The sequence below is a fragment of the Pteropus medius genome, unplaced genomic scaffold, assembly GCF_902729225.1.
Source record: "Pteropus medius unplaced genomic scaffold, Ma_sr-lr_union100, whole genome shotgun sequence".
NCBI classification, from domain to species: domain Eukaryota; kingdom Metazoa; phylum Chordata; class Mammalia; order Chiroptera; family Pteropodidae; genus Pteropus; species Pteropus medius.
Genome location: NW_024340849.1, coordinates 47,374,454 through 47,662,811, shown reverse-complemented (window position 1 = coordinate 47,662,811; position 288,358 = coordinate 47,374,454). Strand labels below are relative to the sequence as shown.

Sequence of the window (288,358 nt, the reverse complement as noted above, 5' to 3'; positions counted from 1 at the left end):
GCATCATTAACATCTCCCAAGCAATTAGCATGGATTTTTTTTAATAACCCAGAATCACATTGAAGTGAAACAAATATAGGAGTAATTTTGTGTCATGTAATAGGAACCAACTTGGGAGCTAGCTTGGGCCAGAAAACTTGGTAACTAAGGGGAGATAATGATAGACAGGATATCTCAAAAGGTCAAGGTGAGGAGTACAACTGGGACTAAGAAAGGACTAGACTTGGAAGAGCAAAGTCATCTGGTCCCTTCTTTTGGTTTCTGTGGGCACATTGGCTTCATTCTTCTGTCTACAGGCTGGATTTCTTTGCCTGTCTTGTCCACACAGCAGGACCTGACCAGTATACCATCCCTAAATCTTACTAATAACAGTGATAGCCACATACAAACTGAGAGACAGGACCTCAAATTTCTCTGTACTGCAAGTTGGTTTTGCTGGGAGAAGGCATGTTCTAGAGTGGGATACTTATAGCAGAGGTCACCAAAAACTGGGAACAATGAAAGAGAATCCCAAAATACAACATGAAAGGAACAGTTTGCCTACTTAACTTCTATCTCCTCTTGAATAAGGTCATGATGGAAAGAACCTAAAGAGACCCAATTTTTCTAGACAAAGTTGAGAAGGGATAAGTTTGTTATGGCATTTTAGATTCCCACTGTTGAAATCAGTCATGTTAGTTAAAGCCCCAGAACTGTGCTATCCAGTAGCCAGAGAATGGCCTCCAGGAAATCCAGGGCAGACTACTAAGAACCCAGGTACACAATCAGAACAGAGGCGGGAAGTGAACTGATATGTCTGATATTTGGCCTTCACTACTTCTGAAAGAGAAACAAACCAAGAACAAATGAACAAAGAAGGTGAAATGGTTAAATGTGGCTCCTAAGCCTTTCTTTTCCAGGAACTGACATAAACTCTGTTTGTCTGCCTAAATGGAGTTGTGGTTAGGAACATATTTCTGAGGGATTGGTTTGGTTTCAATATTTTCCAGCATCTGGTAAAAACAGAACTATGAAAGTTGAGTAGTCAAAGACTTCTGTTTAGGTTTTGAAACAAGAACATTATGAAATACTGAATATGTTATTCTTCTATATCATTATTTTACTTAAAGAGATCCTCTTTAAGTAAAACTCAATTTTTTGTCACTAATATAAATACTTTAACTAGTCTTCCTTTTTGCTCAAAACCAGTTCCAAATATTGTAATTTTAGAAGGAGAGAGGAAGGGAAGAATGGAGGGAGAGAGAAAAAGAGAGAGAAAACGCATTACAAATGAAGAGGAAATGCCTGTTCTTCCTGAATATCCTAGGTGATCACTAGATCTCTTCCTTTGGCTGTGGAGATCTTTCCAGAGTGCAACAGACTAGGAGAGATTAGAATTTATCTGGAGCAGCTATTTGCATTTGATTTTTAAATAATGTGTGTGTCTAGACACTTTTCTAATTTATACATAAAAGAACTTTGTATGCTTTTAAATTTTCTTATTAGCATGTATATCTAATATCATTTCACTTACTGGATTCAGAGAAGTATAGAAATTGAAAAGGGGATTCCAGACTTCTGCTTTTGGCCAAGAGAGAAAAGGAACCAGATTTAAATCCCTGACTGAAACACCCACCCTGGCTCCCCCCCAAAAAAATTGGATTAAATTAAGTTTTCAAGACACTAGATTTAGGGAACAAAGGACAGTGATCCCTCTGAGATGAGGATAAAACAAGATGAGTGAGCCCTATGATTGCCCCATCTGGTCGCCTTGAGACAGTTTCCAGACTGTGGTGCAGAGCAGGGAACATGGGCAAAGCCTGGTGGATTCTCTAAGTTGTGGAGACAGTGATTGGGCCTGGATTTAATGTGATCAGACAGTGGAGCAATTAATCTTTTTTTTTCCAATGGAGTACTGTGGAAACCAGTAGAGCAATCAACTGGCAATCAGTAGAGCCAAGCACTTGTTGTGATTCCAACAGAGGTTAACAAAATGACCAACGAATGAGGCAATCAAATGATCTCTGCTAAAACTAGTTTCATCTCAGGTTTGCCATGCACAGGCCCAAAGCTGCTCTGAAGAAGGACAACAGAAGCTTCAAAATGTGGAAGAAATAGACTTCACTAAAATAGTACCTCCAAGCCACTAGGCAAATAACTAAACAAACAGCAATAAGCCTAGGTATGGAGGCAAAGTGAGGACTCAGTGTCCAGAGTTGTTACAATGTCTAAAAATTCCACATTTTCAATAAACGATAACAATATGTGCAAAGAAACAGTGAAGTATGAATCACACACGGGGTGAGGGGGGAAGCATTCAATAGAATCTATGAGGTCCACATATCAGACTTAACAGACAAAAAACTTCATAGCAGCCATTCTAAGTATATTTAAAGAACTAAAGGAAACCACAAAGAAGTAAGGTATGATGACTGTGTCTCATCAAATAGGGAAAATAAATAAAAATATTTTTTTTTAAATTTGATCTGTAGACTCAATGCAATCTCTATCAAAATCCCACCTAGCTTCTTTGCAGAAGTTAACATGGTGATTCTAAAATTAATATGGAAAATCAAAGGACACCAATCTTAAAAAAAATTTGGGAGTGATCTTACTTCCCAATTTTAAAACTTACTACAATGTTACAGAAATTAAGATAGTATGTACTAGCATAAGGATAAACATATACATCATTGGACTAGAATTCAGAGCCAAGAAATAAACTCTCATATTTATAATCAATTGATTTTCAACAAGAGTGCTAAGATAAGTCAATAGGGAAAGAATAGTCTTTTCTACAAATGGCCCTGAGACAACTGGATATCCATATACAGAAAAAAATTAGATCGGATATTTTCTTCATGCCATACACACACAAAAATTTACTTAAAATGTATCATACATTTAAATGTAACAGCTAAAATTATAAAACTCTTAGAAGAAAATATAGGAGTAAATCTTTGAGACTTTGGGTTTAGGCAATGGTTTCTACACCAATGCACATCAGAATTGAATTGGTCAAACCAGAAATAAAGAGCAAAACGTAAAAACAGCTAGAAGACTGAACGTGCCCGATGTCATCTGATCTCGGAAGCTAAGCAGGGTCGGGCCTGGTTAGTACTTGGAAGGAAGACCACGTAAGAATACCAGCTGCTGTAGGCATTTAAAAAAAAAAAAAAAAAAAGGCCAGAAGACAAAAAATACATATTCCATACAGAGCAAGAAAGATAAGAATAACAGCAGATTACTTGTGGTAAATAAATGTAACCAAGAAGAAGGTTGAATAATGTCTAATATATTGAAAGAAAAAGTTATCAGCTTAGGATTCTATACTCAGTGATAACATCTTCTAAAAATGCAGGTGAAATAAAGACATCTTCAGATATATGAAAGCTGAAAACCTCATCTAGCCATTTGCAACACAAGAAATGTTAAAGGAAGTTCTCCATGCTGAAAGAAAATGATACCAGCTCCCCAAGAAGGTTCCAGTGCCAGGAAGAGGAGTCCCCACAAACTCTGGCCACAAATATCCAACAATCCGGATGAGATAGAAAGAATCTGAAAACCCAGATGTCCCTTTAAAGAGGCCACCATGGCTCCCTGCAGCCCCACACAGCCCAACTTGCAAATTGCTCATGTCAAGCTCTGTTGCCTGGCAGTGGGCCCCACCCTGCACTCAGCAGGAGGCATATTTGACAGCAATGACAGTCCTCTCCTGGAGCACCTCAGAGAAAACTTTCGGCATCAAGCAGCCAGCGCTGGTCCATGCTGTAGTATCTCTTGGGTAGGTCTCAGGGGCCTGCGGCCTAAAGTGGGCTACAGCTGGCCTCCCAGTAATCTGACACTTTTGCAACGGGCCACAGGTTCAGCAATGGCACCAAATCTAAATCTGCATTGGCCTGGAGACATCAGCTTGCTTCACCCCATAATTCCCTGAGACCCCGTCCCACCCAACTCGCTAATTACCAGAGGCATAGCTGTGACTGGGTAACCAGCCCCACACCGCCCTCTCTTCTGGAGGCTCTTGTAGCAACAATCAACAGGAAGACAATCCCAGTGGCAGGCAACCAGCCCCAACTGGAGCTGCAATATTTCTTAAACAAATCTCAGGAGTCTGCGGACCCAAGGCAGGCAGTGGCTAGCCTCATTGTGACCTGAGCCCTTTGCAAGAGGCCACAGAATCAGCACTGGCACCAAACCTGAATCTGTATTGGCTGGGTGAAATCTGCTTGCTTTACCCCTGTGACTCCCTGGGTTCTTGCCCCACCTGACTCTTGTACACTCAAAGTCTCTTTCAGCTGCTGTGCCTTATGGGCAGCCAGCAGGCAGCCTCAAGATTTGGAGTGCCCTGCGCCTTTTACTAAGCTACCTCAGGACCACTACTGGTGGCAGCCCGCCTTGGGGTTTGCAGAGTGGTCTCTCACACTTGCCTCCAGATCTAGCATAGGCAGTGACCACACGCAGATCGCTTTGTAGCTCCAGCAGTAGCCCCAGACAGTCACGGGCAGTGGCTGACCTGGGCCTGCACAGGAGCCACTCCCAAGGGGCCCCAGAACCAATACACCCAGAGGCTGGTGTCAGACCACAACAGAGCACCACCTGATTAGCCCCACAAGTAGTGCACTCAAAGGATAATCCCAACAGGGTCCCAAGCCCACTGGGAAGAATCCCACTCTGTGGGGTCCACATGCCCAAGCAGCTCATATCCCGTGGGCATGTCCAATCCTCATAGCTAGTCAGCCTGAGAGCCAATTTCATCCACCAATGTGCTAACAGCAATTGAGGCTTAACTACAACAGGAGAGCACACACAAACCACACAAAGGAAACTTCAGGAGCACCCAGCACAAGTGTTCAGGGAGACTGCACCACTGGGCCACTTAGGGCACTACTATGTAAGGCCTCCCAGCCAAGACTGAGAGATGTAGAAAATCTACCTAATATATAGAAACGAACACAGAGAGGCAATCAAAATGAGAAAACAAAGAAACATGTCCCAAATGAAGCAACAAGAGAAAACTCCAGAGAAAGAACTAAATGAAATGGAGGCAAACAGTCCGTTAAATAGAGTTCAAAACACAGCTTATACAGAGGCTCAATGAACATAGGAGAATAGAGGATCTCAGTGAGAACTTCAACATAGTGATAGTAAGCATGAAAAAGGACAGAGAAACCAGGAAAAAGAACCAGTCAGAAATGAAGAATACAGTAACTGAAATAAAGAATACACTGGAAGAAATCAGTAGTTGATTAGATCTCTTGGTATCAGAGATCTGAAACAGAGGATTGAATTAGTGATATGGAAGACAAGGTAGCAGAAAACACCCAATAGGAACAGCAAAAATAAAAAAGAAACAAAAAAGAAAGGGAAATTTAAGGGACCTCTGAGATAATATCAAGCATAACAACATTTGCATCATCGGAGTACCAGAAGGAGAAGAGAGAGACCAAGTGACTGAGAACCTATTTGAAGACATAATGATGGAAAACTTCCATAACCTGGTGAAGAAAATATACCTACAAGGCCAGGAAGCACAGAGAGTCCCAAACAAGATGAACCCAAAGAGGCCTACACCAAGACATATTAAAATGCCAAAGGTTAAGGACAAAGAGAGAAACCTAAAAACAGAAAGAGAAAGGCAGCCAGTTACTTACAAGGGAGCTTCCATAAAACTGTATGCTGATTCCTTAACAGAAACTTTGCAGACCAGAAGGAATTGGCAGGAAATATTAAAAGTGAAGAAAAGCAAAAACCTACAACCAAGACTACTCTACCCACCAAGGGTATCAGTTAAATTTAAAGGTGAGAGAAAAAGCTTCCCAGACAGGAAAAAGCTAAAGGAATTTACCACCACCAAGCCACTATTACAAAAAAAAATGTTAAAGGGACTTCTTTAAGAAGAAGAAAAAAAACATAAATGTGAATAATAAAATGGCAATAACTATGTACCTATCAATAATCACTTTAAACATAAATAGATTAAATGATCCAATCAAAAGACATAGGGTAGCTTAACAGATAAGAAAACAAGAACTATACATATGCTGTTTACAAAAGACCCACTTCAGATCGAAAGACACACAAACTAAGAGTAAAAAGATGGAAAAAGATATTTTATGCAAATGAAAAATATTTTAAAAGCTGGGGTAGCGATACTTATAACAAACAAAATAGACTTTAAAACAAAGGCTATAATAAGAGACAAAAAAGGACATTACCTAACAATAGATCAATCCAACAAGAAGGCATAACTCTAGTAAACACATATGCACCCAACATAGGAGCACCTACATACATAAAGCAAATATTGACAGAGAGAAATGGACAGTAATACAGTCACAGTAGGGGACCTAAACACCCCATTGACACCAATGGACAGTTCTTCCAGATAGAAGATTAACAAGGAAACAGTGGCTTTAAATGACACTAGACCAGATGGATTTAATTGATATTTTTAGAGCATTCCACCCCCAAAGCAGCAGAGTATACATTCTTCTCAAGTGCACATGAAACATTTTCCCAAATAGACCACCACTTGTTGGGCCACAAAACAAGTCTCAGTAAATTTAAGAAGACTGAAATCATATCAAGCATCTTTTCTGACCACAGTGGTATGAAACTAGAAATCACCTATAGGAAAAAAACTGAAAAATACATAAATACATGGATGCTAAATAATATAGTACTACACAACAAATAGGTTAACAATGAATTCAAGGAAGAAATCAGAAGATACCCAGAGACAAATGAACATGAAAACGCAATGACTCAAAATCTGTGAAATACAGCAAAAGCAGTCCTAAGAGGGACATTCATAGCAATACACGCCTATCTCAAGAAACAAGAAATTTCTCAAATAAAAAAATCTAACCTTACACCTAAAAGAACTAGAAAAAGAACAGCAAACAAAACCTAAAGTGAGTAGAAAGAAGAAAATAATAAATATCAGAGTGAAAATAAACAAAATAGAGTTTTTAAAAAAAATAATATAAAAGATTAAGGAAACCAAGGCTGGTTCTTTGAAAAGATAAACAAAATTGGTAAACCTAACCTCATCAAGACTCATCAAGAGAAAAAGAGAGAGGATCCAAATAAATAAAATCAGAAATGAAAGAGGAGAAGTAACAACTGACTCCACAGAAATGCAAAGAATTGTAAAAAAAATACTACAAGCAATTATATGCCAACAAAATTGGACGATCTGGAAGAAATGGATACATTTCTAGAAATATACAATCTCCTAAGACTGAGTCATGAAGAAACAAAACTTGAACCAACCAAATACTACTAATGAAATTGAATGAGTCATCAAAAAACTTCCAAAACACAAAGTCTTGCATTGGACAGCTTCACAGTGAATTTTACCAAACATTCAAAGAAGAATAAACACCTATTCTTCTCAAATTATTCCAAAATATTCAAGAAGAGAAAAATCTCCCAAACTCATTTTATGAGGCTACCATTACCGTAATTCCAAAAACAAAGACATTATTAAAAAAAAAAGAAAGAAAATTATAGGTTGATATTCGTGATGAACATAGATGCAAAAATCCTCAACAAAATGTTAGCAAACTGAATTCAGCAATACATTAAAAGTATCATACACCATGATCAAGTTGGATTTATTCCTAGGATGCAAGTTTGGTTCAATATCCACAAATCAATTAACATGATATACCACACTAACAAATTGAAAGATAAAAATTATATGATCATGTCAATAGATTCAGAAAAAGCATTCAACAAATTCCAATGTTTGTTTATGATAAAAACTCTCCGCAAAATAAGAATAGAGGGAACATACCTTAACATAACAAAGGCCTTATATGACAAACCTGCAGCTAACATTATACTTAACACGGAAAAGCTAAAAGCATTTTCCTTAAGGTCAGGGGCAAGACAAAAATGTCCACTTTCACCACTTTTATTCAACACAGTATTGAAAGTCCTAGCTACAGCAATCAGACAAGAAAAAGAAATAAAAGGCATCCAAATTGGAAAGAAAGAAGTAAAACTGTCATTTGCAGATGACATGATACTATATATACAGAACCTTAAAGATTACACACACACACACACACACACAAACTGTTAGAATTGATCAATGAATTCATTAAAGTAGCAAGATACAAAAATAATATTCAGAAGTCAGTTGCATTTTTATACACCAATAATGAACTTTCAGAAAGACAAATTAAGAAAACAATCTTGTTTACAGTTGCATCAAAAACAATAAAACACCTAGGAATCAAATTAACCAAGGAGGTGAAAGACCTGCACTTGGAAAATTATAAGTCACTGAAGAAATAAATTGAAGAAGATACAAATAAATGGAGACCTGCACTTGGAAAATTATGTCACTGAAGAAATAAATTGAAGATACAAATAAATGGAAGCATATATTTTGCTCATGGATAGGAAGAATTAACATCACTAAAATGTCTATACTGCCCAAAGTAATCTATAGAATCAATGCAATCTCTACCAAAACACCAATGGCATTTTTCAGAGAGCTAAAACAAATAATCCAAAATGTATATGGCATCTGAAGTGGAGGCAGTCTTGTCAGACTGAGCCCTTCACCTGTGGAATCTAATGCTACCTCCAGGTGCATAATGTCAGAATTGAGTTAAATTGTAGGACACCCAGCTGATGTCAGAGAATTACTAGATATGGAATGTGTGCACACATTTGGTGACCAGAAGTGTCAGATATGAAGTAGTATTGAGAGTTTAGAAGTAATCTGCAAGTAGAATTGTGAGGAGACAAAGGAGAGATTCAGTAGTGCATCTGCCAAATCTATTGCCACTCCTCCTCCTCCCCTCCCCAAATACAAGCAAGCAACTATGTGACATAAACACAGAGGCACAGGCACTAACCAGTCATGTCATAAATCACTGGCAAACTCTTGTGAAGTTTCATTTATGCAGAAAAGGGGAATCGTCAAACATCATCAAGGTGAGCCATGCCGAGTAACCAGTTTAAGGAAAAGTCAAAAGCTATTTCAAGTCTTTCACTTTGTACCATTTCAGGGCAGGACCTGTATTTCTTTCTAGCATCTAACATCCCCTTTGTCAGCTGGGATTCATTTTTCCAACATTATTTTTTATAAGCCTTTTCCTTATCTATTACTTTTAAAATGAGAAAAGTCCCTGGGTCCAAAACATCCCCCTTATCCTTGGTCCAATCAGGGGATTTCAAATGCTCTCTGTCAAATAACTATTTAAAGATCACTAGTAATACCCCAAAGTATAAATCCTTATCACTGTGATATTGAAATTCTCTCACTGACATGATGTCGAAGGGTGAGGGAAGTAAAGGAAATAAAAATAATAGACCAAGGTTTAATTTATTCAAAACTCCAGTAAAAAATAAGTTTGGTGCTTTGAATTGTTTTAAGAGAAATCATAAAGATGATGTTCAGTAGTGGAAGTGAAGAAGGACCTGATACAAGAACTTCCTGTCCAGAACAATTGACATGAAGATGTGACATAAAGGAGCTATGATGGGGTAGAATATAAGGTTAATTCAAGCACAGCTCCTCCATCTATGCAGAAGACAAAAAGGGCCGCTTGGTCAGCAGTCTCAAATATGACAATGAACAAAGGACTCTCTCGGCAATACTTGCAGCCAAGGACATTTTCTGCTGTTCCCATGGACACTGTATGCTCCTTCGGCCGTTCCCATGGACATTATTATCTGCCTGCTCCACTGGAGAAGGCGGCTGGTCTGCCATTCTCAAAAAACTCTATCTGGTCCTATAACTAAGCAGCGCATTTGCTCTCACTTGCTTGAGAAGGCAGTTACTCCTTTGATGAGCTCGTTTTGCTAAGGAGCAAGGTCACGGGATGACGCAGCAGCTGATTCCAGGACCAGATGCCCAGTTCCTCTTGCCTCTCGTCCAGGTAGCCTGGAAAACAAGCTCCAGCTGAAAAGACAAGATAGATGGCCTTGGCCACCCCCAACTCTCTTAGTTTCCATGACTACTGATTTTCCTATATAATAGGTGCTCACGAGACTCTCAGGGAGCCAGGCTTTTGGAGCAATAGTCGGCCTGTGTCTCCAGGAGTTGCAACAATCTAATAAATGCTTATTCTATTTAGGTCAACTCCTGTGTTGGTCTTCTGGCTGTGAGTGGGGCAGGTAGCTCATGCCTCAGACTCAGTTTCCCTCTGGTTTCAGAAGCAAAGAGGAACACAGGGAAGGTTTATGTGTCCTATAATCTTCATAGCATCTCCCTAGCAGTTAATCCACAAAATGATATTTTGTGTATGGAAAACGAACCTTTTCTTCAATGTTATATAAATTGAATAAAATCTATGCCATCTTAAATAAGTGCAAGAAGATATGATATCTAAATAAAAACTTGTGTTTACTATGAAATACTACTGTGATTTCAGCCAGATTGCTACTTCTAAACCTTTCTTAGACAAAAATACTACAGTCAGCCCATTGATTCCATGAGATAAATTAAAAGTACCTAAATTTTTACAATCCGAGACTGCTCTGTTTTCTTTACCATCTAATTCTATGAACCCAGGGACACCATAACCATAGAAGTGAAGATTTCACATATCCAGGTATCTGTTAAAAGTTTAAAATTTGTAAGCCTATGCTTACTAAATGTGATATGCCTGTTATTGCACTAAGCACTGTATGTTATTCCCTTTAATACTCATAATAATAGTATCTACCATTACTACGATTGCCTGGCTTTATAGATGAGGAAATAAGACATTGTGGGGAAAGCAGAGGCTGGGAGATCAGGGGCTGGAACCACTCCTTTCCCTGAACTCCCCATGTCACAAAGGGATTGGACTAGACTCTCTGGGTGGTTTCTAACATCTAACATTAGATGGCAGTGACTCTAAGCTAACACACCCTTGTAGGTCCACTATGTTCATGTTAAGCAGTGGAAAGGAAGCCTCTGTGTTATAGAAACTTAGAGATAAAGGAACATCTGTTATTGCCTTATGAACTGCTTCAGTAGGAAAGTTTATTTTTGGATGACATCCACTTACTACACAGAAGAGAAATGGTTAAATTGCTCTAGGAAGTACACACTAAAATAGCATAAAATTTATGTAGAGGTGAGAGAGTGCCATTGGGTGAGATGGTTCTATTCTTAGTATCTAATTACCTTTCCTAGAGAATCATTTGACTCATTGACTCTATGGCCTCTTAGCTCACAGAGGGTGATTTTAGAGATGGTGCAGGTCTGAAGACACCAGTGTGAGAGCTCTAGCTATGAGTAAGACATGTAGGGACAACATATGTAAATTATTAACTCTGATTCTAAGAACGCTGTTGTTATTAAAGATAGAGAGGCTATAACTAGGGAAACTAACCAGATGATGATGAATGAAGTCAGAAAAAAAGGCAGGGCCTGCCAACCAGCTTTTAAGTTTCTATAAAAACATTCCTGGAATTTGATAGTATTTATATGCTAGAATATTTCTATTTCCCTAGAAAAGGGATATTTTTATTTTCCTCTGGTCTAGTATATAATTCAGAACGTAGCAAACATTAACAATTATTCAGTGAATAAATTTTTAAAAAGCTTTTCCTTTAAAATGAAAACAGGTATTTCCCACATGCAATCACCTTTTTATTTCTTTTTTTTTTCCTAAGGAGAACAAAGGAAAGAAATTATGAAGTCCGAAGCAAAAATTAGAACACATAAAACAAATTAGAAAACAAAACAATATATTTGATAGACAAATCTAAGAGCTCTGAAAGAAACAGACAATTAGTGGACAAATGTAAGCAAGAAGAGGTGATTCAGCACCATTTCATTAGGAGAGAGGAAGGGTATGTACACAGTTAATATGTGAGAAAAATTTTAATGTGTATGGAATAATTTTCTAAGGAAACATAAATGATCAAAACTGATATAACAAATAAAAATGTTAACAGAATTATTTTAAAGTAAATTACCTGTTTCTAAATTTCATAGGAAGGATAAACAATAATAGCTGAAAATTTTTTGAAAATTAAAAAATAAGGTAAGAGGGGGTGATCCTATCAGATATTAAAATTGTGTGGTACTGACACTCAAACAGAAAGATCAATGGACTGGAACATCTAAACTAGATTCAAAGAAGTATGAAAATCTAGTATAAGAGACAAATGGTATTTCAAATCATGGAGGAAAGATTTTTTTATCCAACACATAATGTTGGAGACAAAAATAATTCCAAAGAAGTCTTAAAATAAATTAATATTGATAACAATAATGTTAGCATTATTATTTTGAAGTTATTTCACATAGTAGGATATACATGTGTATATGCATATATGTATACATACTATGTATACATACATATGTATGATGTATATACATGTGTACCAGTCAGAAAATGATCAGAGAAGCAGAACCACTAGACATAATATAGCATAAAGAATTCATGTGTAGGGATTTGACCTTACACAACTGTGTCTACTTAAGGTTAGATATAAGAGAAATTTGTGAGAGATTTTGAAGTAGCCATTCTTACTCTCTCTCTGAAAGTTACATGGGCTAGGCCCTGGTGGAGGTCCAGCATAGAAAAATAAACTATCATCAAAAAATATCACTTATGATAGGAGCAAAGCATTAATAAAGTGTTAACAAATAAAATACAGTTACAATGGAATACCAATGTCAATCATTCTTAGAAAACCCTGCTACATTTGACATTACGAAAACAATTTTCCCATCGTTTCTTCCAGTGTTTTTTGGGGCTCAGCTTTTACAATTAAGTCTTATTTATCCCAGTATAGGAGTCAAGGTATGCTACCCAGTTTTCTTAATGTCATTTTTATTGTGAAAATAAATAAATATTCAGGCATATACAAAAATAGATTTTACATGCAGAATAGAAGAACTTCCTGACACCCAGATTTAACAATTATAAATATTTGACCAATTATATTTTATTTATACTCCTCCCATTCTTCTCAAATATATTATAGCCATTACAAAAACAACATTTCATTAGAAATTCTTTCATATATATCTCTGAGATGAAAATTTTTAAATTTTTAAAAATTAAAAAAACAACCACAATATACTATACTCTCTTTTAAAAGTTACTTTTATATTACCAAATATAAAATCATCATTTACATTTCCCCAATTGTCTTACAAATATCTTTTTACAACTAGTTTATTCAAATCAGGATTCAAACTAGGTCCAGACAATATATTTGATTGATAAGTCTCAAGGCTCTTTTAGTCTTTAACAATTTACTTCCCCTCTCCTTTTTATTTCTGCCATTTATTTGTTAAAGATATTGGGACAATTTTCCTGTAGAATTTCTCACAATCTGATTTTGATTGGTTGAACCCTTATTGGTCATTTAATATGTGCTAAATTTCCTGTAAACTGATGGTTAGATCCAGTAGTTTATTGACAATCAGGTTCAACCATATTGAACCTGATTGTCAATAAACTACTTCAAAAGTACTTCAAAGGTGGGGCTGTACATTTCCTATTGCATCTAATGAGGAAGTGCCCTCGGCTCTGGTTGTCTGACTCTTAGTCACATCAAGATTAATGAATCAGTGGTTCAGGTGTGGTCAGCATGACCATCCAGTAGAATACTCCCCATTAACTGTTCACCTACTGGCTTTAAGAGAATTCTTCATTGCCTGCCCCTATTACTTCATTAGAGAAGGCATATGGTGACTTTCTAATTCTATCTCCAACCCCAAACCACAATCATTACCTTCCATCTTTCTATTAAACACACACACACACAATACCACACACACACAATACTACACATACTCCAACTCCCATCAACTATTTGTTTACTCTGAAACACAACTCATGAATTATGTTAAATGTGTTTAATGAGTTGTGATAAATGCTTGACTCTTTCTCATATGTCTCAATTTTAGAAATAATGAATTGATGCCTGTATCAAACTTAGGGCTATTTCACTTTTTGTTCTGTTTCCTGTTCCCTCTTCACCTAAGTTGACCTTTATTTATCCTTCAGAGGAATTACTTGGAGAAGTCTGTTGGTCAAATCCCCTCACCATTTGGTTTCATAGCACCCACTACTTCTTCTACAGTAGTTAAGAATTCTTTTGGTTGCAAATAAAAGAACTCAATTTGGGGAAGCTAAAGAAAACAAACATAGTTTTTTTGGAGCTACAGATGATTGCAAAGGAAGAGGTAACACAAAACGGGAAGGAGTCAGGAAAACTCTGAGTACCTCAGCAGCTGACATTCATGGACTTTCTCCTTAGAGAGTCACCACTTAACGTGACTCAGCAACACTGATTCCCAGAAGCTTGAGTGCAGGAGTTTAGCAGAGTTCATTAGGGTCTGAACACGGAGCTACTGTCTGGTCTTCACATTTTTCACAGATGGTGTTAACTCCTTCCAGCCATGATGTGACAATATGCTTCGAGTAGTGCTGTCCAGGGAAGCTGACCAGAGCCTTTGGTGTCCAGCATGTTTATTGGACCTTGATCAGATACTGCTCATGTGGCTAACCTTTAGTCTCTAGCCCCTCCTGGAGGTCAGGCTGATATCTTTCATTTCCGGTCCCTTCCAAAGGCAGAACTGATACCATAGAGCCCAAAGCTTTAAGGTATCATAAATCATATCATTAGATTGTCCCATGGCCAAAGCTCCCAAGCAAACAAAGACATTCGCATCAGGCAGGACATTCTGGGGGCCTAGAGATCACCTCCCAATAGTGGAGGACAAAGGCCAGATCTCTTTTTGGGTTAATTTTTTGCTGCACCTTAGGCCTCTCCATTTCAAATTTTAAATTACACAAGAAACAGAAACTGGCCCAGTTTATACAAAATCACTTAATTCAAACTTGTCCACTGGAAAAAGACCTTGAGAAGGAGCTTCCTATATTTTGTATACATTCCCCATCCTCATCCATTTAGAGATGTTCCTTTCTAATACAACTGAACTAACCTCTATTCTTCTTTGCCCAAGAAGACATAATCCCAAGGTAAACTCAGCAGCTGCCTGCAAAAGTCATTTCATGGAGTCACATTCTCCAGGACCAGGGTCACAGACCAAGCCCACGCTACTCTAGTTCTCCTGAGATCCTATTTCAGTGTTCTGCACCTTGAAAACATTGGTACATTCAGGCAACAATATCACATCTAATATTGAGTAGAAGAAAAAATTAAATTTAAAAGGACAAATTATCACTTTTAAAAAGAGAAAAGAGTGGTTCACTCTGGCAGTAAGCAATAAAATACAGTTGGAAGCATTCCACTTATTTTTATGCAACTGGTTATGAGGTTGGGCTGGTGTCATGGGTTGAATTATGTCCTGTCAAAAAGATATATTGTAGTTCTAATCTTTAATACTTCAGAATGTGACCTAATTTAGAAATAGGGTCATGACAGAGGTAATCAAATTAAAATGAGGACATTAGGGTGGACTCTAATCCCATATGACTAATGTCATTATAAAAGGGGACACAGAGACATATGCACAAAGGGAAGACTGTGTGAAGAGACACAGGGAGAAGACAGTCACCTATAAGCCAAGAAGAGAGACCTGGAACAGGCCTTCCCCTAGCGCTTTTAGAGTGAGCACAGCCTTGCTAAAACCTTGATCTCAGACTTCTGGCCTCCAGAATTGGGAAACAATTCCTGCTCTTATAAGCCACCCAGCTTGTGGTACTTTGCTACAGAAGCCCTCGCAAACTAATACAGCTGGTATTCAAGACCTTCCTCTTCCATAGGATAGCCTGTCTTCCCCTAGTTGTTTCCCATCCTTACCTTGTTAGGTTACTTTTGTGGGTGAGGAAGCCCAAACCTTGTGTAAGATACAGCTCTTCAGCCAAAATTATGATGCCCTTGAGCAAAAAAGGAAAAGAAAAAGAAAAAAACCCTGTAGTGATTTCATCTTCTAATTCAATGTACCCATCTTCATGTCTCTGCTGCGAACTTCACTTTGACTATTTAGACAAGTGATCATTAAGGGCCTTCTGCCTAATTCCAGAGAGGCAGATTCATTTTCTTTGAGAGGTGGAGCCTCGCTTCCAGCATAGACTTCAGAGCATAAGTTTGGCACAACCAGTCTTTGATGTTTCTGTTCTCCTGTAACCTAAAGCGGGGAAAAAGAAAAAGAAAGCTCAAGAATGGAGTTTAGAGTGACAGTACCTCACCCTTCAGGCAGGTTCAGGGTAAATTGACAGCGAAGCGGGGAGTCTGAGTCCCCAATCCTTGCTCCTTGTCTTTTAATAGCTCCCAGCAGATACAATAGGAGTAGCACAGGTGAGTCACCTTCCTAATGTCTCAGGCTCTCCAAAGAGTTGGCCCTCCTGCGGCCCTCCCATTTATGGGTATGCTGAATCTAGTTCTGACTTTTATCAAGTGTGGGCAGAGGGTGAGAGAAATGGGTGGAGGTGGTCTAAAGGTACAAACTTCCAGTTATAAAATACCTAAGTCCTGGGGATGCAATATACAGCATGGTGACTATAGTTAATAATTCTATATTGTATGTTCAAACGTTGCTAAGAGAATGTTCTCATCACAAGAAAAGAAATTCATAACTATGTGTAGTGATGGATGTTAACTAGATTTATTTGAGTGACCATTTGTAATGTATACATATATCTAATTATAATATCGTACACCTGAATCTAATATAATGTTATGTGTCAATTATATATCAATTTTTAAAAATAGAAGCATAGTGTAAAAAAATGTAAGTCCACTCCCAAAGGTATACCTGGATCTACAGTCCAGAAGGTGTCTGGTTTAAACAAAAAAGAAGTGTACGCTCAAGGATATGACCATCACCCTGCACATAAATAAAGACTAGTATCCTAAAAAAGAGAAAAAAGAAACCAAAATCTTAATGTGAATTAACCAAATTTGTATACCCTAGGTATTTACCAAATTGAGGTTAGAACTCAGATCTCCAGACACTGAGTCTGTATTCTATTCCTTTTGTCAACTCTTACTCTATAGGCATACATTTTATATGACTGTAAGTTGTATGAGTTGCGCCCATATCCTTTTATTTTCTTGATGAGAACAAAGGTGAAATTAATGAGAACTTTATGTAAGATGTTTCATCTAGAGAATCAAAACTATTAACATATTGTGGAAGTAGCATATAAAATAATGTTTAAATTTTGATCATTTATATATTTTTTCAAATAAAGCTTCCATATTTATAACAATAATAAAAATTTACATATATATAGTGATTTGCATCTAAAAAGAATATTCAAGATCATTTTGTGAATTTTATGTTCTGAATTTAAAAAAAAAAGAGAGAGGGCAGGCATTTAGAAATCTGTATTGATCAGGACAAGTACCCCACAAATATTTTTAAAAATGTATTGCAAACAGTGTCAAAGCCTAACATTGTACTATAACCAAGTTGTATCAGCCAGTTTTATATTGAAGGTCTTCAGGATTCAATACCTTAGACAGTCTTGTGACCAAAGAAGGAAAAACGAGGTAAACATATGTGTGTGCTTCTACAAATACAAGCTCTTTCTGAAAGGATGCACAATCAAGTGCTAACAGGAGTTACTATGGTGACTATGAAGGATAAAGAGGAGTGGAAGATTTTCACTTTTTCTTTTATGCTTTTCTCAACTGTTTGAACTCCTAAAAATAAATATGTGCTAGTTTCATCATTTTACAAAAGGGTTTCTCCATTGATGAATAATGGATAAACAAAATTATATATATATATACATATATATATATATATATGATGAAATATTGAGCCTCAAAAAAAGGAAGGACATTCTAACAATATGGGTGAACCTTAAAGACATTATGCTAAGTGAAATAGGCCACTCACAAAAAAGAAAACTGAATGATATGAGGTACCTAGAGCAGTCAAATTCATAGGCAGAAAGTAGAATGGTGGCCGTCAGGGCTGGGAATGGGGAGCTATTATTTAATGAATATAGAGTTTCAGTTTGAGAAGACAAAAAATTTCTGGAGATGATGGTGGTGATGGTTACACAACAGCGTGAATGTACTAATGCCATTGATGAACTATACACTTAAAAATGGTTAAAATGGTAAATTTTATGTTATGCAGTTTACGTGTTATATATTTTATCACACTTTTTTTAAGTGACTTTTTGTATATTCCCTCCATTGCGAATTATCTTCTTGTCCTTTCCCATTAGTCCATTCATGTGAATGAACTCATATGAGAGAGGACATCAAGCTTTTCTCTTTTGTGTTTATTTAGAGTATATCTCTAAATTTATAATTTATTTCCTTTTTTATTTGGAAAATGGGATTTTTTAAAAAACTTAAAAGTTTAACATAATTATGTAGTCATTTAAAAATCTTTTCCTTTGAGATTTCTCCCACAACTTTAAGCTTCGGAAGTACCCTACCCCCTTGGCGTTTTGGTATTCTTTCAGCTTTTTCTGTTCATCTTTTTTTACATTTAATTGTTTAATTCATCGGTCATCACACCAATAAGTAATTTTTCTTTCCTCTTGACTTGATTTTTTAATCATCTATTAAAAATTATAATTTATAATAATGAAAATAAAATTTATAATAAATTCAATGGTTTGGCTACCTGTTTTGTGCCATTGATCAGGATGTTTTGTTTTAACATCACTATAATTGTACTTCCATGTGGCAGATTGTATTTTGCAAATAATGGTTACATTAATATTTCCCATCCCACATGGTCTTCTAGAACATTAGCATTCTTTCATTAAGATATAGAAGGTATGTTCCCTTCCCTTGAAACTAGAAACTAGGCAGACCCTCATGACTGCCTCGAGGAATATTATGCAATGGAAGTGACCCTGAATGACTTCTGAGAATAGGTTAGAGAAGGCCATGAAGCTTCTTCCAGGCTCTCTAGAGACACTGGCCTTTATAGTCCTGTGCCATATTTAAGAAGGGGAGCTACCCTGACACCACCATGTTGGAGAGACCACATGGAGATAGTTTCAGCCTCAGCAATTAGAGTCTTCACAGCCCAAGTACTTACCAGACTTGGCAGATGAGCAATTCTTCAGACATTGCAGCCCCAGCCATCATCTGACTGCAGCATCATGTAGAACCCCAAGTAAGAACCACCAGATTGAGTCCAGTCAACTTCCAGATTCATGAGAAACGACAATAAAATAATTTATTGTTATTTAAGCTATTGAATTTGGAGTGATCTATTATATCGCAATAGATTGCCAGAACACTTTATGTTTTAATGTAGTCCTGCAAGATTTTTTGTCAAAATTGTCATTATTATTTTCATGTATTTATTCTTCTCATGAATTTTAGAATTATTTCATCACATTCCTACTTCTTTCTAGTTTCTTTTCTTAGAATCTATTTTTATGGTTGCAACCAAGTCTATATAGAATTTTATTGTCTTTTTTGATAATAACTTTTTATTTTTCAGTTATAGTTGGTATACAATACTATATTAGTTTCAGGAGTACAGCATAGCAATTAGACATCTATATAACTCACAAAGTGATCACTTCAATAAATCTAGTGCCCCTCTAACACCGCACATAGTTATTACAATTCTATTGGCTATATTTCTTATGCTATACTTTCTATCTCCGTGACTATTTTGTAACTACCAATTTGCACTTCTTAATCCCTTCCCCCCTTTTCACTGACCACCCCCTGAAACTCTCTCCCATCTGGTAACCCTCAAAATGTTCTCTATATCTATGAGTTTCTTTCTGTTGTTTCTTTGTTTGTTTTATTTGTTAGATTCCACATATATATGCAATCATATGGCATTTGTTTTCCTCTATTTGACTTACTCTACTGAGCACAATACCCTCTAGGTCCATCAAGAAAAATATTTTTCCATCACATTACTTTTAGTCCGTGCATGTATTTTAATCTGAAGTGAATCTCTTGTAGGCAGCATGTGTGAGGGTCTTCTTTCCTTATCCATTCAACTACCCTATCTTTTGATTGGAGTATTCAATTCTTTTTCATTTGAAGTACTTGTTGATAGATATGTAGTTATTGCTATTCTTTATTTAGACTTTGATACATATTTTTTTCTTCTTCTTAAAGAAGTCCCTCCAGCATTTTCTGTAATATTGGCTTGGCAGTGATGAACTCATTTAGCTTTTTCTAGTCTGGGAAGCTCTTTATCTGTCCTTCCATTCTAAATGATAACTTTGCTGGGTAAAGTAATCTTGGTTGTAGATTCTGGATTTTCATCACTTTGAACATTTTGTGCTAAGCCCTTCTGGCCTATAAAGTTTCCGTTGAGAAATTGGCTGAAAGTCTTACGGGCACTCCTTTGTATATAACTAATTGCTTTTCTCTTGCTACTTTTAAGATTTTCTCTTTGAATTTAACCTTTGACATTTTAATTATGATGTGTCCTGGTGTGAGCCTCTTTGGGTTCAACTTATTTGGGACTCTCTGAACTTCCTAGGCTAGTATTTCTATTTCCTTCACCAGGTTAGGGAAATTTTTCATTATTTCTTCAAATAGGTTTTCAATTCCTTGCTCTCTTTCTTCTCTTTTTGGTACCCCTGTGATGAGAATGTTGGTATGCTTGATCTGTCCCAGAGGCTCTTTAAATGATCTTCATTTGGTTTTGGATTTTTTTTTTCTTGTTGCTGTTCTGATTGGTGTCCTCTGCTACCCCATCTTCTATGTTGCCAATTCGATCCTTCGTTTCATCCACTTTGAATTTTATTATCTTTTAAAATAGTACATTTTAACTTTTTTCTATAGCTATATAAGTCCATAATTATATTTACTTAAATTTTATCTCTATTATTGAACATTTAGGTTACATCATCTTTTTCACAATTTAAATAATTCTATAACAAATATCTTCACACATATAATCTTTTCAAATAGTGGATTATCTATCTAGGGTAATTTTTTTGAAGTGGAAATTACAGGGTCAAAGAAGTAGGAACATTTTTAGGGGTTTGGTATAGAATGCCAAGCTGCTTTCCAAAAAGGTTATAACAATTTACACTCTCCACTAGTAATGTATACAGATAGCACCACAATTCCTTTAAAATTTTGTATATTTCAATTGGCAAATGATTTTATTTTATATTTTTGTTCAACTTTTACTTTCTTGATTACTAGTAGTATTTTCCCATCATGAATTATGGATTATCTACTCACATCCTTTATTAATTAATGTATTGATGTCTTTTTTCTACTATGTGAGTCCTTGAAGATGGGAGCTCTCATTCCCCCACTGCCGGACAGTCTAGTTGCTGACATTTTGCAACTGCTTCCCTTTCTAGTTTTCAGAGATGGGAGCTCCTTGCCTGAGGTTAGGCTCCCTCTCTGAAGATTTCCATAGATGAATCCATTGGAGACCAGCCTCCTTGCTCTAATATGAAACAATCCTGAAGGGCCACTTGAGGCCTCAGCTGCTGCTCCATCGCTGCTCAGCTTCTCCCTCTGCCCTGTTCTACTACCCTCACTCCCTCACGGGTGCTGTTTCTAGAACCTTCCCTAATAAACTTCTTTTAAACAGTTTTATGGAGGTATAATTGGCAAATAAAATTATAAGATACGTGATGATTTGATATATGTATACATTGTGAAAGGATTCCTCCACTGAGTTAATTAACACAGCCATCACCTTACATGTTTACCTTTTCTTTCTTCTTTCTTTCTTTTTGATGAAAACATTAAGTTCCACTCTCATAGCAAATTTCAGTTACATGGTGTTATCAACTATAGTCACCATGATATACATTAGATCTCCAGACAATATTTATTTTATATCTGAAAGTTTGTATCTTTTTTCCAACCTCTCCTACTTCCCCCACCCCCAGCCTATGGCAACCACTTTTCTATCCTCTGTTTCTATGAGTTTGACTTCTGTGTGTGTGTGTGTGTGTGTGTGTGTGTGTGTGTGTGTGTATTCCACATACAAGTGATATCAGCGTAGTATTTGTCTTCTTTGTCTGGCTTATTTCACTTGGTACAATGCTCTCCAATTTCATCTATGTTGTTGCAATGATAGATTTTTTTTTAATGCTGAAAAATATTCTAGTGTGTGTGTGTGTGTGTATGTGTGTGTGTGTATATATATATATATATTATATATATATAATATATATATATATATAAAATATATAATATTTCCTTAAGGAAATATATAATATTTCCTTAATCCAGTCATCCATTGACAGGCCCTTAGAGCCAAAAAACTCTTGTGCTCAAAGCTTCATCTGAGCCTGTTGCCAAGAAAACTGATTTGTTTCTCATTGACCAGTGATATTATTTCTCAGTCTTTTTTTTCTCTCATTGCTATCTTTGTTATTTGCAGATATTGAATTTCAAGATATACAATCACACCTAGCTTTTTTCTATATAATGTCTTCTAAAAGTAAAAGACTCTCTTACATGCTCACATCAGAAATTTGATTAACATTCAGTTCCTTTTTCTTCTAGTCTTCCTATGATTCCCATTTTATTAACTTCTAATTCTAATGAACTTAATTCTAGAGGAGGATTGGAAGCCAATGAGTAAATGTCATTTGTTGGCTGGACCTCTCTCCTTCATTTGCAATGCTTCTGTTATAGTTGAAGTGGAGGCCGTGTTCTTACCATGTCTGCAGCCAAAAGGAGGCTGCTGATGAACCTCTGCTGGCGATGATTTCTGACACTATCGACGATTTTTTCCCTGTGTGTGGGCCTCTCAAGTGTTCTCGCCCAGTCAGTGAAGAGATGTGGTGGAATACCCACTCTTCTCCCCTTCACCACAGCCCAGTTCATTACCATGTTTAAGGAAAAGGCCGAATCCCAATACTGACTCTCCTTTATCTTCCAAGAAACTTACCCATACATTAATGAACTGATAACTTTGCCCCCAAATGCCAAATGGAACTTTAAATTTAATACAGATGTCTATGTTTATTGCCAAATTGTCAAGAGAACATTCACAATTACATTCTAAATTAAGCCAAATATTATAAATGAGGAGAAAAATAGCACTAAGGTCAGAATTTTATTGTCCAGTAAACGTACTTTTTGTGTGTATTGGATAATACACCCTTTTAATACACAGTCAGCATTCATGTTTTGTCAAGGAGGCATGAGGCTTATTTCAAAAGATCACAGTGTGTTTCATGCCAACCAAGTTTTATTTTATCTATCTGCAGATCCTTAGCTGATGGATATGTTTTCACTTGTATGTTTTTTTCCTCATAAGTGTTCATGAGAAATCTATTTATAACTTTTCCCAAACTAGGATTTCTAAACAAATCTGAATGGAATTCACACATTCAAAGCTTAGGTGTGGCCTAAACAACCCCTGTAACTAAGTAAGGAGCCATAACATTCAGAGAACTTGGTTTTCCACAAAGCCCCCTTTATGAACTGTGCACACCTGTGTTACCCACAGAGAATGTCCTGAGTGCTCCTGTTTTGGAGGATGTGAGAGGGGATGTTGGGGGACGTCTAGTGCAATCATACACATCACGCAGGACTCAAGTAACTCAAGTTCTCCAGCATTAAAACACACACAGTAGAGTGTGGAGGCATTAGGGAGAGGGTAAGAAAGCTACTCTCACTAATGCATCCCTTTGTTCACTCTAGAGAGCCACACCTCACTGCCTAGAATTCCCTTATTGAAATTCTCCAGGTAAATACTTTCTTCTCATGAGCTCGACTTTTTCCTCCCTCAATGCTATTTGTCCTTTTAATTCCCTTTCTTCTCCCAAAATTCTACTACCGTATTTCTTGGTAGCACTTTATTCCCCCTCCCCCACTGATATGAACAGATCTCAAAACTTCTCTAGTATCTTAGAAATTTTTCCAGCTCCCTCTCTGAGTTGTAAATCAAAGCTGTTCTCTTCTCTGCCTATACCTGCTGCTGAGTAGAGGGGAAGTACAAACATAGGAGCTGGAGATTAAGTGGCATGGGGAAGAAGAGGTTTGGGGTGATTCTCCACTTCACAGATGTAGTTTGGCTTTTTGCTTTTCTTTGGTTGTTTCCAGGTATATATATTTTAAAATTACACATAACACACACGCAAGATTTAATCTCTTTATCATTAATTTCTTTCTCTTTTCATATGTGCTCAAATTTCCATCCCAACCCCTGCTGGCATTTGAAAAAAAAAAGAGTACTGAAAAAATAATATGAAAAAAAGTATTGGAAAAATACTATGAAAAAGAGTATTAGTTCCTCTCTGACCTTGAATTATATAACAATACCTCTTCTACCAATTTGGCATTCATAGGAACCAGGCCAAATTACCCTTCCCTAATTCCTGAGTTATCTAACCATATAATTTTGATGTCATCTATGTATTTCCACTGAAAGATATGTTCTCACTCCTTCCCACCTCATCATTTGCTCCCTTACATAATTGTTGTTTAAGTGCATAGAGTGAATAAATTGGGGCAGCTGACTCTGGTCCACAGATGTCTTTGGGTAGTCACTATACCCAGTCTGAGAAGTGGGTAAAAGCCACACTCATTGATGACCCAAGAGGCCTGGGTCGAGATACTATGACAACTTCCTGGAGAACTTTCAACATTTTTTGGCAATCCTGTTGAAGAGTGAAGTGTCATGCAAGATATTTGACAAAGGCATTACTCAGGCCACCATTACACCAATACCTTCAGCATTCTTCTCTAAGACTCAGTTAAACTACCCTGCTCACCCTTGCACCATGCAGTTACTTATTGACACATCTAAAATATGAAATCTTATATATCCATTGTTAGAGAACCTCATTGACCCCATCTCCTTTTGTGTTTGTCTGTGGGGCAAGCTCACGATGCGGGCCTGAAACCAGTGCCTGATTTCCCCAGGAGATTGCCTCAGACACCAGCAATATACTGCTGAAAGGCAGGGCAGAATAGCTAGGTGATTCAGCAGTTCATCATCCTGGGTGGAAGTCCAGTTATACAGCTCTGCAAGTTTACCTCACCAAAAAAATCGCTGGGACTGTCATTAACATCTTGTGGTGGAGACTACTAGTAGTTGATCACCCCTACTTCCATATTCATAGAATTTAGACTGTGCTCTGCCTATACTTGCCCAGCTACACACTACATCACTGCCCAGCTACAAACTATAGTTCCCAGGTACCCATGAGACTAGGTGTAGCCAAGTGACTAAGTTACTAAATGGCTAAGCAATGAGCAACTTCCTCTTCATTGCTTGAAAGGAAATTGCTAGTCCTAAACTGCTTTTTGTCTTAACCTCAAGTTAGAAAACCAAAGTGTCCAGTTTTTGACCAGGCTTTTGACCAGGTCACAGTTTGACCAGTACTGGATCTGTAGAACCTCTTGTGCCATGAACTTCTTTGAGAATCCGGTGACATATATGAATCCCTTCTCAGAAAAGTATTTTCAAGAACATAAAATAAAATATAACACAAGGTACTCACTAGAGTAGCTAAAGTTTAAAAGACTAATAATCCGTAATATTTGTCAGAATATGGAACAACTGGAACTCATACACATTGCTTGCTAGTAAGAATATAATCTCATTCAACCACTTTGAAATATTGTTTGGCAATACCTACTAAAGCTAAGCATATGTTTACCTTGTGACCCAGCAATCCCACCCATAGGCTTATATCCAAGAGAAACAAGTGCTTATGTATACCAAAGCTATATCTACAAATGTTCATAGTTACTTTATTTATAATAGGCAAGACCAGGAAATAACTGATAAGTCCATTGACAGGAGAATAGATAAATCAATTATTTTTATTCATAAAATGGCATACTACACAACAATAAAGGAAAAGGATTACCAATACACATAAAAATTTGAATGAATTTCACAGATATTATGTTGAGTGAAAGAAGCCAACACAAAAGTGTACACATGTTAACTAAATTTATTGTGGTGATCATTTTCACAATAAATACAAATATTGAATCATCATGTTGTACACCTGAAACTAATGTAATGTTATATGTCAATTATATCTCAATAAAAAATATTCTGAAGTCCAGAGAAGGATGAATAGGCAGAACACAAGGGATTTTTAGGGCAGTGAAAATTCTCTGTATAATATTATAAAGATTGATATATGTCATTATAGATTTGTCCAAATTCATAGAATGTACAACACCAAGAGACAACCCTAAGGTAAACTATGGACCTTGGGTGATTATGATGTGTCAATGTAGGTTCCATTCTGGAGAGAGATATGGATAATAGGGGAGGCTATGAATGTGTGAGCAGAGGGGATATATGGAAAGTCTCTGTTCCTCCTTCTTAATTTTGTTGTAAATCTAAAACTGCTCTAAAAACATAAAGTCTTTTTAAAAAGTGTACACACTATATAATTTCATTTCTATAAATGTCATGAATAGTTAACACTAATTAACGGCAAAGAAGTCCAAATAATAGTTACCTTTGCAAGAGGGGCACCATGAAAGAACTGGGAAGAAACATAAGAAAACTTGCTGGAGTAATGAAAAAGTTCTATATTTTGATATCGTGAAAATGTATAATGTAACCTAGCCACATCCTTTAAGATTTGTGTGTATTTTATTCACCTTGCTGTGTATATAACTCAGTGAAAAAGTAGAATATACAAATAAATAAATAGAAAATAAAATTCTCAAAATTATAAAGAAATTATATTAAATACACTGTTAAAATATAAATGTTTGAAAAATGAATTTATGATATAGTAATATATATTGTTCTTTAGGGATGCATCAAATAAGAAGTAACAGCAGTTCTAATAATTACTATAATTTCAAAATAATGATGAATATAAATGCTATTTCAAGACAATTGAAATTCATATAAAATATCTATTGTATTGGTAATAAATTCATAAGTACTGCTAATGGTTTGTTGCCTACATTCATAATTGAAGGAAATGCTAAATATAAAATAGAGATGTAATTTTTTTTTCCCATCCAAATTTATGGAGCCCCGGATCTCTAATCATGAGAATTTTCAGAGCTCCAAGAACAGATTAAGAAGCCCTGAGGGATGGTGGAGCAACATTATAAAGGTACCTGGATCATAAAATGACCACATAGAGCAGAGCCTCCAGATCGATCTAGATTATTTCCCACAGGGCTGTTAAGTGAGAGTGAAATAAACCTCTCTTTTCAATGAGCCATCTCTTTTAGGGCTCTTTGTTATAGCAGCTTAGCTTTTACCCTAACTAATGCAGACTACTATTAGGTGAATTCATAAACTTATGATCCTCTTTCACAAAATTTATGTGGGGAATTACTTCTCAGACACTGGTTATTTGGAAATCAGCAGCCTACTCTCCCTATAGGGAAATCCTATTTCAGTGATCCTTTCCAGGAAGATACACGTACCAGGTGAGACCTCTAATGTGTTTGTCCCCTTCTTCACTTTTTCATGCTTTCCCCCAATCTCGATCCATAGGCATGCATTCAGATGTAAGACCATGTTAAAGAGCTCTGGCTTAAAATTGCAATACCACCTCTAAATGTCTAAAATTATTTCAAAATAAAAAGATAAAATACATGTAATTTGAAAAATTATAACCCCACTTATTACCCACTGGTGCTGAGATCAAGTGGCTCGGCCATACAGCTCCACTATTAGATGGTGGATCTAAACCCTGGGTTCTAAGTTTCCATATCACCATCTTCAGCAATGATGATTATCATTGGCCAAATGAGGACTGCAACCTAGGAGTTCTAGTTAAAAACTCTGAATACACACACACACACACACACACACACACACACAGATTAAAACTCGTGCTCAGAATATCCTATCCATCAGTGTCCCTTCCCAAATCTCTGATTGATAAGAAGGAAATTTTCTCCCTGAGAAGATTTAGAATTAAGTTTAAAATGTTTAAGAAAATCAAATCTGCAGAGTTTAGTAAATGTATTTTTATGTTACAGAATTTGCGAATTTGAATTTTATATAACTTCCAACATTTTTAATAATTGGGTTATTTGAGTCAGAGAAGTTAGCATAGAGATTCAAATTTAAAATGTGTACCTATTTGATTTGTGATTATTTAGTTGAACTCTCACTGTGCTTTTATACTATTAGAAAACTGAAGAGAAAATAAGTTTAATTTTTAAAGTTTTATTAACTATTTAAGAACTTGAGAATGTTTTGTTTAATTAAAGTTTGAGGTTTTTTTTTTTAAATCAAGTATATTATCATTATACAAACATTTTGAAATATCTAAGGGAATTTAACTTTTAAAAGCCCCTCTGAAAGTAATGGCTAAAATGTGACAAATTAATAAATAGAATAAGATATGTAAGTTGAATGTAAATGCTTAAGAGAGAACTAGGTATTAACAAAGTTTAATTAATTGCAATTAATTTTTAGCATCAGAGTAAACCTCTGAAGATCAGCAGAAACTCTTATTTAACCAAGACAAAACCTAGATACCATTTGTGATGACTAACTGCCCAGAAACTCCCGTTTGTGAGATTCTCACTCTGGGCTTGTTCTCGAAGTCTCCTAAGAAACTTATTTAAAATATAGATTACTCAGCCTCCACTCCAAACTGAATCAGGATTTGGGGTGAAGCCTGGGAGCAATAGACTTCCTCTTCACGTCCCAGAGATGAGCAAATCTCTAGCGCACTGACGTCTGTTTGATATTCATTTCACTCATCACCCTGCTTCCAGTAAATGCTTTGCTTACAATATCCAACTCCTGCTAATATGTGAACGTGTGGTAATCATAACTGCAGGCTTGGTGGACTTACAAATGTCTCCATGGCAATAATTCACTCCCTGGGCTCCACATAGTGAGGTTTATAAGGACTCTCAACTTTATTTAAAATTCTAAATTATTTTGCTGTCATCAGATGTACAAAGAGCTATGTTTTTCAAAATAACTCTCTACACCTTTTCTAAGAGTATTATAAAAAAGACAAAGGCAAAAAAGGAAATAGAAAAAAAAGTTATGGTAATAAATCAGTCTCTCTCATGAAAGCTCATTTTATGTGAATATCAAGGTCAAATGATATAAAATTGAATTACTTAGTCTACATATTTTTTTAATCTGACATCTATTTGTCACAATTCATTTTGTATTATTTAATTTATAAAATGATTCATCGTTCAACTAGACATTATTTTATGCATTAAAAACATATAAATCACATCAATATCTTTTATGCAGGGAACATATTTCTTTTTGTATAACACGCAGCTTACTCAAATGTCTGATCATGGGAGAACCAACTGACAAAATGCTGTTGAATTAAACTGCCAGTCCTGATAGGGAGAACGCCTCACCATTAAGTGCATGATTTAAAAAGAAAAGTCGTACCATTAATTATTCCTTCAAAAATGTCACCAAGTGTACCATTTTTTCCCCTTTTGTTAATTTGGGTTAATTTACAAATGAAATTGTTAAATAAGGAAGCACTTTGCACATTCCGACCTCAGGGCCCAATGTAGCAATAAACGTACATGTATTAATTGCTTGCCTAAGGATTGATGGAATCTACTCACTCAAAAGACCAAAATGTACAGGTTATAAATGGTCCATTGAGTTGTAACAATAGTTTCCAGGGGATGATGAAATAGCCCTGAGCAGCATGACAAATTCATACTTTACTCTAAAAACCTGAGCAACATTCTGCCTTTGCCCTGATGGACTAGATCCGCCCTCTCAGGGTGCTTGTCCCAGAGTATGCCTTCTTTCAGGATTGCCCTGGGGAGGACCTTCCACCTTCTGCGCACTCAAACATCTCTAACTGCAGTACTTCCAAGGCTGCGTTTACCTCTGTGGATTGTTTGAAACTCAGTTTGAAACTCAGAACTCTGTTGTATGAAAGTTTAACACTGTGAACAGCTCAACTAGACAGGAGGCTCCGTAAAGTCAGTGCCCACTGGATTACTCATCCTGTCATTCTCCTCGTTCCCTACTGCATGGACTCCCAGAGCAGGTATTTATTACGTGTTTGTTGACTGAGAATGAATGAATGAATGAATGAATGAATGAATGAATGAAAATGGACAGCATGAGCAAGGGCATGGAGAAAAGTGCTTGGATAGTCTGTGTGTCTCTGTTTCCTTGGACCAGTGCTTGAGACCACCAGTGCTAAGGTGCAGCTAGCCTCATGAGTCCCTACAGCATATCAGGACAGACCCCTTTTTGTCCCCACTGACACATCTGGGAGAACTCTTAGAAGGATGTATCACCTCCCTAAGCTTGGCCTGAGCATGTGAAAATAGCTTTTTCTGATAACAGGCTTAGTCATTATCTTCACTGTTACTTTTCTTCCTTACATCTTATCTTGCTTATGCTTTTGGAACAAAGGACTTTTATCCTTCTATTATCATGAGGCTCTAGTCTTGTAACACTTAAGTGACATTGACCTTATTAAAAACAAATAACCTTCTAAAAGAATTCTAGATGTTACCAGTGGTGATTTGGAGGGAAAAAAAACAGGGTAAGTTCTGTCCGGCCTTTCAGAGATCTGCTTCTGCTGCTGGTCTCTGATACTGTGTCATTTTGAAGTCACCTAGCATCATGAGGCCTCTTTTTCTTCATCTGTCAGATAAGCTGAAAAAGAAAATAGATGATCTCTAAGTTCCCTTCCACCTTCAGAATTCTCTTCTCTGCTTTTGGGTTTCCTGTTCCCATCACAATGTCAGACCCTGAAGTCACTGAGGTTGGACTGCATTGGACACTGAAGTCATATGCCTGGGACAAATGCCTTTATGCAGCACAGCTGGTACCCTGGGGCTGAGCAGAGAACAAGTCCAGGGTTGTGCTGGGCCAACAGAAATAAATGATAAGTGTATGTTATTTATTTTGTTATCTAAAAAGTGGCGTCATATGATCAGGAAGGAGTTCACCCCAAATCACAAGGTGCGCTTCCTAGAAATCTGGAGCCTATGGAAAAGCCGAGTTGGAAATCAATGGTGTTGGAAGCATGAGTGGTTCAAGCACTAATTTGTTTAGACAAATTTTATCTGGACAGTATCTTGGTCATCTGTATGGTTTTTATTAAACCAAGCACCTCATTCTTGGGATAACTTTTGCCCTGGATCTCCTTAAAGTGACATTTAATCTCTAATATGGTATATAGTAGGCAATAATGTCCCCACCCCAAGGATATACACATCCTAATTTCTAGAAACTATATATTTTAGGTTACATGGCAAGGGGGGAATTAAAGTTCCAGATGAGATTAAGATAGCTAATCAGTTGGTCTTAAAGAGATGATTCTGAATTACCCAGGTGGCCCCAATGTTATTGCAAGATTCTTTTTAAAGTGGAATAGGGAGGCCGAAGAACTCAGAGTCAGAGAGATACTTGAAGATGCTATGCTGCTGACTTTGAAGATAGAGGAAGGGGACATGAGTTAACAAATGCAGGTGGCCTCTAAAAGCTGGAAGAGGCAAGGAAACAGATTCTCCCCTGAAGTTTTCAGATGAACACAGCCACGCTAACTCTTCAGTTTTAACTCAGACCCATTTCAGACTTCTGACCTTCAGAACTGTAAGGGAATAAATGTATTTTGTCTTAAGCCACTTATTTTGTGGTAATGTGTACCAGCAGCATAACAAACTAGTAGATGATATTATCCTAATGCTCCAGAGATTTACTATGGTGATTTCATTAACATGGCTGAAAATTGATAAATTTAATGCAAAAGAAATACTAAGTTAAAAATTCCAGAATAAAACTACAAGGAAATAAAGTGTACATTATTCTTCTGAGTTGAAAAATGCAATTGTTTCATCTTTCATTGTCACTGTGAGCACTAATTGATCACAGAGAGAGGGTGAGATGTCCAAACTGTGAGAAAGAGGAGAAAAATAAGCACCAGGTATGATTGAACCTGGTAGTTACTCAAAGACCAGCTTCCCATTCAAAAGGGAAGACAGAAGTTTGGAAACACATGGATATGGGAGATCTCAGCAAGGCAGCTGGCCAAGCAGGCGAGTCCAGGAACCAGATCATACAGGAGTCCTGAAGCTCAAGGCAGGGCCGGAAGCTAGGAAAAAGACAGCAAACACAGGGCACCCCACAGGGAAGCCTTTAAAGTAAAGGACTGTCTTCGTTAGCCCAGATGCCTCTTACACACTCCCTTGGTGGAACAAGAGCCACTGTAGGGGCACGGAGGTAGGACTGGGTGAGATGTGTTAGGGAGACACTAGTTAGGTTAGCCTTGCTGGCGAGCAGTGTGAAACCACAGCAGAGGATACATTTTGACATTTGCCCAATTATAGAATAAGTGATTTTATTTATCTGGTCATTTTTAAACTTTTTACTATGAAAAATTTCAGACATACAACAAAAAGGAGAGAGACCAATTTTATTTGCACCCTCAATTACTTGCCCTTGGGAAAGCAAGTCTCAAACATCATATTACTTCGTCTGTAAATATGTACTTGTCTCTAAAAGATAAGGACTCTACCTGACCAGTTTTCAATAAAAATACCCATGCTAAATTGTTTCAGTTCTCTTGCCCAATCTGATTCTCATCTCCCTGCTCTCCCAGCAGTCTGTCTGACTTAACTTCATCCTTTGAAAACATTGTAATTGGCTAGCAGCTGGGAAATCTGTGAACCACCTCTGACAGCCAAACTCATATGAACATTAATGCCCCTGTGCATAGAATTTTACGATTTACAAAGAATTTAGGCATATGTACGTCCACCTTCTCCAGAATGCTTTACATTCCAACCAACGCTGGCAACATTTCTTGCAGTCCCTTCTTCACTTCAGGTATAAAAACAAGTGAACTAGACTTATAGGCAGAAAAGTGGGGTTGGCAAAGCTATTTGAAATAGATACATCGCAATTTCCAGATGACTCATTCCTCCACATTGTTTAACGCTTGTGGTTAGCCCAGGATTGGGCTAGGTATTTTAGACATGCTGTTTTATCGAAACCATCCTCTGAAGTTGGCACTGTTACAAATGATAACAATAATTTCCTTCTTTTTACAAATAAGAAACCTCAGTATCAAAAAGATAGAGTTGCTTGTCCAGGATCAACTCTAGAATATTCTGGAATACCAGCCCAGGTCTGTCTGGCTCATATGCCTGTGCTATAATCAATTACCCCAGATCTCCTCCCAACCCCAGGCTCCCTTCCCTCACCCTTCACCATCATCCTCTCCCTCTACCCAAGGGTCAGCAAAGCAATTGGCTAATGGAACTCTAGGCCCTTTCCCCTCTAATATAAAAATATTCATCATATTTTAGAGAAGAATAGAGAATAAACAGATTCCAAGCATTTAAAATCTCAGAGTTTGATTTTTCAGAAAGTTAATGAAGCTCAAACTACAGACTATCTCACTTGCAGACTCTTGCAAGGCCTTGGGAGGGGCCCTACCAGCATACTCACAGAGACTTACATTTGTGTAAAATTGGCAAAAGCAAGTGATTTTTAAATTCTTTTCCTTAAATAGAGCCTCCAAATTCTGTAAGCTCGCCATAAGCTGGATTCTCCCTTGCAAGTTTCCCTTATTACAGAAGCCTTCACTGTCCTTGTGTGTTAGCTTGAGACCCAAGGGAGCTCCGGCCAGGAGGGAAGCTAAGGGGAAAGCCCTGACCCCACTGTGGAGCAACAGGAAGTGGTGTGTGTAGCTTGATGTTTGAACAGCCTGAATATTCCCATGGGAACCTTGACATATATCTATTTGTCATTGGAAGAATATATAATACTCTTCAGGTAACATTGTGGGTTAACTCAGCTTTTGTGGACAGACCAGGGAGACCAAAGAACATATAGAATATTGTTTCTATGCAAAATGTGTTCCAAATACCAATGGTCAACTTGAAAAAAATTGTCTATGCACCACTGATGGAAGTGATTTTAATTAACTCCACGTGTACAGATCTTGTCCAGTCTTCAAGACTCAGTCTAAATACCTGATTTATGAGCCTTCCTGAGTTGACTACAGTCTGAGTTATCCCTTTGTGTTCTGAAATTTTAACACATTTATTTCTACCTCTCTTGTGGCACATATTACTTTCTTCCTTAAATTATAATTATTTGTGTGCATGATTTAGCTTGTCTACTATAAGTCCAAGTCCCTTTCTTACTCATCTTGAAATCCACCTAAACACAACAGTCCAAAAATACTCATTGTTTGAGTGAGTGAATGAATTGGTGATAGAGTGAATTAAATTTGTTAGGGGTCCATCTCTCTTCTGAACTTCTAAATCACACTTACGTTTTTCCTCTAGCAGTTAATTATATTACATATTCCTTATGACAGCTCTTGGTTTATTCACTGTTTTCCCCCAAGAAGAAGTTAAACTTCATTAAGAAGGTATCATGACCATCGTTTTTTGTTGTTGTTGTTTTTTTTTTTTACCTTTACTGGATCTTTATTACATCAGCTGTAAAAGGAGAAGGTTTCAGTGAACCATTTTGTTTTAACAGTAAGGCTGTTATATATTTACATATGCTCACTTCCCATAGTTAGATTTCTTTTCTGTCACCACATTTTGACCCCCTTTACCCTGTTTACCTCCCCCCTCCCGACTCCCCGCTTCCCTATGGTAACCATAGTCTATGACCATCATTTTTCGTACACTCCACAGTAATGAGCACTGGGGCTTGCGCAGAGCAGGAGCTTAGTAAATACTGGTTGGTAACTTAGAGTGTGTGGGATCACACAATTATTAAACATAAGTCATTCATTCACTCAGAAAAAATGAGCTACCAGAAATTTAACATTGCTCAATGTAACTGAAGAGTGTCTCCATTCTATTTAAATATCTTTACTACTAGGTCTGGAACAAGGTTGCCTTGGAAACCCTTGAACTGCTAAGAATAAAAGAGTAATTCCTTTAATTTTCAAAATGAAAGTTAAAAGTGAAAAAAAATAAAATAAAATCCAATATCAAAAAAAACTAAAAAACAAAGAGCACTTACATCAATATATGTCATTATCTTAGACTGAGAATTTTTCTTACAGGAAATCGGTACATTTCTTGTAGGGAAAGGACACCTGAGTTTTCATCCCCACGGGCATGGTAGGGAGTTGGCAGAATCAATTTCCTTTTCATGCCTTGTTAATCTTAAACAACACAGGCCGTCTTGGTCTTTGCCTGAGGCCCGTCCCACTACTGTTGAACTAGAACAGGTGTGGTTCAGGGATAGTTATAACGCCAAGATAAGGGCTCATGACCACAGGCCTGAATCACTGCCTAAGAGCCATTACCAGAACATTCTTTTGTTTTAAAGTGGTCTGAAATAAAACGGCACTTGTTAAAGAGAGAAATTTTATACATTTTTAGGAACAAGATAAGAGCTGGATAAACAACTACCCAGTTTATGTTGTATTATACAATGTTCCAGGGGTTAAAATGGAATGGGTTTTTTCTTTAAATTTTCTTTTTTTTGGTCTATATTGAAATATAATAGACACTTAGTTGCTTGTATTTACATTGTACAATTCAATGAGTGTTTTTTCAATTATAGTTGGCGTACAATAATATACTAGTTTCAGTTGCACAGCATAGTGATCAGAGATCCACATAACGTACAAAACAATCACCCCACTAAATCTAGTACCCCTCTTCTCCCTTACATGTTTATTACAACATTATTTACCATCTTCCCCATGCTACACTCTACATCTCCATGTCTATTCTGCAACTATCCATTTATACCTCTTAATCCCTTTGCCTTTTTTGTCCCCCCAAACCCCCTCCCATCTAGTATCCCTCTAAATATTCTCTGCATCTATGAGTTTATTTCTGCTTTTGTTCTTTAGATTCCACATGTGCATGAAATCATGCGGTATTTGTCTTTCTCTATCCGACCCATTTCATTCAGCCCAATACCCTCTAGGTCCATCAAGGCAATATCTTTTTCCATCCCCTTCTTTTCAGTCTGTGTTTGTCTTTTAATCTGAGGTGACTCTCTTCTAGGCAGCATAGGTAGGGGTCTTGTTTTCTTATCCATTCAGCCACTCTATCTTTTGGTTGGAGCACTTAATTCTTTTCCATTTGAGGTACTTGTTGATAGGAATGTAGTTATTACACTCACTCCTGTTTTTGATACGTTTTTTATTCTTAAAGAAGTCCCTCCAACATTTCCTGTAATACTGGCTTGTTGATAATAAATTCCTTTAGCTTATTTTTGTCTGGGAAGCACTTTATCTGTCCTTTAACTCAATAATAGCTTTGCTGGATAAAGTATTCTTGGTTGTAGATCCTGGGTTTTCATCACATCATATACATTGTGCCAAGCCCTTCTGTCTCACATAGTTTCTTTTGAGAAATCAGCTACCAGTCTTATGGGTGCTCCCTTGAAGGTAACTAACTGCTTTGAAGATTCTCTCTCTGTATATAATCCTTGGCATTTTAATTATGATGTGTCTTGGTTTGTGCCTATTTGTGTTCCTGGTTTTTAGGACTCTCTGAGCTTCCTCGGGTTTTATGTCTATTTCTCCACCAGGTTAGGGACATTTTCCATCATTATTTCTTCAAATAGCTCTTCAACATCTTGTTTTCCTTCAAGAACCCCTATGACGTGGATATTTTTACCTTTAATAGTGTCCCATAAGCTTCTTAAATCATTATTATAGTCTTGGCCTCTTTTTTTCTTGCCATTCTGAATTGAGTGTCCTTTGCTTTCCTAACCTCTATATAGGTCATTTGATCCTCTTCTTTATTCATTTTGTTTATTCCATTTAATATACTTCTCATCTCAGATAATGTATTCTTCTTTTCTGACTGGTTCCCTTTTATAATTTCTATTTCCATTTTTATGGTTTTTTTAATCTCTTGTTGAAGTTCTCACTAAAATCCTCTACACTTCCCATAAGTTCATTGAGCATCTTTATAACCAGTGTTTTGAACTCTGTATTTGTTAGATTACTTGACTCCATTATTTCTGGATTTCTGTCCAGTTCTCTCATATGGTTTCTGCTTCTCATATGGTTTGGCTGCCTTTTCATGTCTGTTTCTATGTACTAACTAAAGCTCCAAGTCTCCCGGTCTTATTAGTGTGGATTTGTGTAGTCGGTGTCCAGTGGCACAGTCCTGAGAGGGGTTCAGCTGCAGGCCAGGTTTAGCCCCAGCCTGTGCCCCTCCAAGATGACCTGTTAAGATTCAGCAAGCAATCCACAGATGCTGTGCTTATAGTTGCCTCAAAAGGCCACACCGGAAACTGAGGCCAGCTGCCTCCAGTGTGAGTCCTGATGCTGCTCAGCAAAGAACACCAGACTCATGGAGAACAGAATACAATGTGGCTTGCGTGGGCCATGAGTTTGGGGGAGGTGGAGCTTCAGGGAATCTTCTGGGCGGACTGACCTCTCTTATCCATTTTGATGACGTCACAGCTATGGTGGCGCTGAGACGCGCACTGGGAGTGAAAAGGGCTCAACAGAGGAACAATGGATACCTCTGGCACTTCGGAATTACAGAGTGAGTCTTGCCTCAGCCCTCACTCCAACAACTCAGTGTCCCCCTGGAAGTCCCTGGTGGCCTCTGCGTAGCTGAGCTGGCACTGGTGCTCAGAGCAAGCAGGCCCATCACTGAGAAAGTCCACTCACGAACACGGCCCCTTTAAGAGGCTTCGGTCGCTGCCGCTGCTTCTGTCCCACTCAGCCGGTCGGAACCAGGCAGCCTCGCATCCTCGCCCCGTCGTACCTTCCGCCATTGCAGGTTGATTAATTATTTTTCTCCCTGGTTGTATGGCTTGTTCATCTAAATCACAAGTGATTTTTCCTTACTCTTTGCTCCTTGTTTCTGTCACAACTTTGATTTGGTCACCAGAGGGATGATCAGAGCCTCTATCATCTATGCCATTTTTTTTCTCAGTAGGAAGGGTTTTTAAAGAAGTCTAATCAGAACAAAAAACCCTGACTCAGTGGCACAGAATGTTAACAGGTAACATGTCCACAGCAAAGCAAAGCTGTGTGTGGGCCCCACCACGACTGACTACACTTGAGTCAGTGCCACCATCTGTTCACCTCAGTTTATAAATGAGGGAAGTCAGGCCCAGAAAACTTGAGTGGTTAGCTAAAGGTCCTGATTGAACACTGGAAATGCTAGAGAGGGGGAAAAGGAAATGGGGATAAAGGAAAGATGATGGGTGAGGAACTAGAGCTACACCTAAACTCTGTCCAGTTGACGACTGCCTTTTCTATTATATCACCCTCGTCACGCTCCTAGCGATTAAAGCTTCATAATCAGACAGATTTGAGTAAGATTCTGACTCTTGCTAACTCTACAAACTTAAGCAAACTACTTCCTCTCTCTATGGTTCAATTTTCTCATCAATTTTCTATAATTGAGAACAGCGCTTCTCCATAGTATTATTGTGAGCACTAAATATAATGTGCATAAAGTCTGAATTACAATACACACTCAGTAAATGATATTTCTATCCCTTCACATTCAAAATGATATTCCAAATTAGGATTGTACATCCTCCATCATCCAGCTTTGTATATTTTTTATTGAGTCTTTGGCCTGGAAGGAGTTTTGGTTCCAGGGTATCAAGAAGTGGTGAACATCCCCAGAGTTACTTTCTTTGCATTAACACAAGTTGCCATTTGTAGGAGGAGACTGAAAACAGCTGTAGTGGCTTCCCCTTAATTTCCAGCAGCCCCTTTCAGCTTCTCCAGCCCACTTATTTACTACTCATCGCCAATTCTGAGTCACTTCAAGTTTGACTTTCTGTTAAGCAACAATGTTGCTCTCTCTATTATTTGCCCTAGACTTTGAGATTTCACAGGACAGCAACACATGGCACAGCCCCATGGCCTTCAGTACTGCTCCTAACAGCCTGGAATTTCCTGGAACACACTTCGTGCCAAGCATTTATATTCTTCTGGCCAGAAGGGAGTAAATAAGGCACAAGAGATATCCAGCAATTTAATTGTCCTTGGTGCTCAAGCTCAGTGGACCTTTGTAGTCTTCAGTTATTGACGCAATTGGAGCAGCAAAAAAACTGATACAATTGTGTGAAGAACCATTATCATCCAAGGTTTAAAAGAGACAAAGATGCATAAGTAAATGCAATAGGGCGAAGGAAAAATTTAATACAGAGGACAAGTCAGACAAGATAACTGTAAACGTCAAATAGTAACACACATTTTAAAGGGACAAAAGTCAATATTCTTCTATGGATGATATAAATGCTTTGTTTTTGGTGTCCCAAGTTACGGCATGTTGGTGCCAGTCTATTATCTGTGATAGTGCCTAGGTTTTATTTTACAGAAATTGAGATGGCAGTATCTTGCCTAATTTTTTTTTCTGTTATTTGAGAGAATCTCATATTAGGAACTTCCATTTTTCAACATTCTAAAAGATGACCATCTTGAAATTACCTAGGTAACTACCAGCAGTACAGTTCTGACATTGTTGAGCCTGAATTCTGGAAGCAGAGTTTGGGGGCTGGTCAGTGAGAAACAATGGTCATTTGTGAAAGAGAGGGTACTGATAGCTCAGTATCTTTGTAACGGGAGGCAAAACCATGTTGACCAATAAGATTTCAAACCTTCATCTAGTGAAATGAATTGTTTGGAAACACAGAGAAGGTTTTTAAGAGATTACACATCCATCGGAACAGTCACACGAAAATTTTAGCATAAAAGAAAGTGTGAGAAGAGAACTGCAAAGGCCAAGAGATTTCCACAAACGCCTGTGGTTTTGTGTAAGTATGACTATATGATAAGGAAGTCTGATATTCTACTCTAAAGCTGTTTTAAATTTTTAAAGAAAATCTTGTTGACTTGTTGACTTAGAATGGATACCTAATTCTGTGAGTGATTTATTAACCTTCTAAATGCATCATTTCTTAAAACAACTATCAATTTGAAGAAGGAAACAGTTATATTTCTGCCTAGCAAATAATGTTTATCATACTAATTATAGGCATATTTGCTTTACAGATGCATCCTTCAACATGTAGTATATAATATGATCTTTATCTTGACAGCATCTTAACACTACAACACAACAGGTTTGCCTTTTTAGGAGAGGGAAGGGAAAGGGTTTCAATCTCTTCATAGAAAATGTTTTAATAGATTTGATTTAATTTAAAATATAAATACAAGAAAGCTAATGGACCTGTAATAGAATTTTGCTTGATTTATAAAAATTCTCATCTATATAATCATTTTACTTTTCAAATCCTCCATATATGAATTTAAAATCACTTAGGATAAACAACAGAAATTAATATTTGGAGAGTGTCGAAAATATGCCAGGCATTTTGCTGGAACTTCAATACATTTTTCCATTTAATTTTCACAACTAGGAGATATGTGGTTAGGAGCCACCCTAGAAGATGTGTTATTTGTACTACTTCTGGGCGTATCAAAGATATGGCACTTTTTTCTATCGATTTCCAATGTCTCTGTTACCAAAAGAATAGAATTAGGGCATGGAAATCCTTTCGTCACAGAATATGACTTTATTACTGTTAAACTATTTGTACCTTGAGTGATTTTAAAACTAATATAAGATCATAAAATTTTATCTGAGAAAGGAAACCAAACAGGAGTTTTTCTGGTCAAAATGTTTCTAGGTATCATCTTTGTGTAAATCTTGATATATTTTGTGTATCATCTGGTGTATAATTTGCATGACAGGTATTATGCATTATATTCATAATAGACCTTAACATACAATTGGGGAGCATTAAACTATTCCTATACGATTTTGGCTTATTTATTTTTAAAATTACATTTCCCAGCATAATATTTGCTCAAATGATAGTATTCTATCAGAATCCAACAGTACAATTGTGAATTTATATAAATATTTCCTGGTCATGTTTTCTGTTAAATATATGGTTTTGACTTTGGAAGGATTGATGAAAGAAAAATCTAACAGATCTGTAAAAATGATCACCAAATCTCTGAAGTACTTGTGCTCATTCATCATCCCTTAGGTTATTTTTATATAAGTGTGTAAACATATAGGAGAGTGCCCTAGCAACCACAGAGAGTGTGTTCCCGGAAAGTCATCCAGCAGCATTCCTCAGCCATGATTCGCCCTGAGCATCAGGAGCTTGGAACATTGCTCTTCCCTTTTACAAATATGGAAACAATTAGATGATTTCTAATGTAAAGCTAACTATATATATAAGAGGGAAAAAGGAATGAACTAAATACAAACACTATGACTTTGATGGGGTTTGATTCCTGTGATAAGGGCAGAATTTGTTATGAAAAATTTTTTTAAATAATCACTATGGAAAAGATACATGGGACATCTGCTAATTGATGATTTGATAGATTGAGTTGATTCTTGCCAAAGTAAAGTACTAAAATGACAGTTTTAACATATTATCCTTTGTAAGATATTTACATTTTGATTGAGAATACTGGAAGAGTCTAAGGAAATACACCCCAAATGGTGGCACTTCGTGTATTTTTTGCCTTGAGATGATAGTCAGGGAGATATTTTGGGAAAGGCAGTCCCACACACTGTATAGTTGCCCACTACTAAGTTCCAGGGTGGGCTCCACTGAGAATTCTCATGAAAAACAGTTAAATTATGATGATTTCAATGGCTAGCATGTCATTCCATCTATATGAAAGAGTCTATGCAGAATGTATTTGAGTGTGATCTTCGTATTTTATATAACACTCACTACTTTAATAAACCTGATCTCCAAATGTCCAGGCAAGAAGTAGAATGTTTCAGATTAAATTGAAATAGAATTTCTTCTGTGCACATGGATTGATGCTAAATTTTATCATAGAATGGATACACGTGATATCCTGATCACACTTTACTAATTGCACATTTGATATCTGCTCAGTTTCATCATCATGGATTAATTCATTAATACTTCCTGAATCCCGAAACTCTGCTAGGCACTGCCCTAGTTAACAAGTCTACAGCAGTAAAGAGACGGAAAGAGCCTTATTCTCATGGGTCTTACATTATTATTATCATGGAAAATAAAAAATTTACTAATTTTAGGGTAAATTTTAGATAGGAAGCTATAGGAAAGACACCCATTCAATTTAGATGTATTTTTTAAAAACCCTAAATATTTCTTGCTGGTCGGAAAGCTATGACATCAAATGACTCAGAATGGCACCAACAGCCAGTCGATTTATTGCAACTGCACAAAATTCTTTAGAACAAAATACTAGATACCTCATTAATCAATTATTTATTAAACACTGTGATGGTTAATTTTATGTATTAACTTGGCTAGGCCACAGTACCCAGATATTTGGCCTAACAATCTTCTTGATGTTGCTGTGAAGGTATTTTTAAGATGAGATTAGCATTTAAATCAATAGATGGCCAAAGCAGATTACCTGCTAAAATGTGGGTGGGCTTCATCTAAACAGTAGAAGGTCTTAATAGAACAAAGACTGAGTTCTCTGGGAGAGGAGAGAATTCTGCCAGCAAACTGCCTTTGATCTCAAACTGCCACATCATCTCTTCCGGAGGTCTTCAGCCTGCCAGTCCTGCAGATTTGGGGTTTGCCAGGCTCCACAATCACCAATTCCTTAAAATAAATCTGTCTCTCTGTGTCTCTCTGTCTCTCTGCCTCTCTCTGTCTCTCTGTCTCTCTGTCTCTCTCTCTATATAATCATATATCCTGATATATGAGAAAAATGGAACTGAGAGGATATCATGTATATGATTAATACAAGCACCTACATCATTGAGTGATAATGAACCTCCTTGCAATCCAGAGTTTATTTCAAGACTTTAAAAAGCTGCGTTTCTGAAAAAGAAGGAGTAAAACTTGTGAGCTTTGCTCGTTTATAATGCATTTTCACATACATATTATTGAATCTTTATGTAACTTTGAATTTATTGTTATTATCACCAATTTACTAATGAGCAATCAGAGGCTCAGAGATTTTAAATAACTCTCATCTAGCTCAAGGATCCCCAACCCCTAGGCCCCAGACCGGTACTGGTCCATGCCCTGCTAGGAATTGGGCCGCACAGTAAGAGGTGAGTGGCTGGCAAATGAGCGAAGCTTCATCTGTATTCGTAGCCACTCCCCAGTGCTAGCATCACTGCCCCAGCTCCAACTCAGATCATCAGGCATTAGATTCTCATAGGAGCACTGATCCCTGGTGCCAAAAAGGTTGGGGACTGATCTAGCTAATAAAGGAAAAAGCCAGGAAAGTCTTTAAACATAAATTTGAAATCTAATATATTTTAACCTTTTATTTTGAAAAATTTCAAACATCAGATAAGTACAAAGAAGAGTATAATGCAAGCTACCTATTACCGGATTTAACAATTAATATTCGACATGTTTGCTTCTTTTTATTTTCCTTTTTTTTGGAAATTTTCTATTATAGATATGTCATCTCATCTTTAAGTACTTAGATTGTAACTCCGAAAAATAAGGACATTTTCTTACATAACTATAGTAGCATTATCACACCAAACCTAATTAGCAGTAATTTCCCTCTCATCAGTGAATACTCAGGCTATGTTCCTCAAATTTCCTCAATTGCATGAATATTTTCTTTGCTAGCTGGTTTATTCAAACCGAACTCTAGGTGAGGTTATGCCTAACATTTGGTCGTTTTAATTTTTTTTCTTTTAATTTAAAACAGTAGCCGCAGATGTTTCTTTACCCCAAGCAGCTATCGGCCACTGAAGGGACCAGGCCAAAACTCAAGACTGCAGCTGCGCAGACCACCATGTATGTTTGGAAAAACGACCAAAGTTCCTTTTGCTGGCAGATTAGTAGCACTTTCTTTTTCATTCTCATTAGATTCTCATAGGAGCACTGGTCCTCTCCTCTGCTTTTGATCTTGACGATGACTTGTCAAAGTGACCTGCTGTTTCGTTTAATCTCACACATTCTCAGATACTGTTTTCTGGAGATGCTGTTTAACTTGCTCCTGACTCTCCTGTATTTCTAGTAATCTGGAAGTTAAATGTTAGAACTTGATTATATTCAGGTTAAACATGTTCTCGCTCTACTGTATCACCCTGATTTCTCTGGGCAGAAGTCTTACCCATAATAGTTATCTATTTAGCTTTGTCAGCGATTTTTTGTTTTAGGAAGTTGAGAAACCAGGAAATACATTGTTAAAGGAGATGGGGCACGCTATGACAGGTTTTAGTGCTTATATAGACACATCAATAGGGCTCTCCCCTCTTGCTGTATTATCCACAAGACTGGATAACCTAGTGATTATTTGAAGACTATTCATGTTCTGATCACTTTGCGTAATAAAGGAATAAGCCTCCTCTTATAAGAATGAAAAAGAAAATGCTACTAATCTGCCAGCAAAAGGAACTTTGGTCATTTTTACAAACATTCATGGTGGTCTGTGCAGCTGCTGGCTCGAGTTTTAGCCTGGCCCCTTCAGTGACCGATAGCTGTTTGGGGTAAAGAAACATCTGCGGCTGCTGCATAGCTTGGGCACTATGTAGCAGGTCCTCAAATAACATCATTTTGTTCAACATCATTTTGTTATAATGATGAGAAAGAAATTTGACTTCTAGCTAGGGCCATTGTCTGTGTGGCATGTGCACATCCTCCCATGTCTATGGGTTCTCCAGATACTCTGGTTTCCTCCCGCACTCAAAGATATGCAGTTTGTCCCAGACTCAGTGACTGTGAGTGTGAGTGTGGGTGTGGGTGTGGGTGTGGGTGTGAGTGTGCCTTGTGATGGAAAGGTGTCCTGTCCAGGGTGGACCCCCTTGCACCCTGAACTGCCAGTTGTTCTCTGGCCACCCATGACCCTATAGTGGAATAAGTGGATTAGAAAATCATTATCTTACTTGTTTGTACTAATCTTTTTTAAATGTATGTATAGTTCACATTTATTTCAATGTTTAATGTTAGAAGCGTTTTGAGTTTTTATTTAGAAGTTTGGTTATCTTCTATAACCAGAAATATGCCGTAAGAACTCAACTCTTGTTTGTATCAATTAGTTTATAATAAAATTGGTTTCATTATGTGTCTTTTTGTTTAAAGTTTTAGTTTTCAAGAACCTATCAATGATGTTAAGTGAAGACTTAACTGTATAAAAATTAAACCTATGGTCTGGCTTTATTAAAACTATTCTCAATCAGCTGAGTTGACCACTATTTACAAGAGAATTTACTAAAAATGTTTCTGGGATTTAAAGATTTAGCCTTTCACATCTTTCTTCTTAATTGTACCTCTACAAATATTTTCCTTTCTATGGAAATAAATTATAATTTTACTTTTAAAGATGGAGTCAACATGAGATAAAATATATTCTATTCCATGCTTAATTCAAGAGAAATTCTTTTGTTTGTTTCAAATATGAAAGAGGAATATGCCACAGGAGAGAAAATTATTAGGTATTTCTTAACAAGTTCCTTTTGACAATAACTGCTTAAAAGCATTAAACTTGAGGATGCTTATTTCAATCCAATAAATAGTTGATCTCCCACTCAGTGAAGGGGACATTGTTAGAGTCTTTGTGGGGGCTAAAGAGAGGGCTTTAATTTTGTAATAATGCTGGAAGGAACTAAAAATTTTACACACTGAAGCTGCTTCTTGGGATATTGATGTTAAGCTATTTGTTAAGAAACAAAAGACTCAGAAAGAAACTTTGACCCTCCCCAACTTTCCTGCCCAAGATATTCAGACAGAGAAACCCGCTCTTCAGGAAGAGAGCCTTGGCCCAATCATCTTAAGAATCTCCATCCTAGTCTATGGCCATGCCACCCTGAACATTCCCAATCTTGCCTGATCTCAGAAGCTAAGCAGGGTCGGGCCTGGTTAGTACTTGGATAGTAGACCACCTAGGAATACCAAGTGCTGTAGGAGTTAAAAAAAAAAAAATTAAAATTAAAAAATTAAAAATAAAAAGTTTTACCAAAAAAAAGAATCTTCATCCTAGCATTAGCCAGGAAGACGCGAAGCCTGTTAGCTAGATACCCGCTGTGTCCCATTGTTTGAGTTGCCCAGTAAGAATTTTCCTTCCACGCACATTCCCCTCTTTCTCAACTACCTGTAAATCACCCATTCTCACTTCTGAAACCTAATACCCGCTCCTGCCCCTTTCTCCTTTGTCCAAAAATATGTCATACATATTCAATGTTGTCTCACAGTCTGGAATTTTCATGCCTATGTGAATTCCCCATGCCCATTAAACATTTGATTTTTCTCCTGCTAATCTGTCTCTGTTAATTAGATTATTAGCCCAGCTAGAAGACCTTAGAAAAAGTAGAAATTATTTTCTTTAGCCCCCACAATGTCAAGCTGATTCTGCAAAAAAAGCAAGGGTGAAGACGAAATAAGTTAATGTGCCTAGTATTCCATGTAGCACATTCTAGGTGCATGAAGTTTCTAAAAATGGCTTCATGTATTTAGTATCTTATAGCTGAGGAAGTAGTTTCCAGACACTCTCACTACTTTGTTTTTCATCTGGCTCTCAAAACACCTAAAGTTTGGGAGGTCCCACTGAGCGAGGGAGGCCGCAATCACTACACAAAACATAGAATAAGCTAAGCGCCCCAGGAGTGGTTCTCTTGGGGTGGCTCATCGTCAGGAGACAGAAGAGGACCCATAGATCCACAGAGTCCCTGGAGGTTCTGGGGCACGTGGTCCCCAGCAACTGGGTGGTGGGTTAGTATGATACCTATTTAACCAAGAAAAAAAGTGTAAGTCCTTTTTGTAAGCTATGCACCTGGCAGATAATAAGCAGCCCTTAATAATTGTTTTCTAAATGAATAAGCTAGTTAAGTTAAAGTCCTACAGCTAATAGGTTGCAGTTAAGATGACGTTTCAGCTTTTCTTTCACCCCCACATTCATGTGTTCTATATTTATTATAAATGGGCAAATCAGTAGATTGCTTGTTTTATTAAACAGCAAAAAACTCAGCCTCATTCCTTGATTTGCAGGACTTCAAGAAAAGGTTTTCAATAAAAGACAAGCAACCTGGGGAGCTTGTAAAGGAAGGGAATTTTCTCCTTCCTTGACTTAAGAACAAGCCCCCCAAATGACTGACTTGTTTCAGACACTGTGTGTCTTTCACTTGAAACTTACCAAAATGATCGATATTGTTGTTCTTTAATTTTGTAAAATATGGAGATTTCTTTATTTCTCCCCTGCAAGGAAGGAGAAAGGATGAGAAAAACCACATCCTAGATGTTACCAGGGCATTCCTAAAGATAGAGATGCATTTTAGAACTGTAGTTGCTGTCTCTTTCATCTGCTTTGCAATCTCGATGTCATGCTGTGAACACTGCTGCTGGGCGGGGAAGGAGAAAGGACTGGTCGTGGTGCCTTGGTCAGATCCTGCAACCTCTCTCAAGCCTTCTCCAAACCACGAGCTGCTTAGCAGGGTCTTCAGAGGTTCAAGAACACGGGCCTCTAAGTTAATTGCTCCCTTTTCTTTCAACACAAAGGTGTCTTCTATGGACACAATTACATGTTCTCATTATATGAAATTTTGCGAATCTCTCAAGACGACACTCCTATTTTTTAAACTTTTTCACTGAAGTGTAATATTTGTTCTATTTAAGAAGAGGCAATTTGAAAATTTGAAAAGAAGCAATTGTTATTTAATGCAAATATGTGAGATCTGTACATGCTTTCACCATGAACTTTGTCTATGTCACTGGTCCCCAAAGTGTGGCCTCTAGAACAGCCTTATCAGCATATGTCAGTAATGCAAATTCTCAGGCCTCTTAATCAGAAACTCTGGGGTGGGCACAGCAATCTGTGCTTTGAAAAGCCCTCTAGGGGGTTCAGAAGCAAGCTGCAATTTGAGAAGTACTCTTAGAAGAATCATGCAACACGCTCAGCAGGCAACTAAGCTCCCTAACCCTAGGGGGCAATTGAATTCATGGTAAACTAAAGGATGTCAATTATATAATTTTCTCAATATGAAACTTGTTGAAAAACATTATGTCCTTAAATAAACATCATCTCTTTAGTCAACAAATACAACCTAAATAAATATGCTACAGAAATAGTTCACACATTCTCGTGCTAGTACTCTGGACCGAGACCGACATGATAGAAACGTCAGTGGCAGAACGGCCAGCAGACCCAGGGCCAGATACAGAAACAAGCCCACAGACAGCGATCTGTGGCTGTTCATTGCATGGTCAGACTGACAGACAAATGCCACGTGTGCTGTTTCAGTAGAGTTTTCACAGTAGGCTGTGACTGTGGGTCAGTGGTCTTGGATTAACACAAATGTGTTTATAGGGAATTCGTTCACCCTGCTAAACTGTTTCCCTAGAGGCAAACATACAGACAGGCAAAGAACTCAGGCCCTCAGTGAATCTCAATAAGTCTCTTTAAATTAGCTTACCTGGAAATATTTATATGAGATAAACATAGGGGGAAATCACGTTAAAAAAATCTATGTACAAATGGGTCCATGTAGATTAAACACATATTGAAAGTAAATTAGAAAGGACAATTTTTTTAAATTCAAAATTATGAGGTTTCTTTTTTCTTCAATGTTGCCTATGTACCTACTTTAAAATGTTTGTACCTACTTTAAAAGTTCTGACTGAGTAAGAAGGGTTTGGTGTTTGAAACCCAGAAGGACTACCCACCAGGCTTGACCTAAGTTTCTACCCAACCATCATTAAATTGGAGTTAACACCTGCCTTTTGATCTCACAAGATTGTTTTGATTAATAATGGAGATAGAAAGGGGTTTTATAAACTATAAAATGAAAAAAAAAAGATTATTCTAATGGGTACTTGGCAGTTCTGGACTCAGGCAGTCATATTTATTAAATGTCCTTTGTAGGCAGTGCCTAGTAATAGATAATGAGGAAGTGGAACATTGATTAAACAGCAGTCTCACTGACCAGGTGTGATCCCCTGTGTCCTTGGTAGCACTGTGACACTGCTACCAGTTCTACACTGATAGCAATTCTATTCCCATTTTACATCTGAGTAAAGTCAAGCTGATGAGCGACACTTACAATAAGTAGGGAGCTGTGATTGGAAATCGGATCTATATAATTTCTGGCAGCTCAATTTTCCCCCTTTAAGTCAGCCCCGTGTGCCCATACATCACACTGTCCATCTGATAAAATCAAGATGTGTCGCTTGGCATCTTTCACAGTGGCCTTGAGAGCCTTTCTTGTTCTCATCCTACTTGCTCATCTAAATCTGGATTGGAGTCCTCAGTTACCTCCTTCTCCCCTGTTTAGAAACGTCAGATGACTGCATATTTTTTGATGCAGCTACAACTCTCCGTTGACGTTCGAGCTTATAATTTGGGGGGAAACTAAAAGATTGGCATTGTAAGTGCCTTGTTTGTTGGGAGAGGCAGAAAGATGTGACACTCCCCTTATGCAACCAGGAAATGCTTTTCTGGAAGACTTACTGATTCTAGTGGCTCGTTGGGACATAAATAGCATGGCCAACAAGACCCTAGTTACATGTGGTCTCTTAGCTTCAGTTTCCTCATCTGTCAAATGTGAACAGCCATAGTCCTTGCCTCATTGACTGCTCTTTCATGATAGTTGTTTGAGTTTCAGCAGAATCTCATGATTAAGCTACAGCCTGAGGTGACCAACACTGATAGGCTCACTGCCCTCCAGAAACTACCTTTGAGCTGAACTAGGTAGAGCTTACTCACAGAGGATGGGGAGCTGGAGACAAGATTCTGGGTGCCTGCAAATGGGTAGTTGTGAGTTAGGTCACATCATCTTTGATACCTTATGTTCATAAATTCCACCACCTGCAGATAGCTGAGGCAAACACTAAACCCTCTCTTCCTAATTCCATACCCCTTACATAGGGTGAACACAGCAAACTGAGACCTGCTACTAGGTGACCAGATTTCACAAAGAAAGAAGGTCTCCCCCTGGAACATTGCTGCAGGCACTGCCCAGGGAGCGTGCTTTACTTAGGACCTCTGACCAAGTATTTTGTTTGCCTGTCTTTTCAGATTCCCTCTGCCACCTTCCATCAGAGCACTTAAAGCATTTTATTACAATTGTTTTACTATTTATCGTCTCTAGACTATGGCCTCCTTGAACACTTTTTCCTACAGAACTTTAATACATATGTAAGGCACTCAGTAAATATTTTTCTGAATGAATGATATTCATGTAGTAGGCCTGGTTCTTGAATATTTGCCTCCATCTGAGGCCAGGACTTCCTGAGAATAAATTGAGATCAAGGTGAAAGTTTATTTGTCCATCAGCATCTCCAGTGAGCATTGGTGCTATTGGACAAGAAGAATAATGTTAAACCTTGTCTGAGAAAGATGAGTGGGATCCTGGGCATGCTGGGGTGGGGCTGTAAAAAATTAATACTTTTCCTCCAACTTTTTAAGGTCTTCTAGCTGGGCTAATAAATAAATTAATTAACAGAGACAGATTAACAGGAGAAATCAAATGTTTCCTACATGGGCATGGGGAATTCACATAGGCATGAAAATTCCAAAGACTGTGAGGAAACATTGAATATGTATGACATTTTTGGGCAAAGGAGAAAAGGGAGAATTGGGTATTAGATTTCAGAAGTGAGAATGAGTGATTTACAGGTAGTTAAGGAAGAGGGAAACATACATGGCAGGAAAATTCTTGCTAGGCAACTCAGAAACAATGGAAAGGATCACAGGGTATCTAGCTAACAGGACTGGAGTCTTTCTGACTCATGTTAGGATGAAGATTCTTAAGATGATTCAGCCAAGGCTCACTTCGTGAAGAGCGAGTTTCTCTGTCTGAATCTCTTGGGCAGGAAAGCAGAGTAGGATCGAAGGTTCTTTCTGAGTCTTGTTTCTTAATAAATAGCTTTAGACCAATATCCTAAAAAGCAGCTTCAAGATAGAAAAATGTTAATTCTCTTCACTGGTCTGGATTGGTGTACGGCATTTCAGAGCCTGACTCCAGAGGCCTGTAATAGACCCAAGATATAGCATCCTTGAGAGGTGGAGATCCGCCAAAGAGTCATCCACCCAGAGGAAAATCAGAGAGAAAGGCTCCAGGTACAAGCTGAAGGGATGAAAACCATGGAAGCCAGCGGGCAGAAAAGCTTCAAGCATGGGAGACTGGGCCTTTCTCTGGCTCTGCTTTCAAGTGGTAGGATCCATAAAGCCTCCAGCCCAGTACTGCCCCCTAAATGTGCTAACTGCATATAACAAGTTATACTCTAGAAGTTGTTAGGTGCTCTACGGCTTTTTAGTTCAATCAACTATCTGCAGCTCTGTCCATCACTAAGATGGACTGCACTTGAATACTGGACTGCAGCTAATAAGGAACAGCTTTTCTAACATGCCTAACCATTTGAATGTTCGATGAGGACTTTCACTCACTGCACCTGGCTGTGTTCCAAGGACTTAGTATGAAAAATATTATACGGTGAAGTAATACACAGATATATGCCACAGACATGGTTGGGTTTGTTACCATTTCCCATCCAGTCTCAAATTTAACGCCCTCAAACCCTGATCCAAACAAGGCCCATTTGGCCTTGGTCTTTGCATGAGGCTGTTTCTCACCTTGTGACAACCCCCTACCCCTTGAAGGCTCTGGTGTGGAGCCCCCAAGACCTCCCCGTCTTGGGTCACCTTAAATAGTGTATTTGTCCCAGCTTGAATCCCAACCCTGGGCCCTGGCCCACTGGCTAATGCTGAACCACTGGGGTCATAAGAGTTTTCAAAGAAATTCTTTCTACCACATTGTACTGCGCACTAGGAAAATGCTTTATCTCCAAAGCCAAAGCCCTCCGATCTGTGTTCTTTTTCCCTTTTACTTCTTCAGGAGTAGTGCGTCCTCACCCTGTTCATTGTACATTGTAGTTAAATAAACATATATACTACCTATAAATATTTTAAATATAAAATAATTTTTATTATCATGTCATAAACATGATATGAAATTTAGCATTTTTAAGTATATAGTTCAGTGGCATAAAGTACATTCACATTATTGTGCAATCATCACCACTGTCTCCAGAACTTTTTCACCTTCCCAAAAAAAGGTCTCTACCCATTAAACACTAACTACCCATTTTTCCCTCCTCCCAGCCTCTGACAACCACTATTCTATTTTCTGTCTTTCTGAAATCGACTCTATTCTAGGTAACTCATATAAATGGAATCACATAGTAGTTGTCCTTTCGTAACTGGTTTATTTCACTTAGCATAACATGTTCAAGGTTCATTATTGTTGTAGCATGCATCCAAATATCTTTCCTTTTCAAAGCTAAATAATATTCCATTATATGTATATACCTCATTCTGCTTAACCATTCATCAGTGGACATTTGGGTTGCTTCTACTTTTTGATTATTGTGAATAATGTGATATGAATATGAGTGTGCAAATGTCTGTGTGAGTCTCTACTTTTGATTTTGGGGGAGAATATACCCAGAAATGGAATTGCTGGATTATAATGGCAATTCTACTTTTAATTTTTTGAAGAACCACCATACTTTTTTCCATAGTGGTTGCACCATTTTACATCTCACTGACAATGCATGAGAGTACCAATTTTTCCACAACCTTGCCAATGCTTGTTATTTTCTTTCTTCCTTTCTTCCTTCTTTCCTTCCTTCCTTCCTTCCTTCCTTCCTTCCTTCCTTCCTTCCTTCCTTTTAAATTATAGCCATCCTAATGAGTAGGAAGTAATATCTCATTAAGGTTTTGATTTGCATTTCCCTGATAATTAGTTACATTAAGCATCTTTTTAAATACTTGTGGGCTATATCTTCTTTAGAGAAATATCTATTTAAGTCCTATGTCCATTATGTACATATAAGAATTTTTACTGTCATTCAAGTGAGACCATTTCTTATAGTTTTTAAATATATATCGAAATATTTTCATCTTATCACAGGATAGTGTCCCTTATCAGCTCACATTGATTTGGGAAATGTTGAGAAAAATATAAAGAAACAATAGATAACTCATGCGACATGCATGTAAATATGCATGCACGTGCCGTATTTATTCATGATGTACATTTGAGCAGTGTACTGAATATATATCATGGCTAAATGTCAAGTTAACAAATCTTAAAAACGATATTTAGCCAAAGCTGGGAGAGCTTCAAATTCACTCAAAGCTGAAGTAGAAGCTGAATATCACAGATTAACCTTCTGGAGTACAGAAATAAATGGTGTGTTGTCAAAATTTTAATTAAGGTTATAATTTTACCATTAAATATTTTAGTTACCAATATTTTGAAGTTTGACATTATAGTGTAGGAAAAAAAATTGTCAATGTTGTCATCTGTGAAATCACTTTTGTAGTCACTCTACTGCACATTCATGAGATGAAATTGTCACCAGCACATTGAACAATGGCACTAATCTTTTGTGCATAGCAGAATATAATTTGAGAAAATGATTTTCAGTACTGTATTTCCTCAAAGGAACTGTGCACCTAGAAAAATCTCAAAAATGCCTACACCTTTAATTACCAAAAATGATTGGCAGACCATAGCAAACATTTTGACAACCTTTTAATTTTATGGGGGCTAAAAAAATTACTTTTCCTCCCACTTTCTACATTCTTCTAGCTGGGCTATTAATCAAATAAACAGAGACAGGTTAACAGGAGAAAATGCCTAAAGTTTACAATGGATATACATGCCGAGGGAAAGGGAGTCATAAGATATGATACCCCAAAGTGCATTGGGCAGTTGAGGTTTATATGTCATTGTGGACAAGGGAGAAGGGGGTACGAGGTCTGAGATTTCAAAGGAAATAGGCAATTTACAGGTATATGAAGATGAACTAAACACACAAGGCAAATTCTTGCTAAGCAACTCAGAAACAATGAGACGCAGGGGTTATCTAGTTAGCTGGACCCTGCTTAGAGCCTTCTTAGCTACCATACCTAATTCAAATTAGGCTAAGGTGACTATGCTAAGATTTTCTTCTTGGAGTAGGTCTTTCCATTTGAAACTGTTGGGCAGGAAAGGAGATGAGTCAAACGTTCTTCCTGATTCTTTTGTTTCTTAACAATCAGCTTTAAAAAAAATCAATATCCCAAAAAGCAGTTTTAGGGCGGCAGAACTTTGGTCCCCTTCAACTTTAATGATGAGTTTCTATGGGATGAAATCTATAAGAAATTTTTTCTTATAAGTATTCTCGTGGCATCTATTTTTAAGTTGATTAGAATAAACAAAATATATCTGAGATATTTACTTTTTCTCTAATAGTTTTCTTCCTACTGTTTAATGTATCTATTTGGATTAAAGATAGTTCATTATGAATTTATTGTGTTGTTTAGGACTTATTTTCTCCCTGTGAACTTGAGATGACAAAGTTGACGTTATGATTTTAATGTCTACCTCATGAGATGTAAAGAGGTTTCGAAAAGGACTTTTCTTTTACGAAAAATTCTTAGCTTAAAGAGAATCTTTTAGAACTTAAAATCAAATGGCAGTTCTTACAGATCTTTTTTTTGAGTCATAAAGTTAATACAAATATGCAAAAAATAATGTATAACAAACTCCTTTTTAACCCTGTTATATGTAGTTCAGATATAACTATATGTAAAACATTAAATTGAAGCTTTATTTATAACCCATCCCGTCTTGTTTCCTTCCTAATTTCAATAATTAACCAGAATTGTATCTTTCCTAGCTGCTTTTAGCATTTTTACTTACACATGCTTCAATAAGAGGTAAATTATTTCAAGTATAATTCTAATATCTACCTTTTTTTCCATTCAGCTTTCTATTCTTGTGATCATTGTATATACACATAATTCTAGTTCATTTTTTTAAACAGCTAAATAACATTCTGTCACATAAATATAGCATATTTTATTTATTTCTTTTGATGAGTGCTTAAGTTCCTTTAAATTTGCTGTTTTAAATAATGGGGTTTTTTTTCGGCTTTATGGCTTTATGAAACATAATAGATAATTAGTTGCTCATATTTACGTTGTACAATTCAATGGGTTTTTTTTTTTCAATTATAGTTGGCATACAAAAATTTAACAGTTTCATTTGTATAGCATAGTGATCAGAGATCCACATAACTTTCAAAGCGATCACCTCACTAAATCTAGTACACCTCTTCCCCCTTACATATTTATTACGTACGACATTATTAACCATCTTCCCCATGCTACACTCTACATCTTCATGTCTATTCTGCAACTATCTATTTGTACCTCTTAATCCCTTTGCCTTTTTTTTTTTGCTATCCTTTCAACCCTCTCCCATCTAGTATCCCTCTAAATATTCTTTGTATCTATGAGTTTATTTCCGCTTTTGTTGTTGTTTTTTATTTCGTTCTTTAGATTTCACATGTACGTGAAATCATGCAATACTTGTCTTTCTCTATCCAACTCATTTCATTCAGCACAATACTTTCTAGGTCCATCAAGGCAATATCTTTTTCCATCCCTTTCCTCTTAGTCTGTGTGTCTTTTAATCTGAAGTGAGTCTCTTGTAGGCAGCATAGGTAGGGGTCTTGTTTTCTTATCCATTCAGTCACTCTATCTTTTGGTTGGAGCACTTAATTCTTTTCCATTTGAGGTACTTATTGATAGGAATGTAGTTATTACCATTCTTTATTCCTGTTTTTGATACATATTTTTTCTTCTTAAAGAAGTCCCTCCAACATTTCCTATAATACTAGCTTGGTAGTGATAAATTCCTTTAGCCTATTTTTGTCTGGGATGCTCTTTATTTGTCCTTCGACTCTAAATGAGAGCTTTGCTGGATAAAGTATTCTTGGTTGTAGATCCTAGGTTTTCATCATGTCAAATATTTTGTGCCCAACACTTCTGTCCCACATAGTTTCTTTTGAGAAATCAGCTACCAGTCTTATGGGTGCTCCCTTGTAGGTAACTAAGTGCTTTTCTCTTGCTGCTTTTAATATTCTTTATTTGTATTTAACCTTTGGCATTTTAATTATGATGTGTCTTGGTGAGGGCCTCTTTGGGTTCATCTTTTGGGGAACTCTCTGAGCTTCCTCGGGTTGTATGTCTATTTCCTTCACCAGGTAAGGAAAGTTTTCCAACCTTATTTCTTCAAATACCTCTTCAACGTCTCATTTTCCTTCAGGTACTCCTATGATATGGATATTTTTACATTTAATAGTGTCCCATAAGCTCCTTAAATTATTATTATAGTCTTGACTTTTTTTTTTTTTTTTTTTTTTGCCATTCTAATTGAGTGTCCTTGGCTTTCCCATCTTCTACATAGGTTATTCAATCCTCTTTTTTATCCACTCTCATACAGAAAGTTGTTTTTTTGTTTTGTTGATGGTGTCTTTTGCTGTGCAAAACCTTTTTAGTTTAATGTAGTCCCATTTATTTTTTCTTTTGTTTCCCTTGTCTGAGGAGACATATCCAAAAAAATATTAGTAAGAGCCAAGTCAGAGAGTTTACTGCCTATGTTTTCTTCTTGGAGTTTTATGTTTTCAAGTCTTACATTTAAGTCTTTAATCTATTTCAATTTCATTCTTGTATATGGTGTAAGAAAGTGGTCTAGTTTCATTTTTTTTGCATGTATGTTTTCCCAGCACCATTTATTGAAGAGACTATCTTTACCCTCATTGTACAGTCTTGCCTCCTTTGTCATAGATTAAATGACCATATAGGTGTGGGGTTATTTCTGGGCTTTCTATTCTATTCCATTGATCTATGTATGTGTTTTTATGTCAGCACCATGCTGTTTTGAATACAGTTGCCTTATAGTATAGTTTGATATCAGGTAGCATGATATCTCCAACTTTGTTCACTCTCAAATTTGCTATAACTATTTGGGGTCTTTTTTTTTTCCATATATATTTTTGGATTATTTTATTTAGTTCTGTGAAAAATGCCATTGCTATTTTGATAACGATTGCATTGACTCTATCTATAGATTACTCTGGGCAATATGGACATGTTAATGATGTGAGCATGACAAATGCTTATATTAATTTGTCTCTTCTTCAATTTTTTTCCTCAAGTATTATAATTTTCTGAGTACAGATTTTTTTACTTCTTTAGTTAACTTCATTCCTAGGTTTTCTTTTTTTGATACAATTGAAAATGGAATTGCTCTCTTAACTCTTCTTTCTAATAGTTTATTATTGGTGTATAAAAATGCAACCAATTTTTTGAATGTTAATTTGTATTCTGCTACTTTACTGTATCCATTTATCAGTTCTAAATGTTTTTGGGTGGACTATTTAGGATTCTATGTATATAATATCATATCATCTGCAAATAATGATAGTTTTATTTCTTTCTTTCCAATTTGGATGCCTTTTATTTATTTTTCTTGTCTGATTGCTGTGCCTACGACCAGATTATTATCTTTAATGGCAGAATTGCAAATACTGTACAATAAACAATTCCGAAAAGATTAGAATCATGATGTAATCACTATTCTATTACTTTATGGTAGTAATTAAATTTTTGTAAAAATTTTTTGGCTCCAAATATATAATGTTTTTTTCTAAAATTAATTATCTTAAACACTCTTTTAAGTAACAGATTTCATAATATTCATTAATATTACAGCATTTACTCTGGCAATTACGAATTTATGTAGAATTTTAATTGATAGAATTTCAACATAGGAAGCACATAAGGAGATTTTCCTCTGTTACATTTAGAATGCTTAATTGTATTTAAAAGGGTATCTTCAGATAATAACAACAAATCTATGTCATAGTTATTTCTATTATTGAGATTGTCACACAGATTAGACGTGATGGGGACCTATATACACATATGATCACTGAGCAGCATAATCTCAGGAATGTTAGAAATGACACCGAAGCAAGCACTGGGCTGTTTAGCCTTCCAAAGGCTGAATAGCAGATTTGAGCTGAGAACCAAGACTGAAGTCAAGTGCCATTATATCTCTAATATGTGCATTATTTATTTCTAAAACAGCAGAAAGATAGAAATAAGAGCTCTGTGAACATAGGGATCCTCGTCTTTCTAAAGTGACATTAAATTTTGCAGACTGTCATTTCCATTTTCTGAAGAGCAGTGACAGCACTAAAAATAAAAAGCAACAAAAGGCAAAGTTAATTGGAAGTCAGCTATATATACTAACATTACTATTTACATCAATAGTTTTGAGTGCTCAAAATGGACGATTATTTAATACTTTTTTTTCAGTTTACTCATTGAGTTTTTGCATGTGCCAGCTACTGTCTCAGCACTTTACAGGTATTACCTCACAACAACACATGAGAAAGGCACTTTTATCTTATGATTTCCATTTCATAAATATGGAAACCAAATCAGAAAGAGGTGAGGCAATTGCTCAAAATCCAGAGACATGGAGTGGCAAAGCCAGGATGCAAGTCCAGGCCCCACTGATGCCACCACATGGCCTGGATGTGAATCAAGGAAAATAGAAGGGTTGTCTTATGATTGGCATTGGGATTCTGTCTCAAGTTTCAGGCTTGGGGAACTTCACCAGTGGTTTCTACCCAAGGATTCTTGGGGAACTTGGAGGTGCAGGGAGAGACCGAGATTCTTAAACTTGCAGCTGAGGGAAAGAGAGATAAAGACTTAACGGGGAGGGAAGAAATAAAGTGTAAGATAGAAAAGATAGGAATAAAAGAAAGGGTGTGCACTGGCTTCTCTGATTTGCCTTGGGAAAGGCAAAGTTTACCTCATTCATGGAACTCTTTGTTTCAAAAAGCAAAATAATTATTAAATAATCAAATTAAGTCAAGTAAACATTTTCTTTTCTTTGTTCCCCTCCGTTTTATCTACTCTTCCCCAACCTCCTCCCCTCCCTTTTCTTCTTCTTCCTCTTCTTCCCACTTCCCCTTCCTCTCCACTCTTTCTTTTGTCAAAATATTTAACATCTTTGGGCTTCAGTTTCCTTTATTTTTAAAATGGAAATATCTATACCTACTTTACAGAGTCGTTTTAAGGATTAAATCAGAAAGTACACAAAAGCACATAGCATAATGCCTAGTACATAGGTCTCAAAATGTTTCAAAATGTACCATATTACCATTGGGAGGAACTGGATGAAAGGTGACCCAGTGATCTCTCTGTACTTTTTTTGCAACTTCCTGTGAATTTGTGATTATTTCAAAATCAAAAAAGTTAAAAAATGTTTTAGCTATCTTGTGTATGAATTGTGTTGTATCATTGCGCTAATATTTTTCTTACCAAAGGAGAGATAAAGGACCCGGAACAGAACAGTTTTGTTACAAAGATACAAAGAAAGATGAAATTAGAATGGAAGCAATTTCTGTTAAGTGGTAAAACCATATATAGAGCAGCATAAGTGTGAAAGGATCTCAGAATCAAAGCATAGTGTAATCACCTAGCTTATCGGGGTTTGAATATGTGGTTTGCTTGTGGCTTTTTTCCTGGTTCAGCTTGACTCATCCATTCAAAGTTAGAATAATAAGCATTTCTTCAGCACATACTCTGCTGGGCAAGGTTGGGGTAGGCTCTTCCACATTGCTTTGAATGCGATTGCAACTCATGCTTTCTGCGTTTTAAGAGAAAGGTATAAAGAAAATCAACACTGCCATTTTAATCCATTTAATGCTGTTTCACATCTGAGTTTTTCTAATGAAATTGAAACGAATGAAACATTGTATATGATGTTTTACCTCTGCTGGAATAACTACAAAATTGTTTACTGGAGAATCCTTTTGGCTCTGCTAATCTTGGGGCACAGTGAAAAGCACTGGCGTAGTTAACGTTGCGGATAAGAAACAGAGAGTTTATTTTTCTTTATACTCAGTTTATAGTGTGATTCTAATAGGATGCACTATTCTGGTCAGAACAAGCCTTTGCTAAGAAACTTGCAGCCGCGGCTGACCATGAGACAGAGCTTATGTTCTGCTGCGTTCTATGGGCCGCCTTCAACTTTTGTAAATGGCAAAAGAACAGTCAGAATAAGGATATCTCTGGATAGGGCTCAGATTTGTAGCTATTTTTCCCTTCCTTCCTTTCCTTCCTTCCTTCCTTCCTTTTTTCTTCCTTCCTTCATTTTCTTCTATTCCATTCCTTCCTTCCTTCTTCCTTCCTTCCTTCCTTCCTTCCTTCCTTCCCTTCCTCCTTCCTCCCTCCTTCCTTCCTTCCTTCCTTCCTTCCTTCCTTCCTTCCCTTCCTTCCTTCCTTCCTTCCTTCCTTAGGTAGAATAAAGATCAGTATCATGAAAACAACATGAAAACTCTCCAGGAAAGGCTAATTTCTATTTAGAATATACATTATCTTTTTATTATGGTGCTTTAAAAGGAGCTAGAGTTATAGAAAATAAAGGTGAGAAAAATGTTACACAAATATTTACCTGTACACAGTTCACCAAAATATGTGTAAGAGGCTTTAGGTAAGAGATTGGATATTAATAAAAAGTATATTTGTTCTTTTTACTTTGGAATGGCAGTCTGTGAGGGACATCTCATCAACCTGGCTCAAAAAAAAAAAAAGAAAGAAAAGAAAAGAAACCACTGAGGTGAATGAAAATAAATGTTAAAAATTTGTTTTAAAAGCATTTTTATCATTTAAGTATTTCTCCATTTTCATATTAATTCATTTATTATTCAAAACAATAACTGATAATCTGCTTTTTGTGTACTTTCAGCTTCAGAAATGATCATTTTGAAGAAAAAATTAAACAGTTCATTATCAATATAAAAATTAATAAATGGGATAGCATCAAGCAATGTCAGGTAGGTTTTTTTCTTTTTCTATTCACAAGTATGTATTATGCAGCTGCTGTGCACTCAGGTGGGGGTGCAGCAGTGAACAAGGGGGACAGGAATTCCTGCCAATGGGGAGAAAAACAATAAACATAAAAAGGTTCAAAATAACATCAGGTAAAATATTTGTAATACAGAAAAATGGATCAGGATCAGAAAAATATGTGGGACAAGGAGACTTGTCTTAACTGGGAAGGTCAGGGAAGTCCTCATTTGAGCTGAGACACACAAGAGGCGGGGAACAGCACTCCTGGTAGAAGAACAGCCAATGCAAAGGACCTGATGCGGTCATTTTTTTTTGTAATATTTTCCCTGTATTTATTATGTTTGCATTTGAAGAGCCAAATTCAACAATTTCCAAGGTTCCTTGGCTGCTAATGAAAGTTTTCACTACTATTTGGAAGACAACTTATTCTGAAACATTCAGGTCTTAGTAGTCACATAATACTTTTTAAAAAGTTGACTTGTGACACTTCCTCTATTTTACAGATTTGAGTGGCAAAGCAGTTTAAGAATTCAAACTTCATCTTGCATACTGACCACTAGACAACACACAGCTTCTGGAATCCACAAGCCACATTGTAAGTGAAACTGGGGTAAGGGTACATAGAATAATGATTGCCATTTGTTTAGATAACATTTTTTATAAGGAAGGAACAGAGTGCATTTTATAGAGTAAATATTGTTTTAAAAATCATTGCTCTTATCTTTGAGAAAGGTGAGAGAAAAATCAAATGTAAAAAACATGTACTGTGCTGAACTGTGAATGAAGATACCCTCATTGAAATGTCTAAAAACCATACCTCAAGGCACCTGCTGTAAATGTGCAATGCAGGTATGATAACCAAATGCATAGCTCTTGAAATACTGACAGAGTTACAGAGACTCTCCTCCTTTGCTGCCTTCCCTGAGAATAGTGAGATAAAATTTACTGAGGCCTAGTGACCAAAGGCAGAGTTAGTGATTCCATATCCCAGGCTAGCATTTGATACATACCCTCTTTTTATCATGATCGCTGAGAATTATACTAGGTAGATTGTCCAGATAGTTTTGTCTTTGTATGTCTAGTGGCTGAAAAATAGTTGGCACTCTGTAATTTTGTGTTGCTGCGAGATCACCAATTAGTGGAGAGTCAAATGTTCTTCCCTCCTTCTATCTAGGATTGTGAAATTGGTAGCTGTCAACAAGTATCATAGCAGGGCAAAACTCAGATTGAATCAATTGGGACTGGTTTCTGTTCCTTGTTCGTGAATTTCTAACTTCTCGTCATTTTGAGAGTGTCAGTTGGAGTCACATAAGGGGCATTTTGCAAGGGAAGGAGAGAAATATATGACATTTTAGCCTTTAGTTTTAATTATTCTATATTTGAAAATTAGACACACATCTGGAGTTGGAGATTGTATTCCAATTTTTATTACTCTCAGGAATTCAATACATACTATACAAAACGTGTTTCAACTTGTAACATCCACAAGGGAAGTTTTGGGAATAGCTGTGTGGAATCTATTTTATTACACAGAATTACGAATTTCAGAGAATGATTCACAATGCAGAAAGGAACAACCTGATTAACTATTTAGAATTCTCTCTCCTCCCCAAGAGACCAGACCCTCAAGGTGGCATCAATGAAACAAGTCCTTGTTTTGTTCTCCAGTTGAAGAGATTATCATTTTGGAGGCCTTGGGTAAAACTGGAGGTAGGTTAGTCAAGGAGATAGTACAGTAAAGTAGAATCAGAAAACCGAGGTTTAGCCCTACTGTACACTTGGGAGCTTGAGCTAATCACTTAACACACATAAAAAGGGGGGCGATAATAAAATCTGTGATATATATTTCAGTTGAGCACCTCACGAGCGGCCAAAATTATTTATTTAAAGATGGGTGGGGGAGGGAAACGAACCATAGGCACTTCTTAGATATCAAATACTGTGCTAGGTTCCTTACATTCTTCATTAATCATAACAATCCAAAGAGTCAGTTATAATCCTTCATTTCCCAAATGGGTCACTCGCCTACCACGTGAACGGCAGAATCAAAATTCGAACCCAGGCCTGCCAATGCTCTCGCTGGAAGACTTCCGCTTGGTCGGCTCAGGATTAGCGGACGCGAGAGTGATAAACTGTGTCTAAGTCAAACGTGCCGGGTGCGAAAGCCGGCAGGACAGGATGACTTTGTCGCTCCACAACCAGGCAGCCTGGCCCTGGGCTTTGTTACCAGTCACTTTGCAAAGGCCCCCGGCGCGCGGGGAGGCGGCGCTTCCTCCACCGGGAGGGTGGGACCCTCGGCCTCCGACGGGCCTCGGATCGCCGCGGACGTACGTGCAGCCCTGGGAAGGGGACGCGGGGCGGCGAACGGCGCGCCAGCGAGGAAGGGCTACGGCCGATGAGGCGGTGGGCAAGGCCGGTGACCCAACAAAGCGGGCCGGGCCGCGGGAGGCCCCGCCCGGCCCCGGTTCCGGGCACACGCCGCAGGGGCCCGGGCCGGCGGCACCTTGCGCGCCTTCGTCCGCTGCGCTCGGCGTGAGGCGCCTCCGGCCGAGGGTGTGAGCGCGCGCCGCTGGGCCCGGAGCGAGGGAGGCGGGCGGAGGGAGCGCCGGCGGTCCCGGGGCCGCACGGAGCGGCCAGGCAAGGCGGGGCGAGGCCGGGAACCCGCGGCGTCCGCCTGCGCCCGGCGTCCGCGAGCCGCCCCGCCCGCGGCCCAGTCCCGGGCCCTCGGCCCGCCCGCGCGCGCGCGCGCGCCCCCGCCGGCCCGTCCCTCCTCCTCGCCGCCCCTCCCGCGCGCGTCCACCGGCTCCCCGGCTCGCGCCGCTCCATGTAGCCCCGGATCCCCGGGAGACCGAGGAGGAGGGGGCGACCACAAGATGGCGGGTACGTGGCCCCCTGTTCTCTGGACGGCGCGGCGGCGCCGGCCCCTCCCCGAGCCCGCCCGTCCGCCGCCGCTGCCCCGGGTGGCGGCCGGGCCGAAGCTGGCGCGGGGTCCGGGCGCGGGGAGGCGCCGCAGGGCCGGGAGGGCGGGCGGCGGGGTAGGCGCGCCGGATCCCGGGGGCGCTGACCGGGCCTTTCTTCTCTCCTCTTGGCGCAGACCTCTCGCTGCTCCAGGAGGACCTGCAGGAGGACGCTGACGGACGTGAGTGCGCCCGCCCTGCTGTCGCCGTCGCCGGCGGCCCGCGGGGAGCGGCGGGGGAGGAAAGGCGGGTGGCGGCGCCTGGGCCCGGCCGGACGGGGAGACGGGCTCGGCGAGGCGTGGCCCTGGGCCGGCCGATGTCGCGAATTTGAGAGAAAATTGCTCTTCCTGAAGGAAACGGTGTGACCCCCGTTCCGTTGGTGGAGAGAGATGCCCTGTGTTATGCTGCAGCTCGGGTTCGGCCCTATCGCCCATTCCTCTTATCACACTCAAATCTCTTGTGGGCTCGGGAACTGCCCCGGCGTCTGTTTTGGAAGAAGAAACTAGTAGGCAGAAATTTGAAATGGGAATTTGGGGTGTGTTTTTCCTCTTTGAGTGCCTTCCGGGGGCCGCCCCCCTTCCCTCAACTCTCCTGAGGAAGGAAGAGACTATAAGGAAGGAAGGTGTATTTTCTGAGTTGCTCGCAAGTTTTGCACAGCGGCCAGCTGTAGGGCAGCCTGGTCCCTGTTATCCTCCTCGGTTCAGTTGCCCCGTTTCTAATTGTTTGGAGATTACTTGTAATTTCATTCACTTTAAGCTCTTAGCGGTTTTTACATTGCTCTATATCCATTTGATTTGTGTATTACGGGTTACTCATATCTCTTTAAATATTAAAATTTCAGCTTTACTTTGAGATACTGAAGTTTAAAAGAGTTGATTCTTTTGGTTTTTTTTTTCTTTAAACAATAAACGTTGACATTACATTGCTTCCAGAATAGTGTCAGAAAAGAATTGTTGATTTCATATGTGCTTTTCTCTACCACCAGGAGGTAATTTGTAAATTGTTCTGAGTAGAAATGATAACCACGATAGAATTTGTGGTGTATTTAGAGGAAAGCCTGCCTGATGCCGAGATTTACTGTGGCCGCTATCAGTATAAGCGATTTAGAGATGGCTGCAGATTGACATTGCTCTTTTAAAATACTGTGTAATTAATCCTTAGCGATGTCTAATATGGTTTCCCTTGCACAAATTACACTTAATTTTTAAATTCCTCGTGTTTAGAGTAAAGGAGAATTTATTATTTAGAAGGAGTCTATGAAATGATTATCTTAAAAGTAAACGAACCATTTGCACGCTTAACTTTTGCTAAGTCTTGGTTTGTTTTTGTTTTTTAGAGCAAAAGGGAACAGTCACATACCGTGAAGGACAGCTTTTACATTTAATTAAATGTTTTACCTTAGGCCATTTATCAACCTACTAGTAAGTTAAGATGATTTTTTAAGGCAGCTACTGATATCTTGCAAAGTTAGGATTAGAGAGGTGGCTCTGGTTGTTATCGCAAATCAGGGGCTTCTCATTCTTGCATTTTGGTTCAAGACTTTGTAAATAGAAGATGCATGTATTTATTCAGCAGATGTTTAGGAATGTCTGGAGCAAGAACTTATGCATATTCATTTATTTTCACTTAGGTGCCATGCACTCTTAAAGGATGAGCTGCCCTGTCACATGGTTTAAGGAGCATAGTCTAGAGGGGAAGGTGGCATACCTGTGAAGAACTTAGCAATGATTCAGTTCATCAGCCTTTAAGACTGATGATTTGCTGTGCAAAGGATGGTCACAATTTATGCCCTCTAGTGGTTAATAATAAGCAGTTTTAATGTGTGATAATGAAGGCATCAGAGGCAATACAGCACATTAGTTAATAGACGAGACTCTAGAGCCAGACTGCTTTGTTCTAATCTTTGCATCGTCACTTTGAACAGGCTCTTGTAACTCACTCAGCCTGTTTATGCCTGTTTTATTTGTAAATAGGCATAATAATATTACATTCCTTATAGAGTTATTCAGAGCCTTTCATAAATTAATGCATAAAAAGCACAACAGTACCTGATAAATAGTGACTATTAAATGTTTTTATGAGTAAAGTATACAGGAAGCTTAAAAGGAAGAGCAGAGCAGGAGAAACTGATGTTGAATATTGCACTACAGAATTAATATAGTTAACAGATGCTGCTAATGCTTGCAGTTAACTTTTTAAAGGTTCTCTTCTTATTGTGTTTTAGGATAAAACAGACTTTCAAAGGCACAAGTAGTTTTTTGCATATTTATAATTTTGTTGAAGACTTTGTTAGAATAATTGCTTATTTTTTTCAGTTGTTAGTTTTTATATGTGATACTGTCATGGCCAGGGAAACTTTCTCCTTACCCTTTTAGTTATTCTGGCTGGTCAAATAAGTCAAAGGACATACATCAGGTTAATAATAGAAAATAAAATTTTATTATGTACGCACGAGTAATTCACATACGCATGAAAATTCCGAAGACAGTTTGGCAAAATGAGGTATCCGTAGATGACATTTTGGACAAAGGAGAAAGATGGATCTGAGATTTTCTAAAGCAGTTCACAAGTAGCAGAGAAAGTGGCATACAAATTCTAAGTGGGCCCGGGAGATGGGAAGAAATTACTTTCTAGCCAGGCTCTAGAATCTTGGTTGCCTTTCCTAAAAGCAGAATCTAGACTAAGGCAGAAGAGGGGAGGACCTTTGGTAGAGTCTAGATCTTGAAAGGGGGCGCATTGCCATACCTCGATAAGAGTCTCTGTCAGGTCTTTTGCTTTTATTTGTTTTCAGCTCCTAAGTCCATGTATAGAGTCAGTAGAAAAGTAGGTAGAATAGGGGAAAGTGTTGGTGAAGGACTGACTTCACAGATACCCTGGGAGAAAAAGAAACAAAATCCTGGTATGTAAAAAACGGTGCATTGTATGTACATGTCAGAATCCAGAGTGCTAACCATTACACGATGGAACCGCCACACATTGTATGTACATATCAAAAAGTCATAAAGGTAAGTAAAATAAAATGACTATTAGGTACTGTTAAAATTAAGCTTAAGAAAATAATGCAGTGGGAAAGTGTAAGTTTGTTTTAGTTTAAAAGTGATACTTTCAATCCTGTGTCATGAAACACTTTGAATTTCAAAGTGAAAGCAAGCCAGTGACTGTTTGAATAGGTATCTCAGCAGAGTGACTTTAGGCTTGGGTAAAATCTTTCTGTTCCTTAAATAATAGGAGGCAATGCAAAATGCTGCATATGGTTTAATTTAACTTAGAGATAATTAGAATGGAGCTTGGGTAATACAGCTTATAAATATGTTAACTTTTATGTTAAGCTTTTGGAGCTATAGTATGGAATATGCCACACCACAGCATTTTTTATATTTAAGTTTTGAGATCCTTTTACACTAAATTGTTTTTGGGGGTTGAGGGCAGTGGTGAAATAGAGTGAAGTAATGATCCAGAGCTACTTAGGTGTAACTGCCTAGACAACAGAAAAGTCTCTGAGCTCTCATACCTATGGAATTTTGACTAAGGAGGTTTAGAGTCTCTGAGCCCTCCAGCTGCTTTTAAAAACTAGTTTTGATAAGCTTCCTTAAGTCCTTGCCACCTGGGGAAGTGAGAATTAAAAAATTGGGGCTGTGTCCAGTACCAGCCAGGGAATCAATCAAAAACCCTAGGAAGGTGCCCTTGAAAGTCATGATATTTAGAAGTGATGTGACGTAGGGATTTGGAAGAGTGAGTCATGAGACTTGGTAGCATGTTTTAGTTGCTACCAACAAGGCTGGACAGGAGAAATCTTTATTTAGAGAGAATATAATTGATATCCTAGAACAGAGTACTTAAAAATGGTTTTAGCAGTACTCACACGTATATAGAATCAGTTAATGATACCTTGGGTGACAATTCCCCATATCGAATTTTTTTAACCCATTTCCTGTTTAGAAAAAAAGTTCAGCTCGCTGTCAGTGTTAATTTTATGTAAACATGGTCTTTGAAGCAAATCTGACTAGTTTTCATTGTGAAAATATATAAAAACTATTCTTGTATTTTTTCTAAACAGAACTCATCTCTAATCCTAATGTTCCAGAAATGTATATATAAATAAGATTCATCAAATGAATCTTCGGCTAACAACTGTTCAAAAATGGTGTTAATGTCATGTATAGGAACGCTATTTGACATTTTCAGCGATCAAGAATTACTATATTTTGTAAATGGAAATACCACTACTAAAAGCAGAATCCTATAAATAGAATGATGTCATTTGTTTCCAAAAACTATTGATATAGTAGAGTGATGCGAAAATAATAATAAAAGTGAGATATTTTATGGCAAACTTTGAGGATAAGGTTAGGACTTTAATCCACAAGTTATGTTGGGGTAAAGGCTGCAGCTGCAAGCACTGCCAGCAAGTATTCTCAGGGTAAATGGTAAATGGGTTAAAAAAGAAAGATGGGGTTGTGTAAAGAACCCAATGTAATTATACATGTTGGCTACCTGGGTATGTAGGTGCACGAACAACAAAATTCAAAACCCACCTAAAGTGCATAGGGTTTTTTTATTCTTTCTGCCTGTGAAAGATCAATACCCTCGCCACATTTAGTTCATTAGTCTGCCACATTTATTTGATCACTGGTTTATTTTATTGTTTCTGGTCCTTTTATCTCAGTTCCTCTTTTCATCAAAACATATTAATTTATTAAATTATTTTTACTACTCCTACATTTGTTTTATATTTTGGAATTTTGGATTTTTTTCTCTTGATGGCAAACGATTTTTGCCGTCATTACATGATGAAGTGGACAGTCCCTAAACTTAAACTAGGGTGTTGTTTTGCTTTTAGCTTGGATCTGAAAATAAAACTAATTTAATGTTTTGGGAAGAAGAGTGAGGTGGCATACCTATGGAATTTTGACTAAGGAGGTTTAGAGGCCTGCATTCCCTATAACTTCTTAGAAGGTACTTTTGTACAGAACTTTCAGCTGGCAGATCACCTAAGTTTCTCCTTCACCAAATCCATCCTTTCACTCTCCTAAGTCTTCTTTGCTCCTTATCTCCCTAGACTTAGAACAGACTTGTTTTTTGGTCTAATTGATATCAATTTGGTTGGTATTTGAGCATTTATACTATAATTCTGAAATATATCCCTATATAGGTTTGAGTTAGGGGAAGGAGCATTGGGCTTTGTAAATCTTTAGACCTGGGTTCAAATTCTGATCATTGACATTTATTCACTGTATATTATTGAGCAGGTTTCTTTTCTCAGCTATTGTCTTTAAATTGTTTCATGGCCTTTTGTATCATTTCCAATTTCTGACTATTACAAATCTGCTATGAGCATTCATGTATAGGTTTTGATGCAGATGTATACTTTGTTTTTCTCGGGTATTTACCTCGGAATGAAATGGCTGTTTATCCTTTTAAGAAACTGCCAAAGTGTTTTCCAAAATAGTTGTACCATTTTACACACCACCAGCAGTGTGTAAGAGTTCGGGTGCTCCATACCCTTGCCAATATTTGGTATGGGCAGTCTTCATTTCAGCCATTCTATTAAGTGTGTAGTGGTTTTTTCTCTGTAGTTTGAATTTGCATTTCCTTAATGACTAATACTCATCTTTTCATGTGTTCATTTACCATCTATATATCTTCTTTGGTTAAGTGTCCAGATCTTTTGCCCATTTTTTTATTGAGTTATTTGTTTTCCTCTTATTTTGAGAGTTCTTCGTAGATTCCAGATACAAATCTTTTCTCAGATATGTGATTTGCAAATATTATTTTGTCTGTGACTTGTCTTTTCATTGTCTTAATGTATTTTGAAGAGCAGAAGTTTTGAATTTTGATGTTCAACTTATTTTTCATGGATGCCCTTTATCAGATTGAGAAAGTTCTCTGAATTTACTGAGAGCTTTTTTGAAATTAGGAACAGATGTCGTATTTTGTTAAACACTTTTTCTGTATCTATTATTTTTTTCAGTCTTTTATTATGATGAATTACATTTTTTTAAGTAAATATTGTTTGTTTTTTTAGTGAGAATTTCAGATATACCTAAAAGCTAATGAGCCACTATATACCCACCACTTAGCTTCACCTTCTTTTATCTCCTTCTAACACCTGAACTTGTTGGGGAGCCAGGGGGCTTAGCCAGAGGCCAGAGTACTTTAAAGACATACCAGGTGTCATTTTATTTTAACTATAAATATTTCACAAGGGGTATATTTGAAATATGATGTTCCAGTCTATGAACAGGACATCTAAGGTTATGGTTAGGTATGGTAATTATGAAAGTTTAAATGATTAAATTCTTAAACATTTGCTTTGTTGGTTCTACTATGATAAGCAGATTTGTATAATTACTAAAACCACTTTCATGTTAATCATATCGATCACCAGATTAAGAGAAGCAACATCTTTATTATTTTTATCTTGCTAAAGCACATTTCACCCTTTTAGGTCAGCCTTAATGATAACAAAAGAATATTGGTTAACAAAAGTTGAATTTTATATTTTAAATTGGTTTGCTGTATCATCTAGAGGATCACATAAACTTAAAATTTGAGTTGTGCTATGCCTCTGGTGGGTGAATCAGTGATCCCACAGTTACTAAAATCAAGAGCTAGGAGTAAAAGTGGATAAGAACTGTTCTGGTCAAGATGGCGTAGAGGGTAGAGGCTTTGTACCAAAATTGTGATGAAACCACAGAGCAAACAGCAAACAGAGTCACCTGGGGTCTGGATGGGATCAGAAGCCCTACCACTAGGAAGAAAATTAAGAAATCACTTTGGAACGGTAGGAGGCGGGTAGAGACACGAGGCTCCCTGGTCCCATGTGGGCTGAGTGAGACAGAGGCTATTGCAGGTTCAGATGTTCCTCTTAAAGAGGCTGCGACCATGACCGTACTTTCACAGTGATGGACTCGCTTGTCCTGAGCTCCAGCACTGGGATGGCTGCTGGGGGAATGGAGCACCAGGGACATGACGAGGGGACACTGAGTTGTAGGGCTTTGGGGCAAGGACTAGAGGGGCTCTTTCTCCAAGGCAGAAGTGCTGGCGGTATGCACTGGTCCTTGGTTAAGCTCTCCCCACTCCCAGCGTGCAGCACAGGCGCTGCCATAGATGAGAGGTCATCAAACTGGATAATAGAAGTTGCTCCTCCCAGAAGATTCCCTGAATCTCCGTCCCTCTGAACTTATGGCCCTACCCAAGCAAAATCCAGTGGTGCCCTTGGTATGTCCTGTGCCCCGTGCCCCTCGCTGAGCAGCTTCAAGCCTCACACTAGCCCAGCTTGCCTTGGTTTCTGGTGTGGCCTCTTGAGGGAACTGTAAGCACAACACTGGTGGCAGCCATCTGTGGATTGCTTGCTGACTTTTACCAAGTGGCCCTGTAAGGGCACAGGCTGGAGCTAAACTTGACCTGCAGCTGAACCCCTCTCACAACTGTGCCACCAGGCCCCACAAAGCCACGCTACTAAGACCGAGAGACTTAGGAGCTTTACATGGTACGTAGAAACAAACACAAGGAGACAGCCACAATGGGGAGACGAGGAAGCATGTCCCACATGAAAGAACAGAACAGAGCTCCCGAAAAAGATCTAAACAAAGTGGAGTTAAGCAATATACCAGATGCAGAGTTCAAAACGCTGGTTATAAGGATGCTCAGTGAACTTAGGGGAAGAGTAGATGAACTCAGTGAGAACTTTAACAAAGAGATAAAAAACATAAAAACTGAGATGGAAATTATAATAGGGAACCAGTCAGAAATAAAGAATATAATATCTGAGATGAAGAGCACATTAGAGCAGGGGTCCCTAACCTCTGGGACACAGACTGGTACTGGTTCGTGGCCTGTTGGGAACTGGGCCACACAGCAGGAGGTAAGCAGTGGGTAAGCAAATGAAGCTTCATCTGTATTTGCATCCGCTTCCCAGCACTAGCATCACCACCTCAGCTCCACCTCTGATCATCAGGCATTAGATTCTCATAGGAGCACTGGTCCCTGGTGCCAGAAAGGTTGGGGATGGCTGCATTAGAAGGAATCAACAGAGTGGATGAAGAGGAGAATCAAATCACCGATATAGAGGATGAGGTAGCAGAGGACACCCAATCAAAACAGTATCAAGAAATTCCAAAAAAAATGAAGATAATTTAAGGAGACTATTGGACATCAAGTGTAACATCACTCTCATCATAGGGATACCAGGAGGAGAAGAGAGAGAGCAAGGAATTGAAAACCTATTTGGAGAAATAGGTTTTCAGAAAACTTCTTTAACCTGGTAAAGGAAATAGTCATACGACCTCAAATGCTTAGAGAGTCTCAAACAAGATGAACCCACAGAGGCACACACCAGGACACATAATAACTGAAATGCCAAAGGTTAAATACAAAGAATCTTAAAAGCAGCAAGAGAAAAGTATTTAGTTACCTACAAGGAAGCTCCCATAAGACCGGCATCTGATTTCTCAAAAGAAATTTTGCAAGACAGAAGGGCTTGGCACAAAATATTCAAAATGATGAAAACCCCAGCAAAGCTATCATTCAGAGTCAAAGGACAGATAAAGAGCTTCCCAGACAAAAAGCTAAACAAGTTCATCACCACCAAGCCAGCATTATAGGAAATGTTGGAGAGACTTCTTCAAGATGAAGAAAAAAAGTATCAAAAGTTTAAATAAAGAATGGCAATAACTACATATCTATCAACAAGTTCTTCAAATGCAAAAGAATTAAGTGCTCCAATCAAAAGATAGGGTAGCCGAATGGTGGATAAGAAAACAAGACTCTTACATATGCTTCCTAAAAGATAATCACTTCAGATTAAAAGGCACGCACAGACTAAAAGTAAGGGGATGGAAAAAGAGACTGCATGATGGACCGAGAAGGTATCGTGCTGAGTGGAGTAGGTCAAGTGAAGAACAATTGCCATATGATTTCACTTACATATGGAATCTAAAGAACAAACTCATAGATGCAGAGAACATTTTGAGGGTCACCAAATAGGGGGATTGAGAGGTCGGTGAAAAAGGGGGAAGGGATTAAGAAATACAAATGAGTAGTTACAAAATAGTCACGGAAATAGAAAGTATAGCATAAGGAATATAGCCGACAATATTGTAATAAATATGTGTGAGAGCAGAGGGATACTAGATTTATTGGGGTAAGCACTTTGTTTTATAGATCTCTTACCACCTGAAATTAATATTATATTGTATCCCAACTATAATTGAAAAATAAAAAATTTTATTAAAAAAAAATAGTGTAATCTGATGTGTCTTGATCCTGTCACTAGGAATGACCTGAAGTGGTCATTCCAAAATCTTGCTGCTGCATTTATATTTAAACATATACTGCTTTGGATTTATTATCAAAGGCAGATTTGATATAAATTATTTGTACATTTAGATCTGTCAACTTAGTTTTTTTGTAGAAATAACTTCAAGACTTCAAATAAATTCAAGACTTCATTTATTAGTGGTGGTTAGTAATTTGGACTTGGATTAGCTCAAATTTTATATTTGGAATACTTATAGAAAAAAGGATTACTAGACTAAGGAGAATGTTTACTTGCTGAAAGGAACAAAAAAACACATCTATGATGTATAGAAGATCCACACCTGCAAGTGCTTTGATATGCTACATATTTCTCTGGCTGTCAAATACTGTTTAGAAAGCATGATCTTGGTAACTAATTTGAAAGCAAATAAACACCACTGTCTTATTTATTTACCTGTGTTCTTTAGGGAAATGTTTTCTGAAATATTCGTAGAATGAATTTTAGCAAATTATTCTTGCTTAAACTCAGTTATGAGACTAAACATGCTATAAAACAATTTTATACTTACTAAAGATTGTTTCTAAAGATTTAGTAAACTTTTAGTATTTATATTTGAAGGAAAGATTTCTGATAAAATTCTGTTATCACAGAGTACAAATTGAAATTTGATATACACATTGCTTGACACCATAAAGTTCTTGAAATTTGTTATTTATCTTTTTCTATCTTTTTTTTTTTTTTGCTGTATCACTAGACCAGGGGTTGGAAAATCTCTGTAAAGGGCCAGATAGTAAATATTTTAGATTTTGTGGGTTGTAACCAAACCTAAAATATCTCTGTTGTAACTACTCAGATTTGCCATTGTAGGGTGAAAGCAGCCATAGACATAAATGAACGTAGATGTTTTCCAATAAAATTTTATTTACAAAAACAGACATGGGCCAGTTTGACCTGCTGGCCATAATTTGCTGACCCAGCACTGTAAGTCCAAGATGTATAACATCTTTGTTCTTTATCCATAGTGGCGTGCCTAGCACATAGTAGACTTTCACTACATACTTGCTGAGATGAATCTTGATTTTTCTGGCCAAGCTAAATAAGGCCATAAACTTAACTTGCAGTGAAATAATAAAATAATTTATTTTAAAATTAAACTTGTTACTTGAAAAACTTTCAGACCTACACAGAGTTGCACAGGTATTATAGTTAATTCCCAAAACTCACCTACATTCAGCCATTGTTAGCATTTTGCCAGTTTGCTCTATTTTTCTCTATATAATTTTTAATATATACATATACAATGTATACATTATTTTTTAATAACTATTTTTCAGTTATAGTTGGCATATAATACTATATTAGTTTCAGGTGTACAACAGAGTTGTTAGACATCTATATAACTCACAAAGTGGTCACCCCAATAAATTTATTGCCCCTCTGACACTGTACATAGTTATTACAATATTATTGGCTATTTTCCTTATCCTATACTTTCTGTCTCCATGACTATTTTGTAACTACCCATTTATACTTCTTAATCTCTTCCCCTTTTTCACCACCCTCCCCAACCCGCTTCCCATCTGGTAATCCTCAAAATGTTCTCTCTATCTATGAGTTTGTTTGTTTTGTTTATTTTGTTCTTTAGTTTCCACGTATGAAACTTGATTTTGTGGCATTTGTCATCCTCTGACTTACTCCACTCAACACACTACCTTCTAGGTCCATCATGCCATATCTTTTTCCATCCACTTTTTTTAGTCTGTGTGTGTCTTTTAATCTGAAGTGAGTCTCTTACAGGCAGCATATGTAAGGGTCTTGTTTTCTTATCCATTCAGCCACCCTGTCTTTTGATTGGAGCACTTAATTCTTTTTTATTTGAAGAACTTGTTGATAGATATGTAGTTATTGCTATTCTTTATTTAGACTTTTGATACATGTTTTTTTCTTCATCTTGAAGAAGTCTCCAACATTTCCTATAATGCTGGCTTGGTGGTAATGAACTTGTTTAGCTTTTTCTTGTCTGGGAAGCTCTTTATCTGTCCTTTGACTCTGAATGGTAGCTACGCTGAGTAGTGCAATCTTGATCGTAGGTCCTGGGTTTTAATCACTTTGAATATTTTGTGCCAAGCCCTTCTGTCTCACATAGTTTCTTTTGAGAAATCAACTGCTGGTCTTACGAGAACTCCATTGTAGGTAATGAAATGCTTTCCTCTTGGTGCTTTTAAGATTCTCTCTTTGTATTTAACCTTTGTCATTTTTGTATTTTTAATTATGATGTGTCCTGGTGTGTGCCTCTTTGGGTTCATCTTGTTTGGGACTCTGAACTTCCAGGGGTTGTATGTCTATTTCCCCTGAGGTTGTGTGACTATTTTCCTTACCAGGTTAGGGAACTTTTCTGTCATAATTTCTTCAAATAGGTTTTCAATTCCTTGCTCTCACTCTTCTCCTTTTCATATCCCTATGATGTGAATGTCATTATGCTTGACGTCCCAGAGACTTCTTAAACTATCTTCATTTTGGGGGCGATTTTTTTTCTTGTTACTGTTCTGATTGGGTGTCCTCTGCAGCCCCATTCTCCATGTCACTGATTTGATCCTCCATTTCATCCACTCTGTTTGTTCCCTCTGATGTACTTTTCATCTCAGATATTGTATTTTCTTTTCTGACTGGCTATTATGTTGTCCATCTCCATTTTTGTATTTTTTATCTGGTAAAGTTCTCACTGAGTTCATTTACTCTTCCCCTAAGTTCCTTGAGCATCCTTATAATCCATGCTTTGAACTCTGCATCTGATATATTGCTTGTCTCCATTTTGGTGAATTCTTTTCTGGAGCTTTGTTTTGTCCTTTGATGTGGGACATGCTTCTTTGTCACCCCATTTTGGCTGCCTCCCTGTGTCTGTTTCTGTGTACTAGGCAGGGCTCCTAAGTCTCCTGGTCTTATTACCAGAGTGACTTTAAGTAGTAGGTGTGCTGTGGTGCCCCTTGGCACAGACCTAGGAGAGGTCCAGCTGCAGGCCAAGTTCAGCTGCAGTCTGTGCACCTCCAGGGCCACCTGGTAAGAGTCACCAAGCCATCTACATATGGCTGCCACCCATTCTGGGCTTATAGTCACCTCGAGGGGCCAAGTCAGAAACGGAGGCTGGCTGCCACTGGTGCGGGGCTTGGGGCTGCTCAGCAAGAGGTGCAGGGCACGCCGAGGCCAGATGCTGCTGCTCTGGGTTTTGTGAGCCATTGAGAGATTTTATGAAAGTTCGCAGCAGGAGTCAAGACAGCCAATTGTAAGGGGTAAATCACTGGAGGTGGCTTGGATGGGCCCACAAGTTGAGAAAGGCTGAGTCTGGGAATCCCCTGGACAGAATGACCAGTGTTACCCAGGTTGATGGCATCTGCGTCTGCAGGCTAGGAGTGGGGAGGGCTCTACAAAGGAACCTATGTCTGGGAGCAGCCCTTACCCTGAAGCACAACGACTGAGCACCTCCCCGTATGTCCCTGGCGCCCCTGGAACAGCTGCCCCAGCGCTGGAGCTCAGAGCGAGTTCGTCCGAGTAAGGCCGGGCGTGGGCCCTTTGAGAGGAAGGTCTCCACTTCCCTCAGCCCTCTGTCTCACTCAGCTACAATGTCCATTGGTTTTCACAGCCAGAGATTGTAGGGACTTCTCTTCCCAGCACTGGAACCCTGGGCTAGGGAGCCCAGTATGTGACCGGGACCCGTCACTCCTCAGGTGGAGGAGGTGGCTCCGCAGCCAAGATAGCCCTCCCCATTCTTGATTGCCACACGCAGTTGTGGGACGAGTCATTTCGCATCTCTGCCCCTCCTACCATTTTGAGGTGACCTGTTATTTGAGGTGACCTGGTTGTAGGGCTTCTGTTCAGCCAAACCTCAGGTGAATCTGTGTACTGGTTGCTCTGAAGTTTTGTTATAATTTTGTGTGGTTGCTAGAGGGGGCGTGCACTGCCTCTACCTTCTACGCCTGTGGTCCCCAATTTTTTTGGCACCAGGGACCAGCTTCATGGAAGACAGTTTTTCCACAGATGGGGTGGGGGGGATGATTTTGGGATGATTCAAGTGCATTAAATTTACTATACTTTTTATTTCTATTATTACATTGTACTATATAATGAAATAATTATACAACTCATCACAGTGCAGAATCAGTGAGAGCCCTGAGCTTGTTTTCACTGCAACTAGATGGTCCCATCTGGGGGTGATGGAAGACAGTGACACCCGAAGTATGTTGGTTGTGTCCTGTCTACTCTGTAATCTCATTTTGGTGGCTGTCACTGCATAAAACCCTGCTTCACAGAGATAGGATGTTGGGAATGGGAGCAGGCTTTTAAGTGCTTTTGTGGCAATCTCAGGATATTCTGCTTTGATTCTAATCCAGAACGTATAGAGATTCGAAGTTGTCTCAAACACGCTTTTAAGTCCACTGTCATTTGCCATCTCAAGCATTTGATCCCCGTCTAGCACGGACAAAGTCGATTCACCTGAGTTATTCACAAATGGGTCACGGATCCATTTCTCTCCAGTTCAGGGGTCTTTTGTGGATGGGAAAAAATGCTCAAACTCTTCTGAAAGCTGAAATAGGTGATCATGCACCAGCTGAGAGAAAGAAGGCCCTGGCTCAGTCTCTTTCAAAATTTCTGCTAAGCATGTTTGAAACATCAAAAATCCCAGTGTTTACTCATTGCCCCCATTATTCCAGTCTGGCTTTGAATGAGGCCACTTCATCTACCACCTTGAACACAGTTGTCATCCTCCCCTAAAGTGGCAGATTGAGTTGATTAAGTAGGTTGAATATGACACACAAGTAAGCGAGTTTTGCGAGCCATTCTGTATCACCGAAATGTACTGCCAACGGTGACTGTTTTTCTAAAAGAAATCTCAGGAGCAGCTCTCATAACTCAAAAACTCTGGCCAGTGATCTACCTTTAGAAAGCCATCTACTTCTGTGTGTAAGAGATGTGTGTGCTCTGCGTCCATCTCCTCACAGAGCTGCACGAACAGACGTGAGTTAAGGGCATGTACTTTACTGTGGTTGATAATTTTAATCACATCCTGCAAAACGTTGTTAAGTTCAGGTGACATTTTTCGGCTAGTCAGCACTTCTCTATGGATGACACAATACGTAGATTCACATTCCAAAGCGACCTCTTCCACCCAGTTAGTGAAACCAGAAAGCCATCCAGTCACGGCAGCCACTCTGTCCATGCATATACTGACTCAAAATGACCAATTCAGTTTTCCTGATTTGTAATCATTCAAAGACTTGAATAGTTCTGCAGCTGTGGTGTTGGTTGGCAACAAAGTGCACATGACATATCCTCATGCACATCCTTCTGAAAAATAGATCACACAGAAACAAGCATAGTTGCCTTGTTGTCAACATCGGTAGACTCATCAACCTGGATTGTGTACCATGGTGACTCATTAATCCTCTAACAATTGTGCCTCAGTATTCTCTGCTATTTCATCAATTTGTCTACTTTTGTTGCTGGCCAAAAGAGGAACATGTGCCACCTTACGAACTGCAGTCACTCTTTAAAGTTCATGACAAATGTCCTTAGCAGTGGGCATGATCAACTCTTCACCAATAGTGAAGGGCTTCTTAGCTTTAGCAATGCAGTTAGCCACTAAGGATGATGTTCTCAGTGCAGACACATTTGATGAAGTGGTGACGTTCAATAATTTCTTCTGTTCTTCATGTTCACAATTTTTTCTTTTGAAAAACTCCAAAGACTTGTCTTTTAATGCAGGATGCTTCTCCATATGGGGAAGCAGTTTTGAAGGTTTCATGGCTTCATTGGATAGCCAGTTGCCACATTTTATACAAAGCAAGCTTGGAGAACGTGAATCACTTGTTAAAATGAACCCATAATTTAAGTAGGACTCTTGGTATTTTCTTTTAAATGCTGCTTTCTTTTTGTCTTAAGAGTCTTCTGCTGTCTCATCATTGGGTCTTTGCCCCTTTCCAAAGAAGCTCTCCAGTGACGTTTGTTTTCTACTTATTTTGGCTAGGGTTAGCTTGTGGGCTTACCAAAACTTTGAGACAAGTGCACAGTGCAGGAAAGAGGAGCGGACAGAAGTGGTTAATAAAGTAATGAACAGGCCACGTGTGAACTAAAGTAAGTGTCGGATTCTGACTTAAAGCTTGCCACCAGATGCAGCTGTACAATTGAAGTACATCAACTCACTTGTGCGGCTTACTTTTCACTTGCCACTCACTGAAAGAGTTTTGATATGAGTCTGCAAGCAATTGATTTATTATGGTCTCTGTGCAGTCAAACCTCTCTGCTAACGTTAATCTGTATTTGCAGCCACTCCCCAGTGCTGGCATCACCGCCTCAGCTCCATCTCAGATCACTAGGCATTAGATTCTCATAAGTAGCGTGCAGCCTAGGTCCCTCACACACACAGTTCACAGTAGCGTTTACGCTCCTATGAGAATCTAATGCCTGATGATCTGAGGTGGAGCTGAGGTGGTGATGCTAATGCTGGGGTGCAGCTGCAAATACAGATGCTTCACTCGCTCGCCTGCTGTGCACCTCCTGCTGTGCAGCCCAGTTCCTAACAGGCCCCGGACCAGTATTGGTTCCTGGCTCAGAAGTGGGGATCCCTGATCTATGCCATCTTGAATCCCCAGTGATTATAGAGGCCAAGAGTTCCATGATCTGTCGTCTTCCAGGAAAGTCGGTTGTGTAAGTAAATCCAAGTCCAAAGGCCTGAGAATGGGGGCTGATGTTGGAAGTTCAGACATGAGTCCAAAAGCCTGAGAAGCAGGAACGCTGATGTCCTAGGGCAGAATAAGATGGATGTCTCAACTCAGAGAGTGAATTCACCCTTCTTGCTTTTCTGTTCTGTTCCATTTTTGATCTTGACTTCTTTGATGAACCTTTTGCAAATAAGTTGTAGAGATCATGAACTTTAGCCTGTATTTCCTAAGAGCAAGGTCATTCTCACAACCAGCAATCAAATGCAGAAAAGGTAACATTGATACAATTGAATTATGTAACATGTAGTGTTTTCAAATTTCACTAATTTTCCGATGACGTTCTTTATAGTAACTATCTTGACAATCCATGCTCCTGCATTGAATTTAGTTGTCATGTCTCTTTAATTTGGAACAATTTCTCAGCCTTTACCTTTCATGATATTGATACTTTTGAAGAGTCAGTATGGTTTTATCTTTTTGCTCATGATTTGATTCAGGTTATGCTTTGGTGGGGAGGGATAGGAATATTATATAAGGCTGATTTTCTCAGTGCCTCGTCTCAAGAGGCACCTGATGTTACCACGTTATTAGTGGTGGTAATTTTAACCGCTTGGTTAAGTGATGTCTAGATTTCTCCACTTAAAAATTCAATTTTTTCTTTTGTAATTAGTAAGGGAAATAATTTGACACTGGGGAATCAGCCCATTCCCAAAAAAACTTTTACCTAGTAATGTTAGAATGTGTTGATGGTTCTTACTTGAATCAATTACATTTACTGGCTGACATTCTGTTTTATAGAAGAGCTTGCCTTCCCTCCCTATTTATTGGTTTATTTATTTGTTAAAAATTATTTAAAAACCCCAAATCTTAGGGTAGCTCTTGTAAGAATGATTAAATCTCTATAGTGTATCTTATTACCTTTCATTTTCTAAGGTGTAAAGATTTGGGAAACAAAATATGGCAAGTTTATTGTAGCCTAAGCAGTATCAAGGGAAAAATTGTAGGGCAAGACATACTATCAGCTTTTTTCTTTTTTAGAAGATATCATTAGAGGCTGTGTGTGGAATAGAAGGTATTTTGATCAAGCTTAATGAAAAGTTAGGTCGTACAAATTAATCTGTTCTGTTTGGTGTGATAATGGTTGTGACTGTCTTAGGGGAGGATAAAACATGGTTACTAGACTCTTGTCTCCTCAAGTATCTCTAAGGACTACTTTTTTATTAACATCAGTATGCATTCTTCAGGAGAAGCATTAGACTCTTTTTTTTAGGTAATAAAAAGATTGGGAAGATAGTCTTTGTCTTTGGGGAATTTATCTGTTTTGGGGGTGAGGACAGGTAGAAGAAAATGAAAAAAGGAAAAAATAACTCAAACACTGCAGTTGCTGGCAGAGTAAAAGCAAGGGCCCCCAAGATTGCAGGTAATTCAAAGAAGTGTAGAGCTAAAAATTTTAATACTTTTCTTCCCACCTTCCAAGTTCTCCTAGGTGAGCTAATAATCAAATTAACAGAGACAGATTAACAGGAGAAAATCAAAATTTTAATACATGTGCATAGGGAATTCACATATGCATGAAAATTCCAAAGACAGCAAGGCAACATTGGGTATATATCAGGGGTCCCCAGCCCCCAGGCCAAACACCAGTACCTGTCCTGGCCTGTTAGGAACAGGGCCTCACAGCAGGAGGTGAGTGATGGGCCAGGGAGCAAAGCTTCATCTGTATTTGCAGCCACTTCCCAGTGCTAGCTAGCATCACCACCTCAGCTCCACCTCAGATCATCAAGGCATTAGATTTTCATAGGAGCACCGGTCCCTGGTGCCAAAATTTTGGAAACCGCTGCTTTAAAGTATATGTATGGTCATGGAGTAGAATGATGGTCAGGTGTACCATTCAAAACTCTTCTCTCTCTTGCTTTTGTTCTCCTGGTTGCTGGCACTTTTTTCCCCCCTTACCTTGGCACTGTAGAGCATATCAAATGCATATATGATAATAAGGTAGGAATGGATGTTGATGTTTAGAGGGTAATTCTTGGGACTTAGGAATTTGGAACATCTGAGAGAATTGTAAAATTTAAGAGTAGTAGATTTAAAATTCTTATTGAGTGAGCATGAAATTAGCATGAATTTGTAGTATATCTGAGCATTTTTAATGAGGAATAGAAAAGAGGCTTACTATATAGTATTGATGCAAGTAGAACTTGAACTATCTCCGTTGAATTCAAATGCACTACTATTGATGAGACTAGGGCTTCTATATACTCCTTCCCTCCTCTGCTCTTTGACAACTAAGAGTGTAGCATAATTGAAAGATGTGAAACGAGGCCTGGGGTTCTCTAAGAATGTTGTGTAAAAACAGCTTGTTTGGCTTAGAAAAGCCATCACCTTTGCTTCTTAATTTTTAAAATAAATGATGGTTTTAATTAATATTTCATAATTTAAATCAAATTTATTATAGCATAGTTGAATAAGAATATACACTGCCAGGAATTCTCTGTTGCTTAAAGGAGTTAACTGTTGAATTTAACTAAGTTGTTGCTTACAAAACCTCAAATGCCAGTCCTGATTACAGGGTGATAATGTGATTTCTCTAGCCAGCCAAGGGGATTTTGCAAAATGTAGTAGTTTACTCTTTAAAGATTAAAAGGCTAAGTTGATTTTTGCTATTCCCATTCCCCTACTGCCTCAAGTCTGTGTGAACCCTGTGCCCCACCTATACTAAATTACTTGTAATTTTCTAAACGTGACATGGTTTTCCTCAACTCCCTGTCTTTGGATTTCTCTGCTTAGAATGCCCTCTTCCTGCCCTCTGTCCTGCATGGCAAACTCCTGTATCTTCTAAGAATTGGCACAGTAAGAGATTAACAACAATAACTAGTAATAGAATAAAACAGTTATAACAATATGCTATAATAAAAATTATGTGAACATGGGGGCTCTCTCGAAACATCTTATTGTACTTTACTCACCCTTTTTCTTGTGATAATGTGAGATGATACAATGCCTGTATGATGAGATGAAGGGAGATGAATTGTGAGGTAGTATTAGGCTATTATTGACCTGATAATAAGGTTACTAAGTGGTTGGAAAGCGTATACAGCATGGATACAGCAGGTGGGATAGAGCAGGACCACTTCAAGATTTCATCATGCTGCACAGCTATTTTTTAGTATTCCATTTAATTCCTCTGTTGGTACTGTAGCTATCCTTTCTTGCATGTTTTAGAGATTATTCCTAAATTGTAATTTGCATCTTTAATTTATCATATCTTTTTAAAGTTAATATACAATTTTGCGTAAGCTATAGGATCCTTGTAGCAGTATAGCTAAATTTACTCCTATGCTGTGTGTTTTATCTGAGGATATTATCGACTGTGCCATCACTTAGGGTAGGGTATATGCTGTAGAGTTTACATTATGATGAGTGTATGTGTGTGTTTCCCCTTGTAAACCGTGTCATGCGTTTGCAGGATGACTATGTAAGACTTAAGTGTGCAATATCCTTGTGGCCTCCATAAAGATGAAATCCAGAGTCTTATTAGTCCAATCAAGAATTGATGAGGAAATCTTGAATTCAAAACAGATGATTTAGGCCAGAATGATCCCAAAGATAATGACAGGCAGTACTGGGGAATAGAAATGAACCTTTGTCCCCACTGTCTCTGCTAGAGTGAAACACCTCCTATTGTATCAAAGTAGCTGTCAACCATGATAGACAGTGGAGACAAAAGTTGAAGCAGAAATATGACTTTGTTACTCTCTAGGAGTGTTTTTCAAATATGGTTGTTCATATGCAATCTGCATTTGAATTAGTGTGGGTATTTATTGAAAATGAATGCTCCCGGACCTCACTCCAAACCTGAATAATCAGTGTCTGCATGTGATATCTGGGAAATCTGCATTTTAGAGGTAAGTGCTCCAAGCTTGTCTTAAACAGTTAGGTTTGGCAACCACTGATCTCGGAGTCTTCCCCACTGCTCTTTGCTTTCTATGGACCAGATCAATATTATTAATGTTTATCTTTAAGATTAACAAGTGTGAGACTGATGAAACAGTTTGGTCATAATTATAGAATTTTAGAGCCTGCATAAGGTACCTACCAGGTTGTGATAGTTCAACACTTTCACATTACAGGTGAGAAAACAGAGGCCAAATGAGAGTATCTTAACGTTTTTTACAATTCTGGTTCATAATTAAGGTACTTTGCTATTGGAGATTAGAATAACCTGTATAAAACTTTTCTGCACTAAATAAGTGATTATTTCATCTTAGGTGTTATTTTTAATACAGCTTGAAAATCCACCTTTTAATTGGGCTGTTTAGACCATTTGCACTTAATGTGATTATTGACATGGTTGGGTTTAAATCTCTCATCTTGCTATTTTCCATCTATTTATCCTACATCCTCATTTTATCTTCTTTTTCTGCCTTCTTTTGGATTGAGTATTTTTTATGATTTCATTTTATGGCCTTTGTAGGCTTTATATATCTTTGGTTGGTTTTTCGAATGTTTAATGAATGCTAACAGTTTATAATTAGTATACATCTTTAACTTATTACAGTCTACCTTCAAGTAATATGTTTCTTTTACATATAGTGTAAGAACTTTAGAACAGTATACTTTACTCTTTTCCTACCTTTGTGCTATTGTAGTCAGACATTTTACTTCTGTATGTTATAATCCAACCTGACAGTACATTTTAAATCTTTTTATTTTATAGTACATGTTTTTTGCTTTAAACAGTCAATTTTTAAGAGATTTTAAAAATAAGGCTTTTGCATTTACCCACATATTTACCATTTCTTCATTTCTTTGTTATAAATCCAGATTTTCATATCTGGTATAATTTTTTTTTTTTTGCTTTGAAGGACTTCCTTTAATCTTATAGTGCAGGTCTGCTGGCGATGATGTCTATCAGCTTTTGTATGTCTGAGTAGTCTTTATTTGACCTTTACATTTGAAAGATATTAATTTTAAAGCTATCTGAAAGATTTGTTTGCTGGGCATATAGCTGTAGGTTGCTATTGTTTTTTTCTTTCAGTACTGTAAAGATGCTCTACTGTCTTCTGGCTTGTATTCTGATGAGAAATTTGCTGTGATTCTTTGCTCTTCTTTATATAATGTTTTTCTTTGACTCCATCGAAGAATTAACTATTAGTGTTTGACATTTTATTTATTTACAAGTTGTTAGTGTTCTGATAGAACGTGTAAGTTCTCTCAGGTCTCTGACCACTCTTTTCTGATCACTCTGTTCTGTGATAACCCCATACTGAGTTTCTGCAGCCTCTGACCGCTGTGCTTCTAGAGGTAATTAGAACTTAAAAAAGGCAGAGGAACCATCCTCCATTCATTCATGACTCCTGAATTAACTCTAAGATTCTCCCATGATTCTTTGTACCAGTCCAGATTCATTAAGGGCAGTGTTACTTCAGATGCTTCAGACAAACAAGGAGTACTTTTTAGTTTCAGAGTGTTATAAGGAGTATTTCTGATGTCTCTGATAGTTGGTGTGGATGACTACAGCTCAGAGTCTGATGTGATTATTATACCTTCAGCCCTGGACTTTGTCTCACAAGATGAAATGTTGACGCCACTGGGGAGATTGGACAAGTATGCTGCAAGTGAGAACGTATTTAACAGGTATGTGCATATTCTTCTCTTTAAAGTGGAAGTGGAAGGATCACTTTTATTATATTAATTTCAGTAGGGAAAATAAAATTACTTAGTTTAAAGTACGTTTTATTAACGTGTAGTTTGAGTCACCAAATTCTCTTAATAATCCCAGCCATCCTCTTTTATAGTCGTTTACTCCTTGATCCTAATAACTATAAAGCACTCTTTCTTTGCATTTTGGCAACAAAACCAAACTATTGCTTTTTGCTGTTAGGCATAATTTTGATATTCATGTAAAGTGATTACTGAGGAGTATATTTTTCTTCCAGCAGATAATGTTGTATACTTACTGTTTGCCAGATAATGTTCAAGGGGATTGGGACATGGCAGTGACAGTGACAAGAGCTAACATTCTTCCAAATGCATTGTTTCTCCAATATGGTCCCAAGACCACCTGTATCAGACTTTCCTGGGAAATCTGAAAGTCTTTGCTTAAATTTTTTGAGTATATGTGTATAAAACTCATTTAGTAAAATGAGTAAATTTTGCCATTATTATAATTGAAGATAACTGAAATGAATTTTCAGTCACCTTGGAAATTTGTTAAATCAGTTAGATAAAGATGAAAAGTGTTGAGTAAATGTTCAGTTTCTTCTTGTTAAAATAAAATCCATGCTGGCATTTGTCACTTCGTAAATTAGGAACTTGATATATGTTATGTATAAGAAAAATTTTCTTTAAAACTGTATGCATTCTGCCTTTTGAAATTCTGAATATTAACTATTGATGCTACTGAACACTATATAATTTTCTTTATTGCGTGTAGACAAATGGTGGCCCGGAGTTTGCTGGATACATTGAGGGAAGTCTGCGATGATGAAAGAGATTGTATTGCTGTTTTGGAAAGAATTAGCAGATTAGCTGACGATTCAGGTATATGTTTATGTAGAGAAAGTTTTCTTTTACCAAATAATGTGTTTTTAAAACTAATGAAAAACTCGATGTGATATTTCTTTAAAATTTTTCCTGTGTTAATTATCAAACCCTTTAGTAACAAGAAAATAAAAACCTGTTACTAAGACCCAGACATTTTATAGTAGGCCCATTCATTTAATTTTGGAAATTTCCCAAAAGAAAAGTCTTAAGAACATTGCTTTGCATCTTGTATGTTAATATTTTAGGATTAATAAAAACTTTAAAAATTATTTTGAATAAATTGAAAAGGATGGAGTGGGCTGTAAATTTTTTTAAGCATATATAAAATGTTTTCTTTTTTGTGTGCTTTCTCACTTGCAAAAAATGTTAATCTCCCATTAAAAAACGAAAACTGTTTGTCTCCAAAGTGAAGATAGGAGGGTCTGCTTAAGAAAGAGGTGAATTTTATTTGATTTTTTTTTTTATATTTTAAAATTTTATTTATTTAAATTAGTTTCAAGTATACAGTACATTGTTTAGACATCTGTGTAGTTCATAAAACGGTCCCCTCAACTGCTCCCTCTCTCCCCTGGCCGTCCACCTAGCTATCTATCATATTAATACTAACTGCATTCCTTCTGCCATGCTCCCCATCCCCGTGACCAAAACTATCAACCACTAATTTGTACTTCTTTAACCCTTCACCGCATTCTCCCAGTCCCCCACACCCTTTCCCTTCTGTCCGTCACCAAATCATCCACTATATTTGTGAGTCTGTTTTTGATTATTTTGTTCTTTTTGTTCCTTAGATTCCATATATAAGTGAAATCAAATGGTATTTATCTTTCTCTGTCTGACTTATTTCAGTCAGCATAATAACCTCTAGGTCCATCCATGTTGCAAATGGTAGGATTTCAGTTTTTCTAACAGCTGAGTAATATTCCATTATATATATGAACCCTAATTTCTTTACCCAGTTGTCTGTTGATGGGCATTTAGGTTGCTTCCATATCTTCGCTATTGTAAAGAAAGAGATGAATTCTATTTGAGGGTTATGATAGTTCTTTTGTTTTATAAAAAATATATTTATTGTGGTAAAATATGCATAACAAAATTTACCATTTTAATCTAATGCTAAGTGTTAAGCATTTTTATATTTGATTTTAGAAACAATTCAAAAATAAACTTAAAAATTTTTTCTTAAATCCATTATCTCTTCATAAAAACATGTTATCTGGCAATTTCTAATGAATTTGACATGTCAGCAGTCTTTTTATTTTTAGATGAGCCCATCTTTTGGTGAGAAGTTTATTTTATGGGAATATGTTTATTATTTACACAAGCCTTAAATTTTATTTCCTTATAAAGTAGAAAAAACATTGGTAAGCTTCCTAATAATCTTTCTCATTATGACATTCTGTGTACATAATTGCTCGATGTATATGCTTGTTCCAGAATGGTTTTAGGAGAGTCTCATGAACTATAATTTGTACTTATAATTTATTTTTTTATTTGGCAGAGGTACAATTAAACTTAAATTTTTGGCAATGGTACTTACCATTGTAGTTACTTCTTTTTTAGTAGAGACATAGGTGATCTTTAAGGAGGAATTTGTATTTATCTTCTTTTACCTGTTGACCAACCATAGTGCTGAGTTTTATAAAATGTGTGTGTGCATATTTTTAAAAAATATGTTCTCAAGTTGTTGAGTTTATGGTAAATATCTCTATTGACATTTATACTTTCTGTTCACTCATTAAACATAAAATAATGCATACTCTATGCCAGGTTCTAGATTAAATGTTGGAGCAGCTACTAAAATGAATGAAATTCCTGTCATCAAATTAACAGTTTAATGAATGCAACCAACATATAAACAATAAATTATAATGGAGTGGGCTGGGAGTGGCTTCAGAAAATTAGTGACTTTTGAGTTTAGATTTAATAGAATGATGAGACAGACAGAGAGGAGAAAGAGCATACTCAGGCGAGGAAAAGATAGGTGTAGAGGCTTGAGGAATTCAAGACGTTGGTCCATTTGGTCAACAGCGTTTACTGAAGCTACAGTTTTAGAAAAATGAGGCTGTTAAAGAAGATAATTGAAGGATAGATTATAAAGGTTTATACTGTGCCCTGCTAGAGAGTTTTACATTTTTTGTGATTTCGAAAATAATATAGCAGCATGGATAGACTTAATGAAAAAGATGGGTAACAGGAAGACTAGTCAGGAGACTCGACTACTGATTATTACAAGTTGTTGAGAGTAATCAAAGTGTTAGAAAGGGATTTCAAAGCTCCTGTGGTGGTTGAAGGGAGTGAAGGAAGAGAAGAGTTGATCCTGAGGCTTCTGACTTGGTAGGCTGGGTTGATTGTGATGTTCAAATAAGATGAAGACAGTTGAAACATGTATAGCTCTAAAGTTAATGCATATTATTTATCCTCCTAAAGAAATAAAAAGTTTAGAACCTTTAATTTTTTGTTCTTGTCTGCCTTATTTTTATCAACTTTTATTTTGATTTTTTACTTCCATAAATTTAGCATTCATATTTTAAGGATTTGTGTATAGTAAATGCTTGTTTAGATTTACTACTAAATTTACTCCAACTTTTTTTCCCCTCAGTACATCTTTTATCTGATGCTTTTCTGGTTCACTTTCCCCTTTCTGAGAGAACATGTATTGCTGAGGGCTGACAGTGACATATCCTTTTTCCTGTCTGAAAATGATTTTATTTCACCGTTTCTCTTAAATTATCATTTAGCTAAGTGTAAAAATCTAATTGATACTTTTAATATTATTCCATTCTCATCTTATTCTTGTTACTGTTGAGAAGTCTGCTAATCTAATTTAGTCCTTGTAGTAATCTCGTTTTTCCTTCCTGATTGTTTTTAAGACTTCTTTTTCTTGGCATTCTTCAGGTTTATTTTTATTTATTCTACTCAGGACTTTGCCTTGCTTCTTGAATTTGAGGATTCATATCTTTTCTATAAGATAAGGGAAACTTTCAACCTATACCATTTTAAATATTGCCTCTCTCCCATCTCAAACTCTTTTTTTAGTTTCTTTTTTGTTTGAGTATATGTTTTGTATGTAGTTCAGAATATAGAACTCTTGTTAGATAAATGTACTTTCCATAGCTATTACTTGTTTCTTTTCAGTTCTTTTTCTCCTTTCTGCATTTTGGTCATTTCTCTCAGCAAAATATTTGTTACCAAATTCTAACCTCCCATCTGATTGTTGAATATTTCGTTGCCATTGATTCTATTTTTTATTTTCAGGAGTCTTAAAGGGCTTCGTTTTTATAACTTCTTGTTTTTCTTTCTGTATTGTTTCTTTTCAGTATATTTCCTTTCATTATATCTTTAAAATAGAATCTTTACTGTAACATCTAGAAATTGTTTATAGTAGCTGAAGTTCTTGGTATTATAATCCTCTTGTATCTTAATCTTTTTGCTACTGAAGGATCATTTCCTTGTCTTTTTTTTTTTTGATTATGAGCTAATCTTTAGTTGGTCTGAATTCATAGGTGTTTGGTGTTTGGGTCAGCCTTCATTGTGGGAGTGTCCCTCAAGTGGTTTTGAGTTTTACCAGGCTCAGGGTTGTTAGCAACCAAGAGAAATTAAATTCTGTGTTTCTCTCTCTGTCTCTCTCTCTGTCTCTCTCTCTCTCTCATGTGTGTGGGTGCGCGTGTGCGTGCACTTGTAATTATTTGGGGAGCAGGGAGAAGATGGAAGGAGGAAGGGGCAGTTTTCACATTATTCTTGGGTATATAAATTTGTAACCCAAACCAGTTACAAGTATATTCTCAGGGTTTTAGAAATAACATACTTGAAGCAGATTTTTTTCAGTTCTTTTAATATCAAATATAACACTACAAAAAGTACATGAACTAAAAATGTACAGTTCCATGAAGTATCACAAAATGAAGGCCCATGTAATTAGTTCTTGGATCAAGAAATAGAATGAGCATCCCAGAAATCATCTCACCTCCAAGTTTCAGTTCTGTTCTTTTCCCCAGAGGTAATCAATCTTTTGACCGTTAAATGTATAGGTTTGCCTGTCTAAACTTTGTATGGAATCATACTGAATGTATTCTTTAGTGTCTAGCTTTTTTATACTTCTAAAACTCATTCTGTTGCATGTAACTGTATTTATAGATTTTTTTAAGTTGTTTTACAAAAAACTTATTATATATATGGTGATTACTATGTGAATATACTGCAGTGCTGTATGAATATATTATAACCTATTTATCCTTTATTCTGTTAGTGGATATACAGGTTACTTCTAGCTTTAGGCTCTTAATGCTGCTGTGAGCCAGTGAGTCACACGGAACACATGTGCACACACTTCAGTGGTATTTACTTAGAATTGGCGTTTCTATATCATAGGGTATGCATATATTCATCTTTGACATGCCATTGAGTTTTCCAGTGTGGTATAACAGTTTTTAGTCCCACCAACGATGTATGAGAGTTCCTGTGGTTTCTTTCATATCTTCACAAAAACTTGTTTATTTTAAATTTTCTGAAGGGGTAGCGGTTGAAATTTATATCTCATTGTAGTTTTAATTTGCATTTCCTCAGTGAACAGTAAAGCTGAGCACCTGGTTGTATGCTTATTGGGTATCTGGGCATCTTTTTGAAATATATGTTCAAATCTCTCCCTGTCTCCCTCTTTTTTAAACTGGCAGTCTTTTTCTTACATATTTGCAGGAATTCTGTATTCTGGATATGAGCCCTAAGTCATTTATGTGTATTATAGATCTCTTTTTCACTCTGTTACTTATACTTTCACTCTCTTAATGGTGCCTGTTAAAGAAGTTATTTTCTTTTATAGGTAGTACTATTTGTCTGTGTCCTGCTTAAGAAAATTTTTCTTACCTCAAAGTCATGAATATTTTCTCCTATATTATCAAATCTAGAAATTGTTTTTGTTTTTGACATATAGGTCTACATTCCACCTGGAATTTATTCTCGTGTATGATATGAAGTAAGGGACAAGTTTCTTTTTGTTTCTATTTTTAAATGTGGGTATCTAGTTGACTCTGTACCCTTTATTGAAACGACCATCTTTCCCTTTTCACCTTTTAATAAATCAGTTGTCTGTATGGGCATACGTCTGTTTCTGCACTCTATTTGTTCCATTGGTCTATTTGCCTAAGCAGGGCTTTAAAAAAAGAAAAGTTACTGATTTTATTTTTAACTAAAACTGTAAGTTGTCACCTCCTTTTGCTTCATAATATATTTAAGTATTAGGTCAATATTAGCAGTGAGGAAAAATAGAGGCCATATGTCTGCTTTTTAAAAATTATTTTTGTTTTTCAAAACAGCACATTTATTTTGTTCAAGTACTGTCTAACTTCAAATGGCACAGTTGTGTAATAGAAATTTCAAATATTGGTTTGTCGATAAGACTCTTAGCTTTGTAAAATACTAGTACATTTTCTGATAGTTTTATTAATTTTCGTTTTTTGAAATCTAAAGTTCCTCTGTACACATTTATGCACGTTTACTTTAAGGTAACTTTAATATCATTAATAGGTGCCACAGTAATAATTAAGTCTGATGTAATGACTTGTATTGAAAATCCATCATGTCTGTGTGTGTCAGTCACTTGCATTTCTTCTGTGAATTGCCTATTTGTATCCTTTTCTTTCTTATATTCATTTGAATAATGGGTTTTTGGTATATTTAGGTATTAATACTTTGCACATATTTTCTCCCAGACACTTTTGTCTTTTTAACTGAGTATGGTATCTGTTGTTTATAATAAAGTCATTATGAAATGAAATTTGCTGGTCTTTTAGTTGGTTTTTCGATTTGTTTGTCTTGAAAGGACTTTCCACCTCAACCTTAAACATTTTTTTTAATGTTGTCTTTCAGTGCTTTTGAGCTTTAAAAAGAAGTTTGGAAATATATATAGTTTATGAGGTGATCTCCCTGATTACTCTAGCACCCATCTGGCTCTACACACAGCCATTACAATAATACTGTGTTCCCTATGCTATGCTATAATCTACATCGCTGTGACTGTTTTGTAACTAATTTGTACTTCTTCATTCCTTCACCTTTTTCACCTAGCCCTCCAACCCCCTGCCATCTGGCAATCATCATTTTGTCTACTGTATCTGTGAGTCTTGCTTTCATTTAGTTTGTTCCTTTTGTTCCTTAGATTCTGCATATAAGTGAAATCATATGGTATTTATCTTTCTCTGTCTGACTTATTTCACTCAGCATAATACCCTCTGGATCAATCCATATTGTTGCAAAACATAAGATTTTTTTATGGCTGAGTAATATTCCATTGTATATATGTACCACAACTTCTTTATCCAGTTGTCTGTTGTTGAGCATTTAGGCTGCTTCCAGATCTTCTTGGCTGTTGTGAATAGCGCTTTAGGTGCATAGATCTTTATGAATTAGTATGTTGGTTTTCTTTGGATAAATACTCAGAAATGCAATTGCTGGGTTAAATGGTAGTTCTAGTTTTAATTTTTTGAGGGACCTCCGAACTGTTTTCCATAGTGACTGTACCAATTTGTAATCCCACCAACACTGTACAAGGGTTCCCTTTTCTCTATATCCCTGCCAATACTTGTTGTTTTTTGATTTATTGATCATAGCAATTCTGACAGGTGAAAGTTTGGAACTTTAATTCAACTAGAATTAATGTACAATGTATTACCTTGATTTTGTCGCATAATTAGCTGATTTTGCTACCAGTACTTATTGGGTAGTTCATCACTTTGAAACTCAGAATTTTGAAATGCCATATTTGTCACATTTAAATATGCCATATATACTTGGGTCTTTTCAGGGTTCGTTTGTTTTTTTAAATCTATTTGTCTCCTTTAATACTTTAATATTCACTTACCCTTTTTACTCTTAGTTATATTTAACTATAAGTCCTCCATGCATTGACTAAACTTAGCTTAGACTAAGTTTAAACTTAAGCTAGTCCTTATGACTTATCCTAGGAGGTTTTTAAACAGTAGAGTTTATAGATAATACCATATTATAGTTGATGTGAATATTGGATGTTTCACTCTTAGCACACCATGGTTATGAATAAATTCAATCATTATAAGAAATGATTGCACACTCAGTGCATTCCATGAAAATACAAGCTTAAGATGTGGGCTAAGTTCCTCCTTTAACTCAAGGGTTGACCCATGTATACATGATTGTGAAAAGGATCACAGAGTTAGAGAACATCTTGTGAGTCCTTTTTATGCTGAGGATGAAAGACTATTTCTAAATAGTCCCGAGCCCGGGCAAAGATTTTGTTACTGTAAGAGAATGTTTGCTCACATTTCTTTTATTTCTATAGAACCAACTGTGAGAGCAGAGCTGATGGAACAGGTGCCCCATATTGCATTGTTTTGTCAAGAAAACCGGCCTTCAATTCCATATGCTTTTTCCAAATACTTACTACCTATTGTGGTTAGGTATCTTGCAGATCAGAATAATCAGGTAAGAGTGCCATTCACATCCTCTTAATGGAAATGTATGTAGTATGATGTATATAGAATGGCATACCCTAAGTGGTCTCATTTGAATGTTTTTTCCTCTTTGATTTTGTGATTTTGTTATTCTGTTTTTCAAAACTACCATTTATCTTAGACAAGATATGCTGAGTCTGGCAAATCTAGGAGGTCTCCTTAGCACCATTATAGACAATGCCTCATAGCTGCATCCTTACGTGGTGCTTTCAAGGTATTCCTCAAAAAGTTTCTTTATGAGACATCTTTTACAAGATGTCTTTTTTGTTTCACTTCTTTTTAACACAACCTACCAGGTTCTATCTTTGTAGTACGTGAAGAAAATAGCCACAGACTTTTATTTGCATGGTTTGCCAATAATGAATCCCTTTTAAGTTGAGAAGTCTTCAGTTTTGTGAAAATCCAGTAATAGAATTTTACTATATTGTGCATGTACTATGTTTATACTGTTAATTTTTTCCTAGGTAAGAAAAACCAGTCAGGCAGCTTTGCTGGCTTTGTTGGAGCAGGAGTTAATTGAGCGGTTTGATGTGGAGACCAAAGTGTGCCCTGTCCTCATAGAGCTAACTGCCCCAGACAGCAACGATGATGTAAAAACAGAAGCTGTGGCTGTAAGTAGAACATGATTTTTCAATTTAGGTAAAAATTAGTCATGATATTGACTAATTGGAGGTGCTCATTAAATATTATGCTGCATAAATGCTGTAGAGTTTATACATATTAGATATCAAAGTAGTCACAAATCATTGAATTAAAAATGTAATGCCAGGTTAGAAAGGGACTTAGGCGCATTTTCTGTGGGCCTCCTATTACGTCAAGTAACTGGGAATTAGATGGGTCTGTCATTGGGCTCTGAAAAGCAGGATATACAGCAAGAAAACAGTAACTGTAAATTTATTATTGTGTCACCATGGAAAAATAAGATGGGAGAAATAACCCGTGCAGTTCAAAAATCACACACACAGAAAACCTGTATTGAATGAAGAAACATTTGAACCCCTTTGATTGCTGCTGTTGAATACCTTTCTAGGTACACTTTCCTGTAAGCACAGTAGAAAAAAAATAATACTTGGTTTCTGCCCCTGACAGTATGGCTTTGGGAGAAGGATAGTCAGGCAAATAATTTTACTACGATATGATATAAATTACAATTACTAGAAAAATGTACAGATTAAGTTCATTGTGCACAGAGTCATAGTACATTTAGTAGTACTAATAATAGTCATAATAATAGTACATTTTCTGAGGTTTTTTGACATAGTTAGCAAATATTTTGATAGTCATCAAAAATAGGGCATGAATTGGAGTATATAGTAATATCTATTACAGTTCACATCTATGGTTCCTGAGTTCAGACAGTAAGAATTCTGATAATAAATTAGAAAAGTGGCAAATCTGTCTGAAAATTTATTCAAGTCTGTGTGCATATTGAGTTTACTATTTAAACCTAAAATAATTGTATCTTTATTAATATGAAAAAAATTAGAACAAAAATTTATAATGCTTCTGAATCATTAGGAGGATGAATTCAGTCATCTCTCTAGTCTCTCTTCCTTGAAAATTCTCTGATTTCATTTTATTCTTGGATGCTCAGGTACCAATTAATAAGTTTAGGTACCTTTTTCCCCAATAATATCATTTTTATTGAAGTGAAATTCACATAATATAAAATTAACCATTTAAAAGTACAATTAAGTACATTTAGTATTTTCACAATGTTGTACAACCACCACTTCTATCAAATTCTAAAACACATTTTTTTTTTTTAATTTCACAACTTTCTCATTAAGGGAAATCAGTTTGACATCACTTTATATAGAGCAGAATTAAACTTGCTTTATTATAACTTTTGATGGGATTTAACAATAATAAAATGTTATATTTACAATAAAAATACTATATCCAGTGCTAGTATGAAACCCATGATTCCCTTACAGTTGGTTTATGTTTATTTTGTCATGTTTTGCATTCCCTGGCTTCCTATCTGTTCTTTATTGAGAGAATAATTTATTCTAATAAATTTAATTATGATAGAATCAGTGATACGGCATAACTTTAGATCTTTAACCTAGGCTTGGAAATGCTTAAAGATATTATGGCATCAAAAAATGAAATAGGCTTTGGGATTTTGATAGGGATTGTGTTGACTCTTCTCTAGGTCAATGAGGGGATAATTGCCAGCCTAACAATCCATGAGCATGGTAGATCTCTCCATTTATTTGGGTCTTTTACTTAACTCACCAATGTTTTATAGTTTCAGTAGACATCATGTATATATTTTGTTAGATTTGATATTTCATATATTTTGTTAGATTTTGTATTTTTAACTCCGTTGTGAATAACTTTTTAAATGTTTCCACTTGTTCATTGCTAACTTACAGAAATGCATTTGATTTTTGTATTCTGATGTATGTCCTGCAAACTTCCTATATTCACTTATTTTTCCTAGTGGCTTCTTTTTAGATTCCTTGGGATTTTCTATGTAGACAATCATGTCATAATGAATAGAGCTTTCTTTCTTTCCAATATGTATGCCTTTTACTTGTCATATTTGCATGACTAGGAGTAGATGTCACAGATAAATGATGACAGATCATCAGATTTCTTTCTATACCAACTATGGGGAGAATTTAAATAATGTTGAGCTGATTTGCAAACATAGTTCATCCTTGCTTTGCCTGGTACTGCATTAACTGAAACGTGTGCATATTGGAACCGCGTCCTTAACTTTCCCCTTCTTGGAACCTAGACTTTACAGAGTAAGGACGCAGTTCCAACAGGCACAAGTCTCATTTAAAACAGGTACTTTGTACGGTAAAGACTGCCTCTGTGTATTCTATCCTTAGCAATACAGATATACTAATCCTGAATCCTTCTTGCAGATAACCTTTCCCTTGAAACAGTCACCATTTATTTTTCTGATTGGGAAAATGTAGAGTTTTTTCACTTTTCAGGTTATCAGGCAAAATGATTAAGATTGAAACTGTAGACAAAAATGAAATTTTTAGGGTTTTTTTCTGGGTTTACTCTGCATTTAGTAATTATTGGTTGATTTTATTGGTAGTAATTAATACCTATTTTTCTGTCTTCAACTCAGATAAATAAGGTGAATGTTTTTTGTAATGTATGTGGTATGATGATGCTATATCATATTTTATGTATCCTTAAATTATATACTCTAATAAGTTAGCAAACTTAACTGGAAAAGTCTTAGTTTGAAGATATTTTCAGTGTGTTTTTTTCTTATTTGTTTTAGATAATGTGCAAAATGGCTCCTATGGTTGGGAAGGACATTACAGAGCGTCTTATCCTCCCTAGGTTTTGTGAGATGTGCTGTGATTGCAGGATGTTTCATGTTCGAAAGGTATTTTTTAGTCTCTTTTTTGTTTAAGAACACATGGTTCTAATGGTTACAGTATTGATATGTGAAATTTAAAAATTATTTTTAAAGAACTTTATGTGCAACATTTTGAAATGTCAGTAATGCTTTTGTTGTCAGGTCTGTGCTGCCAATTTTGGAGATATTTGCAGTGTAGTTGGCCAGCAAGCTACTGAGGAAATGTTGGTAAGTATTACAGAAACAAGGAATAATAAAGAAGTAAGTAGTGCATTACAAAGTAGCACATAAAGTTTCAAGTGCATACATTTACCCCCAGATTTTATTAACACAATTTCATGAATGTAAACCAGAAAAATAGGACTTTTTGAGGTTAAGAGTTTAAATTTCTGTAATCTGAACTTGTTTTGATAAAGACAGTTTGTTAAAATGCAGATATGTTTAAGGACCATTGATCCTTTTTACCTCTCCATTTCTATTAAACAAATCAATTCTTATTTATTCAAATGAATCTTTAATATTATTGCAATCCTCAAGTGTTTTAGGGACAAATTAAATCTACAGCAGGTTTTTTTTAAATGGTTAGTACATTGGATATATATGTTTAATGTACAAGTTAACATACTTTAAGTGTTTCTGAAACCATCTGTTACGCAAAATAAGTTTAGATACAGCTCTTGGATAACATATCTGTTGGCACTGTTTTGCGTTTCCATAGCCAATAATATTATGAATTGGGTGTAATTTATTTAAAATGACTGAATATTAATACTAAACAGGTCTTTGAAACTTTGTTAAGAAAATCTAATATTTTAAAACACTATGAATGAAAATAAAAGTAACTACAGGAATACCTTGGAGATACTGTGGGTTTAGTTCCAGACCACTACAATAAGTATCACAGTAAAGAGAATCACACGAATTTTTTGATTTCCCAGTGCAGACAAAAGTTATGTTTACACTATACTGTAGTCTATTAAGTGTGCAGTAGCATTATATCTGAAAAAAAAAATACCAGTGTAGATACCTTAATTTAAAAATACTTTATTGCTAGAAAATGCTAACCATCATCTGAACCTTTTGGAAAAATGGCGCTTACTAGGCTTGCTTGACACATGGTTACCACAAACCTTCAATTTGTAAACAAAAGCAAACAAACAAAAAAACCCACACAGCATCTGTGAAGCACAATAAAGCAGAGCATAATAAAATGAGGTATACTTGTACTAAGACTTACTTTGTTTATCTGCCTAACAAAACATTATCCTTTTGCGTAGCTGCCCAGGTTTTTCCAACTTTGTTCTGATAACGTATGGGGAGTCCGGAAGGCTTGTGCCGAATGCTTCATGGCAGTTTCATGTGCAACGTGTCAGGAAATCCGACGGACTAAATTGTCAACACTATTTATTAATTTGATCAGTGATCCTTCACGTTGGGTAGGATTTTGTTAAATATTATTTTTGTAAAATAAATACATTTTACAACAAACATGATTTTGATTTCATAATTTAAGAAATAATTTATAATTTAAGGTATGTTATTAATACTTCTCAGAGTAGATAATAGACAATTGTATTACAAAATTTCTATAAATATAAATCATGTTCATGCTGTTAAGATATAGCATATTGATTTTTAGATGTTAAGCCTTCAATCTCTGGGATGTCTCACTTGGTCATAGTGTAATAATTCTTTATATGTTGCTAGATTCTGCTCGTATTTTGTTGAGGATTTTTATATTCATATTAGAAGAAATAATGGTCTGTAGTTTTCTTTGATGGCTTTTTATTTTTATTTTTTGCTTGGTTTTGTTATCAGGTTAATGATGGCCTCAAAATACAAGTTACGAAGTATTCCCTAGTCTTCTATGTTTTGGGATAATTTGTGAAGAATTGGTAGTAATTCTCTTTTAAATATTTAGTAGAATTCAGCAATTGAATTCATCAGGGCCTGGGCTTTTCTTTGTGGGTAGTCATTTTTTATTACTAATCTCTCGTTATAGGTCTATCCAAACTATCAGTTTCTTCCAAATATTTTGTCTTTTCTTTTCTCACTCTTCTTCTGGTATTTCCATTACACATATATTGGTGTGCTTAATGGTATCCCACATTTTACTGAGGCTCTGTTCATTTTTCCTCATTTTCTTTTTTTTGTTCTTTAGCTTATATAATTTATATTCATATATCTTGAGTTCACTAATTCTTTTTCTTGCCAGTTTTGTTAAGTCCAACATCTTATTGCTCTCACACACAATTTCTGTTACCTAATTTTTTTTCCAGTATGTGAATTATATTTTTCTCTTCCTTTCCATACCTTGTAGTATTTTGTTAGAAAATGGGCATTTTAGATAATGTAGCAAATTTGGGTACTGGTACCCCTGTCAGGCACTTTGTTATTTGCTTGTTTGTTTAGTAACTGGCTTATTGGAATACCTTAGTGGACTTTTATTTCCCCGCCTCGCTCCAGGAGGCACAGCTTTGGATATGCCCACAGTCACCCTTGAAGTGACAGCGTTTTGGTGGGAGTGGGAGGGACAGCAGCTTGAAGTTCTCTTGGCTTGTCTCTCCTGGCCTCACAAGCTGTGACATGAGCTGTTAGAGCTTCAGTATTATGAGCCTTGTCCTGGTAGAGCCTCCATTCCACTAATGGGTGTTAGGTGGAAGAAGGGAACCCCTACCACTCGACCACACTTGCTCAGGACCTGGCCTCAGCAACAAGTAGCTGGGGGTAGGGTGAGAAACTGTTGAAAGCTCTGTGACTGGGAGCTGGGAGGGATCCTCCTGTTCTTGGATGCAGTAGTCTGGAGTACAGTCTGTGCCTCCCTGAATTAGTCTGGGTTCAGTCCCGCAGGCTCTGAGCTTTTTTACTGAATTTTTGTGGATTTTCTTGAATAGATATTCCTTAAATTGCTTTTTGCCCTTAAGACCATTTCCAGAAGTGTTGAATGGTGGGTTTTTTTTTTTCCCCCTCGCATTTCACTGAAGGCGAGCGTCTCCACGCACTCACAGGGCTCACCCAGGGTATGGTCCATGGTTCCCACCTGGGGCATGAACCCAAGACACCTTCTGCGTGTAAAGCAGACGTGCTGACCACTACACTATGGAGCCACCTCCTGAATCTGGGTTTCTTTTAGAAAAAATTATTATCTTAAACATACTTCATTCAGTGTATGCAAAGTAGGTTATTAATAATCCTGTATATTTATGTTTTATCCTTTTTTCCTTCATAGGTTCGCCAAGCAGCTTTTCAGTCTCTGGGACCTTTCATATCTACTTTTGCCAATCCATCTAGCTCAGGCCAGTATTTTAAAGAAGAAAACAAAAGTTCAGAAGATACATCAGTAGAAGACAAAAATAGGTATAATTTTTTAAAACTTGCTTTCCAGTTTAACTGCCTGAGAACTTTTTTTTCATATTCACTATTTCATAATAAGTGTTCTTTTTGGAGAGTTTACTGTTTCTCTTAATTATACAAATTGGTAAATATTTTCGTAGAGTTTTATTTTAAATACATTTGTTAAATGTCATTTTGGTTGGTTTTATATTAGATGAGTAGATGAAAATGTACGTGACACACTGAGCTTGATGCCAGGCACATAGAAAACTCTAAATGATAGATTTGATACTAGTTTGGAATAAGTTTATTTAATAAATTATTTTCCTAGTAAACTATCTGTTAACATTGAGAATATACAAGGCAATGGTTATCTCATTTAAAGAGTTTAATTTTTTAAGGAGTAAAACCTAACTTAGGGATATGTTTGTTTTAGTATATAGTCCATTTCCTACTATTATTTTTTCTTCCAGTCAGTAAATTTAGTTGTATATCTTGGATCCTCCGTCTGTAGAATGATGATTATAATTTCTCAACTGAGGGGGAAAGTATTTTAATGATTAGCACCAAATTAGTGTACTTACTACCTAGAATATCAGTTTTAAGTATATTAATCTAATAGGGCCACAGATTTTAAAATTAAGCTTAAAAACAACTCTGATTTTTATTTTATTTTTTTGCATTTAAAAAATTTAATAGAGTTTTAGTTTTTTAAATTTATAATAATATATACTTAGGGAAGAAATAATTCAAACTTTACTTAGTGTATGGGAAACAAACAAACTTTTACAAGGTGTACACTTGAAATAACTGAGTACCTGTTTTAGAAACAGTCCCTACTGTAATGCTTGAGTTACCATAGTGTCTTGTCCCTCCCTTGTCATGATGCTAATGGACATTTTCTTCTGTAGGTCTTGATACTGTGATATTTGCTTTCTTGGTGTTTTGATTTGGCAGTTCTTCTTTCTTCTCTGCTGCCTTGTTTTACCTTTTTGCCCGTTCTCCTACTGTCCTGCTGAATAGCCAAACAAACCTGAGGTACTGTTTTTTGTAAAGGAAGAAAAATCACTCTAAACCTGCCTTCCTAGCAAGCAAAGTCTGTCAGTTCTTTTGAAAACAGCTGCTGCAAGGAGTTTGACAAAAATAATGATTGGGGGTGGAAGGGTGTTACCTGTTTTTCATTTTTAAAGTCAGCATACCTTTTCACTATCTAATTGTACAGACTATTATGTAACATTTATTTTTTAAGTCTGGAGAGAGTATAGTAAGTGAAATTGAAAATTTATAGAATTGTGTAGGACACGATCAGCAGACTTTCTGTAAAAATTAATTAATATTTTCTGTCTCCATCACAACTACTCAACTCTGCTTTTGCAGTGTGTAGCAGCCATAGACACTACATAAACAGATACTGACAAAAATAGTTGGTGGGGATATCATGGCCAGTAGTTTTTCTGACTGCCAGTATAGGACGTTATTGGAAAGCTATTTAAAGGGAGTTATCTTTTAGCTACAAACCTGAATTTCTCTTCCATTGTGGTGAGATATGTCTTAATGTCAAGTCAATACTATTTGTAGCATTGGATTTTCATTATATTATTAGACTTTATTGAATTGTGTTAATGGCATAAGGGAAAGAAGAGAAAGTTCCTGGCTAGGGAAGGAGTTTGTGCTAAATGTTGTAAAAGCTTTTGTATATTATATAGTTTTGCTTCCGAGCTTCAGAAAGAGTTGTCTTGTATATTATTAATCTCAGAACCATTAGTTTGTTTGCTCTCTCTTAAATACTGCACTGGTGTTTGTTTTCAGCTTTGTTAAAACTGGTTTTCTTGCTATTTAAGATTAATTGATTGATTATGCAAAAATTAATTGAGCACCTACTAAGAACCAGCTTCTTATAGATGGAAATAGAGAACTTGGTTCCTGTTCTCAAGGGCTTCTCAGTTTCATAGAATTAAGATTTCTAAATATCTTACAAAGCAAGCAAGTTTTTGGCAATATATTTCCACTACTATTTATTATATATTGTTTCATCTGATCCCGGAGACATTTACTATCACTTAACACTTTATGAAGCATTTATTGATTATAAACATCTGACTTTATATACAGAATTTATCTTTCACTCACCCTAGATCAGGCTATTAATTGTTCTTTGAAGGTGTTAATGAAGGCTACTTCAGAAGCAGAGTAAAGTGTTCAAATTTGCATTTCTAAATTATGTAAAATAAGCATTCTCTTTTTTATTTAGTCAAACCAACAATTATATTGTTCTCTGAATATATTATGTTCTTTTGGCTCTCCCTTTTTTCTGTTCTGGAAGCCCCCCTATTCCATTCATACTTCATTTAATAAAATCGATGTCAGCATGTCTTCTGTCTCTAAATTCAACTACCTCCAAAAATCTTTCCCTGATTTGCAGGAAATTCACAGTGTTTGCATCTTGGCTGTTAGTAGGACTGGAATGAGAATACTAAATTTTAATCATATCTTTTCAGTTGTGTATTTGTATATATCACTCTAGTAGATGACAAGTCCATTCGGAATAACTGTCTCGCTGTTTATCTTTATATATACCACCACCTTCACTGGGCCTGGCACATAGTTGACACATGATAAATCTTGAATTAATTATTATAAGAAAATAACAAATTAATAATATTTGATTTCAAAAACCTTACATTACTGAACCACTTTTTTGTCAGTTTAGCTTAATGCTAATTATTTGAAAGTAAAATTGATTGTTATTGGTACAAATTCAGAAGTATTTCACTGCTGTTAAAACTTCAGTTAGTTAATTTGCAGTAATTGAAAGATATATTATGGAGATTATTCTTTGCTTTTATCTCAGGATACAGTGTGCTTCTTTAACCAGATGTTCTGTAGGTCATTTTTTCCTTGAAATACGTGTACAGAGACTTATTTTTCTAGGCCCATGGTCTCTAGTGAAGAACGCTGAGGATATTGTAAATTTATATAGACACTAAAGGAAACTTAAGATTCTTTTTGAGAGAAATTTTTGGTTTACCTTCAGTCGCTCTTGTTACCTACATTCTCTTAGGAGGTAGGATAAATCTCATGCAGAATCGTGTCTCCTTAATTTTTCAGAAGTTTTTGTTTGTATAATGGCATTTGGAAATCTGACAATTAAGATCAGAATTTTGGCATTTAGCAGCTTAATCTTGAATTGACTATTATCCAGCTCCAGAAAAAAACCTAGAAATCTATATTTAGAGAATTTATATTTTTGACAGTTTGAAGCAACTGTTATTCATACATATAGTAATTCTTCTAAGAATTTAATACTAGGGAAATTTTTTTGTCTCTTTCAAGTTGTTTTGGGAGCTTTCAGTTTGGACAAGCTAGTAATTTTGCATTAATCAAATAGAATGCCATGGCCATTCTTCCTTGTTTTTTCTGCTAAGAATATTAAATTTTGATATTCTTAATTAATTTTAGTATTAAAAGTTAACTTGAATGCTAAGGTGAAATAGTGATCAAGGAACTTCAGGCCCTTGAAATAGTTTTATGTATTGATTGGCCTTTTAATTGGGTTCTTTCGTGTATTTTAAATGGTATTTTCTTAACTTCATCAAATAAGAGATGAAGTCTTACAGATTTTACCCATTTTCTTCCTACCCCTACCAAATAACTTGTTACCATACTTTTTAAAATTGAATTTGCAAGTTATCATAAAAACTCCAAAAATAGCACAAAGAATCCCATATACCCTATACCCAGATTCTCCAAATATTAACATTGCACCATATTTCCTTTATTACTCCTTTTTTCTGAATTCTTTGAGAATAAGTTTAATGTAGTTAAGACTACCTAAAAAGACATAATATTATTTTCACCTTTCTTAAATATTTCGCTGTATTTCCTCAAAACACAGACATTAACACGTAACCACACAGTCCAAATACCAAAATTAAGGAATTAACATAGATACAATACTGTCATCTAATCTAGAGATTTTATTCAGATTTTACCAATTATACCACTTTCTTTAAAACAAAAAACTAAATATCTTTTCATAAGAACAACATTGGAAAATATATAATTCATATACATATAGAAGACATTTATTTTGCATAACAGCACTAGCCTCAAGAACTATTTTTGGAGAGGGAAAGGATCTTTTAGGCCAGTCTCTCATTTTTATGAATAAGGAGTAAATGTGGATCTGAGCCCCTAAAAGGCTTAGAGTTTTATATTAATGTAGTACCGGTGCTGGGAAAAGAATCTTAAGAACTTTTGCACTTCAATATTTTCATAGTCTTAACAGAATTTTATTATATATGCATACTATATATTGTATAATTATAAGAATGAAAGGGCAACAACAATTTAAAATACTATCACTGATGTTTTCAGATGACTTGTTAAATATTTTTAATAATATTTTTAATATAAATATTAAATATTTAAATTAAATATTTATATTTTTAAAACTTTATAACCAGCATGTGTTTTTAAAAAGTGTTTTTTGAAAATAATGAGAACATTGCTATGAGATAAAAAGCCTTATGAGAGAGAAGTTAATAATTTCATGAGAATGTGTGGTGGCTGTTCAGTTGGGATATTACATAGGTGTTAATGTCACACCTTCCATTTGCACGGTTCTGGAGGCCTTCTGTTTAATATCTTTTATTGTGTATATATAAAGGTGCATAATGTTTCAAGCCAGCACCTTTTTTTTCTCGACACTCTCCTTACAAATTTACCTACATATCTATCTTTACTTCTCTTTCATATTTCTTAGAAAGAGGTGTCTCTTTATCTGTCCACTTATATTCTTGAACCCATAATCTTTCTGCTTTATCACTTATTTCGTCAGTCTTCTGTGTCTCCAGTTTCTTCATCTCTTCTAACTGCTTTCTCCAAGCCTAAAAATATGCTCATCTTCAATCATCCTTTTATACAAAAAAAATGCCTTCACTCTTTGTTACTCTATGTGATTGTCATGGTTTCCTTCATTCATATTTTTTGCTTCACACCCGTCTAAGCCTTACACATGTCCTTCTTGAGTTGATGACCTCCAAATCTGTCTCCACTGTCTGACCAGTTTCCCATAGATTTCACCACCACCTCTAACATAGATACCTAACTCCGCCTGTCCAAACTGGAACTTATTAGCTTTCTTATTAAATTGTCCCTGCCTTTTTCACTTTTATGTGCTACCAGCATGTGATCAGTTGCTCTAGCCAGAAATCTGGAAATCTTCCCAAATTCTCTTTTGTTCTCATCTCCAGCATGCAATAAGTGAACGAATCCTATTGGTTTTGTCTTCATTTGAATGTGTTTATTTCTTCTGTAGCCCCAAAGACACTGCCTTCATTCAGAAAGTCATCACTATCTTTCACCTGCTCTTCTATATTTCCTGCCTCCTGTCTCACCTCCAACCAATTTTCTATTCTGCTTCCAGAATGGTCTTTCAAAAATAACACATCTAAAAATGTCAGTCTCTTAATTCCTACTTTATTTCCTGTAGCCGTAGGATAAATTCCAAAGGATAAATTCCAAAGGTATTTAGTATGTAAATAGTGGTTTCCACAAAATTTTCCATCCTTATCGTCCATTATTTCCTTCTCTTAGCCGTAATAAACTCATTGCTGTTTTCTGAATGTTATATACCTCCTCTATAACCCTTGCCTTTGCATGTACTCATTCTTTCAGTAAACTTTCTTCCCTTTAGCTTCATAAACATTTATTGGTTCTTGTAAACACAACTCATGTCATTTCCTCTAAAGCTTTTTAATTTCAACTCTCGCCTCTACCTCCTGTGTTGAGTGTGCATACTTACCATTGTATCTGACAATTATTTGCTTGTTTTTCCTATTTGCCTCTAATTGTAATCTCCCAAGCAAGATCTACATCTTGCTCACATACGAATCCTTAGTACTCATTTCATTTCCTGGCTCCTAGTAGGTGCTCAGTTCATATTTGTTAAATTTAATTGAGTCTTACAAAATGGAAGGGATAAATATCAAAACTTATCACAGTGCTTTAGTTTTATAATAATGGCGGTAATTAGTGAGTTTTAATTTAGGAACTTAAACTGTCTGTCCTTATCAATTAGGTTATGACTATTTTGGGAAAACATTTGGGAGTAGAGCTGGAAAATATAGAAGAAATAAAATACCTTAAAAAACTTAAGCAGATTGTAATATATTTGGTGAGACAGTAAATAAGATCTTTTGTAATACTGTATAGAGATTTTTTCTTTTTACGTAAGCAAATAGGTTTTAATTCTCAGCTTTTCAGTGTCATTGGAGCAGAGTGGCAATACCATAATCTTAAAATTCAGATACTTTTTAAAATGTGTCTATCTTGAAATGCATTGTCTGAATTTATCTTTCAACTATTTTGTACGGGTTTTTTTTTATTGAAATTATTATGGTATTGTAGAATCCCAAGATTCTTAAATATTATCTTCTCCACCTAATGTCTAATGCTTTACTGTATAGACTTAGGCTTAACAGATGTTTACATCTCTGACCACAGAACAACTGATGGAAAAAGAAGCATTATCAGTAATTTATGTAAACTAAATTTGTATGGCTAATCTGTAATTTTTAATATTTTACTTGTCTAAATGCTTTATGTCGTATTTTTCATGGATTTTTTTTTCAGTAATTGTTTTTATACTTTTATCTTCCAACCCTCCCCGCCCCGCCAAATGAAACAATAAAAGGATCAGAGATCAAGAAGTCCCAGAAGATATACAGCTCAGGCCAGAGGATGTTCCTTCAGATTCCAGTATTAATAATTCCAGTGTCAAACTGGAAAACACAATGGAAAATCGTGCTGAAACATCTAGGAAATCTCCAAGTGAAATAAGTGTTCCAATGGACAGGTCTTTACTTTGTACTTTGTCCTCAGACTCTCATCAAGAAGTAGCTAGTAATGAGAATGATAAAAAACCTGGTAACTACAAATCTGCGTTATGGCCAGAGGTTGGCACCAGTTCACAAGATTCAGCTTTCTTAGATCAGGAATTGTACAACTCCTTCCATTTCTGGAGGACTCCTCTTCCTGAAATAGATCTAGATATAGAGCTTGAGGAGGGCTCTGGGAATAAACTCAGCCCAGAGAGATCAGAAGAAACAGCTGAAGTCACCATGCCAGGTTCTTCAAACATCAGTATGGCCACCAGAAAGGAGCTTGAAGAAATGATAGAAAATCTAGAGCCACATATTGATGATCCAGATGTTAAAGGTATGGAAGAGTCAATCAAATTCTTTATTCTAAAGTTGATATAAAATGTATTTTCTGACCTTCCCCCCAAAATTTGCCTTTTAAAAATTTATCTTGACCATTGCTGCCATGTTTTTTGATAAATATGTTCTGATTTTTAGGAAATTTCATTTAGATAAGCTCATCACTGTGTTCCTAACTGTAGTATTATACAGAATTATCGATTCACAAATCGCTCTCTGAAATTTTCAGTCATTCAAACAGTGTTTTACATTACAATTTTAAATCTTGTCCTGCCTTAACTATTTTACTCTGGGTCTCATTAGCTTTTTTATAAAATAGCAGTGGACACAGTGTTGTTTTTTTAAGGAAGGACTCCATTTTATTAACAGTAGACAAAGATACTTTTTTCCTATGGAATATGATGATTTAAGAGCTGTAGACTTGATCAAGAGTCGATTGGATGACTTTCTCAGGTGTGACTTTTTTTCAGTTGGGTTACACGTGTATCACCCAGCTTCTATCATTGTGAATGACAGCTTTAAAGGTTGTTCTGTGTTAAAATCAAAAGTTGCCTCTTATTAAGAGGACTATGTGGTCTTCATTAGTCCATGTGGGAAATGGGGTGTCCTGCAGCAGTCTCCATGGTTCTGCTTGCTGGGGCTCAGGACGTGGTTTAAGGTCTCAGGCTGGAACCTGATGTGGCTGTTCTCATTCTGCTCCTTTTAAGACTAAGGCCCTCCAGTGACTCTCATAACCTCATGCAGTGGATTCTGAGATGTTATTTAAAACAGAAACAATTTTGAAAAATTCCATAATTACAAGTCTTCAGAATTTATCTCTCTTTCTGCATGTTTTTTATTTTTGGCTTTGTTAGTTCCAAAAGCTAAAATCTGTAAACTTATTGGTTTGTTCAGTGTTAGTAAACACTGAACAATTTTTAAAGCAGATAAGTGATACTTTTGTTTACAAACACTGAACAATTTTTAAAGCAGATAAGTGATACTTTCAGTATCCTTCTAAAACATACAAAACCTCCTGTTTAAACTTTTAAAATTGTATCAGCGGTACTTAAGTTAGCAGTTATCTTTATTTGGCTTTAATTTATCATGAATTTTTAAAGATTTCCTATTATAATTTTATACTTGGAGAAAAATTAAATGATTTGATTAAAGGCAAATTTATATCCTTGATGTTTAAAGTTAATTTAACTGGTGGGTCATCAGTTTCATTTTTTTAACCTTTTTTTTAGATTTATTGGGACATGATTTATATCGATAAAGTTTACCCTTTTGAATGGACAGTTCTGTGAGATTTGATAAACACAGGTAGTTGTGGGTAACCAGCACCAGCACCAGCACCATCAAGTTATAGAACAGTTCCATTACCCCAGAATATTCCCTTGTCCTCCTTTATAGTCAGTTCTTCCATGCCCAGCCTCTAGAACCTCTGATCTGTTTTCTGTCCCTGTGATTTTGCCTTTTGCAAAATACCGCACAGACTCAAGTGATACAAACCTTCTTGATGACTTCCGTCACTTAGCATACTGTATTTGAGATTTATCCTTGTTCACGTCTCAGTAGTTCATTCCTTTTTATTCTAAAACAAGAGCAAGAACAGAGGGCTGACTATTTTCAATAGCATATCCTATTTTTTCTCTCTTGTAGTAGATTATTTTTTATGAAAACCTTACAACTTCACTTTCTTTGCTCATTCCTCAGTGTGGCTTCTGTCATTGATTTTTACCCTGTTGAAACAGCATTCTGCATTTTATGACAACTTGATGATGTAGCAAGTACTGAGGTTTTGTTTTATTTGATAAATTAGAATATTCATCAAAATCTTGTAATCTCCCTCCATCCCTTCACTCTCTTCCACCCCTAGATGAGGAGAATTGAGACACAGAGAATTACATTTAAAACTAAGATGTTCACAGCTGAGTATAATCAGATCTTGATAATGTCTTTACAGTGTTCAGCTTTTTGCTTAAATGTTATTATCATTTATCACCTTAAGTTTTATTCAGCTGATCAAATTTCAGTAACTTTCATACTTTTTCTTACACTCTGTTTTTATGGAAAAAGGCTTTAAGCCTATTTGGAAGCTCTCACTGTATTATAATACCTGCTAATTCTCTGACACATAGTAGGCATTTAATACTGAAATGTTGAATTCACTACTTTAATTTTTTTTCCCACAAATAACCTAAAAGTAATATGCATCATTTGCTTTTTTTAAAGTTTTAGTGTATGACTTCGCTTTTCGGAAGATGACTAATACCATGTTTGACTTAAAATTGTATTGTAAATTTACAGGCTGCAGTTGAGGGATTTCAACACAAATACTATATTGTGATTTAATCAGTTCTCTTTCTAATTTACTTCTTAACCCTGCTACGTTTTAAATTTGTCACGTTCTTTCTGTTCATTAGGATATCTTCATAACATAGTCATTGATTGATTGATTGATTCAGCATTACTTATTGAGCACCTACCATGTTCCTGATACTCTCTTGGGCACTAGATATGTAACAACAACAAAGCAGGCTAAAATCCCAGTTCCAAAGAGCACAGAAGGGTGAGACAGTATGGAAACTGCCAATGTGTCGCATGTTCTACAGTAAAACATAGATGGGCAGTGCTGGGGCTTTTCTGCTTAGGCTACAGAATTCTTAAGTTTTTGATTTTATTGAAATCTGAGAGCATTTTTAATCCATGTTAATTTCATAGTTAATTGAAAATTTACTACGTCTTAATTTTCGATTTTTTAAAGGGCTATACCTTTAGTTTTGGATACCTTTCTTTTCTAATTCTGCTATGTGGGCAGTCATTTCCTTCAAACTGTCAGAAAATGTCTACTTTTTTAAAAGGCAGAACTTTAATCCAAAATTGGAAACTAAGTTCTGACTTGGAACTAAATTAGTTATGTTACATGTAAATTTTTTCTTGACAGTTCCCCATAAGATCTGGGGAGGCGTTGCCCAGAGAAACCACCCTTGGGCATACCTTTCAAAAGGCAAATTTCAGCTTTTGCAAGCCTGGTACCACTAGTTCTTTTCCCTTATCACTGTTTGGTGGGTAACATCATGGGAAAATATAGTAAGACTTAAGGTATTTTTCTTTTAAGGCAACCTTTGCTTCACAGTCTTGCTAATTTCACTCATACCTTGCCTGAAGCATTGATAGGTTTTATTTTTCTTGATGAGTTTTTAGCCAAAAAATTTAAGTGTTTCCATGCACTAGAATGAGATATTGCTGTTAGAAAAAGAAAATCCTTTCTCAGTTATAGAACAGAAATAGATCCTACAGAAAAGGCCAAAAAGGGAAGTGGTGAAATATGCAGGTATAAAAGATCTTCTTTTCAAAAATATTTGCCTAGGGAATTTAAGATTTTTCTGTCTTTGTCCAGGGCAGTTTCAAATCCCTGGCTGATTCAAAATTTAACTTGAATAGTGACCAAGTAGAAGTATTGATGCCAGCTTGATATTTACCACAGTTAGGTTCATAGACTACAAGAGGGAAAACTGCCTAAACTCACAAAATACAGATTTCTTTCGAATTTAGGCCCAGTGGAAGAATTGAGCCCTTCTGCAGTTGTGGTCAGAAAATTCATATTGTTTACTGACGGAAATCAATAAATTGTTAGGAATTTGTGACTAACCACCAGTATTTTTGTGGAAGAGTTGGAGATTATAAAGGTCTAGCTCAGCTGTACCAGCTTTTTCAGGAACAGAGTAAAATTCAGAGTTTCCAGGTGGTTTCTATTTTTGAATATGAATCACTGTGGACTGTGTTTCTTCACAAAGCTGTGGTTAAATGAGCTCTGGTTTCTGGGACTTCAATCTAGCTTATGTGAAAATGGAGATCTTGATAAAGACCTATGTGTTCTGTTTTCTTAAAATCGACATGATGGTATATCTTACTAAAATTTCAGCATTAGCCAAGCATTAGATTCCACCTCATTTTCTCCTGGAAAATTTAAGCATCAGGTTGTCTGAAGAATCAGCAAGTCTCTATCTTCATGTTCTTTATGTCAATGTTTTGAAGAACAAACTTCAAAGTAATTCAAACTTTTTTGAATGTACAAACTTAAAAATGAAGATTAACGTAAAAAGAGTAGTTCGTTTAGAGATAAATGATCTCTGTAAAGTTATCATTTATCTCTAAACGAACTACTCGTTGAAAAGCTCTGATTTATTAGTTACTTCCCCAGGAAACAGAATCAAGATGCCTTAGGGATCGACCTTTCCCTCTCCCTCCCTCTCTCTCTCCTTCCCTCTCTCTCCTTCTCTCTCTCTTTCTCTCCTTCTCTCTCTCTCTCTCTCTCTCTTCCACACACACACACACACACACACACACACAATGCGTTTCATGTGGGACAAAACATTTTAACCTTTATGTATTGTGCAGTCTCCTTTAATACTATTTTGATTTTGTTTGGGGAACTTAAAAAGATTCCAAAAGGAATAGCTAAAGTGATTAAAAGGGTTCATACACACTGCAGCTGAAATTCTCTAAAGAACGAGAACACTTTTCATGAGTAACTTTTCGTGATTAAACACCTTCAATTTACTTACTTAATTTAGCATATAATGACCTAATAGAATAGAACCTCATCCTGTGTGTTTCCTGTGCCAGGTACCTAATATACTAGAATTTTATAAATGTGGTAGTATAGCAGTAGTTACCTTAATAAAATCGTTACTCTGATTGCTTTTCTTATTAAGCAGGGGCACACTTTCTAATCTTTGTACCAAATGAACTTGAAGTTAAATTTTCATAAATTTTTATATTTTCAACATCTAGGCAGATTGTTATTTGAAGTAAAGCTAAGCAGTATTTTTTGATAAATTTCTCATTTGGGGGGAAAGAAGAATGCTTTATCTTAGTTTTGAATCATTTACAAAGAAGATGTAAACTCAAAACAGACAGTGCTATTTGCCAGATTTAAGAACCACTTCTTGGTAAGTTGTCATTTTGGCTTACTGCAAGCAAGACAATGCTCATTTGGGATCCCTGTGTTTGGGACTAGTCACTAATTTCATTTTCAAAAAGAGAGAAAAATAACCTGGAATAGGATATGACATGCTTAAATGTAACTGCAACAGAAATCTATGTAATTACCATTGTTTTATGTTGGCAGGGTTTGTGTGACTGCTCTTCTGCTAAAATAGCTTAGTAAGTAAGCCTTGTAAGTTCAATTCATGCACTACCAAAATGTAGTTAACTTACACTGAAATTGACTCTTTTTAATAAACTGGAGTTCTCTCCAAAATTAGATAGCACCTCTTTTCATACTAACGTGGAATAATGTTCAGTAGTGGATAAACATTTTTAATCTTAAGAAAGCATATTAGTGTTTTACTTTTTCTTTTGGAGGACTAATGATTTACTACAGTAGAGGTTTTTTTTCAGCTTTTTGGTGGCAGTGTCAAAAAAGTATACATTTCATTTATAACATAATGCAAACAGAGAAAAAACTTGCATGCACATTGTAATTCTGCTGCTTATTTGCCTTTCCCTATTCTGCCGATAGCACAAGTGGATGTGCTGTCTGCCGCACTCCGCGCTTCTAGTCTGGATGCTCACGAAGAGGCCAGCAATGCAGAAAAGAAAAGTGACATGCAAGATGAACTGGGCGTCGGTGAGCTACCAAACTGTAGAATAAATCATGATGCCTCCGTGCCTTTAATCAGCAATGCTGTTGAGGTAACGAACTCAGTAAAGCATTTATCACCTGAGAGGAGTTTGAATCAGAAGTGTTTCGTTGGGGAATAGTTGTAGCTAATCACATTCTAGTTAGTACCTTCTGTTTGTTGCTGATTTTGTCAGCTCTCTCTTTTGCATAAAATAAAAGTAATTGGCACCACATCCTATCTTTGTGACATTAGAGTCATGTTCAGTGCTTCGAAAAGTAAATCCCAATCCTGTCTACATGACCACTTTAGTAGCCCCAATGTTAATGTAGCTTACTACAGTGAAATAGTCTTACTGGAAACAAAGCCCTTTATCAAGAATAATTAACTCTTCCCTTTTCTTTTTGGAGAGGTGCTTTGTTTCTGATGGGACCATTTCACTGCAGCAAGCAACACAGTATTCTGAGCAGAAGATCGGGACTTGAGGCCATGTTGCGGAGGGCCAGTGACATTATCTGGACTGTGGAGTGTGAGGGTGGGTACTGTTCCTAGCATCATCCTTGCTGTGTACTTGGAGCTGTTTTGTATGATCCTTCCTTAATTTCCTACTATATCCCACCAAGCCAGCATCATTTGGTATATGCCACTGAATGCCAGAATGAAATGATCACATATCATAGTGGCTTGAATGAAAAGAAAGAATGCCTACATAACAAACATTGGGGATGGCAAAAGGGTTCTCAGACCTTTAGTGGATTTCTGTTTTGTTTTTCATTTGATGACATTTAGCATAGTTAGAAATCTTGCTATAATATCGGTGGTTCAGAATGAAACCCTGACTGCTTGTTATCATTGGAGTTTTGAATATAGTGATATCTCTGCATTCTGGAAGGTGTTTTGTTTGGGAGTTTTTTGGGGGGTATTGGCTGTTGAAAAAGTATATTTGTGAAATTAGAAACAGATATGAATTGAAACAGTAGAACTATATATGACATCCCAAGACCTCTAAAATAGTTGACTTGAAAGCACCCTCTAAGTACTGTTTTATAAATAAGTAATTTTAGATATTTGGGCCATTTCAGAAGTACTTCTAAATGTTTAATTACTTTCATTCTGGAATTCATTTTCATACATTTAGCAAGTTTGATTTAAGGTAGGGGAAATGCTTAGAAGGCCTTAAGTATGTTTATAAACTTTTAAAAAGCATGAAGAATTAATGTCTTTGGTGGTCTAGAAAGGTAAGTAACTTAGTAAGATAGTTTAAATGAAGGAAACTTACAGGACAATTCTTTAAGTAAATATTTTTTCCTAACAGAATATGGACTCCACCCTTCACTATATTCATAATGATTCAGACTTGAGTACCAATAATAGTTTTAGCCCTGACGAGGAAAGAAGATCTAAAGTACAAGTAAGTGTCAAAAATGCTTTATTTGATGTGGGTGTTGTTAATTCCTCTTCTAAACCATTTCTCACTGAATTTGTTTTTTTAAATGAATTTTTAAAACATTAAGACTAGTATATCATACTTTCAATAAGAAAATTAAAATAGAGTAAACTGTAAGCAGAAATCTTCTTCCTCTCACCTTGATCTTATTCTTCATTCAGAGTTACCACAGGTCACAGTTCCTTCTGTATTTCTTTATAAGTTTATTGTGAGTATATAAACATATATGTACCCCTTTTTGTCTTTCAAAGATAAACAGAATCATACCATGATACCAAAGTATTTCATCATGTCTAAGTTGCCAAGAATTCTAAGATACAGCTCGATTTCAGAGATGAAAACATGAAAAAAAAAAATGGCTCCAAGCCATTATTAAGTGCCATCAGTGACAAGTTGCATTCCAGTTTTAGAGATTTTTTTTCTTTTTATTTATTATTATTATTTATGCCTACAGCACCTGGTCTTCCTAGGTGGTCTCCCATCCAAGTACTAACCAAGCCCGACTCTGCATAGCTTCCGAGATCAGACATTGAGCTTGTTCAGGGTGGCATGGTCATAGACCATGGACTGTGGCTCCACTGGGGCGCGAACCCAGGACCTTCTGCATGTAAAGCAGACATGCTAACTGCTACACTGTGGAACCAAGTCCTAGAGATTTTAATTGTGGGAAAACATGCTTATGGAATCATTGGAATATGATAGTTCGTCTTGGCTTTTTTCTCTTTTTAAACATAAATTGTGTATTGGAAATCACTCTGTATGAGCACATAAGGACTCCCTCCTCCCCACAGCAGCACAGCATTCGTACTGCCTGGTGTCGTACTTCATTAGAAGGTGTTGTAACTGCAGTAGCTCCTTGTGTGCTTCCAGGTTTGGTTATGAGATTACAAGCAGTGTTAATTCATCATGATTGTGCATGTTGTTTGCTTCTGGGACTATACGTATTATAAGTAGATTTCCTAGGTCAAATGGCATATGTTCTTTATTTTTGTTGGTTCTATTAAAAGTGGAATCAGTATTCATGGTGTCTTAAAACATGCTTTCTCCACTTTATATTGTAGATATACTTTCAGGTCAATGTATATGGATTGTCTAAATTTCTTAATAAAATTGTTTCAATTTTAGTTTATTTAAAAAAATAGATAAGTTTACATAGTTCAAAATTCAAAAGGTACAAAGACATTGAGTGATGTTTCCTTTTCAGTTTTTCTCCACCCTCCATTTTGTTTCTTCCAAAGCAACCAATTTTACCTTTCTTTTGTAAATCATTCTAAAGCTATATTATATATACATAATCAAGGTAGTATATACATTCTTCTTTCTCACATTTAAACAGATATGTAGGTGTAGATTTAAATTTTTATAGATTGTTAAATTTCCATCTGAAGGCGAATGGTGGTTTTTAAAAAATACGTACTGATAATAGTGCCCACAAGTACCTGTTCATCCACATTCACTAGGTTCCATCAAACTTTATAATTTTTGCCAGCATTGAAAGGTGCTAGTCTTATTTTTAATGTGTCTTTTAAATTTTAGTAATCAATTCTAATTGTCTTTTAATCTGTTTTCTGTTTTATGATCTTATTTTCTCTTTGAATTGTTTTTGTTTATATATGCATTCCCCTTAGCATGTTTTTCCTATCTCTTTTAAATTATTAGATAACTGAAAATTTGAAATTGATTTTTCTCTACCATTTGAAATGCTGTGTTAAATTCATGTATTTAAAAATAAGTTTACCTAATTTATATCTAAAGTGCACATAATGCATCATTGTCGTTTCTCTCTCTTTATTAGGATGTTGTGCCTCAGGCTCTTTTAGATCAGTATTTATCTATGACTGACCCCTCTCGTGCACAGACGGTGGATACCGAAATTGCTAAGCACTGTGCATACAGCCTTCCAGGTGTGGCCCTTACTCTTGGCAGGCAGAACTGGCACTGCCTAAGAGAAACTTATGAGACTCTTGCATCAGACATGCAGGTGAGTGAAGCAGCCAAGGAATTAACAGAATGTGCATATGAAAAGCATATTTTGCCCTTCAAAACCTAGTAGACTTTCTGTTCATGTTCTAGCCAATACTTGAAATTATAAGAAATTATGTGCAAAAGAGCTTGAAAGTAACACCAAAGAGCTTTCTTTGGCATGGTCCAAGTTCCACAGTTTGGTAGCTTTTCTACCTAAAGTATTAGAGATGATCACAGTTGACGTCTTACGTTTCTAATGTACAAATGTGTCATTGTCTAAAGTTTATGTATAGATTAATTCTTAATATAAGATTTAGTTTTCTACCCAAAAACAGTGTTGTAAGTGCTTCTCGATACTTTAAAACCTTAATAAGAGTGCATTAGCAGCACTGCTGAGTTCTGGGCCCAGAGTGCCATGAGTATTACTGTACAGGTAGGAGAAGGCTAACGGTGTGTGTGCTCCCATCCCACGCACCACCACATCCTCTAAAAGAGCACGACATGTGAAACGTTGACTCTAGGTCATTTGTCTGGATACCTATGACTTTTTGTGGCTCTTTTCCTAGGCTTTGCTAACATAACTTTCTCTGCCATTAGGTCTGATTTCCATATACCAAAATTTTATCTGCCTTCCACAAAACCTATTCCTTCAGTGAATTTAATCTGTTTCTAAGAAAGCAGTCTGGTTAGACTGTTAATACTGAGATCTGAATCTTTTTTTCCCTTATATGTCTTAGTAATTATTATATATTTTAAGGAATCAGTGCTGTTGACTCAGCAAGTTGAAAGTAACATTGAGAGACCATAACTGATGTTCCTTCTGTGAGGTCAAGAAACCAGATTCTGGGTGAAACAGACTTACCCCCGTGCTCACACACTTCTTCAGTGGGAACTGGACATGGGATGTGAGACCTAGTTTCCATAGAGTGCTTTAATCCCGTATTTTAGTGGTTTTCCACCTTTATTCCATAGAACTCTTGGGGTTCCTGTGGGGCAGGTACCTCAGGGCTCCTGGTGACTAGGAAGGCTCTGGGTGGGCAGGACTTCATGCCTCCTGTCCCCTCCCTTCCATCAAAACATCTCTGCCTTCATCTCTTAGATATGTTGAACATGGGTATAAAATTTTATTTCAAGATTGGGTTCTAGTGTTTGTGGTGGGCATAAAAACTTTGCTGTAAACGTTTTCTTAGCAAGTAGAGTTTTAAACTAAGAGTAAAAAGTTTTAAATTAAGGCAACATGAAGAAAAAGATGCTTTTAACATAAAGTTTCCTGTAAATGTAAGGCACTTTTTTATAGGAGTTCTTTTCCAGGGCTGTCCACAAAAGATTTTCCTATTCTTGTCTTTTTTAAATTACCAGATCCTTAAAAACTAGTTTCATTGTTTTTTAATCCAAAAGAGGCTGTACAGGAATCAGAAGGGAAATAATAAAGCAAGGATAATACTAGCCAGCCTTTTGTCAGTATGGGACATCAGTAAATCGGGATCCAGTATTCAATGAACTAAATAACTATGTCAGTAAAAATTTGCAAACATTTTTTTCTTCATAAATGAAAGGGAGATAATACCTACTGTGTAGAGATTTTAATTTTTTCTTCCAATTTTTGATACATGGTAAGCACTTAAAACAGCATTTATTATAACTTAGTTTTATTCTGATTTAATTTTTTGAGATTAATAACATTCAGATATAAATTAGCTTTTATATATAGTAGTCACCCTTTATCCGTGGGGACTACATTCCAAGGCCTCCAGTGGATGCCTGAAACCACGGATGGCAGTGAACCCTATATATACTGTTTTTTCCTATACATACATGCTTAGGATTAAGTTTAGTTTATAAATTAAGCACAGTAAGAGATTAACAATAATAACAAAATAGAACAATTATAACAATAATAAGTTACTTGAATGTGCTTTCTCTCAGCATAAGCATATTAACACAATTTTTTTTCTCATAATTTTATGGCTGGAAGATTCATTGTTACCATAGATCTTGGCAACCTCAGCATACGATTTTTTCTATCCTTATTAAGAGAATTTTCATCTTATCACTAAAGAAAGCACTTTATGACTTATATCCAAATTGTCAGCATCATTTTTCTTGTGCTTTGGTGCTATTATTAAGTAAAAATAAGTGTTATTTGAACACAAGCACTGGGATAGCATGACAGTCAAGCCGATAACCTAAATGGCTACTAAGTGACTAGTAGGTGAGAGCATACGCAGCGTGGAGACTCGGACTCAAAGGGGTGATGATTCACGTCCCAGGTGGGATGGAGCAGGATGGTGTGAGATTTCATCATGCTACTCAGAATGGTACTCAATTTAAAACTTATGAATTGTTTATTTCTGGAGTTTTTCACGTAATATTTTGGGACTGTGGCTGACCAGAGGAACTGAGACCTCAGAAAGTGAAACTGCAGATAAGGTGGGGGGCAGGGGGTGACTTACTATTGATGTTTTCTAAAAGTTAAAGTACTAAGTACTTGTGATTACCTTACTAATGCAGTTATTTTTATTTCTGCAGTGGAAAGTTCGAAGAACTTTAGCCTTCTCCATCCATGAGCTTGCAGTTATTCTTGGAGATCAGTTAACAGCTGCAGATCTGGTTCCGATTTTTAATGGATTTTTAAAGGACCTCGATGAAGTCAGGATAGGTGTCCTTAAACACTTGCATGATTTTCTGAAGGTAACTTTTAAATTCTTTTGCATAAAAACACACTAAAATTCTACTGTAGAGCTAAAATTTTGATTTTCTGATACCACCAAGATTGGTTCTATATGCTCTATATAAGAAAATGTAGCTATAAATTGATGGTGAGCTGTGATTTAAAAAGAAATAGTTCCATTCCGATCAGTTTTGCTTGTGTCATTTTAATTTTTAATTTAAAAATAGTTATGCTAAATTTCATTTTTAAATGAAATTAAAACAAGTTTACAAATATTTGTACTTTTTTCCAAAATTGTTGAATTAAATATATGTTAACAAAATTTTATGAACATTAAATTTAAAGGCTTTAATGGTATTTCATGAGTCTAAAAATTTACTCTTAGTCTTCACTCCTTTGATGTGGAATCTTTGGTGTCTGAGGTGAACAGCCTTGACTTTACAGATTGTTTAATCCTGGAATACTATTGTTTCTTAGACTTTAGCCTTGAAATTGGCTCTCTCACAGTTCTAAGGTTTGACCTCTTGTAATGCTACTTTTTAAAAACATTGATACTATGTTGTTATATTGTATATAGATCATAGTGAAATTTCTATAACTGTCCCAATAATCTCTTTTATAGTTTTTTCTTTCCTCGATTCAGAATCCAATCAGGAATTGCATATTGAATTTAAATATCATGTATCTTTAGTCCTCTTAAATTTAGAACAGTTTCCCTGACTTTTTGTCTTTAAAGTCATTGGCATTTTTGAAGAGGCCAAGCTAGTTGTTTTATGGAATGCCCCTCAATTTGAAATTTTCTGAATGCTGTTACACAGTTAGGTCCAGGTTAAACAAATTTTCTTTGCAGGAATACTACCTGTCTATATAGGTCACCAGGTGTTTTCTGAATGCATCACATTTGGGCTAAAGTGATGTTGGCTTTTAAGATCACTGGGGATGCTGAGTCAGTCACTTGGTTATGGTGGTTTTGGCTCACTTTCTCCATTATAAAATGACCTTGCACTTTTGTGACTAATAACTTGGTGGGATGATGCTTTCAAATTCTGTGAACATCTTCCTCCCGCCCAATTCTTTCACCCAGAGCTTTTTGCATCCATGCATCTATACGTGGTTCTTGCCTGAATCAGTTGTTAACTGTGTTGGTTATAAAATACTGATTTTCTGTTTTTATAATTCCTTCTGCATTTATTGTCTTTCTCGTGTAAAGATAACATTTCCCTTTTCTCCCCCTTTTTGGAAATTTTTTTAGTGTCAGTGTGGTCTCTAGAATTAGGGTTTTATTCAGTGTAATATAATTCATTTTTGTCATTTGTTTTGAGCATCAAATTTGGCTGACGGAAACCCCTTAAAGCTGCCTCCTATATTTTTTGGATTTGTTTTCTCATTTTTAAACACATCCTTACTTTTCAAGCCCACCTTCTTTTTCAATGCCACACTAGAGTCAGCTCTTTCTTCAGTGAGCTCTCATCTTTGTAGTAGAGTAGTATTTAGAATCCAAGATTCAGGCACTAGTTGTACACATTGCTCCTGGGGTGTCACTTCTTTTAGTCCTTTTCAGAGGGTAGGAGCTAGGCAGAGCTATTTGTTTGTTTGTTTGTTTGTTTGTTTTTAATTATTGAGATTGTATTGATATTTCTACTTCCAATCCAATGCCTTTTTTCACTTTATATTTTTTATTTTCTGTCATAGTAAAAACTCTTGTTAAGAGCATTAATATATTTAGTCATTTGATTCTACTACATACATGAAATAGTTTCAGAATTACTTCGCCAATAATAATTTCAACATCAGATCAACTAAGTAGTAATGTTCAAGATTTCCTTCAGCACTTTCTGTTCTTAAAACATATTCAATCAAGATGTATGGTCAGAGCACTAAGTTCAAACTTAAACTTTTTGCATGTGTGATTCTTACCTATTTGATATATGTAGGTTTGTTGATTTATGTAGGTTATGTAGGTTTACTTGCTTTTGTTTATATCAGGTTTTTGGGTTTTCCCCCTGTTGACTATAAAACTGCTTTTAAAATTTTGTAGAGCAGTTACTGGGATAAATTTCTTCTCTTCATGCAACAAATATTTATTGAGCACCTACTATGTGCCATCGTAGTACTATCCGCTGGGCTCACATGTATGAATAAGCATAGTTACTATCTTCAAAGAGTTTGTGGTAATGGGGGTGTCACGAATAAAGTGGATGAGTGCTATAAGATAGCTGTGCAGAGATACTGCTGAGTTCAGTGGAGGTCACTCACTGGCTTAAGAATCATATCTTTCAAAAGAAAATAATTATTCTTGAAGGTAAATGGGATTATCATCGGAAAATGAACTCAATACCAGTTTTTAAAACAAATGTACCTACTGCATGTGTTCCCTTCAGAAGAATTATCCATATTATTTATAGTCATTTTTAAGCAGTCTGGTAAAGAAGTAATGTCTGTACCTTGTCTTAGTGAATATTTTTATTTTGTTACTTCAGCTTCTTCATATTGACAAAAGAAGAGAATATCTTTATCAACTTCAGGAGTTTTTGGTGACAGATAATAGTAGAAATTGGCGTTTTCGGGCTGAACTGGCTGAGTAAGTTGTAACAACTTATTAGACTGTGTTTTGGAGGGATGTGTATTTACTTCATCTTTACCTTTTCTGGATTTGTCCATTAATTTGTATAGATCCAGGTTTCTGTCTGGTACCCTGTTCCTTTAACATTTCTCGTAATGCAGGTCTTGCCAGCAGTGAATTTTCTCAGCTTTTTCAAAGTTTATTTCTTCTTTTTTCTTTTTTTAAATTGTGGCAAAAGTACACATAACCGAAGTTGCCATTGGTGACATTTAATATACTCACAATATTAAATAACCATTACCATAGTCTGTTTTTAGAACATTTCATCATCTCAAAAGGAAACCCCTGCCCCCAGCCCCTGGCAGTCGTTAGTTTACTTTCTGTCTATTGGTTTGCCTGTTCTGGACATTTTATATAAATGGAACTATATAACATGTGGCTTTTTGTGTCTGGCTTCTTCACTTAGCACAATGATTTCAAAATTTATTCATAGCTTTATTACTTCTATGATTACATAATACTCCATTGTATGAATATACCACTTTTTAAAATCCATTCATCCATCGATGGGCATTTGGGTTGTCTCTACCTTTTGGTTAATGTGTATATGGTGCTCTGAGCATTCATGTGCAGGTTTACATTCACGTACAAGGTTTTATTTGAACACCTGTTTTCAATTTGAGATGGATTAGCTGAGTCATTGGTAATTCTTTGTTTAATTTGCTGAGGAACCGCCAAAGTGTTTTCCACAGTGGCTGTACCATTTCCTTTTCCCACCAGCAGTGCACAAAGGTTCTAGTTTCTCCACATCTTCCCCAACATTTGCTATTTTCTTTTTTAAAAATTATAGTCATTATTACAGTGGGCATGAAGTATCATCTCATTGTGGTCTTGATTTGTGTTTCCTGAATGACTAGTGATGTTTAGCACCTTTAATGTTCTTGTTGACTGCTTGTATATATTCTCTGGAGAAACATCTGTTCAAGTCCATTGACCTTTTATAAATTGGGTTGTTGGTCTTAAATTGTGATGTCGAGTGGTAAGAATTCTTTATATAGTCTGGATTCTAGACCTCACCTGCATTTTTAAAGATATTTTTGCTGGGTTTAGAATTTGGGGCTTGACAGTTTTCCTTTCAGTACATTAAAGGTATCACTCCATTGAGTTCTTTCTTGCCTGACTTCTTTCTAGAAATGGGCACACTCCTTTGTTACCATTAGTGTGGAGGGTTGAGTCCATCCAACCAGGAACAGGCTGAATTTGGATTTGTTGTGGTGGTTACCTTCAGTGCACCATAAGCTTTAATTCTATTTGTGGGCTGCTTTGCTTCTTGCTGAGCTTGGGAGCTGGAGTGCTGTAATAGTAACCTTTTCATGTGTTACTGTTCCGCCTCAGCTTTTAGCTGCTCCTGCACCTTTGCAAAACAACTGGGTCTCTTGCCCCTCCCAAAGATGTAGACCGCTGTTCCAATGTGGTATGCTTGTGCTGGGAAAGGGGAGAATCTGTGTTATTGTGGATCAGCTTCAGTCTTTGGGAGACCTGGTGGGCCAGGACTTTCTCAGAATCCCTGCCTCTTCCCTGTGGCATCCAGTCTCTGTCTTGTAATCTCTGTGGACAGTCTTGGGCAGAGGTTTCCTGGCCCTCCTTAGCAGGAGGAGACTTCTGCTTGGTGTCGATGTAGGGTCTTAGCTCAAGAAGATTTACTGCTCCTCTCCCTGGGATAGAGAGTTTTTTCTTTTCCTCAGCTTAAGGTTTTCGTGCTGATTGAGAGAAGAGCCCAAGGGAGTGCAAGGTGTTTCACGCCTGTCCTCCAAGGTCTGTCAGTCACGTTCTGCCTGCCCACCTTTCCCCAGTTTCCTTTCCTGACCCCAAACGTTCTCATGCACACTCAGGGAGGCCAGTGAGAAAGTTTGCAGTGTCTGAAAATAGTCAATAAATGAGCATTGCTCTTAGAGGATTTGTTTAAGAATATATGCAGATACATTTGTCATTGCTACATTATCTGTATTTACTATTGTAGAGAAGTTCTCCCTTATCCATGGGGGATACTTTCTAAGATCTCCAGTGGATTCCCAAAAACCACAGATAATACCAAACCCTACCAATGTACTGTTTTTTTTCCTATATATACATATCTTTGATAAAGTTATAAATTAAACAATTTCACGGATAGAATAGATCCTTGCTGTAGATCTTAGCAGCTTCAGCATATGATTTTTTTCTCTCCTTATTAAGTCAAGAGCTTTCACCTTTTCAGTTAAAAGAAGCACTTAATGGCTTCTCTTTGGCATATCCAAATTGCCAGCATCACTACTATAGTGCTTTAGGGCCATTATGAAGTAAAATATGGTTACTTGGACACAAGCACTGAGATACCATGAGAGTCAGTCCAATAACTAGCTACTAAATGAATAATGTAGCAAATAATTTGGAGATGCCGAACAAAAGGGATGATTCATGTCCCAGGCAAGAAGGAATGGGATGGCTCAAGATGTCATCACACTACTCAGAATGGCATGCAATTTAAAACTTATGAATTAATTGTTTATTTCTGGAATTTTTCATTTGGTATTTTTGGACTGTGGGTGACTGCTGGTGACTAAAACCATGGAAACTGTGGATAAGTGGGGACTACCACAGTTCACATCCTGCTTTTAAATGTAAATAATCTTAAACATAAAATCTGAAAGACAAAAGTTTCATTCCTATTCCAGATATTTCTTCATGAGCATTGTTGCCTCTACTCAGATTAGCCTGGTAGATGCTATTAGTCTTCAGTCCTCACTGGGTATAATATAAACAGTTAGCAGAAGACTACTTACTTATGTTGTTCCCAGTAAATGTGTCATTCCCCTAGAAGCTGCTTAGAGCCTTGACAGGTACTCATCAGGTTACCATAAACTGCTAGAGCTTTCTTATTTAGGTAACTGATTTGTAGATGGAAGTTTCTCAGCACATTCTCAACAGCTACTATGGGAAAAATGTGTCCCATGCTCCAGTGGAATGTACTAAGAAACGCTCTGCTCTGCCTCAGTCCCTGTGGACACAGAATTCTACAGCATCCTCTTTTCTTTACATCTTCTCTAAGGAGAAGAGATACTTCTTGAATTTGCCTAGTATTTAAATGCATTTCCAGATATACAGAGACTGGAGATAATTCTCTGCACAAGAGACCAGGTTAATCACTAGTCTTAGCACGTGGTCATCTTACAAATAATACCCAGTGTTACAGATTATTCAGATGATTAACCTATTTTCATTTGTCTTATTTTAAAATTTTAATTAATTTTTATAATTCATTTTTGTAGACAGCTGATTTTACTTCTAGAATTATATAGTCCCAGAGATGTTTATGACTATTTACGCCCCATTGCTCTGAATCTATGTGCAGATAAAGTTTCTTCGGTTCGTTGGATTTCCTACAAGTTGGTATGTGTTAAAATTTTTACAATTTTAGATCAGCAAAGTATTTAATAAGATTATAAAACAGAAACTGTTCCTCACTTCTCCGTGTTCACCCTTCTAGGTCAGTGAGATGGTGAAGAAGCTGCACATGGCGACACCACCAACATTTGGAGTGGACCTCATCAATGAGCTTGTAGAAAATTTTGGTAGATGTCCCAAGTGGTCTGGTCGACAAGCCTTTGTCTTTGTCTGCCAGGTAAGTAAGGACTTACCCGTTTGTGGCACATTTTCTGTCTAGATCTACACTTATTCTTTCACTCCTTGCCTCACTCAGCACCACTCTTGCCCTTAAGGAACAGGACTTTGCACCCGGCTGTCTGCAGAATCCTCTGTTCTCAGCCGTGCATCTGCCAGGCTCACCCTATCTTACCACCGTCCACTGAGCTCTTCGTAAAGCTAGCACATTCTCAGTGGGGGCTTAGTTACTTCATTTTTGTTTTGAGTTCCCAAGTGCCTGGAATATTGTTTAAAAGCAGTAACTATAATCTGTAGCAGTTATATTGTTACCGAAAGACTTTGTTAATTAGTATTATGGCTTGGGTATACTAAATTGGCAAATCTAAAGCCGTTAACTTCCTTTCCCCAGACTGTCATTGAAGATGATTGCCTTCCCATGGACCAATTTGCTGCGCATCTGATGCCACATCTGCTAACCTTAGCAAATGATAGGGTTCCCAATGTTAGGGTGCTGCTTGCAAAGACATTAAGACAAACTCTACTAGAAAAAGGTAGGTAGGCGACTCTTTTAGGAATAGTGTCTGTGGCGGGGAGGAGGTTCATAGACTACCTGAATAGATAAGTACCTAAGCAGAAGTGTAATATGTTCATGGAAATAACCTGGTAGAAGAGTATATTGTAAGTTAATATTAGTTCCCTCGGCAAGAGGACACAGAAGATTAAAGGACACGGAAAGGGACTGTGAACTATTTGCCCTTCTGTTCTAATTCAGTTTCTTTTTATAATTTAAAACTTAGTAGTTTGAAAAATTGGACATTCACTTACGACTATGAAAAGTTGCTGCCTTTGGCACACTCCCTTTGACATCTGTCATGTTGTTTAGGGCTAGGAGGCATGTTTGTGTTTCCTCCCTTTCATTCATTAGGCAGAAGATAAATGTCCTATATATTTGCTTTCATGTAAATATAAACACCTCAAAATTTGGGTGGTTTTACTTATTGTAATCCCCCTAAAATGCCTAGTATCATTTGAAGGCATGAACTTATGAATGAAACATAGAAGTTTATAATATACTTCAAAGAATATGGGTAGATATATATTGCTTCTTTTTTCTCCTTTGGAATTCATTTAATTTTTTTTAATAGCAGTTATAATAAAATGGCTAGAGATGACTGGTTTGCAGTGTGTGTGTGTGTGTGTGTGTGTACGCACGCACGCACACACATGGTTGGTATTCAGAAGTGTTTTTCCTTTTACTGAGCTAATTCATAGCTATAACAAGAATGACATTAATGTGTGTGTTCACTCTGCTGCCATTGAGCCTGTTATAAAAACAGTCAAGATAAATCTGATAATTCTCTTACATTCGGGGATGTTTTTCATACAGCAAGTCAACTTAGATTACTGTTTATAATTCAACATAGCCTGTGTTTATAGTTGTAGAAAAACCATGTTTTATAATGACTAAGAACTTCGTGTACTTGTGCTTGACATAACTGTGAAATGTTAGACTAATTTTGTTTGTAATCTGCACTTCTCATTTCCAGAATATTTCTTAACCTCTGCCAGCTGTCATCAGGAAGCTGTAGAACAAACCGTCATGGCTCTTCAGATGGATCGTGACAGTGACGTCAAGTATTTTGCAAGCATCCACCCTGCCAATACCAAAATCTCTGAAGATGCCATGAGCACAGCTTCCTCAACCTACTAGAAAGCTTAAACCTCGGTGTCTTTCCTGCTTCCTAGAAGCCGAGGTTCGACACATATTCAACACGTGTTCCACACGTGTGTGAGCGGGGACAGCCTTGGGGAGGAGAGACCTTCCTCTCTTGCAGACTTAATTGCAGGTGCAAGTTGCCTACACCAACACCAGGGATTTTAAGAGTCAAGAGAAAGTACAGTAAACACTATTATCTTATCTTGACTTTAAGGGAAAATAATTTCTCAGAGGATTATAATTGTCACCGAAGCCTTAAATCCTTCTGTCTTCCTGACCGAATGAAACTTGAATTGGCAGAGCATTTTCCTTATGGAAGGGATGAGATTCCCGGAGATCTGCGTTGCTTTCTCCTGGTTTTATTTAATGACTGATAGATGGAATTATAGCCAGAAGGCGGCTGTGAGCCAGGATGTGAGAGACCTTCAGTATTAGCCCTCAACTGTTCCCACACAGGCGAGGACCTGTGGGGCGCTGTGGCTAGCCACCCGGTCCAGCCCGAAGTGTGAATAGTTTATGACGTGTGTTAATGGGAAAGGAGATTTTTTTGTATTTCTCCTAAGGGCTTGATGCTAACACTAAAGTAGAATCTGATTTTAACTCTTAAATGCAGCATATTGCTGTACACATTTACAGAACGTTTGCTGAGTATCTATGTCATGAATTTTTTTTCATGCTGGTCATGACCTGAATGAAATTTATTAGCACGTATACTGTATGTCAGGTGTTTTTAACTTGATCATGATCAGCTCTGAGGTGCAACTTTTTCTTCATATACTGTACATATCTGTGACCACTCTTGGGAGTGTTGCAGTCTTTAATCATGCTGTTTAAAACTGTTGTGGCACAAGTTCTCTTGTCCAAATAAAATTTATTCATAAGATCTGTATAGAGAGATATATACACTTTTGATTGTTTTTCTAGATGTCTGCGAATAAATGCAATTTGAGACCTGCATTAATGATTTAGTATAAAATGGGAAAACTAGATTAAAATATTTGTCTTTTAACTAGTTTAGTAATTTATTTGAAGTCTGTATGTACCCCAGGGGTGTCTTGGGCACCGTGCTCCCTGAGGCTGGTTGAGGTGCAGCTCGTCCTTTGTGGGGTGTGTTACAGAGCAGTGGTGGCCAAATCCTGGGAACAGCAAGGGACGTTGGATCCTGTCTAATGTGCAGCCTTTCGTTATACAGGATCTGCTAAGGGAAAAAAGTGGATTTACAAAGGCAGCAAATCATAAAATTGATGATTCACCAGTTCTTTGAAATCTCCCAGGAAGCAAAAACAAAAACTGCAAAACAGTTAATACTCAAACTATTAACTTCATAATAGAAAAAATGACTACAGTGGTGATAATTCTATCCTCATAAGTATTTAATATTGGGTAGCTAATCTCAGAAGATATTCTATGGTGTGTTAGGACTTGAATAACCAAGATGAAGAGGAAAACTGATTTTCAAAACTTAGAGCTATTCCTCAGGCAGTGTACTTGGTCACTGACGGGTCCCCCTCCTTCCCCAGCGCCGCCCCCAACACACACACGCACGCACGCGCGCGCCTGCATGGAGCGCTCCACCCCCCTCAGCAGCCTGCCTGCCTCGTGGGTTGTAGTCTCTGCTGCCCTACCCTTTGTCTGAGAGAAATGTTTTCAAGCTTTTGTGGGTTTTCAGATTGTCCCTTACTGAATTTACCCAGCCCCCAGACTTCCTATTTGACTTCAGTGGAGTGGCTTGGGAGTCACCTTTTTACTTGTGACTTTTGTTCTTAAGACTTGGGGATATTTCTGTGGTGCCAGATGACTGTAGTTTTTCTAGAACCCTCTAACTCTGAATTGGGCAAGTGCCGAGTTCTGAGAAAAGCTACCATGCTTTCACCCTGAGAGCTGCCCCAGCTGCCGGTGTCCTGTCAGGGAACACTGCCCTGGCTGAGTCTTACTCTTCTGAGCAGGCACTTGCATGCACTGCGGTTACTGATCTTCTCAGATCTGTTCCATCCAGATCCCACTTTCTATTGGGATAAGTGTTTCCTGGCACACTGGAAGCTGAATATACCAAAGGAAACGTGTCCAGAATCTCACGTCCCTTCCAGTGCCAGCTTTCTAGGGGAACGTGGAGTGCCTGAAGCACCAGGCACGCTCAGGGTACTTGGGAAGCATTAGGGTGCGATGCTATGCAGATGCAGCTCAGCGGGAGAGAGCTGCAAACTTTTAAACTGACCATCTGTAGGAAAGTGCTGCATTCCAGGCTCCAGGACTCACGTGGTCGTTTCCGTGTATGGTAACGTTTCGGTGCAAAATTCCAGGAGACAAGCAGTGAGCAAAAAGGAGGAAAAGAAGGACCCTCCCAGCAACTCAAAGTAAATGGCCTCTTTAAAATCAATTATCCTCTGACTCAAATCAGAGGAAAAGAAGTTGAATCTGGAAATAAATGAGAGTAAGCAAGACTTTGTGGTTTCTCTTAAATTTTTGAATTTCTTCCTTAAGCCTTAATAAATTCATGCTAGATGTAGAAGGTGTAGCAGGCCCCCAAAAAGAATTGGCCACAGGAGGGAGGTGCCAGTGGGAGGAAGGAGGCTGGTTGGGCCCATGCCCCCATCTGTTCCTTGCACTGGAGCACATGGATGGATGGTCTAGGAGACCTTACTAGGGAAGGGTGGCCAAGCCTTTCATGGTTTTTAAGTAAGTCAGGGCCTGCAGAGTCCTCTATCCCCCTGGAATGCCAGATTTTGTTTTAGATGAGGGTGAGGAAGGAGGCCCAGCTCTCAAATCCATCAGAAACTCCAAAACTCAGGAAATTTTGTGATCCTTTGAGTATGACTTTTTGACCCAGTGGAGATTTTGACCTTAAGAACATCTTGGCTGTAAACACAAAAATTTCAACAGTGACACATTTTTGATGAAGGGATTTTCTGTGGGGGGCTTCCTCAAGCCAATTTGATTCCCGTTTTCTACAGAGAATTAAACTAGTTTTAGTTTTAACAGAAATGATTTGCGGAGGCCGGGACGGGGAATTGTTTACCTAGAAAACTTGGCATACATGGGGTCACACAATCTTCACAGGTAGTCCCCCAGGGAACACATGCTGTCTGGATTCATGTTTCACCAATAACAAACTGGTAGTTCTTTGTAAATTAGCAAGATGCTCTTGAATTGTTCTGCAGCCCACCATGAAAGTTTTTACTCTCTGGTCTCAAAGTTTCCTTTTGATCAGAGTCAGTTTCATGTACTCTGATGGACTTCTTGTAGGCTTCTTTTGTGAAGCTGATTTCCTGCAAATGATGGTTCATGACAATGTCAACACCAGAATTACTGTACCTTCGCCCTTAGGCTTCCATTGGAGGGACTTCCATCAATGAGCAAATCATCAGTGTGACCCTCTCTCCTACTGACCATCTTCCCTCTACCTCCAGGCACAGCCTGTCCTAGATCTCCCAATGATTAAGATGGTGGCTAGAAGGAGATGACAGTGGCACTGGCTTAGCAGAAGCCAGCAGGATGCAACTAGAGCTGCGATGCGGAGGTGGGGAGCAGGCGGAAAAGTCCATGTGGCACTTTACAGCACTATTGTAGGTTTATTTCTACCAAGTGATTTATTTTTTTAGGTCAAATTTTGCTGGTTTAAATTTGGCAAAATTCGTTACTTGGAGTTTTTAGTAATTTTAGCATATGAATCTTTCACACTAATGAGCTGTATTTATTTTTTAATGGGGTAACTGGTTAACAAATTTTAGGTCAAAACTTTATACTATGACAACTATTATGTAGTATGATTAGTCTATTGTGTACTCACCACCCCAGGCTTAGTTTCCTTCCATTACCATGTATTTGATCCCCTTTACTCTCCTCTCCTTCCCGAACTCACTCCTCCTCTGCCATTCTGTTGTATCTGAGTTTTTTGATCATTTGTTGCTTTTTGTTTTATATCCCACATAAGTAAAATTATATGGTTCTTGTCCTTTTTTGTCTGTCTTACTTCACTTAGCATGACGGATACTCTCAAGATCCATCCATGTAGTCACATTTGGCAGTATTTCATCTGTTTTTATGGCTGGTAGTATTCCATCATATGTATGTACAATATCTTTAATCATCTGTCAGACACTTAGCATGTTTTGGCTTTTGTGAATAATGCTGCAAAAAACGTGGGGTATGTACATCTTTACAAGTAAGCATGTTCACATTTTCGGGGGAAATACCCAGAAGGATTGCTGGGTCATATGGTAGCTCCTATTTTTAATTTTTTGAGGACCTTCAGTACTGTTTTCCATAGTGACTGCACCAATTTACATTCTTACCAGCAGTGTGGGAGGGTTCCCTTTTCTCTACATCCTCGCCAACACATTTCTTATCTAACAGGTGATTTCTCATTGTGGTTTTGATTTGCATTTCTCAGATGATTAATGATGCTGAGCATCTATTCATGTGCCTCTCTGTTGGCCATCTGTATGTCTTCTTGAGGAAAATGTCTATTCAGATCCTCTGCTCATTTTTTTAATTGCTTGTGTGTGTCTGTGTGTGTGTGTGTGTGTGTGTGTGTGTGCGCGCGCGCGCGTGTGTGTGTGGTTGAGTTGTCTGAATTAGTTATATTATTTTGGATATTAGCCCCTTACCGGAGGTACGTTAGTTTGCTCTAGTCCCATTCATTTATTTTTGCTTGTACTTCCCTTGCCTTAGGAGTCAAGTTCACAAAGACCCCTCTGCAACCAAGATCTATAAGTTTAGTGCCTATGTTTTCTTCCACGTATTGTTTCAGGTCTTATATTCAAGTCTTTAATCCATTTTAATTTTTGTGTATGGTATCACATGGCAGTCTAGTTTCATTCTTTTGCATGTGGCTTTCTCCATTGTATGTTTTTGGCACCTTTGTCAGAAATTAGTTGCCCATATGCATATGAATTTATTTCTGGGCTCTCAATTTTGTGTCATTGGTCTGTGTCTTTTTCTGCCAACACCATACTGTTTTTATTACTGTAGCTTTGTAATATAGTTTGAAGTCAGGGAATATGATAACTCCAGATTTATTTATTTATTTTTGCCTCAGGATTGCTTTGGCTATTCAGGGTCTTCTAAGGTTCTATACAAATTCGAGGATTTTTTTGGTTCTATTTCTGTGAAAAATGCCATTCGGATTTTTATGAGAATTGCATTAAATCTATATATTGCTTTAGGTAAAAATGGCTATTTTAACAATGTTAATTCTTCCAATCCATGAACATGGATTATCTTTCCATTTCCTTGTGTCATCTACAGTTTCTTTCAATAATGTCTTATAGTTTTCAGTGTATAGATCCTTCCTTTTTTATTCCTAGGTATTTTATCCTTTTTGTTGCAATTATAAATGGGATTATTTTCATTTCTCTTTCTGATACTTCATTATTAGTATGTAGGAATGCAATGGATTTTTGTCTTGATTTTGTATCCTGCAACTTTGCTGTATTTGTTTCTAACAATATTTGGGTGGTCATTTATTCCAAAATTATTCTGGGTTTTGGCTTTTAAATCTTGTAAAATATTTGGAACTTAGAACAATGCTACTCAAATATTACTGTGTATCTGTCACCTGGGATTATTAAAATACACATTATGATCCAGGGTGGAGGGTGGAGCCTGAGACCCAGCACTCCTAATAAGGCAAAATTTTTTTTATAACAAGGCCCTATTAGAATCGGTTGGTGTGGGATCTTACTTTTTCCATATTAATGTTCTTTCCATAATTTTGATATCTTAACTCCAACAGCACAGTAATCAAAAAGATTCATTTTTGCATTTCATTTCCTTATTTGCAAATGAATGCTTTAAAATGTATTGTGTTGACACCCACTCAGTGACTGGACATCATCATGAGAGGTGGTCATGACCCCATCAGCAGTGATGGCCAGCATCACCTGCTGAGCTGGCATGCAAGCCCAAAGCCCAGGAATATCCAGGGGCAGCTTTCTTGCATGTGACTTACCTGCAGCAAGGTCTCACCAGGTACAGGGTCATAGGATCAGTATAGCTGCCTGCTCTAGCTGCCTAGACTGTTATGTTTGGGTTATCTTTTATTAGAGAGCTGTTTCCTTTAGTGCCCAAATAACATGCCACCCACAAGTATTGGTATCAGCATATGTGCATGTACTTAATGAGTGTCCCCACACTTGAGGCAGAGGCCAATCTGGTAAATTATAAATCCTTATTATGAATTATAAATCCTTCCTTCTCCCCAGTTCCACCTACTTAATACTGTCAGCTTTTCATGCATTTTGTCCTACATTTGATTACATAGGGTCCTCTTCTGTTTCATGTAATAACTGATTTGTACGTTATTTAGGATCACTTTGCCTTTTGTAGTAGGCATTATCAGCCCCATTGCTAGTTGAGAAACTAAGGCAGCATGGCTAGACTTAAAAATACAGAAAAGGAGAGAAAAGCCAGGAAAGGTCTTGTTATTGAGGGCACTACTGTAGGCAAAAGGGCTCAAAAAAATTCCCCCAAAACAGGATACTCAAATATAGATTGCATGGGGCATCTTTATACTCAAATATTATTCACTGGATCTGAAGTTCAAATGTAACAGAGTGTATTTCACATGGGAACCCTAGAGTAAGGCCAACCTGTCAGCAGATTGAACCCAGGTTGCTATACAGGGTGACTCTACTTGGGATTCTTCATCCCTGAAGGAGTCACCCTTCGGTCGTGCATGTGTGTGGATGGCCCAGTGGGGCTGAGTTAATGTTTCATTCCAGAGAACTTACTATACCTTCTATACTGTTGCTCCTTGCTTCTGAAGGCCGGCAGCAGATGTCATTGGCTCAATAACAATAAATGATATGTATTTTTTATCTCCATGTGAGAAACTGAAAAATTATTGGTAAAACTTTTTCACAGAGGGCTACAGACACCTTCACAAAGAGACCACTTTTGCTTTCTCTAATTGTAGCTGGAATTTTCAGCAGTTTCTTGTCTTTTGTTGGAGCTGCAGTGCTCCAGTTCAGATGAAAGTCATACTTGTTTACTCCTCCCGAGTGTCCCTCTATTCTGAATCCATCGGAACTTCTGGGCCCAGGGTGCCTACACAGGCACCACTTTATTCCCTCTTGGTTTCAGGAATATGTGGCAACAATGCAGGCAACAGCCACCACTGCGGGGCACATTACTACTCTGAGCCTGTTTCCTGTTTATGCTAAGCTCCATGTCAACAAACCGAGACTTAGTTTCAGCTCTCCCAGAAATGGAATCTTAAAATCAGTCACTCATGAATTGCCTGATCAGCACTAGCCAGGTAATCTGCCTGCCAGACCCCTGCAATACCCTTAAGGAAAGCAACTGAAATAATCAACCCACTTTTTTTGCCAAGTTAGGCCAGCTGATTTGCGCATCATGCTAGAAAAGGCAAAACTTTCCTTTGGAACTAGGACGTCACAGAAGAAGTTGCAGACCCAACCCCAGTTACCTGGGTTGTGCATACATGCTAGTTGAGCAGCAAGCACTGGTCGGGGTGGGGTGGGGGGGGGGGTTGGGAGGCGGGAAACAGCTGCTGCAAACCCTAGTAGCCAGTGAGTGGGCACCACCTGCCTAGGTGAGGAACACAAAGTGAATTAAAACATTTTTTTCACTCTTGGACCTTAAAGTGTTAAACCAACTCCTCATTTCAAAGAAAAAATATGTACAAATATAAGCATTTTTTTTTCTCAAATGGCTGTTGAATTTATTTGCTTGATCAATAATGGTCCTGACAAAAATTAGTTAACCAACACTGAGACAACTGTAATGAAATACTAAATTTTAAAAATCCATGACACCTTGATAGAAATTAGTTTACACAAACAAAAAAGAAACCTCCAATATTGCGAGCAAATATAAAATGAATGTAGTAATATGACCAACAGGACAGCAAGGTTTTTATACATTTATATTTGACACCTGACCATATTTTCAGTCACCATAATATCTTCTCTCCAGATTTAAAAAAATAGTATGCTGATTTCTATAACAAAGCTTTCTTTTCGTACAAAAATCAAATAATGGCCAACAAGTCACAACAGTGCAATAGGTAGAGGATAAAAACCGCATCAAACAGGTGCTGAAAATAAATACTAACTAGGAGGAGGAGAGGACAGAGCCCTCGGCAGGGGTGGGGTGGGGGGGGTTCTGTCACCTTGACTGTGTGGTTTGTCTTCACAGCCATGAGAGCTGACCTACCTCAGGGTGCCATTTATTCGGACAGAGCGTGACTGAACACAGGCGCCTGACAGCGGGCCTCCCAGAAGCCTCAGGCCGCCAGGGAAGTGGCAAAAGCAAGAAAGTGGGGTTGGGGTCACAGCTACCATTAAAAGGTAAGGTTTTTTTCTATTGCTAAGTCTCATCAACTAGGAGTCCATCAGCAGGTTCACTGAGACGATATGAATAATTGAAAACTTTTGTTTAACAGCATATATATATGGCTTATTCAGGCAAAGAGACGTTTACATTCTAGCCCAAGCAAGCAATCTAAGTCATTCTGTTTTTAATGGAAGGTCAGTGACATAGAAGATTTCTAGTTTGGGAAAGAGATCCTTTGCGTGGATTTCTTAGGTCAAGGTGCTACCTTCGACCAACCCAGTGAAAAGCATTTGCTGATCACGAGCAGCAAGGAGCAGGAGGAGCCAAGAGTGAAGTGGCCCCTCCTCCACACTGGGCACACAGCCCCAGGGCTGGCAGGCAGGCTCCACAGGCAGCTCCGTATGTGACCAACTAGGCCATTCTGGTGACTAGTTTAGGACTGTGGTTTAGGACTGTCAAAGGAGAGAATGACAAGGGTGGGTAAAGGTGACCCCAATAAGAGCCATTCTGGCCAGTCAGGAAATATGAGGCAGCTCCCCATGATATAATCTGCACCAAAAAGGTGTAAAAGGCACAAGCAAGAGTGACTAGGTAAGCAGTGACCCTGGAGGGTGATACTGTGGGGTGAGCCACAAGGCAGGAACAGTATTTACCTTGTTTGGTCCCTCCCCTTGAACGAGAAAAAGAGATCCTGATTCTGCCATAATAAAAAAGCAAAGATGATTTTTGGTTTAAAAAGAAGCCACTCAAGAGTTAAAATAGTTATTTTAAGTTAACAAAGAAAATTAATCTTCAAATAAGCTATCTGGAAAACTCGTCTGTCCCCTACAAGCCCACAAAGCATCCACTGCTTTGTCCTCCCCTGTAACCTGAGCCTGACGCGGAAAAGTCTTATATGTGAAAGGAAGAGTCTCTGAGAAGAAAAGACATCTTTACAGAATGTACAGCAGAGAGTTGTGCACTCTGACTCTCGGGGTTACAGTAAGATGCACAGGTCTTGTTAGTCCTGGAGGATTCCATGACCCGCGGGATGCTCAGATGGGCGTCTCCTTCCTGTCTCTGCTCGGCGACGGCTTGGCCTGCTCCTTGCCTGCCTTTGGCTGCTCTTTAGTTGCTTTTGTCTCTGGGGCGCCTTCCTTAGGCGGCTGGATGGCACCGCCACGTTTCTCGGGCTCCTCATCATCCTGTGCCTGGGGCTCAGGCTTGGCTCTCTGCAGCTGCAACAGGCGGAGCTGCACGCGCAGTTCGATGATGGCCTCTCGCTCTTCATGAATTGCTTGATTCAAATGATTGTTCTTTATCTTCAGAAATGACAGAAAGAGCCGCTGTCACTCAAGAAGGTCAAAATGACAACGATTCAAGAGCAGAGAACAGTTAGCAAGGGTATCCTACATAAGAATCTATTTTAATCAATTTAGTTGTGAAACAGAAGATATAAACATGAATATGCAAATAAGATACAAAACTTTGACCCAGAAAGGATATAATTCAAGATATAAATTCTGCTCCTAAATACAAAAAAAGTAAGCAAATGTATCCATTGAAAACAATTATCTTAATAAATTAATTTTTTTGGTGTTTAAAATAGATTTATGTTTTTGAACTGGCTCTTCACCAGCCCTTAAATAAAAAATAAAGGTAATTTTAGTAGCAATTAGAGGAGGAAGTTAGAGACAAGATAAAATCCTAGATTGTCTCAATGTACTTTTTCTTTTGTGAAAGGCTTTATTTTACATTTGAACTGTGCTTAGTCAAACTACAGAAAACTACTATGAGGTCTAAATCATTTACACTCAGGAGAGTTGAGGTAACACAAATCAGTAGCTAATCCCAAACTCTCACTGACTTCCCTCCCTGGCAGGCAGCTGGCTGCACAGTGCACCTTCCGTCTTCCTCACATGGCACTTCCATGCAGCTTGTATTTCCCAGCCTCCCTTGCAGCTAGTTATGGCCACGTGACTGAGCCTTTGCTAATGTGCTATGAGCGGAAGCGCTGGGTTCCTCTTGTGCACCTTGGCCCTGACAACTGGACATTCCTTGATTCCTTTTTCCCCTTCCCGCTTACAAGAGGGAGGAAGACTTAGAGCAGCCACTTTAGACCCTAAGCGGAAAAAACCTACATGGAGGATGGCCGGTCGGATGTCTGCTAGACAAGCGATGTAACTACCTTGTTCAAACCACAAGAGTATTATTCTCTTTGTTACAGCAGCTGAGCCTGTATCCCAAGTACTGGAATTCTGGTATCTGTTTTCCTACTTAGGATTTTAATATAAAGAAAACTTCTAAGGGAAAATAATGTAGTCGCTACCACTTTCTAGGAGTTAGTGTGATTTTTGGTTATTTCCCCCCGAAACTCACTTCTAACTCTTCATTCTGTCTCTGTAAATCTTCTAAGATGATCTGAAGTTCCTCTTCATCTTCACTCTCACTTTCACTTTCAGAAGAGTATTCCTCAGTTTCACTTCGGCCATGTTGCTGACGACTTTAAGGGTGAGAGGTCAAGAAAAACTTTACAAATAAGTAGAGAAAGGTATGCTTGTCTGTTATCTCCCTTCTTTAAGATTTACTGAGTTTTCATTAGTCTACTCAATATACTCAATACAACACCATTCTTAACAGTTAATGAATAAAAAACTTAATGATTAACTTTGCATGCCTAATTCTTTTACATGAAAGTCTGAGAGCTGAAACAATTATGCTTATATTTAAGGAAACATTCTTGGAAATTTCAAAACCCTTGGCTTTCTTTTACCTCTGAATTTCAGCAATCTCGGCTCTGAGGCGTTCGATCTCTTCTTTTTCTGAGGCAATCTGTCGGCGCAGAAATTGCTCCATGGCTAGAAGCTCCTCCTGTTCAGTCAGGATTTCATTCTCCTAAAATAATGATCGTGGTATAAACACCTTTGAGAGTATGAGTCTAGGAAATGTCACTTTTGGGGGGTCTCCTATGTTGCCCGGAATTCTTTAGCCCCATACACATAATACACAAGTTATGGGAAAGCTTGTTGTAACAAGCAAGAAATATCCTGTTTTCTTATTGTCAAGAAAAGATTTCTTTAAAAAAGGTAAACTAAGTTATTTGGGAAGAATGACTAGATTTTTCTCAAGACATAAGATGCCAAGTAGGAGCCCCATGTTCTCGTTTTTGCAAAGGCTTTATATGAGGCTACCACACCAGGCACAAGGCCAAAATTCAAGTTTTTGCTTCTCAGTTGTTTCTGAATACCTTCCCACACCTCACTAAAGAGAGTGTCTGTTCTAGGGCCAAGGTGGCTTCTGATAGCATCACCAAGAAAAAGAGGACCCAGGAGATGGTGTCAGCATCACCTTAGAGCAGATCTAATGAAGGAAAGGTGTTCACAGAAAAAAAAATTTTCTCCTCACAAGCCACTGCCTTCCACAACCCATGTCCCCAGAGAAAATATTTAAACGATAAATATTCTGCTTTAACAGAATATATAAAACTGATAGGATCGCCAAAGGGGAAAAAATCTCTATCTGCCCAAGACCTAGCCCCTCCAACATAAAGACCCTATGTAGACAAAACTTAGGTGGTAATAGGTGTAAGGCTACAGGAATGAGGAGCTAGAGGTAGACAGAGCTACAGCATTTATTTCTAAAGTAATAGGTACCAAGAGGGCAAGAAGTACCTGTGATCAAACTTGAAAGACACTATGGTCAAGTTCTAAAGTAAACTACTCAAAGCCCCCAATATGTATGAATAATCTTCTCAGAGATATAATATGCAGTGTTCCCCATGTGTTTCCAAACACAGACATGTTTATGGCCCAAGAAACATCAGACTGAAAAATTCTGAAATAAAGGCATAAACTGGGACTTCATCCTCTCTTCAGGGGAAAAGAGTTATATACCCCTGCTAGGCAAAATAATATTTTTCAAAAGTGACAGAAAAGGACTGAAACTCGGTAGTCTTTAGGTATCCCACATGCATGAGTCTCTGAAAGCACACACAGACTGTTAGAGCCTAAACCTTCATTCCTTTCCCCTAAACTCTGGGAATTTCCAGAACAGAGTAAGATTGACTTGCGAAGCTCAGAAAGGAAGTAAAGATTTCATCTTCAGCTCTATTCCTAGAATACAGTAGATACTCAAGAGCAATTTGTCAAATCAATGAAAGAAAATAAAACAATTCATCTCCAACAACTTTCACCTGCAAAGACTAAAATCAAAATATCTAAAAGGTGCTATTAGCAACAACTATCAGTTAAAATCTGTATTGTTACATTTTATACAACATTTGTCTTTCTCTATTTGGCTTATTTTATTTAGCATAATGTCCTCCAGGTTCATCCATGTTATCATCCAAACTTTGTGAGGTGAGGAAGAATATATTTTAAATATTTTTTAAAGTCAAATCTCAATATGGAACAAGTGCCAACAATCTGTAAATTAGGAAAAATACCAATCTCAGATCTGTGTGGATGAAATGAATTAAGTAAAGCATGTAGAACAGTGTCCAGTAAGATGCATTCATTCCATAGAAAATAGTTTCTTTCTCCAGTTGAACATTTAAGCAAACATCACATAAATGTAGGGCCAAACAACAGGCAGAGTCCCTCTAAAACCTCAAAATCATCTTACAAGTTTGATAAAAGATATATCTGTAGTTGAAATGCTCAAATTAAAATATAATGACCACAAAGAATCTTGCAACACACTCCTAAACAACTAATGGGTCAAAGAAGAAAATAATACCTTGACACAAATTAAAATGAAAACACAACATTCCAAAACCTATCAGAGGTAGCAAAAGCAGTTCAAAGAGGGAAGTATATAGTGATAAATGCCTACATTAAGAAAAAAATTCTCAAATAAACAACATATCTTTATACCTCAACTAGAAAAAAAACTAAACCCAAAATTAGCATAAAGAAGGAATTAATAAATATCAGCAGAAATACATGGAGACTTAAAAAAAGATACAAAAAGATCAATAAAACCAAGAGTTGTTGGAGAAAATAAAACTGACAAATCTTTAGGGAAGATTCAAAAAAATAAAATTACAAATGAAAGAGGAAACATTACAACTGATACCACAGAAATACAAAGGATTATAAGAAACTACTATGAACATTTATACACCAACAAATTTGGGTAACCTAGAAGAAATGGATAAATTTTTAGACACATACAACCTTCCAAGACTGAATCATGAAGAAATAGAAAATCTGAACAGACTAATAATGAGATTAAATCAATAATCAAAAATCTCCCAACCAACAAAAGACCTGGACCACATGGCTTCACAGGGGAATTTTACCAAACATTTAATGAAGAAGTAATGCCAATCCTTCTCAAACCCTCCCAGAAAACTGAAGAGGAGGGAACACTCCCAAACTCATTTTACGAGGCCAGCATTACCCTCATATCAGAGCCAGGCAAGGAAATAAAAGAAAATTATAGGCCAATATCCCTGATGAACATAGATGCAAAAATCCTTAACAATATACCAGAAAAACAAATTCAACCCATTAAAAAGATATACCCTAATACACCCTGATCAAGTGGAATTTATCTCTGGGATGCAAGGATGGTTCAACATACTCAAATAAAATGTGACATACCACATTATAGAATGAAGGATAAAAACCATATGATCATCTCAATAAATGCAAAAAAGCATTTGACATAATTGAATATCTTTGCATGATTAAAAAAAAACTAAACAAAGTGGATACAAAAGGAACATATGTCAACATCATAAAGGCCATAAATGACAAGGCCACAGATAACATCATATTCAACAGAAAAAAGGTGAAAGCATTTCTTCTAAGATCAGGAACAAGACAATGATGCCCACTCTAACCACTTCTATTCAATATAGAACTACAAGTCCTAGCTAGAGTAATTAGACAAGGAAAAGAAAAGCTATCCTAATTGGAAAGAAGTAAAATCGTCTTTTTGCAGATGACATGATCTTATATATAGAAAACCCTAGTGACTCCAACAAATAACCATTAGAACTAATAAACGAATTGAGAAAAGTTGCAGGACATAAAATCAACATTCAAAAATCAGTTGCATTTTTATATACTAACAACAAACTATCTGAAAAATAAAGAAAACAATTCCATTTACAATAGCATCAAAATGACTTAGAATAAATTTAAAGAGGTGAAAGATCTACACACCATACACTAAAACTATAAAACACTGATGAAATTGAAGATGATACAAATAAATGGAAAGATGTCCCATGTTCATGGATCAGAAGAAATAATATTGTTAAAATAACCATACTACCCAAAGCAATCTGTAAATTCAATGGAATCTCCATCAAAATTCTAATGTTTTTCATAGAAATAGAAAAAAATCGTAAAATTCATATTAGAACCACAAAAGACTGATAGTCAAAGCAATCTTGAACGAAATGAAAATACTGAAGGCATCACACTACCTGACTTCAAAATACATTAGATAGCTATAATCATCAAAATAGTACGGTACAGGCATATAAACAGACATACAGACCGATGGAGTCGAACAGAGAGCCCAGAAATAAATCCATACATTTATGGTCAACTGATCTTTTACTAGGGTTCCAAGAACACCCAATGGAGAAAAAAACAGTCTCTTTTATAAACGATATTGGTAAATTAGTGCAGAAGAACGAAAACTGGACTCTCTCACTTCATATATAAGAAAAAAAATCAACTCAAAATTGATTAAGATTTAAATGTGAGACCTGAAACCATTAAACTATTAAAAGAAAACATAGGGAAAAAGTTCTTTGACACTGCCTGGACAATAAGTTTTTTTGGATATGACCCCAACAACACAGGACAACAAAAGCAAAAATAGACAAATGGAATTGCATCAGACTAAAAAGCTTCTACACAGCAAAAGAAACACTCAATAGAGTGAAAAGACAACCTACGGAATGGGCGAAAGTATTTGCAAACCATACATCTGCTAAGGGTTTAATGTCCAAAATATATAAGGGATTCAAACAATGCAATAGTAAGAAAAGAAAAAAAACAACCCAATTAAAAATGGGCAAAAGGCCTAATAGACATTTCTCAAAAGAAGAGATACAAATGACCAAAGGTGTATGAAAAGATGTTTAATGTTGCTAATCATCAGGGAAATTCAAATCAAAACCACAATCATCAACTCACACCTGCTAGGATAGCTATTATCAAAAAACAAAAAATAACAAGTGTTGGCAAGGATGTAGGGAAAAGGAACACTTGTATACTGCTGGTGGGAATGTAAACTGTTATAGCCACTATGGAAAACAATGAGGAGATTCCTCAAAAAATTAAAAATATAACAGTCATAATCCAGCAATACTATTTCTGAACACACATTCAAGAGAAAGGAAAACAAGATATCAAATCGATTTATGCAATCCTGTGTTCATTGCAATATTATTCACAAGAGTCAAAATATGAAAATAACCCAATCGTCAACAAATGAATGGATAAAGATGTGGTGTACAGACACACGTGTACACGTACACACACACACACACACACAATATTCAGCCATGAGAAAGGAGGAAATTCTGTCATTTATAGATAGCATGGATGAACCTGGAGGACATTATGCTAAGTAAAATGAGCAAGAGAGAAAGACAAATGGTGTACAATCTCATTTATATGCAGAATCTAAAAAATAATTCAAACCCATAGAAAACAGAGTAGAAAGGTAGTTAACAAAGGCTGAGTGAGAGGTGGGGGAAATGGGGAGATGTTGATCAAAAGCTACAAGGTTGCAGTTATATAGGATGAGTAAGCTTAGAGATCTAATATACAGATGTGATGATTATAGTCAATAATACTGTATTGAATACTGGAAACATGCTAAGAGAGTAGGTTTCAGGCGCTCTCATCACAAAAGAAAAAGGAGATAATGTCAATTAGCCCAACTACCGTAATCATTTAACGATGTATCGGTATACCAATCATCCTGTTGTATACCTTAAATATACACAATATTTATTTTTTAAAAAGAAGCAGCTTGCAAAATAGAGAAAAAGAGTTTAGCCTGCCTGGGCAAGGAGAATATTTATAACCTCTTCATTTTCATTCATTTCTTCTTTGGAAACATCCTCTTTTGAAAGACTGGCTATCTCTTGTGCAATCTTGGTTTCACACTCCTGTCAAGTAAGACAATTGAAAAAACAAAACAAAACTGGTCAACCTATATGTAACACACATTCAACAAACTCATACCATCACCATTCTAAAGTTTCCTTCCTGTTTCCTAGAACTGAAAAAAATAACATTAACAGATGAACCATCTGGACAGACAGGCATTTGTTAACTGAGCTAAAAAAAATATGTGGATCTTAGTCTGTGGCTACACGGTGAAATGTGCAATTCTGGCTAATGTGCTCACCATTTCCAGAACCCTTCCACATAAATGACCTCCTGTGATACTTTTTTTTGAGGGGGTTGATTTTAAGGCTACAACTCAATTAGTTTTGACAAACGTATACAACTCAATTAGTTTTGACAAACCACCACAACTGTGATGCAGAACATCCATCACCACACAAGATACTTGGGCTCCTCCATCATCTGCTGGCCCCTGCAATCACTGACCTGTTTTCCACTGCTATAGTTTTGCCTCTTCTTGAGTTTCATATCAGTTGAATCAATTAGCATCTTTGTTGAAATTAACTGCCCTTATATATGTGGGTCTATTTCTTGACAGTCTATTCTATATGTCTATCCTTGATTACTGTAGTTTATAGTAAGTCTTAAAATCAGGTAGTGTGAGTCCTCCAATGTTGTTCCTTTTCAAAATTGCTTACGCTATTTTAGGTCATTTGTATTTCCACAAAAATTTCAGAAAACTTGTTAATTTCTATAAAAACTACCTGTTTAGACTTTGACTGGGACTGAATCCACAGATCAATTTGAGAAAACAAACAACAATATTGAGACATATCACTCCATTTTTTTCTTTTTAAGTTCAATAACTAGTTGTTCATTGCTAATACACAGAAATACAATAGATTTCTGTATATCTGTATATCCTACAACCTTGTTAAATTCACTTATTAGTTTTTTTATAGATACCTTAGGATTTTATATGTAGGCAATAATTTCGTCTACAGACTGACTTATTTCTGTCCAATCTGTATGCCTTTTTTTCCCTTGCTTTATTGCCCTGGCTACAATGAACTTCTCAGTACAACGTGGAATAGAAATAATAAGAGCAGAAATCTCCCTGCCTTGTACACCCAATCTTAGGGGAAAGCATTTACACTATTATCATTGAGTACATTAATCACAGATTTTTTTCACATGTACCCTTTATCAGGTTGAGAAAGTTGTTTGCTGAGAGTTTTTATCACGAATAAGTGCTGAATTCTGCCAAATATGATCACTGATGTGATCATGTGGTTCTTCTTCCTTTTTTTATGATGACATTGGTTAACGAAATCCAGTAAGTTTCAGCTGTACAATTTAACAGGAAGGCATATATATATTGTATTGTGTGTTCCTCTCCCATAGTTATATTTCTTTCTGTCACCACATATTTGACCCCTTTTACACCATCTACCTCCCTCCTCCCTTCTCCCATTCCACCCTCTGGTAACCACTAGTCTATTGTCCATGTCCCTGAATCTCTGTTTCTTTGTCCTTGTTTGTTGCTTTTAGGTTTATATCCCACATGTAAACGATATCATGTGGTTTTCAACTTTTTCTGTCTGGCTTATTTCGCTTAGCATGATTATCTTGAGGTCCCCATCCATGTTATCACAAATGGCAGTTATTTCATCTCTTCTTATGGCCGAGTAATATTCTATTGTATATATGTACCACAGTTTCCTTAGCCAATCATCTATCGTAGGACACTTCGGTTGCTTCCATGTCCTGGCCACCATGAATACTGCTGCTACGAACATCGCTGTGCCAATTTCTTTTCGGATATGAGTTTTCAAGTCTTTGGGGTAAATACCAGAAGAGGGATTGCTGGATCATATGGTAGATCAATTCTTAGTTTTTCGAGGAACCTCCATACTGTTTTCCATGGTGGCCATATCAATTTGCAGCCTCACCAACAGTTCCTTTTTCTCCGCATCCTCTCCAATATTTGTTATTACTTGTCCTTGTTGATAACAGCTATTCTAATAGGTGGGATTTTTCTTATTTTCAGTCTGTTAATATAATGAATTTATTTCTACCTTTAAAAGTCATTTATTCCTAAAAGTTAAAAACCACTTGATAAAACCTGTTAAGTATTTTGTGAATTAAAGACCAGGCATGAAAAGATAACATCAAAAAAACTGGTAAAGCAAAGGTAATTCATCCCTTTATGTTATTGGTTCTGGTTTGTTATGTCATAATTCTTTTATCTAAAAGAGATGTAGAAGCAAGAGAAATGAAAGCCAAACCTACATTAGCCCTGTCCTAGATCAGAGACCCTTCAATTAAAGGCTGATGGGCAATGCTACACGGTTAACAATTATAACCATGAAGCCTGGTTGGTCAGTCTAAAACTCAATTCTAGGCTGAATCATGAAGGGAATGAATAACAACAACAACAGGTATAGGAAGCAAAATAAAAAGATAATCTGGTAAACAGGAGAAAAGGAGTAAGAAGTAGACACAGAGGGCTTCTGTTAGTCCTAGAGTGCATGCGTAAGAATCTCATGAATGTTTCCTTTCTGATAAAGCTCTCCTCTACATAAGGGCAAATCTCTAACCTCAAAGCAACAGAAATATATGGGTTGTCTTTGTTTCTTGGCACAGCCACAATGGTGACCAACTATCAATCATGCTCTTCCTATTACTAGGTAAAGAAAATTCCTCCTGATCTTCAGTACCTCCATGTGTTTCCAAAAAGCTGACTCAAATTGCCCAGCAGTCTCTGAAGTATCACTCTCCAACTGCTTCTCATGCTTAGAAACCTGTTTACAGGTATGGTTAAGCAGGAAAGGACAAAATATCTTTCAGTAAAATAATTTGTTTAAACAAAATGTTTCCCCGATAACCAAGCTAAAGGATCAATAATCCAGAACTGGGAACATCTGAATGAATAAATTTCCTAACAGGGAACTTCACTTCAGGAGACCTTTACATGTTGCATTTTTAAAAGAAATAAGAGTATATAAAAGATCCCAGCGCATTCTTCTTATATTTTGTTATGACGTGATGTACCCAAGTAATACATTTACTCACCTGTCTTTTAGCTTCTCTCAGTTTTCTTTTGAGGGCTGTCAAAATTCTTTGTACCTCCCATAATCTTTCTTCTTTAGATAAATCCTTTATCCCACCTTGTAGATCTCTATGTAAACAATTCAAAAGAAACTCCTAGAAAACAATATACCACAACTGAGTAGTATTCCACGTCTTACCACCTTAAAATAAACCATGCAGCTTCTAAAGATGTAGAATAAACTATTTTTCAATTATCATTAAAAGAATAAAATAATAGCCCAGATTATTTTTTTATAAGGATATAACTGAAAAAATCATTCTTATTTGTTTTTCCTGGGCACTGGGTTCTCATTAATTTACATCAATTCAACAGAAGTGAATTTACATCCCTTCCCCCAACACACCATCAACTAATCAGAGAAGATAAAAGGAAGAAAAGCAAACAGGGATTTGATAACGTGTATGCAAATATAAGACATAATAATCAAATATTGTTATTTGATTATTAAAAATTTTTTTTAATAAATTTTAGTCCTGAATTTCTTATTCACCTTGCCAAACACACACACACACACACACACGCACGCACGCACACAACCAAATGTCACTGTTTCCTTCTATCAAATTAGTATAGTAGAAAAGTATTTGATCCAGGATCAAATCCTGGTTCTATAGCTTAGTAACCATGTGACACAGTAAGTTATTTAAAATTTCATTATTCTTATCTGTAAAACATGGCTAGTAACAGCAACCCTGTCTGGATAAGCTTACATTTTTGGATTGCTTATAACACCATGCTGAGCATCTTCAATGCATGATCTCATATATTGTAATCTTCATATTAAACCTAGAGAGGGTCCATTTTAAAATGGGATCAATGAGGCTTAAGTAGGTTAAGTGATTTGCCTAAATCAGTCAATGAGAAGCAGAGCAAAAATTTAAAGCTAGTCTTTTGATTTTAAAATCTGTGCTCCCTCTACCATCATATTCTGAGTTAACTGATTTGTTAACAGTGCCAGATAAAAATTTCTGGCTTCAGTGTGCCATGAAGAATGTGCCAAACATAGCTCCAGACACACTTGAGAAAGTACTCAGTGGACAAGAGTTCTTCATCATTATCATCATCAGTGTCCAAAAGGGTCAGAGGAAAGGCTGGTTCTTTAGGGCTAAAGCACAGGCTGAGGTCATATACCTGTCTTCTGATCTCCTCCTTGATGTTCTCCTGGGTTTCTGGCAGTGTAGGCATAGTGGCCATGTTAGACCAACGAAGAGGTTTTGTGACTTGCTTTAGTATCACATTTCCAAAGAGCTCTTGCACATGTGTGAAAAACACATATAGGACGCGATTGCTAATCTAAGAAAAAAAATAAAAAGATTTACAAGAAAGCTATTAAAATTATTTTATTTCATCATTTCATTTGTGTCTATCACACAGCATGTCCTTTAATTCTGGACACGTGAATGAAAGTTTTCCTCAGTAGTGACCAGACGTGCTTTGTTAATTAGTGGACAATTTTAAGAAGAGAATGGAAAAATATGATTTAAAATGTACTCAAACACTGTAAGGAATTGGAAAGAAAAGGATATAGAAGCTGATGACCTTCAATTTGTTCTTTCTTAGCACTACTATATTTACTGATTTTAAAAAGCTTTTTTTTTCCCAAGTCATTTTGAGACCTTTTAACACACACAACCTGATCTGTTGAATATGAAGGAATGTGAAGTAAGCAAGAGCACTTGCAGTTGTAAATTGGACTGAGAGTTTGAGCCCTCACTCCAGAAATAAATACCTTCTAGGCACATTTGCACAGTGTTTAAATATGATGTTCATATGCTAGGCGATCAGGACATTAGGTTGGCTGAAAGAAATTACTTTCTACCTAAAACTTATCCTTACAACACACTTAAATCTTCTATGACACTATCATCCCTAATGTAGTAATATTAAATAACAATGTAATATTTACCAAATTCTGAAATACTGACTAATATGAATGATCACATTGAAATTTGAGAAGTATTTTTTGCTTCCAAAATATAATCAATGAACAATGACAAAATCTTTAGTAAAAGAAAATACACTCTTTCACAGTGTGTTAGACAATGACTAATAACACAGTATGTTGGCCAAAAAGGCTTAAAAAATATAACCATCATCTCTTTTCGCCTTTTGTGTGTGGCCTAAGTAAAATATCAATAACTCTAGTTAAAAGAAAACACGTCTATGCTAGTACCAATTGAGCAGCAATAAAAGACGACCAAGTACTTTTGTTATAAAGAGACAGCAATTAACACACTATCCAATTCCCTGAAATGTCCCCTCAGATTAAGTTTCTACAAAATGCTTCTCTAGGAACTATCTTGATGATTGAAATCCTCAGGTTAAATGCCTGACCAAACAAATGTTAGATCTCTTTGAGCCCAAGTCTGATATGTGTGTGTAATATAATTAAGCAATAATGCTATTTGAAGAAATAACTGAAATCTTTAAAATTCTATAGTGATCTCTGTAACTGCAGGTACCATGGGCTCGTCCTTTAATGACAGACCACCGTTACCATGAACTGGTTTAGATACCCACACCAAAGATGGTACAATATTCATATTACATAGCTACGAGCTAACAGGCAAATATGCTCATCATCCTATATGTCGACACTGTCTACATTGTGAAAAAAGACCAATATTCAGGCTAAACTCTTATCTACTTTCACTGGTTAAGTGCTTTGTATGCAACTCAGCAACAAAAATGTTCCCCCAACTCCCCAGGGCCGGCATCAGAGGGCACATGTACCTGAACAGTTGGACTGAGCACTATAGAAATGTTCTGTATATTCATTTTTGTTTCCAGTTCCTTTGTGATAACATGATCCATGTGCACAATCAGCCAAGAAATCAGAAGATGGTTACATTCTGGCAGCTCTTTCAGTAAGCGCTGGAACTCCTGTACTTTCTCACTTTCTGTACTCCTCCCACAAGCCTCTTCAAAACGAGGCATAAGCTCTTTGGTAAGCAGATTTTCCGGAAGGTCTCGCAAATACTGCTTCAGCAAACTGGCTACAGTGTTAGGCTCATATTCTTCCAAATTTGGAGACTCCTCTCTGTCATAGGCTGCTTTCAGCTCATCCACCTTTGATTTAATTCCTTAAAACATTCAAATTCAGAGAGAAAGAGAATATTGAGAGAAAAATAAATGAAACAGCTTTCTTCATCACTGTACCCACCCCTGCAGAAAGATCTGAGAAAAGCCAATCTGACAATAGTAAACCTCCAGTTATGAAGTATTTATCTGCACAAGGTTCACGTAATTCCTCTGTAAACGAAATAAAAAAGACTACATTTTGAGGGTGAATTTAACCAAAAGCTAAATGAAAATGGAAAAACTCAATATTAAGAACAAAAGTCATAGCAACCACAAACATATTAAGAAAATATGCCAATTGACTCACAACTGTTTTTAATTTAAAGATAAGTCAAAATTCAGGCAAAAACTAAACTACAACCTAAGCATAAGTCTTGCTCTACACAGGCGGCCAACTGCTTTTTCTCACTAGTCACAAGACTGACAACATAAAATGCAATTCGGTATACATAAACATGTTCCAAAAAGTTGTGGGTAATTACTTTTTTTACAAGTAAAAATTGTAACTCAAATGCAAAAGGTGAGCTCACTATCTAAACAAATTTGTTGAAATCGTTCTCTATTAAATAATCTCCATTTAATTTCCATTTTTAAGTTTGAATTCTTTACATGTTTTGGTAACCTGGAACGGAGCTGCAACAAAAAAAAGTGAAATTTGGGTTTCTAAAATCGAATTTTTCTTTTTTTTTTACTGGACAGAAACATACAAAAAATGAATGTTTTTCAAACATTATGTTTTTAAGTCTCTAGTCCAATCTGCATTTAAATGACATAATTCAGTGACAATGACTGCTCTTAAGAGTACAAGGGAGCTTTCTGTTGTTTTCAATAATTAAAACTTTAGGCCAATTATTTGAAAACAAGCTACAACTTAAGGCTGAGAGACTATAATGGTTAATCCTGTAATGGTAACTGAATACTCAAGTGTCATCCAATCTGAATAGCATCTTACAATCAACAATGCTTACCTCTCTGGGCTTCAGCATTATTTTATGTAAGACCTTTCAATGGCATTACAATAAATTTGTATTCATCCAGCACTGACAAAACAAAATCAATAACTCCAAATATAAAAATAATAACATGATCTTATTTTTATATAATCTTTGAGACAGAAAAGTTAGAAAATAATTCCCATTTTCATATTATGACAACATGAGTGAAACATGGTGATAACTTTAGTTGAAATTCTTGGCAAAGACCTCTCTCGTATATATTTTATACATACCTAATTTTTCCCCAACAATGCCTACCTAGAAAATTGCACAAATGAACAATGAGAATATATGGTGCTATCAAAATGATTTCCCTTCAAAAACTGGACACTTCAAATACAATATCCAGGTGGAGAAAGAGCATATGCAAAATGATATATTAGTTTTAAAACTAGAACTTACATATGCATAAGTGAGAACCAAAACTTTCCAGCAGAAAACAATACTATTAGCATTCAAAAAGAAAAGTCACAACCACAAACTCTGTAGTCCGTAGCATGCTGAATACGGCATACTGCCAGAGCTTAAAAAAATAAAATAAAAAAATTGATTAAAGCAGGAGCTCAACCTCCAGGAGTTAATTTAATGATCAGTTTGAATGCTTTGACACAAAGAGGAGTTCTGCAACTTTGGCTCTCCAAAAGAATACAAACATTAAAAAGAGGTCAAAAACAAAAGAATTTTTTGAAGAAAGCTGTAGAAACTCTTTAGAAATTTACACCTAAAATTTCTTCATGCTTATCAAAATTATGTAAGAGAAACAGCTTATATTAGTAGTCTAAATCTTTAAAAATCAGTTCATCATAAATTAGTCTTAAAAGTCATGTTAGCAAGGAGTTATAAATTCAAATAGTTTCATATTTGTTTATTTTCTATAAAATAGCATTTTAGCCAAAATACTCTTAAATGTTATCTATGGAATTATGTAAAGATTTCTCTGATTATCAAAAATGCCTGCCCTTTCTCAACAAAACTTAAACATCAAATCTACCTTCTAAAAATGTGTATGAAGCAATTAAATGTAAAAACTAAGTCTAATTTCTTTATATATTCTAAATATGTGTGACCTCTTCATCATGAAAACATGTGTGACCAATAATGAATTACATGAAATCTTTAGTATCGGGAAACTGAATTCTGGGAATGTAATGACTTGGAACATGTGCTGCCACCAGTCAGGACTTTCGTCCTGTAACAACAAAAAAGTCATAATGCTTCGTAAGAAATAAACTCTTTTTACTTTAAATAATACACATTTTGCTTAATTTCAGATACCCAACATGAATTATATTCTTGCCAAGTATGAAATTTAAATTTTCATAGATATGGAACAAAGAAAAATGGAAAATCAATTTCACTAATACATGTAATAGCTGCACATGGCTGATATAAGCATTCACATTTGGGCCTTCAGCAAATAACATTTCATGTACCTTAGCTAACTCAGGAAATACATTATATGATTGTGTCAATAAATGTAACACCAAGAAGCAGCCTTAACCCAGATTTCCTGCCTTCTCCTGCTGAACTCCCTGACAACACTGAGCCCCTGCTCAGAGGGAAGATGAGAATAAAGCAGGGTCTGAGAGAACCCAAGTTAAGAGACACTACCGTATGCTTCACTTCTCGTTCCAAGCAGCTGCAAGCTGTGATCAGCTCATATGTAAATCCTTCTAATGAAAAGGGATATCATTTTTTAAAAAATCAAACTAGACACACACACACTGTGGAAGAATTTTTGTTCAACTGGAAGAATCAAGGAAATGAGTAAGGCTTAGGACCCATGTCACGATATTCCTCAAGAGTTAATACTTTTCCTTATTTTGAAAAATGGAAGTGAAGTTAATTTTTAAAAACCACCAAGTGCATGTTCCCAATACCTGAAACTCTGTAGATGCCTTCACACTTCATCCCATACTTCTCTACATAATCTACACATTCACGGAAAACTGCCGGCAGTCGAATGCCATCATACATCATGGTCCTCTCTGCTGCGTCAGCCAAAGGAATTCCAAAAATGGGTTTGAGATTCGGAACATCGATCTGAGGCACCTCTGGCTCCTGAATTGGCTTCTTCTTTTTCTTCTTTTCCTTCCACTGTTTAACAACATCAGCTGCTGTCAAGTCTTTTGACTTCTTCTCTTTATGTTTTTCTTCTTTGTGCTTTTCTTCTTTATGTTTTTCCTCTTTGGGTTTCTCTTTTATTTTAAAATCCTTCTCTTTCTTTTTCGAAAAGCTGGGCTTCTTAAAAACATGGATTCCCTTGGATCTCTTCATTTTGGAAGGACTTTCAGCTTCATCTCCAGAGCTATCTTCCTGGAAGGCAGCATAGCCTTCAGCTGTCAAAGAAGAGCAGGAAGTTATATGTTTGTTTAATGTCAAACTGTCCATATGCTCTTTAAAAACAGGACAAAAAAAAAAAAGTGCCACCTGGCACTCACTGGCTACCTTGCTTTTCACTTCAAGGCCAATCCCAGACCAAAAGAAAAAAAAAAGGAGGGGTGGGGTGGGGAGGGTTTCTCAGCTAAAATGAGATGTTGCAGTGACATCTGACTACAAGAGGGCGACACGCAGAAAGCCAGTTACCGTTGCAAGAGCAGGTGGTGAAAACTGGTTTTATTTTATGTATGTGTTTAAGTGGAATTTTGGCAAACCAAGTATTACAAATATACAGAAAAGGCTCTACATAGAGGGCTAATGGAAAGAATCCTTCTATAATATAAAGCTTTCTTTCATCATCTGAATAATGTCCTCTTACTTTATTTAGCTCAGATTTTTCATGTTGGGTCTCTTTGAGTCAATTTCAAACCATGACACAAACTGCACTGCTGTTTAGCTGCTCCAGTCATTTCTGTCACACTTCACTCTCCTGTCACTAGCTAGTTAGTTCCTTCTGGAGACTGCATAGAGAAAAATTATACTTACTCCTTTTTTCCTTTTTCTTAAATTTTCCCTTTTTCTTCCCATAATCTTTCTCATCATCCGACACTATATCAGGAGGCTCATGGAGGCTGTCATGGGGAGGTGAGGGCTCGCCAGTGCGGTACAATCCAGGAAATTTAGTAGGGCTGATTTCCTCAGAGCTGGGGGTTCGGGTAAGACCACTGCCATGCTCCACCCTGCGGTGTTCACTGGGGCTGCTGGTGGGGGGCAAGAAGCACTCAGTCATTCTGCCTCCCTGACGAGACAGGCTTCTCTGTTACCTATCCATTACACCTGCACAAAGGGGAAAAAAGAGCATCAGTCATATAGCTGCAATCAAAACACGAAAGTGCCACAAACGCACAACACAACAAATCTTACATTTACAAATCAGAAATGTTTCTTCGTTACCCTCCTTTAAAAAGACATTTTCATTTTATCAGCTCATTACATTCCATGCATCATACATTTTAGTTCTCGAAGAGCTGCAAAACCTGGGATCTTCAAGTATTAGAGAAAAACCAAATGTAAGTCAGAGTAGAGTACTCAGAATACAGAGTTCCTTTAAAAAAGAACTCACCATGGTAAAGAGCTTCATTCTGATTGCTAGCGAACATAAAATATTACTTTTTTTAAGCTATGATCAAACGACTATAAATAATAATAAAGACTATTTCTGTAACTACACATGAAGTTTGGTATCAAAATTGAAATTTATAATATAGTTAAAATGATATATTTAATGATTCATACAACTATACATCATTAGTGTAGTTCTATGTTGCAAGCAATTAGTTCAAGTGTTGAAAATAACTATTTTATTTTTACTGCAATTACCTCAATTGCTCAATCATAAAATGCACGCAAAATAGTTTCACTAGAATGCACACTACAAACGTTATGAATTATTCAAGGTTTGTTTGCATTCTTTTTCTACTTTAGGTGGAGGGTACAAGTCAAAGTACTGTGCTCATAAGTTGCTTTGATTAGTTCTTATGCTATTCAATTGAGACTCTATTGGAGTCACTTGTTTCTCTTTGCACTCACTTTTAAGACTATTTTGCAATTTTAAAAAAACCCATAGGCCATAAAACACAAGGATGATAAATCTGACCATAAACAAAGTCAAAAGACAAGCAAACGTAAATTGCAAATCATGAAAGAGGGCTAATTTCTTTAAAAAGCAAAGAGTTCTTACAAATCAATTAAAATATAAACAAATCAAGGCATCTATACAAAGGATGTGAACACGCAGTTCATAGAAAAATGACCAATATCTGTATAAAAACAATGTTAAATTACAATTATAACTTTTAAAACACAAATTAAAACAGTAAGTAGCCATTTTTCTAACATCGGACTGGCAAAGAATTAAGGTATATAATACCCAGTGTTGGTAAGGATATGAGCAAACACGGACTCATGAGAGTATCTATAACGGGAGAAGCATAAATTAGCACAATCTTTTTTGAAAAGCAATTTGGTAATATTTATCAAAATTTCAAATGTACTGACTCAGGAATTCTCAGATATACTTTTGCAAGGATTCAAAAATACATACATGAAAATATTCATTTCAGCACTGTAAAAGCAAAAACAAAATAATCTTAATAGCAATAGACAAGATCAGTTAAACTATGGCCTATCTCAATAATGAATATAAAATCTCACCCCCCGCCACACACACCCCACCACACACACAAATTCTGAAAACATGTAAGAAATAGTTAACTACTGTTAACTCTTGGAAGTGGTAAAAGAGAAAGGAAAGATTTTTTTATTTTCCATTTTATCCCTTCTGTATAGACCTTGCCATGTCCATGATTGCTTTTTGTTATCATTTTTAAGAATGAACAGGCCACGTTTTTTTAATCTTATAAAAATCATGCAGCATTAAAAATCATGTTTTAATAATGTGGGGGAAAGCAATTTTATTTAAAACATCAATTTTTAAATATATATGCACAAAAACTGTAAGAACAAGAGAACATTAATAGTGATTATCCCTAAATTCTAAGATTATGTAATCTAATTTTTTTTACTTTTCTATATTGCATAAATTTTCTACCTAGTATGCATTACTTGTAAAGCATAAAAATGGGAGAAAGTTCTATTAAAGGATCAATAAACATCACTATAATTTTTCTGTTTTTCTTGATGGGCCCTGACTTTTGGCTATCATTAACAAAAAAAAGCACAGTGTATTTTTCTTTTAATTGAAAGCATCCTAAGTTTTGACAGTCATAGGATTTGAGAGTTTAGAGGAAGCTAGAGTCCAACCAGCATTAATAGTTACACATTACAGATAAGGAAACTGAGCTCCAAAGACTGAGGAAGGCAAAACGGCTGCATAGAAGGAGCACAGCTTTACACTACAGGAATAAAATGGCTTATAGGACTCCCAACCATTTTGTTTTATGCTTCTCTGACTCTGCATTGCTGTCTTTACCCCCTGGAATCCAGCGCTTCCTCCAATATTTTTGCATGGCTAATTCATACTCATCCTTTAATATTCAGCCTGCAAATGGGCACGAAGAATCTTTTTGGAATGATGAAACTGTTCTATATTTGGATTGTGGTAATGGTTACATGAACCTTAAATTTACTAAAAATCACTGAATTATATACTTAAAATGGGTGAACCTTATAGTATGTAACATAGATTTCAATAAAACTCCTGGAATCCTCCCTCATGGCCTGCCCTATCCAGTCTAAGCCACAGATACTCCTTTCCATCCCCAGAATCTCCTGGACACACCTCTATTCTGCATGAACCATGATGTGTGTTTTAATTACCTATGCACATGTCTCTCTTGTCTAGTAATTTGTGAGCTCCAACATTAAATACGACACTGTGCATTTAATAAACTAATTGTCTTTTCCATGTGCTCAATGTATTGTGTACTGCTGATGAGACAAAGATTAGAAGAAATGAATCTGGCCCTTAGCCTTAAATTTTAACTAAGGAAACAAAGAAAAGGAATCCAAATTTTATTTGAGTTCCTGTGGCTTCAGGAACTTTCACATACATTAAATAACCTGTGAGAGTAGTGTTTTTCCATGTTTACAAACAGGAACTAAGGCTTAGAGAACTAAAGTAACTTATACCCTAAGTCACACATCAAGTCAGAGGTAAAACTAGGATCTGTTTGACTCAAAACACACATTCTTTCCACTAAACTGCTATTTATACTCACACATACAAAAGGGAGTAAGTACATTTATGCCAGGGTGAACAGCACGGTTAAAGACACAAGCAGAAATATGGACCTTATTATGAATATGGCAAGAAGACTGGTCTAACTGGAACAGTTTCTATGAAGGAGCAATGGCAGACATTGAAAGACAAGGTGGGCTTCCCAACTGAATGCCAAGCTGAGGAGTTCGGGCTTAATGTGGGAGTCATTACCAATTCTAAAGCCAGAAATGACAAAACTGGGGCTAAAAGGAGTAAAGGCAAGAATACAAACAACAAAATGCTAGGCAGATTTCCTCCTGTGTTCCCACAGCATTTTTAAGTTATGCATATGTGCGCATGTCTTCCTAATTCACAATTATCATTATTCAGTTTCCATACTAGATGGATGAAAAAGTCTTTTGTATATAAAGTGCTTAATAAATTACCTTGCAAAAACTATTCTAAAGAAATATTGTTGACTTGATTTACCTATAGTTGGGAATGGAAGATGGGGTGGGGAGAACAGCTAAAAGCAGGTATGAAGGAGTAAAAAACCTGAAGGTAGGATGATTTAATTAGAAACAACAATGTGTTTGCATTAGAATGCACTCTTTTGAGCACTGGGGAAGTACAGCAAGCCTAAACCTCACTTAGCAAAAGTGTAAAAGAGAGGCCTCATATGGTCCACGGTAAATTTAAGTATAAATAGCCAAAGGTAATAAAATAAACAACAAAAAGTAGAAATTCTTTCTTCTAGGCAAGAAAACTGCTGTAAATTTGTCTATATTTGAAGAAAGAATATTTATCCCTCTATTCCTTCTGGTAAGTAGAACTAAAATCCTGGATATCGGATTTAAAAAAAAAAAAAAAAGACTGAGAGGTAGAGAGAAGGCAGACAGGTTAGGGACTTCAGGATCCAGGAACAACACACTCGTGAGTTCCCTGAGTTTTTTTTTTGCCTCTACATTTCAGACTTGGAGCTCGCGAAGCCAGAAACCCAGAAACACCAATGGGTGCAGATAAGACAACATCAACAGCAACAATAACAACATCAAAAGCCACTCATTCTAGCCAAAGGACCAGGAAGGGACTGCCCTTCAATACAGAAAACTTTTAGACAATAATGGTCTACTCCAGCCAAACAGCACAGAAAGGTTAAAGGCAAATGAATGGAAAAGAGATATCATACAAACACATATCATAAGAAAGGTGAAGTGACTTACAATGTCAAACAAAACAGACTTAAAGACAAGAAGTATTATCAGAAATAAAGGATATTCCCACAATCATAACAGACACAATTCTACAGATGTACACGCCTAATAACAGAGTTTCAAATACATGAAACAAAACCTGACGGAACTAAAGAAAGAGATGAATCTCCAAATATCATTACTACAGAACTCTTCTCATTTACTAAGTGATAGCACAAGCAGACATACAGGCAAAAAAAATCTGAGCTAGGACGCAAATGCACAAACCGTAAAAGAACAAATTGATAAACTGGACTTCATCACAATTTAAAACTTCTACTCTTTGAAAGAAAATTAAATTAGGAAAATTAAATGGCAAGCCACATTTTTGATGAAAATATTTGTAATAGAGTTGACATTTACGAAGAACTCATTTCTTCAGAAAAATGTGTGTATATGTGATTTATAAGATTTACATAATCTTATAAATCAATAGGACAACTCAATTTAAAAATAATAAGCAAAAGGTATGAATGGCTACTTCACCCAAGAAAATATACAAAAAGTCAAAAAGCACATGAAAACAATGTTCAATACCATTACTCATTAGGGAATTGCAAATTAAAACCACAACAAATACCACTATACACCCACTACAATCACTAAAATTAAAAGCACGGACAATAAAGTGTTGGCATGGATATGGAGCAACTGGTACTCTCATCTGTTGTTGGCAGGAATCTAAAATTACACAACCACTTTAGAAAAGTGCTCAACAGTTTCTTTTAAAAATAATATATATTTATCATATCACCTAACAATTCCACTCCCAGGTATTCACTCAAGAGAAATGAAAATGTAAGTCTACACAAAGACTTGTCAACGAAAGTTTATGGTACCTTTATTCACAAGAGACAAAACCTGGAAATAACTCAAACATCTGTCAACAAGCAAAAAATTAACAAAAATATCCTTATAATGGAATATTACACAGCAATAAAAAGAAACAAATTGCTGATAGATACAACATAGGTATCAAAAATAATAAGCAAAAGAATCTAGACACAAAAGAATACACATCGTATGAGTCCATGCATACAGAATTCCAGAACAAAGCCAATCAGTGGGCTGTTGGGCCAGAAAAGTGAATGCAAAAGGGCATGAGAGAATCTTTAGGATGATAAAATGTCCTATACCATGATTGTAGTGGCAGTTTCATAGGTATACACAATTGTCAAAATACAAAGAACTGCACACTTTCAATTGGGTGTATTTTACAGTACGTGAATTATATATCAATAAGAAAAAAAAACTTTTTGAAAGAAATTAACAAGCTGGTCCTAAAAGTTTTAGAAATGGAAAGAACTTAGAACAGTCCTACCATCTTGAAAAAGAACAAAGTTACTAAAGCTAATAAAGACAGTATGGTATTAGAGTAAGGACAGACAGATCAGTGCAACAAAGCAGAAAATTCAGAAAGAGACCCACATGTATACAGTCAACTGATTTTCAACAAAGGTTCCAAAGGAATTCATGGGAGAAAGGAAAAGTCTTCAACAAGTGGTGCTAGATAACCATGTGGAAAATAAGAGCAGCTCAGCCTCCTCCATCACATCACACACAAAATATAATTCATGATAAATCATAGGCCTAAATATTTAAAGCTAAAAATTGCAAAACTTCTAAAATAAAACTTATTTTTGAGACTTTGGGGTAAGAATTTCCTAGAAAGGACCAGAAAGCATTAACTACGAAATTAAAAACAAATTGGACTTTATCAAAAGTACAAACTTCTGCTCATCAAAAGACACTATTAAGAAAATGACCATACACACACACACATACATACATATGTATGTCACATATACTTTATATATATATGTCAAATACATATATTTGACAAAGGACAAATCCAGAATATATGAAGAACTCCTAAATTTCAATAATAAAAAGAAAATCCAAAACAAAATGGGCAAAGAGCAATTTACAAAAGAAAACACAGAACTGGTCAATAAGCCCATGAAAAAGTTCCATGTCTCTAAACATCAAAATAATGCAAATTAAAACCACAATGAACTATCAATAGACACCATCTAGAATGGCTAAAATTTAAACAGAAAGACAATTCCTGATATTGATGAGGATGGGGGGGCACTAGGATACACTGCTGGTGGGAATGTAAAGCTTAACCACTTTGGAAAAGCGTTTGGCAATATCTTTCAATTAAATCCTTACACATATGACCTACCAATTCCACTCCTGAGTTATTTACCCAAAAAAATAGAAACATTCACAAAAAGACTTATGATCAGAGTAACTTTATTCATAACAGCTAAAAACCAGAAACACCTACATTTTCACCAAAGAAAGACTGGATAAACAAACTGTAATATATTCATACAACAGAATATTAGCATTATTTTAAAGGAACAAACTACTCATACACCCATCAAAACTGGAATTTCAAAAGACGGCATACCCGAACACAACAGATTACACAATATATGATTTTATTTATATGTAAGTTCTGAAACAGGTAAACTCATCTGTCAAAAACATTTACAACTGCGGTTGTGGGGGTATGGGGAACAGGCAGGGATTGAGTAAAAAGTAGCCCAAGAGAACTTTCTGGTTGATAGCTATACACTATATCTTGACAGGCTTGTGGACAATATGTATGTATACATTTATCAAAACATATTATATTCAGTGCATTTCACTGAATATAAATTATATGTCAATAAAATTTCTCAGAAGGGAAAAAACAGCCATGAGTGCTATATAGAAATCATGCACCATTAAAAAATACAGACTTTCCTTTTCAAATGTTGCTACTCTCACCTTGACTATCAACATCCCACCAAACCCTATACCCCAAATCAATACAGTAGAAATGTCTATTTCCAGTCTTTCCCAAATGAAAGCCTATGGCTATTCCCGTGTACGAGTAATTTCTCTCCAGAGAGAATTGGAGGTAAAAAATGTTACTTCTGCAACATCTAACAAAAAGTATTAAGTTATAAGCGTAAAACAAAAAACCACATATCTAGAGTTTTACTTTAGGACTGAAAACAAATTATACCTTTGAAATTAAATATTTCACATCAAAATAACAGTTACAACAGCTACAAATGAGGTGAAGCAAAAAAAAATTCATAAAACTAGACTCAAACTTAACTAAAGTTTAAAAACATTTTCTCCAAAGAACTAGAATATACATTGCTCTTACAAGTCTTTTCTGCTCATGTACCAGTATTAATCACCACACATAGCAAGAATCACTCAGCCATGCAAAAGGACAAAGCAATGCAGGTAGGGAAAAAGAAAGATTGCTAAATCAAAGTCTCCTGAAATGAGCTTTTGAGAATAACTCTAATGGTTTATTAAACTTGATAATATCTACACAGAAAAAGGTCTATTCCAGAAAACCAGCAGCGTGCTTAAGTAGTTTACCAGTTAAACAAATCCAGTATTTTACAAATGTTCTTTACTAATAAATATCAGGCTAAAATTCACGAGAAGCAGCTTTTCCTCATTGTTATGGTTTTTAAATCATCTGTAAATTAAGTCTCTAACCTAAAACTCTACAAGAGAATCTAACACTGGCTCATTAATGCATTACATACTGAACAATAACCAGTATTAAGCTACAAATTTTGTAAGCATTATTTGCGTGTATAATACATTCTTGTTCCTCAAATGGTGTAGCAAGAAATACTCTCAGAAATAAAAGACAAGAGTGTCCAGGTCAAAAAAGACCACTAGGTGCCCATAAAGAGAGCGCATCATGAGGTTTTAGAGCACCAGGGGATAGAAAGATGACACTAACAGATTCCTGCAGAGTAAGGGACAGGGTAAACTAGTTAACTGCAAAGGGTCAGGACTAACCAGACATTTTCAGACACACAGTGACAAGGAATGTAGTTCCCATACACTTTCTCAAGAATCCTGATGAACTGAGATGCAATCCTGGAGAGCAGCAAAGGAAGTCCCAGAAAAACCAGGCCTGTCACCAACATGTGACACAGTTTATACTAACACTGAAGAAAGAAGAGCTCCCAAGGACAATGAGATGTACAGACACATCTGACCATGTGGAAAAGAATACTAAGATGCAGTAAAAAGCCACTGGAGCTTTTGGAACAAATTTATCATAAAAATAGAGTAAAAAAGCAAATAAAAATGAGACAACCATAAACTCTAAGAAAAAGGTAGATGAGAAAATGAAATTGTAGTCTACTTCCTCACTCAACATCACATAATATTTGCCCAATCATAATGAAAACGAATACTGATTTAATCAAACAATGTGACCGACATGATCATATCAGAGGACTGAGGCAGGGAACTGGAGAAAGGGTATGAGAAACTTAAATCCTCACCTACCATAATACCTAGTTAATACATAAGGTCTAAAACATTATCTTAAAAAATAGCAATTTAAGTATCTTTTTTAGAAATAAGAAAACAAACACCAAAAGAAACAGCTGAAAGAACAGAACTAAGACTGAGAGGGTGCAAGAATGAGGCAGGGAATAGCATTTTCCATTGTATGTCTTTTAGTACTGTGTTAGGGGTCCCCAAGACCACCCTTAGAATCAATGACTTGCTAGAAGGACTCATAACTCAGCATGTAGTCATACTCATGGCTAAGATTTAATACAGTGAAAAAATACAAAGCAAAAAAAGCAAAGGAAAAGGCAAATGGGGCGAAGTACAGAGAAAACCAGGTTCGAGCTTCCAAGAGTGCTCTCAGAGTAGAATTACAGGAACAAGATGAATTCTCCCAGCAACAATAACAACATGTGTGAAGTGTTGTCTGCTGGGTAGCTCCTTAGACACAGAGGCCAAGGATTTTGTGGAACCTGATCATGTAGACACCCTCTGTCTAGTATGTACTAAAATTCCAGACTCCCAGAAAAAAGGCAGGTATTCAGCATAAACCACACTGTTTTTATACACAGCTTAGGCATAGTGAACCACTCTTATCATTTAGGAAAAGTTTTACACAACGTAAGGAACTTTAGCCGTCAAATTCTCGGCTGCAAGCCAGGAGGCAACCTTACAAGCAGGACTTTCTAAAGACAGCAGTCACAGATCTGCTATACTAACTCCTCACAAGTACTATTTGATTTCTTAAACTATCCTTATAAATTACTCTGTAAAATTTTAAAACACAAAAAGTAAAATCATCTTACAAAAATATCATTGCAAATCTCATTTTAAAATCAGAGAAAAAGATTTCTCTTAAAATATGAATATTACTATACAAGAAAAAAATTTTAAGTTTATAAACTGAAATGGGAAATAATCCTTCAGATGAAGCAGATTAGGTTTAAAGGGTTTTATATCATCCATAATGAAATCCTTCCCATAAGATATTTGAAGTTTATTACCTATACCCAGTAAATGCGAATTAGTATTCATATTTACAGGTTCTCATGCATATCCCCACTGACCAACTGTCATCCATCTTAGTTGTTACAGTGGTTTAGGACTGTACTTGAATAGACATTTTACTCTTAATTTGAGTTATTGTTTATTTCCTATACTCTTCTTATATATCATCAAACTTTATCTTTATTTTGGTTTCTTCCCTACCCCAGGTGCTTAGCCAAACAAATGTTTAATTAGAATCCCATATGCCACTCAATTAAATTCACTGAATGACAGCATGAATTAAAATTTTCCATTCAGTGTCCCAACATTCTCAGTGTCACTGATTATAAGACCATGCCTAAGACATGTGTGTAAAATCAGTATAAAAAATTTGAGATTCTAAAGTTCATTATAATGAATATAAATGCCTTTTTATGCTGACAACTATTACATGACTAATGACAAGAAAACAAAAAAAAAAAATTAACAAGTTATTTTAGGAGACTGAAATCTAAAGAGCACAGATTATGTCCATTGTTTAAACTCAAAGTTCAAACTCAGAGGATTAGAATGTTAGGTGTTGAAAATGAGCAACCAAAACACATAGAACCTAGCAAACAGAAACAATTCCATCATCTGCCTACAAGGTGAAAGGCTAGGAAGGATACAATTCAGTTCTATAAACAGCTGCCCAAATCAAAGAGTGTATACACACACGCGTATGTATGTATGTATATGTATATGTGCATATGTGTATGTGTGTGTGTGTGTGTGCATATAAAATCAGAAAAAAACCCAAGTTGGACTCTTGTCTTTAAACAAAATCAAATGTACTATCACTAGCAGTCACTCTAACACAGAGAACAATTAAAGCTGTCTTATTAAAAATATCATGATAAATATCATTCAGTACTTAACAGTGAAACAACATTTTTAAAGAAATGGTATATCCTTTGGGGCGGGGGGAGGCCTCTATCCTGCCACATTTTATAATCATACAATCTATTCCCAAGTAAATCTTAAATCAGAACTTAACTGGCGTTAGTGGGAAACCAATAAACTTTATTTTTTTTAAAGCACACCACTGAAAAAATAAAATAAAATAAAATAAAGCACATCATTGGTTACAACAGAAACTGGATAAAAGTATCTAGGCCATGGTTCTCAAACAATGCACTGATGTACCCAGAACACCATAAGCAAACTCGTATTAAGACATAGGGTTATCTTAAATTGGAGAAAAATGGAGTATAGTAGTCTCCCTCTTATTGGTGGTTTTGCTTTCTGTGGTTTCAGTTACTCACGGTCAACTGTGGTCTGAAAATATCAAATGGAAAATTCCAGAAATAAATAATTCATGTTTTAAACTGTGCACCATTCTGAATAGTGTGATGAAATCTCAAGCCATGCAGATACATCCCGCTCAGGAACATAAACTACCTCCACACCATACAGGCTCCTCACCCATTAGTCACTAAATAGCCATCTTGGTTATCAGAAGACTGCTAAAGTATCATTGTGCTTGTAATCAAGTAACCCTTATTTTAGTTAATAATGGGCCAAAGCATAAGAGTAGTGATGTTGGCAATTCAGGTAAGCCAAACAGAAGCTGTAAAGTGCTTCCTTTAAGTGAAAAGGTGAAAGTTCATGACTTAAGGAAAGAAAAAAAAATGGTATGCTGAGGTTGCTAAGATCTATAATAAGAACAAATCCTCTTTCTTTAAAATTGTGAAGACAAAAGAAATGTGTGCCAGTTTTGCTGTCATACCTCAAACTGCAAAATTTATGGCCACAGTGAGTGATACTTAGTTACGATGGAAGGCATTAAATTTGTGGGCGAAAAACATAAACAGAAAATGTGTTCTGTTTGACAGTAACATGTTGTGCAGGAAAGCACTGAGTCTATAAAAAGACTTAAGCAAGGCATCCCTCAAAACGAGTGACCACATTCACATAATGTTTATAACAATATATTGTTGTAACTGTCCTATTTTATTGTTATTGCTGTTAATTTCTTATTAACTTATAAATTAAACTTTATCATAGGAACGTATGGCTAGGAAAAATAACAATGAGGGACTACTATACTCAGCATCTATCAGACACTGTACAAACTACTGGCTAAAAGTTCAGTTTCAACACTAGATTGCACTACTCTCTTTTCAATGACATATCTTTGTGAAGCTGGGATTTCTGTGATAGCTAAATTCAATGTAAAAATCAACACAGAAGAAATAACAGTGGTAATGTCCTGCCCCATGGGTCAGCCCTCACACAGCACCTCGTCCATTGTGGCTGTGGCCAGCCCTCACAGCCTGTCAGCCTTAGGGTCGACCCCACCCACTGACATGCAAACAGCAATCAAGACTCGACTATAACAGGAGAGCACACACAACCCACACAAGGGATATTCTGGAGCATCCGGCTCAGGTGACTAAGGAGACTGTGCCATTGGGTCCCACAGGATACTAACTACATGAGGCCACCCTGCCAAGACTGAGATGTAGCAGATCTACCTAATATACAGAAACGAACATAGATGGGCAGCCATAAAGAGATAAAGAAACATGTCCCAAATGAAAGAATAGGACAAAACTCCAAAAAAGAACAAAACAAAATGGAGGAAAGCAATCTATCAGATACAGAATTCAAAACACTGGTTATAAGGATGCTCGATGAACTTAAGGGAAGAACAGATGAGCTTAGTGAGAACTTCAACAAAGAGATAATAAATATTTAAAAAGGACAAAGAAACCATAAAAAAGAACCAGTCAAAAATGAAGAATACTTGAAATAAAAAAAATATTTGTATAGCAGTATGGAGGGCCCTCAGAAAATTAAGAACAGAATTATCATATGAGCCAGCAATCTCTATTGTGGGTATGTACCCCAAAATTTGAAAATATTTATCTGTAAAGATATATGAACTCCAATGTTCATTGCAGCATTATTCACGGTGGCCAAGACATGGAAACAACCGAAGTGCCCTTTGAGAGATGACTAGGTAAAGAACATGTGATATGTATATACAATAGAATATTACTCAGCCATAAGTAAAGATGAAATACTGCCATTTATGACAACATGGATAGATCTTGAGATTATCGTGCTAAGCAAGATAAGTCAGACAGAAAAAGTTGAGAAACATGATTTCACTCATATGTGGGATATAAAACTGAAAGCAACAAATGAGCAAGAAAGAGGCTCATGGACACAGACAACAGTTTAGTAGTTACCAGAGGAAAAGATGGAACAGGAGGAGGTAGATACGGGTATAGTGAAAGAAGGAAATTTAACTTTGTGTGGTGAACACACAATGCAGTATACATATGATGCATTGTTGAACTGTACACTTGAAACCTACATAATTTTGTAAACCAATGTTTTCCAATAAATAAAAGTAAAAATTAAATAATAAACATGCTTTTGCAGAAATTTGATGAGAACAAAAATAAAATAAAATGCTTAGCACTGAGTAAGCACTCAATCAATATTAGCTGGTATCTTAATTATAAAATAAAAGAAACAAAGAATACATTAGAAGGAATCAACAGCAGATTAGATGAAGCAGAGGATCAAGTCAGCAATTTAGAAGACAAGACAGCAGAAAATACCAATCAAACCAGAAAAAAAAATTTTTTTTAATGAGGCTAGTTCGATCTCTGAGACAACATCAAGTGTACCAACATTTGCATCATAGGAATATCAGAAGGAGAAGAAAGAGACCAAGAAACTGAAAAGTTATTTCAAGAAATAATGACTGAAAACTTTCCTATTCTGAGAAAGAAAATAGACATACAATGCCAGGAAGCACAGAGAGTCCCAAACAAGATGAATCCAAAGAGGCCTATGCCAAGATACATCATAATTAAAATGCCAAAGGTTAAATTCAAAAAGAGAATATTAAAAGCAGCAAGAGGGAGGCAGCTAGCTACTTACAACGGAGCTCCATTAAGACTGTCAGCTGATTTCTCAACAGAAACTTTGCAGGCCAGAAGGGACTGGCATGAAATATTCAAAATGATGAAAAGTAAGGACCTACAGCCAAGACTACTCTACCCACCAAAGCTATCATTTAGAATTAAAGGAGAGATAAAGGGCTTCCCAAACAAGAAAAAACTAAAGGAATTCATGGCCACCAAGCCAGTATTACAAGAAATGTTAAAGGGACTTCTTTAAGAAGACAAAAAAAAACAAAAAACAAACACCAAAAAACCCAACACAAATGTGAATAATAAAATGGCAATAACTATCAATCACTTTAAATGTAAATGGATTAAATGGTCCAGTCAAAAGTCAGAGAATGGCTGAATGGATAAGAAGAATCGATAACAAGACCCATACACATGCTGTCTACAAAAGACTCACTTCAGATCAAAAGACACACATAGACTCAAAGTAAAGAGATGGAAAAGGATATTTCATGCAAATGAAAACAAAAAAAGCTGGAGTACTAAGTAATACTTATGTCAGATAAAACAGACTTTAAAACAAAGGTTATAAAGAAGGACATTACATAATGATAAAGGGATAAATCCAACAGTAGAGAACCTTTATAAACATTTACATACCCAATGTAGGAGCACCTAAGTACATAATACAAATGCTAGCAGACATAAAGACAGATATCGGCAGTAATATAGGGCACTTTAACACACCATTGACATGAATGGATAGATCATTCAGACAAAATCAACAAGGAAACACAGTGGCCTTAATTGACACAAAGGACCAACCAGATGGATTTAATTAATATTTTTAGAGCGTTTCACCTAAAGCAGCAGAATAAACATTCTTTTCAAGCACACATAGAACATTTTCCAGGCTGGGCCACATGTTAGGCCACAAAACAAGTCTCAATAAATTTTAAAAGATTAAAATCATATCAAGCATTCTTCTCTAACCACAATGGTATGAAACTAGAAGTTACAAAAAAACCTGAAAAACATACAAACACATGGAGGTTAAATAACATGCTACTAAACAATGAGTGAGTTAACAATGAGATCAAGGAAGAAATCTAAAGACATCTTGAGACAAAAATGAAAACATGACTCAAATATGTGGAACACAGCAAAAGCAGTTCTGAGAGGGGCATTCATAGAAATAGAGGCCTACATCAAGAAACAAGAACAATTTCAAATGAACCACCTAACTTTACACCTAAAGAAACTAGGGGTTGGGTGGGGGCAGAAGCCCAAAAGGAGAAGGAAGGAAATAAAATAGATCAGAACAGAAATAAATGAAATCTTTTTTTTTAAAAAAGTACAAAAAAATCAATGAAACCAAGAGTTGGTTTTTGAAAAGATAAACAAAACTGGTAAGCCTTTAACAAAACTCATCAAGAAAAAAAGAGAAGACCCAAATAAGTAAAATCAGAAATGAAAGAGAAGTGACAACTGACTCCACAGGAATACAAAGGATTATAAGAAAGTACTACAATTATATGCCAACAAATTTGGACAATCTGGAAAAAATGAATAAAGTCCTAGAAACATATGACCTTCCAAGAATGAGTAAAGAAAAAACAAAATTTGAACAGACCGATAACTGCTAACAAAATCTAATCAGTCATCAAAAGACTTCGAACAAACAGAAGTCCTGGATTCAATGGCTTCCCAGGTTAACTTTACCAAACATTCAAAGAATTAACACCTATCCTTCTCAAAGTATTCCAAAAATTTCAGGAGGAGGGAAGGCTCCCAATATCCCTTATAAACATAGATGCAAAAATCCTCAATGAAACATTAGCAAATCAAATTCAGCAATACATTAAAAAGCTCATACACCATGATCAAGTGGGATTTATCCTTGGGATGCAGGATGGTTCGATATCTGCAAATCAATTAATATGATATACATTAACAAAGTGAAAGGTAAAAATTTATGATTATAGCAATAGCTGCAGAAAAAGCCTTCAACAAAATTCAGCAACCATTTATGATAAAAACTCTTGGCAAAGTAGGAAGAGAGAGAACACATGGAAAAGTGGGAAGAAAGGGAACATACCTCAAAATAATTAAGGCCGTATATGACAAAGCCACAGTTAACATCATATTCAACAGGGAAAAGCTAAAAGCATTTTCCTTAAGATCAGGTATAAGACAAGGCTGTCCATTTTAACCACTTTTATTCAACATAGTTTTGGAAGTCCTAGCCACAGCAATCAAACAAGAAAAAGGAATAAAAGGCATCCGAATTGAAAAGGAAGTGAAACTGTCATTATTCACAGATGACATAATACCATAAATAGAGATCCCTAAAGAGTCCATCAAAAACCTATTAGAACTGATAAATGAATTCAGTAAACTTTGCCAGGAAATAGCTCGCTTTTATTTTTATTTTCACATCACTCTAGTGTGTCAACAGTCTTTGGAAACAAATAACATTATTGTTTATAGCATTCTGTTTTTAGTAGTGATATTTCCATTTACAAAATATAGTAATTCTTGATCTCCATAAATGTCAAATCCTAGAAAACGCAGCATTCCTATGCGTGATGTTAACATTGTTTTCGAATATTTGTTAACCGAAGATTCATTCGATGAATCCAATTTATGTATACATTTCTGTTACATTAGGATTAGAGACAAGTTTTTTTTAGGAATAACTCCAAGAACAGTTTTTATATTTTGTTTTCATATTGAAAACCAATCAGATTTGCTTCATCCTCAAAGAGCATGTTTATGTAAAATTAAATTAATGCATCTGAAAACAGCAAAAGGCAGAATGATCACCTTTTCATTACTGAGTTTTTGCCTTAGAACCCCAGGTATATTCTTTCTTTGTGGAACCAATTCATATCTCTGTCTCCCAGCTAACTGGACAGGGACTTGTACCCCGGTTTACTTGGCCCCTGAAATAAACACTGCTCCCAACAACAACAAAAAAAATTAATGCTGGCAGGAAACTGCACTTTCATTCCTAAATAGGAAATGGGTTAATGGTTAATTTTTCTTATCCATGAGCACAGTATATGTTTCCATTTATTTGTATCTTCTTCAGTTTTTTTTCTTCAGTGTCTTATAACTTTTTTGATTATAGGTCTTTTATATCCTTGGTTAAATTTATTCCTAGGTATTTTATTGTTTTTGATACAATTATAAATGGGATTGTTGTCTTAATTTTTTTTTCTGATAGCTTGTTATTTGTATATAAAAATATAACCGAATTTTGAATGTTAATTTTGTATTCGGTCACTTTATTTAGGGCTAAGGTTAGAAATGTGATCCGCAGGTTATCTCAGGGTAAATGCTGCAGCTGCAAGTGCCACTGGCAAGTACTCTTGGGGCAAATGGAAAATGGGTTAAAATGTCCATACTAACCAAGCACTCTACAGATTTAATACAATCCCTATCAAAATACCAGTGACATTTTCCACAAAACTAAAACAATCCTAAAATTTATATGGAACCACAGAAGACCCCAAATAGCTGTACCAATCTTGAGAAGGAAGAACAAAGTTGGAGGCCTCATGCTGATATCAAACTATAGTACAAGGCTACAGTAATCAAAATAGCAGAGTACTGGTATAAAAACAGACACATAGATCAATGGCACAGAATAGAGAGCCCAAAAATAAACCCTCACCTATATGGTCAATTAATCTATGACAAAGGAGGCAATGATATACAATGGGGGTAAAGACAGTCTCTTCAATAAGTGGTAATGGGAAAACTAGACAGATACATGCAAAAAAATGAAACTGGACCACTTTCTTACACCATATACAGGAATAAACTCAAAATGGATTAAAGACTTAAATATAAGTCTTGAATCATAAAAACTCCTGGAAGAAAACATAGGCAGTAAACTCTTTGAAGGTATTCTTCCTAATATATATATTTTTGGATATATCTCCTTGGGCAAGGAAAACAAAAAATAAATAAGGAAAGGAAACTATCAACAAAAAGACAAACTACTAAATGGAAGAAGATAGTCACCAATGATACATCTGATAAGGGGTTAATATCCAAAATTTATTTTAAAAAAACTCATACGACTCAACAACAAAAATCCAATTAAAAAATGGACAGAGGACCTGTATAGGTAGTTCTGCAAAGACAGATCATCGACAGATAGATGAAAAGATGCTCAATGTCACTAATCATCAGAGAATTGCAAAGTAAAACCACAATGAGATATCACCTCACACCTGTCAGAATTTCTACCATCAACAAATCAAAAAACAAACATTGGCAATAGTGTGGAGACAAGGGAACCCTTGTGCATTGTTGGTGAGACTGCAAATTGGTACAGCCACTATGGAAAATAGTAAAGAGGTTCCTCAACTACCTTATGACCCAGCAATTGCATTTCTGAATATTTATCTGAAGAAAACCAAAACACTAGCTCAAAAAGATACATGCACCACTATGTTCACTGCAGTGCTATTTACGATAGCCAAAATATGGAAGCAACCCAAGTGTCCATCGACAGACGACTGGATAAATAAGTGGTACATATATACAATGGAATATTACTCAGCCATTAAAAAAAAAATGAAATCTTACTATTTGCGATATGAATGGACCCAGAGGGTATTATGCATAGTAAAGTAAGTTAGAGAAAGACGAAAACTATGTGGTTTCTACTTATATGTGGAATCTAAGGAACAAAAATAAATGAACGAACAAAATGAAAACAGACTCATAGAGACAGAGAACAAACTGGTGATTGTCAGATGGGAGGCGGGGAGGTTAGGAGCCTAGGTGAAGAAGGTGAAGGGATTAAGTACAAATTGGCAATTATAAAACAGTCATGGGAATGTAAAATACAGCATAGGAAATACAGTCAATAATATTGTAATAACTAAGGTGTCAGGCGGTACTAGACTTATAGGAGGGATCACTTTATAAGTTATATAAATGTTTAAGCACTATGCTGTACACTTGAAACTAATATAACACAGAATGTCAGCTGTAATTGAATAATGAGAAACAGAATTTAAAAAGTTATCAATGAAAAAATTTTAAAGATACTCCACATTAGGGAATTGCAAGTTAAAACAACAATGGAGCTGATAAGACAAATCTACATTTTTTAAAATTATTTTTCTTAAAAAAACTTTTTTTGTTATAGTGTATGGTGACATGTTAACTAGACCTATTGTGATGATCATTTCGCCATATATACAAATATAGAATCATTATGTTGTACAGCTGAAACTAATGTTATACGTCAATTATAGCTTAATTTTTTTAAAAACAGACCTATAAAAATGAGATACCACTACACAAATATTAGAATGGCCAAAATCCAAAACACTGACAACACTGAACACTGATAAGAATGTGGAGCCATAGGGACTATCATTCAGTGCTCATAGCAATGCAAACCACTTTAGACAGTTTGGTTGTTTCTGGCAGAACTAAACATACTCTTTCCATATGATCCAATAATCACTTTTCTTGGCGTTTTGGTATTTATCCAAATGACTTGAGAACTTATGTACATACAAAAATCTGCACATGGATGTTGATAGCAGTTAATTTACGTATTATGTTTATTCATAATTGCCAAAACTTGGAAGCAACCAAGATGTCTCTTGGTAGGTGAATGGCTAAACTGCGGTACTTCTAGACAATGGAGTATTATTCAGCACGAAAAAGAAATGAGCTATCGAGCTAATAAAAGACATGGAGAAACCTTAAATGTATATTACTAAGTGAAAGAAGTCAATCTAAAAACGCTACATATTGTATAATTCCAGCTATATAATATTCTTGAAAAGGCAGGGTTTGAGGGAGGGATGAACAGGTAGAGCACAAAGGATTTTTAAGGCATTGAAAACACTCTGTATGATACCATATGATGAATACATTTCATTATACATTTGACCAAACCTGTACAATGTACAATACCAAGAGTGAATTGTAATGTAGACTCTGGACTTTGGGTGACTGTGGTGTGTCAATGTAGATTCAATTTGAGTAGCAAATGTACCACTGTGGTGGGGGAATGATGTGGGAGTCTATGCATATGTGGGGGCGGGGAATAGATGGGAAATCTCTGTTATCTTCTGTTCAATTTTGCTGTGAACCTAAAAATGCCCCCCCAATAGTCTTAATTAAAAAAAAAAAAAGGTAACCTAAGGAAAACTTGAAGAAAAATCTAATGTCATAATATGCTCATTTTCTTAAAATGCTAAACTTAGCTGAAAACCTTAGAATGCTATCTGCTGCTTTTCAATTATTTGTTACCATAACAGTGGGATAACAAAATGGACTTCGGTGAGCTTTTTCTTCAGTTTTATATTTGTACTTTCTTTTCCCATAATTTTCCCAAGCAGAAAGTCAAAGTTCTTGTTTCACTATTACTACTTTAGAAGGAAGTACAAATTGCTAACATCTTAAAATAACAGCTTTAATTTATGAATTTTCCTTTAAAAGCTTTCTTACTGGTAAGGGAGAGGGGAGCTTTCTTATTTCATCTCTCCCACCCTTTTTTTCTCAAGATAGTAGTTCCTTATCCAAATATATTTATCTAGTGGCACCTATCACTAGCAGGTTGGTGAAAGATCTTGATTTAAAAAGAGCTGGAAAAAGTCCTAGCTTTACAAAAACATTGCTTTCTCCCCCCCACCCCCGCCCTTTAATTCTCCCCCCTCCACTTGCACCCCTGACCTACGGATGTTGCCATCTCCCCTTAAGAACTGGATCTCTGAAGGTGGGATGACTCCACCCACGCGCTCGCTGCGTGCACCCAGGGCCTGGCACCCCTGACAAATGGTCTGTGGCTCCACCAGGGGCGCGAACCTAGGACCTTCTGCATGTAAAGCAGATGTGCTAACCACTACACTATGGAGCCACCCCCCAAAAACATTGTTTTTATAATTGAAAAACACACCTCATTTTTAAACAATGGCAATGGTATGCAGTTTTATCTTCAACCTGTCACAATATCTGGCTCTTGATTTTTAGTGATTTTGAATTCATCTAACCTTCAGTTGATAATGAACCACCATGCTTCATTACATCATGGTATCAATTCTGAAAGCAATTCCAAGTGAGTTTTACTAGTATTTTTTTTTTCAATAATCTTTTATGCAAAAGCTTTGTATTTTAATATCTGTGCAACTTTTCAAAGTGATCAGTTTGAAGGACTTCACTCAAATATAAAGAAACAGGCCTAGTGCCTGGTACACAGTGTTCAACAAATATTCCCTTCTCCACGTAGTACATTATCACCATTTAGAACAGAATGTGTACACGTTTACATACACATCTTTGCTCATATGTGTATAAAACATCTCTGAAAGAATACACAAGAAAATATTAAGTTGTTAAACCTTCAGTAGATCTTTAATGGCTAAGGAAAACACAATCACATTATTTGTCTCACCCAGGCCACCATCCCTCTGTAAAGAAACTGAGCAATATCCTGATGGAGAGAGAAAGTCTGGTAAATGGGAGGTTTACAGGCTCTAGATGGATGGATGGTCTGGGTTCAAATCTTAGCTCTGCCTGTGATATAGCTGTGGGTTTTAATTAAGCACCGTCATCTTTCATAGACTGGGCTTCCTTATCTGTAAATCAGAATACTGACATCAATATTGTTGTCAGGATTAAACAAAATGGCATTCCTGGTATACAGTAGGTACTAAGTAGTAATAATTATTAGTCAATATTTAATTGTACTATTAACTATACAAAAGTAAGAGTATAAAACTATCTGGACAAAACGTGAGATTTTCTAAACTACAAGCCCCCCCACCCATGTAAGAATCTGATAAAGGAGTTTTACTGCTTTTTCTGTCCCCAAGTCTCCATTTAAAATGACCTTCAGAAAATCTTAAGTGCATTTTTTAAACACCATAAACAAATTCAAAAAGCCAAGAAAAAAATGGGAAAAAAAACTAGCATCAGACATGACAATTATTTTACAAAATTAATTAAAAAAAAAAAACCAGATAAATGATAGAGAATATGAACATAAAGAACACAAAAAACACATTTAAAAAATAAAAGAATAAGTAATTAAAGAGATGCTCTTTTTTCATCTACCAATTTTCTAAAGATGAACAGGTCTGATGTCCAATATTGAGGAGGGTGTGAAGAAAGAGACCCTCATCCACAACTGGTAAAAGTATAAACTGATACATTTAAAAGGGCAATTTAGCAATACCTATCCAGAACTAATATTCTGATCTAGCAATACCACTATAAAAACCTTATCCCCAAAAGTAAACAAAAGTAAACAAAAATATAAGTAAAAGGATGCTTATTGAGGCACTATTTACAACCACCAAAAAACCTTTATTCTATTGCATCTTTAGAAATAAAGCAAGGCACAGTGAAAAACACTGACCCAGCTATATGCTGTCTACAAGAAATTCACTTGAATTATAGAGATACAGATAGTCTAAAAATAAATGGAGTAATAATAAATAAATAGATGAAGTGACGTCAGAAAAATGGTGGTATAAGAAACCTCAAAAGTCCAACCCTCCATAAAAGCAACTAAAAACTGACACAATCAACTTTTTCAGAACACTGGAAACTAAACAAAAGTGTTAAGCAATCCAGGGAGTGCTTAATCAAGAAAATCAGCTGAATCTTGGTAAAAACATAGAGCTTTGCAGCATTAAACTTACTTTAGTCCAATCCTGGGCTCCCAGATCAGTGGCAGTCTTGAAAATAACAGCCCGCATTCCCAATGTTGGTTCAGGAGAACAAACCTCACTTGCAAATAAATTTAAATTATTTGTTTTGACCTATCTATTGGCTCCCTAGAAGCCTGCTGAAAAGGCCTGCTTTGTCTGCCTTTGCTGCTAAGCGCCCCCCCACCCCCACCCCACAAGCAGCACATCTACAGACAGATGTTTCCACTGCTGCCACCTAAAGCAACAGATAACAGTTGGGGCAAATACACTGACTAAAAACCTTAAGAGGAAAGGCTGAGCAATGAGATGTTTTGAGAGATAAGAAAAACAAAACAAAACACACCTTTATTTTATAAGCTTCAACAAAGTCCTGAGAATCAAGGAGACAATGTGTATGACTGGGGCTGTGCACGTTCTCAAGAATTTTGCCAGATAAAGAATTCTTGATTGACAGTGTTTTTCTTTTAATACTTTGACTATGTCATCACACTGCCCTCTATGGTTTCAAATGAGAAGTCAGCTGTTAATTGACACTGAGGACCTCAACTGATATTGAGGATCTCTTATATGCAATGAGCCACTTCTCTCTTCTTTCAAGATTCTTTGTTTTGCAACTGTTTGATTAAGATGTGTCTTGGTGTGGATCTCATGAGTTTATCCTACCCAAGAAGGCCCTACATTCTCACCTCTGGATGATCTTGGTCTCTGCAAAATATAGGAAATGAAGGCTAAGACAGAGTTGAAAGTGGCTGAATGGTGACAGTACACTCCAGCAAATGCATAGCATCCCTCTGAAAGTATTGAGAAATGTTTTTAGTATCAAATGTTTAAGGAAATCTCTGTCCGATCATTAGTTGACCAGTATACTAATGGGACAGAGATTTCAACAGGCACACAAGACAAGAATACATATACTACAAAATTAGCTAAGGAAAGTAACTAAACAACCTAACAACAACAGCTAAGACAAGCAGCAGCAACACCCCTGGGGGTAGGGAATAAATTGATTTCCAGAGCTGCCACATAATAATACTCAAAATGTCCTATTTCAACAACAACAACAACAAATTACATGTTCTCAAAGAAAAAGGAAGAAATGGCCTATATGTGGGGGGATAAAAGCTATCACTAGAAACTCTCCCTAAGGAATTTCGGCCATTAGAGAACAGAGAAAGGGGCATAAAGAATATCCGCAGAAATGATGACCTAAAAATTTGTCAAATTTAATGAAAAACAATCTACATATCCTAGAAGCTTAACAAAATCCAAGCAAGATAAACTCAATGAGATCCACACTGAGATACTACTTAATCAAGTAGTTCAAAGACAGAGAGAAAATCTTGAAAGAGAAAAGTGGCTCATTGCATACAAGAGATCCTCAATATCATTAACAGCTGACTTCTCATCAGAAACCAGAGGCCAGAAGGCAGTGGGATGACATAGTCAAAGTACTGAAAGAAAAACCTGTCAACCAAGAATTCTTTATCTTGCAAAATTACTCTTCAAAAAGAAAGAGAAATTAATTCAGATTAAGAAAATCTGAGAATTCATTGCTAGATCCTACAAGAAATGCTAGAGTCCTTCATGCTGAAGTGAAAGGACATAAGACAATAACTTGAATTCACATGACTAAAAAACACCAGTAAAAGTAACTACATAGGTAAATATAAAACATAGTATAAATATATTTTACATTTGTATCTCTTTTCTTTCTCCTGATTTAAACAACAACTGCATAAAGCAAATATTGTAAATCAGGCACACAATGTATATAGTTCATGACAACAGCACCATAAAGGGAGTGAAGCTACAGAGCAGTTTTTGTACATTACTGAAATTAAGTTGTTATTAATATGTTGAAAATTAAGATGTTAATTGTAATCCCAGGGCAATCACTAAGAAATAACTCAAAACCATAAAGTATAAGGGAATTAAAATGGTGCGCTGGAAAGAAACACAGAAGAAGGCAGTAATGGACAGAAGAATGCCGTAATGGAGGAACTAAGGAACACAAAAGATATAAGATATATAGAAAACAAATAGCAATATGGTAGAAGTAAGTTCTTCTAATCAGTAATTATTTTAAATATAAATGGGTTAAATCCTCAAAATAGAAGACAGATTTTGGCAGAATGGATAGAACAACAACAAAAATAAGATGCAACTATATACTGCCTACTAGAGACTCATTTTAGGTTCAAAGACACAAGAAAGCTGGGATGGCTATCCTAAAACCAAACAAAATAAACTTTAAGACAGAAACTGTCACAAAAGACAAAGAACAGCATATAATAATAAAATGGCAAGTCTGTCAACAAGATATATTATAAACATATAAGCACCTAATAACAGAACCCCCAAAAATATGGAACAAAAATTAACGAAACTGAAAGGAGAAATAGTTCAACAAGAGCTAGAGAGTTCAATATCCCCTTTTCAATAATGGATAGACCACCTAGACAGAAGATGAATAAGGAAACAGAAGACTTACACAACACTTTAAATCAACTAGGCCTAACAAGCAGCTACAGAACACTCTACTCAACAATAGCAGAATATATATTCATTTCATGTGCACATGGAACATTCTCCAAGACGGATCATATGTTAGGCCACAAAACAAATCTCAATTTTAAAAGACTGAAAGCATACAAAGTACGTTCTCTGACCACAACGAAATGAAACTGGAAATCAATTGCAAAACTTTTTTTGAAAAATTAAAAATTATGAAGAAATTAAGAAACACTTTCAACAGACATTCAACGAAAAATCTGACAAACTAGGAATAGAAAGGAACTTCCTCAAACTGATAAAGGGCATCAATGAAAAACCCATAGTTAACATCACACTTAATGATAAAAGACTGGAAGCTTTCTTCCCAAAATCAGGAACAAGACAGGTTTGTTCTTGTCACTTCCATTCAAAATTGTATTGGTAGTTCTAGTTAGGGCAATCAGGCAAGAAAATAAATAACAGGTGTTTATATTGGAAAAAAAGAAGTAAAACTGCCTCTATTCACAGATGACATGATCTTATATAGAAAACCCAAAAGAATACACAAGAAAACTATTAAAGCTAATAAATGATTTTAGCAAAGTTACAGGACACAAGATGAAGAGAGATTAAGATAGAAAATAAGTTGTATAGTTGATCCTTGCACTTCGTGGGTTTGAACTGCACGAGTGAACTTAAATCCACGTTACTCAAGGGTCAACTATATATTTGAACCGCTGTTGGGAATGCGCATATGCAGAACTCCAACTTAAGTCATATGCAGATCTTAAATTATGCAAGTGGCTGGAGCCCCTAAACCCCACATTGTTCAAGGATTAACTGTATATCTACATATCAGCAATGAACATTCCAAAAATGAAATTTTAAAATATTCTATTTGCAATAGCATCCAAAAGAACAAAATAAGAATTAAAAAACCAAAAAGGTGAAAGACTTATACTGCTGAAATTAAAGAGGACCTAAATAAACAGAGAAAAATCCTTTTTAGTGGATGTAAGAATACTGTTAAGACAGCAAAGTATTGCTGTAACTCAAAGTGATCTATAGACTCAATACAAACTCTACCAAAATTTCAATAGCCTTTTTTGCAGAAATGGGAAAAGCTGATTCTCATGATGCTGAAAGGATGTTCAACATCATCAGTCACCAGGGAAGTGCAAATCAAACCCAAAATGAATCACAAATTTACACCTATTAGGATAGCTAAAATTTTAAAAACCAGAAAATAAAAAGTGTTGGTGAGGTGGTAGAGAAATTAGAATCCCTACGTTGAATAGTGAAATTCAGCTGCTTATAGAAACGGTTTTATAGTTCCTCAAAATGTTAAATATATGAGTTACTATATAATCCAGCAATCCTACTCTTAGATAATACTGAGGAGCAATGTAAACATATAACCACATAACAACTTCTACATGAATATTCATACCAGCATTATTCTTAACAGCCATAAAGTAGAAACTCAAATGTTCTTCACCTGATGGATAAACAAAATGTGGTATTATTGGACAAAAGAATACTATTCAGCGATAAAAAGGAATGAAGTCCTGATATATGCTACAGTAGGGATGAACCCTGAAAACATTATGCTAAAGAAGTCATCACATATTATGATTCCATTTATATGAAATCTCCAGATTAGGCAACTCCACAGAGATAGAAAGTAGATTAGTAGTTGCTAGTGGGTGAGACCAGGGAGAATGGTGAGTTACTGATGAGTAAAAGGTTCCTTCCTCTTCTGGAATAATAAAAATGTTCTAAAATTGATTATAGAGATGGTTGCTCAACTTTGTGAATAGACTAAAAACCAGTACAACTTTTATTCAGATATAATTTATATAACATAAAATTCATCCTTTTAAACTGCTATAAGAAAAAAGCAGGCTCGAGTCTTTGCCATGTTAAAAATCCATCCCTTAACCTTTTATGACCCTCTAACACCTCACATTCTTCCCTTCACACCTAAGATTTGTTTATTCTTGAAATAATCTACACTTGCTTTCTCTACTCTCTGACCTCTCAATTACTCAATTCAATGAAACCTAGCTCCTTTCCCAATTGTTAGCATTAAGGAGAATGCTACAAAACTGCTCAGTTATCAAATTCAATAGACCCTTAATAATCTTTGTTTTACTCAAGTTCTCAAAGCATCTGAAGTATAGCTTCTTTTTCTTCATTTTTATTTTTTCTGGAGTCGGTTATGAGGTATAACTCCCTCTTGAAATGATCCCATTTGGGATTCTATGACATTTTCTCATGATTTCTCTATATCTCAAAACAGGAATTTTCTTTTCCAGTTCTTCCTCTATCTCGCTTTAAATATTGTTGTTCTCCATGTCCTATTTCTAGAGCTCCTCTCCATCAGTTAACTCTTCCTATTATGTTACCTAAATCAAAGGCTTCAACTACCACTTATTTTATATATATATATATATACACACACATATAAACACATATATATCTACATACATATATACACACACATATATACATATATATGTATTCATGTGTGTATATGCATACATATATGTATATATATGTATATGTGTATATGTGTATATATGTGTGTGTATATATGTGTGTATATATGTGTGTGTATATATGTGTATATATGTATGTGTATATATATATAGCGCCTGATGACTCTCTTATCAAGACTTCTCTCTTGTACTCCAAATCCAAACATCCAATTCTGCAGACCTTTCCACCTAGATGTTTCACAGAAAACTTCCACTCAATATATCCAAAAGCTAAAATATTGTTCCTCCCCAAATTTGAACCTCTCTTCCAGAATTTCATCTTAGTATGCTTTACCATAGTTTATGCAATCATCCAAATTAAAATCCAAGTCATCTTATTAAACTATTTATCACTCCCAAAATCCAACTGTTACTAAATCCCATGAATTCTACCTTCTAAATATTTGCACTATTAATCTAATTCTCTGTATCTCCACTGACACTACCTTTGTTTAGGAGCTTATTCTGTCACTTCAAGTATTACAAAAACTCTTAACCAGTCTTTCTTCATCCTGCCTTATCTTCCCTCTATCCCTTCTTAAATCTATACAATACCAGAACTCTCTAAAACAAAAACCTTATAACTTCCTGATTAAAATCCATAAACTCTATTATTATATATAAGAAACAATAAATAAAAAACCTCTAGAATCCTTAGAATGGCATGCAATACCTGAGGATCTATCTGTGTAGCCTCATCTTCTACTACTTACCATAAACCCAATACTTATAATAAACACAATGCTATCTAGCTGTACAAAACGACTTCTCATTCCTAAAATACCATGCTCTCTCATCATCATATCCAACTTTTCCTCTGCCTTAAATTCCTTTCTCCCCATCTTCCTCCTCTGTCATGCCTAAGCTATATGTTTAAGAACGTCAAGTATAAAGTAGCAGATATAACGCAAAAGAGTCAAAATGGGTGGAGCTTGCTAATGCCTCCTGTCTCAATGACTCCTATTTACTTACAAGATAAAGTTGAAATTACTTCAACTGTATAAAGACTATCCATAATTTGGTCTCTGCCTACCTCCCAGTTTCAACTTGCCACCACCTATACCTGCAGATCCTACAACTCATTATGTAACTTTAGGCTCCTGTGCTTTTGCTCCCACTGTTCCTTCAACCTAAATGCCCACCCTTTCTATGCCTGTATACTTACTATTTTCATTCCCTTTCCCCTTACTACTGCCCCTTTCCTCAATCTCTCCTCTTCCCGTAAGAAACTGACCACTATCTCCTTTTTACACCACTGTACCCCCATACTTTCTTCAAAGTAATCTTAAAAACACAATGCACTTGCTGACAGTTGAAGTAAGAGATAAAGTCTTACCACCCCGATGGCAGAGGCACTGCCTTATCCATCTGTACGTCTTCTTCACCTGGCATACCTGCTACATAGTAATTCCTCTACACTAAACGATCTGCATTTTTCCTTCTCTCCACACACTAATGTAAGTTTCTACTGAGATTTTTCTTTCAAAAAAGAAAGAACATAATTTCGGATTACATTTAGGGCCCAATCATTCCTTGCCAAGCAAACGACTGTGCAAATACAACTTGTACAAACTAAAGTTAATATGCATTTTCTGATACTGCTTCTATTTCCCTAAACTGGAGAAATGGTCCCTCACAGATTCAAAACGGGAAATACTATTTGAAGAGATAGCATTTAAGTTATGTCACATTGCTTTAAGATACTTTAAAGAATTCTCAATGGTTACTGTTAAACTAGCCCCCACTTAAATCTATAGGTCACTGTGAAAAGTGGGAACCACTCTGCTAAACTTCCTACCTCTACTACTGCCAAAACAGCTTACAGCAATTACTCATCTTCAGGGAGATACTCAGAAAGGAATTATCAAATCACCAAGATAACTGGAAAGGCAGAAAGTGAGGTTATCTTTCACATTCACGGTCTGCCACCATGATCACCAAACCAGAACTGGGCCTCCTCCTTATCGCCACTTAAATATTTTGTGAGTAACTGCTAAGTATGATGGAACGCTACTCAAAGGGCTCCAGCATTTGAACATGCCCACTCCACTAAACAAAAAAATGCAGTGATAGCTTTTCAAATTAGACTAGATGGTGTGTTAACTCAGTGTCCAAACGACTGTACTTTTTTTATACGCAAAACTCTCTCGAATTAACATTTTAATTATCTTCAAGAGCTCTATTAGGCCCTAGGGGAATCATGCTGCTTGCTCATGAGGGAGGCTCTGTGGTAATAAATTCCCAAACCTGAAACAGCATAATTACTGCAGGTAAGACTGAGCGGTGAAGTATTTTGTAAAACCTGTTTCAATCTCACAACGACTTAAAAAAAAAAAAAAAAAAAGCTGACCTCAATAACAGTATTTTGGCACAAGCATACTTGAAAATGCGCTGTGAAAAGAATTCTCAACCCCAGATAGGTCCGTCCATTCCCACTGAAACCTGAACTAAGGACCGCAGCACCCAAAGAAGCCCCACTGCTTCCACGCCAGTGGTGGGAAACATCAAGAGCCTGTTCCTAGCCCACTGGGCACGCACTGAAGACGGGTCAATATTTCAGATGCGATTAGAAAACAATATGGTTATATAAAAGACTGAGTTCCCTGTCCTGCGGGTTTGCCCAAGAACTGTCCCGAGGCCTGGAGCCCCTAGCGGGGAGGGGTTCGGTTCTTGACTCTCCTCCTCCAGACCCCGAGAGCACCAAATCACAAACAAATGCGGCTGCCATGAGGGAGGCCCGGCCGGCAAGTGGGAGGAACGCACGACAAATGGGGCAAAAATGAGAAGCCTGCCCGGGAAGAATCCGCACTAGGGGCAGCCACGCCCCCCACCCCCAACTCCCACCCGAGCGCGGCGAGCGCCTAGCCCCGCACGCTCCCTAACAGACGCAGCTGTGATGCGGCTGTGGAGTCTCCCCGGGAACGCGACTGGCACCGCGGCGACCCCCGCACGCCACCGCTGCCCGCCACTAACCTGTGCCCGCCACCGCGCGACCGCCCGCTCCCGCCGCAGCCACCGCCTCCTTGCGCTCACGCTGCCGCTGCAGCCACCGTAGCCACCTCCTGCGCTGTACCCCTGGCCGGCCTCAGGCGCCCCATTCCCACCCCGCCCCAGCCTCCGCCTGTTTACAATGATTGGGACAGAACAGGACTAGCCGGCCTAGCGCGCAAGCGCACTCCCTCCTCCCGCCGCAGTCGGCCTCCCGGGCCCTCCTCTCTGTGTTGGCGGCTAAGGCCGACAAGGGCAAACGTTCTGCGCCCTCGCGCGATGCACGGTGGGAGGCGTAGTTCTCGGAAACCCAGTTTCAAGCCTATAGGAGGGCACTTCGTGGAGGAAGTACACTACAACACCCAAGAAGCACCGCGCCCCCTACGGCTTCGGAGTTCGTCGAGGAGACAGGAAGCGCGCGAAAGAACGCGCCGCGCCAGTGCTCTGCGAGCGCCTGCGCAGCTCCTGGTTTTGGGAGACTGGGTGGGACTTGCACCTACCCGAATCTAATCCCGCGGAGGTGATTTGGGGGCAGCCCCTGGGGTAATCTTGAGAAATGAAATGCCTTTTCTCTCCAGGCTTCTGGCCCGCTTGTTCCTCAAATACCGACGTTCAGACTTTTTGTGCCAGCAGGCTTCAGTCGTCCTAACCAGTTAAACCAGCCTAGGAGGCCAGCTGGGTGGGACATCTTCCCGATCGCGGACTGGGCGGGGCATCTTTTGCTTGGGGTGGGGACGTCTGCCCTGGGTGTTTGGGTTAAAGGGAAGCGCCCTGGCCGCTGAGGAGAGACTTACGTAAGACTCTGTGGGGACCGTCTTTAGAATTCCTAAAACGAGTCTTGACACAGGCCGGTCTTTGGTTCTTGAAGGATATCAGGACTGCTGTCTTCTGTCGCCTTCTTTGCATCAACTTTCACAAAGGCACACCTGAATTAGAACTGAACAGCGCGTGGTTAGCTTGCAGATAGAACTGAATCATGAGGAAGACTGGAAATAACTGGATTTCTGGAATCAGTCTTCAGAAAGACTTGAATTGTTATGTTAGTGCATGGCTGGGAATCAGGCGTCCTTTGAACTGTTGCTTTATAAAATTTGGCGGCTTAGGGGAAATATGATTTGGGATAGATAGTCCTTCCCAATCCCTTCCATTTCTACGTACAACACTTTTTTAAGAACTTAATTACATATTTAAGTTGACCTCTGTAATCCATCCTGCACTCTATCTCCCAAATCAGTTTCCCTCAAATCTGACATCAGTCTCTCCCTTGTACTCTGCATTTCCCTACCCAGTAATGTTCAGCCCCTACAGCCTGTTATTCAAGAGGCTTCGAGGATTACACCCTAAGGTGGTCTTCTATAGCTGCTGTTTTTTGACTGCTTGAAAAGCTTTCTTACTGCTTCCCTGGCAACAAAACTGTCTTCCATGCAGGATGAGGCAAATTTCCCCAAGCACCGAGAGAAGGGAGTCCTTTGGCGGAAAGTGTGGAAAGAATTCAACGCACATGCCAAAGTTAGAGTCAAAAGGAAAGTTTATTAGAAAAGGGATAACACTGTGTTCTCTCAGAGGCAGAGAGTGAGAGGGACTGACAATAGAGATGAGAACAGGGAGGGAGAGGGGGAGAGAGAGAGCGCGCGCGCACTTGCGCAAGCACTGAAAGGGACCCTGAGTGTTCAGAGAATTTCGTTTATATGTCATTCTTTAGTTCCCATTTCCTTTGGTATGGACATACAGTGAGAAAAGGGGAAGCGTGAATTGTAGAGTAAAAGGCCTGCTTGCAGTTCCCAGCGTTTAATCCATAGGTTCCTCCAAAGTTTTAGCCATAGGGAATGACTTGGTTCTTATCCCCCCCTTCACAGGTGTGGGGACTGGGTTGGGGAGCAGAAATCTTCCTTTGTTCTGAAGGTGTCTTCCTGGTCTGGCTGCAGTGCTGATTAGCATATTGCAGTCTCTGATAGTGGCTTGATTAACATTTTAATTCTCTTGCCTCTTCCCTACATACTCTGACTACTTAGGTGGGCATGTTACCATCACAATTACAGTACTCTTCACCGCTGGCAAAAAAATAGGCACTGACTGGAGTTGGGGCATTTTTGAGCTGTTGTTTAAAATTGCTATATGGACACAGGGAGGAGGAGAAGCTTTTAACCAAGGTAACTGCTGCAGGCCATTTTCTTCACAACATTAAGAGGCCTTTCTGCAGTAGGAAGGGGGACAAGAAGGTGGGGCAGGGACAGGGAGAGAACCATGTGCTGGCAGCCTGAGGACTGTGGTTTCAGTTTCAGAGGCCATAGTTTTTGTATAATTCCTTGAGTGCTTTGAGCATGTGACCCTAGCTGGGTAAGCTGATAAATTTATTATTATTTCAGGCTAATTTGTGTGGATTTAGAACATATTTGTTGGTTGCCCCCTGAGCATTCGTTCTTCCCATTTAAGCCATGCAACAATCCCTTTCCCTCTAATGGCTGAGAGTTTCCGAAGTGATCATATAACCCAGTCAGAACCAATGAGTCCCAGAGTCTTGAGTTGGGGCTTCTAGTAAACTGCAGAATCCTTTCTCTTCCTGTGTGATGTAGGCATATGAAGTCTGGAAATGTGACAAACATTTTGCTCCTACAAGAAGAAAGCCTGAAAGGACGGGGTTTAGGGGAAGGACACCAGTAGAGCCTGAAGAATTGTCAATATTGTCAAATTGAGTGCTGGAAAGGAGAGGACCCTTGTATTTGGTGAATTCATTAGAGCTGCACTATAAAACCTCACCTGTTTGACCAATAGACTAATCTGTACACTGTTTAGAATTGTGAGCTATAAATGTCCTGTATTTGAGCCAGTTTGTATTGGGGGTTTTCTGTGACCCAAAATTCTAAAAGGCCTAATTCAGTTAGATTTCTTTTACATGACAACGAAAGGTCCTGACTAATACAAGTTGCTACTTAAACTGCAGAAGAGACTTTCAGCTGTGACATGGTGAACAATTTCTCTGCATACAAAACAAGTACAAAACTGGACAAATTTGTCAGAAACAACCATTTCAGGGCACTGGAAATTAAACAATTTGAGAAACATCTGTTCTTGAAAAACTTCTAGAAGTTTCAGTAGGAACCATAAATGTCTATGACTTTTTGCCTGAGGCTGCTTCTTTCCTGCCCTGATGTCCCAGAACTATAGTTTTACCAGTATGGGTGGAGCTAGCCAAGAAAACTAGCAGCTTTATTGCTAGAAAGAATGGACTAGATTTGTGGTAGGAGGTAGAAAACTTATGGCTTTGCCAGCTGGACGGAATATAAAATGATGCATCCACAATGGAAAACAGTATGGTTTTTTCCTTAAAATATTAATTACAAAATTATCATTTGATCCAGCGATTCCATTTCTGAGTATATACCCAAAATAATTGAAATCAGAGACTCAAAGAGATGTCTGTAGTTTCACATTCATAGTAGCATTATTTGCACTAGCCAACAGATGGAAGCAACCCAAGTGTCCACTGATGGATGAATGGATAAATAAGATGTGGTAAACACATGCAATGTAATATTATTTAGCCTTAAAATGAAAGGAAGTTCTAAGTAATGTCAAGCAAAAATCATGAGAACTGAAAGGAGAAACTGGCAATTCAGTCATGCGTAGAGGTTTCAAATTCCTTTCTCACCAAGTGATAGAACAAGAGAAAATCACCAAGTGTATGTAAGACTTGAATTATAGTATCAACCAACCTGAAATATTTGACACGTAAAAAACTCCATCTTATAACAGCCGAATACACATTCTTTTCAAACACAAATGAAACATTGTTCAGGATAGATCATATGGTAGGCCGCAAAATGAATCTATAAATTTTAAAAGGATTGAAAACATATAAAATATGTTCTCCTTCCATGATAGAATTAAATTAGAATTCAACAACAGAAAGAAATATGAGAAATCCCCAAATATTTGGAAATTAAACAATACATTTTTAAATAACCCACAGGCCAAAGAAGAAATAACAAGGAAAATTAGAAAATATCTAAAACTGAATGAAAACAAAATATTACATATTAAATTTAAGGGAAGCAGCTAAAACTGTATTGAGAAGGAAATTAATAGTAGAAAATGCTTATATTAGAAAGAAGACAATAAGCTTCCACCTCAAGGTGGCAAAAGATGAGTAAATCAAACCTGAATTAAGTAGAAGTAATGAAATAATAAAGATCAAAATAGAAATCAATGAATTAAAAACAAGTAGAGAAAATGACCCAAAAGCTGGTTCTTTGGAAAGATAAAATTGATAAACCTTTAACTAGACTAAGAAAAAGAGGAGACACAAATTACCAAAATGAGAAATGAAAAGAGGGACAACACTATAAACTTTATAGTAATAAAAAAGATACAAACATCGTAATTCCAATCATTTAAAAAACAAACGAAAATGGAGGTATTTCAAAAAAGAACACCAAAACTAATTCAAGAAAAAGTAGAAAATCTGAATAGGTGTATACCAAGGTAAAACACTCGAATCAGTAAATACAAATCTTCCCACAAAGAAAAGCCTAGGCTCAAATGTTTTCACGAGTGAATTCTATCAAATATTTTAAGGAAAAAAATAATACCAAACCTATTAACACCTTTTTAGAAAACAAGAGTAAGGAGCACATCCCAACTCATTTTATGAGGCCAGTATCATCCCGGTACCAAAACCAAGGACATCATAAGAAAATAGATGTACAGACTGATATTTTTCATGAATTATACACTTTCACCCATTTCCTGTTTAGAAAAGAAAAAAGTGCAGATTGCTTCCAGTGTCAATTTAATTTTACATAAACATGCTCTTTGAGGCTAAGGCAAATCTGACTGGTTTTTAATGTGAAAATAAAATATAAAACTGTTCTTGGAGTTATTTCTAAACAGAACTTGTCTCCAATCTTAATGTAGCAGAAATATATATGATGATCACTATTTAATAATTTTTTTCGTGTGGTAAATTTCATAGCATGAAACAGCACAAAGCAGAACATCTAGGATTTGACATTTTTGGCAATCAAGAATTACTATATTTCGTAAATGGAAATACCACCACTAAAAACAGAATGTTTTAAATAGAATGATGTCATTTGTTTCCAAAGACTATCGATATACTAGAGCAATGTGAACACAAGATATTTTGTAGCAAACTTCGACAGTAATGTTTAGGACTGTAATTTGAGTGTTATCTTGTAGTAGACGCTGCAGCTGCAAGTGCCATCGACAGGTATTCTCAGGGCAAATGGGAAATGGATTAAATAGTTAATTTTATGGTATATGAATTATATCTCAATAATGCTGTTATTTTTTAAAAACGTATGAGGGTTGGAATAAATATTCTAAAGACAACTCTACCTTGGGGTGAACAGAAGAATCCAATGTGTATTGCCTGTATAGTTAGAAGTAGCACCTGAAACTTGATTCCTAAACATTTCACTGGGTCATAGTATTGTTACATAATTGAAATTTCCTATTTTTGTATATATAAACATAAGATATTTAGAAGAGAGAAAAAATATGGTGTAGATAATAGAGGCTCTGTTCATCCCTCTGGTGACCAAATCAAAGTTGTGACGAAAACAAGGAGCAGCAGCAAGGAAAAATCGCCTGGAATCTTGATGAACAAGCCATACAACTAGGGAGAAATCAAAGAAAGTACCCTACAACGGCAGAAGGTAAGTCGGGGCGAGGATGCGGGGCCGCCTGGTCCCGAGTGGCTAAATGAGACGGAAGTTACGGAAGCTGCGGCAGTGGCAGATGCCTCTTAAGGGGGCCGCGTACACGATCAGATTTTTATGGTGACAGACCTGCTCGCTCTGAGCATCAGGGCTGATTCAGCTGCACTCAGGGGGCACCAGAGACTTACAGGGAGACATTGTTGGAGTGAGGGCCAAGGAGAGACTCGCTCTGTACAGAAGTGCCAGCAGTATCCATTGTTCCCTGTTGAGCGCAGACACAACGGGGCCATAGCTGTGACCTCATTAAACTGGATAACAGAGGTCGCTCCACCCAGAGGATTCCCCAAAACCCCGCCTCCCCCATCTCACAGCCCCACCCAAGCCACATCCAGGTGTATCCTAAGCAAGTCAGGTGCTTCTTGCTGAGCAGTGCGTAGAATCATACTGGCGAGAGCTGGCCTCGATTTCTGGTGTGGCCTTTTGAAGTAACTATAAGCACAACATCTGTGGATTGCTTGGTGAATCTTAACAGGTGGCCCTGGAGGGATAGAGGCTTGGGCTAAATTTGGCCTGCAGCTGAACCCTTCTCCGGACTGTGCCACTGAACACCTACTTCACAAATCCACACTAATAAGACCAGGAGACTTAAGAGCTTTGCTTAATAAATAGAAGCAGACATGGAAAGGCAGCCAAAGTGGGAAGACAAAGAAGCAGAAACCATATGAGAGAACAGAACAGAAATCCAGGTATAATGAAGTCAAGTAATCTAACAGATGCAGAGTTCAAAACACTGTTATAAAGATGCTCAATGAACTTTTGAGAAGTGTAGAGAACTCCAACAAAGAGATAAAAAAACATAAAAATGGAAATGGAAATTATAAAAGAGAACCAGTCAGAAATGAAGAACACTTTATCTGAGATGAGAAGTATATTAAATGGAATAAACAAAGGAATAAATAAAGTGAATAAAGAAGAGGATCAAATGCCCTGTCTAGAGGACAGGAAAGCCAATCAGGACACTCATTCAGAATGGCAAGAAAAAAGATGCCAAGACTATAAACATAATTTAAGAAGGATATAGGACACTATTAAGGCTCCAAATAGTCATCTGATCAGTGTAACTGAAGACGCCGAACAGCTGTTTGAAGAAATAATCATGGAAAACTTCCCTAACTTGATGAAGGAAATGGACATAAAACCCCAGGAAGCTCAGAGAATTCCAAAAATCAGGGATCCAAAGAGGCCCACACCAAGACACATCATAATTAAAATGCCAAAGGTTAAATACAAAGAAAGAATATTAAACGCAGCAAGAGGAAACAAATAATTACATGTAAGGGAAAATAATTACATGTAAGACTGGCAGCTGATTTTGCAAAAGAAACTATGCAGGACAGAAGGGTTTGGCAAAAAATATTCAACAGGATGAAGACCCAGGATATACAACCAGGAATAATTTATCCAGCAAAGCTATCATTTAGAGTCAAAAGGACAGATAAAGAACTTCCCAGACAAAAATAAGCTAAAGGAATTTATCACCACCAAGCCAGTATTATAGGAAATGTTGGAGGAGCTTCTTTATGAAGAAAAAACATGTATCAAAAACAGGAATAAAGAATGGTAACAACTACATTCCTATCAATAAGTACCTTAAATGGAAAAGAATTAAGTGCTCCAACCAAAAGATAGAGTGGCTAAAAGGATAAGAAAACAAGACCCCTACATATGAAAAGGAAGGGGATGGAAAAAGATATTGCTTTGATGGACCTAGAAGGTATTTAAGGCAGACAGAGAAAGATAAATACTACATGATTTCACTTATATGCAGGATGTAAGGAATAAAAAGAAAAACTAATCAAAAACAGACTCTCAAATACAGTGGATGATTTGGATAGAGGGGAGGAGGATTTGGGGGGCTGGGAGAATGGAGTAAAGGGCTAAAGAAGTACAAATTAGTAGCTGATGGTTGGTCACAGGGATGGGGAGTACAGCATAGGGAATGTAGTTACATTAATACATTGGCTAGGTGGAAAGTCAGGGGAGGGAGGGAGCAATTAGGGAGATTGTTTTATGAACTATATAGATGTCTAACCAATTCACTGTATACTTGAAACTAAATTAAAAAAAAAGATATTTAGAACTCATTACAAAAACAAGTGTCAGAACTGTATGAGTTCACTTTTGCTCTCTGCAGCAATTCACCTCACAACTTAGTGGCTTTAAGCTATTTTGCTGCTTATGCAATTGTAGTCAGTTGGTGGGTTGTTGGGAATTCGGCTCAGCTAGGGCAAATGGAATGGCTGAGTCTCTCTCTGTAATGGTCTCTCATCTTTCCAAATGCTATTGTACATTCTCAGCGCAGAAGCACTTTTTAAGTGTTTGAATATCATTTACTAATGTCACATTGGCCAAAGCAAGTCAAATGTCAAGCCCCAGATTCAAGGGATGGAGAAATCAACTCTACCTCTAGATGAAATGCATCAATAAGAATTTACAGTCATTTATTTGCAATCTGTAACAAGATTTCTTGAATTTCCTTGGATCTTGAAGGGATGATTTTATATCCTCCAAGGATCTGTAAATTATACTGAATTGACACATTTTGTTGAACTAGCTATCCCTAGGTAGTTGGCTAGCATTGTGAAAGAAGTCTAAGAACAAAAATCACAAGTGTGTTCACCATTCTAACTCTGAAGGCCAATAGAGTGCCTGGCACATAATAGATACTTAATAAATTTTTATGCAATAAAGCTGTTATAACCCTTTCAGTAGCAAGTTACGGAAACCCAATTCAATTTTGTTTAAACAAAAAAGGAGAATTTATTGGCACACATACAAAGAAGTCCATGATACTGACTCTAGGCATAGCTGGTTCTTGGGCCTCAAATGCATCATCAGAACTCTCCCTTACCATCTTTTGGTTTTACTTTCTTTGTGTTGGGTTTATTTTCTGGTCAAATCTCTTTATATGATAACAAACATGCCACTAAGTTTAATTCTTGGATGGTGTACCCTGTAACTGTATATATCTGTTCTTCTGCTTGGAAAAATAACATCTGTTATTTATGGGCTGACTATTCTGTGCCAAGCACTGTACGCTTAAGTTAAATATATATTTATTTTTAGTTAAATATTTATATCATATAGTGGTTAAGATCATGGATTCTAGAGCCAGTCTGCCTGGATTTAACCCTTTATTTATATAAATTCCAGTATTTACCAAATAACTCATAGTTAACACTGGAATGCAGTTTGTACACTTATGTTTGAATTATGATTGTGTTTGGATGTTCTTTGCAGTCATTCAAATTAACAGTGAAGCTATACTAAATGATGTGACTCAAAATTTGGTAGGGTGAGAAGGTACTGGAAAATGATTTATTTTGTGCTTCTATACTTCCACCAAATTCTTTTCTCTCTTTCTTGCTGAAGTTGAGATAGCATTATTTCAAAAATTTCTCCTTTCCCTCTGAATTTTTGAAATAGCCTGTCAAACCCTCTCCTCAAATAAAAGCATGATAAGCCTTTTTGGTTGTTGAACTTGCTTACCTTGTAGACTTTTTATTTTAGCACCACTATAGACTAAATATAAAATAAAAATAGAATGAATTATTATGTTGATTGATTTGTTGAAAGTAAATAAATACTGTCCTGCCTCCAGTCCACTCGATCTTAAAGATTTTCCGGAAGTAAATAAATTACAAAGCTGATTCAGATAAAAAATTTACCTTACAAGCATCAATATGGTGTAGCAAAGTTATTTCCATTTCCACCATATGTTGTAACTACAATACATTGTTGAATCATTTTGAGGGAGGATGGTAAAATTTATGTCATAAATTTAAATGATAATATTTACTTTTTAAAAGTTATTAGCGATAACTTTTAAATTAAAAGTTATTTAGAATATTAATAAATTGGAACTTGAGTTTATGGATTATAGCTTCAATCTTAGGTAAATCTCAATGTCTAAAAGAATCGGATTGTCTTCTATGACATTTTAAAAAATTTCATCTTTATCTTTATTGATTATCCATACACATAATTTAAAGTCATGTAGTTCTTCAAGTCTTGTGATAAAAATGGTTGTCATCTGCATAATTCCCCTATATAAATTCTAAGGTCCACTCCCCAGGGACAACAATTTCAACTGTTTTAACTAATCCTTTTTAAAAATAATTTATTTTTTAATTACAGTTGGCATACTATATTAGATTAGTAGCAGGTGTACAACATAGTGATTAGACATTTTTATAACTTACAAAGTGATTATCCCGGTAAATCTAATCTAGTACCCATCTGATACACACAGAGTAATTACAATATTATTGACTATATTCCTTATACTATACTTTACATCCCTGTAAGTATTTTGTAACTATCAATTTATACTTTTTAATCCCTTCCCCTTTTTCACTCACAACCCAATCCCTTTCCTATTTGGCAACTCTCAAAATGTTCTCTATATCTATGAGTTTGTTTCTGTTTTATTTATTTGTTTTCCTCTTTAGATTCCATATGTAAGTGAAATCATATGGCATTTGTCTTTTTGTTTGACTTACCCCACTCAGCACAATATCCTCTAGTTCCATCCATGTTGTTGTAGATAGCAAGATTTCATTCTTATTTATGGCTGAGTAATAATCAATTATATATATGTACACCTCTTCTTTATCCATTCATCCATTGATGGACACCCAGGTTGCCTCCATATCTCGACTATTGTAAATAATGCTGCAATGAACATACGGATGTACATGTCCCTTTGAAGTAGTATTTGGTTTTCTTCAGATAAATATCCAGAAATGGGATAACTGGGTCCTTGTTTGTCTCTTGTTATAGCCTCTGTTTTAGAGTCTATTTCATCTGGTATAAGTATTGCTACCCCAGCTTTTTGTTTGTTTGTTTCTGTTTTCATGAACATCTTTTCTCATCCCTTTATTTTCAGTCTATGTGTGTCTTTCAATCTTAAGTGAATCTCTTGTCTTGTAGACAGCATATGTAAAGGTCTTATTTTCTTATCCATTCAGTCACCCTATCTTTTAATTTAATGCATTTACATTTAAAGTAATTGTTGCTAGATATGTAGTTATTGCAATTTTATTACTCTTTATAAATTCTCTTTTTCTTAAAGAAGTCACTCTAACATTTCTTGTAATACTGGCTTGGTGTTAATGAATTCCTTTAGCTTTTTCTTGTCTTGAAAGCTCTTTATCTCTCCTTTAATTCTAAATAATATCTTTGCTAGGTAGAGTCATCTTGATTGTAGGTCCTTGCTTTTCATAATTTTGAACATGTCGTGCCAATTCTTTCTGGCCTGCAAAGTTTCAGTTGGGAAATCAGCTGACAGTCTTATGGGAGCTCTCTTGTAAGTAACTAGCTGCCTCCCTCTTGCTGCTTCTAAGATTCTCTCTTTGAATTTAACCTTTGGCATTTTAATTATGATGTGTTTTGGTGTAGGCCTCTTTAGATTCATTTTGTTTGGGTTCTCTGCACTTCCTGTACTTGTATGTCTATTTCCTTCACCAGGATAGGGAAGTTTATTGTCATTTTTTTCTTCCAATAGGTTTTTAGTCCCTTGCTCTCTCTCTTCTCCTTCTGGTATCCCTATGACCCAAATGTTGGCATGCTTGATGTTGTCCCAGAAGCCCCTTACTATCGTCATTTTTTAAAATTCTTTCTTCTTGCTGCTGTTCTGATTGGGTATTTTCTGCTCCCTTATCTTCTAAATTGCTGATCTGATCCTCTGCTTCATCAAATCTACTGTTCATTCCTTCTAAGGTATTCTTCATATGAGTTATTGTATTCTTTATTTCTGTTTTTTGTTTTTTTGTTTTGTTTTGTTTTCTATCTCTGTTTTTGTTTTCTATCTCTTTGTTAAAGTTCTCACTGAGTTCATGTACTCTTCCTCCAACTTCTTTGAGCATCCTTATAACCAGTGGTTTGAACTCTGCATCTGGTAGATTGCTTGCCTCCATTTTATTTAGATCTTTTTCTGGAGCTTTATTCTGTTCTTTCATTTGGAACATGTTTCTTTGTCTCTCCATTTGGCTGCCTCCCTGAGTTTCTATCTATGTATTAGGTGGGGCTTCTATGTGTCCTGCTCTTAGTAGAGTGGCCTTATGTAGTAGGTGTCCTTTGGGGCCCACTAGTACATTCTCCTTGGTTGCCTGGGTGCTCCAGGTTTGTTCCTCATATGGGTTGTGTGTGCTCTTTTGTTGTAGCTGAGCCTTGGTTACTGTTTGCATGTCCATGGGAGGGAGTGACCCTTGGGCTGATTGGTTATGAGGACTGGCCATGACTACAGCGGAGGAGCTATTGTACAAGGGCTGACCCTACAGAGTGGGATTCACTTTAACAGGGTTCTGGTGCCTTCCTAGTCTGCCCTTTGGGTGTATTATCCTCAGATGTGGCCCTGGGTGGTGCTCTGGTTCAGATTGACACTGGCCAGCAGGGTCCCCACTAGAGGCCAAGTTGAGCCATAGCCTGTGCCCTGCCCGGGGCCACCTGGAATGAGCCACCAAGAAATCCACAGATGGTCACCACCCACACTGGGTTTGGAAGTGCTTTGAGAGAGCAAGCCACAATCCAAGGCCAGCTGCCGCTAATGCTGGGGTTGGGGCTGCTCAGCAAGTGGTACGGGGCATGCTGAGGCCAGATGCTGCTTGTTTAGGTTTTGTGAACCTTTGAGAGATTTTAGGAAAATCCACAGCATGAGACAACACAAGGCATTTATATGGAAAATCCCCTGGAAGCAGTTTGGGTAGGCCTGCAAGGTGGGTGAAGCCGGATCTCAGGGAATCAGGTAAAAGGTGGTAGCCAGGTTGATGAGAACTCAGATATGACGCTTCCTGCATCTGCAGGCTGGGTGGGTGGAGTGCTCAACAAAGGAACAATGGATTCTGTCAGTTGCCCAGCCCTCCAACCCTCGCCCTGAAGCCAGACAACTCAGTTCCTCCCTGTATGTCCCCGGTGTCTTTCAAGCTGCTGCCCCAGCGCTGTTGCTCAGAGTGAGTGGGTCTGTTGGTGAGTATCAGTGTTTGGGCAGCCCTCCATCACACTCGGCCACAATCTCCCCTGGTTTTCACAGCCAGAAGTTGTGGGGACTTCTCTTCCTGGCATGAAACCCTGGTCTGGGGATCCCACTGTAGGGCCAGGGCCCCTTGCTCCTCTGGGGAGACTTTCACAGGTGAGATATCCCTCCTGATTCTCAACCACCAACATGGGTGTGAGACCAGCCTGTTCTGTGTCTACACCCCTCCTACCATTCTCTTCTCTGTGTACCCAGTTGTAGGACTTCTGTTCAGCTAGACTTATGGCTGTTTTGTAGTTTAATTGTAATTTTGATGTGGTCTTGAGAGGAGAGAAGCACAGCATTTACCTACTCTTCCTTCTTGACTAGAAACCTTAACTAACTCTTGATATTTACCTCTATATTGCTATATGGTGTCTTTATATTTTATTTCTTAATGTTGGAAGACAATTCTGCATAAGTTTCTTGCATTTCTGAATGTCTCACAAGTAGAGACACTGACAGTTTTTTTTTTCTAAGCTATCTTTTCACGTCTGTCTGTATGGCGAAAACATGGTATATTGGATCCTGTATTGATTTGCTAGGGTTGCCAAAACAATGTTCCACAGACTAAGTGGCTTAAGTAAGAAAAACTTATTTTTTTACAACCCTGAAGGCTAGAAGTAGGAGATCGAGGTATTGGCAGGGTTGGTTTCTCTTGAGCTCTCTCGCCTTGTCTTATAGATGGCCATCTTCTCCCTGTGTTTTCATATATGGTCTTCCTTCTGTGTGTGTCTGTGTCCTAATCTCCTCTTCTTATAAAGACACCAGTCATATGACCTCATTTTATTTTAATTACCTCTTTAAAGGCTCTATCATATTCTGAAGTACTGAAGGTTAGGACTTCAACAGTGGATTGGGGTGGGGGGTGCGGGGCACAATTCAGTCTGTAACAAAGCTCTTCTGTCTTAGACTAACTTAACTCTTTCTTAATTTACATGCTCATTTAGGCACGGCACATCCTCTAGTAGTTTTTAGAGAATTGATGTGTGGAGATTCATTTTTTTTGAGACCTTACATGTCTTAAAATAATTTTTTTCCCAATGCTGACAATTAATTGACTTGGTTTGACCAGGCATAGATTGGAAATCATTCTACCTCAGAACATGGAGGTAGAAAACAAATGGAAATTCATTCTACCTCAGAACATGGAAGACAGTTCTAGCTTCTAATGTTGCTGTGGAATAATCCAATGCTATTCTAAGTTTGGATACTTTGTAAGAAAAAAAAAACTTGAATTTTCCTTTTCTTTAAGGAAAAAAGTTTTTAATTCTCTTTTGTTTCTGGTTTTATGAAATTTCATAATGGTATGTCTTGAGCTGGGATTAGTTTTATTCGTTGGGTTAGGCATTTTATGGGCCCTTTCAATCTGGAGACTCATGCACTTCAGTTTGGGAGATATTTGCATGAATTATTTTATTAATGACTTTTCACCTCTCCACTTTTCTATTCTCTATTTCTGTAACTCCCATCATTTGCTGTTGAAACTTTATACTGCTCCTCTACTTTTATTGTCTTTTATCTCTTGTTTTCTCTTTGCAGTTTTACTTAAATTTCTTCAGATATATTTTCAACCTATTCATTGAGTTTTTCATTTCTGGTTTCACTCTTTTAAATCCAAAAGCTCTTTATGGGATGCAATTTTATTATATGTTTTCTTCTTGTTTAATCTAATTTTTTTCAGGTTGTGATTTCTATGTTTTTGTGGTTATTGTTGTTTTGGTCTGTGGTTTTCATATTAGAGATTTTACTCAAATGTTCGATGACTCTTGGCTGTCTAAATATTAAAAGTGTGGAACATGTGGGTAGGGCTGGGGACTTGTGAATCTCATTCACTGTCACGCGGTCTTGCTGGGCCATTTTGTTGGGTGTGTGAAACTACCACTTTCCTCTACGAAATGTTTCCCTGGAGGTGTTAACTAACCTTATTGTGGTAATCATTTGATCACATATACATGTATGAAACATCACATTTTACACCTTAAACATACATGTTATACGTCAATAGTATCTCAATAAAGCTGGAAATAAATTCTGTAAAAAACCTGTTTCCCTTTTTGGTTTTGAGATGTGAGGTCTGGAAGCTGAGGATGTACCTCCTGGATCTCTGACTGTAGGGATTCTAAATGACTCATGGTCCCAGATGCTCTGCTCCGAATACATCACTGCATTCTTTCCAAGGCCACACTTCCCACATTGGCTGCTCCCCAATCAATGACTAAGAGAGGCAGGAATACCAAAGCAAGGCAATTCCTACAAGGCACAGGATTCCTCTCATGGGTCTCTTTGACTTGAAGACTCCCCATGGCCTTCCCAAAACTTTCTTAGAAATGCGCTGCAGTCTTTCTTTTTCTTTCTTCCTTCCTTCCTCCTCTTCTCCTTTTCTCCCTTTCCCTCCCTCCCTCCTTAATAGGGGTCATACCTGTAGCATGACTGATAGCTCTCCCAATCTCCTCATTTTCTCTCCTAGTTTTCCCCTAATAAAACTCTTACATGTCTTTTCCATACTGGCATTTGCCTCTTAGAGAACTCAGACTACTGCAAATCATACAGAAATTGGGATCTGAGAAAACAAATGGAAAGATGGGATTTGGGATTTGTTGGCTCACCACCTAACAGGTATTGAGGACACTGTTCTAAATGGCAGGTGGGCACAGGGAGTCCTGCTGCAAGGAGATGGCCCAGTTCCTAAAGAGTTTACCAATGGTGAACTGGGAAAATGTCTGGGGGGCGGGCAGGAAGAGAACACTGCTGAAGATAAAATGATTCAGGAATTTGAGAGGTATAAAGAGAACAATGTCTTCCATGACAGTTGAGTTGGATGGTTGCTGATAAATTGTGTTAATGCCCTACAGAGAGATCATTGGATACTGAGAGCCATTAATAAGCAGTTAATGGCCAAGGAGCCATAAGTCTTTGTAATAACTTTCAAAGAGGCTTTTATCCCCTGCAGTAGAAGAGCAGACACGGATGAGCTCCAGAGATGTTTGAATTTGCAGCCAAAGGCAAGTCCGTTATGCTAAAGTCAAAGTCCTAGTCAGGCAAATCTGGGACTCTGAAATATGGAATAGAAACAATTGAGTGTAAACGCCTCTTAACTCTATGACTTTAAAATGTTTTACCCTTTCCTAGTAAAAGCTGATACTTTGCCATGCTGGAAACCACTGCATAGGCTTCTCCTTGACAATACAACGAGGGTACTCCACAGGAGCTGCTCCAACAACTTGGGTGTCAGGGAAACTGCTAGGGTTAAATCCTAGCATAACCTGGATATGGACATGCTGGGCCTGATAATGCAGGAAAGAGACTCTATCAAAAGAGTTGCTTGAATTGGCCAGCATGTAATGGTAGGAGCCAAGACAGTAGTCCTAGGATTAAATTTTGAGGGTTCTTTTCAAGGGGGTGGGGGTCAGAATGGAAGACTGGATAAGCAAGAATTTATTATCTTGGGATACTTTTTCAAGACATGAGATTTAACAACATGTCAAAACCCCCAAGGAATAAGGCAAACTTGAAGCTTGGGCAGCTTTTTAAAAAAAGCAATGACCAATACTCACTGAAGCAGAATTGTCTGAGTTTCCCTGGCAGATGTTAGAGGGAAAAAAAAAGGATTGAGTGAAGTGGGCAAGTTGGATGGACATATTATGTGTGGCCAGAATACCCACCAGAGGATTATGTTCCACGGGAGGGTCCCAGAATGAACCATTCACCAAGGCTGTTAGAAATATGCTTGTTAGAGGGGCACCAGCATCACCAAGGAGTTCAGTGGTCTCCTCTGCAGGTCAGGAATGAGAGTAGGAGGGCACAGAGCTGGACTTGTCAATATCTATGGGGAAGATAGTGCCCCAAAGTAATAGAGACCAGGAGGCAGCACTTAACTTACAATGGCCAGGAGGCTTTAATTACTGCAGTGGCCATTAAGGTCAAATGAGCAGCCAGGGAGTTCAACAAGCAAGGAGTGGTAGAGATGATTAATAGAGCATGGTGTTCCTAAGGGAGAAATTAACAAGCAGCCAATAATCTGCTACTTGATATCTATAGAAAGTTGTCCCAAAAAAGTCTCTTACTCAGTTCCCACAGCCAAGCCAACTGTCTGGCTGACTGCTCAGGGACATGGAAGGAAAGGCTGGAACACTGGAGACGAGAAAGTCTGGAGTGGAGGCATATGAATGAACATATGGAATGGGGTTAGAATGTGGGGTCTAACTCTTAAAAAAGACTTTCAACCAATTCTTTTGGTTTTGGTTCCTGAAGCTTTTATTTCTGAGTTTTGGGGGAATTTTGCAATAAATTGAATTGTTTTCTGGCTTTCCCACCGAATTTACCTTTCTTAAGTCTGCTACGGTGATTAATCTGTTTTCTAGCTTCAAAATGCTATTGTCGTCACTTCTCTTATTCTCTGTGCCCTTGTGGGCTTATGGTTTTTATTTCTAAAAATCTCTTCATTGTTATTTTATTGGGTTTTAGGAGGAATTTGAGCCTAGTGCCTTTAATTGGAGGTCGACAAATTCTTTACCACGTAGAATCCTGTTCGAGCTTGTCCTGTCTCAATTTATAACAAGAAAAGTTGATTAAGTAATGCTGCTTTCACAAGACTGATAATCAAGAAAGGATTTCCTTCAAGTTTTCTACCAGTAGCTTAAGCAACCTTCCCTCAACTCTAAGAAACCATCAGAATAATATAGAGTAGTCCCACCTTTTCCACGATTTCAGTTTTTTGGTTTCAGTTACCTGTAGTCAATTGCAATCTAAAAATATTAAATGAAAAATTCCAGAAGTAAACAATTCATAAGTTTTAAATTGCATGCCATTCTGAGTAGCATGATAAAAATCTCTGCTCCATCGCACCCAGGACATGAGACATCCCTTTGTCCAGCGTCTCCACACTGTGGACACTTCCCATCCCTTAGCCGTTTCAGTTATCAGATCAACATTCGTGGTATTGCAGTGCTTGTGTTTAAGTAACTCTTATTTTACTTAATAATGGCCATTCATATAACTTTTATTACAGTATGTTGTTATAATTGTCCTATTATTATTTATTGTTGTTAACCTCTTACTGTGCCTAATTTATAAATTAAACTTTATGTAGTTTTGTATGTTTAAGAAAAAACATAGTATACATAGGGAATGGTTTCAGGCATCCACTGCAGGTCTTGGAATATCCTCCGCCAGTAAGGGAGGACTACCAAACATAGAAAACCTATATGTACCTGACTGGGCAAGCTCAGTTGGGATGACTATGACTTTTGCCCGAACACGCTGAATTAATGTGTAACTTTAATATCATCCAGGCCACAGTACTCTAACGTAGGACAAGAGAAACACTGATGAACACTTGCAAAAACATGTATACACGATGAACAGGTATAATTAGACTAGGTAATTTCTACTACATGTTGGGGTCAGCAAAATTTTTCTTAAAGGGATAGGTAGTAACTTTGTTAGATTTTGGAAGGCCATATGGTTTCTTTTAGAACTACTCAACTCTGCTGTTATAATGCAAAAGTAGCCATAGACAATATGTAAACAAATGAGTGTGGCTATGTCTCAAAATATCTTTATTTGGAAAAACAAATGAAGGTACTTTGCTGACCGTTGATTTACAAAATTATTTTCTTACCCTAGTTAGGTCATTTGCAAATATGATCCTAATACCAACACTTTATAAGGATATTCTGGCATGTGTAGAAAATAATAGAATGGTTCTTAAAAGTTCTCATCACAAGAACAAAAATTGTAACTGTGTGGTGATGGATGTTAACTAGACTTATTGTGGTGATCATTTTGCAATATATACAAATATCAAATTGTGTTGTATAACTGAAACTAATATAATGTTATATGTCAAGCATACCTCAATAAAAATAAAATAAAACAAAACTATTTTAAGCTGGAAAAAAAAAAAAAATGAACCAAGGCAGTGAAATGAGTCCCAAAATCAGATCGATTTGAGACTGAGTCTGGAATTTGTCACTAATTATTCATAAGTGACCTCGGGCAAGTTTCTAAATCTCTCTGAGTTCTATGGTCTGGCTAGATAAGACAACACCTGAAAGAGTTTAATTTGCACAGGGTTACTTAATGGAGCATTAGAATTTCTGGTTTACTGATCTATGGTTCTGGCTCTGGTTGTAGCTATGCTTGTGGAGACATGTCTTTCATGACTGAAAATCTAGTTTCCAAGAAGAGGAATTAGGTATTCCATCTTTTTACGGAAGTTGAAACAAAAAGAAAAGAGCCTTAACCAAAATAAGGCTTTGAAGTTTGTCATCAAAAGGACTTCCTTATAGTGGTTGTTGAAAGCTTTAAAATTAGATAGGCTTTTAAAAATATGGCGGGTTACCATCTCCCTGGGAAGTTTATGTATGGGTCTAATTACAACAAAAGAGTATCAATTGAAATAACCTCTATAGAGTCTTTGATTGAAATGGCTGAGAGTCTTTCTGGTAAATAAAGGATGAGAAACGCCTATTGTGAATATTTGAGTTCCTTTGTCAAATATTTTACTTTGCAGAATAGGAGCTGCAGGTTTCTAGAAGCTGAAGTTGTAGCTAAAAAACTCTTACACTGTTGGTGGAACTATAAATGGCTGCAGCCTTCCAAGAAAGAAATTAAGGATATCTAACAAAATTTAAAGTGTACATAGACTGTGATCCAAACATTTATTCCAAGATTCTAGGACAAGTGTGGCATGCACACAAATATTTATAATATTGTTATTTTTAATAATGGAAACATTAGGACCTAAGGGTCCATCCACAAGGGATTCATTAAGTCAATTAGGATATATCCACTGCAGTGGAATACTACGTATTTTATAAAACGTATTATGTATCTTTATGTTTTGGCATGAAAGATGTTCATTATATACAACGAACAGTGAACTTAGTTATATGGATGTATTATGTATGAGAATGTGTTCACTGTCTATGTATTGTTTGAACTATTTATGAAAATGGTGCATTTTCAAGGAGGGAAATAATTATGCTTTCTGTTTGGAAAAAAAGCAGCTGTAATTTATATTTTCACTGCTCAGGAGACAAAGCAAAGAGCAGAATATTGGGCTGAAGAGATCTATGGTCATCCAATTCAATTTCCTCACATAGGATATAAATAGTAAGACACTTAAGAATTTCATCTAACATAATTCTTTTTTAAAAAATACAAATAGTGTGTCTCTTTTTTAAAAAATGTATTGCTGAGAACTGTGATGCGAAGTAAATTATATTTTTTCCAAAGGAAATAATATAATAGCATATTTCAACATTAAAAGTATTACAGATATAATCGAAATTATGTTTAAATTCTAAAAGACATGCATACAACATATAAAAACATAATATAACAGTGTCATAATTTTGAATTACCTAAACTTGCACAATTATAATATATAATAAATATCAACTATTTGATAAGATCTTGATTTGCTTATTAGAACTTTGATAGACTTAGGGGATGATTTACATTGATCATGTTATGGAAAAACTTATCTATGATAATTTTAAAAGATATCTTCTTTATTAGTAAAGTTTTATGTAGCTAATGAACACATTTTAAAAATCACATTAATGCCAAGCTGGAAACCTCCTCACCATCTTTGATTTCTGTCTCTTTTGTTTGAGAGACATCTCTGATTTACAGCTTATTTGTAAGAAATGCAAAGACTGACATATTTGGCTTTGAGTAATATTTCCCAATCTTATTTTCATTAATAAACTTCTTTCATAGTAAAATATAATATCTTTAACCTCATTAAAATTTTAAGTGTATTTTTACCCAATATTTTAAATGAAATTTTGTATATATAGAAAAGTTGGAAGAATTATACAGTGATATACCCAACTATAGATTATACAGTTGCTAATATGTTGCTCTATTTGTTTGATCACATATCTGTCTGTGCTCCATCCACGTGTCTATCCACCCATCATTCTTATTTTGTATGTATTTCAAAGTAAGTTGCAGGCATGAATACTCTTTATTCTTAAACATTTCAGCTTGCTTATACTTAACTAGGTTTTAATCTTTGTTCTATAGTTCTTTTTTATTTTAAGGTAAAATTTATATACAATAAAATAGACAAATATCAAGTGTATCATTCTACATTTGAATTTAGAAAAATGCAACACTCAACCTAACCCTTATCTAGATAAATTTTCATTGCCCAAGGAAGTCCCTTCGTGTCCATTCCTAGTCAGTCCCCAGCTTTCCCCTCACAAAGAAAAACTGCTGTCCTCATTTTTTACACCACAAATTAATTGTGCCTGTTCCTAAACTTCAGGTAAAGGCGATCAGATAGTACAATTTTGTGTAAGGTTTCTTTTGTTCAACCTGTTTTTGAGAGTCATTCATGTGGTGGATTTCAGTAGTTCGTTCCCTTTTATTACTGAGTGCTATTTCATCATTAAGGGTATCATAATTCATTTCATCCATGCTCCCACTGATAGACATTTGGGTTGTTTCCACTTTGGGGAAATTAGGAAAAAAAGCATGAACATGTCAAGAACTGTGCAGGATATACAGTTTTACCTCACTTTAAGGATAATAAACGAGCCCACCACAGTTTTATGGATGCTGGCAGAAGACATGAGACACCTGAGTCAGACGTGAAGGGTTTTATTGCTCATAGCAATCATGGTAGCCAGAGTATCACTTCCCTAAAGCCAGTTTCCACGGGGCCATGTAACAGAGCCAAGTGACTTCTGCTGCACAAGTTATGTCACAGGAGAAAAACCCTGAGCCTAGGGAACTGAATCATTTATGACTCCCCTGGAAAAAGACATATCTTGCTCTTCTGAGGGTGTTCTCTATATAGATGGTTAACTTGGAACAAAGACAGATAGTGCTTCTACTCACAAGACAGGCAAAAAAAGGGAACCATGGAGAATTTTCTCCAAACAAAACCTTCTTGTACAAGTCTTTTTGTTTTTGTCTTGGGTAAAGTCTTGAGTAGAAATGCTGAGTCATAGGTAGATGCTTGTCTAATATCAGAATTTTTCCAAAGTGATGCACCATTTTACAAACCTACCAATGATGCATGAGAGTTTATTTATTTTTATTTTTCAATTAGAATTAACATCCAGTATTATTTTATATTAGTTTCAGGTGTACAGCATAGTGGCTAGACACCCATACAATTTACGAAGTAATCCCCCCGACTAATCCAGCACCCACCCCACCCAACACCACACAGTCACTACAATCCCATTGATCATATTCCCCATGTTGCACCCTACATCCCCATGACTATTTTGTAACTACTAATTTGTACTTCTTAATCCCTTTACCTTTTTCACCCAGTGCCTCAACTCTGCCTCCCATCTGGCAATCACCAATTTCTTCTCTGTATGAGTTGGTTTTCATTTTGTTTGTTCATTTATTTTGTTCCTTGGATTCCATATATAAGTGAAATCATATGGTATTTGTCTTTCTCTATCTCGCTTATTTCAGTTGACATAATACCCTCTAGGTCCATTCATTTTGTTGCAAATGGTAAGATTTCAATTTTTATGGTTGAGTAATATTCCATTATAGATAATATATTTGTATATTATATATTAATATGTAGCTATATTTTATACACACACACACACACACACAAACACACACACACACACACACACCATTTCTTATTTATCCAATTGTCTACTGATGGACACTTAAGTTGCCTTCAAATCTTGGCTACTGCAAATAGCACTGCAGTGAGCATAGCAGTGCATATATCTTTTTGAATTAGTGTTTTGGTTTCCTTCAGATAAATACCCAGAAGTACGATTGCTGGATCATAAGTTAGTTCTATTTTTAATTTTCTGAGGAACCTCCAGACTGTTTTCCATAGTAGATGTACCAATTTACATTCCCACCAACAATGCACGAGGGTTCCCTTTTCTCCACATTCTTGCCAACACTTGTTTTTTGATTTGTTGATGATAGCAATTCTGATAGGTGTGAGGTGATATCTGGTTTTAATCTGCATCTTTTCATATGTCTTTTGACTATCTGTATGTCCTTTTTGAAGAAATGCTTATTCAGGTCCTTTGCTCATTTTTTTAATTGGATGATGATGATGATGATTGGTGTTGAAGTGTGTGAATTCTTCATAAATTTTGTAAATTAACTCCTTATCAGTTGTATCATTGGCAAATATCTTTTCATTCAGTAAGCCGTCTTTTCATTTTGTTGATGGTTTCCTTTGCTGTGCAAAAACTTTATTTCGTTTGATGTGCTCTATTTGTTTATTTTTTCTTTTGTTTCCCTTGCCCAAGGAGATATGTCCAAAACAATATTACTAAGAGCAATGTCAGAGAGTTTGCTGCCTATATTTTCTTCTAGGAGTTTTATGGTTTCAGGTCTTACATTTAAGTCTTTAATTTATTTTGAGTTAATTCTTGTATATGGTGTTAGAAGGTGGTTTAGATTCATTTTTTGAATGTACCTGTCCAATTTTCTCAACACCATTTATCAAATAGACTGTCTTTACCCCATTGTATATTTTCGCCTCTTTTGTCATTGATTAAATTACCATATAGGCCTGAATTTATTTCTGAGCTCTCTGTTCTTTTCCATAGATCTATGTGTCTGTTTTTATGTCAGCTCCATGCTGTTTTGATTACTAAAGCATTGTAGTAGTTTGACATCAGGTAGTGTGCTACCTCCAACTTTGTTCTCCTATCCCAAGATTGCTGTGGCTATATTTGGGATCTTTTGTGGTTTCACATAAATTTTAGGATTATTTTTTCTAGTTCCATGAAAAATGCCATTGGCATTTTGATAAGGGTTGCATTGAATCTATAGATTGCTTTGGGTGGTATGGATGTTTTAACGATGTTCTTTCTATCCATGAGCACGGTATATGTTTTTATTTATTTGTATCTTCTTCAATTTCTTTCCTCAATGACATAATTTTCTGAGAACAGATCTTTTACCTCCTTGGTTAAATTTATTTCTAGGTATTTTATTATTTTTGATGCAATTGTCAAAGGCATTGTTTTCTTCATTTCTCTTTCTAATAGTTTGTTATTGGTGTATAGAAATGTAACCGATTTCTAAACATCAATTTTGTATCCTGCTACTTTACTAAATTTATCAGTTCTAACAGTTTTTTGGTGGACTCTTTAGGGTTCTCTCCATGTAGTATCACGTCATGTGCAAATAATGACAGTTTTCCTTCTTCCTTTTCAATTTGGATGCCTTTTATTTCTTTTTCTTGTCTGTGGCTAGAACTTCCAATACTACATTGAATAAAAATGGTGAAGGTGGACATCTTTGTCTTATTTTTAATCTTAAAGAAAACAATTTTAGCTTTTCTCCATTGAGTATGATATTAGCTGTGGGTTTGCCAAATATGGTTTTTATTATATTGATGTATTTCCCTCTCTACCCACTTTGCTCAGAGTTTTTATCATAAATGGATGCTGGATTTTGTCAAATGCTTTTTCTGCATCTATTGATATAATCGTATAATTTTTACCTTTCAATTTGTTAATGTGGTATATCATATTAAATGATTTGTGGATATTGAACCAATCTTGCATCCAAGAATAAATCCAACTTGATTATGGCATATGATCTTTTTAATGTATTGCTGAATTCGGTTTGCTAATATTTTGTTGAAGATTTCTGCATCTATGTTCATCATGGATATTGGCTTATGATTTTTTTTTTTTTGTAATGTCTTTGTCTGGTTTGGGAGTCAGGGTAATAGTGGCCTCATAAAATGATCTTGGGAGCCTTCCCTCCTCCTGAAATTTTTGGAATACTTTGAGAAGGATATATGTTAATTCTTCTTTGAATGTTTGGCAAAATTCACCTGTGAAGTCATTCAGTTCAGGACTTTTGTTTGTTGAAAGTTTTTTGACTATTGATTCGATTTCATTAGTAGTAATCAGTTGGTTTAGATTTTCTGTTTCTTTCTGACTCAGCTTAGAAGATTGTATATACCTAGGAATTTATCCATTTCTTTCAGATTATCTCATTCATTGGCATATGATTGCTCATACTATTTTCTTATGATCCTTTGTATTTCTGTAGAGTCAGTTGTCATTTTCTTTCATTTCTGATTTTATTTATTTGGGTTCTCTCTTTTTTTCTTGATGACTCTGGTTAAAAGTTTATCAATTTTGTTTATCTTTTCAAAGAAGCAGCTCTTGGTTTTATTAATCTTTTGTACTCTTTTCTTAGACTCTATCTTATTTGTTTCCACTCTGATCTTTATTATTTCCTTCCTACTCACTTTGGGTTTTGCTTACTGTTCTTTTTCTAGTTCCTTTTAGATATAAGGTTACATTGTTCATTTGAGATAGTTCTAGTTTTTTGATGTAGGCCTGTATTTCTATGAATTTTCCTTTAAGGACTGCTTTCACTGTCTCCCACAGATTTAAGTTGTGGTGTTTTCATTTTTCTTTGTCTCTAGGTATCTTTTGATTTCTTCCTTGATCTCATTGTTAATCCATTTGTTATTTAGTAGCATGTTATTTCACCTTCAAGTGTTCATGTATTTTTCAGCTTTTTTACTTGTAATTGAGTTCTAGTTTCATATCATTGTGGTCAGAGATAATTGACATGTTTCAGTCTTTTTAATTTACTGAGACTTGTTTTTGGCCTAACGTGGTTATCTTGAAAAATGTTTCATATGCACTTGAGAAGAATGTATATTCTGCTGCTTTGAGTGAAATGCTCTAAAAATATCAGTTAAATCCATCTGGTCCAGTGTGTCAGTTTCTTTGTTGATTTTCTTTCTGGAGGACCTGTCCATTGGTGTCAATGCGGGGTTAAAGTCCCCTACTATGACTTATTACTGTCGATCTCTCTATGTCTGTCAATATTTGCTTTATATATTTAGGTGTTCCTAGGTTGGGCGCATAAATGTTTACAAGGGTTATATCTTCTCGTTGAATTGATCATTTTATTATTATGTAATGTCCTTCCTTGTCTCTCATTATAACCTTTGTTTTAAAGTTTATTTTGTCTGATATAAGTATTGCTATCTCAGCTTTTTTTCATTTGCATTTGCATGAAATATCTTTTTACATCCCTTTACTGTCAGTCTATGTGTGTCTTTCAGTCTGAAGTGAGTCTCTTATAGATATCATATGTAAGAGTCTTGTATCCTTATCCATTTGGCTACCCTATGCCTTTTGATTGAAGTGTTTAATCCATTTACATTTAAAGTGATTATTGATAGGTACATAGTTATTGCCATTTTGTTATTCATATTTATGTTATTTTTTCTTTTCTTCTTCTTAAAGAAGTCCCTTCAACATTTCTTGTCATACTCGCTTGGTGGTGCTGAATTCCTTTAGCTTTTTCCTATCTGAGGAGCTTTTTATCTCACCTTCAATTTTAATTGATAGCCTTGCTGTGTAGAGTAGTATTGATTGTAGGTTCTTGTTTTTCATTACTTTGAATTTTCCTGCCAATCCCTTCCCGCCTGTAAAATTTCTTTTGAAAAAACAGCTGACATTCTTATTGCGAGTACCCTTGTAAGTAACTAGCTACATTTCTCTTGCTGCTTTAAGAATTCTCTCTTTGTCTTTAACCTTTGACATTTTAATTATGCTGTTTTTGGTGTTGGTCTGTTTGGGGTCATCCTGTTTGGGACTCTCTGTGCTTCCTGGGGTTGTATGTCTATTTCCTTCACTAGGTTAGGGAAGTTTATCATCATTATTTCTTCCAATAGGTTTTCAATTCATTACTCTCTCTCTTCTCTATCTGGTACTCTTATGATGCAAATGTTGTTAAATTTAATGTTGTCCCAGAGGTCCCTTAAACTATCCTCATTTTTTAAATTCTTTTTTTTTTTTTCCTGTTCTGATTGGGTGTTTTCTGCTACCTTATCTTCCAAATTGCTGATTTGATCCTATGCTTCATCCAATCTACTGGTGATTCCTTCTAGTGTATTCTTCATTTCAGTTATTGTATTTTTGTTTCTGACTGGTTCTTTTTAAAGGTTTCTATGCCTTTTCTTGTGCTTATTATCTCTTTGTTGAAGTTCTCACTGAGCTCATTTATTCTTCCTCTAAGTTCATTGAGTATCCTTATATCCAATGTTTTGAACTCTGTATCTGGTAGGTTGCTTGTCTCCATTTCATTTAGTTATTTTTCTGGAGTTTTCTCCTGTCCTTTCATTTGGGATGTGTTTCTTTGTTTTCTCATTTCGTTTGCCACTCTTTGTTCATTTCTATGTATTAGGTAGATATGATACATCTCCCAGTCTTAGCCAGGTGGCCTTGTGTAGTAAGTGTCCTGTGTGGCCCAGTGGTGTAGTCTTCCTGATCACCTACACCAGGTGTTCCAGGAATGACCCTTGTGTGCTTGTGTGTGCTTGCTTGTTGTAGTTGAGCCTTGATTGTTGTTGGCACTACAGGCTGACTGGCTGTGAGGATTGGCCATGCCCACAACATATAAGCTGCTCTGTAGGGGCTGACTCTGTGGAATGAGGTTTGTCCCAGTGGGTTCATGTGCCTGTTGAGACCATCCTTTGAGTGTGCCACTTGTGGGGCTGATCAGGTGGTGCTCTGTTGAAGTCTGACACCAGCCTCTATGTGTGTTGGTTCTGGAGCCCCTTGGGACTGGCTTCTGTGCAGGCCAAGATCAGTTGCTGCCTGTGACCTGCTTGATACCACCTGGTAGGAGCTATGAAGCTATTCATGTTTGGTCGCTGCATGAGCTGGACCTGGAGGTATGTGGGAGAGGCCATGCGGTGAACCAAGGCAGGCTGCCACCAGTACCAGGCCTGGGGGGGCTCAGCGAAAGACCCAAGGCACTTTCAGGCCTGAGGCAGCACGACAAGCTCAGTAGCTGAATGAGCCTTGGGAGTACCAGAGCTAGATGAAGCAGGATCTCAGGGAGTCACCAGGGTAAGGCAAGTGGTGTTTCCCAAGTTGGTGTGGATTCCGATTTGTTGCCAGTACTGAGCCTGTGGTGACTCACAAAAGTCTTAGCTTACACCAAGGCCAGCCGCTGCTCACCTCAGGCCTGCAGACCCTTGAGATTTGTTCAAGAAATTCTACAGGTAGGGCCAGGCTGGTTTCCCATCATCGAATGTGTCTCCTGAGGTGCCTGAGCCAAGGACTATTGATTGCTGCGAGTGAATCTTCTGCTGAGAGCTCGGGGTGGAATTAGCTGCCCAGTAACCATCTGAAATTGCCACCAGACAAATTGTGAGTTGGATGGGGCAGGGTTTCATGGAGTCACTGGGGTGGAGCAGGCAGATCGCACCAGGCCAATGCAGATTCAGTTTTGGCCATGTGGGGGGAGGATTCAACACAGGCAAGATGGTGCTTGCCTGCAGGCTACAAAGGAGGAGGGCTCAACAAAGGGGAAATGGTAGCTGTTCCTCTAGCCTTTGCCCTGAAGCCATACAACTGTCTTGCCCTGTATGTCTCTGGCACCTCTTGAGCTGCTGTCCCTCCACTGGATCCCAGAGTGAGTGAGTCTGTGTATGAGCCCTTTAAAGAGACATTTGGGTTTCCATCTCTCTTCTATCTCATCCAGATGGCCGGAATCCCCACTGATTTTCATAGCTAGATTTTGTGGAGACTCTTCTTCCTAGAATAGGAAGCCCTGGTGTGTGTCCTAGAATAGGGAGCCCTGGTGTGTGTCTGGAGCCCCTCGCTCCTCTGGGAGGAGAGGCTTTGCAACCAAGATATCCCTCCCGATGCTCAACCACCACACGCGAGTGTAGAACCAGTTCGTTTTATATCTCTGTTCCTCCTACCAGTCTCGATGTGGTCTCTTTTTTATACCCTGTTCTGCTATTCTTTGAATCATTTTCCAGGTTGACTGTTTCATAATTTAGTTACAGTTTTAATGCATTCATGGGAGGACTCAAGCACAGTATTTACCTACCCTGCCATCTTGACCAGAACTCTGTATGAGAGTTTTTATTATTTCAGCTCTCACAATGTTTGTGCGATCAGTGTTTTTAATGATAGCCATTCTGATTAGTTGTTGTGGTAACTTAACTGTAATTTAATTTACATTTTCCTGACAACTAATGATGTTGAACTTTTTTTTTCATTTGCTTATTGAACATTAACACATTTTCTTTTGTAGGAATCTCTGCAAATCTTTTGTCTTTAACATTTTTGGGGGGATCTGTTATTGAGTTATAAGAGTTCTCTATATTCTGGACACACATCATTTATTAAATATATTTTTCAAATGTTTTTTTTTCTCTTTCTTATTTATCTTTTTATCAGGGAATATGATTTTTTAAAATTTTGCCAAAGTCTTATTTATCAACTTATTATTTTATAAGTACTTTCTGGGTCCTGTCTAAGAAATCTTTGCTTACCTCATGGTCATAAAGATTATTTAAAGTTTTCTTCTGGAAGCTTTATAGTTTTAGCTCGTAAGTGTAGATCTTGGGTAAGGGTGAGGTACATGTGGAAGTTTTATAGTTTTAGTCGTAAGTGTAGATCTTGGGTATGGGGTATACATGTGAAGTTCATTTTTTTTTTCATGTGAATATCCTGTTGTTCCAGTATCATTTATTGAAAAAACCTTTCCTTTCTTCATTTAATTGCTTTGGTCAAAATTAAATAACTGTAAATGTGGTTCTTTTCCAGCCTCTCTATTTAGTTCCATTGATTTGCCTATTATTACACCAGTACCACACCAGTACCACACCGATTACTATAGTTTAATAATAATCTTAAAGTCAGATAGTGTAAATTCTTAAATTTTATTATTTTTCAAAATTACTTTGGATAAACCAGGTCATTTGCATTTTCATATACATTCTAAAATCACTCCTTGGAATATTAGATAAATAGATATTTAGTTTTATGAGGTATTATAATAGAGAAGTTATTTTAAGTATAACAATAAGAAAGACATTTTAATAACTGCATTAAATTTTTCATAATTATTTTATATTTCTAAATCCATTATACAGAAAGCCATATTGGATTTTTTAAATTTAACAAGTGATATATGCCATGTAATTTGGTTATCATGAGTTAGGTAAGAAAAACCTGACAATATGATGTGTTTTCTGTGTTTTGATTCTTTAGAATAGAATATTCTGATTAGTCTGATTAGTCATGCTTAGAAAGAGTAAGAATGAAAAAAAGTTAAAGAACAAACTGTCATTGTAGTTTGTCATCTAATTATAATACCTTTGAATCTTTTCCCTAAAATTCCATTTCTAACTAAAGAATTTGTTCATTAGTAAACAAAAATATAAAAATAAAATTATGGAAAAACTTTGAAGAATTCTTAGGAGTTATACATGTACTTTTGAAAGTTTAACAGTTGAAATATCTGAAAATCATGAGAGATTTAATAGGCTAATATTAAAAATCAACAATAAATGTCAAGTATACAAAACATTAAGTTGGCTTATCAAGAAGCTGCTCTAGATACAAAAATTAGAATATATAATGCCAATATAAAAATTTTCAATCATTTTATACTGTTTTAATATTAGTTATTTTACTAAAGTTGCTTCATATGTATTTTCTCCTTTGTCACTTTAAAATTTATATTATGAAAATAATTCATTTGGCTAATGTTTTGAAGTAGCAGGCTTCTTGGTTATTATATTTGTCTTATTAGGGTAAAACATATCCTCATGAAACACTTTTTGTTATCTTAAAAGTTTCTGAAGACTTCCATGAATTGATGAGTTTATCACTTTTACTACCTACAGAATGTTGTGACCTGCAGAGGTGAGAGGTTGTGACCTCTTGACTGCAAAGCTTCTAGTACATTAGGTTTACGATTATCTTTTCTGTCGGAGAACCTTGTTCATAAAAAGTTGACTCGACCATCAAAAAGTCTGCTGCTGTCTTATAGTCCATGGCAACTCCTCATGAAGGCTGATTTCATGAATAGTGGTTTGCCAGAGTAAATAGGAAGAATTAAAGATATATAGGAAAATAAGGAGCAAAAAAGAAAATGCCAAAGTAAACAAACTTATTTTGAATCAAGAAGTGGCAAGTCAAGGTATCCCGACTTATTAATTTCAAATGATTTTTAATTTAAAATTCCACATAGTCTGTCATCAATTACATGAGAAAGCAAAAGAAAGATATTTGCACACATACAAGAATTTTTTATATGTACTTCCCACATATTCCTTGAGGTTATATTTCAGTGAAATGAGTAAAAAGCCAAGAAAAAGGGAGACATAGGATACAAGAAAGACTGAAACTGGTCCAGAAGCCTGTTAAGAAAAAAGCTTGTTTCTTTTTCTTTTTTTGACAAAATAAAAGAAAGGAACTTAGAAATTAGGACAAACAGAAAGTTGTATAAGATAGTCATGGTTCAAACATGAAGGAATCTAGAAAGTAGCATGATTTCGAGCAACTGGTAGAGTATTAGAAAAAAAGAATCTTTGAGCTTATGATTTTAGGAACACTTCCTTCAGGTGACACTGGAGTGCTGACATTTACCATGTACAGAAAGAAATAGAATCTTAATATTTAAAAAAAAATCTCTGTAATTAAAAACATCTACAATAGTGATAATAATGTACATGCTGTTTAATGAGTTTCAACTTTGAAAATTAATCTACAGACAATCCACAGAAGGTTTAGTTAAAAAACCTAAATTCAGAGGTAAAAGTTGGTGATATCTGGAGAGGCAAGGAATACTGTATAAAATTTATTGGACAAGAAATAGAGGTCTAAGTGGATTATTTCAAATTACAAAGGTTAGAAAAATAATAACTAAAAATAAAATAACTATCAAAAACAGAAGAGAAGGCCAATCACATGAGTTATTGTTAGATAATATCTATCTAATCAAGAAGTAGTGGTATGAACACAATATTTAGAATTATGAAGGTTAACTACTAGAGGAACAAAAGATAGAAAAGTACCTACGAGAGTAGGTCTTGGTTGGAAGACATGTAATGATTTTCTCCACAAATCCTGCTGTACTCTGTGATTTTTTTAAAGTAATTTATATCTATTATGTTGAAAATATTTTAAATGACAAAAAAATTTAGATTGAAATGTTTCTGCATAATGGCATCAAAAATAGACCAAAGTAGCTGTCTTACATGCTTGCAGTTTTGGGTTAGAAAACACCACTTAGCTTATTTTTATAATTTTTCTGTTTAGTTGCTAAACGAGGAGATAGAGAAAATTTAAAACTGCTGTTTGGTATTATTTGTGAATAGAGGACTTTTTTGCTCCATAAATGAAAAGCCAAATTGGATTTTTTGGTTTTTACTATAGTTTCTCTTTTAACAATGATTTTTGAAGAACTAAAAATAGTTTGATGTGCTATGTAGGAATTATGCTCGGATAAATACAGATAAATTATGCTCAGATAAATCTAGTAGAAAATATTTGAAGATCTTCTTTGGAGAAATGTTTATTCAACACCTTTGCCAACTTTAATTGGGTTATTTGTTTTTCTTACTGAGTTTTAGGAGTTCTTTATATATTCTGGATATTAATCCCTTATCAGATATATAATTTACAAATATTTTCTCCCATTCAATGGGTTTCTTTTTCATCCTGCTTCCCCACTTTGAGCAGTAGTTTTATACAGAATCCAACTATACAGAATTAAGGATAAAAAAATGAAAACTACATAATGGTCCACCTCACCTAATGAGCCAACTGTGTCACTAAGAGATCACCTGATCAAGTAACTGATATGTGAGCTGGCTCATCCGATGCACTCATTGAATAGGCATTTGATGGCTCTCAAACTTTCCGTTTTAAGGCTGAAAGTTTTTAAAAGTCATTACTGCATTATTCTTAAAAATGGAAACAAAAACAGTGACCATTCTATCTTCTAACAAAGTGAACTCCTTTAACCCTCAGTTGGGAAATGTTGATTGTTACAATAAATCTTGTTTATGAGGTCACTTCTTTGAGATCATCCAGGACTCATCAGAGGGCTCCCTCGCAAGGACTGGGAAATGCTGCTCTAGACTTTTCAGATATCTCATTTCCCTAATCAGTTCCGCCCTCAGACTCTATGGGGATGAGCCATTGACACAGGTCCTCTGCCGGTGAGGAGAATTTGGAAATACAGTTTTACAATTTAAAATCAGCATTTTCACCAAGAGAATTACACTTTCTGAGATCCCCTCTGCAGTAACTTGAGGAAGATTCAAATCTCAACACTCAGTGTCTGACTCATAGGTCTCCCCTGATGTCTCTGCTGTTGTTAAGACAAGTAAAGTTTGAAGCCAGGAAAGCAGAACTGCCCTGGAGAAGCTCCAAGCTGGAGGCGGGACCACAAAAGGCGCATCTGCTTGGCTGCCTGCCCTGAATCCTGCCCCAGCCTTCACGGTCTTGTCCCATTTCATTAACTTATGCAAGCTAACTACGACGCAGATTCAGTGCCATGCTTATGAAAACAAATTACCGGTTAATACTGAATTTGAGGTTGTTTGAATATTCTGCGAAAAAAAAAAAAAGCCTGACTGTGATCTTCGGATAATTAATTTTAAGAAACATGATTTTCAAAGACTATAATTATGTTTCAAGGATACTGCTGACCACTGACATTTGAAATAAGTTCCCTCCCCTCTCCTTTCACAAAGATCATTTTGACGTTTGCTTCCGGGAATTTTTTCTGAGCAACACATACAAAAGCTTAAAATCAGATGAAGCTGACATTTTAAACATTTGAAGTTTGTCTTTGATTCTTTTAAAAAAGAAGAAAAGAAATAAAAGAAAGAGAAGACCATTTAATATCATTAAAAAGTCTTTGAAGTTTTGTCAGGCTTGTGGTATGGAAACCTAAGATGAAATGGAAACACTTTTCAAAAGGTTGGAATTTGGGGATTTTCCCCAACTTTCCCCCGCCCCCCTTTACAGAGATGTCAAGGCTGGGAGCAAGTAATAGTCAGTGCTCCCCCTCACCCCATAGGACATAGCCTGGTTAATAGCAAGGCTTCTTCCAGACTAGTAATGACTAGCAGGTGGTCCAGGTAGGTGGTCTCACCAGTCCCTCTCCAGCCCTCTCCAGGTCGTTCTCTCATTGCCTGCCTCCTAATTCTAAATCGACGACAACAGTAAAAAGAGCAGAAACAAAAAAACACCTTCTAATTTTATAAGATAGGCAATATGTGTTAAAAAGAATGAGACGGCTCTACATATACTGACAGGGACTACTGTAGTATAAGTGAAACAAGCAAGTGACAGAAAAATAAATTCAATACAATTCCATTAATGATTTTAAAACATGTGTGTGTATCTATACATGGTTTTAAAAAAATAAATGGAATCATACACACACACAGAGGGCTTACGTGTGTGTGTGTGTGTGTGTGTGTGTGTGTGTGTGTTTCCTCCGACCCTCAAGTAGAGCTGAGGTGCCCACACTGTCTTCTGAGCGTGTCTTGTTTGGGAATGCTCTCAGCTTTGTGTGGTTCTCTCTGTCCCCTCCCCAGTGTTGCCATGGAGCTGCCTCCTGAAGCCTACCAGAGGACCCAGTAAGAGAGGGCCACGTTGGGTATCCCCAAGTCTACCATCCATAAGATGGGCATAGTTACAAAGGAAATTAAAGCATAGAAGAGTTCAAGTTCTTGCTAACTTGTACCTTCTCTTGAGTTAAAAAAGATTGATCCTAAGAGTGGGTTGTTCCCTGGGAGAGTATGATCATGGGCGACTCCACCTTTGCCTAAGTGGACTCACCTCAGATTGTCATCACCTGCCCAGAAGTTTCCCTCTTTAGCCTTTCCATGAACCGCCCCCTCTCACGCACACTCTCTACATTCCCCTTCGATCACACAGCAGTGATTGGGATTTTCTCCTTCTCTTCCCAAGGTATCTACTGCATCCTTTACTTTGCAAAACTGCATCTCCTTTTCCACTCTAGGAAGTACTCCAGAATAAAATTCTTTTTGGTTAAATGATTTTGGTGAGTGAAGAGCAGAAGACAGGACCAGTTTTCCTGGGATTTGTAGGGGTGGGGCTAGGGTGGGGGGAATAAATTAAATTCCTGTCTATCTAATTTATAAATACTCAGAGAAATCTGAAAGGCTCTGTGGGAGAGTAAGATAAAGTAAGATAAAGTAAGATAAAAGGAGAATGTGTGAAACTTTCACTTTCACTCCATATATTTTTGTATTGTTGTATTTTTTATGATGAGCATGAATTCATGTTTTACTTGTATAATTACAAAAATAAAAATAGAGGCTTGGTTGGTTAAATGAGTTGTATGTTTATGTGTAAATTTTTCATTTGCCTTCTTTTCATGGACCAGGGACACTCTTTAAAGTGAAGACATCATGCAAAATACTGCAAAACAATGTAAGGGAGCTGCTTCAGGCACAGGGCTTTCTTAAACTTCGTGGTGTTTGTGTTCAGATAGTTAAGTTTGGAGGCAGCCTGTCTTCAGAACCACTTCAAATACATAAATATATAAAAAAACGCACCCAGATCAGTTTAATCTTACTGTTTGTACATAACTTAGCAGTAGTCAGCAGAATCTACTCCCAATCGAAATCTGGCTAAAGGAGGTCAAGAGGTTATATAACTGATGTGAGACCAACTAATATCGCATACGAAGACATCTCTGTAGTCCATGTTCACTTTTTAGAATGTGGAATTTTATCTTAATTTTTCAAAAACAACAAACAAAAACACCTCCAGCATAAGACTGAAATGTTGACAGACAATCAGTTTTCTAGTTTACACGAATGGGTGATGTGGATTAGGGAAAAGAAACCTTACATAATAGCTAAAAAATGAGAAACTTTGGGTATAAAATGAGATGAAATCATCCTTTCTACTGAAGCCATTGGCTGGGTAAAAGTGTTCTGCATATTTTTTATCATTGCTCTTTGTTAATATAGCAACATTTGAACAAAAAAGGAAAAATATTACCTAAGGAGTGTGAACCTAGAAAGTAACTATTGAGCTTGCACCTGATAATTTAGTAAAATCAAATGCAGACAAAACAACTAACCTCCTTATGAATAAAATCAACTTGGTAGAAAAAAATAATAAAAGCCCGAAGCAATGATTTACAAATGTGGCCACTTTTAATATTGTCATAAATCATATGACATTGCCCAAAATATGACTATGTTTATATGCTACTTACATGGAAAGTTAAGATAAATGAGATGATACAAAATGCCATTTTAGGGATGTACTGGATGGTACATCTTCACACTCTAGCTCAAGGGGCTCCCTTTCTAATAGTGGTCCATGGAAGGTTATAATAGAGACAGCCAAACTCCCTGGGCTAAGAATGCAAAATGCACACAGTGCATTTAGAAGTTGAAGTATCTAAAAAGAAGGATTTGCTTTCTTGGAGTTGTTAACCATCTTGCCATTGGTCCCACTAGCTCTAAGCACCCATGTTGTTCTGCATTCCTGGGTTTTCATTAAGTTCCAGGAACTGGCCTTTGTTTAGAGCAATGTTCCAGTGTTCGTCATGCAAATGTGGTTTTGCTTTGAACATGATTTCGATGTGTTTGTTGCTTCACAGATGCTTTATTTGTCATGCAAACATAGTTTTTGGAAACTCATGAATTCTGAAATAAGGGAGCTTGTCAAAATCTTTTTGTGCCTCTATTTCAACATATTTTTTTTTCTTGCCATTTGCCAATATCCATGTTTGAGTAATTTTCCAGCTTTGAATAGAATTTCTTTTTCTTGACCCACAAATATGCAACCTAAACTGATGCTTGACCCAACGACTTCTCAAGCTTGCATGATTTGAGATTGGCATAGTATGACAACAGTGCACCCCTCTCCCATATTTTGGTACTAGGTCTTGAACATCTTTGGCTACTTAGGATAACCAGAGTCACTGTTCTCTGTGTGTCTTTCATTTGGCACAGAAAAGGGTACAGTTCCTTCCTAGAGACATGTGGAGTCTTTTTGAGGGATTAAAGGATTCCCAAAGTGCTCACTGTCAGAAGTTTTCTGAATTCAAACAAAGCCATGGCATTCCAAGCCATGCAACTGTGTGCAACCAAGAAACACCTGAGTGTGAACAGACAAATTCAGCCTTGACCACCTGCCTGGACATAAACAATTTACCCCTGCCCAATTCTTTGGTGCATATAATTGTTCAGGGCACCGAGTTCTCAGGCCTTTACAACCTACTTGTGCTAATCATGTTGGGTTAAAAAATAACAAGCAATCAATATACCCAGGCAATCATGCACAGTGGGGAGTGGTCTACACTGGCTGAGGCTCAGCTCTATTTGTGATTTATGCTGTCACAGCTTGATTTGCATTTTTCCATGTTTATCTTCTAAAGAGAATCTCACTCCCCTGGTTTAGGACCACTGCTTTAGAGAGCAGCAAAAGAAATCTAGAAACATCTGGAGAGGAGAGGAAAAGGAAGAAGGCAGAGGAGGCCCAGAAGTGGACTTTCTACTTTCTCGAGTGACTCAAATCCTGAAGGAAACCCTGTATTAGATTCGAACCCATTGTTTTCAAATAAGCACTGCTAATTGTTTTTTCATATGCATGCCTGTAAACATGTAAACTTTTGTCCCATCAGAATCCTGTTGCCTCAGTCAGCTCATGCTGGTATCAAAATACCACAGATTGGGTGGCTTAAACAGCAAGAATTTATCTCTCACAGTTCTGGTGGCTGGAGCCCAAGATCAAGGTGCCAGCAGGTACTGTGTCTGGTGAGGGCCCTCTTCCTGGCTTGCAGGCAGCCACCTTCTTGCTGTATCCTCACATGGTAGAGAGAGAGCTCTGGTCCCTTTCTCTTATAAGGACACTAGTCCTATCATAAGGGTTCCACCCTGATGACCTCATCTAAATCTAATCACGTCCCTAAGGCCCCACCTGTAATACCAACGCACTGGGCATTAGGATTTCAACATATGCATTCTGGGAGAACACAGAATTCCATCTATAGCAGGTGCCAACCTCTGAGTCCAGTCTCCCTCCTGGTTTTTTACTCTGATTCCTCTTAGAACGATTTAACTAATTAATCTTAGGAAAATTTCTTTTTCTTTTCATTATAGTAACAAAATTTTCAAGGAAAAGGTGAAATAAAGCAAAATTTTGTGACATATGATTTTATTTTGTGTGTTCTTTTCAAGAAATTTAAATGTTTATTATTGAAAATTTTAATTATGAGATATTTCAAACATATCTAAAAGTAGAAAGAACTGTATAAAGAACCCCTTGTAGCTATCACCTAGCTTTAACAATTATCAATACATGGCTGATCTTATTTTATTCCCTACAAACACCACTGGAGTATTTGAAAGCAAGCCACAGATACTATATCACTTCATCAGCGAATACTTAAATAATTATTTTAAAGAATAGCTAATATAAACAGAAAGCACAAAATTCAGAGGTAAAAAAGGAAGTAAAGAGGTAAAAAAGGATCTTCCCTTGTTCCCCTCCAGTCAAGCCCAGCTCACCAGATGCAATGATTATAACTAATTTCTAACTGCAGGCAGCCAGAATGTGGACTTCCTACTTCCACAGGGGATACATTCCAAGACCCACAGTGGATGCCTGAAACCCAAGATAGTACTGACCCCCATAGATGCTATGTTTTTTCCTAAACTTTATTATATACTTATAATAAAGTTTAATTTATAAATTAGGCACAATGAGAGATTAACAGTAATAACTATAATAAAATAGAACAATTATAACTATACACCGTAATAAAAGTTATGTGAATGTGGTCTATCTCCCTCAAAATATCTTATTGTATTGTACTCACCCTTCTTGTGATGATGTGAGATGATGCAATGCCTATGTGATGAGATGAAGTGAGGTGAATGACATAGGAGTTGTGTGGTAGCATTAGGCTACTATTGACCTTCTGACAGTAAGAAGCATTTTATGGCTTCTTTTTGGCGTGTCTTAATTGCTAGCATCACTACTTTGCACTTTGATACTCTTGCACTGCAAGCACTGTGATACCTCAATAGTCAATCTGATAAATAAGATGGCTACTAAATGACTAAAGGGCGGGGAGCATATACAGTTTGGAGACACTGGATGATTCACATCCCATGTGAGAGGGAGTGGGACTCTTAAGATATCATCACATTGTGCAGAACAGTGTGCAATTTAAAACGAATGAATTGTTTATTTCTGGAACTTTCTATTTGATATTTTCAGGCCATGGTTGACTATGGGTAACTGAAACCACGAAAAGTGAACCCTGAGATCAGAGGGACTATAATAGTTCTTTTAAACGGAGGCACTGCTTGGTCCCACACACACACAAAGAGATTTCTTCTAAGAAATTATCATCCACATAGGTAGACTGAGCTATGACTCGTGTCTCATGATAGCATCTCTGGTGAGAATGGTCAGATTAGACTATGTACTGAGTTCATTAGAGATCTATTAATATTTGTGGCTTGATTGATCCTGAAGCTACCTAAAGATGAAGGTCACTCCAAACTCAGTGTTGAAAGTATCCATTTCACCATTCCTTCTTGGCCATACATAGACTATGAGAACTAGAAGGGCCCTTAGCATTAATTTAGTCAAGCCCTGGGAGGTGAGGGAACTGAGACTGGGGAGGTCAAGCTGGTGGCAGAGAAGGAATTAGAATCAGATTCTCCTGCGTCCAGCACTCTGTCCACTGTTTCTTAAATTCTTCCCCAGCCTGTCGTGTTGGAGCACATCGTACCCATGTTAGATGCATCAGCATTACACATAATTGAGGACAGATTCTGCATGCTCTTAAATGTGCACTTGGAGAAAGAATCCTTATGGTGTTTGATGGAGCAGCCAATAGTGTCTTTTACATGCCAGAACTGACTATAGAGAAATTCTTCTCAGGGTTTAAGACATTCTTGAACAGAACTCATCCAGCCAAGGTCCCACAATAGACTCTGGTTCTCTCTGCTCACTGCAGTCAGTTGCCTTAAGCTCAGGATGCATTTGCGCAGCACTGAAGAGTGCATAAATGTCCCTTACATCCAATAGTTCATGTGTTCCTCCTCCTTTAGGGTGAATATTTGTAACCCTGGTTTTATATTAAAGAAAGTGATATTCAGATCTTTTCAGTGACCAGCCCAAGTACATGCAGTCAGTAAGGAAAAAGCTACGGTTTCAGTGAAGGCCTGTGGCCCCCAGCCCAGTGCTCCATGTTCACACCACAGCTGGCTCAAATACAAAACTGGGGAAATGTCCCTATTTAACGAGAATGTACAAAACTTGGCCACTGTTTTCAAAGCCCATAAACACAGTATGTGTTTGCCCTGGCACCAATTTTAATTTAATAATTTTGGAAAGAGCATTTCCGGCACGGGGCAAACTTAGTGTATTTGGAATTATAAGCAGTTTATATTTCTGGAGCATGAAGTGGGAGTCAGGCAGTGGTGAGATCAGAAGCTGGAGAGATTGACAGTAGCCAGCATGTCATGGAAGAGAGCTTTGTATATCATGAAGAACTTGGATTTTTATCCTCTAACTAGCAGGTGAGAAATGAGGATTTTAAGCAAAGAGTAATATAAAAATATTTACATTTTACAGAGGTTATTTTGGGGGCCATGAGGATGATGGATTGAAGGTGCCAGGACTGGAGGCAGAAGGCCCAGCTGGCCGGCTGCACATCAGTCAAATGAGAGATGGCGAGAGGCAAGGGTGTGAGGGAAGGAACACATGGCCCAAGGTCTGAGGCAAAGAGACCATGAGAAAGGCTAATTTATTTGCACCCTCTTCTAATATTATAATGCAGGATGTGACATTGTTCTTTGGTTTAATTTTTATTGAAAAAAAAAGAAATAATGAACATACAACAAAATGCACAGGTGCTAAGAATTCAGCTTGATGAGTTTTGACAATTGTATAACCTGTATGATCACTAGGCGTGGACACTGTGTGAAGTGAACAGCTTTTTTCCCCTTTTTTCCTGCCATACACCTAAGACATATGTCCACGAAGCAATGCCAGCATCAGCCTTCTGATTTCTTTATTTCTTCCAGTCTTCTGGATGACCCAGCATAAATCACAAAAAGTGAAGGGACAGGAACAAACACCAGTTGATCATCAGTGTAAACTGAATGCTGGGTGATGATAAGTATCATGACATTTGACTCTCTCAATGACACAGCCTCACAACTAAACCATGAAGTGGGAATGATGGAGAAGTCGTCCTTGGAGGCCATATATCTTCTTAGACAAAGCAAAGGAAGGAGGCTCATGAACAACCAAGAGTGAACAGTTAGAGGTCAAGTACGGTGGACATTTCCTAGAAACTCCCAGTTCACAGTGTTCACCCATTAGCACTCCTGGCAAGGACCTCTGAAATAGCGATGGAACAGAGCTCGTCATGTCCCTTTAACACAGAAATCAGGATGGAGCTTGGCCCAGGTCAACAATGGCCATAGATAGAGGCCACCAAATAGCTTGTGCGAGGAACGCTGCTGCTGAGGAAGGCTCAAGGGACAGACAGTGCTTCCATAAGATCTGAAAGGGCCTGGGGATCCCTGCATTAGGGTGCTTAGGTCCAACGCTGCAGTGACACTAATGCACCTCTTGGCTGGAGCTGCCACTGAAAAATGCTTCAAGAGCAAATGTTTAAAGCTGTAGGAGCATGAAAGTTATAGGCAGAAGGTGAATAAATGTTGTCTGAAAGGTCCATTTTTCTTGACAGCCCTATGTGATAGTTCAATTGCAGGGTCATCGTCACTTGAATTATACCAGAATGCTCAGAGTTTCTGTTTCAGTTTTTTATCTTGATGACAGATTTGTTATTTTTAAAATGTCACAGAACAAATAGAACTGTAACTTATGCTTCATGTTTTTTTTTTTCCCTTGGCTCAATTTATGTTCTTTTGACAGTTCCAATATGTTTCTGCTATTAAAAAATTCGTCTTGGACTGAAAAAGTGAGATCTGTTGCTAGAACTCACTGGGGACCTACTGGAAAGGCAATAAATACCCAAGGCTGGAGCTCGTGGGGCCTCAAGGAAGGCAGACCTGGAAAGAATGTTACTCAACATTGGGGCGGGTTTCTGTGGCAGATGATATTTTTTGGTAGGTTGGCAACAAACTGGACTTGGCTTTGTGATGACAGCTTTTCAGAAGTTTGGGTACCTTGCAAGGGAATTCTATAAAGTGTTAGTGGTATTTAGGAGAATTCTCATAATACATTGTCAAGTTAAAAAGACAGCATTTCAGTCTGAACTAGTCTTATAATAAAAAGTACATAAATTTGTTTAGAGAAAAAAGACTAGCAGACATTGTATTACTTATAAAACAGACTCACTGAAATTTCTGAGAGAGAGAGAGATTCATTGCAAGGAAACATCTGCGCAAGGATACAGGAAAACCTAAGAACCCCGGTGCTGAGGGAGATGCGGGAATCAAGGCAGGGCCAGAGGGCTCAGCAGTGGGAGGGGCCTGTGCTACCGAGGGTTTGCTCCACCATTGTGACTGGCCAGCTTCCTCAGGCCTCCTTCCGTATCTTCTCTCTCACAGCCTCTACTTAGATTTTCTGTCCCTTCACAATATTGGTTTGCATAGGACCCATAAGGGCTGCAAGCATACTTTTAATGTCATTTTTTTTTTTGAAATGCTAAATCCTCACTGCTAACCGCCATGCTCTCAGCAGCTCCTAGCTCTGATACCCAGGGGAGAATATTCATGGCCCTCCTTGCTTGTGCCCAGCCTCATTATCAGCCCAGCTGATGGAAATTAAACTGCTTTAGTATATCTGTCCTCCCCGCCCCCGCCCTCGCCTCCCGTCCAATTAGCAAGGTGACGTGGGTTACTGTGACTTAGCCTCTCAATGTTGTGGCCAGTGGGGCAATTTAAGGTATAATCTACATGAGTAATGCAGATAATGTGTACAACGTGTTAATCTAACTAAAACGGGAATGATAGGAAAGGGGGTGGCTCCACGCTGGTGCTGTGGCACTGCCTTGGAGTGCAGTCATCAGTGCCAGGAGCTAGATCAGAGACGTGCCCTCGTGCACCTGCGTCTGGCAGAATCTGCCGTGACGCTGCTTCCCACTGTTGTGCTCCATACCTACTTTGGGCTTGGAGCATGCAGAGAAGAACCCCCATCCTGACCTGCCAGGCCTGTCTGCTCAGTGCTCCTGTTTCCCAACAAATTCCTTGAATTTGAAAATGATCAGATTATGGGTTGTTGCCTTTTCAGTCTGTTTTATGAATGTATTATTAGAAAAATCAAGCATTAAATGAAAAATAAATTTCTTTGTTCCATACATTCATTGAATGTTTATTTTTATTTTTATCGAGATATCAAAGAGAAAAAATAGTACAAGAGTCTTTGACAAAAGGATATAGATTTTAGGTGATCTGTGTGCAGAGTGCCTGAGTGAGCCCTGCTCATTCACCGACGTGCACCTCTCTGCAGCGACAGGGAAAGGCATCTGCTGTTCCAGTTTTGTCTCAGAATGGCTGAACACCTGCATCTGTCAAATTTCATTCAAAATTCATAATTCACAAGAGAATGTGTTCTTTCAAGAGGTGGGATCCATTTCAGGAGCATGAGCACACCTGGCATCCCGCCACTGGCCCTGGGTATCACTTGAGCATCTGTGTTCTGGGCCCTTCTAGAATGAGCTCTTTTTCTGCAAAAAGGTCCCTCAAAGAAAATCTGGTACATCTTTTCGGAACAGCTCACAAAAGGGAGAGTAAACACTCTGATACAAGGTTTGCTTTAATAAATTAACGATTACCTTAAAATGATTACCCTCTCATGCTTCTTCCTTCCCTCCCTAGGAGTGCTGGATCCTGCCAAATGTGCTGCGCTCTTTATAAAACTGGCAATAGCACGGAAATTCCATGTCAAGAGTGTCCCAGGGGCCCCATTCCTGGAGCAGGAGGAACAGGGGAGGCAGAAAAGCAGTAGGGAAGGCAGTAGTTTCAAAGATTATAAATGCAGAAACAGATTGAGCCATTGGTTAGTGTGTTTTATGTCATCACAAATCCATTCTTCTTAAAGGTCATTCTCGGGGAATTTTAAAATCAAGGTTTGCAGTTTCTTGCTGATGGTTTTATTGGCTTTGATTAGTTTAAGGAAGTCGAATGTGCTGTTTAAAAGAATATTACGGACTGAATTTATACTCTTGAAATCCTCGATAAGAACAAAGAAGTAAATCCCATGGGAGTACAAGGCACAAGCCATTGGACAGTCTGTCCTAAAATCTTATCTCTCAAATCTTAGATCCTATTTGGAAACTATTTACTAGAAATTTGCTAACTGGATATGTCATTGTTCATCAAAAACATGGCTCAATTAACAGTTTAGGAGTTCTCAGTTATGATCAAACTCCAGGTGAGCATTTGTCTCCATTACGTGTTACATTTTTATTAGAGACTGTGGATATCTAATCACTCACAGGGACCCATATCTGGGGTGCTGCGAAATTGATTTTTTTAGGAAAAATATTTCTGTTTATGTCTTTTTTAGATTTAAATTTTAGGTATTTATTTTTTGAAAAGTAATAACATTCTCGTGGCTCATATTTCAAAGGTACAAAAGGATATAGAGTGAAAGTCTTCCTATCCTGTCCCTCAGCTTCGTTTTTTTCTCCCTGGAGGTAGCGAATGTTTTCATTTTCTTGTGAATCTTTCCAGATATTTCATTTTATACAAGCAAATATGTACATAAAATTTCTCTCTCTTTTAAACAAAGGTAGAATATTATACGTAGTTCTACACCTTGCTTTTTTCTATTAACAATATACCTTAGAGATTATCCATTATTCTGCATAGCATTCCATTATAAGAATGTACCATAATTTATCAAATACCGCTGTAGGACACTTAGGTCCAATATTTTGTATTACAATGCTGAGTGGACGTCCTATACCACATGTGTGAATAGTATCTATAGGATAAAGTCCAAGACATGAAATACTGGGGTCAATGCTCATGCCAAAAGCACCCCTCCCCTCCAAAGAGGCTGTGGAAAACTGCATTCCCATAAATGACATTTATGTCTAGTGACTAGTTTCCCACAACCTCCTCAATGGCTTTGTAAAAACTCTTGTAAAAAATAATATAAACAGAGCTGCTTTAAAATGGAGTCGGAGCTGGCATCTCAGAGGCACTGCCTTGCACACCTTTGGAATGTTAAAACTGGACAAAATAGCCTTTGGACTGGGCCTAAAGCAATATTATATCTCAGATAACTCTTTGCAAAGATAACAAGAAAGCAGATATTATGACTAATAGACTGAAAATTTTAAATATTCTTTTGAACAACATCACTGTTAGCTTATCTGCATTTATATAAATGTCTTCTTTCTACTGATGTAATTTCTCCCCTTCAATGATATAATTGCTCTCCTTCACTTTCTTATAAATACCCCTCACCATTGCCTGTTTGGATTTCGGCCTGAATCAGTGCTTCCCAAAGTCTTTGGATCTTAGGTAAATGCTTGTTCCCTCTCACTTATTTTTTGGTTAACACTGTCCATTTCATAGATGAAAAATGTTGACTGTTGTCAATTTGATAGATGAAAATTATATTTCCATGTTTTTATTTTATGTGTTCATATCTTAATTTGCATTTCTCAAATTTTGAGAGAGGCTGAGAATCTTAAGTAGTTATTAGCATTTCCTGTTCTTTGACTAGTCCATTTATATACTTCAATTATTTTTTTTATCAGGTTATTCTTTTTATTACTGGCTTACCAAAAAATTTTTCCTATCTTATCATATGTTTTTTTCATTGTTGATGTTTTTTAATTCCCAAATTCAAATTTTGGCTTTGTAGTAATATGTATCAATTTTCTTTTTACTGAAAAAAATTTTAAATTGTAATTAGAAAGGACTTCTCCGTGCTAAGATTGAAAACCAATTCTCTTTTTGGGGGGTAATTTTGTGATTTTATTTTTTTGTATTTAAATCTTTGGTTGATATAGAATTTCTTTTGGTATAAGATGTGAGGTTTGATTCCAGTTTTATTCTTTTTATATGGTTAATACTATGGATTGAATGTGTATGTTCCCCCCAAAGTTCATATGTATATACGTATATAAATTCACAATCCTCAATGTGATAGTATTTGGAGATGAGGCCTTCAGGTGGTAACTTGGTTTAGATGACGACATGAGAGCAGAGATGCCATGATGAGCTAGATGCCCTTGTAAAAGAAAGAGACTGATGTCTTTCTCTGTGGGTACACACTGAGGAAAGTCCACGTTAGCACATAACCAGGAATAGGGCCCTCGCCAAGGACCTAGTCATACTGGCATCCTGCTCTCAGACTTTCCAGTCCCCAGAACTGTGAGAAAATAAACATTTGTTTTTTATGCTATCCAGTGTGTGTTTGTTATAGCAGCCCAACCTGACTAAGACAGTTATCCAGCTGTTTCCACATTTATTTAATAACAATTCCCCATTGGCGTGTAACACCACCTTTATCTTATACTTTACATTTTGTGCATGTGGAACTACATCTGGACTTATTTATACCATAGATGTTTGTTAATATGCCAGTACCACACCATTTTAATATACCACTTTATAGCACGTTTTAATATCCTTACTCTAATTTTAAATGCACTTTGTAAGAAATTTAGTATTGGTACAAGCAACAGAAATAGATTCTTAAGCAAAACACAGCATTTAACTGGAAGGTTGTTGGGGTAGCTCTAAGAATCGAAGGAATCAGATTGGGAAGGGCAGGAAGAAGGTCAACTCCGGAGAATTTCGTTGGCAGAACTTCCCTCCAAAGTGGTGCCATTAATGTGACTGGGTTCTGGGTCACTATCTTCAAGTTTTAAATTCTTAAGCTAGAGATGGGCTGTCCCAGCTTAGGTCAGGTTTCTTGACTGCAGGATCAATTAGCTGTGACTGGAATTACGACACAGAAGAGGCCACTGAGCAGGCAGAGTGGGAAAAGGAAGTTACCCCAGTTAATGTCTGCTACACATTTGAATTTTTGACACCATCCTTCTCTGAATCCTCAACATTGTTAATATATACATTTTTATATTGAAAAGCATATATCCCCAGCAGTTTTGCAGCTTGGAAGAATTCCAAATAAAAAATAACCAGAAGTGCTGATGAAACAACCAATCAATTTTTTAAAAAATGTATAGCTGAGCTTATGAAAAATTAAGAAAATTCTCCAGATTGAGAAAAGAAACAAGAAAAATCTGACGCTGAAGCTAAAAGCCAGACTGGCACACTTGTTACTCCTCCGCTGGGGGTATTAGCTGATCTCAGTAACCTAGTGACTTGAAGTTAAACAGGGCAAGAAGACACAGGATGAGGTGTAGGCCCACACGAAGTAGGGATTATAGCTTAGAGGCTCTCCCTCACTGCCCAGATGCTGAGACCCTTTCAAGAGTCCCCCAAGTACATGGATTAGAAAAATTCTCCCTCTGACAGTGGGAGAACAAAGGACAAAGAAACAATTATCTGTGTTGGTCTGGGCTCTGGATGGGGCAAATGTCTCTCTGAGAGTTCATAATCATGAGAGAACCTTCGTGCTGCTCTGGAGTTCAAATGTCTACTCCTGATACACACTTACTCCTAGAAACCAAGAAATTCACATCAAAGTTTTCGGGGTTGATAACACCCTGGAGCACCTGCAGATGCAAGTAAAAATCTTCCCAGAAAGTATATATCTACAATCCAGGTCTTCTAGGAATGGCACGAAGTCCTGTTGAACACAAGCTTACACTCCAAAAGTGTCAAACATATGCGAAATGGGCTTCCACGAGAGAACTAGACATAAAAGTTTAACCATTGAAATTATAGATCAGAATGTTACTCTGGCAAAATCTTTAGCTATAGAAAGACCCCAAAGTTGTGCCACTTTAGTCAAAGCCATCTGAGATAACCCAAATTCTATTTGATATTATTTTAGAAGAATTGTATGACCTTTGGAACATGAAAAGATGTAAGATTCCATCAAGTTCAAAGTTCTTGAGAGTTTTTCCAAAATACATTTCTCTACTGGAGGATTTCATCAAAGAGTAGAGAAAAAGACAAAAACATATCTTAATAGCCAAAGATATGCCAAGTCCAATTCTGTCATTAACCTAGGTAAGACATGCAGACTATTCTGAAAAGTTGGGGAGATTCAGGTAATATGTTTAATTTGGACCTAAAGGACTGGGTTATGGGGCTACTTGTTGAGAACACTTGTCCCCTAACCCTGGTATTTCCTTCCTGGGTAGAACATCATGTAGTATACCTCTGGGCTTTTCTCTGCCCTATATATTTACTCCCCCTGCCCCACAGCCCTCGGAGGGTGTGGCAGAGGAATGACTTGATTGGCAAATGTGGGAAAAAAAAACAGGCATGGTCTTCTTCAGCTGTCCATAAGTAACACATATTTTACCCTGCTCATCCAAGGGCAGGCCTCCTTAAGGCCATGTTTTTTGGGGGCATATCTGGCTAAATCTTGGCTCAAGTCTTGTCATCTAATCTGGCCTCTATCCATTTTCAGTTGGTTTTATCGATTCTCTAGTAACTATTTTTACTGATGTCATAAGAAACCACAATTAACTGCCTTGCTTAATAGGAACCCATTTTTCAGCCTTGGAGTGATTTGAAGGATCTAGCATACGGGCATCAAAATCATGTTTTCAGTGCTTTTGTGTTAAGAATCGGCATGTTTGAATGTTGTAGAGGATATGGCTTATTAGCGCATAGCCTCATAAATCCATTTTAAAGTATGTAACTGAAAAATTGAATTCGACTTGATTTTAAGTTGCAATCTTCCTATGTTTCTGTGCAAAATTGGAACGTTCAACAAGTTCACCTTATTAGTGAATTTAATTCGTTGGCTATTTAAGTACTTAGCAAGCATTGAATGAGGGCCCTAAAAAAGTAATTGTTAGATACAGTTAGATTGTTAACTATAGTTAGAAATATTTGTAAACTATTTTCTTTATAAAAATTAAGGCTAAGCTGAGTACTTTATGAGTGGGTCAGTGAAAGGGGTGAAAGGTAGACACAGAGACATCCCATACTGAAAAAATGGCATTTCTGGGTGAAATGATGCAGCTTGGTGGGATTGCAATTGGGCTGTGAAATGAAGAAGTCTGAGTTGGGCCTAGCGGGGTGAGCAGGACCAAATGGTGAGGCCCTGAGCGGCCTACTGAAGGGCTGGCCTTTATCAGAGTTCAATGAGAAGTCACCATTTCAAGAAGTATCATAGGATACGCTATCATTCATTTATCCATAAAACAGTCTGTGCCTGCCTTGTTCACACACTTTAGAGTGCTGGGGAACTGTATTTAAGGCAGTGATAAGAGAAACAAGGTCCCTACCCTCATGGGCTTCACATGCTAGCAGAGATGATAAACAGTAAATACTTTTAGAGAGTTACCTATTAAAAAAATAAAATGAAGTAATAGGCTTGGGGTGATGGAGGGAAGGGCTACTTTAGAAATGACCGTAGAGAAGATATTTCAGCTCAGACTTGATACAGAACATGAAACCAAAATCTGCATAAAAAGCAGACACAGCAGAGGAAACAGCTCATGCAAAACCAAAGCATGGCATGAACTCGATGTGCTGGGGAGGGCACAGCCAGCATCAAGGGGAGTGAAAGAAAGAGAGAAAATGGTGTGAAACAGAAATGCAGCCCAGGATGTGAGATGCCAGGCTGGCAACAGAGCTGTCATGCAGCAAACGTAGGGGCGAAACATTTTATACCTCATCATTTTCTTTAAATCAAAGAAAATCTGACTCTGGACCCCATCTCGTCCAACATCTGCCATGAGAGAGGCTCTGTCAACCTATCTTGCTTGGGTCTTACATAATCCTAGAGGCAAGTCTGGGGGCCCTGGACCAAGAGGGCTAAGCTGGGCTGCTAATATTAAACTGAAATCTCAAGAAAAAGGCAACTGCAGGCTCAGGAGCCAGGCTTCCTCATAAGCCTAGAGCTCTAGCTTCTTCTAGGGGATGTTGAGGCTGGGGCAGTCCCTATGGTCTGGGAGATCACACTTCTTGTCTCTCTCAGGGCCCCCAAGGCACTCTCACTCTCTACTCCCCATAGCCAAATGCCCTGGAGCAGATGAGGCTTCTGGAAAACAAAAGGCGAGTTGTCTGTGTTGCTCCTACTTCCTACTGGGTAACTCAAACCCTCTGAGACAAAGGAGCACAAAGGCCTTGCTATTTGCTCAGAACTGAGCTGTGGCTGGGGCAGTAATTATCTGCACACTGATTCAAAACTGTTGCTCTGGCTGCAGTGTGAAGTACAGAGTTAGAAGGGCAGGAAACACAATCATTTTTGTCCTAAGGATATTTCAGTGGTGACTGTATCTAACTTCAGTGGCTACTCCATCAAGTGAGGGAATTTCTGTGCCTGTGATTAGTGGGGGTTCTGCACTTCTCCAGGCTTCACTCTGAGTCATAGCACCAGTGTGGGAGTGCAGAACTTTTTTGTCTTTGCTTCTGCACTGAGAATTCATGTCTGAAGACCTTGGAATTATTGCTGACTCTGTCCTTCCAGCACAGACTTCAAAGTAAAAGAAAGTGAATTTATGTATTATTGGTTAGGAAAAATCTAAAAAGTCAGAGTCATAACACCCAACACCCACAAGATAAGGGTGTGTCTCCCACTTTAAGAACTCAAAACGTTACAGTGTGGAGCAGCCTGATTGGGCCAGTACACCTTAGCTGCTGCTGTCTGGTCCCTGCAGACTTTTCAAGCTTGGAGATGTGCCTCTCAACTCCGCATCTCCAGACTGACTCTCTCTGCCTCTCAGCTCCACATGGGACACCTTCAGCTAAAGAACAAATTTCCTAATCGAATGCACTATCTTTCTTGAAACTAATTCTACATCCTTGAATTCCTCAGTTCCAACGTTCCCTTTAAGTCACTCAAGCTAGCAACCTGTCCCCTTGAATTTTTTGCTCTCTAGATCTCCCATCCATTGTAGATACTATCAAAATGTACATACTGTGAAATAACATTGATTTTTACCATGAGGGTACAGCCTATGGTTCTCAATTCTAATAATAGCATCCTGTGAGGACACTATGGGAGAGCTGGGAGTTACTTTCCTACCCTGACCTTTCTGTAACTCCTTCCAACCATCAGATAGTTCTTCCTGGTTGGCATCACAAGACTCACGGAAAAAGGAGAATATTTATTTAATTTCAAAGATTCCCTCATATCAGAATAAAGCATATTTTGAAAAAGCAGAGAGCAAACTGTTACAGATCCTTAGTTACTACAGAATCTGTAGGGACATCCCGAGAGAAGAGGATATGCTTCGGCTGATCCCTTAAATGATAACTTCTCAGGAGACCACCTAGGAAGACCAGGTGCTGTCGGAGTAAAAAATAAAACATAAGGGATTGTAAACTGACAAGTTCCTTGCAATCTGTGAGGTCAACTAAGGGTTGCCTCGCCTAAAAAAAAAAACTTCACTAGACAGAAATGTCAAACTTATTCTGACGTTCTATGCCGAATCTAACAAAAACATGACACACTCATTTCAATTTTTTATTAAAAAACTTTTTGTTTATAGGGACAACCAAAGAAAAATACATAATTTTATAGATTGTAGATCATGTAAAATACAATAAACATAGACTCATAGGAATGCAGAATGGGTTTAAAAAATCTTCAAAGAAGTTTTCATAAAAACGACCTTTAAATATGTGGCTTATTTATATATTTACCTCATTTTTCAGAAGTTTTTGTGATTTATAAATAATTGTTCAAATATTTTAACATCTCATCAAGTTTGTTTTCTGAAACCTTATAAATCATATTTCTAAATGAAGGCTTCTCCTTTAGAGCACTCTATGTAAACAAAGACTTATTTTATTTGAATTATTTTATTTGAATTGATTTGGTGCCACTATAGTTTCGGTAATAATTAAACTATTACTGAAATAAGAGGGCAGAAAAACCTGGAGCAATGAAATGTCTTACTATAGGAATGAACCTTTTATACATGGCTTTTATAGTACCTACTGATTTAAAATTTAGTGCTTTTTAAATCTAGTTATAAAAGGCAAGAACCTAATTTTTGATTCAAAAAATAATTTTTACCAGAGCTTCTATATAAAAGTAAGTTGATGTTCTAAATTTTAGTGGGGCTACCAGCTTCCCAAATGTTATACTTTTTATTTGGAAAAATATTGTTATTCAAAATCTGAAGTGGAATCTTTCGCTGTGAACTTTCAACACCTTCATTAACCAGAAAAATTAAGCAAAATTTGAATATAAAAGACCATTACATTTAGGGATAATTGCCATTGAAAGAAACAGGTCAGAAAAACATCAGTTAAAACATAATATGATTCAAGAAATTATCTTTCCAATGTAGGGGGCAGAAGAGATACTACATTTTAAAATTTAATAATAAAGACCTAAAAAAAATTTAAAAGCAGTTTTAAAAAGTCTGTTGATATATTTAGGGAAACATTAAGCATGTTGTCAACAAACACAGAAGCATTCCTCTATTCATAGGTAAGTGTGAAATTATTCTGAATAACCGCAAAGTTGAAATGAACCAGCTAGCACAGATTCCTTTAAAACTTAATCTTAAGTTCAAGAAAAGCTTCAGCTTTCTTGGTCTTAATGAAGAAGGGGAGTTAAAATGTTTCCAAGGCACTTTTAAACAGAGGCATTCTAGGTAAAAGAAAGAAACAGATATCCCAATTTTTTCCTAGTAAAAAAAATATATCCATGAGCTAAATTTCAACTTTTTAAAAAGCTAAAGTACCTTGAGTATTCATTAGAATTATCTGAAAGAGCAGAAAAGAGATCCAGGCTTCAAATTTTATGATAGTTCATCATAATATTACATACAATCTTGTAACTACTGTTCAGATAATGAATATAAATACAATCTATAAATCTATAGGCTTCAAATTTTATGATAGTTCATCATAATATTACATACGATCTTGTAACTACTATTCAGATAATGAAAAAACATTATTTTTATGTACTAAAATATTTAGATATACAAAGAGATATTCCTAAAAACTTTCATATAATTCAAATATATCCTATTTGAGAAATTAATAATTCTGTATTTGAGTGTGGCATATTTACGTTTTAGATTCATGCTTGAAGATTGTGATTTTATTACTATGAAGGGCACATAGTACTTAAGCTTATCTTTATTGAAACAGTATATAAAAAGCTGACAAGATATTCTGTAGTGTATTTGAGAGCTTGTTTGGAGGTTCTAGCAGGGGAGCACGGCTACTCTATACCCTTGATCAAAGAATGGTCCTCTCCTCTGTCGGGAAAGGTTGTCCTCTTTGACCTACATAGCTCCCGCGCAGCTTCGGGAGGGACGCACGTGGAGCAGTGAGGGAGGAAGGGGATACTTGCCTAGCCAGCCAGATCAGCCGAATCAACCCTGGCGATCAATGGGGTGAACAGATGCTGTAGTGTATTTGAAGTTAATCATCATCTTGGGCAGAGGTTTTTTGTTTGTTTGTATCATAATCTTAACTTCCTCCTGTATGACTGTATTTCTTCAATAGGAACATTTGATCCAGATATAAACCTAAAGATTATAAAGTGACAAAATAATAAATGTAAATAGTTTTAAGTTTGTTTCCTATTAGAACCCCCAGTATTTTCAACCTTCCCAGTTCATACAGATAAATTTTCTTCTTTAGTCCCTCCTATCACTCCTCCATGGGAGAATGTGGCTCGGTGCACTGAGGCTGGGTGGGCTCCCTCTTCGCAGCGCACAGCTTTGCCTTTCGGCTCTGCTGTTCCACATGGAATCTGACTTGTGGAGTCTCCCATTCCTAGTGCTTTAAGCTGGTACCTTAAGTCAGAGAAATGCTTTAACTTAACTATTTATGCTAGCAGTGTATTTAATGCAGTCTCACAGATGTGCTCTGAAATTCTTGATAAATATTCTTCATCACTACTTACATCAGCACTTTGAGCAAGGGGATAGAAGAAACTTTCCCTTTGGGCAAAGGGAAGGAGAAACTTTCCCTAAAGCTTTGTCAGTATGTGTAATATAAGATGGATTTTACTATGTAAGAATTTTAAATTGTAAAATATAGTAAGCATTTATTTCAAAAAACCAACATAAAAAGGTTTGAAATTAAGCTTTCTATGGTGATTCTGATGAGTTTTCAGGGTGATATATTTGGATATTTATAGAACAGATAAACAATGCAAGGGACAGTGAAGAATGGCATATGACCATAAAAACTCAGTATCCTAGGAGAAGTACATGAAGAAATCATAACTTATGTTAACATGCTCTAACATTTCCAAAACAAATGGAATACTAGAAGAAAATGACATCAGGCTTTATATTAGAAGCCTCAGATCTTTCAAGGTATTCTCTGTGCACTTGCTTCTCATATGAACAAGATTGTACATGTATTTAGAGGAAAAGGGCTTACTGCTAGTGGACAGTAAAACCAATAAGAGCAGTTATAATAATAACTTAACACATTGCTAGATTTGTCATACTTCAAAAGTAACTCAATCCAAATTTATCACGTCTTCTTAACCTGCTGGCATTCTGATACAACCAGTGGACCTTGGTAAATAGCTTTTCATACCTTTATTTATGACTGAATTGCTTTGGTTTGCACTTCTTCTCCTCCTTTAAAACATGCAGTTCATACATTTGACAGTTTTACTACCATAGTCAATACATTCTGGACCAATACACTCGCAGCAGGCATTATGGAACCAGCGATATTTAGATGCTCCCATGGACTCACAGGATATTTTACACTGATGTATGGACATGCAGTCATCAAAATAAACCACAGTACACATGTGTTCTGCAAAATAAAAATTAAGATTCAGAGCAAGAAATAAGAAAGTATTAGATAAAATGCTTTAGCTGAATATTAACAGTTATTTATCGTAGTTTTCTTATGCTATTCACCCAGGACAACAGATGAAGTATAGGGAAAAAAAAACGCATTTGTTAACTACCTTGAGAAGGAAGCCAGATTCTCCTACTCCAGCTGAAGAATGCAAAGGGCTTACTTATTCATTTTATCAGATTTCAGACTTTGAACTGCACATTAGATTACTGGGCTTAACAACATTTGCTATGTGTCAGAGTTGTGATTTTTAAACTGGCCATTTCTGATAACATTTTCTATGAGGAGAGAATTCTCCAGCTAAAAGACGACTGAAAAATAGTGTTCTAAAGTTATACAGACAATTTACAATAAAATAAAACAAATAATTCAAATGATGCTAAGTGGTTAGCAATGCTTGGCACAATTCAGCATTAGCTGTTAGAAAATACTCTTCTTATTGTTATTAATAATTTCTAGTCCTGCTTTCCGAGGCAACCACTTTTGATTGTTTCAACTTTTAGTTCTCCTGGTGGTTAACCCCATATGACTACTTAGCTAGGAGGACAAAGTACATGAAATAAAGGACAATAAAAACCATTAATAGAGAGTATATGTTAAAGGTTGTTATTTTACAGAGCCATTTATAGAACTGATAAATCACCAGGGGTGTGAATAGTAAGGGAAGGCTTAATGGAAAAAACTGGACTTGTATTAGGAAGAATTAAAAGCAAAGTAAAATTGTGTAGAGGTTTTGAAAATATTAGAGACTTTATACAAGTTACATGCCTTTTACCTTCCAGAATTAAGGTATGACCTATCTTCACTAATAAATGTTCTTTAATATATTTCTTAAAGTTGTATAAGTCATTTTCTCATTTAGTTTCCCTTCTACCATCAGTACTCCTTTGCAGAGAACTGGATACAGTTAGTTCACATTTAGAAATCAGATGTAATATCAACTTGCTCATAAAGAAATCCAGCTGATGACCTGGTATCATTTGTGTTGCCAACACTACTATAAAAACCTGACTTCCTAGGATACGTTCAATGTTACCTGATGGCGAGCAATACTGTATCAGGTAAGCAACACCATTGCTATCTAATGAAAGGAACAACTGAAGTCTAACACAAATATCAAAATTAGGACCATACACCTATCTCCCAACACAGCCCCTACCATTGAGAGTATGAAGAAGTTGTGACAATATGCCTGACCTGCCCCCTTATCCACTCTGGGCCGGGGCTGTTAAAGTCCAGAATTTACTTGAAACTATACAAGATCAAAACCAAAAGGCTGTTCTAAAAGATCACCTTAATACAGCTTCACAGACCACACAAAAAGTGAGCAGGGAGGATAGAAAAAGTTAACTGTTGGCAGTTACCTTTGTCATTGGAATAAGGTGCATGAACGTTATTGCTGGGAACAGACACATTTTGGTGGTGTGGCTGGTTCACAGTCTCTAAAAATGAAACCAGATTCTCATGATGGGAAAGTTCTTCTGCGACAGGGAAGGAAACGATGTTCCAGTTCAACTGTGTGTCTCCTTCTGTGAGAGCCCGGAAGAGAGAAGGGATGGGCTCATGAAGCTCCTCCACTGTGCTCTTTGAAGTTGGAGGTGTGTCACTATAATTTCGAGGATTACACATGCCTGGGGGAGGGGACAAAGAGGATAAGTTTATTTTCCTCACTGATTATAATGTCATGAGTTAGTTACTGCCCTGCAATCAAAGCTCCAACATATTAAAATTATGTGACATCTATTATACATAAATATTTTCCTAGTTTTTTTTGGCTGAGAGGGCCTAGATATGATGATACCTCAATATCATTAAGCATACTAACAATAGTAATGGATTATCACCAGGTGAATAAAGTAGAAATTGATGAGTCCTTACGTTATAAACAAATTAGTACATGGAGGAGAATGGAAAGCTCTTCCTTTCACCAGAGTGTCAACTGATAGATGTAGAAGGAATGAAGAAAATAGAAAATTACCATTTGGCAATAGAGGTGCTTGATTTAGATGGGAGATGTCAATGGATGCTAAGGCTAGTGGGTGGAGGTTTGATGAGGAACATATTGATGTACTCTTGGAAAACGTTATACAAAATACTAATCAATCACAAAGGGTTTAGTGGTACTTTAATGTGGAAAAATATGGCAGACACAAATGTAACCAGTAGATCAAGGTTAACATCACCAGTTATGGGAAAGTTTGATGTTGTGTATCTCCTGATGGACTACACAGCTTCATTTCTGTGATGTTGTCACCAAAAATGTGTGACTTAAGTATGGTCATCAGTCAATATCAGGTGGATCAAAGTTGAGGGTCGCCTTACATAACGTAAGATCTGTACTCACTAAAACTGTCAAGGTAAAGACTAAGGGACTGTTTTAGATTGAATAAGTTGGAAGAGACAGGACAACTAACTGGATAGAATCCTGGACCAGAAAGGAAGAAGAGATACTTTTGAAACAGTTGGCAAAATATAAATGGAGTTTATGGACTGGGTGGCAGGGTTGTACCAATGTTGGTTTTCTGATTTGGAGTGTTGTCTGCTAGTTATGTAGGCAGATGTCCTTGTTGTTGGAAAATACGGACTGGAGTATTTAGTAGTGATGGGACATCAGTAAAGCCTGCTTTCTAATGGTTCAAAAGACATGAATGGTCATGGGAGTGTGCCCATACATGTGTGACTGTGAGTGCGTGTGCGTGTGCATGTGCGTGTGTGTGTGTGTAGGGAAAGGGAAAGAGCAAGGGTTACTAAGTAATGGAGCAAATTCATTAATGTCAATAACAAGAATAAGGGTGAGGGGACACAGCAGTCTTTTTACCCTTCTGGAAAATTTTCTTCACATTTGAAATTATTTCAAAATGAATTCTTTTTAAAAATGTTTATTTAATTTATTTTTTATTTATGTTTTTTTATGGTGACATTGGTTAACGAAATCCAGTAAGTTTCAGCTGTACATTTTAACAGTAAGGCATATCTACATTTACACTGTTCACCTCCCATAGTTAGTAAAAATATTTTTAAAAAGACAAAATGGCACAAGAGAATTAGAGAGTGACCATAGAAAACTTTTTCAAGGAGTTTTGCTATAAAAGGGAGAGCTGAGAAAATGTTTAATGAGCCCAGCCAGTTTTTGAGTTGTCGGACAGTATGTGGAGCAGAAAGGAGTGACCCCAAAGAACTATGCCCAAAAGGCAGGTTTGTGAGCTAATAAATGATTATTATTGTTTTAAACGACTATGTTTTGGGGTAGGTTGTTTAGTAGCAATAAGAACTGAACACATTCTCTGGATTTCCTTTTGTGAACATTATATTTTTAAAAGCTAACTTATGTTTCATTTTTGTTTAGCATCTATTAGGTGTAAAATGGAATTTTTCTTCTTTCCCAAATTAAAAGTTTGAAAAGTTAGACAAAATATATAAATTCCTATATTTTGTAAACTTAGGGAGAAGGAAAATCATCTCATGCTTTCCACATTTTGTTAGTTTACAGAACATGGCCAGAACTGAGGGTAACAAGGTTGCGCATGCTCTTTGTAAAATCTTTCGATATGCATGAACTTTTATGATTTAGATTGTGTGACAGCGTTCATGAACTAAATGATCAAATATGACTCCTCTGTTCACAAAAGAGAAAATTGGCCCAGATAAGTTAAATGATTTGTCCAATGTTATATAATTTAGGATAAGAGCCAAGATTATGATTCAATCTGATTTCATGTCCACTGCTCTAATAATCATTCTATAAATAATTTTTAAGTGCCACTAAAAGCAAATATTTAGAATATTTGTATTATATAAATACATACAATAAATTCTGTTGGAGTCTATAATGAATGAAAATTAGTAATCAGAGATGAAAAGGTAAACAACAGAGTTCAATGGTTAGAAGAGCTAAACTCAATATTTTTATTGAGACTTTCAAGAAACTCCAGTGCTCATAATCAGAGATATCATTACATTTAAAAAAAAAAATCTGTTTTGGAGTTTTATGCATTTAATAACCTTAACCCCAAAACATTTCTAATTTAAAACTCAATACACTGCATTAAAACCGGTAAGCATAAAGTAAATCTTACTAGGTAATATTTTCTATGGTACCATTACAAAGTTTTCATCTGTCTTTTCTTTTTAATTAAGATTATATTCAAAGAGATCATCACAAGAAACTCTTCCTAGGCAATGCTGATTTTGACCTTCTGTTTCCTGCCTGAAGCACTCTTCAAATTCCGCATTATTTTAAGCTTGGTGAGGTATGAAATCTGATCTTCCAATGACATGTGGGGGCAATCCTGTTGGGGTGGGAGGAAAAAGTAATGTTTTGAAGTTTCTGTAAGTTCTTTAGTTGTCCATGTTCTTTATGTCAGATGGATCAGTTTCTGGCTGGAGAGTTACTAACCATCCATAGTTTAAATTATTTAATAAAATGTTTCTGGGAAGCTTCTCACCACAGTCTCGAAGTTTATCATTATTAGAGAGCCCTTTTTTCGTTGACTATATAGTTTATTTTTGGAGCTCTCATTTCTTTTTATGATCATTTTCTCGAAGTAGTTTGTTTCTTTGTGGCAATCTCTTACCACACTGAAATTTAAATACTAATTATACTAAAAATTTTAAAGAAATTGGCTCTGCACATCACAGTCAGAGAGGCCAAAAATCAGGAAATAAATGCCAACAATTGAAAAGGCAACTATTTCAAATCCTTTCGGTGCATAAAATTCTGATGCTATTTCTATCACCAAAGCAGAATTCACTATCTTGCTCTTGATCTACAACTACTAAACACAAAGAATTGTTCTGATCTATGTTTAAATCTTTTATATACTTGACCTGTTGCCATCATATTTTGAAAACCAAGAATACATTAAAGTAGAATTTACTCGATGAAATCACATTTTAGTGTAGAAATTAAGACTAACGGGAAAAAAGTTACTATTTTCTTAAATGAATATTCATGGCTGAAAACCAATAGTCCAAGCTTACAATGAAAAGCGACATTCCTTTCCACTCTTCCCATCCCCTAATTCCATTCTCCAGATACAGCTACTTTAAAAGTCTATTCTTAAATTTATCTGGTTACCTCTACAAGACTTTAAATAAAAATAATTCACAAGTAGCAGTAAAAACACCTTTAGATATTATCTATTAATCCTCTTACATGAAAGATGAAGATTATATTCATTTACACTAATCCTATCTCCCATATTTCTAATACTATAATTTTTCTTTTATAATCTTAAATAAATTTCTAATTTTTATTACACATCTCTTAATTCTCTCATGGGCAGATAAAGTCACTGGCATTTTCCCCACTTCTCCTCCTCCCCGCAACTTCTCCTACTTTTACATGACGAACTTGATGACGACATTCTGTTGCCTATGCACAATGAAATCTTCTTTTCTTACTATATGTTGATTCTAAAAGGTGAAAATGAGTAAATGGCAGTTACCTTAACATGACCCTATGAAAACTGTTCACTGCTGAACAGATGTATGATAGGATTTCCTTGTCCAATGTTATCAAAGGAAAACATTTCTAATTTCAGGATAAAATGAACTTTTTCTTGAACTCCATAAAATATTGGAAAACATGCTACATTTCACACAGCATTACCTAAGAGGTCTTCTTGACAAAAAATATTAAACTTAAATCTAATCAAACTTTTACAATTAGCTTCAAATTACTGGAAATACAGAGGAACAGAGGGACAAGTTAAATGGTATCACAAAGAAGTAATCAATCAAATTCTGAATGTGGGATATTATACAGGGAAACTGATACAATTTCTTCAATATGTCATATTGCATGAGAAAAAGAAAAGGAAGGGGGTCATTCTGGATTAAAGGAGGACTAAAAGACACAACAACCATATACAATACGAGGGCCTTGCCTGGATCAATTTGAATAAATTAACTATAAAAACACATTTTTGAGACATCTAGAATGTTAGATTATGCCAAGAAATGATTGTTAATTTTGTTAGGTGTCACATGGCATTATGATTTAAAAAATAAATGTCTGGATTTTTTTTTAGAGATTGATACTGAGGAAAAGCACGGGTAAAATTATCTACTGTCTGTAATTTGCTTTTAGCTACTTCTGAGCAAAGAAAGAAAAAAGGAAAAAAAGACAGCTGAAACAACCATGGTATATTCTTGATAACTGCTGAATCTGGTGATGGGTATATAAAATTCATTACACTATTCGCTCCCCTTTGTTATGTAAGAGAAAATTTTCATAATAGCAAATGAACTGCCATCTTTAATTCTTTATGGACTAATATTCTTGGATTTATTTTTGTGGATCACAGATAAGCTTATATAGCAAATCCTGAAAACTTAATCTGCTTCTCAATTATATGCTTGATATCCTATAGAACTCATTTTCTTCTCAAAGATATGCTTCTCAGAGATCTCACTGCTTCAATCAGACTCATTGTCTCCTAGGCCTTTGTATTATTTATAATTTAAATGTTCTGTATATGATGATGTTTTGACATCTTGGAAAAACCTTTCTAAATGGGGCAAGACTGCTCCTCCTGGGGCTAGCCAATTCTTGGAGCTAGTAAAGGGCTGGGCTGGGAGCACACCTGTGATTTGCAAACTGACTAATCCAGACCCACATCTCCTCTGTCAACCCGTAAACCTCAGGAAGCAGTATTCCTCTGCCTTCATCATCCCAGAGCCAGGTAACAGGCAACTAGAGACCACTCCTATAAACCCAAAGCCCATGGGAATTATTCAGACTACCCAGTCCTAAACTGTTTGCATTGCCTGCCTCACCTTTCCTGTGGAAACCCCATGGAAGGCTCCAGCCCAAACTTTCCTCTCACTCCTCTATTTTGCAACTTGACCAAAACCTAGTGCTTCCCCTGACCCTGCATGGCATGCAGTGACCCCCTCTCTGAGACCTGTGAGTATAATAAACTTTGTTTCCTGAGCCTCTCTTGTGTCTCCTCTGGCCACAGTTGATTGTGCATTACAAAAAACATAGCGCAACCTTCTGTACAGTTATTATCCTATAGTTATCCTCAACTCAACTCCTGGTTAAAGCAATCATTTCCTTCAACCCATGTTTTTCTCTTTCTTGGTCTTTGGCTCCATTTTGTTTGATTGATCTTTGATTACACATTTAAAATATGGTATGTGAGAAGTACACTTTGAATTCTTGCTGTCTAAAAATGTTTTTATTTTACATTCACATTCTTGATCAATAACTTATCAGGTCAAATAATTTTTCCATTGACCACTTATGCATTGGTCCAGCGACACTGATGAGAAAGAAGTCTGATGGCAATGTGATTTTTACTCCTTGTAATATGAACTCTATTGCTCTTTCTGAATCTTTTAGAATATTCTTTAACTTGGCAGTTGTAAGATTTTATGAGGATATGTCTAGATGTAGATCTTGTTTCATTAATCTTGCTCAACATTTTGTAGACACTTGGTTTTTTCTCAGCTACGGGAAATTTTCTTCTATTCTTTGATAAAGTCTCTCCTATTTTTTAATGCTTTTCTAGAATATCTATTTTTTTCCTGTTATATTTTCCATCTGTCTGTTTGCTCTATATCCTATGACATCCCAATATTATTTTTAGCCCCTCTTGATCATTTTTCCAATCAAAAATTAAATTTCAAATGCTTCGTTTTTTCATAATATAGATATATTTTCTCAAATTTCTCTAAAATATAACAATCAGTTTTCTTAAAGATTTATCTTTTAAAGTTCTCCTCCATATTTACTTTGTTCTTTCTTTCACAGTACTTGTTCTGTTTTCCTTGCATGTTTGGTAATTAGATTGGAGACACCTCCCTCTGCTGCAATTCCTAGATGAGAAGCCCTAGACTTGAATACCAACGACATACCAATGGTTTTAGTCCTTTCCAGTTAATTCCTCCAATTTCTTTAGAGAGAGAATCTCTCCAATTTTTTCTTCCTGAATTATTTGGAACTTTTTCTGAAGAATTAGGGAGGGAGTAGGGTATCAAGTCATGCAGCTGTTCTACAGATAGAGCTTCAAATAATCTTGCTATTTTCAGATCTAATTCTTTCTCTTACACCCCACAAAAGCCAAAAATGATCCTGGAGACTCTTTGGGAGTTTAGCTGACAAGGTCACTCCTAATCCTACCCCTTTTTACTTTTGGCAAATTATTTTGGTGTTTCTTCCAATCTGTTTATTAAACAGCAAGTGTCTCCATCTTTCCTAGATAGATAGATAGTTCTTGTTAAAATTCCTTCCTCTCTTTCTCTTTGTTACTAAGAGTTGACTTTCAGTTTTATTCCTTTATTTAATTTTACTGCAGTCTTAAGTACGAGGGAGAAAAATGTGTGAATTTAAACCATTATGTTGAACCAGAAGTTATAGTTACTTTAAAGAGCTGGAAAATGTAATGAATTATTCTCTCATTCTCTCCTTCCATCTTTTTCCCCACATACTTGTATCCAGCTTCCTACCGAACATCTTCACTGGAGAACCTTACATGCCTCTGAAACTCAACTATCCTAATCATCTTTCTCAGCATACCTGGGCCTTATTACAGCATCCTCTATCTTGGTTCCCTGTCACAATATATCCAGTCACACAAGCCAGAAATCCAGAGGCTATTTTTGGCTCACTTCTCCTGAATTCCCATTTCCAAAGTGTCACCAAGTGCGATCAAGTTTAACCTTCTAATTATTTTTCCAATAAGGCCACATACATCTCTTTATCTCTGCTATCACCTTAGACCAAACCTTCATCAAATTTTGAATGGAGCTGGAAAAACTATATGTTGGTGGATTTTAAACTCTATTTTTCATTCTTTCATAAACTCTAGCTACTTTAAAACACATGCTATTGAATTTTACCATCTCTTATCCCTCCTTCCTTTTAGCTATTTGTACACTCAGCCACTTCTCCCTCACTTACTAATAACTTCAATACCTGGATCACTATTTCGTTTCAGCCATGAGACCCATTATCATTCTTGACAATTTCAATATTCACAGTGAAGATCCACCCTGGCCTCTTGTTCCTGACCGCCTTAGTGATAATAATTTTCAAATCTGCCTCAATCACTCAACTCATAGGTCAATCATTAATTCCCTCTTTTTTCATATCCAATTCAAACCAAACTCTGACCATTTACCCCCCAAATATTTCCTGAATCTGAAGCTGCACCATTTCCACTGCTGTCAACAATCCTAGTCCAATCTACCATCATCTTTTAAACTAAACTGCCTAATGGATCCCCCTGTCTCTTCTCTTTGTACCCTGAAGTCCACCTTTTACATAATAGCCAGAATGATCATTTAAAGCTGTAATTTAGATACCACCATCGTACACTCTCCAGCGGGTTTCCATTATACTTAGGACACAATCCAAACTCCTTTCCACAGCCTGCAAGACCTGGCCCTTACCAGCCTCTCTTACTCATCTCTCTATTATTCCGTGTTTACTAACACCTGGCTGCACTGATCTACTTTCTGTTCTTCAAACTTGGATTGTTAGCCATTGTATTTAAAACACTTATTTTTGATATTAAGTGGTTCGCATCAATAATTTGTTGTTAACTAAAGTTACTAATTTCTAGAGTTCATTAGAGATAAACTCTTGTTAACCCTTCCAAAAGTTAGAACTTTCAGTGCTGACAAAAGGAGGAAACAAAAACTCTTTGACATGCATGATTCATGAGACTTTTAACTGAATGAAAAAAAAGACCAAAAATGTTATTAAAAGATGCTCTCTGATCTAATTAAAAATAAAGTTATTCTAAACATATCTTGGAGCTTATTATACTTTTTATACAATAAAAAGTGTGATAAATATGTACTTCTTTACTTGAAGTGTGTATGGGAAACAACTTTAGGGAGAGGAACTGGGGGCATAAGGAAGGGAGACATTTCAATATCTATACCTTCTTGTAGTGTTTGAATTTATTGAATTTAAGTAGTAATTTTAGTTTTTAAATTACGTTTGAAAGAAAAATACATTTATGTTAATTGTAGTAGATACTGGAAGTCCTTCGTTTTTATATTTTCTAAAATTCAACATAATACTTCCACTTAAATAACCTACTTGGATGTGCAAAATTATTACTTCATTAGTAGTGTTCTTTAAAATATTGACTATATTAGCACAATACTCCAAATATTCAAAAAAGAATCTATTTGAATAGTAGTTCCTAAAGTGTAGTCTATGAACTCCTTAGAGTCTCTAAGATCCTTTCAGAGGGTTCATACGGTCAAAATAATTTTCATAAGACTGTTTGTTTTTTGTTTGTTCATTTTATAGTTCTAACATTTGCACTGATGGGTAAAACATTTGGTGCCTTAGCTTGAATCAAGGCAGTGACACCAAACTGTTACTAGTAGTTATTGTATTCTTTACCACCAAATATAGTTTACAAAAAGCGGGGGAGGAGTTCCACACAAGAAAATGTTTATTGAAGCAATAACGATGATTAATTTCATTCAATGAGGACTGTTGAACACAAGACTTTTTAATATTCTGTGTGATGAACTGAGAAATACACAGAAAAACATACTATATACTTAAGTACAATGCTTGTACCAAAAAAAATCATTTATTGAGTTGCGAGCTGAACTACCCACTTTTTGCTTACAATACTATTTTTACTTAAAATAACTACCAAACTATAATTATGAAGAATTGTATATATGATATACATTTTACTGAAAATGAATTAAGCGAGTATGTTACTTTAAGGATACAACTCACAGTATTTATTATTGATAATGAAATTCAATTTTCAAGCAAAAATTAGAATTTTGGAACACTTGTATCATCCACCATGGCTTGACTGTTTCCCAATACTTAAGTACTTTTCTGATGACATTAGTGGTAAAGTTAACTAATGTGATTTTTGGGGATATTATATAATGAATGTGTCAATATTTGGAAGATCTGCATGACTCAGTGAACTCATAATTTCCAATGGCCAATGCATGATGTTATAAAATTATGCATGGGTAAAAGTTATTCCAAAATTGAAGACAGACTAATGGATTTTGATGTAAAAGAGTTTTGAAGAGTTTCAGAATTGGCTTTAGATTCTACTTTGTAACTAACCTTTAAGAAGTTACCACTTGTCCAGTTTGGGTGTAGTAATAAAGAAGAATATTCACAATGATCTGAAAAGGCTATTAAAATATTCTTCTCTTTTCTAATTACACAGCTGTGTGATGCTGGAATTTCTTCGTATACTACAACCACAGCAGCAGATCGCTAAAGATTCAATATTTCAGATTACAGAAGGGTCCTGAGATTAAAAGAAAAGTTTGAGAACAGCTGCATTAGAAGAACGGATAGTAAGAGACTATAGCCATTGTAGCTAGATCACTAAGGCAGAATGTGACCTACTGTTACCCAGAAAAAACAATGGGATGCAGAGCATGTGATCAAATAGTTTGAGAGGGCTACAAGAGTAGACAGAAGATTTCATCTCTGGCTCTTAGTTTTCTCAGCATAAATACAAAGTGTAAATCAGAACCTCCAGTGGATACATATAGTTTTAAAAAGAACCAAATTAATACTATAATTGTCTTTTTCTGAAAACAAAATACCCATTGTTTCAAATTACAAATTACCAAAAAGAAAAAAAAAAAGGAAAAGAAACAATTTATCTGATGATATATAGAAGATGCAGTGATGCAAAAAGGACACCACTGAGACAAATGACTGAAACTGAGAAACGAGGACACCCCATTGTCTAGAGCAGCTTTCCTTAATCTTTTAAAACCCATGCCCTGTTTTCATAAACATAAAAAATTCTCACCACTGTCTGTCCTCTCATGAGTTGATACAGTTCTACAATGCCTCTCAATGCAGACTCAATGCATAATACCAAGTATAGAAAGGCAGACGCAACATTAGAAAAGGCCACAACAATGCCATCTAAGTATGCAGTTCTCAAATGGTCTGGCTAAATCCAAAGAGAAAATGTAGAGTTCGCTGAATATATACCAATCCCATTATCTTAATAGAGATCACGAATGACCAGTAGTTGTAAATATCTATTCATTAAATCCAATATCATTTATTAACTTAAGAATAATAGTTATAATGGCTATAAATGAAAGCTACTATGTTGCATTATTTTAAAATGACACCATATTCACTTTTGTCTTCTTAAGAAGCTGAGTAATATATACAATATCACATACAAGAAGTCATATAATGCAATGGGTCACAGAACATGGATTTAAAAGCCAGACTATCTGGCTTGAATCTTGACTTTCCTCCAGACTGTTTGACCTTAAGGAGGTCATTTAAACTTTCTGGTCTCAGTGTCTTCTGTAAAACAGATGAGGGATGATAACACTCTCGCGCATCTTAGGTTTGTTGTAAGGACTAAATGAATTGATATATGAAAAGTGCTTGATACCTAAAAGATGTTATATAAACACTAGTTATTATTTTCACAAAATATTCCCTGACTGACTAGGTCAATCCAATTTAGATGTTGCTACACTAATATTTTAAATAATTAAAAATGGTTTCACTAGACAAAATTCTATACATGGAATGCATGATCTAAGAAGTTAGGATCTTTTTTTTCTTCAAGATATCTTTTAAAAAGCATCAAATTACAAATGTCTACAATTAATTCATTCGGCAGTAGAATCACATCTGATTTTCTAAACTTTTATAGCACCAACAACACTACTGTCCTTTGTTTAATGGACTGATAAACATTTTAACTTAATTTCTGTGTTTTAACAGATAAATCTCTATTGAAAGACATTAAGGACATAAAACATTAAAAAGAAAGCAATACCATGCTTATGTGTAAGAAGATTCAATATTAAAACTATATCAACTCTCCACGAATTTATCTGTAGATTTAGTACACTTTTAATAAAAATTTTAAGGTCTCTATTTTGACAATAACATATATGAATAGATATTTCTTTTATACAGGATCATACTGTCCATACTATATTTTTTCCTCTGTAATCTATTTTTAATAGACTTTTTAATAAGTTTTACAGAAAAATAAAAAAGATAGTACAGAGAGTTCTCTTATACACCCATACCCAGGTTCCCCTATTATTAACAGCTTTTATAGTATGGTACATTTGTTTCAATTCATAAATGTTAATATATTATTATTAACTAAAGTCCATACTTTATTCAGATTTCTATAGTACCTACCTAATGTCCTTTTTCTATTCCAGTGTCTCATTTAGGATGCCACACTGCATTTGGTCATCATTTCTCTTTAGGCTCCTCTTGGCTAAGGCAGTTTCACAAATTTTCCTAGTTTTTGATGACCTTGACAGTTTGAGTAGTATTAGTCAGGTATTTTGTAGGATACCCCACTTTTAGAATTTGTTTTACTCATTATAAGATTTGGGTTATGGGTTATTGAGAGGAAGACCACAGAGGTGAAGTGCTATTTCCATCGCATCAGCTCAAGGGTACATACTATCATCAAGATTTATAACTGTTGATGGAGACCTTGATCACTTGGCTAAAATAGTGTATGTCAGGTATCTCCACTGCAAGTTACTCTTTTCCCCCCCTTTCCATACTGTACCCTTTAGAAGGAAGTCACTATTAGCAGTTCACACTTAAGGAATGTGGAGTCATGCTCCCCAAATTAAGGGCATAGTATCTACATAAGTTATTTCTAATTCTTCTGTGTGGGAGATTTGTCTTTTCTCCTCCACTAATTTATTTATATCAGTATAGACTCATAAATATTTACTTTATACTGTCGATTATAACCCAATAGTACTTTATTTTGTTGCTTCATTTCCCCAGCTTTGGTCACTACAAGCTATTTCAGTTGGTTCCTGTGTAAATTTGACATACGTACATCAATATGGGTAATTTTATTTTTACACTTCCTTGCTTTTTGGTACTATAATATATTCCAGGCTTATCTTGTGTATTTTCTGCCTCCGTATTAGAAACAGCCATTTCTCTAAGGAGCCCTGGTTCCTCTTACTGGATAATGGTATTAGAAACCAAGATCTGGGTAGGAGATGTGCTTATTGCTAATGGGGCAGTATCTCTGCTTAAAATGTCTTTTTAAAAAGCAAAGATACATAGGACATATACTACAAGCACATTCAAGGTTCTTTCTTGGACAAGGAAGGTGAACCATGCATTTGAGTGATTTAAAAAATCCTTTAAATCAAAACAGGCCCCTTGTTTATTTGGGTCTCATATTTGAGGTCACATACAAATATCAAAAGCAAAAGAACTTCTAAATATTCATAATGCAATCCCCAAACCTGTTTTTATGATAACATAAGGGACTTTTAAATAATAAGCAATTTACTTTAGACATCTGGGGCCAATTATAATTTTTAAGAGTTAGGAAAGTTAAATCAATCTAATGGCCCAAGGGTATCATAAAAGAAAAAATTATTTAAGGTCAATTTGGAGTAAAGGTACTACTATTCAATTTCTCTGAAAAATACGTCAGAATTAAGCCATTACTGTTCCATTTTGACTACTTAAAAAAAAATCACCTTAATTAAAACAATTACCTAACAGCTTATTTTGGGGAAAAAAGGTTACTGAAATTATTTCTGAATATTATACTATGACTCATATTTGATGTAACTAACACATTTTGGTGGGCTCAAGGCAAAGAAAAAGGGTATTTAATGACTGTCCTTGAAAATTCACTAAAAGGAAGGAGCTACTATTACTAGTAGAAAACACTTATGACTGGGGTCATTTAGGGATTAGGTCCTTGGCTATTTGTCCCAATGGATAAATTCAACTCGATTTTGTTATCAGTTTTTTAAATCAATACATCAGCTTCCACAGTGAGTTATGAATAAAAAATATGACTCTAGTCTTTGGTGCCCTTAGTACTTGTCAAGTAACAATTATAAACATCAATCAAACATTTTTAGCAAAATAAATCCCAACAAAAAAAAAACCTATATCCTTTGGCATATCAATCTGCCATATGTGTTCAATCAAACATTTATAATGGTTGAATTTGGGGAAGATCATGATGTATCTGAATAACTTGCATAGTTTTCTTAAAGGAAGAACAACCAGTATTTTAAAAAAAAGAAAGGAAAATTATATTTGTCGTTAAGAATTTTAAAAAAACATTTACCATACCAGTAGTTTAGCTGAACTCTTAGCACATATTTGTTCTTCAATATTATAAAGTAACGACGTGCTTTTGTGTGTGAAAAAAAGACAGAAATCTATTCTGTAGGAGCCAATGGATACACCTAGATCTGATCTGAGATAAAAGGGGCACGGTCACAACAAAAAGGATGGATGTTCCAAAAGGAAGATGGCACGACCTAATCAAGTTGTTACTGGAATTGTAGCCATGAACTGAAAGTCAGATTTCAAGGTATTTACCCATATTGATGTGTGTATGTCAAGGTATTTCTGTTATCAGCAAGCCAAATAACAGAGCAGGATTGGAGAAGAAATACTTAGTTGATGGTGTGACAGAACCTATCAAAGGCTCAGGGTTGTGTTCCAAGTTTCAAGTGTATAACTGTCTGATATTGTTTTCCTGAGTTTTGCAGGCACTGTCCATGGCCTGACATTTCCCACTTTCTTTGGCCTTTTACATAAGCCCATTTTCTCTACTCACCAAGACAAGGTCTAGGATCTGTGAGACAGTGTGGCCAAATGGGTCAATGAGTTGTTACTGAAAAGCAGGTTTTCGGCAGGCTTCCCAGTCTAGTCTTGGAGCCTATAATACTTTCATTAAGTACTGGAAGTGAACTTAGTCTCAGAAAAAATTATTTCCAAATTAACATTATCCAAACAGTACACCACTGAATTCTAGAATTCCATGGGATAGTGTTCCAGATGAAAAAGTTAATGGTTGCTATGTTTTTCTTCATTGGGATAAGTTATTCATTTTGTCTTATACTTTAATATTTGCTATTAATTCATTTTTTAAATGTACTTTAAACATGGATTGAGTTCTAATTTCTTAAATTTGTCTATTATTAAATCATGCATCATTTCATGTTTTTCTAAAATGTATTTTAAGCCACTGTCTGGTACTATTTAATTCCATTTAGATGAAATTATAGAATATATAAAATTAATCTAAGGGATTAAAATCAGAACTGTAGCCATAAACTGGGAATGAGACATTCTCCCTCCTCACAGGATGGCATAGAAAGTAAAGGAAGTACACACTCCTTCAAGCAACCACAAAAAAATTATAACAAAACTACAGAGCAACCATTACACTGTCAGTCACCTGAGGTCTGGCTGAACAGAAGCCCTATAACCAGGTCACCTCAAATAACAGGTCACCTAAAACGGTAGGAGGGGCGGAGATGTGAAACGGCTGGTCCCACAACCATGTGAGGCAATCGAGAATCGGGAGGGCTATCTTGGCTGCAGAGCCATCTCCCCCACCTGAGGAGTGAGGGGTCCTGGCCACACACTGGGCTCCCCAGCCCAGGGTTCCAGTGCTGGGAAGAGAAGCCTCCAAAACCTCTGGCTATGAAAACCAGAGAAGGTTGTGGCTGAGTGAGACAGAGGGCTGCGGGAAGCGGAGACCTTCCCTTTAAAGAGCTCACACCTTAACTTGGATGGACTCACTCACTGAGCTCTAGTGCTGGGGCAGTTGCTCCAGGGGTGCCAGGGAATAGGGGGAGGCGCTGAGTTGTGCTTCAGGTGAGGGCTGGAGGGGCGGCTTGCTTCTAGACATAGGTGTAAGCAGAAGCCATTGTTCCTTTGTTGAGCCCTCCCCACTCCCAGCCTGCAGACACAGGTGCCATCAACTTGGATTACATAGTTCGCTCTGCCCAGGGATTTCCTGAGACTCCCCTTCTCCCAACTTGTTGGCCCACCCAAGCTGATTACAGTGATTTTATTCCATACAAATGGGCTCTCTTAGCTCCTGCTGCAAACTTTCATAAAATCTCACAAAGGCTCACAAAACCCAAAGAAGCAGCATCTGGCCTCAGCATGCCTTGTACTTCTTGCTGAGCAACCCCAAGCCCCACACCAGTGGCAGCAGGCCTTCGTTTCTAACTTGGCCCCTCAAGGCAACTATGTGCCCAGCATGGGTGGCAGCCATATGTGGAAAGTTTGGTGACTCTTACCAGATAGCCCTGGAGGTACACAGACTGCGGCTGAACTTAGCCTTCAGCTGGACCCCTCCCATAGCACACCTACTAAATAATGCCACTCTACTAAGACTGGGAGACTTGGGAGCCCTGCCTAACATATAGAAACAGACACAGGGAGGCAGCCACAAGGCAGAGACAAAGAAGCCACATGAAAGGAAAGAACAAAGCTCCAGAAAAAGAATTCACCAAAATGGAGACAAGCAATATACCAGATGCAGAGTTCAAAACATTGGTTATAATGATGCTCAAGGAACTTAGAAAAAGAGTAGATGAACTCAGAGAGAACTTTAACAAAGAGATATAAAAAAAAAAACAAACATAAAAATGGAGATGGAAAACATAATAAGGAGCCAGTAAGAAAAGAATACAATATCTGAGACGAAGAATACATTAGAGGGACTCACTGGAGTGGATGAAATGGAGGATCACATCAGCAACATAGAAAATGGGGCAGCAGAGGACACCCAATCAAAACAGCAACAAGAAAAAAGAATCCAAAAAAATGTAGTTTAAGAAGCCTCTGAGACAACATCAAGCGTAACAACATTTGCATCATTGAGATATCAGGAGAAGAAAGAGAACAAGGAAATGAAAACCTATTTGAAGAAATCGTGACGGAAAACTTCCCTAACCTGGTGAAGGAAATATACGTACAACTCCAGGAATTTCAGAGAGTCCCAAAGAAGATGAACCCAGAGCCCACACACACTGACACAATTAAAATACCAAAATAAAGAATCTAAAGAAAGAAAGAATTTACAAGAGTCTATAAGCAGCTTATTTTCAGGGACAGAAGTGCTTCTTTTCATGTTATTCAAAAGTGGTAGTTCCAGACCCATAAACAAGAAAGAAAGTAAAAAGAAAGAAAAGAAAAGAAAGGAAAAAAGAAAAGAAAGAAAAGGAAGAGAGGGAAGAAGAGAGGGAGGAGGGAGAAGGGAGGAAAGAGGAGGGCTGAGGTGGGGAGAGAGGGAGAGAGAGACATGAGAGAGAGAGAGAGAGAGGAGGGGGAGGGAGAGAGAGAGCAAGAGCGAGCGAGAGAGAGAGAAAGGGAGAGAGAGAAGGAAGGGAGGAAAGAATACTTATTAAAGTTTTAAAAAATGGCTACAGGTAGGATGAAACCATTAGTCCCAATTTCCTTGAGCCAATTCAGGTCAATTCTGGTTCAGGTTTATCCCACTGGTTTCACTCTCAAAAGTGTCCTAGTTTGGACAGTAAGTTATATGGTCACCTATCTATAGTTGAGGGAGGAAAGAGTAGAAGTGACAGATACAGAAGTGAACCACTTGTTTTATCACTGTTACATACATATGTCTTTCTAATTATGCAAATATATTAAATAATCATTAAAATCAAAGAGGAAATTAATAATTGCTAAAAATCTGAAACAGACTAACACATATGAACTTCATTTTACATCGAGTTGATCGCATAACCAACCACCACAGAAAATTACTTCAACTGATCTTGGAAGACAATATCTGGGCTTACATCTTCAGTATATATTCAAGTACAAAGCAAGCTTATCTGTCATTTGATAGTCTTACTGATGTATTATAAGTAAAGCACATAAATACTTATATTATTGTTGTTAGGAACCAAAAATTTCAGAATACAAGAGTTACAGATATAAAATCAAAAGAAGTAAAAGACTCTGTAACCTTAAATTTTAATTGGCAATATTAGTATAAACTCAAAATTTTTCTCCTGTAGCTATTTATTAGCTCTGCTCACTAAAAGGGGCTAGAAGAAAAGTAGTAGCAACAAGTACCCCTAAGGCTGAGATTGTGGTGTTTAACTACCACTTTCTTCTAAAGGTAATCAAAGCTTCATGGAGAAAGGTCTAATTCCAGACATGAGGCAGAAAAGGTATATAATGAGCCTGGGGCAGTCTGTCTGAAATGAACAAAGATGACAAAAGTCATGTCAAAAGGACTCAAGAGCCAAGTTAAAAAGTCTCCTACTAACCAAAGAAGTAACATTTTGAGAAAAGAGAATGAGGGCAACTGATTAAAACACTAAATACATATTTTTAAAGCCATGAGTTCACAATGATGTTTAAAAAAGAAAACACACACACACACAGAAAAAACTCTACCAAAAAGCAAAGCAAAAATATAAAAACTTATTGAACCCTACTGGAATTTGCTAGGACATGAAGTAAATATTCTGAAAATGGATAAAGAGAAAAAATTAAGTATTTATATAACATTTTGTTTATTTATCCTTTATTTCAGGGTAACAAAGGGCTCTAGTAAATGTGAAGAAGTTCTTTTATACAGAATTCCAGTTAATAAATATGGAAAGAATGAAAATAATAGAAGATCATTATTTAATAAAATTGACATGGCAGTGGTCATCAATGAAGGCTAAAGCCACTAAATAAAAGACTGGTAAGTAACTTACCATTGATGCACCAGACTTTCACCATCTGAACCCACCGATCAATCTTAGCATCACTGAGAGCAGGGCAACTAAATATTATTAATGTGTACTCTGTACAACTGTACCACTTCCCCAAAACTGAATGTGAATCTAATCAGTCTTTAGCTCTAACTTCCAGTCTATAGGAAATAGAGAGGATAGGATAACAAGTTAAATAACCACAGGAAGCAATCAGCCAAATCCACACTGTAGTATATATTCCATTATAATTTACTAGTTTCTTCAACAAGTCAATGGAATTTTAAAAGGTGGTAAGGGGAGAAGGAAATGTTTTAGAATAAAAGAAATCTAAGAAATTTAACAATCAAATATAGTAAGCAGACTCTGTGGGATCTTGATCTGATTAAACCATAAACAACATTTAGTCATTTAGAACAATCTGAATATGGACTGGGTATTAGATGTTAAGGAAGTATTAATTATTTTAGGTGTGGTAATGACAATGTATTATGTAAGAAGGTATACTCCTTATTTTTTTTCTTTTTTTGAGATGCATAACTAAGGTACTTTGGAGGTGTAGTGAAATCATTTATTTTATAATACTCCAACAAAGGGAAGATAAACAGAAGAACCAATAAATGGATGAAACAAGTATGGCTGTTGAAGCTGGGGAGTAGGTACATAGCAGTTCACTGAACTCTCTATATTTGAAAAGTAAAAACAAAACAATTTTTCACTGCCGTCCACCAAAAGAAACTTGTGGGTATAGATCTAAGTTCCAAAAACCATAAGATTTGAGAAATATATTGGAGAGCATGGATGAAAATGAGCTACGGTGGTTATTCTTATCTTAAGAGAAGATCAGAAAAGAGAAACTAAATCTTTTATAAAAGAGAGCTGGAAGAGAAAGCTTGTTAGACAAAGTGTGTACTACAAGTCCACAGAATGAGACAGGAAGGAAAGGCTATACTCTAATGTGGATCTTCTCAGAGGTCTGCACCCCACCTATAAAAAAAAGTATGGGGAATGTTTCTACTTAGGAGGAGTGGCCACAAGTTTGCAAAGGACATCAAGAAAGCCTAATATGGAAGAGAATTACCTACAAGAAAGAGTACTGCTATACAAAAAGAACTGGAATATCTAAACTTTATCTTAGAAAATAAAAGATTAACTGAATTTAAAATGAAAGATAAAGTTACATTATGAACTCATTTGAAGTTTAAAACTGGTATTAAATCCTTAAAGGTAAATTTTTTAAGTGAGAAGTAGCCCAGAAGAACATAGGTTGCTTCTAAAATGTAGAAAAATAAGCATGTATGATTATTATTTCCCAGTAGAATTACAGACCTCCTTTCCTAGAAGCAGTAGCTAAATGGCAATGTTACTGTTGTGTGATCGTTAAAACACACACACAAACATACACTCACACACACATTATTTTAGGCAATTGTAAAAAGTGCATTTGTGTATTTGGCATCCATGTTTAAATTAAATGCTTGTATATATGTATATTAGAGATTAATACGCTTATTTTCTTTTTAACTTTTATTGTACATATTAAATTTACATTTAATGCTGTAAAATAATTCAAAGCTTCTTTTATTTCAGCTGACATATAAAAAAACTACAGCCCTCAAGGGCATAGAATAAATTGTTTATCTTAAGAGAATAGTGCATTAAGAACTCACTGATTTGACAGTTCTAAAACACTGGAGCACCTTCTAAGTGTCAGACACTATACCAGCTGTTAGAAATATCAAGATGAATCTAAGATGACAGAGGAAAAGACACTTCTGTCCTGACTCTTCCAAAATTCACTATAAAGCAATAAAGAAACACAAGAAACTGAAACCCTAATTCCACCCTGGAAGAACCTAAAAGCTAAATGTAACTGACTAAGCAGTCACCCTCCCAGGCAGATGCAACCACAGAACTCTGGAAATACTCAGGAGTTGGAGACATCAGGTATTGCAGAGGCAAGCTTATTTTGAGGACCTCCTTATTTTGAATTGGACCTCCAGGTTGCTCTCTTTCTTATCCCACAACTATAGGTGATGAGAAGGCTATTTTTCAGAGAAGTTAAACCAAAGAGGCCCTGGACTGGGAACACCAAATATTGTAGAAGGCAGAGATGAGGATGGAAAGAAACAAGGAAAGTAAATGACAGTATGCTTATTGAATACTGACATCACCCCTCAGTATCCCAGAACATTTGCAGCCAGCCATATTACCCCACCCTCACCCCAGGCAAGGAACTCAAAGATCTTACTCTGAAAAAGCTATACAACTCCAAAGGGAAAGATCTATAGATACTGAGATAGAGGGCTCCTCAATGAAAAAGCCAGCTCATCTTCTAATCACCTGACAGTAAAGCAAACTAGATTTTATGTCCTGTCTACAAGCATAGGGCTCTGGTCACTAACTTTTACATAGGAATAGATGGCTCAGGATCACCAGACAGTTGAGAAAATGGAAACAGTGTAAAGAATAGGAGAAAAAATTTCAACAACAACCAAACACTATAATTAACAGCCCCAGAAAGTTAAGAAAAATATCTTATCTATAACACAAGAATGGTATGTTCCCCAAAAAGGACAGAGAAGGGCTCTTGGAAATTAAAAAAGAAAGCCAAAAATTTAAACATTAATATAAAGCCTATAAAATTAGGAAATCTCTCAGGAAATGTTCTCCAATACAAATAGACAATAGAATTATTCATTAATAAATTAGTGTTTACACTGTTACAATCAAACTAGTATATAATACAAATTTATATTATTAAAGTAATTACTGATTTAAGTAGAAGTAGTGATAAAACTATATTGAAAGATAAGAGATAAAAGAGCTAAATCATCATCTACCATCGTAAGTCAACGGATTCCAAAATCAATGAATCAAGAGAATAAAAAGATATTATTTAGAATTATGGAAGTAATACCATACATACTTCAGAGATAAAAGTAGTTGTCTCTGGCATAGGATCAAAAGATTGTTTTAGCACTACGTGCATATATCTAAAGTAGGTGCATATATCCCACTTTGATAAAAACAGAGATTAATTTTAAAAGATCAATATGACGTCATACCTTTTCAAAAAGAGTTTATACTCTATTGGAAAGGACAGGCAAAACAACAATTATAGTAGCATGTAATACATGATCTAACAGAAGCAGGCAACCTCAGTCAAAAAAGGAAGGTTTCTGAGATAAGCAGACACTTGAACTTTGGTTTTAAGGATCAAAAAGAGTTAACTGGTTGGAGTGAGAATGGTGAGTGTTTCTCCCAGCAACAGTCTATATACTTTAAGTTTTCTTTCTAAAACACAAATGATAGCATTCTATAAACATATTTTTGCACCTTGCTTTTTTTTAATACATCTTAGAGACTCAGAAAGGCTTGAGAAAGCCTTTATCCTCAGAAAGCCCTTAAAAACAGCTTTTATTTTCTCAACGATCTTTTAGTGAAGTCTTATATAAAGGAAGATAATCTATTTTTTAATATGCTAAGTACCTATTTTTTATTCACAACTGTAATGCATGCTTTTTATAAAAAATTCAACGGTATAAAAAGTTAAAAATATAAAATAAAAAACTGTTGTTCCTCCACTCCTACTTCCCAGAATAAGCACTTTTAATTCCTTCTAGATCTTTTTCTACAAAAATACACATATGTGTAAATGCCGTTCAATAAAAGCAAATGCAATAACATAATGTTCTATACACTTACTACATCTTATACACACACTAGTCTATATACATAAAATACATTTATATTCTTTGAAGTCTCTTAAAGTCAAAGACTTTGTGATAAGAAATATTAAGAAACTTTACTGCATATCAACTTACCAACACAATCACAGCACTCATCCCAGAGAGTCCCAAGACACAGCATACACTCCTTGCAGCAGGAACAATTTCCTTCTCCAGGTCGGCACTGGCAGAGCTCCTAGAAATAAGACAGATATTCAAAATTAAAATTCCAAATAACAATATTTAAAATTGTTAACTTTTTACAGTATAAAAACGCAATATTTGCATTTATAGTAATTTACTCTCAGTGCAATTTTTATTAAAGGTTATTAACTATTTTAGAAACATAAATATCTACAATATTAAGTAGATTTATATTTTCTTTTGGACACATTCAGTGAACATGTTTTGGATGCTTTTATCTTATTTTGAAACATTTTATTAAAGAAAACATTTTCCTTTATAATCCATAACTTTACCCCCCTACACTGCCTTGAAAAATCATTCAGTACAAGCACAAAATCTACTTTTCAGCTATTAGATTCATTGTTCAAATTAATATAAATGAACAGCCAACTTGTAGTGGGAGCTGTGGTTTCTCAGTATATAAAGTGAGAACAAAAGCATCTTATATAAACTTATTTTTATTGATCTACAACATACTATAACAATGTACTTGTTGTGGTAGACTACAAAGATAGCAATTATTCTCCTCCCAATGACCACCCTCTTGACAATGTAACTTTGCAGCTCCTTTGATCAAGGGACAGTGTCTATTTCCAGATCTCTTGGATATAGGGTTACCACGAGATTTGCTTTGATCAGCATAATTCAATGGAAGTGACATCATATCTGTTCTGGGTGTAGGACTTAAGAGTATTGACTGCTTCCACTCTTTTTCTTTGAACTTTGTCTAGAGAAGGCCACATGGGCAAGTCAGTCTACCTGAAGCCATCCTAGTCCATCCAGCTTCCAACCAACCTGAAGCCGACAACAGACACATGAATGAGCCCAGAAAAACCACCTGGCTAATATAGGCCCAAACTGCCAACTCACAGAAAGAAGAGCTAAATAAATGGTTGCTTTAAGCCACTAAATTTTAGGGTGGTTTGTTACTCCATGATAACTTACACAGCTTGCTTCGTAAGTGAAGATTCAAGGTCATTCCTTTAGTGCTTGTCACCACACTCCTAAACAAATCAAACTTAAAGAGAAATTCTGTAGCCATCACTGCCTACTTGGCTTTCTGGGTTATGAGATAGTATTAGTCAGGCATGAATGACAGGAGTCAAGGCCCAGCTCTGTAACCATAGAAACTTCCCTTGAAGACTTTCCTTAAGGACCTCCCAGAAATACCTCCCTTTTAGGGTTTAAATTAGCCCAAATCCTAGAGCACTAAGGCCATAAAAGCTGCTGGCCTAAACCAGCTACAAATGCATGTGCAGAAAGTACTGCCCATAACTTCATCCTCATTATACCATCATTATGGCTTCATGGCTTTGCCTAGAAGTTCATCAATCTAATTATAACAGACCAAATTCTGGGTAAGCACATGAGCACTAGGCACAGTGTTATACAGCAGCCAACTGTTAGTCAAGGTGACCTCACATATGGATCATCTAAGACCTCCCATCATGGCTCATATACAAACAGACCTTGCCATTTCTGCATTTTTAAAAACTTAAAACATAGCACATATTAATCCCTATTAAATTCATCTCATTACATTTCTAGACTACCAGCGTCACTTCATCATTCTAATATGACATATTTATGGTCACTGATATTTAATTGTACTGATAATAAATACTGATAATTTAATTATGGTGATAATAAACACTGGTATTTAATTCGTCTTCTTCTCCAAAAGTCCACTAGCTATTACACAGAATCCATATTTGTGCTATTTTCTAACTAATTAATTAGTTTGATGTCAATATATATCTGAGACCTAATACGTGCAAGTTGTAATACTTTAGTACTGTGGAATTCTATATAGTCAGGCCGTTTTCATGTACTACAGACTGTGGGTAACTTTGCTAGGCCTATTAGAAACAGAGGGACTACGAGGGCAAGGACTTCCTGAAAAGTATAGATGTTTTATCATAAAATTGTTGATGTTGATTCAGACACATTCAAACTTCCTTGGGAATCTAGAAAAACAGTCTCCAAAGCTATACTTTGTGACTTGTTTCTCCATAAAAACCTGTCTGTCCTTTGGGGAAAGAGAATATTTTCTGAGTACATATCTTTTAAAAACACCACCAGAGTTAAGGATATTGATACTTTTTGATTTTTAGTTTAATAAAGGTAGCCATGTGTCACAAGAAATAAAGCTTCTTTTAAATTTACATTTTACATAGAAAATAGCCTTTTACTATCTTACTTGCTTATATTTACATTATCTATTTAGCTCAGGAGAAACAAATTAGAAAAGTAACAAATTTATTCAAAGAACTGCCTCTCCTTTTTCCTATCACAAGTTCCAAATAGTAGCCTATTAAATGAATTATTATATATTATGCTAAATATTTAAAAATGAATGCCAATTTAATGGCTTCCATTAGAGAAATTCGAGTTTTTAAAGTATTCATTGTGCCTTTAGTAAAAGGTATTTCTGAGGTGTTTTGATTGGAATGAAAGGGTGAGTGATATCCCGAGATTACTGCTAACTAATGGAAGATTAAAACTATGACTATTTAAAAGTTACTTGAACTTGACTGGATTATCTAGCCCTCAGGATTAAATCTATTTCACAGCCTCTTAATAGATATCTGGACTTTTACATGTCAGTGTGACAGAATAATATTCAGTAGTAATGTACTTAATGATTATGAAATTTGTACAACATTCAATTAGTAAGTGGCTGAGTTTTGACCCTAGTTTTAGTTAATTATTCCTGCTTTTTTAAATACTGAAATGAGAAATACAAAGCTTACTTCTTATTAATTCAGTATTTCAAAGATTATAGTTATTACTCTTTCTTAGAGAGAAGAGCCCATAATTAAATTCAGATAATCCTTTAGGTTGTTTAATTAAAGGCATTATATCTTTCACTCTCAGTACCTGAATACAATTAGAAGTGCTACTGCCCAAGTTTAATCATTGTTTGTAAAGGTAATGTAAGTATCCTTGGTTAAGAGTTGCAAAACCAGTGAGTTGGAATTTAATAGTTAATTCTTTTGTTGCTTCAGCCAGTTAATGACCGTATCATCTGCTTCCCTAGTTTGCAAGTCTCAGAGAAAGTGTGGGTGTTGCTCACAGTACAGATGAAAAGGCTAAGGAGTGGGTTAGTGATTCATCTGAGTTCACACAACTGGGGCTCTGACATCAGATCTTCTGACTCAGAGCCGTTCTTACCACCATTGCTCTTACATGTTAGAGCCAGGATAACAATGAAATAAGACATTTGTTTCCTCTGTGAAGGACGATCCTAGATGTTGTTTAAAGTTTGGTAATCACATGGCTCTATAATTTTATAATGGAAAAAAAAATCAAAATTTTATACTAAATGGAAAACAGAAATTTATATATTTGGGTTATCCCATATTGACCAGTACGGGTAATTAGAATTTGGCAAGTTGCTTAAAAAAAGCCTCTGGAAGGATAAAAAGTTTTGAGAAGAGTCTAATCATTTAAAATGTATATTACTACAACTGTATCAGGAAAAACCTTGAATATGACAGAGAATTTCAAATTTTTGAATGCCAGAAGACAGAGTTTTTATATAATTATTCAATCGACTTTAACAGAAAACCTTATTCTCTCTACAGCTAAGGTTCTGCAACGTAAATGAAAGAGGTATTATTCATTTAAGACTAAGACTAGACTGAGTAAAAATTCATTTTATGAACTTCCAAATTTCCAGGCCAGAGATGGAAATTCATAACTTGAGGAAGAATCTTATTTACATTCTGATGTTCAGTTACTGATAAATATTTCCATTTTCTAACTGTTGCCAAGAGCTGAGAGATTTGTTAGCACTGCTGCCAACATGGGGAAACACCATCACTGAGAACAATATAGTCTAGTAGATAGCAAATAACTTGGACTTACAGGATCTAGATTCAAGTCCTAACCCATAAGCTGCACCATGTAACATACAGTCTCAGCTTCTCAGTCATAAAAAGAAGATGGTATTACTGGGCTTACCTTCACAGACTTTGGCATCCAAATGAGATAATGACTCTCAAAATGCTTTGGTGACCCAGCAATCTCTCTCCTAGGTATTTACTCAAGAGAAATGAAAACTTATGTCTACACAAAGACCCGTATGTGAAAGTAAATATGAACTTTATTCATCATCACCAAAAACTGTAAAAACTCAATGTCAATCACCTATTAAATGAATAAACAAATTGTGGTACATCCACACAAGACTATTACTCAGCAACACAAAGGAAAGAACTACCTGACATACACAACAACATGGACGAATCTCAAAAGCATTATACTAGATGAAAGAAGCCAGACAGAAACAAAAGGCTACATACTGTATGATTCTGTTTATATGACATTCTGGAAAAGGTGAACCTATTGGGACAAAAATCAAATCAGTGGTAACCAGACAATGAAGTTGTGGAGGGAGCTAGTTTTGACTACAAAGGGTCATGAGAAATGTTCCCTATCTTGACTATGGTGGCTACGTGAGCATCTGCTTGCAAAATATCATAGAACTGTATACCTAAAGAGAGTGAATTATATTGTATGTAAATTATACCTCCATAAATATGACTAAAAGATGCACTGGGAGATCAGGGAGTATTTTATTTCACCTTTGAAAGACCAGTATGGTACACTGTGGTACAGAAATTTATTATTTTAATAAACTAAAATTGATAAATGTTAAGCACTATATCAATGCAAGTTGGTATTAAAGAAAGCAATATAGAAGACAGTTACTCTAACTGCAAATATATGTTTTATTTTTTAAGTTAATACTACACTTCTCTAAACTAACAAATACTATTTTTTACAAAACAATATAAAATGATGCTAGTAAAATATGCAGAACACAATAGTTGTATATATAATGTCGTTGTTAAAAATCACCTAAACACAGAATAAAAACCTAGAAAGGGCTATACTAAAATATTAAGAGTAGTCTGTATGTGTAAAATAGGACTATGAATAATTTACTTTTCTTTTTCTACTTTTATGTATTCTGAATTCTCGAGTACAAAATATTTTTATAATGGAAAATATTAAATTTATTGGGGTAGTATGATGTAAGATCCACTTTAATGTTTTTACAATTTAAAAAACATACTCAAAACACAAACTGAGTTCCTTAAATATTAAATTAAGCAATCTCCAAAGATTTACAATAACAATCTAAAAAAAAAATCAAGAATATAAAAAAAAGCTAATTAAGCAAATGCATATTGTGTAAGCATCAGTAATCAACAAAGCATTAGATTTTACCTATGCTGATACTACTTTCAGAACCTTAACTGAGGTCAAATGGGTATTTAAAAACAAATATATAAAACAAAATATCCTCAATTAGCCTTTATTTAAAATAATAAACATAATTATAATTAGGTTACAACAAATCTATTTTGACATATTAATACTCTTTGAAGAGGACATCAAGCATTCAAACTCTGAATAAAAATATCTAAGTCAAATTTTAATATCACATTATTCTTTTAAATTCCGATTGATAAACTTTTGTTCATTTATAATAAAAACTTAAGTGAAACACCACTGTGGACAGAATTTATCCTTTTGGCTAAATAAATCAGCATACGAGTTTATATATATATATATATATATATATATATATATATATATATATATATATATACACACACTACCAAAATATGTCAAATGGCACCCATTTCTTATATAAACCTAGTAATAAAATTTTAATCCTTACTTTACAAGTTCTCTAATGAATTTCTTTAAAATAATCCTGCTGGGGTAAGGTAGGGGTAGCTATGGATGAGACTGGACCAGCCACATGTTGAGCACTGCTGAAGCTGAGTGATAGATTAATGGGGGGTTATTTTACTATTTATTCTATTTTATGTTGGAAATTTTCCACATGTCCCAATGAAATCCTCATTTTTGTTTTAATATAATAATTCGACAGGTGAAATAGCCAGTGAAAATAAATTTTAGTCACTGTTTATAAATTTTAGCAGCTATTCTAACTGCATTCAACATTTGAAAGGAAACAATGACTTATGACTTATTCTTCCTTTAAATTACATCAGGCCTAACTCATTACTTTTGGACATTAATTTAAAAGATTTTCATGAGGTGTTAACTGAAGCAAAACAGGACAAAAATGCGTTAGAACCATAAATTTTAAGAGCAGGGATGTAGAATGAAGAAGAAAAAACACTATAGAAAAATAAGGTAATGTTTGTAAGAGGAAAGAGGAAACATTGTATATTACAAACCAAAATATTACTGTATAGTAATAAATCAAGATAACTGTAGCAAGAAACTAATGTAGAATTTAATTAGCACTGATTAAAAAAATAAGTTAATTTTTTTAGTTTACTGTGATTAAGAAAGCCCTGAAGTTATATTTTTAACTTAAGACAAAATACACTTTAAATGGAATTATTAATAAGAAACTATTTTGAAATCCCAACCTATTTCAGAAAATCTAAGATTTACTTAATAGTTAAATCAATTTTTAGAGCAGACTGTCAATTTGGTACATAAAAGTGCTAAATATTCAGATAACCAGTAAAGTGCTAAAATAATGAATTGACAATCTCTGAACCTAAATTTGAATATTTTCATTAAATACGATGTTATATCATTCTAAATAGGACCATAAATACTAGCCAAGTACTCGCAAGTCAATAAGGGTTTTTTCAGTTCTTAATACAAAATGTGTAGAGATTTCTAGGGTAAAAGCATAACATTGATCCAAATTTTAAACATTCTTTTCACAAAGCAGAAGAAAAAAACTAGTAAGATCTTGTTAAAAACAAAATCCTATATTACCATTCCCCCCCCACTCCCCCGCAGAAAGGGCTATATAACTAGGACAGCTAAACCAGTCATTATATGAGCAAGGGAATACACCAAGATGACAATTTTACTTTCTTGATGTTTAAAGCTAGATTTCTTTCCTATCAGAAGCACAAAATAAATATTTATATAGGGACCACCGTTATGCATAGCAACTTGTAGGAGTGGCAGGAATGACTACTGCCTTATAGCCACGCTAGTAAAAAATATTTACATAACTATGAGGTTCCAGGGAAAATTTTCTATACTCAGTTATTTCATGAGTTGCAGAAGGCTCAACATAAACAAATGTTCTAACATCCTCATAGTACATCACTTCAACACTACAGATGTTCAAACCAAACCAAAATAACAAAAAGAAAATCTAAATTCCCTCTCAAAGGGTATCTTTCTTTAAACTTCTATAGCATTGCCTTTCTTAAAGTACTTCTTTCCCACATTGATTTTTGTATCTGTTCTCCTTCTGTAAGTTTAAGAAGAAAAGCTATCATTGTCATCTAAAATGTCAATGTGTCTTATATTTTGTTGAATATGAAACCAGGATTTTAATAATGTAGTTATGTGCAATGAAAAAGCAAAGCCCCAGCAATTCTTAATCTAAATTTTTAGAGCCATCAACCACTATGAGAATCTCCTGAAAGCAATGGACTTTTTTCCTTTTTTATACTATACATATGCAATTCTGAACATAATCCTGGAGATACCCCGAAGCCTTTAAGACATCCAAGAACCCCAGTTAACAATTCTTGGTGAAACACCAATAGCCAATCTGTTCTTCAATTGAAGAGAATAGGAATAAAAGGCATTAAAGTTCAAGTTTCTATCAGTCCAGTCAGAGCAAAAAGACAAGAAGCAGGCATCTATTGACCACCCACCCATTCCAACCACAGCAAGAAAACCAGCCAATCAAAACAAACAAATCAAAAACTTCTCTTCAAAAAAAATGATCAGCCTCATAGCAGAGAATATATTCCAGCACCAAGAGCTTCCCTGCCCCTCAAGTGAAACCCTTCAGTATGTGTGTTTCAGGCCTGCCCACATACAGTCTCCCAACCAGACTTTGAATGTTGCATTCTTAACTATAATGGACAACTAAGTAAAACTAGACATTTGAAGGAGTGCTGCCACATGAAAGAGACATAAATTAAAAGAAAAAGATAATCTTGGAAGAAAGACAAATCAAGGTAACAGAATTAGGAGTGGAGGTGAACACACACACCTCCACTTATATCAATAAAACTTCCAAGAGTATCCTCAGAGATATCTGAGAAAAAAGTGCATTCAAAAACAAGTAAAAGTATTAATATAAAAAATTAACAAGGAGATAAGGGCTCCTAAAAATTTTAAGTTATTGCTAAACTTTTAAAATTTAATAGAAAGCGTTCAAAGGTAAAGTCAAGGAAATCTCCAAGAAAGCAGAACATAAAAGTGAAAACAGATTTAAGATCTATGACACAATATAAAAAAGCAAGAAACAATCTGAAAATGAAAAAAACAATTCCATCTACAATATCACAAAGAATAAAATACCTATGAATAAATTTTTAAAAAGTATAAGACTTGTACACTGAAAACTACAAAATATTGTTGAAAAAAATAAGAAAAATCTAAATAAAAGGAAAGACATTCATTCCATGGTCATGAATCAGAAGAGATGGCAGTACTTCTCAAACTGATCTACAGATTCAATGCAATCCCTATTCGAAATCTTAGCAGGCAATATCGAAGGCACAATCAATGAAAGAAAAAACAGATAAACTGGACTGCATAAAAACTAAAAACTTATGCTCTGCAAAAGACACTATCAAGAGATGAGAAGACAAACCACAGACTGGGAGAAAATACATATAAAAACGTAATCTGACTAAGGACTATTGTCCAAATTATATAAACAATTCTTAAAACTCAACAGTAAGAAAATGAACGACTCAATTTAAAAATGGGCTAAAGATACAGACATCTCACCAAAGATGATATACAGGTGGCAAATAAAATGCTCAACATCATGTCATTAGGAAAATGCAAATTAAAACAATAGTAACATAGCAGTATATACTTATTAGAATGGCTAAAATTTAAAACACTGACAACACCAAATGTTGACGAGGTTGTGGAGCAACAGGAACTTTATTCATTGCTGGTAGGAGTGCAAAAGGTTAAGGCCATTTTGGAAGGTAGTTTGGCAGTTTCTTACAAAAGTAAACATATATTTAGCATATGATCTGGGATTTGTGCTCCTTGGTTTTTACTGAAATAAGAATTTATATCCCCACAAAAACCTGTACATGGATGTTTATAGCAGCTTTATTCCTAATTGCCAAAACTTGGAAGCAACCAAGATGTCCCTTAATAGGATAAACAAATTGAAGACATCCATAAAATGAAATATAAATCAGCAATTAAAAGAAATAGCTATTATGCCATAAAAGGACACAGAGGTGAAAGCAGCCAGCCTAGAAGGGCTACATACTGCATAATTCCAACCATATGACATATTGAAATTCTAAAACTATAGAGACAGTAAAAAAAGATGAGTGGTTGTTAGGGATTTGTCCAGGGCAAGGGGTGGAAAGAGAGGGAGAAGGATGAATCAGGTGGAAGCACGGGGAATTTTTAGGGCAATGAAACTATTCTGGTCACATTGTTATGGCAGATATATGACATTATGCATTTGTCAAAACCCATAGAACTATACAAGACAAACAGTGAACCTGAATGTAAACTGTACATTTTAGTTAATTATAGTGTGTCAATATTGGTTCATCAATTGTAACCAATGTATCAACTAATACAAGATATTAATAATAAGAACAGTGGGTATGTATAGGGGAAAGGGATATGTGAAATCTTCCTCCACCTTCTGCTCAATTTTTCTGTAAACCTAAGTAAAACTACTCCAAAAAATAAAATTTATTATTTTAAAAAACACCTAGCTGGCTTTATTAAAGAAATTGACAAGCTGATCCTAAAATTAATATGGTAATGCAAGGGACCCAAAATAGTCAAAATATCTTGAAAAAGAACACAACTGGAAACTCATACTTCCTGATTTCAAAACATACCACAGAGCTACAATAACCAAGACAATGTGGTGCTAGTATAAAGATAGACATATAGATCAATGGAATAAAATTGAAAGTCTGGAAAATAAACTCTGACATTTAAGGTTAAATTATTTTCAACAAGGGTGCCAAGAAAATTCGATGGGGAAAAAATTGTCTTTTCAACAAATGGTGCTGGAACAACATGCAAAAGAATTAAGTTGGACCCTTACCTCATACTTTACACAAAAATCAACTCAAAATAAACCACGGACCTAAATTATGAGCTAAAACTATAAAAATCCTAGAAAATATACAAGTAGATCTTTGTGGCCTGGAGTTAGTCAATGTTTTCTTAGCTACAACACTAAATGCACAGGTGACAAAAGAAAAAATAGATTAAGACTAATCAAAATTTAAAACTTTTGTTTTGTAAATGAAACCATGAAGTGCAAAAACAACCTACAGAATGAGAGAAAATACTTGCAAGTTATATATCTGATAAGAGACTTGTACTCAAAATACATAAAGAACTCAACAATAAAAAGACAAATAAGCCAATTAAAAAATTGGCACAGGTTCTGAATAGATATTTCTCCAAAGATAATATACTGATGGCCAATAAGCACATGAAAAGATGCTCAATATCATTAGTTATTTGAAAAATGCAAATCAAAACACTTCATACCCAATAAGATGGCAATAATAATAATAATAATAATAATAATAATAGACAGATAATAACAAGTGCTGGTAAGGATAAAGAGAAATTATAACCCTTATACACTGGTGGTGGGAATGCACGCAGTAACTTTGAAAAATACTTTAGCAGTTCCTCAAAACGTTAAAACATAGAAAATATGACCCAGCAATTCTACTCTCAGATATATATCCAAAAGAAATGAAAACATATATCCATATAAAAACTTATACATGAATATTCACAGCAGCATTATTCACCTTAGCCAAAAAAGTAGAAACATCAACTGATGATTAATTAAATGCAGTACATCCATATACTGGAATATTGCTTGACCAATAAAAAATGAAGTACTGATACATACTATAACATGGATGAATCGTGAAAGCATTATGCTCAATAACAGAAGCCAGACAGAAAAGACAACATCGTGTATGATTCCACTCGTATTCAATCTACAGAATAGAAGTAGATTAATGGTTGCCAAAGGGTGGGAAGGAAGGAATGGGGAGTGACTGTGAATGAATATGAGGTATTTTTAGGGTGAGGAAAATATTCTAAAATTATATCGTGGTGATAGTAGTATAATTCTGTGAATACACTAAAAACCAATGAATTGCACATTTAAATGGGTGAACTTTATAGTATTAGATTTACATATCTCGATAAAGCTGTTTAAAAAAATCTAAGACATAGAGCATCCATCATAGACTCAAACTAATAGAGCTCCAAATAAAAAAGAGGATATTACATATAAAAATAATAATAATAAAAGAGAATATTCCAGTCTTTAGCCTAAAATAAATCCCTCCTCGCCAAAAAAAGATTCTCAAAGTGGCCAACACAATGATGCTGGCACGAAAAGAACCACATCAAGGATAAGGAGATAAAATTAAAAGTATCCAGAGAGAAGGAAGAAAAAAATCTAACAAAGTCACCAATAGAGAAAAAAAAAAGAGATTTACATCAGACTTCTGACCAGCAATATGGAATTCCAGAAGTGTGAAGACATTTGAGAAATGTCTTTAAATTTTCCAAGGAAAAGATTTTAACATAGTTCTGTATTCAGGCAACTCACCAATCAGGTATAAGGTGAGACTAAATACATTTTCAAGATATGCAGGACCCACAAAGTTTACTTCTAATACTGCCTTTCTTAGAAGATACTTTAGAGCATGTAACAATAAAAATGAATAAATTAAGAAAGAACAAGATAAAGAATCAAAGAAATAGTGAAACAAATTTAGGAAAGTAAGAGTGGGAATGCACTATAGGAGAGTTTGGATCAGACCTAGAGAGCAATCAGTTAAGTCTGGAAACAAGACTGAAGGCTCCACTGGGAGAAAAACAGATTAAGAATTTAAAACAATGTAAGGTGTTAATGATTGATGATGCAAAATCAAGAAAGACAATTAGAAACTCAAGAAAAACAAACTCACTCAAGAAAGGCAATGTAATCAGTACCCTGTGTGACTGACCATAGAGTCAACAATACATAATCATTACAATATAAACATGGTTTAAATATTGTCAGTTTTAAAATATACCTGTAAATGGGTAGGCGAGGGGAGTGGTAAATGGGGTAAAAGGGGTCAAATATGTGGTGACAGAAAGAAATCTAACTATGGGAGGTGAACACACAGTGTAAATATATATATGCCTGAATGTTAAATGTAAGGCAAATATATATATGCCTTAGTGTAAATATATATATGCCTTAATGTTAAAGGGTACGGCTGAAACTTACTGGATTTTGTTAACCAATGTCACCATAAAAACTTAATTTAAAAAATAGAAGGTAGAATTTACATTATAAATCTACTTTATAATCAATTTTATCTAGTATTAATGTATAGTCGAAGAAAAAATCTCTCATAATTACTTAAAATATAAATAAAAATATATTATGTAATTTATTTTATACATTGTATTGATATAAACATAAACTAGAAAATACAAATATAACTCAGAAATTACTGATATGATGTCACATATAGCTATTTAAATTTAAGTTAAAGTTAAATAAAATTTAAAAATCTGTTTTTCAATCATACTAGTCATATTCGAAGTACTTGGCAGCTACGTGTGGCTAATTTCTACTGCACTGGGCGGATGTAGACCATATCTACCAATGTAGAAAGTCCTAATCAATAGTGTTGCTTCAGATAATTCCAGCCCTCTATCTTCGAGCTGCCCCAACTAATGTTATGTGGCATAAATTCCTGGGCAAAATAAATGCTGTTTTTAGCCACTGATATTTGGGGTGGTTGTTACATAGCCATAGTAAGAGCAATACAAGGAAAGTAAAGCTCAGAATGTAAAATAATCTGCTTGATTTCTGGAGTCCAGAAAACCAGACAAATGGTGGAACTAATTACATTTCACTTCAATGTCCAATAAGCATTTATGAATAAACAAACAAGAAAATTCTCAGTACTGGAGCTCTTGATATTTTTAACCTCAAATACTCTGCCACTATTCACAAGAGTTATCTCTACTACTCCAGAAAAAGATTTGATGATTCTTGGCTCTGGAGGAACAACGGGAATCTGAGAAATCTTAGCACCATTGACTTAGTGGTTAAAAAAAAAAAAAAAAAAGTCCTAGCTTCTTTCCAATGAGTTTACTAGAATTGTCATTTAACAGGTGAAGTTTCACATGATTTTCTAGTTTTTATTCTTGTATAGCACTTTTTAGTTTGTGAAGTGTTTTGTATTACAAATTTTTTAAATAAAAAGCAAAACAAACAGAAAATCTTTGAGAGTATTTATCAATATTAACCAAAAGCTTTCTTTTTAAAATACTCCCTTAATAAGCAAGGTATTTTAAATAAGCTCTAATTTTTCATCATTTGAACTAATGGAAATTATAGGCTTGAAGAGTCAAAAAATAATTTGGAATTTAAGTGAATTTCCTTTAAACACGGATATAGCAATTGTTATGACACTTTATTTCTATTAATGAATAATGAAGCTACATTGAAACAACCTGGGAAGTGGCAGATTTCCTATCTGACCACAGCACAAAGATGGACTTCATATGCAGACTATAAAATTTTCAGCCAGCACAAGTGTAAGCAGACATTCCATATCAAAAGTTCCATGTATAAAATTAGATAGTACAGAATTGTTAATTTTTAAATTGCTAACAGCTATGTTTTAAAGAATTTTTATCTTTAAGAGATAGATATTAGGATTATGATAAAATAGTATCAAGGATTTGCTTGAAATTAAAATAGAGCTGGGGGCGGTTAGTGTAGGGGAAAGTAGATAAAATAAGAGTAGCCATGAATTAGTGATTGCTATAACTGCTGATTCTAACTACTATTCATTATATTCTCTTATATTTGTGCTTAAAACTGTCCATAGTGAAAAAACTTAAAACCAACCAATGAACTTCTCCAGTTAAATGTTTTGGTTTGAAATGCAAAGTAAAAGTAAACAGAATATGCCTGGCCTCAAAGAAAGGCCAGGCTTCCTAGAATTTCAACTATTAATGAGAAGGACCGAAATGTCAGAAATAAATACGAAATGCCTCTGATCTATAAAAATCATTATCACTTCTAGTACATACACACAATTGCTCTCAATGTCAAGATTACAGCCAAGAAGTAGCTGACTCATACAGAGAATTCTACCATTTCTTCATCAACAGTCAATAACTAGAAGGGAAGCTAATAAATGCAGACATACAAGGGCACAAGATTGCTGATGGTCTTATACAGTAAGTGATCCCCAACTTTTTTGGCCCCAGGGACCGGTGCTCTTAGAGAATCTAATGCCTGATGATCTGAGGTGGAGCCGAGGCTGCGATGCTAGCTAGCACTGGGGAGTGGCTGCAAATACAGATGAAGCACTGCTCCCTCACCAGCTGCTCATCTCCTGCTGTGAGGCCCAGTTCCTAACAGGCCACCTATCGGTATTGGTCCGTGGCCTCGGGGTTGGGGATCCTTGGAATAAAATGAAAGAGAACAGCGATATATATAAGACATGAAGTTCACCACCAATTAGCACAACTTTATGAAGAGTAATACCCAGTATGATTACTGGAAAGGCCATGGGCTATGGAGTCAAATACAGACCACATTCCACAGCCAATTACTAGCTATATGAGCCTAGCCAAATTACTTAACCTCATTTTTCTCTTCAGAAAAATAACAGTGGTAGCTACACCACTGCCTTGATGATTGAAAAAGATAATTGTGAAGTATCTTAGAAGCAGATTCTCCAGTCCCCAGCAACAACTTGCCTGCAACCTTCTGAGAAATGCTGAGCCAGAACCACCCAGCTCAACTATTTCTAGATTCCCAACTCTCAGAAACTGCCTGAAATAACAAATGTTTACTGAATTAAGTTGCTATATTTAGGGGTAACTTCTTACACAGAATAGACAGCTAACACATTATATTTAGGATACAGTTTGTCTAATATTGACTAGCTAAATTTTTTAAAAATATAGTTTGCTATGTAAACTGGATTATACAAGGGAACCCTTTAATTTAACTGAGCAGAGTATGCATCATCTTGTAATGGCATGGTTATAAGCTGGGTATTATTTTCAGTACTGAACTTCTTGAATCTGACCTTGCTTATATGCAGTAACCCAGGCCCTGACCTAATACTCAGGCCTTATACTGTATTATATGCACTCTATATCTGCTCTACAATATATTTTAATATTAATGGAATACTCAGTCTTACCTGAATGAGGCATTTGCTCACATCACTAGCACAGAGTGCTTTGTTACAACTCAATGAAACAGGGACCCATGTCAGGAACACCAGGATGGCTAGAGTAAGCATAACAACAGATTGTGACTTCATGTTTCTTCAAAAACAATCAGTAACACTCAGGAAGCTAAACAAACAAAAAGAAAAAAAAACTTTAATTGAAAAAACATGCTAGGGTAAAAACAAATACAAAAATGAAAAACTAAACTAATATTGTGTCAGAAACTTTTCAGTGATCATTTTAAGATCCCTCAATGAAAGATTAAACATGAAAACAAAAATCCTGCAATTTTATATAGTAATGTTTTGTTAGCCATCTTCAAAGATCTAGAATACTGAAAATTTTTCAGACTATCCAGAAATGGTCACTGTGAAAGTTAAAGTGAATATATATGTCCTCAGTAACCTGAGAGTATGTCAAGCAGTTTCAATACTGCACTGCTACTATTCAACTTTAGTTTTACGTCCATTATTCAACTTTAAGCTTGCATAAAAACGACTAATACTGAATTATAATTTAAAAAAACCACTTAACAATATTTTAATTCACAGAATTAAAACGAAGTTTTTAAATGCAAATTATTCTAGTGATGATGACTATTTCATTGTCTCTCAACATAATTAGTTGGAATGAAGCAGCTCAAAGAAAGGAGTTGCCTGTCATTCCTTAAATACTATAACAAACAACAAAGGGGATAGTAAATTATTAACTGCATTAAGAACGCTGAGTGAGTTATTAAAATGTGAAAATATTCTTTTGATTCTATACCACATGTACTAGAGTCTTCAAAGTCATTAAGAAGATATTATAGTTTAAAAAGAAAAAGGAAAAAAGACCAGCATAAATTCTGACAGTGAATAAACAACCAACATGGCTATTAAACTTTTAAAAAAGAGAAGATAAACTTCTTGGAGTTGAAACACACTTCCAAAACAGAATCAATTAAAATAAATGACTATTGATGTAAGAGGGATAAAGGTGCATTTATGGGGCCTTTATAATTACTGTAAACTTTTAAACTAAGTATTACGAAGTACAATAAAGCAAAAACAATAAGAAGGCGAAAAGAATAAAGGGCTTTGTACCCAGTATGACTCAATTTTGAAAGAGAAAGCCCTGGAGATTGTTACTGAGGCCTACAATGTATCCCTGAAGACCGTTAGTAACTCAGTTATCTAATTTATTTAACAACACATACCAAGTCGGATAATTTTTGGAGTTCATATTTGTGGAAGCCAAAGAAGGTATCTGAAAACTGTTTTTTCCAGAACTAGTTTTCATCTTTCAACCACCAAAAATGGGATTTAAAAAAAAAAAAAAAAAACCTCTAACGGTTGTCTTCATCTTACTCCCAAAATCTTACTGAAAAATATTCAAGTAAATAGGTGCATATACAAAACAGCTAACAGAATTAAAGGGCTTCTTGTTTTTTTCCTAAGGAGTTCAGAACAATACCGCATCAAAACTGTTTTCATACATCGTGACTAGTTTCTCAGGCTGTGGAGAGCCTTGTGCTGTCCCTAAGGGAGAGAGCAATGACAGCAGCCTTTGTGCCGCTGGACCGAGTCCCTGCTGCCTGGTAAGGAGGCAGAGGCCACCGCAGCTCTGCACCATCAGCTCACCGACGCGCGAGTGACAAGGACAAGGCCAGGAATGCGGGCACCAGCGATGCAGAGGGGGGCGCCGCAGAGGTGCCGCCGGCTCGAGGGGCCCGGGCCGCCCTGGCTTACGTGCCCGCACCTAGCACCCACCGGCGGCGTACTCCGACTTTGTCCTCTGCTTAGGCAGGGTTCAGGCCACGAGCGAGAAGCTCCGTTTCACCTGGCTCCCGAGAAGTCCCTCTCGGCCTCCAGAGGCCCGCGCTCGCGGCCCAGACCCTCCCGTCCACAGACGCTGCCCTGTCCCGCTCCCGCTCACCGAGCGCCGCGGCACCGCGAGGCCGCTGCCCTGGTTCCCCGCGGGTCTGTCCAGCCCGGGAGCGCTGCAGGCTGTGCGAGGGAGGCAGGCCGCGCCTCCGCGCAGTCCCTCCGCGCAGCGCCCGCGAGCCTCGGACACCTTAAAGAAACAGGCCCGCCCGCCGCCCCGCCCCCTCTTTCCCTCTGCCTTCCCTGGGCTCCTCGCCGCCGACGGCTCCCGCCAGGAGGCGTCTCTCACTCAGGGGAGGCTCCCAGCGGCGACCGGCCCGAGCCCCGGCCCACTCCCCTCTCTCTGCTTGTGGCACTTGCCTGTAATAGGCCCCACTGTGGCCCCACTGTGGCTTGCCTCGGCCTGTAAATTTCTCCCGCTGCTGGCGCGGCCCTGCCCCTGGCGCGGGGGGCCCCCTAATGGAGGCCCCGGTTCCCCACCGCCACGCGCACTTTTCCTCGGTCCTTTCCCACGCTCGCATCTCGGGTTTCTTTGCGAGGGGCTACCTCAGGCTCAAGCAGACCCACCTGTTAGGCCCTGTCTCTAGGTTTATCAGTGCGAGTCACGGAACTGGGAAAGTGACGCGCATGAGCTCGTCGAATCTTCACAAGCAGCTATGTGCCCCGTTTTGGGGATGCAAGACTGAGGCACCGAGTGGTCGAATCGCCTAGCTCGTTACCCAGTAGAGCTGACACTGAACCCTTGTTATTTGACATTGAAGGCGGGATTTATTAAAATACAGATTTCTAGGAACTGCCTCAGGCCGACTGAATAAGAATCCTCAAGGATAGAGCCTTTTTTCAACAGTGCAAAAATTTCTGGCACCCTTAGTAAGTGCCTGGCACTGTACTTAGCATTGGAAATAGAAGGGAGGAGACGCCGTAGGAGGTGGCCCAGAAGGAGCTCACTGGCCTGTGGAGAGGATGGACAGACAGCTAGACAAGGCCTCAGGGCGCTACCCCAAGCTTCGGTAGGAGAGGGCTGCCCGAGCATGCAGGACACCAGCATTCGTTTCGGCCTGTATTTTAAAAAAATATATTCATTCCACCAACGGGTAGCATATAGATAAAGGTAACAGAATTGCAGAGTTCTTTCCCATTTGCTATTTTAAAAGATTCCAGCGTGATTAAGTCGGAACCCATTGGACTAGATGACCCACAAGGTATTTTCCCCTTGGAAATGGTTACCTAGTGCTGAAGTCTTAAGCTAATAAGAATCTTAAAAGCTTTACATGCCCCTTTGTTGATTGGAAGGAAACAGAAAGAACGGAAAAATTGATTGGGTGGGGGGGGGGCGTGAATTGTATTATTGATGTTAGTCCATTTTTGTACAATAAGTAAATAAATATACATTTAAAAAATAATCCCTGAAAATTATCGTAAAGAAATAATTGAGAGCGTACACAAATTAAGGGTCTTATTTAGGCATTACTTACTAGTTGAATGAATTATGATACTCCAGTGCAATGGACTAAATCATCTATTAAAAATAATATTGTAGATCAGAGGTTCTCAAATTTTTTGGTCTCGGGACCCCTTTATGCTCTTGAAAATTATTGGAAGTTCCAAAGAGGTTTCGTTTATGTGTGCTACATCTATCAAAACTTTCTAAATTAAAACAGAGAGATTTAAGAAACAGTCATTATTTCATTTAAAACAGACTCCATTATATGGTAACATGAATAACATTTTATGAAAAATAAGTATATATTCCAAAAAAAAAGGTGAGAAGAGTGGCATTGTTTTTACATTTGTGCTATTTTCTTTAACGTCAAAATTAATAGAAGGTCGCTGGATTTTCATATCTGCTTCAGCATTCAAACAATCATATATTATGTAGCCTCTAGGAAACTATTCCATATTCATGTTAAAAGAATGGGAAAAAAAATAATGTATTATTATTAAAATAAAAATAGTTTGGACCTCATGAACCGCCCCCTGAAAAGGCCTTGGGATGCCCAGGGTCCCCTGATTACATTCTGAGTATTGTTGCAAATGCATTTTGTTGACATGGTAAGATGTTTATATCAATATTTTAAAGTAATGCACATATATTTTAGAATGAATAATATAAAAAATTGTGTACACAATACAGTCATTTTAAAAGACCTAGAAAGAGAACCAGAGTGTTAGCAATGGTTATTACCTCTTGGTGAAATCATGAGTGATATTTGTTGTTGCTGGTTTTTTCCTCTGTATTTCCTAATGTTTTTGTTTGTATTACTTTGGTAATAATAAAAAATATATAATTATTTTTGATTTAAATTAAAGATTCTCTTTGATATACCCTAGAAGGTCAAATGGTGGTTGAGCCCCCATTTGAATATCAAGTGGTTCTGTATCTGTGGTTGGCAGTTTGGGAATTGGAGCTGCAGGTGTAACTGTAGTGCTATTTTATTTTACTAGAAGTCTTTATGATCAATGCAACAAAACTTCTTAGTTGGGTTTGATGAAAGGGTCAAATGTCACTGACCTACTTAACCTTCAGTCAGATAGAGATGTTTCAGTGGTCGAGAGTATCAATGTTAAGAACCTTCAAACCTGTAGGGAATTTTTATGAGTCTATTTGAGCCAAACAATTGCTGGGAAGAAAGATCTCAAATGCTCCAGAAAAGGACAGTTTTGCAGTTTTTAAAAATACATTTGGAATTAAGGAGGGAAGGTAAAGAGATTACATAAAGGTGGAGAAAGCAATATACAGGATAGTTAACAAAATTACGTGCTCCTTTGAGGGTGGTTATGCCTTCCAGGGGTTTGGAAAAGAGAATTACTTGTGGCATTTCAAAGGTATGTTAGTCTTCATGCCGGCAACAATGGACAGGGCTTGCTTAAGGCAAAGATAACCTTTCACTAGAGAAGTTATATGCCTGGGGTATGGCTACCCACAATGACCTGCCAGTTAGGAATTTATAATCAGATCACCCTGTGAGGTTACTTTTGGTTAGATTTACTATAGAACCCCTTTTTCAGCTACAAGACTCTCGGCCAACTACAGTAAAGGGGGGATATTAGTTTCATACTGCTGTGTTAACAAATCACTGCAAATTCACTGCTGTAAAACAACACAATTTGTTATCTTACATTTGTGGAGGTCGGAAAGCCCTAAAATCAGGGTATCAGAAGAACTGTGTTCCTTTTGGAGGTTCTAGGGGGAGAATCCATTGCCTTATCTTTCTAGAAGTCAACTGCATTCCTTGTCTCGTGGCCCCTTCCTCCATCTTCAAGGCCAGCAGCAATTGCAGTTTGTGAACTTCTGGTCTAGAACTCACTCTTGTAGGTGATAGGTTATAGACTTTCAATTCTGGGCCTCCTCTCAATCCATTCCTAAAGAAATGGAGCAAAATGGAAGGCTGAGGCATGGGTTTCCACCTTGCTGGTTCTCTAAAGGGGAGTGGAAAGACCCCTACTGCTGGCCTTTAGGAGGCAGGGCACAGGACCCAGAGAGGAAGGGAAGCTCAGGGCTGGCTGAAGGCGGCTTCTATCTTGTGCAAGCCCGGTCAGCCCAGTGGAGACAGGAAAACTACTCTGTCTCCCAAGGGAGCAGCTGACTGTGTCTGGCTGGGGTAAAACACGGTGGTTTTATTTTGCATTTCTTATCTTTTTCCACTTGGATTACTCAACTGAATTAGCTAATTGGTTTTACAGATTTGAACTACAGTGACTCACAGTTTATCAGCCTCTCACCCTGCTGTTTTGGAAAAGAAAATCTGTTGGGGATGGAAGGCCCATTTGAGGACAGACCTTTCTCCTTCACTCTCTCCCTCTTCCTTCTTCCCTCTCTGCTTTGTTTTCAGTATTACAGCTAAACTACCAAGAGAATGAGGAAAGAAAACAGATTATATCCAAAGATTTCTGTTGTTTTGTTTTATTTGTTCTGAAGTCTCTTGTAATTCCCTCCACAATGAAGGGGGTTGTTAATCTACCAGGCAAAAGCAACACTTCCCAGACTCAGGGCCCTAGGTTCTGCAGGAGGCCAGCAGACCACTGGGCAAGTATGCAGACACCCCCCACACCCCCCACCCCGCCTGCTGGGAGAAATGCTATTCCAGCAGAAGATATTTGCTCAGGACTATCATAGTCTATTGGAATATTTACGAAATGTTCTCAAAAGCCTTTAAGGCTTTCCCAATATTTACACTTGGCTCACTTTGCGTACCAAGTTAGGTCCAAACTCCCTAGCTTATTTATTTAAAATATTTGTTTATTTTTATCTTAGCTTTTTCTCCCTCTGTGCCCCCCCTCCCCCATTACAGAAGTAATACATACTTAACTGGAAAAAAATTTTAACTTATGAAAGTTTATAATGAGACCCCGCACATATACACATACCATCTTAGCCCCTAGAGATTGCCCCTAGTTCTGTATATATTCCTTGTCTTCTTTTAGCCACATATATTGACATATGTTTGCAAAAAAAATGAAATTATATTAAGAACACTTCACTGCAACTTGCTTTTTCCACTTAGCATATCTAGAACATCTTTTCATGCCAGTATATATAGATCTTTTTTGATGTTACAGAAATCTTCTCCATAAGCCAATCTGGTCTATTTTCATATCTCATTTTTGCACATTCTTCTTTTCACAGGATTCTTACTTTTTTTCTGGCTACATAAATTCTACTCACTCTTTAAACCTTGTTCAAATATCATCCTATTCAAATATAAAATATTATCTTCCATTACTCAACACAGTGCCTGGCACATGATAAGTGACTGATCAATGCTTATTGAATGAATTGATTAAATGAATGACTTCCCCAGCTACCCAACAGTCTCTGAGCTCCTAAAGCATTTACTTGCACTGATTTTTCACTATTTATGTATATGTGTTTTGTTTCCTCAAATAAATGTGGAAGCAGTAATCATTTCATTAATGCATCATTTCACTGTGTGCAGGGATCCTGAGGCTCTTGGAAGCTCCACAAAGACTAGAACTCATGGTCTTACCTATACTGGCCAAGATGACAACAGTACTGAAGAGGTGAAACAATCAGTGAAAAAGATAAGGCTGTATAGAGTCAAGAGCTTAATAGTTACTTTAAGAAACTAGAAAAGCAGAAATCAGAGGTTAAAATAATTTGAAAGACTTTCCGGAAGCAGAGGCAGAGGTTGTACTTGAAGTGGCAGGGAGAGGGACTTTGGCGTGGAGGCGAAGATTGGGAGAGTGACCTTTGGATGGCCATTGGGAGGAAGAGTGTCCCAGCAGCAGACCACCCAGGACAACCACAGTCCCAGAAGGACAGAGCCACACTACTGTGACAAGAGAGGTGCTCTAAGTACCCAGGGAACTCTGTGTGTGTGTGTGTGTGTGTGTGTGTGAAAATTCATATAACAAAATTTACCATTCTAACCATTTGTTAGTTAACAATCCAGTGGTATTTGGTACAGTCATAATGTTAAGCAATTATCACTGCTTTTAAATTCGAGAACATTTTTATCACCTCAAAAGAAAATCTAGTACTCATTAAGAAGTTATACACACACCCCAATCCTCAACCCTTGGCAATCGACAGTCTATTTTTATCTCTATGGATTTGTCTATTCTGGATATTTTATATAAATGGACTCGTACAATATGTAGCCTTTTGTATCTGGTTTCTTCACTCAGCATGCTTTCAAGGTTCGTCCATGTTGTAGCATCTATCAAAACTTCATTTCTTTTTGTGGCATTGAATATGCATTATTTTGAGGATGAAATGAGGTTATGTTGCGTGCCTACGACAAGGCAGCCTTATAGAAATGTCAGCTATCATGATGGTGGTGGCGATGATGATAATGATGATGAAGATGATGATGATGATGATGATGATGACGATGGAAGAGATGCTTATAGTTTAGTGTCTGGATCAGGGGAGGAAGGAGACAGACAATAAAAAAAATAGACAATTAAGTTAATTAATTATAAAATACTTGGACAAGCTCTTGAAGGAAATAAAAGTGTGCTGGGAGAGAGAATAATAGGGATTGAGTCATAGGGAGGATTTCTTTGGGGAGGGACATTTAAGCCAAAGCCAACCACTTGCAGAGGGAGGGAGAAGAGTTCTAGGCAGAGGGAAAAGCATGTGTTGACTGTCTAAGACGACAAAGAGAAAATGTGGTTAAAAAATCAAGCAGGAGGTACCAGATGGTGCATGTTTTCGAAGCCCTGGTAAGGATTCTTCGTGGAAAGCTACTGCGCTTAGAATGCAGTAAGGTGGTACACTTCGATCTGAATCCGAAGGCCTCATGGAAAGGGAATGGCTACTGGTGTGAGCCCCAGAGTCGGAAGGCCCAAGAAGCAGAAGCTTCGATGTCCAAGGGCAGGAGAATATGGACATCCCAGTTGAAGAAGGGAGAGAATTCGTACTTCCTCTGCCTTTTTGTTCTATTTGGGGCCCCAACAGATTGGGCGATGCTCACCCACATTAGTGAGGACAGATCTTTATTAAGTCTACTGAGTCAAATGCTAATCTCTTCCAGAAACGCCCTATCACACCCAGAAATGATGTTTTACCAGCTATCTGGGCATCCCTTAGCCCAGTCAAGTTGACACATAAAATAATCATCACGGAGGTACAGCCTTTCTGCGAGCCAAAATAATGTTGCTCAGGTGACCCAATATTTTATCTACACTTGAGTTATTCCCTTTCTAAAAGTCAATTCCTTAGCTCATTACAGATTATTTTTTAAAAGCTCAGGTCTGCATGAGGGAAAAAAACTGAAAAAAAGCAATGGAATGAATATAAGCTAGAGGCAAAGCTATGAGACAGCTGCTCCTGCTTGTACTTTGTACCTTGCTGTGTATGTCCTGACTGTGACCCTAATCATCTGCATGTGGGTCAGGGCTCTGGCGATCTGCACTTAACTAAGCCTGATGAGCCCTTCTGAATGTTTGGGAACTATGTGCTTATAGTTATGTTCCTGGCTATAACAACATGATATTGGACATTTTATCATCAGGAAAAGTAGGAGCAATTGGCTCCAATCTAACGCTAGCATACACCTGCTAACAGTGGTTCTGACTACAATTTAATGGGAATGAAAAGGAGTAGCTTTGAAGTGATTCCAGTGAAAGCACAAACACCAGCATTGCCTGAAGAGTAGGTGAGATGGGTCAGGAGTGCATAGGTGTGTGACAAGCATTGTAGGCACTCACCTGATGATCCAAACAGTTCAATGATTTCATGGAGAGTTCCCAAACATATGAGAATGGAAAGGGCCATTAGAGACCACGCGAGTCCAACGTCCTCATTGTGCAGCTGAGGAATTAGAAGCCAGGAGAGGAGGGGGTTGGCAGGGATGTTGGGGAATGTGGCAAACCCAGGAGTGGGAGTCAGGCCTCCCAGTGTTGGAACATTTGTTCAACACACATTCATGGAGCATCAACTGTGTGTCTAGTACAGGGGAGGCACGTAAGATAGAAAGAGGAGCAAGACCAAGAAGAGAGAGCTATAAAACAAATAGCTGTTAATGAATAAGAAAAGGAGAATGTGACAATGTTTAACAAAGGTGCAAATGCTGTGATATGGGAACCAAGAGGCCCTCGAGCTCTTAGAATCTAAAAATCTCAATCATACTGGTACTTGGCCTTTTTACTTCAAATTGAGAATAGCACATTACAATCTTCTCTTCGAGCTGAGTCAGATGGTAGTTACTACCCTCCAATCTGTATTGACTTTCTTTCTTTATATCTGTAACCTTAAGTAACTGTATAGACCAGTATGTAGGTACAAAAATGTGGAAATGTTATATCCCACACTGGGATAATATAGCCTAGTGCCTAGCACAAAATGGGTGCTCAAGTATTTTAATCAACTAATATCTCTACAAATAGACACATGAAACTTTCCAAACATTGTCCAAGTTTGGAAAATAATTTAAGGTCTCTAAACCCTTCCAAACAAACCTTGGTGACATTAAAGAACTTTTTAGCACTTTAATTTGAGTAAGGTATAAATACATCTCTGCTCAAGTAGGATCTAGCCTTGTTTTTTCTACCTTTCAAAATCATCTCAGTAGCTTTCCTTGCTTATATATCCCATATTCCAGTTACCGTTGCTGCATAACCATCCCCAAACTAGGTGGCTTAAAACAATAATAATCATTTTATTATCTCACATGTTTTGTGGGTCAGGAATTCAGGAAGGGCTCTGCTGGCTGGTTCCTGTCTTGTGGTCTTTCATGTTGGTGCCTCAGATAAAGGCTGGAGATAGAAGAGGGAAGAGGAGTGGGGAGCTGGAGCAGCTGAGGGTGGGCGGGGCATTGTTCCTGCTTCCTGTAGTCTCAGGTCCTCTCACAGAGTGGCTTGTGTGAGCTAGCTTGGACTTCCTCTAAACAAGGTGGCCTCAGGGCATTTCAGGGTAGTCTCAGGGCTGCTTATATGGCAGCTCAGAACTCTGAATGTCCCAAGAGGACCATATAGGAGCTGTATCCTCTTTTATGACCTAACCTTGGAAGTCACATAACATCACTTCCACTGTAGATGAAAGGAGTGTCATCGTAAGAACAGTGTGTGTGATGGCAGATGATGTTGCAGATAGCTTTGTAAAATACAGTCTACTACATTTCACAACCCCAAGATTCTTTTGACAGGTTACTCCATGTTTGTTTTTGTTCTTTTTAATTCAGCTCAGAAGTAACTTGAAATTTGCTTTTGGAGTTGTCTGCTCTGTGCTAGATACAATGGTAATAATAAATCAGCATATTCCAAAAACTACTCTGTGCAACATACTTTCAAGAGACTTTACTAAAGTGGCTTGGAAAAGTTAGGAAAGGGAGGGATGGAATAGGTTTCTTTGTTGTAGAACTTTTCAGAAGCTTTACTATTTTAATGAACATTATATGCCCAAGCAGATAAGAACCTTCTATAAAGAGCATTTATGGAGTGCTTACAGGATGAGAGTTCAAGCAACACTGGCCAAAATTATTCTTGGAGGCTTATTGGACTTAACCATAATCTAAAATAAGTATTTTGTGTGTTCAGATTTTCAAGTTAGTGTGCCAGGTATATGTGTCTATAGTTAAACTCAAATACTGTTACTCAGGCGTTGCATCTGGCTGGCTAATCTCTACACTCTAATCCATCTGGAAGATCAAAAACTAATCACCCATCACCTATGGTGTCCTAGCAATTGTACTTGGTGGTGGTAGCTCGAGGAATCCATAAACAATGGAAACTATCCCTGCACAGTTCATCATTTGAGAAATAACAGGGAAAGATGAATAACATTCTGCACTAAGCTCTTTCTCTGATCCACTAACTCAGTAACTAATCAATTTCTTTACTGGTCCTAAATTTAAATTGATTTTTTTTTTACTAAGTAATAAAGATAAACCAATTTAAAGCCTCGACTTTTAACAGGTTCTTTATATGAACTGTAATGTAGTTTCCCTTTAAAAAGGAGGAAAATTTTAAAAATTCCATATTTACATTGCCACATTGCTTTCTTTTACCTTTCATTAACATTAATTACAGAATGTGTGGGCATTGTTCTAGGTAGGCACCAGAGATTCAGCAGTAAAGCATGCAAAATTTCTGTTCTCGTGGAACTTACCTAGAGTTGAATTCAAGCTGTTAGCTACTTGTTCAAGAACCTTCCATCCTTGTCTGCTTGCTTTCAAGTTTCTGAATTGTTTCACC

The 288,358-nt window shown here is 36.6% G+C and overlaps 3 protein-coding genes and 1 long non-coding RNA gene across 11 annotated transcripts; 1 reads left to right on the top strand and 3 right to left on the bottom strand.

The window, feature by feature from the left end:
- Positions 1–57,584: 57,584 nt before the first annotated feature.
- LOC120588726 (uncharacterized) lies at positions 57,585–62,598 on the bottom strand. The gene is made up of 3 exons (XR_005649295.1): positions 62,416–62,598; positions 59,011–59,181; positions 57,585–57,716 (listed from the first exon to the last, which is right to left on the bottom strand). It is a non-coding gene; the product is annotated as an uncharacterized LOC120588726 (long non-coding RNA).
- Positions 62,599–62,694: 96 nt separating this feature from the next.
- Positions 62,695–127,864, top strand: PPP4R1 (protein phosphatase 4 regulatory subunit 1). Of its 7 annotated transcripts, none has more exons than XM_039845864.1 (20): positions 63,143–63,266; positions 63,481–63,525; positions 84,871–84,955; positions 85,755–85,861; positions 93,174–93,316; positions 93,810–93,956; positions 96,602–96,709; positions 96,845–96,910; positions 97,960–98,118; positions 99,912–100,039; positions 106,713–107,236; positions 112,751–112,923; positions 114,166–114,261; positions 116,093–116,278; positions 118,792–118,953; positions 121,414–121,514; positions 124,805–124,925; positions 125,023–125,157; positions 125,548–125,689; positions 126,686–127,864. In XM_039845864.1, the coding sequence occupies exons 1-20, from the start codon at positions 63,260–63,262 to the stop codon at positions 126,847–126,849; spliced, it is 2,799 nt and encodes a 932-aa protein (XP_039701798.1). In that variant the 5' UTR covers positions 63,143–63,259; the 3' UTR covers positions 126,850–127,864. The 7 variants fall into 7 exon arrangements, with proteins under 7 accessions (XP_039701800.1, XP_039701798.1, XP_039701796.1 ...); XM_039845862.1 differs by having other exon boundaries at positions 84,820–84,955; XM_039845866.1 differs by lacking the exons at positions 63,143–63,266; positions 63,481–63,525 and adding an exon at positions 62,695–62,713 and having other exon boundaries at positions 84,820–84,955.
- Positions 127,865–134,512: 6,648 nt separating this feature from the next.
- RALBP1 (ralA binding protein 1) lies at positions 134,513–184,248 on the bottom strand. The gene is given in 11 exon segments (XM_039845861.1): positions 134,513–136,216; positions 136,218–136,454; positions 137,512–137,635; positions 137,906–138,027; positions 143,168–143,275; positions 146,313–146,444; positions 147,484–147,645; positions 149,086–149,435; positions 152,309–152,767; positions 153,354–153,644; positions 184,226–184,248. Coding segments are annotated over 10 exon segments (2,001 nt in total). The 5' UTR covers positions 153,598–153,644; positions 184,226–184,248; the 3' UTR covers positions 134,513–136,153.
- A 50,846-nt stretch (positions 184,249–235,094) lies between these two features.
- Positions 235,095–278,955, bottom strand: TWSG1 (twisted gastrulation BMP signaling modulator 1). 2 transcript variants are annotated; one of them, XM_039845860.1, is made up of 6 exons: positions 278,937–278,955; positions 276,803–276,959; positions 261,462–261,561; positions 239,508–239,774; positions 237,868–238,095; positions 235,095–236,840 (listed from the first exon to the last, which is right to left on the bottom strand). In XM_039845860.1, exons 2-5 carry the CDS (start codon positions 276,923–276,925, stop codon positions 237,914–237,916), a joined length of 672 nt encoding a protein of 223 aa, XP_039701794.1. In that variant the 5' UTR covers positions 276,926–276,959; positions 278,937–278,955; the 3' UTR covers positions 235,095–236,840; positions 237,868–237,913. The 2 variants fall into 2 exon arrangements, with proteins under 2 accessions (XP_039701794.1, XP_039701793.1); XM_039845859.1 differs by lacking the exon at positions 278,937–278,955 and adding an exon at positions 278,751–278,890.
- Between the last annotated feature and the right edge of the window lie 9,403 nt (positions 278,956–288,358).

Bases quoted from the DNA above. Each gene is read 5' to 3' on its own strand.
- PPP4R1 (XM_039845862.1), top strand. The intron at 93,317-93,809 runs GTAAGAGTGCCA...ATTTTTTCCTAG, and splicing joins TTGCAGATCAGAATAATCAG to GTAAGAAAAACCAGTCAGGC. The intron at 107,237-112,750 runs GTATGGAAGAGT...TTCTGCCGATAG, and splicing joins TGATGATCCAGATGTTAAAG to CACAAGTGGATGTGCTGTCT.
- TWSG1 (XM_039845860.1), bottom strand. From the start codon at position 276,925: ATGAAGTCACAATCTGTTGTTATGCTTACTCTAGCCATCCTGGTGTTC. The intron at 239,775-261,461 runs GTAAGTTGATAT...CCCCTCCCCCAG, and splicing joins TGAGTGCTGTGATTGTGTTG to GCATGTGTAATCCTCGAAAT. The intron at 238,096-239,507 runs GTAACTGCCAAC...TTTATTTTGCAG, and splicing joins ACCTTATTCCAATGACAAAG to AACACATGTGTACTGTGGTT.